At 39.5% G+C, this 253,324-nt stretch overlaps 1 protein-coding gene and 2 long non-coding RNA genes across 6 annotated transcripts; 1 reads left to right on the top strand and 2 right to left on the bottom strand.

The window, feature by feature from the left end:
* Positions 1–18,839: 18,839 nt before the first annotated feature.
* On the bottom strand, positions 18,840–215,359 carry LOC104975528 (uncharacterized). The gene is made up of 5 exons (XR_009492355.1): positions 201,985–215,359; positions 72,389–72,471; positions 32,383–32,446; positions 24,499–24,613; positions 18,840–22,624 (listed from the first exon to the last, which is right to left on the bottom strand). It is a non-coding gene; the product is annotated as an uncharacterized lncRNA (long non-coding RNA).
* On the top strand, positions 99,704–143,100 carry LRRN1 (leucine rich repeat neuronal 1). 4 transcript variants are annotated; one of them, XR_814472.4, is made up of 3 exons: positions 99,704–100,176; positions 138,040–142,148; positions 142,237–143,100. XR_814472.4 is itself a non-coding variant. In XM_005222668.5 (2 exons), the coding sequence occupies exon 2, from the start codon at positions 138,319–138,321 to the stop codon at positions 140,467–140,469; it is 2,151 nt and encodes a 716-aa protein (XP_005222725.1). In that variant the 5' UTR covers positions 99,704–100,176; positions 138,040–138,318; the 3' UTR covers positions 140,470–143,100.
* LOC132343491 (uncharacterized) lies at positions 142,519–185,562 on the bottom strand. Its single transcript, XR_009492354.1, has 2 exons — positions 152,893–185,562; positions 142,519–148,734 (listed from the first exon to the last, which is right to left on the bottom strand). It is a non-coding gene; the product is annotated as an uncharacterized lncRNA (long non-coding RNA).
* Positions 215,360–253,324: the final 37,965 nt, after the last annotated feature.

Genomic DNA, 253,324 nt, shown 5'->3' with positions numbered 1-253,324 from the left:
AGGTCTTTAAGAACACAGGCTCTTCAGGCAAGAAGAGAGGAGATATTTTCTCCCAATCTGTAGGTATCTTTTAATTTTGTTTTGTTTATTGCTTACTTTGCTGTGCAAAAGTTTTTGAGTTTAAGTAGATTCAATTTTTAAATTATTTTTGTTTTTATTTTCATTATTCTGGGAGACAGACCAAAAAAATATATTGTTGTGATTTATGTCAGAGCATATTCTGTCAGTGTTTTCCTTTAGGAGTTTTATGGTATCTGGTCTCATATTTAGGTCTTTAATCCATATTAAGCTTACTTTTGTATATGTTTTAATATTGTTTTATTAACATAGCTGTCCAGGTTTCCCAGCACCATTTGGTGAAGAGACTGTATTTCCAACATTGTTTAGTCTTGCCTCCTGTGTCATAGATTAATTGACCATAGGTGCATAAGTATATTTCTGGGCTTTCTATCATGTTCCATTGATATATATTTCTATTTTTGTGCTAGTACCATACCATTTTGATGATCGTAGCTTTGTAATATAGTCTGAAGTTTGGGAGCTTGATTCCTCTAGCTCCATTTTTCTTTCTCAAGATTGTTTTGGCTATTCAGGGTCTTTTATATCTCCATATAAATTTTAAGGTTTTTTTTTTGGTTCTAGTTCCATGAAAAATGCCATTATTTGATAGGGATTGCACTGAATCTGTAGATTGCTTTGGGTAGTATAGTCATTTTGACTATATTGATTCTTCCAACCCACAAACATGGCATATCTTTCCATCTGCATCTTCCTCAGTTTCTTTCATCAGTGTCCTATAGTGTTCAGAGTACAGATATTTTGTCTTCTTAGGCAGGCTTATTCCTAGGATATTGTATTCTTTTTGATGTGATGGTAAATGTAATTGTTTTTTTTTTTTAATTTCTCTTTCTGATCTTTCATTGTTAGTGTATAGAAATGCAACCGATTTTTGTGTATTAATTTTGTAACCTGCCACTATCAGATTCATTGATGAGTTCTAGTAGTTTTCTGGTAGGATCTTTAGGATCTTCTTTGTACAGTATCACGTCATCTGCAAAGAGTAACAGTTTAACTTGTTCTTTTCCAATTTGGATTCCCTTTACTTCTTTTTTGTCCTCAATTTCTGTAGCTAGGACTTTCAAATGATGTGACCAACAAGAGATTAGTTTCCAAAATTTACAAACAGCTCATGGAGAAGGCGGTGGCACCCCACTCCAGTACTCTTGCCTGGAAAATCCCATGGACGGAGGAGCCTGGAAGGCTGCAGTCCATGGGGTCACTGAGGGTCAGACACGACTGAGCGACGTCACTTTCACTTTTCACTTTCACGCATTGGAGAAGGAAATGGCAACCCACTCCAGTGTTCTTGCCTGGAGAGTCCCAGGGATGGGGGAGCCTGGTGGGCTGCCGTCTATGTGGTCGCACAGAGTCAGACACGACTGAAGTGACTTAGCAGCAGCAGCAGCATGATGCCTAATAGCATCAAAGCAAACAATCCAATGAAAAAAAATAGGCAGAAGACTTAAATAGACATTTCTCCAAAGAAAACATACAGATGGTCAATAAACACATAAAAAGATGTTCAACGTTGATAATCATTAGAGAAATGCAAATCAAAACTGCAATGAGATATCACCTCACATGAGCCGGAATGGCTATCATCAAAAAATCCACAAACAATAAATGCTGGAGAAGGAGAGGAGAGAAAGGAATCCTCCTACACTGTTGGTGGGAATTTAAACTGGTATAGACACTGTGGAGAACAGTATGGAGATTCCTTAAAAAACTAAAAATAGAGCTACCATATGACCATGCAATCCCCCTCCTAGGCATATATCCAGAAAAAAAAAAAAGAAAAGAAAACTAATTTGAAAGGATACATGCACCCCACTGTTTATAGCAGCACTGTTTACAACAGCCACAACACGGAAGGAATCTAAAGATCCATTGACAGAGGAATGGATAAAGATGTGGAACATATATGCAATGGAATATTACTCAAACATTAAAAAGAATGAAATAATGTCATTTGTAACAACATGGATGGACTTAGAGATTGTCATACTGAGTGAAGTAAGTCAGACAGAGAAGGAGAAATATCATATAACATCCCTTATATGTGGAATATAAAAAGATAATACAAATGAGCTTTCCAAAACAGAAATAGGTTCACAGACTTAGATAATACACTTATGGTTGCCAGGGGGAAGGATGAGGGAAGGGATAGTTAGGGAGTTTGGGATAGACATGTACACACAGCTATATTTAAGATGGATAACCAACAAAGAGTTACTGTATAGCACAGGAAACTCTGCTCAATGTTATATGGCAGCCTGGATGGGAGGGGAGATTGAGAGGGAATAGATACATGTATATGTATGGCTGAGTCCCTTCACTGTTCACCTGAAACTAACAACAATGTTAATCAGCTATACCTCAAAAATTTTATATTTATACAAAATTTAAAAAGTGGTTTTTAAAAAAGAGATAGGGAAAAGGATACACTATATGCCTTGAGGGTTTCAGAAAAAAAAAATTCTCTTGGTTTTCCTGTAAGTTAAAAGAAAGTATCTAGGAGAACAAAGTGCTGAAAGCAGATAAGAAGGGCCTTGGATGGCAGGCTGAGTCTGAACCACCTTTCTACTGGCAGGAGGGAACCAGTGAAAGAGTTGAGGCAGTAATGAGATCAGGAACTTTAAAGAAAAATATAATGACAATGTATTGAGTGATAATGCATTGAGAACTTTCTGTACCAAGCACTGCTCTTAACACCGTTTCCCAGTTGTGTAATTAAGGGTCAGGGTGGAAGGAGCAGTCCACTCTTGGACTGATATCATTTGGAAGTGCAACCATGTGAGTACAGGAAAAACTTCCAGGCTTCCAGATGGTTTCATTATTCTTTCTAACTCTCCATAGACAATGCATCCCTCCCCTTCTTGCCTACACCTAGGGCAAACCAATATATACATATTAACTCATTTAATCTTCAAAACATCCCTGTGAGATAGATACCTTTATTATTGCCAGAGAGGCACAGAGAGATAAGACATTTTTTTCAAGGTGACAAAGTTAGTAACTGGCAGAGCCAGGACCTAAATGCTGGCTGTATGGTTCCTAATAACTACTCCAACCACAAAGAAGATAACTTCTTTGAAATCAGAAGTTATACCTACTAAAAATAGCTTCATGTAATTCCATCATAAATAGGAACTTAAAGTTTTTTGTGTATGTGGTTGATGATTCCAGGCCTAAAAAACTTGATCCATTTTTCCATATACAGATAGGATCCTAAATAACTCTATCCTGATTTTGAGTTGGTTCTATTTTGAGTCCCAATAGACATAAAGCAAGGTATTTACTAAGATTCCAGGTGTATTTGACAGGAACCACATAACTACAATTGTCTAATCAGGCAGGTGGAGATTAGTGCTATGTCAGCAACTATGTGGGCAAGTCAAGGAGTTAACATTCTCAATGGTTAAGTGAAATCACTTCTTGTTTTCTGACTGGACAGGCTATGACCATTTCTTTTCAAGTCGTCCAAGCAGAATTATTCAAAATGGTTGCTCTTGATATTAAACCCTTCAACAATTATAAATGCCAAGGGCAGAAGCTCCATGTCAGAGTACATGTCAAGCATGATTAGGCATTACAAGAATTTCCTATTATTAGTTTTTACTCAACACACTGCACTTTGGATAAGAAATCCTTCTCATTTGTGGATTCAGTACTCGCAGTTTTGACTGTGTGGTGCTTCCTGAATCCAGGTGTTCACTGAGCCTCCTCCTCTGCACCATGCCTGCTCCCCCCAACCTCTCTTCTCTCCCTCTCAGTCACCACCACCGCCTCCACCATCACCATGCACTGTTGCCCCAGTACCCAGTGGGACTATTGGCAAATTCTGAGGGCCTGAGCTTGGATCAAAGCCCTACAGATTAAAAGAATAGCAACGGCAACAATAATGACCACTGCTAATACCCATTTAGTGATTACCACTTCACCTGCACAATTTAATTTAATCCGCAAGTAACTCTAAGTAGGAACTATTCCTATCCCCGTTTTCTACATAAAAGAAAACAAAACAAACAAACAAAATAAAATGAGACTCAAAGAGGTTCAGTGAAATAGTCAATATTATATTGTTCATAAGTTGTTGTGCCTAGATTTGCTAGGAGGCCTGTGTAACTTAAGAGCCCTTGCTCTCAGCTCCTTTACTGTACAAAGGATTTCCCCTGCAGTGGTACAATCCCAATAAATAAAACAGCAAAGGAAAGATGGAGAGTCTGGGGAAAAAATGGAATGGTTTGAAGCAATTTCTGAAAGAAGCAAGAGTCTTAAGATAGTTGATTCTTTGGGCAGGTAGGGCAAGTAGAAAGGGTTTCTTTTTTTTTTTCCTCTTGGGCTGAGTTGAGCATTTACAAAATTCTGTGATCCCCATGGCTGTAAATGGCTGACACTATTACTGTTTTTCTCTATTAAAAAATGATTTAGGAAAATTAAATCAGTTTCTCCCAAATATGAGAATCCCAGATCTCTCACCCTCCCCAGTGAGACCTTGGTTTATTTATTTAGGGCATAGAACTCTTTTGCCTTACATTAGCAAAATAAAGTTTAAAAAAAAAACAAAATGAGATTGTATCCATAATATGTTAAATGAAACTCTCCAAATGAAGCTCATTTTTAAGGTAACTGAATGCTACTTTTTTTTTGGTTTTACTTATTTATGATCAATTCCACCCACTTTGCCAATTAGCATATGAGACATCAACCAGCACACTGTAAATGGTAGGGTGCTTCACCTAGTCCATTCTTCCTGTAGTCAGCACATGTTTTTAATCAGAGGAGAAGATGGAAAAAAACACACACACCACATTTCCTTGCACAGCAATACCAGACCTGAAGGCACATTGTAATGGCAAACATGTCCTCAACCCAAATGAACATGCTTCCTTTCCCCCTTGGCTTATCTCATTTTAATCTCATAATATATGTGTAGATCCATCTGGATCCAAATAAGGCAGAGTGTCCGCAGAGCTCTTTTTTAACTTCTTCCAGCTCTGCATCCCAGATGCTCAGATGGCCTGGTATAGGAGAGAAAGATAAAGGAAGAGAGGACTTTGTGCAGTACATTTTCTCAAAACAGGCAAGATAGCAGGTAGACTTTTTTCATGTGGAATAAACCTGAGCAGTTCTTAGAGGCTGTGTGGAATAATCCTGAGCAGTTCTTAGAGGCTGCTTAGAAAGTTGATTTAGGAATGTTGATTTGAAAATGGTTCTTTGACCATGCCAGGGCTCAGAAGGAGAGTGCTGTGATCAATTAGTGGTATCTTCCATAGGTGCGGAAAGGAGACTCAAAGCGAGGTAGTTTATCCGGCATAACATGCAGGATAAGATGATGATGGAATCAAGCTTGGTCAACTTCTGCTGATACTAAGGCTGGGTTTACCATAATCCATTTTCATTATTTGCTGCTGGGCTGTCTTATGTATACATGTCCCATCTAGGACTTGGAGTTACGGATGCAGTTTTAAGTATTTAAAAGAATGCTGTGTTAACTCCTGCATACATATCCAACCAGTCCCTTCATCACCGTCTCCACTGACAGTATTATACTGCAAGGCACCATCAATTCTCACTTGGCTTTTGGAAACAACTTTCTAAAGAGCCTCCGTGAAACAACTCTTCTTGGCCCTATGTACCTCTCCTCACTACTGACAAAAGAACTCATTTCAAAATATTGACTTGATCACGTCATACTTTCTGAAAACAATTTTGGGGCTTCCTGTGATTTTCAAGATATCGACAAGCCCAACATACTCAGCTCCCAAATCTGCTTTCCAGCTTTATCTTTTATTGTGTTCCACCTAATTCCTTCTGAGCTCCAGCCACATGGGCCTTGCAGTTCCTCAAATGCGCCCTACTGCCCTCACTGTGGGCCTCAGCACACACTGTTCCACCTGCCTGCTATTCTCTTTTTTCCCAGACAACCCCCTCCACGTTTGTCAAGTCTCATACCCCAATCATCCTTTCTCTGGGAAGGTCTTCGTGAAGCGACTATGTAACCTGGTATCCAAACCAGAGTACTTTTGAGAGCTAGAGTGCTATCAAAAATTAAGGTGGACCACTAAATGGGCCACTTGTATAACATGTGCTCACACTAGCTCATACCGCTATACAGTTGTCTATCACGAGGGATGGAAAAGGCTGGAGAAGAGTGTTAAAAAACTCTCCTGCTTATTGAAGCTCAAACCACCTCCCCATGCCTATTCCTCTAATGATCAAATACAACTCAAACTGTGGCCACCATATGTTTAAAAAATCAAAGATGTGGCCTTTTCTTCAAATTCTACCATGGGAGAGATTCAGTATGGAAAAGAGAATACATTCACCATGTGGGCACTGGGTAGAGAGAAACAAACATGGTTATTTGGACAGATGTCCCAGTTTCTATTTTCCACTTAGCATTATTTTAATTGCTTGTTTTGCTTGTAAAAATTATATGTGCTCATTATTTTTTTAAATTTTCAAACAAAACAGACAAGAAGAAAGTGGAAAGTTAAAAAAAAAATCCCCCAATCTAACCTTGTTTCATGGATCATTGTTGATAATGAGAAATCTATTCTTCCAACCTTATCTCTGTGCCCAAATAAAAGAGGTGTTGCTATTTCTGCAGTGAGATTACATCATAAGTAATGTTCTGTAACTTGCATTTATTTTTTACTGACTATAACATGGGCATCTTCAGAGAAGGAGAAAAGCAACCTCTGACATCTGAGAGCTGGCCTGGTACTACATTTAGAACTTAATGTTCTTTTGTTAAACATAAATAATTTCACAGAACATCAACAACTGACAAGGCCACTCTGTGACTGTGATGGATCAAGATGAAAACAAGACAACCTGTACCAGGACTGAACATGGATGAAACATGGACATTGTCCAAGCCACCAGAAAATAACCAGACATTCCTGTTTCCTGGCTAATATCAGTGATTGCTGCTTCTTTATCTTTTATAACTTTAACTTTGCTCTACTCTGTCTTCCTTCCAGAAAAGATTAAGATATACATTCACAGAATTGCTCCACTGCTTGACAGTATCCAATCCACAGCAAAGCCCTGCTTCCTTAAACCCACCTCCAGACCACCCGACACAGGAACAGATGCCCTGTAAGTCCCTTCTAACTTCCTCTAACTCAGATGTCCCACCATTCTCTACGCTATGCTTTCCCTCATTGCAACAAGGAAGCCTAACTTGTTAAACTACAGGTATATCCTGGTGAACATCAGTTGGAGAGAATTTGGTGTCGATAGGCATACAACTATTTATTTTTAAAGATAATTCACTGGCACTCTATTATATGAATTCATGTGTGTGTACATGGTCAGCCATGTCCGACTCTTTGCAACCCCATAGATTGTAGCCCACCAGGCTCCTCTGTCCATGGAATTCTCCAGGCAAGAAACTGGAGTGGGTTGCCATTTCCTTCTCCAATATGAACTGATAGATATTTAGGTGCTCCTAATGGCACTGCAATGAATATTTTTCTTTACATATTTGTGTACACTTGTTTAATTATTTCCTTGGATACATTACTAAAAATAATGCAGAGTCAAAGACCAGACTCATTTTCATTTTATTTCAAACTAGTTTTTTTGTAATATAAAGGTAATATATGCTCTTGGCAAAAAATAATAAATCAAAAGTTGAGCATAAAGTTATAAATAAAAGCTCTCTTTTTCTCCACAGTCGTCTGGTATCATTTCATAGAGATAACCATGTATATAATTCCATAACTTTTACCCAAAGAAAAAATAGATAAAAATATAATTGTGTATGTATGTGTGTATACAGATGGTATCATTTTTTTAAAAAAGATTATGTTATACTTGTACTTAATTTTGATTTCAGTTGCAAAATTACTACAACATTTACATTCCTACCAACAATGCAGGAACATGTCTATTTTTCAGCATTTAAATTTAAGATGTGTACTATTAGGAAGAAAAACCTATGGCCAAATTTTCTCAGCTTTGCTTTCTTTATTTTTAAAAGTCAATTAAAATATCTGTTCTGCAAGGCTGTTTTGGACATTACATAAGAGGATATATAAAGAGAAATTCCATGATTGTCTGGCCAACAAAATATACATAAATAAAATAATAACTTTTATTTGTTATTATAAATTATTATTTATTTGTGTTTATTATTATTGTTATCTGTTTATCTGCCACATTAAACTAGCTGTATGTAGCAGTCCCAGTTCTATTATTTAATGTTAAGAAAATAAATCTAACATTTCTAACGTAAATACCTTGACTTACTGTCTTTAATAACAGGGGGCTAAGAAATTTAAATGTGAGTCGGGCTGGCTACAGTCTCTAGGAAAGAAGAATATCTTCCATGCTATCTTGCTAATCAGTCCTCTGGCTACAATTTTCTATTGATCTCTCCCTTGGAGAATTTGAGAATATTCTAATACTGAGAACTCTGGCACACGGGCACTTGATAAATGTCTCCAGATTCTATCTTAAAGAGCAATAATGCAATTTGCGTGAAAATAAAGAGGCAGCCGGGCAGAGGCTCTGCAGGATGAACGGATAGATTTCACGGCCCCATTACAGAAAGAGATATTTATTGCCTGCCGCACAGCTGAGGGACTGCATTTGGAAATGCCATAGACAGTGGTCTGTGGCTGAGGTCCTGGGGCTCAGCCCAGGATCAGGCATTTGGCAGGTTCAGGCCCAGAGTGGCAGGAAGCTTGCTTTCCAAACAGCAGCTGCAAAGAGAGGCAGAGTTTGTTAAAACTTATTTGGCCTCATTTTCATCTCCCTCGGCACCCTTCGGCACTCTCCCAGGCACAGTGCCGTCTTTGTAATCCAAGACAGGGAAGCAGGAGGGGAAGAGAGGGGGTGAGAGGAGAAGGACAGGGTAGGGAGAAGGATGAGGGAAAAAGAAAGGAAGAAACAGAGAGAGACTGAGAGGGAGAAAGGGGAGAAACCTGGAGAAAAGATTTAGAATTCACTTACTGATCATAAGAACCGCACTCAAGACAATACTAACAAAGGGATCTTTTCCGCAAAGGAAACCTGAGGTCTTCCTGCATTCAGGTCTCTAATCTGAATCTACACGTGCATTATTATTTATATTATTATTATCATGATTATTTCCTTTGTTAAAATCCTTGATCGATACCTATTATTTTAACTTCTATAATAAATAGAAGTTTTAAATTTTACAGAAGAAACAGCACAGAAATATTAAGTCACAGTCCTAATGTACCTTCAGAAGTTGATGACCAAGGGGATATAAAGAAAAAGATTTCAAGGATTCCAACCAAATGCACCCTATCTATACCAGCTTTTTGATTTCTCTGTTTCCCCATTCATTAACAGACTGATCACACCATTACCTAATGTCACCTAATTGACAGAAATAGTTTGATAAACTAAATCAGCTTCTATAAACAAATCGTCTCAGTATGTGTTTGGATTTCAAGCATTAATTAGCTTTGTCACTACCCCTCAAGGTCCTTATCTATCTGGGCTATAGTTTCCTTACCCATAAGGCAATACCTGTAATGGGACAATAATGCCTATCTAAAAGGGTTACTGTGAAAATGAAGTAAGACAATGCTCATAAAGTGCTTAGTGCATGCCTGACACATAGTTAGGACTCAGTAAATGTTAGGGGAGGTACTGGGAGTTCAGTACTCATGAATTACTATCAGATTATATCAGCTGCATTTCCCACTTACAAGCAGATCCTGAAAGAGAATTCTCATCATTGCCACTAAATTTATCATGAAAAATGACCTAGGGGAGAGAGTTGTTCTAAGAGAATAGAAGCAGAGGGCAAACTTTAGTCTTTATATAGCCAAAGTGCCCAAGTTTCACAAGATTGGAGGGTGAGAAGTACTATGAATTCTATACTTCACTGTGGCAACCCTAGGAATCAGTGCCATGCAGAAAAATCAGCCCAGCAAACTGGTGGTTCTTTACCTTTATAAAGAGCAAAATTTATCTTTTCAAAGCTCTGATGAAAGCTATAGAGAAAAATTTACAACATGCAAAATGTTGCATCCAATTTTAAGAATTAAGCCCCTGCAAAATGCCAAGCATGCCTTGACAGATGAAAAGAGATAAAAGATATATTAGTCAAAAATAGCTTTGCCTTTCTGCATTTATGATTTGCAACACAGTAGAGTTTTGATCCTAGATTATTCTCCCTGCTGGCTTGATGCTTCAAAGCATCAGCATCTTCTCTAACCTATTTAAATGCTAAGTGTATAAATGAATATTAGGTCAGGAGCAGAGAAATAGAACAGAAGTAGGGGAGGAGATATAGCAAGTATATAGGTAAGAATCTAGAACTTTTTATCATGCCTCTCCAACTTTTTCAGATGATAAGGGGAAAAAAAGAAAACCAAACAACAAAAAACCTGGATGATTTTACTCCTGTAACAAAGAAAGGTTTCTTCTAGTTCTATGATTCTCTACTGAGAAAATTCAACCTTCTTCACACTTTTCATAAGGCATCAGACTCTTCATAGTTATTAGACAGCAGTTTATGATTAGTTCTATGGAAAATATTGAATCACAGTTGTTCTTGAGAATATCTTGCTGTTTAAGCATAAGTATCACAAGATATTTGATCACAGGTACCAACAGGGAAGGCAAAAACCTACATACATCCCAAAAAGAGAAGAGCACAAAGAAATGACAGAGGTGGGCACAAAAATGTGTCTGGGATGTCAGAGGCAGATAATACATTCTTTCTGGGAGTGGTTTAGAATGTGACTTGCAAACCTCTAGTTGTCTTCCTTTTGTTCAGTCAAGGTAGCCTTTCCTTGATCCTGAGATTATAGTGCTTCGTTATCACGCATCACGTATTTGAGAAAGCAGAGAACAAGAAATTTCCAGCACTGGGTTGGTAGTAGATGTCACCCTCTTTCTTTCACCTGGTATCCCTATAAAAATAAATTCAACATACCTAACAAAGATTTTCTAAGGATCTATTCAAGATAAAATAAAAAAGTGTGACTCATTCTATGGATATTTTATATATCCTTAAAATGTAGTTGATTCAAAGAATCAAAACATATTGGTGTTGAAAGGACTTTCTAAAGTCACCTGCTGCTGCTGCTGCTAAGTCGCTTCAGTCGTGTCCGACTCTTCGCGGCCCCATGGACTACAGCCTACCAGGCTCCTCCGCCCATGGGATTTCCCAGGCAAGAGTACTGGAGTGGGGTGCCATTGCCCTCTTCAAGATTGAGCCATTTCAGATGGAGCAGAAGAATAGGCAATGAGGAAAAGGACAGAATCAGATTTCCTTCCTTCATCCATCCCTCACGTCCTTCCTACATTTTAAGTAATGAAGTTTCATTAGCTCAGGCACCCTATGAATACTTGATAAAATAAAAATAAGTTGACACAGTGTCACTGAACAGAGAAACCACTGTAACATAGGTAAGGGTTGATAACCGTGTGTCAGTTTCTTCTGTACACATAGACTTAGGATTTCCTAACGGACTTGAAGATACTGTGTTTTTCAGCCTCCCCATAAACCTGTTCACCCTGAGTCTGCTAACCACTTTTCTTCTTTCCACGTATAAGACAAAACCTCCTTTAATCCAGACTCTACTCCTAAAATTCTGAATTAATGGAGTCTGTGCAGGTTTTACTGTGCATGCATTTTTGCTCATATGCCCTCAATTTTATCTTCAGCCCGGCTTCTCTTCTGAACTCTGTAGCAGTCTTCAAACTGTAATACTTGCACTAGCCCTGTGCACAGACTTGAAGCAAGAACAGTGTAAAGGGAATATATTTTCAGACCTTCAGTTTCCATGTATCCTTGTCTCTAAAACTCATCTGCCTGAGAAAGTGCTTCTACTCAGCATCCTGCCACTTTTCATCTCTCCACTACCCACATTTTCTCCTCGTTTACAAAGAAAAGAATAGCTCTCACCTATCCTGGTTTTTACTATCTTAAGATACATGAAATGGTTTCCAAATCTTTGTTTTCAGTAAATTTAAGGAAAATTAAATTAACATATCCATTAATACATTATTAAAAATAACTTGATAGATTATTATCTGACTTTTTTGCAAATATCTTTAAAAGTATTCATAGCACTGAGCAACACACTTATTTAAACACATAAACACAGAAATCAGACAATTTATGTTGTATAGTATCTCATCCTAACAATAAGTAATTTTTATCCTTGACACAGGAGATAAGTAAAAAAGAAACCTGACCTCAATTATTTCATCAAAAGATGTGTTTCCAGTACAATTCTACTCAGTGTTTACTGAAATTTGTATTATGTGTTATTTTGATCAAAGTGTTAGTCACTCAGTCGTGTCTGACTCTTTGTGACCCCATAGATTGTAGCCCACCAGACTCTTCTTCTGGGATTCTTCAAGCAAGAATTCTAGAGTGGGTTACCATTTCCTTCTCCAGGGGATCTTCCCAATCCAGGGACTGAACCTGGGTCTCCCACATTTCAGGCAAATTCTTTACCATATGACCCATCAGGAAGTTGTCAACTAAATGTAACAAATAATTTAAACCAGATGAAAAATTTAACATTCAAACTTTCTGGACATAAGAAAATTTCATTTTTAAAATATTTCAATTTATATGCATTTTTGTGGTAGCTAAGCAGATATTGATTAGTAAAAGATTCCAACAGAAAATTGTATCACTTAAAGATTAGATTCTTTGGGAAAGAAGAATGAAAACGTAAGTTCAATGAGAAAAAGGAATAGTGCATAATTTTTGACTACATAAGAAAAGCTTGTTCAAATATACTGTTAAATGGATAATGATGATCAAATCACTATGGTTTATAGGCCCGAGGATACATTTAAAAGAGAGATGTAATGGCTTACTTTAAAATGTGAATAGTGACAGCACACTGAAAATCATATTCTTTGTAACTATTTAAACTCAATAAAAAATATTAGGTATCAACTTACAAAGGTGCTAAAAGGTAGATTTTCAAAATGCTTTAGATGGTTCAGAAACAAAAGCGTTAGAAGTCCTTTGCAGTAATGTCCAAATCTTTATGATCCCATGGACTATACCCACCAGGTTCCTCTGTCCCTGGGGATTCTCCAGGCAAGAATAGTGGAGTGGGTTGCCAAGCCCTCCTCAAGAGGATCTTCCCGACCCAGGGATCAAACCCACATCTCATTATGTCTCCTGCATTGCAGGTGGGTTCTTTACCACCAGTGCTACCTGGCAAGCCCCTGTTCTTAAAGCTTGCTATTGAAGCATTACCCAAGGACTGGGTCAGCATTGCCTGGGACCTTATTAGAAATAGAGATCTCAGGGTGCAACTTGAGACATGAAGAATCAGAACCATTGTATTAAGATATCCAAGTGACCCACATCCCATTAAAGTTTAAGAACTGCTGTATAGGATTTCTTCACCTGGGAAGTAGCTCCAAGTTAACCTACTATCCCCTTAACCGTCAACATTTCCTTCACGGTTTTCCTGTCCCAGTTGATAGCAGCAACATTCAGATAACCCTTGCTAAAAAGCTCGGAGTTATCCTCAAATCTTCCTCCATAGTTACCACTCCTCACATCCAACCAGTGAAAGAGCCCAGTCAAGTTTACTTTCGTCATTAGTCACTGTGAACCAGGGCATAAGGATAGAAAGTTAAATAATATATATTCTGGGCCTAGCCTGAATATCTGTCTTCCAATGCTGTCTTTAGAGGACAGACTCTAAGGTGACACACCCAACTGAACCCCCACCTTCTGGCCTTCACACCTTTCTGGAATCTCCTCCCTTTGCTTTGTAGGGGGGTGGGGCAGGGCAGGGCTCAATGTGTGACTTGCTTCTAACCAACACACTACAACAAACAGGTCACCCTGTGATTACTTTGCATTCTATGACCCTTTGCAGGCTCATTCTCGAGTCTCCCTCAGCACTGCTGGTCTTAGCAAATGAACCGAGAGGATATAAACTGCATATGGAGAAAGCCACGTGGCCTGGAATTGAGAGAAGCCTCTCCGAGCTAAGGGCAGCCTCTTGCTGATATCTGACAAAAAAAATACCGAGGCTCTCAGAACTACATCTGCAAAAAGAAAGAAATGCATAAATACTGCCAATAACCTGAAAGCACTTAGAAACAGATTTTTCTCCAGTCAAGCCTCCAAAAGAGAATACAACCTGACCAACATAATGATCACAGCTCTGTCAGTGATCCAACTGGGAGAGAGCCCAGCTAAGCCATTCCTGAACTCAGGAACATAAAATAATACACAGAAACTGTGGGATCTTGGTATGTGCTAGTGTAAGTGGCTAAGTCTACAATAATTTGTTATGCACTGTAGAAAGTTATGTCTGCTCTGACAATTCCTTAGCTGGACAGGTACAAGATGAGTCTCCTCACTGCCATCAGTCCATAGTCTCTCTCCCTTCTTTATCTAGCCTGACACTGCCAGCAGGGTAACCAAAAAATAAACCTCACGTTTCACCATGTCAAACCCATGCTTAGAACACTTTAAAGGCCTAAAAACAAAGATTTTCAATAAATATGTTAAATGAATAAAAAGATTAAAGTCCTTAGAAGTTACCTGTAATACAATCTTGTTAGAAGCAATGAACCATTCTACTTAAAAATGCACAGTGCAGGCCCTCCAGATACATAAAGGGAGATGATGAGGTCAGGGTAGTGGTTATTCTGCTTTATTTTAGCTTTACAGCTATCCTTTGCACCCTTTGCAAAATAATCTCTGATACGATTGTTCTTTTCTTTGGTAGCAAAAAGTAGGCAATCTTCCATAAGTGCCGAATTTATGTATTTTAAAGTCACGTCCAATTTCCAACTGCAGCCAGAAGAGAACTTTACCAAACAGACTGTCTTGGTGTACATTTCACTGGCTCCCCCTGATTTTGGGATCCAGCACATGTCCAGCCTGTACATACCCAGCAGACATGCTTCCTCAGCATTTCCCTCCATTTTGCTTTATTCATTCACAGAGAGCTTTGAGTTGCCAAGTTCAAAATGTGTTGCTAAGAGACAAACCTACTCTGTGGATTAGAAGCAGGAATCAAAGGCAACTTGCTAATGGATTCATTACTAACCCGTTTATCAACCTTGGAAGACACAAAGCTGCTCTGCCTCTTGGTTTTCCCAAATAGTAATTAGAAAAAAAAACTATAAAGATGGATGTTCCATGCAGGGATAAATTGCTATTTAGTCTCATTTTGACAACACAGCACTGGGCTGCAGTTACCACACCAACCGCCGGTCTTACCTCTGTCCAGTCCATGCTACACACCAGTGGCAGGTTAACATTCAGCCAGCACGCCTCTCATCTCTAAAGCCCTTCAGTGACTCCCTACTGCTTTAAGGACCCATTCAAGCTGTTCAGTGAGAGCCCTTTAGGATCTGGCTTTATCTTTCTGCTATAATTCTCTGTTTGCCTTGCATGTTCTTTGCACCTTGTCCACCTGACTCCTTAGTTAACCCATGCCTTCCTATCCCAATATTTTTATGCTGCCATTCTGCCTGGCTTAGAATTAATCCTTTAATACTTCTGCCAGTTGGAATTTTCCCCACCTTGGGATGCCTCTCTTGACAACATGCCCCAACAAAAGTAGTCCCTCCTTCCCCTACTTCTTGTCACTTTTCTTTTTGCTGTCTTCACTGTAGTGGTTACAGTGTGTGTGACCATGTCTTTCCCCTACAACTAGTCTATTGAGCTACTTGGTTCTAGGTACTGGGTCATCCACACTTCTTTCCCACATGACAGCTCATAAATGCAGACACTCAATTTGCTTATTGAAAAATAATATTTGTTGAGTGTCTTATAGTAGGTTCAATGCTAAATATTTTACATGCATTCTCTTCACTGAGATTCATAGTTCCATAATGAAGTTTCATTATCAGGAAGTTTGGAAAATGTTAAGTTAAAGCAATTTAACTTAGATTTCCTTTCTACAGGATGTTTTAGAACTGTTAATAGTGAAAGACTGTTGTAAATCTACAAGAAAGGAGTAACGCAGCAATATGTAGCTTTTAGAAAGCACTTTGCCAAAAATACATCATTCTTTTTTAAAAAAGAGATTTTTCAGGTAAAATAATGTTCAACCTTTAGCAAATTCTGTTCCAGAGAAAAACTTAGGGAAAGCATCCCAAACACACAAGATCTTAATGATCTGATGCTGTCAAGCTTTCTATCTCCAGCACAAGCTCAGCATTCCTTTTGCTCCATCCTAACAAACTCCTGGAGGTTTTTCAGATTTATTCATCTTTTGTTCCACACTTCTCATACTTTTTGCTAGACAAATTTCTACTCTTCCTTCAAACATCTACTCAGAAGACAACTCCTCCAAGAAGCCTTCCTTGCCCATCTTCTTACCTCTCCTACCTGCCACATGCCCCATATTTTCTTTACTTTGACCACAGTAGTGTCATCCTGTTTATTTGACTTATACACAGAGCACCTCACACAAAATGCCAGGCTGGATGAGTTACAAACTGGAATCTATTGCCGGGAGAAATATCAACAACTTCAGATATGTGGATGATACCACTCTAATGGCAGAAAGCAAAGAGGAAATAAATAGCCTCTTGATGAAAGTGGGGAAGAGAGTGAAAAAGCTGGCTGAAAACTCAATATTAAAAAAATAATAATAATAAGATCATGGCATCTGGTCCCATCATTTCATGGCAAATAGAAGGGGAAAAGGTGAAAGAAGTGACAGATTGTCTTTTCTTGGACTCTAAAATCACTGAGCATGGTGACTGTAGCCATTAAATTAGAAGACAATTGCTTCTTGGCAGGAAAGCTATGACAAACTTAGACAGTGTGTTAAAAAGTAAAGACATCACTTTGCTGACAAAGGTCCATATAGTCAAGGCTATGGTCTTTCCAATAGTCATGTATGGATGTGAGAGCTGGACCATAAAGAAGGCAGAGTGCTGAAGAATTGATGCTTTCAAATTGTAGTGCTGGGGAAAACTCTTGAGAGTCCTTTGGACAGCAAGGAGATCAAACCAATAATATTAAAGGAAATCAAGCTTTGGAAGGATTGATGCTGAAGGTGAAGCTCCAATACTTTGGCCACCTGATGCCAACAGATGACTCATTGGAAAAGACCCTGATGCTGGGAAGGATTGAGGGCAGAAGGAGAAGAGGGTGACAGAGGATGAGATGGTTGGATGACATCACCAATTCAATGGACATGAACTTGGGCAAACCTTGGGAGATGGTGAGGGACAGGGAAGCCTGGCATGCTGCAGTTCATGGAGTCACGAAGAGTCAGACATGACTTGGCGACTGAACAACAACAGTGTAATATCTAATTCACTTATCAGAGTCTATCAACAGAATGCAAAGCCCTCAATAATGAAGGCTTAAGCAAACACAGAAACAGAGTGTAGAGTGCTAGTTACCAAAGTGGCTGTGGAGTGGAAGAAATAATGAGATGTTGGTCAAAGGTTGCAAACTCTCAGTTGTAAGATGAATAAGTTCTGAGAATTGGATGTACAGCATGTTGACTATAGCTAATAATAATGTTTTATACACTTGAAATTACTAATAGGGTAGATCTTCAACATTCTCAACACAAAAAGAAATGGAAGTTATATGACATGATGAAGGTGTCAGCTAAAGCCTATGGTGGTGATCATTTTGCAATACATAAGTGTACCAAATCAATACTTTGTATACATTCAACTTAAAAAAACTAATAAAGCTAGGAAAAAATATGAACATAAAATATGACATTAATAAATGCATACTGGCAATGGAAAAAAATAAAATTTCTAACAAGAAAAAATAATATTTTAATGTTATAAAATCTTAAGTATCATTTGCTTTTGTATGTTCAAGGACTAAAATACCTGGAATATAGGAGATAGTATTAAACATACTTTTGGATGAAAAAGTGGATGAAACTAACAATAAAAGAAGGTCTTTCTTTACAATGGTTACAAAATAAGAGAAAATCACTACTATATTGCTAGCAGAAAAATTATTATTTAAAAGAAAATTAAAGTCAAGAGTTCTCTACAGGAAGGAGATTTGATGACTATAAGTATGGTTACATTAAGTATGGTTAATGTATGATTACATTAAGTATGATTTTGGAATTTCAAATGGTTATCATGAAATAAAAAATTTGAGTTGAATGCTTATTTCTCATAATCATAAATCCTACTACACATTTTCACATTAGGATGTAAAATGTGCCTTGTTTCCACTAAGAAAAGGTCCTGTCAGCAAACATGTAGGAAGTTGTTGTGGATTGAATTATTTATCCTAAAAAGATACATTTAGTCCAAACCCCCAGTAATTGTGAGGGTGACCTTATTTGGAAATAGGGTCTTTATAGATGTAACCAAATTAAGATGGGGTCACACCTGATGGAGGGAAGGGGGCTCTGATGCAAGGTGACTGGCATTCTTACAAACAGAGGAGATACAGAAAGAACACCATGCAAGATGGAAACAGATTAGAGTGATTCATCTACGTGTCCAAGAACTTCAAGGGTTACCTACAACACCAGAAACTAAGATAAAGGCATGAAACAGTCTCCCCTGGAGCCTGCAGAGAGAGCATAGCCCTGCTGACACAATCTCCTGGCCCCCAGAATACTGCAAAAATAAATTTTTATTGCTAACACCACCTAGTTTGAGGTACTCTGTTATAGCAGCTTAAGAAATTTACACAGATGCTCACTGCCTCATGTAATTCATTTAAATCAGTGGCTCTCAGAATTATGATTTCAGGTTAAATTTCTATAGCATCAGATTGAGTAGATCTGGGGCAAAGTTCAGAAACATGTAATGAATAAATTCCTCTGGTAATTCCAATAATGATGGATTACAGAGAAAATTTTACAAAACACTGATTTAAACCGCCAAGGTATTTTGTTTTTTCCCTGACTTTTATCAAAAGCCAGGCTCTCTCTCCTGTGCTTTTTCATAAATAATCTGGAGAACAAAAAGCATACATGTGCCTTTGGGTCCACACTAACTCAAAATGGTCAACAAAGATTTTAATGATAAAGCAGTGCTAGCTGAGCTGACATACCATGTCCCAAATTATAGACCAGAGGGAAAAGAGTTAGCCAAATGACTCTCCCACTGAATAGGGGAAATAATGGAAATTCTGATAGACTCTTATTTTGCACTAAAGGGAGCAGGTGTTGCAACAATACAGATGACTTGTGTTGCCAAAAGCTGTCCCTTCTCGTCCTGATGGCTCACTTGGAATGTTTTAGAGTGTCCTCTCACTCACAGACCGCCTGTAGCACAGCCTGCATGAGAGTAGAAGGCTATCAGGGGCTCATCAGAGATTTGTTGCTTCCACAAAGCCCTGACTTAGAAGCTCAGAGCATGGTTGGCCCAAAGTTCCTTGCCTAAAACTAGTCCAACTGACCAGATGCTGAAGAATGTGAGAACCATATTTTAGGTTGAGCTGGTTAAAGCTCAAAACTAACAGCATCAGGACCCAGATTTCAGTACTTAGCAGATCAGTTAATGTGCGTGCATGTGCTCAGTCATGTCCAACTCTTTTTGACGCCATGGACTGCCAGACTCCTCTGGCATTTTCCAGGCAAGAATACTGGAGTGGGTTACCATTTCCTACTCCAGGGGATCTTCCTGACCCAAGAATCAAACCCGTGTCTCTTGCATCTCTTGCATTGTCAGGAGGGTGCTTTACCACCACAGAACCTGGGAAGCCCTGCCATTCAAATCAACAGGCAAACCAGTCTTGACGGATCAATTACAGGCTGTAGAGCCTGGGACTGGTCTTAGGCATGTCTGTACTTGGTGTATGTCTTTAGCCCATCATCTAACTCTTCTGAACCTCAGCAGCCCCATCTATAAAACAACGATAATTCCTGCCTCCCAAGGGTTACTTGGAGATTGAATAAAGCAGTGTATGAAAAATTATCTATCAAACATTGGTTAGTATGGGTAGGCAGTCGCACATATTTTATTTGGCCATGGAATACACCATCAGCTGTAGGTGCCTACTTCAGACAGTGAGCTCAAAAACACCTGCTCAACCCACCGCCACCACTGGCTGTTCCCAAAGAGTCTGTGCTGTGGATAGCAGGTGCATCATGGATCATGGTAGGCAGCTTAGACAGCAGAATCCCTCTACTGTCATCCATTGTGAACAGACAGGTGGTGAGTCAATTAATAAAAAAATACAGGTTAAACTGTGAAATCCTTAAAAATGATGCACATATACCTTACATTTATATTGCAATTTAAAGGAACAAACTAGATTCACTTCTAAGCTCTGGATGTAGGGCAAGTTTTGTTGCTGTGGTTGACTTTTAAAACAGTACAGGGATCAGAGTTCATGCCACCTCTCTTGCATAAACAACTCAAACAGTGCGTCATCTATTAGGATTTCCAGGCTTACTTTCTATAAAGCAGAGTGAGAAAGTAAAGACCTTTGTGAAACAATCTCAGCGCAGGCTCTTCTAGATTTCATGATTCCCTCCACCCCCAAGGTTTTTCGAGTTGTCTCACCCACATCTAATTCCACAGCACTTTTAGCAACTCAACCTTACTGTTTCCAAAATATTCACTGAGTCAACAACTCTCTTTCTGAACTTATATTAAATCAGTTGTGAAACATTTAATTGAAATATGTAATTACATAACAAACAGAACTGGCATAAATAGATATGGGCAGCAACACAGCTGACTCTTGGCAAGTAGACAACTGCACTGCTGGGAACAGAAGAACCAGGATGAAGCAGAGAGCAGCCCACTAGAAGGGAGCAATCTGCATTCTTCAGGCCTTAGGCAACGTTTTACAGTAGGAATAGAAAGCTCTGGTAGATCAAATGGGTAGAAGGAGATTGGTTAAGAATTTCTGATACAGCAATCTGTCTAGTAGAGAAGCACTAGACTGCCAGCAAAGAGAGTCTCTGAGGCCAACAGAATTGCATGAACCTGACAGAGGCCATGGAGAGCTGCCTTCCTGGGATCTTTTATCAGAGGTTAGGCAGAGAGCTCTGGAGCTCTTTGTAAATTCTGTTTAACAAATGACTTATTTCATTAGATCCCTGGATACTGAGAGATTTGGTCCTTGATGAGGGTTCTGCCATCCTGACCCAGGAAGAAAGAAAGCCCTGAAGCATCCTGAGTATTAGACTGTGAGCACTGGCAGACAGCTGAGCCTCCCTCCCTCTTACTTGCAGCCCCAGAAGGAGTCCCCAGGAGGAAACCCACTTGCATTAGACCGGAGGGCTCGCTCTCAACCCAGGGCCAGACTAGCTCTCTCAGGACAGTTTCTTTAACAAACAAACATCACCAGAATCAATAACAAGAGCTCTTTCTTATGTTCAGTCACAACACTAAGTGCTGTAGATACATTTTCTTACCTAAGCTTTACGATAACCCTATGAGTATACTATTTACCCTGTCTCACAAATAAGAACACTGAGAATCAGGAGAGCAAAAACTTATGAACATACAGCTGGTATATTTAAACCTTAGTCTGTCTTACAATGGGACAAACGTCTTTAATCACATAACAGAACAAGGAAGAAACAAAGGTGTGGTGATTTATTGGAACACATTACTCTTTTAAAAACAACAGTTGTACATTTGTAATTATTTAAGCAGCATCCCTGAAGGCAGAGAGAAGCTTAAATTTCTAAATCTTCAAACTACAGGTGATGCAAAACTACAGAGTGTCCTGGGCAAGACAGGGCTGAACACCATTCTCCTGATGAGGAAATCTGGACTCATCAGTTTGGAATAATGATGATGACATAGTGGGGGATAAAGGTACATGAAGAGAAGGAAATGTGTGTGTAGGGGGGGTGTTCAATATCAGGCAGGAAAGTAGCCATTCCAATGTATTATATTTGCTTTTCTGCCTGAGAAAGTCTCATTATAAAGTGTTGCCCTAAAACAGCACCTATGAAGCAGGCCAAACCTTTGTCACTAAGTACCTTCATAGCATCTCTCTCACTATGATCAACAGAGTGGACCCTTATCCCTGGAATCACATCAACCACAAGTTAAATGCTTTGGAAAAAACTTGGTCCTATGCCATTGCCTTCTCCGATTTAAAGAAAACTCCTACATATACTGTATCACTTTCTTTCCCCACTATCCCAGGGAGAATGGGAGAGAAGGTATTAAGTGAGAAGCTCCATTTTCGCAAAGACAAGATTTGCTCAATTTCACAAAGCTACTTACAGATATTAGAACCAGTTGTTTTCCCTAAGTATTCATTTAGTTAGAAATAAGAGAGCACAGGAGGAAAAAAAAAAAAAAAAAAGACTGACCCCAAATGAATATTTCCTACTGATATTTTCCTAGTTAAAACTAAACTTAAATAATAAAGAGATGACCACATTAACATTTTGAGATGCTTGGTTGAAAGGTACATCACAGAAATTCAAAGTCTAATTTGGCACACTCATTAAATATGTATTCATTAAACATCTACTACATGCCTGCCAAAGTGCTGCCCATCAGGCACACAGTGGGAAACATGAATGCAAGAGCTCTGCCCACAACCCCCTCACTGTCTGCTCTGCATCATCCAGCTTGTTCCAACAGACCAAATTCTCTAAGGCAGGTCCACGACTTGCGGTCCATGGCATTGATTAACCTGAAAATAAAGAGAGATCTTTGGTTATCTGTGTATTTACTTCTCTAAGGAAAGGGCTCATAGCTTTTATTCATTTCCCTGATTCTTCACTTTAAAAGTTAACAACCAATAGTAAAAGAACCATGATTGAAATCAAGGAATGAACAAGCAGTTAATATAAGTGGAGGACCACTCTGCTCCTCTCCCTGTCTCTTCATCCCATCGCAATCTCTGGTCACATCTTATTGAGAAATCTCAAGAGCCACTAGAGTGTAACTGTATGATACTTGCCTTGAAATCGCTAAAGTACTACACATAAATACTAGTTAATGCTACGGTCATTATTGCTAAACTTGTAGGTTTCTTCTTCCAACATTTTCCAAAAAAGTCAAATATTTCATGACCACCTACTATCTTTCAAAGACATTACCTTGCAACGCTGGTCATTTATGAAGTAAGAGAAGAAAAAACTGGCATTCAAGCTAGTGCACTGGCCAGTTAAGTTTGATCTGCTTTTCATTTTCTCTTCTTACTTTCTATCCTGCCTTCCTGACTATGTTTCCTTTTGAAGGATACAAAGACAATGCAAAACTTAGGTTTTACAGGATTTTTAAATGGTTATTAATTCTGAATATTTTTAAATGATATTAGTGTATCCTGATGTTAAATGGGACCAAGTGGCTTTATGAATACAATAAATAAAGAAAAATGCATTCCCAAAGAGCTGGGAATAAATACCTATGTTCCAAAATCCTTCTAGGAACTAAGGGAAATTAATGTTTTTCATCATAAGAAACCTGGGCAGGGTTCAGACTGCACAATGGTTGGCTAGATTTATCCTCCTCCTCCATCATTTGTCATACACCATAGTAAAAATCCTCAGAAGAATTTAAGCAAGCATTGTCAGATAATTGCAGCCTTTAATGGCAGACACCTAAACAACAGCCGCATACACACACAGGCACACACATACACACTGCTTTCTACAGCTTGCATTTCCAGACTGCATTGCCTATAAAGATGGCTTATTTTTTAGAGAAATCATACATAATTTGACTAGTTTTGCCTTTTTAAGACAGTGTAGCTGTATTCATTGCAAAAGCATTTGGAAATGGTTCTATTTGTTTCTTCTAGCTCAGCTCAGACAGTATCAGTTCATCTTGTGATTATGATAGAAATAAACACTCCACAGGAATCCTCTATTTTCAAAGTCAGGTAGGTGGGTAATGTCTCCAGGTTTTTCAGGATTCAAAGCAAAGTATAGGGTCTCAAAGATGTGGACATGATTGAGCGACTAAGCACACAGGACATATCTAGAGAAAGTGCTCCTGCCTTGTGCTGCTGTTAAATGGAAAGGAAACACGGTTATTTGGCTTTGCAGAACACAAGCAGCTCCCTTCCTCTGACAGCTCTTGTAACAGTGGCTGGGATATAGGTAAGATCCTCAGGACGTGAAAATCAAATTCTATATAATCCGCTTACAGGGGAAGCAAATTAAAAGCTATTTTTGTGAGTTTTTGAGCCCAATACATGGTCTCCTCTGCAAATGGAATGTGACACTCAATCCATCCCTACCATCGACCCGAGGAATGTAAATCTGTCAAGAAGCTTAAAATTAGCTAACAAGTCCACATGAGCAATAGGCTCCCCTGCCCAAATTTAAAATATTTGCTTAAGTAGGGAACAAAATCCGTTTCCTACTTTTTGTTGATAGCTTTCCTGCAAATCACTTACGCATTCTGGGTTACTGTATTATCTCAAAAACAGCATCATTTTCTGCCTCTCTCTCTCTCAGTCATGAAATATTACAAAGTCAAGTCTAAGCCAAAATCATAAGCCTGTCTGAAAGCAGCTCTGCTGAGATGCTATTATTTTGTTGTTGCTGTTATACCCACCATGGAGGAGACAGCAGATGAGTGCTGGGGCCTTCCTCGTGAGCTCTGGCCTTCTTCATGATGACTGTCTGCCGGTTCTCTCTGCTGGCCGTATTGCTACAAACCACACTAACCACTTAGAAACACAAAAGGCAAGTTGGATTATTCAAACCAAGCGGAAATTTAACTGGAGATATTAAAGATTTATTTTATCTTATTTCATTGGGTACATACTGAAAAGCAAATGTTTCTAAGGGTATAGCCTAATGGTTAAAAGTACAAGTTTTGTCATCAAATAGAATTGCTTCAACTCCACCTCTGTCACTAGTTAGCTGTGTGGCCTTCAGGAGGTTAACTACACTTTGCTGTGCACAGTCTTCTATTTTTATATGAGGATAAAAGGTATCTCTCTCATACAGTCACTGTGAGGAATAAAGTACATGATTCTATAACCCCTCCTTCTTGGGTTGTCTTTGGAAATTAGACATTCTCCAGCCTTATCAAAACAGCTTTAACGTCAACAGAGGAATTAATAAAGAATATGTGGTACATATATATACTGGCCTATTACTCAGTCATTAGAAAGAATGAAATAATGCCATGTGCAGCAACATGGATAGATTTAGAGATTGTCATACTGAGTGAAGTACGTCAGACAGAGAGGCAGAAACATCATAAGAGCCTTTATGTGCAGAATTTAAAAAGAAATGATATAAAGGAATTTATTTACAAAACAGACTCATGGACTTGGAAAATGAACTTATGGTTGCCAAGGGGTAAGAGTTATAGAATCAGAGAGAAGAAGGAGCAGAGGATAGGAGTAGGAATCAAGGAATCCACTCTGCTGATGGACAGTGTGATGTCAGAGAGGTGCTAGATCCCTCCAGTATTCACACCATATCAAAATCTCTGAGAGGGTCAAGTTCATGGCCAATGTTCTTGTCTCCCCTATTCATCCATGAATCAATATGATGAATCCTTTGATCCTTAAGGTAGCTTGAGTGTCTCTTCCCTACAATCACATGCTTCCCAACACACTGGGCATTTTGTCCTCATTATACAACTGACTTTCAGGGAGCATCATTGGACAGTATCTGCACTTCTTCCTTACAAGGTAGCTGTGAACCATGCAGTCATCTTCAACTGTGAACACATACATGGCTTCAATCGGAGCCCTAGCAAAGGATGTCAGCTGGCATACCTCCCTCCTTGAAACTCACTATTTCCCTAACATTTCTCCACTCCACTCAAAAACAAAAACTAAGTGGGAAAGAGTCGTGTAATCCTTGTTGGAACCCTAGCTTCCTCTAGTCCTAAGGAACAGTCCTCAAGGAGAATCACTTGAGCTGTCCCGGTCTACAGAGATGCCTACATCTTGATGACACAACTCTCCTGCCCTATTCTCAATCAATTCTTGAGCAGTTGGAATGGTGAGTTTGACTTCAACTCACCAGTTCTTGACTTCTTCAGCTGTTAACCACAGCTTTCCGACCCTGGAACCAACTGCTCTGTGTTAGTCTTAGCACATGTCTGCAAACTCCACACCCCAAAGCTTGCTGTAATTCAGCCTTCTCTACTGTCTGAGCCTAGAATACCTATTCAGATTTCTTCACCTCCCTCATCCCAACTGGAAAAGAGGATGAGATTCTACTCAGCTTCTGCTCTAGACTCCTCAGCTGCAGATAATGGCTTATATGCTCTTACCCAGCCCTGGCACCAATAATCAGTCGAATCTGAAATTTTCACGTCACTGCACTAGGAATCAGAAAATCCAGGGTTTAGTCCTGAATCCATTCTTCTAGGATCTCCACAGTGGCTTCTTGATATGAAGACACTTCCTAAACCTCATTGATGTATTAATTTGCTACGGCTTTTAACAAAGTGCCAGAACTTGGGTGCCTTACAGTGTTCCTTAGTTTATAGATGACTATCTTCTTCCTATGTCTCTTCCCTCTATATGTGTTTGTGTTAAAAATTTCCCCTTGTATAGGACACCAGTCACATTGCAGTAGTGACCCATCCTACTCCAATGTGACCTCATCTTAACTAATGACATCTGCAGTGAATCTATTTTTGAATAAGATCACTTGCTGAGATCCTGTGGTTTAGGGCTTCGATTTGTGAATTGGTGAGGCTGGGGAGGGAACAGGAGAGACATAATTCAACCTATACCAACTGGTGAAACCTGTTTTATCTTCTTGCAAGATTGACATGAGAGAGACTGAATATAAAAGCATTTTGTGAACTGTAAAGTACTACACAAACACAAGGAATTATTAAGACTTAACAATAGTTAATGGAGTTGGTTTTTTGAGAGTTACAGCACATGGCCATCCTACTGATTATTCTGTATACAACAACAGTCAAGAAGTGGCTGCACTACTTCCATGAAAGAAAATTTATTTTTTCTGCAAGTGATGTTTCTTTCTCATTTATTGATTTGCATAAAATGCTGCTTAATGGCTTAAATATTTATATTATATGGACTTAGTAAAAGCTTAATTTCCACAAAATAAAAAGGTACATTATCTCTCATTGCAGACAGTCCTTTTTTCCAAGACATTTACATTTCCTTCCCCACCCTCCTGCCCCCGCCCCCACCAGAACTTATGTAAATGGATGAGTAGCACAGAAACAAAATATAGTCTTTGCAGAGGAAAATTTGACTGGAAAAAGGGCTTGTACTTTGAAACCGAATCTTCACTCATAAGAGTTTCCCCAAAGCATAAGTAGGTAGGGGAAAACTTGAAAATCAAACTACCTGAAATGACAGAGATTTATTATTTCCCCTAAGGAGGAAAGAGAGGGAAAGCTTTCTGATTCTATCTGAGTGCTTATCCTAGATGTTAGTTTTGGCTTCATCTTCTGCCTAGAGAAGGAATGATAATAATCAACCACCATTTTCATAGAGAAGCTACAGAATTTTTTTTACACCTTTGAAAATGTTTTTTTAATTGTACAGTAGATTAGTTCCCTGCAGCTGCTGCAACAAGTTACCACTAAGTTAAAATAACAGAAATTAATTTTCTCACAGTTCTGAAGGCTACAAGACCAAAATCTTAGCAGGGCTATGGTCTCTCTAGGGGCTTTAGAGAAGAATCAGTTCCTTTTCCATTCCAGCTCTTGGTGTGGGCCCCAGCTTTCCTGTGGTGATATCACTCCAATCTCTGTCTTTGTCTTCACTTTGCCTTATCCTCTGCATGACTGTTTCTTCTCCTCTTCTGTCTAGAATCTCCCTCTTCTCCCTCTTGTAAGGACGCTTGTGATGGCACTCAGGGCCAATAGGAATAATCCAGAATGATGTCCTCCTCTCAAAATCCTTAATATAATCACACTCACAAAAGCCCTTTTTTTCCCAAATAAAGTAACATTCACAGGATCCAAGAACTTGAGGTGGGTATTTTCTAGTGGCAGTGGGGCCACTTTTCATGTATCACACGTAAGTAGAAAAAGAAAAACTGCATCCTATTTTTCAGTTCATTAATTTGCAAGCTTTTCCCAAGAAGCCTCGTGGCTGTGAGATGGAAGAGCAGGAGTTGCAGAGGAAGGTGAGCTGTGAGCAATCCTGACCCCATCTCCCCTCCATCAGACCGAACATTTCTGCACTTCTGTTGAAAAATGGCCCCTGTGAGAAATACTATCTCAAAAAAGGATTCAGGGCCTTAAAAATCAAGGCTGAAAACCATTGTGATACTGAAAGAGCTTTTCTGGCTACATAAAATTCACATGCAAAAGAATTTTTGTAAACAGAACATATACTCCATTGTGGGAGAGTCTTCTTCCCTGGTCAGACGGGGAGCCGTGCAATCTATATTCTAAGAGGCACCACAGTGACTTGATTTCCTCACCAGGATTAGGGGTCATACAGATCCAGGTAAGTCAAAGTCTTCATGGGCCTCTTCTTGATCCATTATTTGAAATTTTTGGCAGTAGCGAGAGGGATCTCCAGCACTTGGGAAGAATAAGAGAGGGCTGGGGAGGCCATTTCTGTGATGTGAACATTTCAGGGCACTGCTTCTTAGAGGAGTATTGCCATTTGTTTAAAAACATTACAGTTCCCCACAAGGAAAAGTACTGTATGGTCCCATTTGTAAATCGGTACTTAAAACAGTCCACATTCCTAGAGAGAGAAAGAAGAAAGGTGATTGCCAGGACCAGGGGAAAGGGAAGACTGAAAAGCTCTAGTTTCATAGGCAGAGAATTTCAGTTTTGTAAGATGAAAAGAGTTCTGTGCATCGATGGTGGTGATGCACAACAATATGCCTGTACTTTATGCCACTGAACTGTACACCGATTAATGGTTAAGATGTTCAATTTTATGTTATGTGTATTTTAACACAATATAAAAATTTTTCTTCTGAAGCAAGGTCAGGGACAATGCTGGTGTTCCACTTAGATCCCACTTGATTCCCGTTTAACCTATGTGCATCCTTTTCCTGTAAGATTTGGATTCTAACAAGCAGCGCCCATAGGTTATCTTCGGAGAGCTTCCCTTAGGCTACTGTGAGCCACTCTGCACTCATGAATGCCCAGAAAGTGAGTGGGTGGCTCTTATCCAAATCAAGGGTACTCACTGATGAGGACAACTCTAAGACACAGTTTCTAAGCCAGAGTTCACTTCAGGGTCAGGATGAATGAAGCCTCTGCAAGATGCTGCTTGAGATCTCACTTTTGCCTGACTTCCTCCCATAACAAGTCCTTGTCATACTTGAGAGCCTTTCCTTATGCACTTATGCACGTGGACACACACACACACACACACACATATACACACATGAAACAACATTACTGTTTGCATTCTACCTGAGTCTGAGAGAACAAATTCATGCATCAGGACCAAGCATGTGATTCACTCACTGAAAAGTATAAAGAATTATTCTGTCTTTTAGAATTTGTTGAGATTTTGTTAACATTCATAAATGTCATCAGGAAGTACGTTAAGAACGCCTTAGGAGTGATACAAAGTGTTAAGGCACTTCAGTGCAGGAGGTAAGTAATTCAGGCTAGAATAACCAAGAATGGCTGCATGGAGGAAGAGACTGGCCCTAGGAAGATAAGAAGGATTTGGTTAAGTGAGGATTGGGGGATGACAGCTCAGAGAGTAGACAATCATGCCAGAAGTGAAGATGGGAAAATAAAAAACGTGTTAGCAGAAGGTCCATTAGAGAAATCATGTTACATGCCATGCTTCCCTAAGCTACTCAGCCCATAGGCATTATGGAAGAAGTCTGAGATCAGAAAGTAGTAGGTTATTGCAATATTGAGACTTAAAGGTGCTAAGCTGGAAGAGAGGGAAAAGCCCGGGGCTAGAATCGGCAGGCCACAGGGGCTAGATGCACAAGTATTTGAAGAGACCAAATTCATAACAGACTTGAAACAAAACGAGATTCTGAGTATGAAAAGGGTAATTTTTAAAAAAGAAAAAATCATGCTTCTCCTACAAATATAAAATTAAAATGTTTCAAAGATTTTATTTCATTAAATAATGAGAGAACAAGTAAGATGTAAAAAATGAGTTCAAAAGAGAATTCAAAGAACATATATAGGCTATCAGGAATGTAGAAATAAAACTGTTAGCAGATGCATCTATGCCACTCCACCAGAAAAAAAAATTTGTACTTCAAAAACAAGAATCATTTGCATTACTATTAGTTGTCAACAATTTACAGATATATAAAATAGTTTGGTCAAAGTCGGTAAAAGACCTAGACCCCTATAAAATCAAATAATCCAAAGGCTAAGAGGGTTAATGCATCATATTCAATTGAAAGGACATCCAGAAATCTTGTGGCCATTTCAAAGCCTTTCAACTTTTCCTGACAGTGATCAAATAAGTTTGAGAAGCACTGAGTTAAACAAAGCTATCAAGTGTCTTGTCTCAGTCTTTAATGGGTAATATACATCTAGAAGCAACAAAAAGAGAATGTAGTAAAGACTATTTCCCAAATGTATTTGTTCATGAGACCCTTTATCATGGTGCTCTTTTTAAGATATTTTAAAATATCAATATAGAGCTGCTTAGGAAATCTGCACATATGTGCTTTAAGCTCTTGAAGCTAACAGAAGAAAACGGTGGAGGACATCACTTCCTTAGCCTGAGGATCTTCATGGTTTTCAGAGTTTTTTACCCATTCCTGAGTGAGCTAATAGCTCCAATAGGTTTCCTGTAACTTGCCCTTATCTTTTCTTGCACTCCCACCTTCCCATCCCGCCACATGGTACACAACACAGCTTCAAAGTAGCACATGAAGGACGGAAAGGATTAGATCGGAGATGCTGGAGAGAAAGTATGCTTGTCCTTTCCTGCTCCCCATCCCACTTTTATATCGACATCTGTTATTTGTGTCTGGTGTGACTTGGGCTTGATTATAGATGGAGACATTTCTCAAAAGAAAGGAATGGTGGCTGGGTACACCTGCCACATTTCTGTCAGCTTAGCTGTCTATTTTGAGTCTGTAAGAGCACTCACTGAAGAGTGAACAACTGTTCTCATCAGCAGTAAGCTGTTGGGAGTCAAGGATATCTTCTTCTAACCTGGCTGAGAAAATAAAGCTAAAGCACCAAGCCTTCTTTCTGGGCCAAACAGAACTCCAGGGGACAAAGCTTGGCATTTGAAACCAGAAGACTTAAATTCAAGTCCTAAACTTCTCATTCATTAATTGTATAACTTGAGCCCCTCTTGGAGCTTCTATTTTTAGAAGTTTGCTTTATACATCAAAAAGCAACTATGAAAACAAAACTGAGTTCAGAGCATTACTGTGAACATCAAACTTGACATTGAGATAACATATATGAAGCACCTACTGTATATCTGGCATATAATAATAACTCAATAAACAGCCCTCCAACTTACTACCTTTACTTAAATACAATAAAACATTGTTATTTAGAGAACAGGCAGATGGTGTGCCACTGTTGATGGTACACAGATGGTTTTACTTGATATATATATTTATTTTTATACATAATGTGAAAAACAATACTTACCCTTTAAACCCACAGTTTCATAGATAATTTTGTTTAGGAAAAAACTAAAGTATATAAGTTAAAAATAACCAAATCAACTATTAATAAAAAGAAAATATTCAGTTGATAGTATTACAGGTAGAGCATAGGTAGAGTACAGTTGCAAAAGCAGTGAATCAGTAACAGAATTTTGGGAAACACTGATATTATACGTGCTGAGTGGCTCAAAGAAGTCCTAGAAGCCAAAGGTGGAAGCTTCTGGAAGAACACTTCACTACAGAAGAGGTTTCTAAGATACCTGGACAAAAATAGACTGGACCAGATAAGTATTCTGCTCTTAGACACATTCCAGCGGAGATGAGCAGACTTGTTGGCAGAAATGGCATAGCAGGGATTCACAAGTCGGATGGATGATTAGAACACACACCCATTAAGGCCCTTTTGAACCATATGTGTCAATGATTAGAAGGACTTCTGCTGTGGAAGCCTACAGATCACAAACAAAAAGACTTAATAAAGGACTCCTTGGAAAAGGTAGTCTTCGGTAGTTGAGGGCTTGGAGATTCTCTGTTGTGTCCTGAGGGTCCTGCTGATGCAGTCACTATGGCCTGCCTCCATCTCTCTCTGCATGCCAATTTCCTGTGAAGGTTCTGCACTTTCTATTCACTGAACGCTTCCTTTGAGAATCAAGTCCAGATCCTCTGCTGCAGCGATTTCCTTTGGGTAAGAACTATGAGAAGGCACAGGGTAATTAAAGCCCACACTTGCAAGCCTGTCTGACTGACTGATGTGTACTCCCCTTTGACTGGGGTCTGATTTGAATAAGAATGCCAGCTGGCAGAGCCAAGAGAAAGCAAAGGCATAAGGAAGTCTCTTTAAATTTTAAAAAGGAAATGTCAGACCAGGACCAGGTTGGCATCTTCAGCCACATTCCTCTACCTTCTTCCCGTAAGACTCCTCACACTCAAGACTGAAGACTTGTGTAGCATTCCTGGGAGAGCCTCTACAGGGAAAAAAAAAAAAAAAAAAAATATATATATATATATATATATATATATATACACACACATATATGACCTCCTGACCTAACTATCCATACAAAACACGTTTTATAGATTGTCAGAGTAGACAACTGCCCAAGTGGAATGCTTTCCAGGGAGCTAGAAAACCCCTCAGATATCCCCTCCTGGCTGAAATCCCTTTAACAGCTAACCACGTCTTTATAAAGCAACTGCCTCCAGAGAAAAGAAATGCCATGATTGAAATTCAGGCTAAGGTGGAAATGACCAACGTGATCCTAGACCAGAGAATTTTACATCAGGAGTATTACTGCCACTGATGCTACTACTAAGAGGACATGCCAGGGACTATCCTAAGAAATGCTTCCTTTGCACTGACCCTTTTTGCACCCCTGTCCAAGAGGTACAGGCTTTCATTATTCCCACTTTACAAATGAGGGACTTCAGAACTGGGGAAGATGAGGGCTTGTCCAAGTTCACACACCTAGAGATTCTTAACCCGACCATCTGCCTGTAAATCTATCATTTTAAACTAAGAAAAGTTAACAGATTATTCAGACCAGCCCCTTTCTTTTAAAAATGAGAAACTGAGACGTGAAACTCTAGAATTAATGTGTCCACCAGGGTGCAGCCAGTAAGTGGAAGAGCCGAAACCCAAATCTAAGTATTTCAGGAAAATCCAAATTCCAGGTTCTTTCTAATAAGCAGGTGAAATGTGGTGACAGGCAGAGACATCAAGAATTCTGGGTGCCTGAAATTTAGCAGACAGAAAAGAGTGACACTGAGAACAATCAGCCTGTAACACATCGCCTTCACAGTTCTGCCTTGATGGCAGCGCACTGGAGCTGAACCTTTTGAGCCTTTACTGTTACATGGCAGCACCTTTCTAAGAGGAAGCCTTGCATTTTGATATCAACGGAGGCACAGGATAGAACTCCAGGCGTGCCACGTTACCCACAGGGCCTCAGATAAAGTACTTCCCCCGCTTGCCTGCAGGGGGAGCAGAGGCTGGCAGAGCGGAGGCCACTGGCCCACAGTCACAGGACCAGGGACCCGTAGAACACAAGTTCATATCTAGGTTTTCTATTTACAGCAATTGGGAAAATAGAATGGAGTAAGTCATCAGAGTTTCAGTTGTTGCTGTTTTGGTTTTTTGTTATTTTTGCTCATTTTTATCTGAGAGGCAGGAGAGGAAGAACAGTGTGCTGGCCTTCTAGATGCTATGTCCTGGCTGTGCTCTCCCAGAATGGCAGAGCCCTGGGGCCCATCAGCAGTGAGCCTGCCTCCCTGGCCATCCCCAGGCACCTGGTGCCACTCTCCCCACCAGGCCAGCTCTTGTAAGGAGCAGCCTTTCTGACTTCCCGTGGGAAAGGCTGCCCCTGCGACCTGGAACAGACCAAAGGGTCACTTGGAGAATGGAACAATTAGCTGCTGGGGTTGAACTGCTGTCATCAGTGACCTGGGCCAAAAAACCCTTCCCCATCTCAATACTTCAGCCTTTAGGAGGGAGGCTGGGCTCGGAGGAGGTCTTAGGCACTTGGAAGCTGATAATCCTACCCATGATGCCAGGTCCACCCAGGTCTTGCTGGCATTTATGGGGGGTGGATTTGCTCTGAGTAAGCAGCTGGGTTGGAGGGATAAATGCCTCTCGGGGCCTAGGGCAGGTTTAGATCCCAGTGCCTCACTTCTCCACGCCAGGGTCCCCTGTGAGGGACTGTAGCCATTAATTAGACATCCGGATGATGTTTAGGGCCCATGACTTCAATCCCTGTTAGGTTTTTTTGGTTTCTTACTTTTTTTGATTGTTTTTAAACAAATCAAACCCTTCTGAAACTGTCTGCAATTGGAGAAGAAATGACTAAAGGAGAGGCAGGTAACTAAATGGCAGAGTTCTGGCTCTGAAATCTTACAAACCTGGGTTTAAATCCCTAGTACCTCTCAACTTGTGTTGCTGCTGGGCCACTTCTCAATCTCTCTCTAAGCCTTGGTTTCCTTATATATAAAATGAGAATAATAGCACTTCTTATTTGTATTAGAATTGTTTTGATCCTACACAATAAATGTTAGCTATTATCATACTGTAATGCAATTCGCTATTATTTTGTCTGTATTCCCATGAGTAGTGAATCAGGTATATAAGAATAGAAACCACAGCCTCTCTGCTCACCACTTGATGTAGGCTGAGTTCCCCTAAAAGTCAGCCCCTAGACAAGTATTTGAGAGCAAGTAGTTCATTTGAAGCTAATCCCAGGAAGCATGGGTAGGAAAGTAGGAAAATAGGAAAATAAGGCAAGAATGGGGGAAGGAGCTGATAATGAGAACATGTATCATCTAACCAGGAACTGGCAAGGGCAGCTGAGGTTCCATCTTATTATGAAACTCTAGGAAGTCACACCTCCATGTCACACATCTCAAGGGGTGGGATTGGGGTGCTTATCCACCAACAACCTTTGGATGAAGGGAAGGGCTAAGCAGATGAGGAAACTGGGCTGTTTATGCACTAACACTTGTCCATCACTGAATGAGGGCTTCTCCCAAGAGGCATTAAGTCCCTGGTACTCCCACCTGCTCTGGGCACCGGGTAGAAAACCCTGGGGCAGAGAGTTATGGAGCTTCATATGACAGCATCAGCATGGACTGCAGCAGTGGATGGCAGAAAGACACGAGCAGGGCACCAGCAGTCCACAACTCCTCTGTCACCTGGCCTTTGGTACAATGCCAGACACATGAGTGGTGTGTGGTAAATACTGAATACACGAATGGCAGAAATAGACACAGATATTGACAACTATAACACAAGACAGTAACTGATCAGAATCATAAAAGAGGCAATTAAATTAGCAAGGGAGGTCAAAGGAAGATAAAGTTTATTTTTATCTAGGAGTTATTTGAAGGTAAAAGGAGAACAGGGCGGCAGAGGATGAGATGATCACACAGCATCACTGACTCAATAGACGTGAATTTGAGCAAACTTCGGGAGGTAGTAGAGGGTAGAGGAGCCTGGCATGCTGCAGTCCAAGGTGTCGCAAAGAGTTGGACACAACTGAGCAACTGAACAACAACAACAATAGGAGTTATTAATTTCGAAGAAGAGATAGCAACTGAGTGGGGGTCCTTAAGACTATGTTGGGCAGAATTGTATCCCCCAAGAAATTCATATGTGAAGTCCTAGTGCCCAGTACCTCAGCATGTGATTGGATTTGGTGATAGAGTATTTGAAGAGGTGATTAAGTTAAAATCTAATCTGTCATCAGTCTAATCTATTATGACAGATGTCCTTAGAAGACAAGGAAATTTAACCCCAGGCAGTTACAGATGATAAGGCCATGTGAAGACACAGGGAAAAGACAGCCTTCTATAAGCAAAGGAAAGAGGCCTGGAACATATTCTTCCCTCATGAACTTCAGAAGGAGCCAATCTTATTGACACTTTGATCTCAGACTTCTGGCTTTCAACACTGTGAAGATAAAAACATTTCTGTCGTCACACCGCTCAGTTCCTGGTACTTTGTTATAATAGCCCTAGAAAACTATGCAGGATTTGTAGCTGGGATTCTGCAAGGTTGGGTCTCAGCATGGCAGATTGCTTACATATTGTAGAAGCTAAAAAACTTTATTCTGTGATGAATTTAGCTGAGTGGCAAGTGGAGGAGAGGGATTCTAACAGAGACAAGTGCAAGCATAACGGCATGGAGAACAGAAAGTGTGACAGCTGCTAGAAACAGCAAGTTCAGTTTGGCTAGAGCCTGCATGTGGCATGGTGTTGGGATGCTAGATCGTGTTCAGAATGAATCAGTACCATGTTAAGGAGTGTTGTTTGGCCCCTAGGTCAAGTTTGACTCTTTGTGATCCTGTGAACTGTAGCCCACCAGGCTCCTTTGTCCATGGAATCCCCCAGGCAAGAATACTGGAGTGGGTTGCCATTTCCTTCTCCAGGGGATCTTCCCAACCCAGGGATCAAACCTGAGTCTCCTGCATTGGCAGGTGGGTTCTTTACCATTGAGACACCAAGGAAGCCCCATTAAGGAGTGTGGACCTCATTAAAGGGTGTTGTAGCAATGATCCCCTGCAACAATTACAGCTTCCTGGATCCCTCTTTTGATTCTGGGCTTGACTAGATAGACATTAGCAAGTGTGGTGCAAGCCAAGTCTTAAGAAACCCTGAGACAGGTGCACTTCAGACAAGCTGTGTCAGGTAAGACTCCTAGACCCACCCACCTACTCACATCCAGATACATGAATGAAGCCATCTTTAGACATTCCAGCCCAATGGAGCCAACCCAGACCAGAAAAACAACCCACCAAACTGCTAAAAGTAATAAATATTGATTGCTTTAGTCCACTAAGTTTTGAATGGTTTACAGTGAAAGCCACTTAATATAATAGGGAAGTCACTAAAGGTTTCTGGAGGTGGCAAGGGGGTATAACTGAAGTTTTATGACTAATCTGGAAATAGTGTGCATGATTTAGAAGGCAACTGTTATAGCTATTCTCTAATAGGATTAGGTAAATCAATCTTTTGCTCCGCCTTCTGTGGATTTCTCTGGCACCAAGACCAAGATGGGGCCAAGCACTGGAAACCTTGATTGTATAATGGATCTGTCATCTAGAGCTACAGTTCACAATGACTGTGAGATCTGCTTTTTTGGACCTAAATTTCTCGAGCAAGAAGCAAATGTCAGAGGTGGAATTCCAAGGTAACAGAGCAATAGAAGTATTATCAAATGCCAAAACAAGAGGGAGCAAAACAAAATAATGTAAAATTCATAGTGTCTGAACTGCAGGGGAAAAACGGTCTCAGCTGGAGTTTGGGTCAGACTAAAAGAATGGCTTTCACAACTCAGAGATGGAGCACATGTCTGAGCTGACTGTGGCAGGTTCTGACTCTTGTGCTTGGTCCTGACTCTTTCAACCTTGGGAGACAGCCAGCACCACTTGGCATAACTGGAATGTGATGAAGATTTGGGGGATTATTTTTACTTCAGAGCTATGACCAAAGGCTAAGTGAGAAAGGAGATGGGAACTTCCTAAGGACTCTGCCTGCCAATGCTGGAGATGCAAGTTCAATCCCTGGGTTGAAAAGATGCCCTGGTGAAGGAAATTGCAACCCACGCCAGTATTCTTGCCTAGGAAATTCCTTGGACAGAAGAGCCTGGTGGACTAGAGTGTATACAGTTGCAGAGTCTGACATGACTGAGTGACTGAGCACGAGAGAGAAGGTAGAGATCGTTTCCTGATATCAACCGTCATATTCTTCTCCCTAACTTTTCTGAGAACTTGATGTGCTGTGTCATGCAAACAAACTCTACATGGAGACAGGATTCCATAACAGTGCTCTTCATTTTTGAGGACCACCATATTTCCAATCTGGAGAAGGCAATGGCACCCCACTCCAGTACTCTTGCCTGGAAAACCCCATGGACAGAGGAGCCTGGTGGGCTGCAGTCCATGGGGTCGCTAAGAGTCGGACACGACTGAGCGACTTCACTTTCACTTTTCACTTTCATGCATTGAAGAAGGAAATGGCACCCCACTCCAGTGTTCTTGCCTGGAGAATCCCAGGGATGGGGGAGCCTGGTGGGCTGCCATCTATGGGGTCACACAGAGTCGGACACGACTGAAGACTTAGCAGTAGCAGCATATTTCCAATCAGAGTACCCCTCCCAGCAACTTTGTCCTGCAGCACTGGGCTATGCGTTTCTGGTATTCACAAGCAGCCCAACCAAAGCCATGGGAACAATGTGACTTCCCAGAGGGTCAAAGCAAGCCAGAAGCAGAAGCTAAATCAGAAACCATTCCTTCATAAACCATACCTCCTGTGTGACTTTATCCACAAAGCCAGTTCTACCCCAATTTAGCTATTCATAATTCCCCCAAAGATGAGAATGAGGATAATTCATGAAACTAGAGAAACTGCATGCTTTGTTTTCCACTAAATTCCAGTGTACTCTTTAGCATGTCAAACCACAAGAGACTTCAGCTGAGATACAGAGGAGAGAGACAGTGAAAAATTTGGGTCTAGCTCTGCTAAATTTGTTTCACCATAAAAAAAAATCATAATCCACTTTAATTATGATAAAGAACCCAGAAATGATTCTCTTTCTACCCCAATTCCCTCTACACACACATTTTTTAACTTCAAAGGAAGTTGATCCTCTGATTACTGGTAAGCAACATCACTGACGCATGTGTTGAGAGCATGAGTCTTTGTGTCTCTATGGAACCAATTATCTGCAGGGCTGGAAAATTAAGAAGTTGAATTATGTTTCCGTGGATGCATGTTCAGATGCTAGACATTAGTGCAGAGTTGAGAGCTATAATAATCCTCTCCAGATAAATCCTCATCAAAACACAGGACTTCAACAACCTGCTGTCTTCACTTGCTGAGTATGTAGGGCTTCAGGTTCAGGCCAGTATTATGCACAAGACCTAAATTTAGTGACATTTTCATGAATTTTCTCTAACAGAGTTTCACACATGTCTCACACAGATTGTTAAGGGCTGCTGCTGCTGCTGCTAAGTCACTTCAGTCGTGTCTGACTCTGTGCGACCCCATAGACGGCAGCCCACCAGGCTCCCCTGTTCCTGGGATTCTCCAGGCAAGAACACTGGAGTGGGTTGCCATTTCCTTCTCCAATGCATGAAAGTGAAAAGTGAAAGTGAAGTCACTCAGTCATGTCCCACTCTTAGCAACTCCATGAGCTACACCCTACCAGGCTCCTCCGTCCATGGGATTTTCCAGGCAAGAGTACTGGAGTAGGGTGCCATTGCCTTCTCTGATTTTTAAGGGCATATTTCCTTTAAGTGGGACTAACTGGTTTCTGAACTTGGCCAGCTGCTCACGTATAGATATTTGATATCATACTCAGCTTTGAGTGAGATTGATGGGTTTTTGAATCTGTGACAAGCAAGCCCCAATTGAAGCGTGTGCTGTGCTGAGCTTAGTCGCTCAGTTGTGTCCGACTCTTTCTGACCCCACGGACTGTAGCCCATCAGGCTCCTCTGTCCATGGGGATTCTCCAGGCAAGAATACTGGAGTGGATAGCCTTTCCTTTCTCCAGGGCATCTTCCCAACCCAGGGATTGAACCCAGGTCTCCTGCATTGCAGGCAGATTCTTTACCAGCTGAGCTATCAGGGAAGCCCCAGATGAAGCATAGTAAAGGGATAACAATAGAGTCTTAGGAGAAAGGAAGCAACAATAGCCCCAAGTTTTATTATTAATATTATAACATTAAATAGTATGGCTAATGTTATAAATAGTAATAGCAGATAATATCTTTTGAGCTCTTAGTAGGTGCCTATGTCCAAATACCAGCTTCATCACTTACTGTTGGTTTGACCTAGAAAACTTACTGTATTAGTTTCCAGAGCTGCTGAACAAAGTATCAAACTGGGTGGATTAAATACAAATTTATCTGATAGTCCTAGAGGCTAGAAGTCTGATATCAAGGCGCCTTCAGGGCCGCGATCCATCTGCTGGCTCCAGGGGAGAATCCTTTTTGGCCTCTCCTAGCTGTTGGTGTTTGTTGATGATTCTCGGGATTCTGTGGTCTGTAGATGCATCACTCCAGTCACATGGCTGTCTCCCCTCTGTGTTTGTTGATCTCTGTGTCTAAATTTTCCCTTTTTATAAGGACACTTGTCATACTGAATTAGGGCTCACACTAATGACCTCATTGTAACTTGATTAGCTCTTCAAAGACCCTATTTCCAAATAAGGTCTCATTCTGAGACACTAATAGTTAGGACCTTAACATACGTTTGGCCGCAATGGAAGGGGACACATTTCAACCCATAATAGTTACCTAACCTCCCTGCTACACTCATTTCCCCTTCACAGAATGAGGATGCGATGAGTACTGACCTCCCAGGGCTGCTGAGAGGATGAAATGAGATAATGTATGTAAAGTGTATCTACTATATGCATAATGCCTGGCATATAGCTGGAAGGCAGGAAATGTTAGCTATTATTATCATCAAAGTGGGGATATAGATCCTTAAAGCTCAGTTTGTTTCACTTTGCTTTACAGAGGAGAAGCCCACGCTGATAATATTTTCCTCCAGCTCTAAAGGCCATAATGATTTTTCATAACAGTATGAGTTGATTTTGACATCTCGTATTTTACCAATGTGTTTGCAAAAAAATTTACTTTTTATTTGAATAATGCTATCTATTCAAACTATGATAAAATCACTTTGAATAAATACCTTACTCCTGGCAAGTAAATAAACCTTAAAGGTTAAACCTCTAATCAATTTTGAAAAGGTTAGTAAATCTTCTAGATTATCTCTAAAATATGAGAAATAAAGGTTCTAAAATGTAATATTAAGGACTTCCATTCTCCTAACAATGCTGATATAGGTTAAATATGTTGCAGATACTGGGAGACTGCCTCACAACACTGAAAAGAGCATGACTTTTAGATTCAAGTATATCTGTGCTCACCTCATAATGCCACTGCTAATGGCTCTTATGGGACCAGGGGGAAGTTACTGAACATTTTTCATTTCTGATTTCATCATCCATGAAATGAGGATAATAACGTTCTCTCAAAAGTAAGACAGCCTAACCACTGATGGATAATGGATAAACAAAATGTGGTATATACTTATGACGGAATATTATTCAGCGTTTAAAAAGAAGGACATTCTGACACATGCTACAACATGGATGAAAGTTGAGGACATCATATGAAGTGAAATAAGCCAATCACAAAAAGACAAATACTACATGATTCCACTTACATTATTCTATATGGATAATCAAATTCATAAAGACAGGAAGTAGAATGGTGGCTGCCAGAGGTGGGGGGGAGGGGGTTGGGGAGTTATTATTTACTGGGAATAGAGTTTCACTTTTTCAAGATGAAAAGATTTCTGGAGATGGATGGTGGTGAAGACTATACAACAGTGTGAATATACTTGACGCCACTGAATTGCACTCTGAAAAAATACTTAAGATGGCACTTTTTATGCCATATGTTTTCAAAAATTAAAAAGAAAATGTTAGAAGGCCTAAGAAAAGCCACTAATTAGTATCTGGCATATATCTATAAGAGGTAGCAACAGACACATCCCATGATTAATACTCTCCTTCCTTCCTCCCCGCAACAATCCTTGCAAAAAGAAATGGTGTGTATGTGCCCATAGCAGTTCAGTGTAAAAGACTGCAGATAATCCACTAACATTTTATTTTATTTTATTTTTTTATTTTTTTGGTATACAATAATGTTTTATTGTATTTATTTATTTTTTAATTTTATTTTATTTTTAAACTTTACATAATTGTATTAGTTTTGCCAAATATCAAAATGAATCTGCCACAGGTATACTAACATTTGATTTTAAAATGAACCTAATTAAGTAGGTAGAAGACACTGGATAAAGTGATAAGAAAACTAGTCCATGTGCTACTATCACCTTATTCTGTGACTTTGAGCAAGTCACTTAGCTTCTTTGAATCTATTTTCTCATCTGTCAAATAAGAGGGTTGAACTAGGTGACCCATATTACATCCCAGTCCTTAGAAGTTTTCATTACATAAATAAAGCCAAGACATGGTATTTACAAATGAAGAGTCATAGCTTAGTATGCTAATATGTCCTCTTCGTGAGGAAAATAGGAGAGGGGAAATAGACACCTTTTGCCATGCTAGCATGGTAAATTGACCAAAGGGAGAGAAATTGATTTAAAAACAGGATGAAATGAGCAACCAACAGCAAAATGTTACTCTATTTCAATGTTATTGTATTTAAAAGAATACAGCTTTGCAAGATGAAAAAGTTCTAGAAATCTTTACCCAAAAAAACACATATAATAAAGACTTTACTGTGCACTTAAAAATGGTAAAGATGGTATATTTTTTTATTAAGTGTTTTTTTTTTTTAACCACAGTAATAAAAAAATAAAAAGAATGTGGGCACACGATTTTCAATTTTCTTTCTTTGACCTCCCTTCTCACAAACAATACCAATGGCTTGCAAATTTTCTTAGGCAGCAAATTCATTCTTCAAAGGACATTTTATGGGAAAATGACTGTTAAAAAAGAAAACAAACTGAAAATGGAGTACTAGATGGAGGGGGACTAAACCTCCCAGTCGGGGTCTCTCCTCCTTGTTCTCCGGCCTACCCCTGAGCCCGCGGAGGACTCCTAGGTCTGCAGCAGGTGAGTCTGGAAATCAATGCTGTGTCCTCGATAAAGAAATGTAGATGCCTTCTCAGTGCACTCAGTTCGGAATTAATCAATAATGGTAGAGCTTTACCAGTCTAAGCCCTACAATCCATCTAACCATTTACTGTAAGTAATGATAAAGTGGACCTGAGAGGAGGTGTTTCATCTGTTTCCATGAAGAGAGTTCATGGATCTAATAGAGGGGGAAAGAAAGCATCAGTGTCTGCTGCGTTCACTAATTCCAGAGTTTAGCACATGCTCAGTAAAGATACGCATAAATGATTACATTCCAGAAAAGACCCAAGCTCTAGGAAAGATATATCTAGAAAAGAAGTGTATTATTCATTAATTCATTCAAAATAAATGATTTCTTTACCATCAGCTATATTCCAGTCCACTGTACAAGCTAGGGATAAAAACATAAATCATTTCTACATAGAAGGAGCTCAGTGTCTGGTATGAGAGACGTGTTTCAGCAGATAATTCTTAAAAAACTGTGGGAAATGAAGGAGAATTATGCACAGAAAGTTATGGCAATGCCAGACCAGCTGAGAAGGAGCCAGAGAAGGTTTGCTGAAGTAAGGAAAGGAGAGCTCGTAAGCCAACAGCGGGAAGAAGATTGGGCGGCAAGCCCTAAACGTGAGTGCATGTGAGGGAACCTTGGAATACTGGGACCACAGAACATACACAGAAAGAGAGAAATGGGAAAGATGAAACTGAAGAGCTGGGTCGTGGTGAGTCTGTGCATGAGTAGGGCTCTGCCTTTGCCTGGCCTCTTTCCTCCAAGTGATACTTCCATGAAAACTCAGAATTCTGTAATCCATAGTTTACTTGTACTCCATGGAGGAGGCAGGGAGAAAGAGCAAAGAAGATGGCTAAAAAGAAAAAGCAAGGAACATTTCACTTCCTCAATGGAAGCAACCATAAAAAAAAAAAAAAAAAAACACATGACATTTTCCCAAAGAAGTTTGATTTACTTGGCATCCAGAAGGCCTGATCAGGTCTCAGATCGGTCCCTTCAGGTACTCTCAATACTTTCCATTCTTGCGACATGTCACTTCCCAGCTCTCTTTAATGAAGACATTCACTTATGACCCTAACGTTTCTTACTAAACGTTAGAAAACTCAGGCATCATTTCTCTACAGGGCAGTGCGAACACCTGAGTAATCTTCCTCTGGTCTGAAGGGCTGTGCAGTGACAGGGGGTGGTGCTCTCCAGAGTTTGAGTCAAAATTCTGGCTCTAAGCGAGGGACTTCTTGGTACCACTTTTCCTTTCCTATATGAACGGCCGCCACTAAACATCAAACGAGCACAGAAAATGAAAATGACCTAGGGAAGACTGGAATTAAAATCTGATAGGAAAGACCTCAGAATTCTCACTACTGTTTCTAAGAAAAAAGTATGTATATCTTAAGTTTTTAAATCCTTTAGTTGATAGAAATCAAAGCGCTGCTTTGTTCCATGCTAGAGTACATGCACTGTTCTCGTGTCAAGGCACACCTCAGGAACCCAACAGTCCCATTTGCTGTACGCAGACCACGGCTTACTGGGAGAATAGGGATTTCAGAATCAATGCAACTCAAAAGCAAATATCCTTTTGGGGTTCCCAAATCAATGTTCTAGAATCTGAATTATATTGGTAACCAGGGAGAAGCAAGCTTTCTACTTCATTGCTCAAAGTCCTAACACTTCCCTTGTGGATTCAATTCTCAATTTCAATTAATTAAAGAAGGAAGAAAAACATATTGAAGTCTTAGACTCTTCTAGTGTCCCCCTTTTTTATTGTCTGAATAGCAAAGTGAAAGTGAAAGTCACCCTGTCCGACTCTTTGCCACTCCTTGGATTGTATAGTCCATGGAATTCTCCAGAGCAGAATACTGGAGTGGGTAGCCTTTCCCTTCTCCAGGGGATCTTTCCAACCCAAACTACTTTATTATTCAGGACAATAGATTTTGCATATATTATCAGATAAACCTAAATCATTTTTGTGACTAAATTTAGATTATTGATTAAGTGATACTTGGGGGAAAAAAGTTTGATTTTGGTACCAATACTGGAAAAGATGGAGGGCAGAAGGAGAAGAGGGCTTGAGAGAATGAGTTGGCTGGATGGCATCACTGATGCAATGGACATGAACTTGGGCAAACTTCAGGAGATGGTGAGGTACCGGGAGGCTTGGCGTGCTGCAGTCCATGGGGTCACAAAGAGTCGGACACAACTGGGAGACTGAACAACAACAACCAATACTCAAGAAGAAAAATGCTTCTACATTTTCAGTAAAACTACAACAAACTTTTTTGATAAAAATGGAGACCTGGTTAAAGTTTGAAAATAAAAGTTTGAAGCCTTACATTGAAAACCAAAAGATGACAGATCCACAATTCTATGAATTGGTGTAACAACTTATTTTTGTAAGGCTTTGTTTTTTAGAACAGTTCTAGGTTCACACAGTTTTAGGTTCATATCAAAACTGAGTAGGAAATTCAGAGTTCCAAGGTACTCCAAACCCTGCCACATGCGTGACCTTCCTCACCCGTCCCCCACCAGAGTGCTATATTCATTGCAATCAGTGAACCTATACTGACACGTGATTATCACCCAAAGTTTATATTAGAACTTGCTCTGGGTGTTATACATTCTATGGGTTTTGACAAATGGATCCAGCACTACAGTGTCATACAAAATACCTTCACTGTACTAAAAATCTTCTGTGCTCTACCTATTCATCCCTCCCATTCTTCATCCCTCAGACAACCACTGATCTTTTTACTGTCTTATAGTTTTGTCTTGTCCAGAATGTCATGTAGTTGGACTCATACAATAGTAACCTTTTCACATTGACTTCTTCCACTTAGCAATATGCATCTATGTATGTTTGCTTCACATTCTTTCATGACTTGATAGCTCTTTTAGTTTTAGTGTTGAATAATATTCCATTATCTGGATGTATTATACCACAGTTTATTTATTCATTCACCTATTGAAAGACATCTTGGTCATCTCCAAAGTCAACAATTCATTTTTAATCTCCAGTTTTTAAAAAAGTAGCTATCTTAGATCAATTGTTATCTTTATTTCCTCATTGAATTTCTCAGGCAGCTCAGCCATACTCTTAACAGATGTGTGAATTCCCAATAACAAACAAGCCTGCATGATTGGCTTTGCTTGCTTCCTCTGAAAAGTAACTCACTATTTTCATAAGGCAGCCCATTTCATTACAGGATGTCCCTAATTATTTTAAACAGTTCTTCCTAATGGCTGACTCATCTGCATCTCTCAAAATAGTCCTTGTTTCCATGTATATTTCCAAATGTATTTTTTAATCAAAATCTCAGTATTTTTTCTATTGTTTAAAGGGGAAAAATAGAATTGTTGTTTTATTTTTTTATCCACTTTTGCAATTTATGTTCTCGAAATATTCACAACAATCATAGATTTTCAGACAACTAATGTGACCTCTGACACACTTTTTTCCTCCTAGATAAGCACTGCTAACCCTTGAAGCTTCCTCTCACAACATCATTTTGAGTCTCCAAAAATCATTCTGGCCATCCTCTAAACATGCTTCTTTTTTATAAATATATTTTTTTCTTCAGATTTGGGCACAATCTTCCGTGAGTAATTGGGGGGATGTCGAGGAGAGGGAAATAATTATCTCTCGTGTGAAGAATATACATTCCAATTACTGCAGTTGGAGGCTGAATCAGCTTTTCTGCCACACTATTCTGAGACCACATTAAACCTACAGTTAATTAAAACTCACTCCTTTTCCATCTGCTCCACAGTACCTCCTCACTTCTTTGTCATATTCTCCATCTTAAATTTTGTCCTGTTACTTTTAGACCTGTTATATTAATCTGAAAAGATAACTTTGAAAACTTTCTCTAGTATCCAAAGTATCGGCCCTCTCACTCTGTTTTATGGTACTTGTGGTTTTGATCAACTGCTTTTCATTCATTCATTCATTCATTGAGCCAGTACTAAGTGTCAATTATGGTGTCAGGCTCTGGGCCAGGTTCTGGGGCTACATGACACACGTTAAGTCTCTATTCTTAGGAAACATATGGTGTAGTGTAATAGCAGATTATAACTGATCATACTAATACATGTGTAGTTACAAACTGATGTAACTGTTCTGAGATTTTTTTTTAATGAAATTGTATTAATGATTAAAACAAAGTAACCTAGAATGCAGGGAAGTGGTAATGAAAGGCTTTCCTAGAGAAATGGCGGTCAAGCTGAGACCAAAAGGACAAGTAGAAGTTAATAAGACAAAGGTGTAGGGGTGGAAAGTATTTCAAACAGAGAAGTCCTAGAAGAGAAGGAAGCATATCATTATTCAGGGATCAAACCGAGGCTGGAGTAATCTGGAATACAGAGTGATGGTCACGGGAGAATCATGCCACAGACATACGCAGGACCAGACCCCATAAAGTCTTTGTAGGATGGATTGATGACTTGGCTGTACTCTGTGCTGTGCTGTGCTTAGTTGCTCAGTTGTGTCAACTCTCTGTGACCCCATGAACTGTAGCCCACCAGGCTCCTCTGTCCATGATACTCTCCAGGCAAGAATACTGAAGTGGGTTGCCGTGTCCTTCTCCAGAAGATCTTCCCAACTCAGGGATCCAATCCAGGTCTCCTCCATTGCAGGCAGATTCTTTACCATCTGAACAACCAGAAAAGCCCAAGAATACTGGAGTGGGTAGCCTATCCCTTCTCCAGGAGAGCTTCCTGACCCAGGAATTAAAACAGGGTTTCTTGCATTGCAGGTGGATTCTTTACTAGTTGCTGTTTGTTTGCTCTTGTTACTCTTCTTGAATGCTACTTACTTCCGTACAATTTCTACACACAGTAAATAGCCAATCCATGTTTATAGGTTGTATAAGCAGCCACCTCTAAGAGTTCCCTACCGAATAAGATTACTGTTTTTGCTAGCACTGAGCTCTATGCAGTAGGCACAACAGGAACACCCAGTGATTATGAGACTCAGTTTCCTTAGAAAGGATGCTGTGGACTCTTCTGTGTTAGGAGTTCTTATACAATGCAGAAACCAAACTAGGGCATGTTCCCTAATGTTTTAGGACAGCATTTTCCAAAATGTGTTTCACACTACTTCTGTTGTTGTTGTTCCTTCACTAAGTTTTGTCTGACTCTTTGTGACCCCATGGACTGCAGCACGCCAGGCTTCCCTGTCCTTCACGGTCCCCTGGAGTTTGCTCAAACTCATGTCTGTTGAGTCAGTGATGTTATCTAACCATATCCCGAGAAAAAGAAATGCAGGGAGGCAAAGTGGTTTTTGAGGAGGCCTTACAAATAGCTGAGAAAAGAAGAGAGGTGAAAGGCAAAAGAGAAAAGGAAAGATATGCTACTTCTGAGTTATATTCAAAAAAGTTAGTTGAAAAGGTGTCCCTTGGCCATATTTGCTTCAAAATATCAGGTTATGTATGAATTCAATTTGCAGAACTTCTCAAAGCGGTATTTTGATTGTCCAGAAGACAATACGTCATTTGTTTAACAATGCTAAGAATGTAGCATATGCCATACAATACACTAACAGAGGTATGCTGGCAAATGTTTAAAAGCCAGCTCTCTAAGGAAAAAGAAATCAGACTTTTTTCAATCCAACTTAAAGTGTTTACCAGTCTCTATAATGTATAGATTCCCGGAGTCAGCCGCGGTCCCAGCGTTCCCTGCGCAGGCGACGAGTGCGGATCTGGTGACTCACCTCCGCCGCGCTAACTCTCCCCTGTCTTCCCTCACACATGCTCATGCCCGGCTCGATATGGCGGCGGCGGCGGCTGGGTTTAAAAAAAAAAAAGATTCCCACGTGGTTGATTTCAAGCTATCAAAGTGACATCACTGAACTTGGAGTAAGGTTGAAATGCATGCACATCATCAGCCCTTTGCAGGCAATTCAAATTGGCTTTAGCACAGTGGGTGTTAACCAATGATAAATAAAACAGCCATGGTATCTACACTTGTATAGCTTACAGTTTAATGCAGGCAACAGAAAATAAACAGATTAATAAGCCAAAATATAAATCTGAATTGTAAAGGGGATGGCCAAGGGGAAACACAGAGCCCTATGAGACAGGGAAGCTCTGGAGACTCAGGAGGTGTCACATGAATCCCCTCCAAAGAAGACATGTTAAGAACCAAGTTACTAGAAGAAGCTTGTCAGATGGAAAGGAAGGAGAAAAGCATTTCAGGTGAGAGGAACAGCATGTGCAAAAACATTACCCTGCAAAGAATATGGCCATTTAGCAGACTAGGAAAGCCACTGTGTCTGGATCAAGAGAGAAGGGGAGAATGACAGCAGACAAAGCTGCGATGGTAAGTGGGCTCCACATGCATGACCTTGGACCTCCCAGTAAGGAGTCTGGATATTAAAAGGCAAAAAGAAACATCTGAAGATTATTTCTGTTTTAAGAAGAAGGGAAATATCCTTAGAATTTTACAAGCTCACTTTGACCGTTGTGTGGAAAAGGGCCTGAAGCATTTCCCATTGGTAACTGACAGGGACCCATGCTTTGTCTCGGGTTCTTTCTTGGAGGACTCTTAAAGTGCATTTTGGAAAATGTTATACTGGGAGTTTTAAAGATGTGTATAATTTTTTGTTGTTCAGTTGCTCAGTTGTGTCCGCAGATTGCTCTGCGATCCCATGGACTGCAGCATACCAGGCTTCCCTGTCCTTCACCACCTCCTGGAGCTTGCTCAAGCTCATATCCACTGAGCTGGTGATGCCATCCAACCATCTTGCCCTCTGTTGTCCCCTTCTCGTCAACATCAGGGTCTTTTCCAATGAGTCAGGTCTTTGCCTCTGGTGGCTAAAGTATTGGAGCTGCAGCTTCAGCATCAGTCCTTCTAGTGAATATCCAGGATTGATTTCCTTTAAGATTGACTGGTTTGATCTCCTTGCAGTCCAAGGGACTCTCCAGAGTCTTCTCTAACACCACAGCTCAAAAGAATCAATTCTTCAGCATTCAGCCTTCTTTATGGTCCAACTCTCACATCCATACATGACTACTGGAAAAACCATAGATTTGACTAGATGGACCTTTATTGGCAAAGTAATGTCTTTGCTTTTTAATACACTATCTAGGTTTGTCATAGATTTTCTTCCAAGGAGAAAGTGTCTTTTAATTTCATGGCTGCAGTTACCATCTGCAGTGATTTTGGAGCCCAAGACAATAAAGTCTGTCCCTGTTTCCCCATCTATTTTCCATGAAGTGATGGGACTAGATGCCATGATCTTTGGTTTTTGAATGCTGAATTTGAAGCCAGCTTTTTCACTCCCTTCTTAATTAGTTAACCTTATTTTTCAACCTCTCATGTGGCAAGGAACAAATTCTTAAGCATGATTAATAGAAGCTTGTTCTTTGCTGCTCTGTACCAAACCATCCCAAGCTTTCCCAAAAGGCTCACTACAATCCTTACTACTTCTACATATGATTAAAATGAAAACAGCTTTTAAAAAATGTGAATACAAAAACCTAGAGACACTGTAAGTTCCAAGTCAGATGACACTGGCTGTTGATGGTTATATCTAAAGCTTTGTTGTCAAAAAAACAGATGAAGCTGGTTCCAAAGCGGCACCACGCAGCAGGACGTTCTGAGACGATGGAAAGTTCTGCATTTTCTCTGTGCAGCATTGTTGCCGGTAGCCGCATGGATCTCCTGAACTCTTGAAATGTGGTCATGTGATTGAGGCACTGAATAAATCTAAAATTCTATATAAACTTTGAAACTTTATGGGGCTTTAATTCATTTTTATTAAATTTAAATAGCCACACATTACTTGAGCTACGGCAAGAGATGCTGCAGTTCTAGAAGATATTAATGGTAAAGCAAAAAGTGGTGACATCTCACTTTTTATGGCTAAATGAAACCCCTGCCCCCAAATAAAGTCAGTCCCATAGGAGAGTGGTAACACACTGAAGGCATTGTAAAGGTCACTGCAATTTAATCTTTGAACGCTATTTTCTGCACACACCCCCCATCTTTTCCTGTTTAAAACCATATATACACAGGAGAACTTATTAATATCTCTAAATAATAGATTAGTGTTATTTATTACTTGTACTTGTGTGCTCATTTTCTCCTAAAAATATCACCACATTTCAGACATAAAGCCTTCCTCTTTGATGGAAGACAAAAGTTGGAAGGCAACAGAGAACAGAATTGTCTTGTGACTTTGTTTTGTCAATATGTAGCTGCAACTGACGGACACAGCAACTGTTACCTGCCCTCCTATTTTTCATGTCAGTACTCAAAGTTCCTTTAAATCTGCTTTAAGCTCCCCAAGCCCTTTTAAATTACATCATACCAAGTCAATACCCAGGATAAATGGCTGGGAATATATAGTCCATTAGAAATTCCCTACTGACCTTTTATTACAAGGTGTTTCTCAAAACATTCTGTTATTTGGTGAGATAAATCTTTCTTATTGATTTCACTCTTTAGCACCCCAATCATGAAGAACTGAACTTATAAATGGTCTAAGGCAAGGGGTTACAATTTGCTGTGTTCAAATGATGCTACCTGTCATTGTCTATTGCTTTCCTTCATTTCTTCATTTTTGTCCTTGCCTCCTTCCTCATCTGTTCAACAAATTTCTCCTGAGAGCATCTTATGTGCCTGAAACAGCAGCAGGGGCTGGGGATACAACCAGTTAAGACAGAGAGGTCTCTATCTACATTCACGGAGCAATGGATCACTACCAGACATAAGACAGCGTGCTGGGCAGCATGGGGACATCAACAAACAGGTTTGGGAAAGAGATGAAACATATGTGTCTGAAAAAAGAATAGAGGAATAAAGAGATGGGCTTACAGAACCAACACACGGGGCTCAAATTTCATCCAGAAATTTTGCCTTTGTAACAAGGAAAAGAAAACTATTCCCCAGAATTATCTTTAAAGTTCACAGAAAGAACTATTTGAAAATTATTGAAAATAGCATCAAGACAAATCTTACTTCATCATCACATAAAGCGGTTATCATACAAGAGGATGGTAGAACAGACAAAATCTCTTTTAAGAGGTTTATGGTTTAAGGTTGATGTGTGGACCATTAAACCATCCCTAATCTAATGCTGACCAGATAGTCTAAAATCCTTAACCAGGCATTCAGGACTCTCCAAAATTTAGCTCTTACTTTTCCAAAGTTGCACCTCTCCACCCTTCTCAGGAACCTTTAGCTACAGCCAGATGGGTCTATTCACTGTGTCCTGAAATGTTTGAGGATATCTTGGTTTTCTTCCCAGATTCTTAGCAATTCTTCAAAGCCTAATTTATATCATCTCCTCTATATAGCTATATCTGATCACCCTAGCTTCTAAAGGATGATTTCTTTCTCCTCAGAACTGGTAAGGTACCTTGTGAACATGATACATTTTTGACAGTGATAATTTATTACTTTGCAGATAGCAAATTTAACAGGTATGTATGTCAAAGGCATAGGAGCAATGTGCCTGAGAGCCTACTTTTCATTAGTAACACATTTGCCTATACATTTATGGTATATAAAGCATTTTGACAAACCTTACCTCATTAAACGTAAGCCTCACTATAATCCAGTTATGTTAGTATTTTCTTCAACAGTGTATAGAGGTGGATCCAGAGGCCCAAAAAAGAAAGCCAATTCATCTGAGGTTGCGCAGTGAGTAAGATAATGTGTTAGTCACTCAGTTGTGTCCAACTCTTTGAGACCTCATGGACTGTGACCTGCCAGGTTCCTCTCTGCATAGCTGAGGACTTTTGCCTCTAAGTCAAATGCTGTTTCTAATAACAGTGAACAGTTTTTAAACCTAGGACCCTTGTAAATATGCCTCTGTGTGCTCCAGATAGTTTTGGTGACAAAGTAGGTATTTTATGGGTACATATGGAAAAACTGACTTATTTCTGATTAATGAATAAAATGAGAGAGGTCTCTTTCAAAATCAGCTTCTTCAGTATCACAAAAGATGTGGGCATGGCGGTTCATCTTTGCTAGTGACATCCAGGATAGTTTTTGAATTTAAAAAACAACTACAGAAAGAATTGCCTGTGATTTTGACTGTGGCTGCTCCAAATACTTCTGAGTCACCTAATCTTTAGATCTGCTTTTTCCTAATGGTTTCAGGACAAACTATCCAATCCTTTATGATTTAACAGCTCCTTCATAAATGGAAACAGGTCAGAACCAACTATAAATACCCAGGCAGATTCAGAAACCACCCAGATGGGTAATTTCAATGTTAATACAAAATATTTAAAAGAGCTACAGAATGTCACATAGCGGATTAACAATACAAAAGAGATAGAAGGCATTTTTGAAAAAAATTTTTTTTCTGTGTTTCACCTGCACATTTTAAATAGGGCTTCTACAGCTTACACATGAATTCTACTTTCTCTGGGTTAGGCATGCTTAATCATAATAGCTTCCACCTGCCAAATGTGTGAGCTCTGTGTTATGCCCTGTGCGGGAACTGTTTTACTCCTCACAATAACTCTGTGCACGCCATGTTATAAGACTACTCCTGAGGAGGTGTGTGGGCTTTCCATGCCAAGCAATTCTGACACTAACTGCCTGGAATTAGGGCAGATCCCACAGGTTACAGGCTCATTCCCACAAGACTGCCCCCCACTACAGATGCAGATCTCCCTCTTCAGATAGAATCTAAGTAGTGGGTCCCCAGATGACTCATATTTCTGCCCCATTTGGCTACAGATGAGTGATTCCTACAATCTCTACCCTCGAGTTCTGTCATTCACCAGAGTGGTTCACAGAACTCAGGAAAAGTTTATTTACTATTACTGACTTAGTACAAAGGATATTTTAAAGGATACAAATGAATAGCTAGATGAAGAAATACATAAAGCAAAGTCTGGAAGGATCCCTAGTGAAGAGCTTGTGTGTGGATTTGGGGCATACCATCACCACCACCCCTGTATACAAACGTGTTCGCCAACATCGAAGTTCTCCAAACTCCATACTTCGGGGGTTTTTACAGAGACTTCATTACATAGGTATAATCAGTTACTAACTCCATTTCTAACCCCTTTCACCTCTCTGTAGAATGGGAAGCTTCTAATCATGGCTTACTCTTTCTGGTGACCAGCTCTCATTAGGGGACCACCAAGAGTCACCTCATTCAAATAAAAGATGCTCTTCTCACCCAGGAAATTCCAAGGGATCTAGAGGCTCTGTGTCAGGTAGTCAGGTACAGGGGGAAGAGATCAAAATATACAAATATTATTATTTCATGGGAGGAAGAATTCCCAAAGTGACTATAGACTAGTTGAATGTAGGAGTATAGAAGGATTGTAACAGAGATTATACAATTACAGTATGGTTGAGGAGATTTTTGAGGTTTGATTTTTATGGTAGAAGTTGCTTTATTTATTTATTTTTTGATGTGGAGAAAATTACTTAGAAAATTATATTTAAGGGAAGAATGTGTGACACAATAGCTACATTGGAAAAAATGATAAGAACTCAGTTTTGTTTTGTTTGTTGTTTTCTCTTTTAACAGTGTCAGAAGCCCTTTGATTCCATCATTTCTTTATGTGGATCTCGAGGGCCCAACTGTTAGCTTCTAGTAAGTTTCTCTTAAAAAGAAACCTGGTTATTCGCAGAGTAACTGATCCCCTGCCTTGGAACTCAATAATAATATCAAGAAGCCTGGAACACTGAAAGTGTGCTAAAAAATGATGGTGCTCTTGAGACCATCAGGACAAATGGCCAGTTTAAAGAGACTCTTACCCACCAAGTTAAGGCAAATTGAGCACCAAAAAGAGAAAAATAATTTTGGCTAAATGGAACAAGTTTGAGTCTATGGGAGACCGTGATTCTACCCCAATAACAAATGAGGAAAGTTAACAGAAAGTGAGCTATAAGGTAGTTCTAATGCAAAAATAAGAATGGCTATAAATATATATATTTCCTTTTAAACTGGTTATAATAATTAAAAGCAAAACTATATGTAGGAATGTTGTTTCTTTCATTTATTCTCCTGTACAGCTGCTCATAAGGTATAGCTATGTACTTGTTGTCCAAATAGAGAAAGGTAGATACAGAAATACTGGATCAGTCAAAGAATTTTTTAAATAAACCCCTAAATAAGAAATACTTATTATGGCCAAAGGTAACCAAGTAAAATGAGGTTAAGTCAACAGTCATACTCAATGACCAAAATAGAAAGAGGGTTCAACAGACAATATTGAGATGATTAGTTAGCCAAATGTCCTCAGAGAGTTAGATGACCCTACTGATAATAATAAGATATTAATAAGACATAGATAAGTTGCTAATAATACTTATAGGATAGGAAGATGTATAATTATTGGCAGGATAATTGATGATTATCAATTTTCTGGCCATGCAAAACTTAAAGACTGTGTCATTCTAGGGAAAAGACACAAGTTGCAGTTATCTAAACCTGTGGGGGAAACACAGAATTACAATCATGCCATTAATATAACAAAGTATAGTTTAATAAAGGACTGTGCCAAACAGTCAGTGGCTCAAGTTCAAATTATTTGGGACAAGCAATCACCCCATTCATAGATCAGATATCAGCTTGCATTAGGTTTGTTTTGTTTTGGGGTTTTGGAGGGGGAACCACTAAAGAGCTTGCAATCTTGGGAACAAGTCAATATAAACTCTACTATAATCTATAAATTAACTTAAATATTATTGTAACCCTACAAAGGTGTTTAAGAAGATATATATATATATAAAATAAACAAATCAGAAGAATTGATAATTTTGAACAAAGTTCAATTACAGAAATAAGTTTAGTAACCATTTTAATTGTTTTGTCTTTAAGGTATTCATAGTGTTCTAAAGTTTGTCACATTAAAATTTTAATTGTGATTTGTATTTTCTATGAGAGTTTAATTAACTGCATGTATAATAAATTTTAAATGATCAATCTTATGTTTCAAGTTTTGTACGTTGCTGCTACTGCTAAGTCGCTTCAGTCGTGTTCGACTCTGTGCGACCCCGTAGACGGCCGCCTACCAGGCTCCTCCATCCTTGGGATTCTCCAGGCAAGAACGCTGGAGTGGGTTGCCATTTCCTTCTCCAATGCATGCAAATTAAAAGTGAAAGTGAAGTCGCTCAGTTGCGTCTGACTCTTCGAGACCCCATGAACTGCAGCCTACCAGGCTCCTCCGTCCATGGGAGTTTCCAGGCAAGAGTACTGGAGTGGGTTGCCACTGATAGAAGTTTATGTTCCTCTCGGAGAAGGCAATGGCACCCTACTCCAGTACTCCTGCTTGGAAAATCCCATAGACGGAGGAGCCTATTAGGCTGCAATCCATGGGGTCGCTAAGAGTCGGACATGACTGAGCGACTTCACTTTCACTTTTCACTTTCATGCATTGGAGAAGGAAATGGCAACCCACTCCATGTTTTTGCCTGGAGAATCCCAGGGACCGGGGAGCCTGGTGGGCTGCCATCTATGGGGTCGCACAGAGTCGGACACGACTGAAGTGACTTAGCATAGCATATGTTCCTCTCTGTTAAATCAACCCCCGGGGGTGGGGGTGGGAATTAGCGGTAGAAACAATCTCAGAGAGGTTAATTTGTCCAAGGTCACACTGGAAACCTACATCTGTAGGAATATAAAGCCTGTGTTTATATCTGCTGAACCACCAACTCTTTGTAGACATCTTTTGGAGTCTCTTTTCTCACAATATTTAGGGAACTTTTAATTTTTTTTTCATTTAACAGTAAGTGATTTTGATTTGTACAGACACAATTGTCGAAACAGATTCCTCATGAGCTGAATTAAGCCATTAGAACTATTTTTTAATAAAAATGAAAGAATTCATTGATAATATTTTAAGTAAAAAATTTTCAAACAGAAATGTAGATTTCTAACTTCTTTTGAAAAAAATAGCAGATCTAGCAACAATGGGCTATAATGTGTCAAAACTCAACAGACACTTAGTGAGGGTTACCCTTGGAAGATGGAGAAGGAAATGGCAACCCACTCCAGTATTCCTGCCTAGAGAATCCCGTGGACAGAGGAGCCTGGCAGGCTACTGTCCTTGGGATTGCAGGAATCAGACACGACTTAGCCACTAAACCACCACCACCCCTGGAAGGGGCACTTACATCCAATTTTCCTCTAGGTGCATATAAGGTGCTATTTTTATAGCAGACTTGATATACTGAAACCAACTGCAGAGAGACCCTCAAGTATCTGCAGGCTTGTAGAATTGGTCATCAAAGGGGACTTTTGATAGTACCAGGCACAATATAGAGATGCAACCTATTTTAAGACCTCACAGACAATGTTTCCAGTTCTAAGATGCAGATTCTAGAATCATATATAACCAATCAATATGTTCTCCTAACATGGAATTGGATATGCGGATTACATAAACACACACACAATTAGACACTGAGAGAATAAGGAAAAGCCAGCAAAGGGACACGGACAAACAGCAGCCAAAGAAATCAAATGAAACTAGAAGACTTCATCCATCCATTCATCTCTCCATTCATTCATTCATTCATTTACAAAGGAGCTCTGCCAGGTACATGAGAACCTTATAACTCTTTCCTGAATCCATCATTCATTCACCCAGTGGTTTTCAGTGCCCACTTTGTTCTAGGTTATGGAATATGCACAGGGCACACAGCAGTAAACAAAATGCATAGGATCTCTTCCATCACCTAATAGACCCTAAATGGTTAATCATACAAATAAAACTGGTAAATCTTGTAAAAGATGCTTAAAAGTTTGTATCAGTGGTTGCCTACCGTAATTTAGGGAGTCAGAGAAAAATTTTCCAAGGACAATATATTAAATCATTAAGGCCCATAAGCCATTGACCATCCCTTTCTAAACCCTGGTTGGCTTCAATGTATGTTCACTTGCCAACTGAATAAATGATAGAAGTAGTTAACATAAACTAAGGACGTATCAGCTGAGCTTTGTGGTGAGTGCTTTACACAGATCAACTCTTTAACCCTTAATTCTATTTTAAGATAGATACTCTGACTGTCTCCACTGTGTAGATGAGGAATCAAGCACAGTACTTGCCCAAAGCTGGAAAACTCAAATCCAGATCTGCCCTTTTAGAGTTGCCATACCCTTAACCCTGGACTTTCTTTCTTTATTTTTTTAAGGAGCGTTATCTGAAAAAGTTAATCTAACTGGTAAATAGTTGCATGCGATTCATGGGGTCGCAAAGAGTCAGACACGACTGAGCGACTGAACTGAACTGAAACACACACATACACACACACCAGAGTAGCATTTCCTGAAAGAATAAATATCAATATATCTTAATCCATTTTTATAGTAAAGAGTTACTCCAGCAAGAACAAGCAAATTCTTCCTATAATACCTCTTTATTAAGGACAAATATGAGCTAGGAGACATGGTGCAGCATCCAATCTCAGAAAGCAATTTTCAAGGATGGAGTATCTGCACTTTCTGTTGCAAAATAATGAACACATGGACACCACAGAATGCTTATCCAACATAGTTTGCCATGTTAGCATTTAAAATAGGAGAACATGTGCTGAGAGATATAAAGAAACGTAACTCTACATATGATTTCTTCCCTATTTGGCTCAACATTGATCATTTGCTGTTAAGTAAACACTTTAAAGTAAAAAGAGTCAGTGGGAATTTGGATCTTTCGGAAGAAATTTCATGACAAAAGCTCACCATGGGGAGATTAGAAAAGAGAAAGCAAAAGCCTTTATTGCTGAAGAAAAAGTAAGAGAAGCTGATAACTTTGGCTGAGAAAACTCTTTGAGATTGAGTCATATCCATATGCAAGGAAGATCACTTTTTATGCAGTTGCATTGTGAAATAAGGAGAAAGCTTTCCCCCTTTATCCAAGTGCAAAGAAAGATTCCCTAGATTAACATTAGAAGTGTAAAAATATTTTCTCCCCAACTTTTCCTTCAGCTCCCAGCTCCAATGTCCCTTCTTAACACTTTGACACTCAAATTTTTGTAAATATTAATTCTTCAGAAAGTTTTTAATGTAGTCTAAATTCTAATTCTTGAACACTCTACAAAGCACAGGGAATACCTCCCCAAAAGATAACATGCAAGCTTAAATTTTCTCTACATCTTTCAAAGTTAGAAAATCTGGACCTATTAATATGGTTAACATGACATAACATGTATACATTCTGTTTAAAATTAATGACTATATGAAAGAGTTTACAAAAAGCTGAAAAAGTATGACAGAACAGTTTTCATTTGGGGTTTTGGAATTTGTTTTTTTATATTGAGAGGGTGAGGAGAAAGAAACATTTTTTGAGTGCTATGATATAGCATGATAAATTAGAGCAATATTTCTGAAGTGCATTTAATTACAAATTGGCTTAAGCTTTCAAAAGGATAGACCTTGTGGATAGACATGTCCTGAAGATGAAATATTACTATATTAATGATGTATTAAATCATTTTTATAAAACAAAAAAACACTGCTTCTAGAGTACATTAAAGAATGTCCACAGCTCTTTGTACATAGTATTCGAAGGAGAGAGAGGAGGTTTTGATAAATTTAAAACACCAATGAGTTGAAGGGAATGGGATCATCTGACCAAGGCTGCGTCCTCATTCATTGGTCCCACAGATACTTACTGAGGGCTTCTTAGGGCCCAATACTCTTCTAGGTCTTGAGGACCCCTGAGAATGAAGCAAAGTCTCTCTTATCCTAGGGTGGGTGTTCTATTATGGGGAAACATAATAAACAGAGAGCAAACAAACATTCAACTAAATGTCAAGGAGGGACACGGTCTTTGAATATATGTACAGCAATGAAAGATAAGGGGCTGTGGAGTGGAAGGAGAGTGGGGGTAAATGAGGGAAGGGCTTATGAAGATAGTCTGCCATTGTCTCTAGCCTCAAGAAAGAGAGTGGTAAAACTGTGAAAGAGCTCTGCATTAGGAGCCAGGAGACATGGACTCCAGTTATGACCTTCTCAACAAGGATTCATTTTTGTTAGAAACTCTTATATTCAAGATTTTATGCAAGTATGGAAAAATGAGGAGGACTGAGAAATTCAGAAACTGGAAAGAGATCCTATGGCACTGCTAGTTTGAAGACCAAGTCTGTTGCTTTATTGGAAAGCAGGAAAGAAAATAGGAGTTGGAAGCAGAAAGACCGAATTCAATCTCTTCTTAGTCATGTGATCTCAGGCAAGTTGCTTCATCATTCTAAGTCAGTATCCTTATCCATCAAAGAGAGATGTACACCTACTTCAGGAAGTTTCCATAGGATTAAATGAGAGCAAGCAAGCAAAATTAGCTCAATGCATGGTTCATGGTAAGCACATAATAATTGGGATATGTTATTAATTATTTGTTGTTGGTTGTGTTGTTTAGTTGCTAAGTTGTGTCCAACTCTTTGCGACTGCATGGACTGTAGCCCGCCAGGCTCCTCTGTCCATGACATTTCCCAGGCAAGAATATTGGAATGGGCTGCCATTTCCTTCTCCAGAGGATCTTCCTGAGCCGGGGATCAAACCCATGTCTCCAACATTGGCAGGTGACTTCTTTACCACTGAGCCACCATGGAAGTCCAATATTAATTATACTAGATAACAACACAACAATGCCTTTGAAACAGAGCCAAAAAGTCCTTTCATTTTCTCAAGATGCCCCTTCTTATTCCCAGGTGAAACAACCTGATTGTGGTAAATTGCTTTCTTTAGGCTGAATGATATCTGTCATGTTATGAACTGGTCCACTAAATACTGAGTTGGCCCAAAAAAGTTTATTTGGGTTTTTCCATTATATCTTACAGGAAAACCCAAATAAACTTATTGGCCAAACCCAATATTTTCATTTTTAAAATAACAGAACCTACTTGCAGCTATTCAGATAAGCATAAGGGGGAAAAAATCCACTGGAAACATGTGCTAGTCATTCAGTCACTGAGTCTGAATCATTTACAATTGCAGGGCCTGGATTTCTCCAGATATGGACTCCTATGCAGACACTGGCCATGGGGAGAGAGGTGCTCTGGCTAAGTATTGAGAAGGTACATTTATATGTGTCTGACTGGTTGCATTCTAAAAACAAATATAAAAATTAACTTTGATTCCTTCATGGATTATTATTACCCAGAGTCCTCTACTAAAGCTGACATAGATATTTAAGTGTTTACTTGAACTATATTTTTGTTATTTATATTCCCTTCTCAGAAACAAAAGAGAAAGAATGAAGTACAGAAAAAAAAAAAAAATTAAAGCTTTGCAAGAAAACAGCTAAGAGAAGATTAACCATTTGGCAAATGAGGGCAGCTGGGGAAAGCTTATGCCAGGAATGTGGACAGAGTATGACAGAGAGACATGGTGTGTTGGGATAGAAGCTGTTCCCAAGAGGTATCTCTTACACATGATCCATGAAGCGACAGGTGTTTTTGGAAATAGGATCCTGTCTTTGTCTCAGGCCACGTCCTCAGTCACAGAGGGGACAGAGACTTGGAAAAATCACCACAACACTGACAATCCTCATTAACCTCTGGCATGGAATAACATGTTCTTATCTACCAGCAATGGCTGCCCCGTCTGCAGCCCGCTTCTTATCTCCATTTGCAGGCTGTGAAATTATCCCAGCCTCTGAAAGTGCACCAACAGCAAACATTGCTACAACCTGAACCTCTTTGGTGACTAAGACCCTCCTGAGGCCCAGCAAGGAGGGATGAGGATAAAGGTTTACCTTGTCGTGTACACATCACACTGCCTGGGCTTTTGAAGGAAGGCTAGAAATTATTCCTCTTTGTTAGGAAAACGCAACAAGGATTGAACATCAGTCAAACTAAATGAGGAAAGGAAAAGGGAGGACAGGTAGGTAGAAGGCTATTGTCATATGCCCATGGCCACCCTACTGCCTCAGCCAGAATGTGAGTATACTTGGGAGAGAAGTCACATCCTTCTGTTACCTGTAAGAAGACTCTAAAGGAGGAATGGCCAGTCCAGGACACTGCCCAGTCTCTCACCTACAAAAGGCAACCCTGATCAGTGAGGACTGCTTCACTTGGGCAACCATAAATAGCCAATTTCAACCCAGTAGTTCATGCACTCACAACTGATCAGAACAGACACAGAAGAAATGTGCTTCATATGTTTTAGATAAGAGTGTGGTATAATCACCATGCACCCTTCTCCCTATAGGGGATGAAATCCTAAAAACCCTAAGCTTAGGAATTAAAAAAAAAAAAATCCTGGCTAGATTTCGACTCACATGACACCATTTTAGAAACCACATGATCTATAAAGGAAAATGTTATCACAAAGTAGCAGATGCGAAGTCTTAAAATGTCAAGTGGATTTAGAAGAAAACTATACTTCTAAATGGCAACAGGTGGTCTTTACTTCTCATACTCATTTTAAGAGAGAAGATAACAAAAAAGAACACATTTTGCCTGTCAACATGAGAATGGATAATTAGGCAGGAAGTAAAAACTTAATGTTACAAGTCAAAACATTTGAAAGAGTTTTTAAAAATGTGTTTTCCATGGCATTCGGAAGTTTTCAATTTTGGGCGTGGGGCAGTACATAAGCATATATTGAGTCATTTCTAACATGATTCCTTTTCTCAAGCAGAAAAAATCTTTGCAGAGAATGGTCAACTTGTATTTTACAAGCAAAGGAAATGGAGTTGGTAGAGAATGAATGACAAAAAAATGCTCAGGTGACAAATATTACATGTGTCTTCTCTACAGCAGTAATCAAACGCTTTGATGCAAGAGTTGAGTGTATTCACATTTCAATATATTCATAGCTAATATCCTACCTGGAAGAAAACTAAGCCTTGCATTTAGCAAGGGGTCACTGTGCAGCTAAGGTCATGAGGTTTTGTGCACAAGCAATTGTCTCAGAGTTCCTTATTGGCTGCATTTTTCAATTGCTCAAATCTAGCCATTGCACATAAGCAAAAATTGTCTCAGTACATGATACGATGAACTAATAATGTCTTGTATTACAAAATACATGAATTTCAAGATGGAGAAACTCTACAGAAGAATCTAACCCATCTTCCTGCCAAAAATGGCAGTCTTGCAAGCGCTTTGCTTGGTCTTGTTTTAAATATTTCAAGCAAGGAGAATTTTTACTCCCTAAAACCTCTCATTGTTTAAGAGGTTTCTTTTCTTACCTTTAAATGTGCATGGGACTATATTCATCCCATTATGCCTTTTGGCTACCTCTCATTAAGTGTCATGGCCCAGGTGTGGGTTGCAAAAGAATTTCCAGACATGAGACAGAATGAGAGGGAAATAAAGTTTATTAGAGTGGGAGACACCGTTAGAACAGTGGGCCAGCTCAAGGAAGAACCGACGTTGAAGAGCAGTCCTTAGTACACCCTTAAACCCACGGCACAAGAAGTGGGACAGGGGTCTTGCGGGTCATTTGCTGATTGGATGAGGCACATATACTGGGTGGTGGGGGGGGAGTAAGGCAAATATCTTCTCCCTATGGAGTAGGAGGGGAGACAGGTTATACTGCTCAGGAGGACCTGAAATCCATTAATAGTTACAACATGGGGGAGGCAAGGACAGTAAGGGTCTGGTTTTTCCATTCGGGCATTCCTTGATTCCAAGACCCTCCTTGATTTTATCTGCTCTTTTGTCCTTGGGTCACCACAATTAGCCCCTACTTTGTCCCCAACAAAAGTATGTATGGAGAGAGGGGGAAAAATAGGGAAACAAACCATTGATTGCCAGACACTTGGAAGAGAAAACACAAACAGGAAAAGGCAGTTCAAGATGCTGGTAGGGGAAAATCCTGAACTCACCCCTTCTCCCCAAACACAAGTCTACAGCTATATATGGAACAATTCCCTCTGAAAAGAAGCCAAGAAATAGCTGAACCGGTCCTCCACAACAGCAAATAAAAGTGACACACTGAGATAGGAAGGAAAGGCAGAGACCCTGATTCACCCAAAGCCTCACCCACTGCACTACAATAAGCAAGCAAGAGGGATCTCATCAGTACTGAGCACTGCTCTGAGGAGCGAGACACTGGTGCTATGTTCTGATAGCTTTATTAGTTCACCCCTCAATTCACTGAATCCATACCACCATACTAGGGTTAGAAGAGCATTTTCCTAGGTGAAGAGGCAGACATAGTGGTTGAACTCAGATTTTTCCATTTGTAAAGACTTCTCCTTTGACCCCAGCTACTCACAGACAGCATGATGGGAAGTTAAGCTACTGGGTCAGGGGAAGGGCTTAGATACAGTTCATATTTGCTTTAGCAAAACATTTCACACAGAATCTTCCATAATCACCAGTTGTTAGGGGGAGTGGCAATTTTTTGAACCAATGAGTGCTGTTTAAGAGATCAATATTGAATTGGAAAGACATCTCTAGGATAGTGCCATAAAGTTATGTTTAGGGTCTAATACTCCAATATTTTAATCAATACATATGGTTAAAATGTAGAATGTGCACCTGGGTTGGCGGGGACGGGGGGGATCTTTAGAACAAAACAAATCTGGGAAACAGCATTAAAATGGCTGACAAAATCATGTTTGAAAATCACCCCCACAGACAGCAATGCTGGGCTGAAATAATCACAAGAAATTTAACAAATATGAAAGTAGATTCCTAATATTGAAGTTAAAAAAAAAAAAACCTATATGTAAGAAGAATAAGACCCAGATAGAGAGTCTTTTTAAAAAATTCATGATTTTCATCATTCCACTGTCTGAGCTCCACTTTTGAACAAGAGCACACAAGGAATGATGTTATGGACTGAATAATTGTGTTTACCCAAAATTCACCTGTTGAAATCTGAAATCCTGAGGTAATGGCTTTAGGAGATGAGAGCCTCTGGGAATGATTAGATCATGAGGGTGAAGTCTTATGAATGGGATGAATATCCTTATATAAGAGAGCCCAGAGAGCTCTCTGACCCCTTTCCACCAAGCACAGAGGGAGAAGGTGGTCATCTGTGAGCCAAAAACTGGGTCTTCAAGTAATACCACATTTGCTAGCACCTTGAGGTCGGACTTCCCAGTCTCTTGATTTGTGAGAAGTAAATATTTGTATTTAAGGCCCCCTGTCCATGGTATTTGGTTATAGCAACCAGAGCTGACTAAAACAGATACTATACTGGCAGTTGAACTGGAAACAGGAGTGTGTGAGGCTAGATCATGGGTTGTAGAGATGTCTTAGAAGGAACACACTTGGGATCTGGCCATGCAGAGCCTTGTTGAAGTGTCCCACAAACAGGAGGAGGAAGAGCCAGAGAAAAACAGATGCAAGGCCATGGGACATGACAGGGACGTGGGTCTAAAGGTAGTGCTGGGCAATTTGGCTGTGAAAAGGAGGAACAACCTTGAGTCACCAGAATGACTGACCATGGGTCTTTCCTAGGCCATTAAACGAGTAAAGTTGTATCCCAATAAAAGTTTATGTGGACACTGAAATTTGAGTTTCATGTAATTTTCTTGTGTATCATTATTCTTCTGCTGTGTTTTTCCAACCATTAAAAAAACACACACACACATACACTCTGAGCTTTTGAGTAGCACAAACACAGGCAGCAAGCCTTAGTTTGTCAACTTGAGTGGTGGGCTGTAGTTCAGTGAACAAATAAATGAAAATTATTTCTTAGGTGTTCCAGGGAACAGAGATACCTAAGAGTAGGATTAATGGAAGATGAACTTCAAGAGGAGAAAATAAATCTCTGATAATCTAGATACTTTAGGAAAATTCTGGGGGGAAATGCTAATTTTAAAATACTAAAAATTCACAACTGTACGGTGGTTATCTGGACCAAAAATTCACCCCAGGAAACATGAAACTGCTTCTTTCAAAAGAGAGGAATGTCATCATTCCATTCAGTTCAGTTGCTCAGTCATGTCTGACACCATGGACTGCAGCACGCCAGGCCTCGCTGTCCATCACCAACTCCTGGAGTTTACTCAAACTCATGTCCACTGAATTGGTGATGCCATCCAACCATCTCAACCTCTGTTGTCCCCTTCTCATCCTGCCTTCAATCTTTCCCAGCATCAGGGTCTTTTCAAATGAGTCAGTTCTTCACGTCAGGTGGCCACAGTATTGGAGTTTCAGCTTCAGCATCAGTCCTTCCAATGAATATTCAGGACTGATTTCCGTTAGGATGAAGTGGTTGGATCTCCTTGCTGACCAAGGGACTCTTAAGAGTCTCCTCCAACACCATAGTTCAAAAGCATCAACTCTTCAGCACTCTTTCTAGTCCAACTCTCACATCCATACATGACTACTGGAAAAACCATAGCTTTGACTAGATGGACCTTTGTTGGCAAAGTAATATCTCTGCTTTTTAATAAGCTGTCTAGGTTGGTCATAACTTTTCTTCCAAGGAGCAAGCGTCTTTTAATTTCATGACTGCTGTCACCATCTGCAATGATTTTGGAGCCCTGCTTTATTGACTATTCCAAAGCCTTTGACTATGTGGATCACAATAAACTGTGGGAAATTCTGAAAGAGATGGGAATACCAGATCATCTGACCTGCCTCTTGAGAAACCTATATGCAGGTCAGGAAGCAACAGTTAGAAGTGGACATGGAACAACAGACTGGTTCCAAATAGGAAAAGGAGTATATCAAGGCTGGATATCGTCACTCTGCTTATTTAACTTATATCCAGAGTACATCATGAGAAACGCTGGGCTGGAAAAGGCACAAGCTGGAATCAAGATTGCCAGGAGAAATATCAGTAATCTCAGATATGCAAACGACACCCCCCTTATGGCAGAAAGTGAAGAGGAACTAAAAAGCCTCTTGATGAAAGTGAAAGAGGCGAGAGAAAAAGTTGGCTTAAAGCTCATCATTCAGAAAACGAAGATCATGGCACCTGATCCCATCACTTCATGGGAAATAGATGGGGAAACAGTGGAAACAGTGTCAGACTTTATTTTTTTGGGCTCCAAAATCACTGCAGATGGTGACTGCAGCCATGAAATTAAAAGACACTTACTGAGGAAAGTTATGACCAACCTAGATAGCATATTCAAAAGCACAGATACTACTCTGCCAACAAAGGTCCATCTAGTCAAGGCTATGGTTTTTCCAGTGGTCATGTATGGATGTGAGAGTTGGACTGTGAAGAAAGCTGAGTGCCGAAGAATTGATGCTTTTGAACTGTGGTGTTGGAGAAGACTCTTGACAGTCCCTTGGACTGTAAGGTGATCCAACCAGTCAATCCTAAAGGAGATCAGTCCTGGGTGTTCATTGGAAGGACTGATACTGAAGCTGAAACTCCAATACTTTGGCCACGTCATGCGAAGAACTGACTCATTTGAGAAGACCCTGATGCTGGGGGGGATTGTGGGCAGGAGGAGAAGGGGACGACAGAGGATGAGATGGCTGGATGGCATCACCGACTCTATGGACATGATTTTGAGTGAACTCTAGGAGTTGGTGATGGACAGGGAGGCCTGGCGTGCTGATTCATGGGGTCACAAAGAGTCGGACACAACTGAACTACTGAACTGAACTGAACTGAACTGAACTGAAAATAAAGCCTGTCACTGTTTCCACTGTTTCCCCATCTATTTCCCATGAAGTGATGGGACCAGATGCCACGATCTTAATTTTCTGAATGTTGAGTTTTAAGCCAACTTTTTCACTCTCCCCTTTCACTTTCATCAAGAGGCTTTTGAGTTCCTCTTCACTTTCTGCCATAAGGGTGGTGTCATCTGCATATCTAAGGTTATTGATATCTCTCCCGGAAATCTTGATTTCAGCTTGTGCTTCATCCAGTCCAGCATTTCTCATGATGTACTCTGGATATAAGTTAAATAAGCAGGGTGACAATATACAGCCTTGACGTATTCAAGTGATGGGAATACCAGACCAGCTGACCTGCCTCCTGAGAAATCTGTATGCAGGTCAAGAAGCAAAAGTTAGAACTGGACATGGAGCAACATCCTTCAATAGCTTATGATATTAATTGAAGCTGAGGTGAGGACAGATACATTGGAGTTAAATATATACAAAGGACAGAGAATAGCTTCTCCAAGACAGGACTGGATTCTCAGTTACATTTTCTGACTGGCAACACAAACCTTTTCTCCCCAGAAGAAAGGCTTTTTAAAAATAAATATAAACTAAATTATTTTCTGAAACACTTGGATGACCATAACATTAGTTTTTGTTTTTGTTTTTTTACACCAACTGATCCATTTTGATTTCATTTTCCTTGCACTTAGCAGCTGACATGGCGGCTGCCTCTTTGTTGAAAGAGAAATATGAGAACAAAGCCAACAAAGCCATTTCTATCAGATGTGTACTTTACATGGAAAAATATGCTCCTGAGTACCATAGAATTGCTCAGAATTGAAGATTTTCCAATGAATCATGTACTGCAACTAAACATTTGAATGCTATTTCCAACCAGTATTGCTTTTATGTCAAATATGATGTTTGTAAATATGGCGTGTAGTTTACTAGTTTCTAAATGAACAATGTTAATACACATTCTAGGGCAAGACTGACAGTATGGTTGTATATTACACTGCACAGTTTGCCATCATACTCTTTACATTAAAAAATAATGAGTCTGGTCTCATTTGCAGGTTTCTTAAAAGCAAGCATCACGTGGCCACATGAAAATATGATGCCACAGCTCATAAATAGTAAATGCAGACAGGATTTTCTTACCTTTCTGAACAAGTACAGCTGAAAGCTTTCTGGTCCTCAAGGGGCCCAAACTTATTAACAAAAGTTTGGAAGTTCAAGGGGAATTTTTTTTTTCAGGTCTTTAAGGAAAGTGGTAAAGTAAGGATTTGTTTCTCCTTCATTCTCTGGAAACCTACCATTCTATAGTTTAATCATTTTTAGGATGGAAAACCTCAATTTGCTTATGTTTACGATTAAGTATCACAACAGCTCCCTTTTTCCTAGAGTAGCTTTATGAAGTTATGGTCATTATATTTATCATAGTACTTGTCTCAGTTTCCTATGACTGCCATAGCAAAGTACTACAAACTGGACGGCTTAAAAGAAATTAAGTATGTTCTCTCACAGTTCTTCCAGCTGTAAATCTGAAGTCAAGGTGTCAGCAGGGCTGTGCTCTCTCTGAGACTCTGGGTGAATCGTTTCTTTGCTCCTCCTAACTGCTGGTGGTGACTGTCAATTCTTGCTGCTCCTCAGCTTTCGGGTGCCTCACTCCCAGCTCCACCTTCATCGTTGCCTGGCATTCTTTCCCCTGTGCCTCTTTCTTCTCCTCTTACAAGGCATTAGTCATTCTGGATTAAGTACTCATCATACTCTAGTTTGACCTCACCTCAACTAATTACATCTAAAGTGACCTTATTTCCAAAAAGATTACATTCTGACAATCTGGGGGTCAGGATGTCTTTTGGAGAGGGGCATAATTTAACCATCACAGTACTTAAAGAAATTTGATCCTAAAAGATTTCAGATTCTATGAATGAAGAATAATGAACATAAATCAAGACGATATCAACAAACATTCGTGTTGAACTTCTTCTGTGCAACAATAGTCTACCTACTTCTTCCTGGGCATCTTTTCTATCACAGGCACTATATAATACGTCCCTCACACAACACTGTAGTAGTTAGTTAACCATACTACTACACAGCAGGGGAGATTTTTCTCTTCTAGTTTACAGATGAGTGAAATGAAGGTCTAAGTGGTACAGTAACTTGCCCAATGCCAAGTCAAGATAATAAGAAGCAAGCAATGAACATTCAAACTCAAGTTTGTCTGACAGGCAAAGCAGTGAGTAAACTTAAAGGGCCACGTGGTTAAATAACAATACAAAATTATTGTTAATCGGCAGTGGGGTAGTATGATTTAGAAGGATTGTAAGTGTTGAGAAAAATCAGTGTATAGTCTGGAAGTCTTCATAATGTTTTATTCCAAAGTCTATTACAGATTAGAATTACATTAAGAATTACCAATCTTTGAACATTTATTATCTACTAAGCCTTGCTGCAGTAGACACTTGAGATATGAGATCAAACAAGATATAGTCTCTTCCTTCAAGATGCTCATTAAGGACAAGTAAATGGACAATTAAAGTTTGGTATAATCAAATAATAATAGGTAACATTTATCAGGTATTTATTGCATTCTTGGGTCTCTTATGACGGCTTCAGTTCAGTTCAGTTCAATTCAGTCGCTCAGTCATGTCCGACTCTTTGCGACATCATGAATCGCAGCATGCCAGGCCTCCCTGTCCATCACCAACTCCCAGAGTTCACCCAGACTCACGTCCATCGAGTCAGTGATGCCATCCAGCCATCTCATCCTCTGTCGTCCCCTTCTCCTCCTGCCCCCAATCCCTCCCAGCATCAGAGTCTTTTCCAATGAGTCAACTCTTCGCACAAGGTGGCCAAAGTACTGGAGTTTCAGCTTTAGCATCATTCCTTCCAAAGAAATCCCAGGGCTGATCTTCAGAATGGACTGGTTGGATCTCCTTGCAGTCCAAGGGACTCTCAAGAGGCTTCTCCAACACCACAGTTCAAAAGCATCAAGTCTTCGGCGCTCAGCCTTCTTCACAGTCCAACTCTCACATCCATACATGACCACTGGAAAAACCATAGCTTTGACTAGATGGACGTTTGTTGGCAGAGTAATGTCTCTACTTTTGAATATGCTATCTAGGTTGGTCATAACTTCTCTTCCAGGGAGTAAGCGTCTTTTAATTTCATGGCTGCAGTCACCATCTGCAGTGATTTTGGAGCCCAAAAAAATAAAGTCTGACACTGTTTCCACTATTTCCCCATCTATTTCCCATGAAGTGATGGGACCAGATGCCATGATCTTCGTTTTCTGAATTGTTGAGCTTTAAGCCAACTTTTTCACTCCTCTTTCACCTTCATCAAGAAGCTTTTGAGTTCCTCTTCACTTTCTGCCATAAGGGTGGTATCATCTGCATATCTGAGGTTATTGATATTTCTCCTGGCAATCTGGATTCCAGCTTGTGCTTTTTCTAGCCCAGTGTTTCTCATGATGTATTCTGCATAAAAGTTAAATAAGCAGGGTGACAATATCCAGCCTTGACATACACCTTTTCCTATTTGGAACCAGTCTGTTGTTCCATGTCCAGTTCTAACTGTTGCTTCCTGATCTGCATACAAATTTCTCAAGAGGCATGTCAGGTGGTCTGGTATTCCCATCTCTTTAAGAATTTTCCACAGTTTATTGTGATCCACACAGTCAGAGGCTTTGGCATAGTCAACAAAGCAGAAATATTAATATATTAACCCTCACATGTGCTCTGTGAAGAGGTGTTATTTTGAATCTCTGTTTTACAGATGAAGAAAGGAAGGTTAGCTTAATGTAGAGCAACACTATCAGAGCATGGCCAAGCTAGGTTTAAGCCCACAGAGACTGGCTCCAGAATCCATACCCTTAACTTGTTAAACTCTACTTGTTTCCCAATAAAATATGAAAGAATAGAAGTAAGTAAAGATACTGCTGCTGCTGCTGCTGCTAAGTCGCTTCAGTCGTGTCCGACTCTGTGCAACCCCATAGACGGCAGCCCACCAGGCTCCCCCGTCCCTGGGATTCTCCAGGCAAGAACACTGGAGTGGGTTGCCATTTCCTTCTCCAATGCATGAAAGTGAAAAGTGGAAGTGAAGTCGCTCAGTCGTGTCCAACTCTTAGGGACCCCATGGACTGCAGCCTACCAGGCTCCCCCGTCCATGGCATTTTCCAGGCAAGAGTACTGGAGTGGGGTGCCATTGCCTTCTCCGAGTAAAGATACTAAAGAAGTTCAAAGGAGAGAAGTATAATGAAGACTATAAATTAGGCAAGGAGTGCCTTGCAGGGTAACAGTACATGAGCAAAAACCTAGAAGCAAGTGAGATCACAACAAATCAAAGACTTATGGTAAAATATGTGTACAATAATCTTATGTAGTTTCTGAGATTGTTACACATATTATATGGGACAAATTAGATTATGTCTTGGTTCAGTGCCTAACAATTAGAAAGCACCTGGTACATATGGTTTCCTTCACCGTCACCAACATTATCCCCGGGCTGACCACCAAGAGGTGTGCTGCCAGAGGGAATCCAGGCACCAGGTGGGACAGAAGGAGGTGAGTTTGACCAGGATTTCCCAAGCCAGAATGGTTAACAAAAGCATTTCAGGAGACTTTTTAAAATACCGATTTTAGAGACCCACAAGAAACTAATAATCCAGAACCTCTCAGCAGTGGAATACAGGAAGTACAATTTGACAAAAGAGTCAGGTATGAGATTTGGGAACCACCGAATTCCATAAACTTTTATCTTTCCAAGCCTGACACTCTATGATTTCAACCTAATGTTTGATCTGGTATCTAGAAATTTGGGGAAAGTGATTCAAGTGGGAAAGAGTGAGGTAAGAATATTAGAATGTATCAAAGAGTAAACAACATGCTTCCACAGTTACTCTGGTACGGGATTATTTGATGCTGCTCAAAACAGAAGTCTTCAAATGTAATTTTAAGAAAATCGCTCCTCAAAAACATGCTGGCATATTTATTATGCTAAATTTCAACCAAGGGCTGATACTCAGTCCACCCTGAACCTGACCTCACCTCCTACCACATACTTGACTCTCTCACCATTCTTGACTCTCAAGCTATCTTTAACCTCATGCTGTTCTTTAATCTTGTCCACAGTAAGGGTGGGATCATGTCCACAAAAGGACTCGGGGATAAAGTATGCCCAAGCATATCTGTTATGAATAATCCTTAGTAATTACATATAATATTTTTTATGTGTGACATAGCAGAGCAAAAATTATTAAAGTGTGAATATTCCAAGCCTTACCTTCCTCAGTAGTCCTCTTGTGAGAACTCTGTCTTCGATAACTTGCATAGACAGGATTTTGTGATGGAGAATTTGGGCAGTATCTAGGCAGAGGCCAGATAGAAACAGATGACTAGATTAAAAAAAATTTTTTTTTCATGGTAGAACATAAAGGGAAAACAAGGATTTTCTTAAACTAAAAGAAAAAGTTTGGAGTGTTGACGGTGAGGAGATAAAGAAAATGTTAAGGTTAGCTCCTGGACTAAGACATATTTAAGAAAACCAGGGAAAGATGATTTAAACAAAATAACAAATAAACAAAAAAATTTGGAGTTTCAGATTGTGTCTGCCTTGACATTATTCAAGAGATACCAGTAAAGATGCAAAGGGTTTAAAGTATTTTTTTATTTATGCAGTGTATTTTTCTTCTAAGGCTACACTGACAAGGACTGAATTATGTAGAATACTAGCTTTTATTGGAGTTACACATATTTCAAGACAGTCTTTTTGAAGAGACCAGATCTAAATAACTTGCCTAAAAATTCCAGAAGCCCAGGAAACTGGATGGACTCTTTACTCAAGCCTCAGTTTAGATCTTTATAAAGTAAGAGCACAGATGCAACTGCCATATCTTCATAATGAGGAGAATTTCTACTTAGTTATGTCAGTTAATTTGCCTGAAGACACAGACGTCGACTGCACTCCTGTTCAATTTTTAAATTTAATGAAAACCTCGGTTTCTATTAGTTCTTTGCTTCTCAAGTGTTAACTTCCAAGTTTAAATGTACTTGCTAAAAAATATCTGAACTCAAATTAATTATGTTTGGGGTAGAAGTAAATATATTAATCACAGTACTTTTTCTGAGACCTAAACAGGCCACGTAGGTATTTCATAGCTGGCAATGGAGCTTCTATGAAAATAAGACACAGGTGGGTTCAAATCTTGGCTCTATCTTTAGCATGATACAGACAGCAAGTAAAGAGATGGAACCTGGTTATAGTCCATGAGGGAAAGAGATTCCATCCAGGCAACTCCAGACGTGACTCAAGAGCCAGTGAACCATTAGCTGAGCACATGCATTTCTTTCACCAGGACACAGAGAAGGCCAGCTCCTGTGAAATGTATCTGATGCTCTGGACAGAAGTTCAAAGCATCAACAGAGAATTCAACCTGAGGTCACCATAAATCCACTCTGAGAAATCTCAGAGAAATAGCTTTCATCATCTTCAAATTAGCAAATGGAGTACAGGACCTTTTATTCTGCTCACCTGTCCCAGGGGAAATGTGAAATGCTTTCAGGTCACAGGCTGTTGAATACACTAAAACTTTCCACTGTGATTGGAAACCTACTCCTCCCACCAGAATTATGTAAAACCCTCATGTGTCATTCATTTGTCTTCACCTATTGATTACAGTAAGTAAGTTGAGTCTTTCTTATTATAATATATAAGTGACTATTTACTAAAAGTGTCAAGTTAAAGAATCCCTCTATCTACTGGCAAATATACCTTGACTAGGGGGATCCTACTGATGGGAGCAGAACTCTCCAGGGGCACGGAGGGTTCTACAGAGCTCTTATTCATGTGAGCTAGCTACTGTCTTGACAATATTTTTAAATGAAATATTTCATGTAAAATTCTTGATCTCCAGTTTCTCTTGGCAAAACCCAACCCACGTTCTCACCAGATGACAGTCTAATATTACGGACTAGCAGCTGCCCAATTTAAACAGGGCTGTGCTCGCTAATGTGCACAGTCCCTACCAGGCCATTTTACTCACTTATTATCCAGTCTCCTGTAGACAGCTTGGTTCGAGATTTCTGTAGTAAAGATCATGACAACCTTTTGAGTCAAACCAGAAAGGCAGCAGCCCACTCACAGAATTCTCATTTAGTGTTATTTTTACCTATCTCCATACACTACTTGTATTTGTATCTTTTACAGCCCAGTGCCTTCCACAGAATAGTTGTCATACATTTTAGTCTAATAAATGAATAATTTAAACTGAAGACAGTTGCTAGAACTTCTCCTCCTTTCTTTCAAACATAATACTTTTTTTTAATACAGGTTGAAGTCATAGAAGCTCTTTTAGAAATTAGAAACATTCTGTTGAACTCCCCCCTTCTCAGATCATAAATATGAAACACTGGGAATAACTTCTTATAATCTATGGGCACAAACTCAGGAACATCCTTCAAGCATCAGATGGTTCTAGTTACGCAATTTTAGTTCTCTCCAGGTTGGTTTAGGGAATATTCCCAAAAACCTGCTGATGAGCCATCTTTCAGAATCGATGGTGCCTTTAGTCATAGGTGTATCTGAAACATCTGATCCAGTCATCAGAAGACACCTAATGTGAAGACCAACACAGCCATTGCACAATACCATATGTCAAGATGCTGAGTGAACATTTGGCATAAAACCAGTGGCAGAAACTGCCTAATGTGAAAGTGATGGAGGAAGGCTGGATGAAAAGAGAAATGGGGGATTAATACCGGAAGAGTCAAGCTAACTGCTAATGGATGACAGTTTCTTTGCTAGCTGCTGCTGCTGCTGCTAAGTTGCTTCAGTCGTGTCCGACTCTGTGCGACCCCATAGACGGCAGCCCACCAGGCTCCCCTGTCCCTGGGATTCTCCAGGCAAGAACACTGGAGTGGGTTGCCATTTCCTTCTCCAATGCATGAAAGTGAAAAGTGAAAGTGAAGTCCCTCAGTCATGTCTGACTCTTAGCGACCCCATGGATTGCAGCCTACCAGGCTCCTCCGTCCATGGGATTTTCCAGGCAAGAGTACTGGAGTGGGGTGCCATTGCTAGTATTCATAAAGAAAACTCCTTAGAGTTTCCTAAATGGACAGAATGACTAACCTATTATGTTAACAAGGAATTAGAAATTACAGAGACGTTATATCCCCATTTGGCTAATATGGGGTTGTATATGCTGGTTTGTCACTGCTTATAAACTCCAGAACCCACACTGTTAGGTTTGTCAAAAAACAAAATTCAAACTGTGTTTGAGCATCTCCTGTGGAGGTACAGGTCAGCAGTGGACTGCCGCAGGGGCAGGGGCTCTGGGTACTGTAGACCTGGGTATGGCATAAGCCCTCTTGGAGGAGGTCACCATTAACCCCACCACAGAGCTGCCAGAACTTACACAGGACTGGGAAACAGACTCTTGGTGAGCACAAACAGAATTTGTGTGCACCAGGACCCAGAAGAAAGGAGCACTGACCCCACAAAACACTGACCCAGACTTTCCCAGGAGTGTCCAGGAGTCTCCAGCAGAGGCATGGGTCAGTGGTGGCCTCCTGCAGGGTTGGGGGCACTGAGTGTAGCATAGGATCTTTTGAAGAAGGTTGCCATTATCTTCATTACCTCCACCATAGTTTGGCCCCACATAAATAGCAGGGAGGAAACACAGTTCTACCCATCAACAGAAAATTGGATTAAAGATTTACTGAGCATGGTCCTGTCCATGACATCAAGACCCAGTTTCCCCCTCAGTCAGTATCTCGCATTGGGAAGCTCCAATAAACTTCGTATCCTTCTCCATCAGGGGGCAGATTGAAGGAAAACCACAATCACAGAAAACTAACCAATCTGATCACATGGACCACAGCCTTGTCTAACTCAATGAAACTATGAGCCATGCTGTGTAGGGCCCCCCAAGAACCCAAGACAGATGGGTCATGGTGGAGAGTTCTGACAAAATGTGGTCCACTGGAGAAGGAAATGCCAAACCATTTCAGTATTCTTTGCCTTGAGAACCCCATGAACAGTATGAAAAGGCAAAAAATAGGACACTGAAAGATGAACTCCCCAGGTCGGTAGGTGTCCAATATGCTACTGGAGATCAGTGGAGAAATAACTCCAGAAAGAATGAAGAGACAGAGCCAAAGAAAAAACAACACCCAGTTGTGGATGTGACTGGTGATGAAAGCAAGGTCTGATGCTGTAAAAAGCAATATTGCATAGGAATCTGGAATGCTAGGTCCATGAATCAAGGTAAATTGGAAGTGGTCAAACAGGAGATGGCAAGAGTGAACATCAACATTTTAGGAGTCAACGAACTAAGATGGACTGGGATGGGTGAACTTAACTCAGATGACCATTATATCTACTACTGTGGGCAAGAATCCCTTGGAAGAAATGGAGTAGCGGTCATAGTCAACAAAAGAGTGTGAAATGTAGTACTTGTATGCAATCTCAAAAATGACAGAATGATCTCTGTTCCAAGGCAAACCATTCAATATGACAGTAGTCCAAGTCTATGCCCCAACCAGTAATGCTGAAAAAGCTGAAATTGAATGGTTCTATGAAGACCTACAAGACCTTCCAGACCGAAAGGGGCTCCAAGTACCTGTACAAAATGAAAAACTTCCACAGGTAGAAGGAAACAGGGCATGGAATCTATTCTAGCAAAAAACAGATCGCCTCAGGTAAGATCACCTTCCTTTGGGAAAAGGCAGGTATCTATCAGGCAAGTCATGTCACTATTACCGACCAGGTAATTCCAGATTGACTTGTTAGAGGTCATATTTCTGGGAGAGGCCAAAACTGCAATCAGGTTAGGTATGAAGTCTTGGTTTTCTGACAGGGGACTTAGCACAAGGGAGTCCATTTTGGATCTGTTTCATTTTTTTAAAACAATTTCCCCCTTATGATCAGATTCTCAGTTGAACTGACAATGTATCAAAGCTTAAGGCATTAGCACCACTCTCAGCTACCACTCTGTGTTCTTGCAGTTTTTGCCACATGGTACTCATAGGTCATGACATTTTTGCTAAATCTCTGTGGTATTCACAACTCATGATTTTAGGTGTATTCTCTCTCTCTCTTTTGAAGTTGGTCACTCTCTCTGTTCCTTTTTTTTGATGTTCCAGTCTTAAGATCATTTTTTGGTGATTAGCACCTGCAAACATTCATTTAAAGATTCTGAGAGAATATAATATACCAGAGGAAACATTAAGACTATTATAAGCAGGATAATTCCCAGTATCTGGAATGTATTTCAGAGCCATGATTCCCAAGGCCCAAGCCAATCAAAATCAAGTAAGTCAAAGAAAGACTCTGTTGAAGGAGTACATTTTTAAGCCAAGTGGATTGCTCAATGATCTAATGCAAGTGAGTTTCAACCCCCCCCCCAAAGTGTTAATCCAGGTAGAGCAGGTTGTGTTGGCCACAGAACAGATACTCCCTAACTCCCCTAAAAGATAGTCAAGGGCAGTCCCGTTATCAAGAACAACTTTGACCAGAGAGTCCTAGGATTTTTGTTTGGCAGCTATTCTTTTAGCAGTGGATTCCACAGTACTTTCAAGAGTTAGGGAGAGACTCCTGATCATAGCCTCATGTGTATTTACTCCTAATCAGGGAAATAGAGGCCTGTGAAAGGAAGCAAATACTGATCTATGAAAGCATCCTGGTAAGACTGTTCTAACTCAATGATGTAAAATCAAGGGAGTGGACTAGTGTGGTGTCTCAGTCTGTCTGTGAAGAGTTAGAGGCACAGTTAGGTAACCTAAAATCATTGCTGTATTATACACCATTCGCCCAAAGAATGGATGCTTTTGAATTGTGGTGCTGGAGAAGACTCTTCGGAGTCCCTTGGACAGCAAGGAGATCAAATCAATCTTGAAAGGAATGAACCCTGAATATTCATTGGAAGGACTGATGCTGAAGCTCCAATACTTTCACCACCTGATGCGAAGAGCCAACTCATTGGAAAAGACTACCGTGCTGGGAAAGATTGAAGGCAAAAGGAGAAGAGGGTGGCAGAGGATGAGATGGTTAGATAGCATCATCAACTCAATGAACATGAATCTGAGCAAATTCCAGGAGACAGTAAAGGAGAAGGAAACCTGGTGTGCTGCAGTCCATGGAGTCACAAAAAGTTGGACATGATTTAGTGATTGAACAATATCACATAGCCATTCATTAAAAAAAAATGCAATTAGAGCTTTTTCAATTGTATCCAGCTTGTTCACACATCAACATTTCTTTCCACAGATTCTTTTTCCACAAACCTTCTACAACTTTTTTTTTTACATTCAGATTCTATTCTGTTTTTTTCCCTCTTCCCCACTCTGAAATAATCAGTCTTACATTAGAACAAAATTACCTTCTTTTCTCTCAATAAAATGCACCTCTGTTCCTCATTTCTTCTCTTGCCAAAAACACAATCCTACTTTCCATTTTGCCCTTTTCCTTTCTAAAAGCATTAAACAGTTGTGAATAGTCTGTTACTGACAAATTTATAAATACATTCCATTAATTTCCCAAAGTATGTTTTCCTCATAGTACATTTTCAATGTGGCACAAAATATGTTTACCATTAGATCCAAATATCTTTAATTCCTCTGTTAAAGGAAGCCAAAAAAATGTGTAATCTTGTTTTTAGTAATGTTTCAGTGTTTTATTTGGAAATAACCTAAATATTCAATAAATTTGACTTAACATCATTTAAATTAACTTAGCAAAACCTCAAGGCTACAAGTAACCAAAGGTTTTGGAAACTCTGTTGAAAAGTTAACCTAGAAACTCTGATCCTATTTAGACCTATTATATTCATTACATCTTTAAACTACTTGTTCTTAATCATGTTTTGAATATCTATGAAAACTTCATTGGACATTAGACAAAGGTAATCATCTTCTTAAGCTATTTTTATCACCAACAAATGATGCCGGAGGTAACATTAATTTATTTAATTAGAAAACCCAGGTAGAATGAAAGTATTATATTTCATGCTAATAACTCCAAAGACGTATCTGTTTTAATTAAACCAACAACCTTATACTAACCTTTATTTTCTAAAGAACTTATTATCAGGTTGTCAACTAAAAAATAGTCACAACCTAAAAGTTAAGAATTATGTTTTTTATTCGATGGGAATTTTTAGGACTTCAAGCCCCAGGCGACAGCATCTCAAGTGATTCTGAGAGAACGGCTCTGAAGGGAGGAGGGTACAAGGGAATGTGTGTGATCAGGTTAGACAGGATTTTGTAACAAAGGGCAAGTACTCTAAACATGAAAAGTATTTTTGTGAATTAAAGAAAACCTGATCTCTCAAGTTAAAGAATTTAGCGCTTTTCTATGTAGGGGGCTTCCCTGGTAGCTCAGCTGGTAAAGAATCCGCCTGCAATGCAGCGGAGACCCCAGTTTGATTCCTGGGTCAGGAAAATCCACTGGAGAAGGGATAGGCTACCCTGGAGAAGGGAATGGCTACCCACTCCATTATTCTGTTCTGGGTCACAAAGAGTTGGACACATCCGAGCAACTTTCACTTTCACTTTCATGTATGGGAAGATGTAACAGTCTGGGCTCTCTGAAATCATTCCTTTCATACGTATCTCAGCTATCTGGCGCCAGCATCCAGTGATCTTTCCCATCCTAAATTCCTCAGTTCTCACTGTAAGGGAAAGACTGCAGCCTAATGGTTGCCTGATCGCAGGTATTGTTCTCCTTCCTGCTTGTCCTTAGGGCTAGAAATTTACATTTGGAGGGTCAGAATTGCTGATGACTGTAACATCCTTGTTTACTGATATGGCCGGAAGTACTCTGTTTCTCAAGGTGAACTTGAAAAACATCTGAGTTATTTTTTTGCATTTCCAAGAGTTTTAAGAAACTTTCACCCGTATAAGAACTTGATTTTCTTCAAGCCAGTGAAATGGAGCTCTTTTACAAGTCAATTTACAGTAATATCATCATATCATCCAGAGGTAGAAATTAATATACATCTACAACACATACACATAGATACAGACACAGATAGACACCTTATAGTTTCTATTTAAACATTTTAGCCATGAATTAGATACAATAATATAAAACTTACTAGTTATAAAAATGACTGGAGTCAAACTACATTTCTGACAGATGGAATAATTTAAAGTTACCTCCTCAGATGGCTAAAGGCCTTTATTAATATTGGTGGAGAAGACATTTAAGATTTTTCATTTGCCTAAGTGTCAAAATAACCTTTCCCTTTTTAGTTTTTCTTCTGATAAGAATTACCTCCCTGACGTTTTCATTTCAAGAAGATGGCCTAGATAAGAGTTCTAGGACAGGACCAGGTAGAATATTTACAGCTCAAAGGCACAGTGAGAGAATGTAATTCCTCCAAGAAGGACTTTTGTTCCCTAAGGCCAAAATTTTTATAATACCTACAATTTGTTTGTAATATTTTACTAAATCTTTTCACAAAAGCTTCAGGTTTTTCTTTCCCTCTGGGCACATGGTTTCATTTTAGCTTAGGGGTTCAGTTCAGCTCAGTCGCTCAGTCATGTCCAACTCTTTGCGACCCCATGAACCACAGCACGCCAGGCCTCCCTGTCCATCACCAACTCCTGGAGTCCACCCAAACCCATGTCCATTGAGTCGGTGATGCCATCCAACCATCTCATCCTCTGTCATCCCCTTCTCTGAAGGCCTTAAAAAAAAAAATTCCTATCAGGCTATGAATATCAGCTTCAAATTTAGCCAAATTCTGATGTGAGAGATACTTTAAAAAAGAAAAGAAAAAGAAAGACATCCTTTCAAACATCTTGTAACTTTTTAGCCAGAACAAACAGTAAATAATTTTGGTAACATAGAGTGATCCTTTTTGGATTAAAGAGGTATCCCCAAAAAGGATGCAAGAGAGGTTTTCTTTTCCTTTCTCTACCTGGTATTACAGAGATTCAAGAGAGCAGATTCTGGTAGGAATTCTCAACCTTTACTGACTTCTGCAGGATCCTACCTGCAGGCTATGACTGGGGTTTAGAGTGTAGCTATGATATCACCAGAATTTGGCAAGATTTTTTAATTTTAATTTTAGTTTTCCTTTGGCGGTTTAAAAATATTACTGGTAGCAGTTTACTAGTCCCAGAGAACCCCATGAACTTCTGAAGAGGCCCACATAGGGCCTGTCCTTTGAGGGTAGAAGCAGCAGATTTGGAGATGACTTTGAAGATTTTTCATAGAGCCGATGAGGACAATCTTTTTTCCCCAGTGTCCTAGTTGATTGCAAGTGAGACATCAATCCCTGGGCCAGCATTTTGATGATGCTTGTGAGGGTGTGATGTAGAGGACCCAGGCGTTGTTTTAGATGCCAGGACTTGAAGCTGTTGTAGTTGTAAGGTCAATAGCTTAGTCGACTTTTGCTTGTGGTCTTGTTCCAAAATACTTTCAAAGTACACAGCACTGGTCATGAATTCAGTCAAACCAATAGTCTCCCACCCTATTTCCTGCCCTTTTATCAGTCCATTTATCTTAGGAGATAATTTATTTACAAACAGGGCAGCTAGAGCAGGTTATGCTCAGGCAGTCAGGTCCAACTCTTTGTGGACCTATGGACTGTAGTCCACCAGGCTCCTCTGTCTATGGGATTTTCCAAGCAAGAATACTGAAGTGGGTAGGCATTCCCTCCTCCAGGGGATCTTCCTGACCCAGGGATCGAACTAGCGTCTCCTGCATCTCTTGCACTGGCAGGCAGATTCTTTATCACTAGTGCCACCTGGAAAGCCCAGAGCAGATGGAGTGACTTCATTTATTGAATGAAAGTTGGAATGCCTTAGGTAAAGCACTTCCAGACAGGCTTTAAAACTTGCAACAGAATCATTTTTGTTTTGTTTGCATCTTTGAATAATACACCAACCTACATGGGCAGAGAAGACTAGGAATGGCTTTTAAAAGATTGGTTGCTATTTCATGAGCTTTATTTTTTGGTTCATGAGGGAACCATGTTGATGGCTGAGGATCTCATTCTCAGGATTATGTCTTTCTGCTTCCCATATCCACTTTTTAGCATCATGAGGTCCTACCAATATGTGCACCAGCAGAGTACTTTGGTAAAGGATAGAGGGGAACAATAGGAGTTATGGCAGATTTATTTTCTCTATTTTAGGTACCTCTTGGGTCTTTAATTTTCTACTAGTGTTTCACAGCACATTTTTTGGTGAGGCTATTTTGGAATCTAGAAGACTTTTGGATGCTTGTGCACACCAACTTAAATAGGTATCCCATTCTGTTAGGATCCCATTCAGGAACGCTTGCTTTCAACTACACTTTTTAAATGACCGATCTTGTCTAATTGGAACATTCACCACAATGGCCATTGTAATTCTAGACTGTTTTTAGTAAGATTTTGCCAATTTTGTAGATATTTTTAACTTCTGGGACCATAGTTCTTAGACATAAAATAAGCAGGTATACCAGAGATGGCATGCTCAACTTTTTTGGAATTTAAGTATCCCATTTTATTACTGTTATTCTATTTGTTTATTTTAGCTAAACTTCTGAGTCTTTTGGAGCCAAACTATACCTAACAGGAATGTGCCTCTGGGTTGGGAATTGTGTAATGTTTTTCAGTGTACCTTATTGCGCAGAAATTTTCTTGAGATTGACAGGTTAGTGTCAATCTAACCCATTGTGTGACCAACTGAATGTAACACAGGTGTGTTAGGTGACAAGCACTCTAAAGGCTTTTAAATGCTTGACTTATGTACATTTCTGTGACTTTCTGAGATCCTGACTAGCAGTAGTTTCTACTTCATGTGCACATTAACTTACCAGCATTATCAATGTTACTGTGGAATGGCCAACAGAAAGTCCTGTGTCCATCAACAGCAATTCCCATGAAACTGGGGGCTAGATAAAGAAGTGAACCAGTGAATCCCGAAGAATGGGGGCTGCAGGACTGGTTTGTACAACAAACCATTTGCACAACCAATGCTGGTGGTGGTGGGGGCTGGGGTGGTGGTGGGGGCTGCAGACTAAACTGCCAGCAGTTCCCAATGTGGATCTAGAGACAGAAACAAAGGTTGTAGTGTTCCGGTGAAAAGGGGAATTGTGAACTGAACCAAAGGCTTGGGTTCTAGATGGAGCCATCTGCTTGCTCATGCTGACCTACCCTGGACTGGAAAGCCAATTAGATCAGGAGCTCAACACAAAGAGAACAGAGCTCAGAACCACAAGGAACTTACCCACAGCCCTCAGAAATGGAGAAAAAGAGAACTCAGAAGATTTTCCAGGTACCAGGCCTCTATTTCTCATTTTCCCTGAAACCACTGGAAGTGTTAGCTGCTCAGTCATGTCTGACTCTTTGCGACCCCATGGACTGTGGCCCACCAGGCTCCTCTGTCCATGGGATTCTCCAGGCAAGAATACTGGAGTGGGTTGCCATTCCCTTCTCCAGGGAATCTTTCTGACCCAGGGATTGAACCTGGGTCTCCCGCATTGCAGGCAGATTCTTTACCATCTAAGCCACCAGAGAGGCCCCATTGGGAGTCTCCTTCAATTCCAACATGGCCACTAAATTTGTTTAAAAAAACAAATTCAACTGAGTAAATCTGAAGATCTAATTTGCTTTATTTCATGATTCATGAATTGGGTAGCATCCCATCTCAGCCAATAGAAAGGGCTCCAAAGATCTGTACAAAATGGAAAAATTATAGGCAGAAGAAGGCAGGACAAGAAAGCTATTCTAGCAAAGCATGGATTGTTTCAGGTGAAGTCACTTCCTTTAGGGAAAGGCAGGGGGCTTTCAGGCAGATTACCTCAGTTATACTGACCAGGTAATTCCAGATTGACTGATTAAAGGTCCCATTCCTGGGAGAGGTCAAAGTTGCAATTAGGTTAAGTATGATGTCTTGGTTTGCTGACATGGGGCTTAGCACAAGCAACTCCATTTTGGATCTGCTGTTTTTCTTTCTTTCTTTTTTTTTTTTTTTCGCATTTTAACTGTGTTTCTCAGGCTCATGGCACAGAAAGATTTCTGCCTAGTTTGCATGGCAAAATGTATATATCTATCCTGTCTTCATCACCTTTCCTTTCCACTAAATTTACACATGGCAAGGAAATGGGATTAATGTGCATTCAGATAATGGGATTAAGATGCAATAATTTAGGTAAGGGAGGAGGCTTCAGAAGCATATGATCTGAGCTACCTCCTATGATCTATATAAAAATAACATTCATCATGATAGACCTAACATTTAAAAAAGTAGATTATAAAAAATAAACAGAGTATTTGCTGCATATTTTATCCCTAGGGCATTAAAAACTAACCTCAGTATTTTGTGTTCCCAAAATTTTATCATGTTAAGTTCTAGAAGCTTTCAGGAGATACCCAAAACATAAAAAGATCACAGTTGCACTTGGGAAGGTTATAGTTTTATTAGTAACTTGAAATTCAACTAGTGAAAACATTTAAAGAGAATTTCCAGAGCAATACAGAAGCACAAATGCTGGAAGACAAGCACATGTATATGAAACTTCTTATTTTTAAGCCAGTATAGTATGTTTCCTTAACTGAAGATAGAAAATTCCTAAAATATTTTATTTCCTTTCTGTGCTATACATGTGCACTATCTCATTTAACCTATTCAAACACATATAGGGTAGATATCTAAATGACAATTGCTTCTATAGGTGAGGGAGCTAAAGTTTGGAGAGAGAATTAATTTGTCAAGGGTCATCACAATACCAAGAGCTAGGACCAGAATTTCAGCTACCCTTTTGAATCCGTTCCAAACCACTTTGGGCCACAACACAGCTACATCCCAATGCAGTTTCTTATTTTAAACTCAGGGAATTAAATTCCTCAAATGTAGAAAGGCTGCCTAATAGTGGATATAAAACCTGCTAGAGTGATCAGCTTACTCTGGTCTAGCCTGACTTCACTGATTTTAGGCATCAAAATATTACATCCTGGGAAATTCTCCCTTTAAAAAAGAAAAGTTTTCTGCACCAGTAAACTTTTGCATGCAAACTCGACAGGTGGCCACCTTACTCATGGTTTTGCCACATATATAGGGGTAGAGTCAGTCCTAACATCATTCTCTCAAGTCACCACCACAGCCTACATCCGATCCCCTAGGGCCTACCTAAAGCTCAGAGCCAAAAACAAGCCCTAAACATAGGAGAAACTCAACAAATATTTGCTGAGTTAGTGTCCATGTTTGTCTAGTTCTCCAGCTCACGGGCCACAATGTTTTGCCTCCAGTCACTGTTCATCAGTGTTTGCTGAATCATATATAGATGAAATCAGTCTGAAACAAACTTTAAGGGCAGTCTGAAGGAGGTAAAGAAGGCTCCAAGGAAGGAAGAGATCTGTCTCTTCATCTTGATGATGGTGTAGGACTTGGGGCTTGATTGCACATTTATGAATATCACATCTCTCTCCTCTAGAAGGTCAATTGGTGGAGCCACATTTCCTCTCCTGACCAGCAACCTCCCCAAATTGCTGCTTGATTGCCAACAGCAGCTGGGTTTCCAAAGGAGCCAAGGTCAAAGTAAGTGCCCCAGTGACTGTCTAGACAACATTCCTCAAGTCTCAGGCAATGTGCTCATAATTAGCCCATCTAATGCTTGCAACAACATGACACCGTTACTATTATTATTCCCATCTTATGGATAACTTGACCAAAGCTTCTAAGGGGGCTGAATCAGAAACCAAGCCCTTAGACACAAAGACAAAGAACATTCCATGTAATCATACAGTTGATGGACATGTCATGCCTAATCATGTGGTACCTCACCGACATCTATTGTATTTGAGTGTCGAAAATAATCAGAATAGTTATTTTCTGGTAATTGAAAGATATTAGGGAATAAAAGATTATGTAAACAGAACTTTGTATAATTTATGGTGGCTTAACTTTGCTTGTTCTCTCTTCTCATTTTTGGAACTTTGTACTTGGAATCTGTAGGTCTGAACCTGTGCCTAACACTATAAGCAGTTTTCCTATGACTGCATCTGCAAGTACTAGCAAAGGTAAAATTCTTCCCTTGAAAAGCCCAAAATATGTCCCTCTGAAAAACAAACAAACTATACATCTTCGTCAAATATTCACCTTTCTTTCCCTTGCACTTCTTTTTCTTTCTTTTTGTGTAAACTGGATGTTCTTGTACAGATATATCTAACTGAGGGAATCAACCAAATGTATATGTAAATGAAGCCATACGCCATGGCTTTAATATCCTTAACTACTGATAATTATAGAGAATATATTGGAACTAGCTGAGTCCAATAGGAAAACACTTCTTTAAACTTCTCCACTTTCACCTTGGAAATGCATGGAATCAAGAAATTTTACAACTGGAGAGATCTTAAAAATAATCTAACTTGGTGGTTTTCTAGCTTTGGTTTACAGAGCCATGGGAGCCTGTTTGATGAGTGACTGTTCAACAGGGTCCCATCAACATCAAGGAACAGTGACAGGAAAAGGTTAAATAGGGGTCCTGCTCAACTTCAGTGTGTACTGATGGCATGTATTATGAGTTGGCCCACCCAGCACTTACTTCAACCCCTTTCTAGCTCTCCTCCTGCCCTGTACAGGGCCTGGCTTCAATCAACAACACACACACACAAAAGCGAGCTACATGAAAGGGCAGCCCAGAGGCTGGGGGCTCAGATCTTCTGGCAAGGACAATGGCAACATCCTTAGGCAGAGCTGTGTACAGTTTCTGGTTTCCAGTCTATAGTGCAGTAGGTATCAAGTGATGGGCAAATGACAATGTTGCTTCCACCAGAAGAGGGGCATTTTGGAATATTCTCTTGCTGCTTTGTTCCTTTGCTGACAAAGGTCCTTCTAGTCAAATCTATGATTTTTCCAGTAGTCATGTATGGATCATAAAAGAGTTGATCATAAGAGTTGGATCATAAAAAAGGCTGATGCCGAAGAATTGATGCTTTCAAAATGTGGTGCTGGAGAAGACTCTTGAGAGTCCCTTGGACAGCAAGGAGATCAAAGCAGTCAATCCTAAAGGAAATCAACCCTGAATATTCACTGGAAGGACTGATGCTGAAGCTCCAATACTTTGGCCACCTGATGCAAACAGACAACTCACTGAAAAAGACTCTGATGCTGGGAAAGATTGAGAACAGAGGATGAGATAGTTGGATGGAATCACTTACTCAATGGAAATGAGTTTGAGCAAACTCCATGAGAGATTGAAGTATAGGGAAGCCTGGCATGCTGCAGTTCATGGGGCCGCAAAGAGTTGGACACAACTTAGTGACTGAACAGTGAACAACCTCATGCCTGTGCCTGAGGTCATGGTCTATGGGAACCTCATGCTAGAAGCCCCATGTCTCAGAGACTCTTCCAATCTCCTGGCACAAGAAAAAAAAAAAAAGAATGACATATTCCACAGATTGCAAAGTGCTTCATTGAATAGTTTGACTTGATTCAAAAAAAAGCACTCAGGATGGACTTTCCAGGGGGCACATTTAAACTGGTGGTTGGCACACTGAGAGGAACATGACTGATCAATGGCACACTCATATCTTCTGACTGTAGTCCAGGACTCTTTAGACATTTCTATACAAGTAACATTTGACTAATATATTTGAATCAGTTCAGTTGCTCAGTCATGTCTGACTCTTTGCGACCCCATGAACCGCAGCATGTGAGGCCTCTCTGTCTATCACCAACTCCCAGAGTTTACCCAAACTCATGTCATGTCATGCATGCCATTTACCTTAGGTAAATCCCCTTCTCCTCCTGCCCGCAATCTTTCCCAGCATCAGGGTCTTTTCAAATGAGTCAGCTCTTCACATCAGGTGGCCAAAGTATTGGAGTTTCAGCTTCAACATCAGTCCTTCCAATGAATACCCAGGACTGATCTCTTTTAGAATGGACTGGTTGGATCTCCTTATAGTCCAAGGGACTCTCAAGAGTGTTCTCCAACACCACAGTTCAAAAGCATCAATTCTTCAGTGCTCAGCTTTCTTTATAGTCCAACTCTCACATCCATACATGACTACTGGAAAAACCATAGCCTTGACTAGACAGACCTTTGTTGACAAAGTAATGTCTCTGTTCATATATTTGAATAGCCAGTTCTAAACCAATTTATAAATCATAGGCTGTACATTACAAAACCAAACAGATCTAAGTATGTGACTCAAGACTGGTGTAAGGTAATAGACTGGGTGGCTTCTGAGATCATCTAAAGTCCCTACCCCTTGAAAACAATCACCTTCAATATTTGTTAATGTGTAGGCTTACTGCCACACTTACACACTGTTCTTGGAATAAAAAATGGTACCACCACTTTGGAAAACAGTCTGGCACTTTCTTAAAAAGTAAAAAAAAAAAAAAAAAAAGCCCACGTACCATATGATATATTCATTTCATGCTTGGGTATTTACTCAGAGAAATAAAAGCATATATCCAGATAAAGACTTGAACATAAATACTCAGAATAGTGTTATATGTAAGAGGCAAAAACTGGAAACAATTTAAATGTCCATTAACAGGTGCGTGAATAAACACATTGTGATATAAACACAACGGAGTTCTCCTCAGCAATAAATAACAGACTATTAAAACACCAAACAACATGGATGAATTTCAAAATAATTATGCTGAGTGAAAGAAATTCTGGAAAGTATAAATGAACTTAGAGAAAGAAGATAAGTTTACTGAATCTAGATTTGGGCGGCAAGGAGGGGCACAGAGGGTCGGAAGGAATAAAATACAGGAAGACACAAAGAACCCCTTGAGGGTGATGAATCTCTTCATTATCTCCATTGTGATGATGGTTTCATAGGTGTATACAGAGGTCAAAATTCAACAATATAAATAAGTGAATTTATCATATGGCAATTGTTTCAGTTTGTTAGGGCTGTTATAACTAAATACCATAAACTGATTTAAACAACAGAAATTTATTTTTTGATAGTTCTGAAAGCTAAAAGTTCATGATCATGGTGTCAGTAGGGCTAGTTTCTTCTGAGGTCTGAGAAGGAGAATCTGTTTTGTGACTCTCCACTACCTTCTGTGGCTTGCTGGCAAACACTGGTGTCTCTTGGCTTGTAGAGCCTCACCCTAATCTCTGCCTTTGTTTTCATTGAGTGCTCTCCTCATGGGCATGGATGTCCAAATTTCTCCATTTTATAGGACTCAGTCGTTTTGGATTAGAGGTCCACCCTACTCCAGCATAACTAATCTTAACTAATAACATCTGCAATTATCTTATTTCCAAAGAAAGTCACTTTCTGAGGTCCTGGATTAGAACTTCAGCATACGAGAAGAGACACAATGCAATTCATACAAGAAATTATAACTGAATAAAGCTGTTTAGAAAAAAAAAAAAAAAAAACTTACCAAACCAGTTAAACTCAAATTCAACCATCAATTTTATGTAAGAGTTGAACTTTTCCCATTTTTTTTCTAAAATTAAGTCACCTCTAAAGTGGCACCCCACTCCAGTACTCTTGCCTAGAGAATCCAATGGGCAGAGGAGCCTGGTAGGCTGCAGTCCATGGGGTCTCGAAGAGTCAGACACGACTGAGCAACTTCACTTTCACTTTTCACTTTTTCAATGGCAACCCACTCCAGTACGCTTGCCTGAAGAATCCCAGGGACGGGGGAGCCTGGTGGGCCGTCATCTATGGGGTCGCACAGAGTCGGACACGACTGAAGCGACTTAGCAGCAAAGTGTGGACATGGTGCTCATCCTGTCTCTCTCTCTAGTTTAGACTACTCCATGTTGTGGGCTGATTCAGTTCTTTTTTTTTTCTCTCCCTTCACTTTTAACTCATGAAATCTCTCAGGAACCTTCTTTCTTGGAATGTACTGAGACATCATGTGGCCTTTACCTAGTAAGAAGACATCATTTATATATCAAAACCACCCATTTTCTCTTATCAGTTCCGATACAAAGTGGTACTGTAATCAACATGGTCATATACACAAAAAAAGATACTGGCACTCGACAGCATTTTTCTTCATTCAGTTATAAGGATGCCATTCAATGATTCAGAATATGCTTATATTGACAGGAATTTTTCAGATCATTACTAGAATGCGAACAAGTAAAATTTTCTTACAGCAACCTAGTGGACTCCTGAGAGTATAACCACAAAATTCTGGGAAGCCTGAGGATCCCAGTCAAAGTTATATTACTATTAATACTAGAGAAAGATTCCTGATCTAAAAATCAGAGACAGATTTTAGGCTTAAGTGTGCCTATTAACCAGCAGTGTGACCTTGGACAAGGATTTAAATCTACCCAAACTTCCCAGATGCACTGAAGTACGTGGAAATGTTAACATTCTTAAGACATGAGCTTCCTCATCTGTGAAATGAAAAGGTTGAGCTAAGTTATCTCTAAGGTTCTTTTCAGCCTTCAATCCTATGGTACTCGCTGAACAGAACTTCAATATAGGTTCAATTCAAGTGACCAGCCTAAGTCACCACTTATATATCACATGTCTCTCTGCGGCTTTTTCATCTTCCAAAGTCACAAAACTCAAAAGCTAAGGCCCTTTTCCAAAAGACAGTGTATGGTACAAGGTTTGGGCTAGATACAGACTCAAGGGTACAATGTGAATCAAATTTCAGAGAATAATGATTTCAACAGATGATTAGCCTGGTAGGCAAGTACTCAGTTATCCATGAAAATGAAATACAGGCAATCCTTTACTCGGAAGAAACTGTTAACATGCTCAGAGATGTAAAATGTGAGCATCTTTATTATAAAATGAAGTGCAGTCAAAAATGCAGACAAACTTGACAGAGGAAGGTATTGAATGAAGTGGAGGGAAATTCCAAGAGCTTCTGTATTTCTGCAGGATATGTATATGACTTCTGTGTCTCCTTTGCCTGATGATCTTTCTTTTATAGCCTGGTAGACCCCTAGGACTAAAAGTAAATGTAGATACTAAATTTATGGTAATGGGGCACTGAATTCCCGTGCAGTTTTCCTATGAGGAAATATTCTGAACTTTTTTAAAGTCTTATGGTTACTGAAAAAAAAAAAGGATATTAATGAAAGCAGGAGTAAAAGCTGCTGTGGGGGCAGCTGACGGTCACCTCTCCCTACTTTAAGTCTCTGGGATCTTTCGGAAGGCAACAGAGTGATGGTAATGAGGTTAGCCATCCCCCAAGAACAGTTTTAAGAGGAAGTGAGAGCAGAATACAGCCAATATTTTATAATATCAGTCATGTCTGACTCTTTGCAACCTTATGGACTGTAGCCTGCAAGGTTCCTCTGTCCATGGGATTTTCCAGGCAAGAGTAGTGGAGTGGGTTACCATTTCATCCTCCAGGGGATCTTCCCAACTCAGGGATTAAACCTGCACCTTTTGCGTCTCCTGCATTCTTTACCACTGAGTCACCTAGCAGGAAGCATAAGAAGAGAGGAGAATATGGCCAATATTTTATAATGACCATAAATGGAATATAACCCTTAAAAAATGTGAATCACTATATTGTGTATCTGTAGCATAGACTATTACACATCAACTATGCTTCAATTAAAATAATTTATAATAGAAAAAGAGGAAGTGAGAATTGGAAAGCCCTAACAGATGTATTATAGTGTATTTTGTTTGCTATAACGATGGCCTTGTCCTTGCTGTATGACCCTGAGTCAGTCATGTCCAGACTGACTGTCCATAGGAAGAAAATCTATGAAAAACCTAGACAGTGTATTAAAAAGCAGAGACAGCACTTTGTCGACAAAGGTCCGTATTGCCAAAGCTATGGTTTTACCAGTAGTCATGTATGAATGTGAGAGTTGGAGCATGAAGAAGGCTGAGCGATGAGAATTGATGCTTTTGAACTGTGGTGTTGGACAAGACTCTTGAGAGTCCCTAGGACAGCAAAGAGACTAAAGCAGTCAATCCTAAAGGAAATCAATCCTGAATGTTCATTGGAAGGGCTGATGCTGAAGCTCCAATACTCTGGCCACCTGATGCAAAGAACCAACTTATTGGAAAAGACCCTGATGCTGGGAAAGATTGAAGGCAAGAGAAGGAGCAACAAAGGATGAGATGGTTAGATGGCATCACTGACTCAATGGACATGAGTTTGAGTGAACTCAGGGAGACAGTGAGAGAGAGGGAAGCCTGGCATGCTGCAGTTCATGGTGTCGCAAAGAGTCAGATATGACACAGAGACTGAACAAGAGTAACAACATACTTTAGGAACATAAACATTTTTTAATCCTCACAAGCCCCACCATATAGATGCAAAGACTAAGAGAATTTAAATAACTTGTTCAAATCCACACAGCTATGCTGTGCTGGAATATAAACCTTGGTAACATCCCCCATCCCTGGGATTCTCCAGGCAAGAACACTGGAGTGGGTTGCCATTTCCCTCTCCAATGCATGAAAGTGAAAAGTGAAAGTGAAGTCACTCAGTTGTGTCTGACTCTTAGCAACCCCATGGACTGCAGCCCACCAGGCTCCGCTGTCCATGGGATTTTCCAGGCAAGAGTACTGGAGTGGGGTGCCGTTGCCTTCTCCCAACATAAATAAAAGGCCCTAACTTGTAACTTGGAGAAGGCAATGGCAACCCACTCCAATCCTCTTGCCTGGAAAATCCCATGGACGGAGGAGCCTGGTAGGCTGTAGTAGTCCATGGGGTTGCTAAGAGTCGGACACGACTGAGCGACTTCACTTTCACTTTTCACTTTCATGCATTGGAGAGGGAAATGGCAACCTACTCCAGTATTCTTGCCTGGAGAATCCCAGGGACAGGGGAGTCTGGTGGGCTGCCATCTATGGGGTCTCACAGAGTCGGACACGACTGAAGCGACTTAGCAGCAACAGCAGCAGCAGCAACTTGTAACTATTACAGTATATTGCCTCTTTAGTAGGTGTATTACCTGGTACAGAGTAAGTACTTAATTTATTACTTTATATTATCTATTATCGTACAGGCAAAAGAGAAATCAGAATGGAGAGCAAATAATTGAAAACAAGTATATAAACTAAAATCTTTACAAGAGCCAAAAACCAAAATAAACCTTTATTTATTAGTAAGGTCTGCCTAAACATAAATAGCAATGGAAATAGAGAAAAACTGAATATATTAAACTGATGCTTCAAACTATAGTTTATGCATCCATAGTTCAATAACCAAAATGGGCATTTCTAATGAGTAAGTTTACTACAACATCTGCTGTAGCAAATAACTGATAAGGCCTTATTTCTCACCAACAGAAGATTGGTAGAATTACACAGCCATAAAGCATTACAGTTTCAAAGACATTTTAATAATATGAAGAAAAAGCTCATGATCTAATTTGCCCTAATTATATAAAGACATTAATTTATTAATTGAGTCAATTCATCCATTCAAAAAATGTTTACTTAGTACCTATTACACGCTGAGTGCTGGGCTAGGAGATGGCCATCTGGTTTCTGCCTTCAACCAGTATATAGTCTAGCTTTATAGAGTAAGCTTTGTCAATGTCCTGGCACAATCCCTATGTAAGACTTAGTTTTCTTATGTGTAAAATAAGGAGATTGGGCTAGATGACTGACAAGGGCTACCCAGCAATTAAATTAAGTGGAAATGGGATTCTTGACTCAGTTAGGCAAAAAGACATTATGTGATGTATGTGCAAGGTTATAGCAGGACTAAAATTGCAAAAGTGCCCTAAACTTAGGAATGCGAGCTGTTTAGAGCAATGAACCATCTTGATTTGTTCCAGACTGAGGGATTTCTCAGATGTGAAACTTCAGGACTAAAACCTCCAATGTCCTAGGAAAACCAAGATAGTCGAATGCCTTAGTTTCATGTCAAATTATTAACATAATTGCTGAAGTTACATTAATAATTAGTAAAATGATTTTGCTAAAACAATATAAATTATTACAGAAACCTTAATGAATACCTTTTCTGTGTTGAAATGATTTCATATGCAGTACAAAACTGAAGGAACAGAAACTATGGACACGCAGTAAACTCATTCAGTTGTCAAAATTTTTTAGAGAAATAATACGTTTGGTGTGCAAGTGAACAATGATCACAACAATCACATGAGTTTTACAGTCACTACCCTCTAAAAGCTTGGTGATGATTCCTTTAAAACTATAATCTTAATTCAGAGGCTGTATAAAACACTGGCCATCAGAGAGAGACCACACTATCTCTCTCTTATTGAAATACATATTTACTATTAAGATACATTAATATAATATTTAGTACATATTATATTAATATTTCATATATTACATAAATAATAATATTTTACTCAGAGAGACATTTCTTTGTTATTATTATTTTTTACTGAAGTTTTTGTTCAGTCGCTATGTCATGTATGATTCTTTATAACCTCATGGACTGTAGTACTCCAGGCTTCTCTATCTTCCACTATCTCCCAGAGTTTGCTCAAATTCAAGTCCACTTAGTTGGTGATGCTATCTAACCATATAGTTGACTTACAATGCGGTGTTAATTTCTGCTGTACAGCAAATTGATCCAACTTCATGAAAATGAAAGTGAAAGTCCGTCAGTCGTGTCCGACTCCTTGCAACCCCATGGACTATACAGTCCATGAGATTCTCTGGGCCAGAATACTGGAGTGGGTAGCCTTTCCCTTCTCCAGGGGATCTTCCCAACCCAGGAATCAAACTGGAATCTCCTGCATTGCAGGCGAATTCTTTACCAACTGAGCTATCAAAGAAGCCCTCAATTTTATCTATATATGTAATATACTTTTTAATATTCTTTTCCATTATGGCTTATCACAGGGTTTTGCACATAACTCCCTGTGTTATACAGTAGGACATTGTTTATACCACATCTTCTTTATCTTTTCGTCTGTTGATGAGCACCTGGGTTGTTTCCATGTTTTGGCTATTGTAAATAGTGCTGCTATGAATATAGGAATGCATGTAACTTTTTGAGTTATTGTTTTGTCTAAATACACATCCAGGCATAGGACTATTGGATCATATGGCAAGTCTATTTTTAGTTTTTTGAGGAACCTCCATACTGTTTTCCATAGTGGCTTTCTCAGCTTATATTCCCACCAACAGTGTAGGAAGCTTTTCTTTTCTTCACAACCTCTCCAGTATTTGTTATTTGTAGACATTTTAATGAAAACCAGAATGTGTCACTGGTGTGAGGTGGTGTCTCATAGTTTTGACTTGCATTTCTCTAGTAACTAGAGATGCTGAGCAACTTTTCATGTGCCTATTGGCCATCTGTATGTCTTCTTTGGGAATATGTCTGTTCAGGTCTTCTTCCTATTTTTCAATTGGGTTATTTGTCTTGTTGTTGAGTTGTATCAGATGTTTGTAAATTTTGGAAATTAACCCCTTGGAGAGAGATATATTTTCAGCTTGTAAAGGTTATGGCTTAAAATGGCATATTATAATTTCATTCTTAAAGTACAGATGTCCTTTAAAAGATTATTCTAATATGATTACCTTCTAAAGATTCCATCTTTCTTTTTTCTGTTCTTTTACCACATATACCAGTACAATTAAGCTAATACCAATTATAATGTTTCTTCAAACTGAAGCTAAAGAATCTCAAGGGGATGGTGAGGGATCCCAGAGGAATTTGCAGTGTTTCAACAGGGCCAACTCCAGGGGCACGAACGCCTCCCTACATCAACAGTAAGACCTGGCTCTCTTGGGAACTCTGGGGCCCTTCTATCAATTTCCATTCTCCTCCAAAGCCTCCGAGGTCTTCCAGAATGTAAGAAATAAATAAATGTTTACTAATAAATTTAGGATACCAGTAATGGGTGAGCTCAGTAGGAGTAATTTAGATAGATTGAGAATTCTACAAAAGAAACAAATGAGTTTGGTTTAGTTATCCTTGTCTGTTGACTATTTCCTCTTTATTCATTCCAGTGACAAGAGGTTTTTAAATGTCAGTTGATAAAATAATCCTGACACCCCTTTGCAGAGCTACAAAATGGCAGTTCCTAAAATTTGGACCCATTAACTATTTAGGCAATTCATCACATTTCCAATGACTGCGTCAAACTTCTGATTCCTTTATAAATGCTCTTTCTATATCTGTTTTCCTCTGTCCCACAGCCATCTTTCCAACAAACAGCAATCCTGGTCTTCTGCACCAACCAGGCTCCCTTCCCACCTCTGGCACATATCTTTCTTCCTAATGATAATGCTTCTTCTGTCAGGAGCCAAATATACGCAGTGGTCAAGGGGAAATAGGCAGAGCTTCTTTTCTCATTCTTGCTTTGGGGAAGAAGGAAAGTAGTTTAAATAAATGATATGGGGGTTTAAAAAGAAACGAATAGTGGAGGGACAGTCTGTTTCTCTCATTGGAGCTAATAGTGCTTTTAAAATACTCTGTCACCTGTGTCAGCTCTGTAAAATAATCATGCCACTTGTCTGACCTAATGACCTAATGAGGACCTAAATAGTCCTCACTACTGGGCTAGTAATGCCTAATGCTTCTTTGTGCTGAAAGCTTACTTCAGTTCAGTTTAGTTGCAGTTGTGTCCAACTCTTTGTGACCCCATGGACTGCAGTACACCAGGCCTCCCTGTCCATCACCAATTCACGGAGTTTACTCAAACTCATGTCCACTGAGTCAGTGATGCCATCCAACCATCTCATCCTCTGTGTCCCCTTCTCCTCCCACCTTCAATCTTTCTCAGCATCAAGGTCTTTTCAAATGAGTCCATTCTTCACATCAGGTGGCCAAGTATTGGAGTTTCAGCTTCAGCATCAGTCCTTCCAATGAATATTCAGGGCTGATTTCCTTTAGGATGGACTGGTTGGATCTCCTTGCAGTCCAAGGGACTCTCAAGAGTCTTCTCCAACACCACAGTTCAAAAGCATCCATTCTTTTGTGCTCAGCTTTCATTATGATCAAAGTCTCACATCCATACAAGACCACTGGAAAAACCATAGCTTTGACTAGATGGACCTTTGTTGGCAAAGTAGTGTCTCTGTTTTTTAATAAGCTATCTAGGTTGGTCATAACTTTTCTTCCAAGGAGCAAGTGTCTTTTAATTTCATGGCTGCAGCCACCATCTGCAGTGATTTTGGAGCCCCCCAAAATAAAGTCTGACACTGTTTCCACTGTTTCCCCATCTATTTCCCATGAAGTGATGGGACCAGATGCTATGATCTTAATTTTCTGAATGTTGAGTTTTAAGCCAACTTTTTCACTCTCCTCTTTCACTTTCATCAAGAAGCTCTTTAGTTCTTCTTCACTTTCTGCCATAAGGGGGGGTGTCATCTGCATATCTGAGGTTATTGATATTTCTCCTGGCAATCTTGATTCCAGCTTGTGCTTCCTGACTAGACACCAAGAACTGCACCAAGCATTTTACAAGCTTATTCTTACTTAACCAGCACAACACCTTGGGATAGGTACTGCTATTATCCCCACTTTATAGGCAAGGAAACTAAGGTTTAAAGAGGTAAAGTGACTTATCCCAGAGGGAAACAGTTCATAACTTGCAGTGCTGGGGTTTAAAGCAGTGTCAGCCTAGTTTCAAAGCTCATACGCTGGTATCTAACTTGATTTCTTAGCTGGGCTTCACACCAGTCTCATGAAGCCTCTTCCAAAACCTGGAGGCTGTTAGTGATCTTGCCTCCTAGTAACAGTAATTCCTGCTGCTGCTGCTGCTGCTAAGTCGCTTCAGTTGTGTCCGACTCTGTGCGACCCCATTGACGGAAGCCCACCAGGCTCCCCCGCCCCTGGGATTCTCCAGGCAAGAACACTGGATCGGGTTGCCATTTCCTTCTCCAATGCATGAAAGTGAAAAGTGAAAAGGAAGTCGCTCAGTCGTGTTCGACTCTTAGCGACCCCATGGACTACAGCCTACCAGGCTCCTCCATCCATGGGATTTTCCAGGCAAGAGTACTGGAGTGGGGTGCCATTGCCTTCTCCACAGTAATTCCTAACCACCATTAATTGCTTCAACTGCTCCCCAGGACTTACCTCTGTCAAACTCCACTGTGCAAAGTACAACATTGTTTCCCTTCCTCTCCCAGAAAGACAGTTTGAAAAACCTAAAGGAGACTTCCCAGACTCGATGGACGTGAGTCTGAGTGAACTCCGGGAGTCGGTGATGGACAAGGAGGCCTGGCGTGCTTGATTCATGGGGTCGGAAAGAGTTGGACACGACTGAGCAACTGAACTGAACTGAACTGAAGAAACCTGTGTTGAGTCTTTCCCTTATCATTCAAGTTCTGTGTTTCTGCTAAATGCCCACCTCCTTTCAGACAAGCTACTTCCAAGCTACATGTAATCAGCATGAGAAAATTTGAGTCTTGGGAAAAGTTCTAGATTCACCTTACTTTGAAAGTTTTAAAATCTTTTCTAGCCAGCACTCTCCCATTCTATTTGCAATGGGCTTTTTTGTATAGCTGTCCTTCTACACTTCATTTTACCTGTTTCCCTAAATCAAAATATCTTCTTTCCCTCGAGCTTTTAAGGCACAGTACGACCTACTGATATCTTTATGACAGTTTCAGGACAAAAGAAGTAAATGGACATTTAAGACCATCAAATATTTATCAGGCATCTATGAAAGACATCAAGGAATGCTATAGGAATCAAGATAAAACATTACTATTATTAAATGCATACCATATTTTCAAGGAATTTGAAAGATGATACTATAATAATGAATTTATTCTTCCAAATTCCACGGAAGTTCTAAACTTGGACATCACAAAGAAATGTCATATTCTCTTGCCAGAAGCCACTTGGCACTGAGGGGTTAATAGTGCTCTAGCTTAAATCAGTAACAAGTACTAAGGGCTTCTCTGAAGTCTGGTTGCAAGGTGCCCACTTAGAGGATGAAATTCAGGTTCATGTTCAGTTTCCAAAAACCCGTTTCCACCTTGCTCTCTGACACCCTCCACTTCAAAGAGACTGCATTCTCAATCCTTCGCTTATTTGAACACAACTTTCACACCTAAACAGAGAGCTGTAATTACGAAGTTTCAGAAACGTTTTCTGAAAGCGTCCCTAAATATAAGAAGCTGTTTCACCATCCATCTAAGTGTCATAATAGTCTCTTTCTGCGGCAAGGACACAGACCAGTTCCATGTGCATGTAAGTCCAGGTGTGTACACACAGCCCAAGAAATCTCCATTAATTTTAAGAGGAAGGGTCAGGTTTCACACCGAGACCTAGCTGTCTCCTGGGTTGAATTTGTCTGCTTCTCAGTCCCAGAAGCCCAAGTTCTATGTTGCGCAGAAATCTGGCTCCATTGTGCCTAGGTGGCCTGGTAGAAAGGGTTTTTTTTTTTCCCCTTTTTTTTGGGTACCTTTTCTGCTAAGAAACGGCAATGTGCTTTGCCTGCCTAACCCAGCCGCAGCCTGTCGTTCCCTAGACAAAAAGCGGTGGCCCGTTGCTCCCCGCAGCGGCCGCGGCCGCGACTCAGGGAGGCCGAGCCAGCCGAGACCCACGGCTTTACGCTTTTGTTGGGCCGGCTACAGATGGTGCCCCAGCACCGGGCTGAGTCGGGGTGGTGTGGGGGGGCAGGAGGACCAGAGGAGGAGGCCAGGAAGGGGGTCGGGCGGGAGGGGAGGAGACCGTGGAGCAGCCAATGGGAGTGCAGCCCATCAGCTGACCGCTTTTGCTTACACCAGGTGCACGCCGGCTGCGGGGAGCACAAAGCGGGGCGCACCGAGGGCGCCGGCAGCTAGCCGGCGAGCTAAGCGAGGCCCGTGCGCCCGCGCCTGCAGCGCCCTCCGGGCGGGGAGAGGGGCCGCCGGCGTCAGCGCGGGCAGCAGCATCCGCGCGGTGGCATCCCTAGGCGCCCCGGACGCCCTCCTTTGGACCTGGACACTCGCTGCCCCGCTGTCAGCATCCCGCTTCTATCCTTTATCCCAATCCTGCCTGCCTCTGCCCGGCCCCCGAGAGCCGGATTGAGCCCAGGCCCGCACAGCAGCTGTTGCTCGTGCTACTGCCTCGCTTCGCGTCTTGGTGCTCTGCCGCGAGCCCCCTAAGGAGCCAGTGCCTGTGGGTTTGGAGGGAGGTGCCGCTCAGCCGGTCCTCCTCCTTCTCGTCTTCCTCCTGCTGCCGCCTCCGGTGCCTGGTCAGTGCGCACCCCGACACCCCTGCCAGCCGGGCCTCGGGGTAAGTGCGCTCGCTCAGCCGGGCAGTGGCGGGAGACGTAGGCGGCAGCGAGGGGAAGTCAAGGCAAACTTCGTGGCTTGGAGGGCCCGAGAAAGGTCTGGGGAACCGTGGGACAAGATCGCGGGCCTAAGAGGTACGAGGGGGCGCGGCTCATGAAGCTGGGGAAAATGACGGATCCGGGGGAGCGGGAATCTAGTAACCTCCTTACGGGGGGGAAAAAATCACTGGGGTCGGGGAGAACGGTAATTCGGAAGGAAGGCCGAACAGAAATGAGCAAAAGGCAGTAACAGGAGGCGAACCCGTTAGATTCCCGGGACCGAAGGCGGGGAGGGTGATGCCCATGGATCCGGAAGAAGGAGGGCTGCTGGAATCTGAACTGAGGAATGCAGCCCGGAGTCGGAGGGAGCCCGGGGAGTTGGAAAAAGGGCTAAGAAAACGGGAAAGAAGGTGGCAAGCTGTGGAAAGAGAAGAGAGAGAGGATGTCTTGGCGGTGGCCTTTTCGGCCAAAGGGTAAGGGGCGTAATTCACAAAGCACTTGAGTGTACTGAAGTGAAAGCATTCGAAAGAATCAACTCAGCTGTCGCGCGGTCTAAGTGGGGAAAGACCTCACCCTGCGTCGCGTTTTGAGTGCAGAAAGGGTGGCAGCCTCCGGAGGTTTGCCAGGGATGCAGAAATGTCTGGGAAACTCTGTCCGCTCCAGGCACGGAGCCGGTGCTGGTTCCCGGCTAGGCTGGGGTGGATAACGAGCAAAGTTTGCCAGCGGGTGTCTTTTGTGCTGCGTTGGAGAGGGGTGTGGGTAGCCGCCGACTCGGCACTTCCCAGGGACCGGCAGTGACTGCCTTCACCGAGGGGAGCCCCAGCCTGGTAGGCCCAGCTAGGGTGGAAAGATCGAGTAGCTGGAGGGGCTCGGCACACCCGGGACTGGTGGGAAAACCCGTCCCAGGATGGTTGTAAGGAAGCCGGCCTGGATACTGGCACTGGGAGATTGGGCGGTAGTACCGCCTTCGGGAGAGAGATGGGGACCTTGCCTGCTGAGTTCACCTCTGTAACCATAGCGCCTGGAACTGAATTAATGAATTACCGGGGTGTGAAGGTTTTGAGGGATTCATTCAACTCTCGAATCCCACAGGCCAAGAGTTGAAGAAAATAGACCCTTCTCTAAATCGCACACCACTATTAGCATCTTCATTCCCAGACCCAGATAATAAAGAAAATAGAATTCATTGAGGGGACAGGTATTGCTGACTTGAGAGCTTTTTGCCTGTAGGATATTTGGGAAACACAGTATATTGTTTTGTTTTGCAATTTGCTCTGCCACCATGGCCTCAAAAGCATTAACACTACTCGGATATGCCGATTATTTTTGAAAGCCAGCACTAGAGGACTGGAAAGTTCAGGAAGGTACTTTGATCAGTGTAAGTCTACAGTTAAAAAGTGGTGTTGTTGGCTCTGGGGCCATGTGTGTCCCTAAGTCTCTGATTTGCATGCAAATGTGAGCAAATCCTGGCAGATGTCTGGCCTCATCCATTCACATGAAGGAATTTGAAAAGACAAGGAGTCTTTAGTTAACAATAGACCTTAAGAAAATGGAATAAAGGCTCAGTGAGTTTTTCTCTTTGGGAATTCCAAGGCTTGCTGACACTTTTATTCAAGAGCCAAAATCTCTGAGTGTGATTGTACTGAAAGCTCCAAGTACTGCTTGATCTTTACCTGGCTGTGTGTTTTTTGCAATATTTAAGCTGGATGTTCTGAGCTAGTGAGGAAAAGTGTTAAATGAAGCAGAAGGTAACTTAATTCCACTTCTGGTGGTTTGAAGTAATTTCTGAATTGACCCCTCAACTTTTATTTAGAGTTTCTTCTCTTTTCCTTTTAGTAATCCCACTTCCTGCTCGCATAGGCTCTCCATCCTCAGGGATATACAATATAGTTGAAGAGAATTGTAGATGGCTGACAGGAAGATCTCACTAGAAGATCTTCATAGTCCTGTCAAAATCAATTCAGTAACAGGCACCAAACTTGTAGAAGTGCAGGAGATGAAACCATCACACTCCTGGTCACCTGAGGGCCTTCAGGGCCACAGGACAGAACAGTGAATAGGGAGGCACTCATGCAATGGACCCCCAAACAGAGAAATGTCTGCCTTGTCTAAGAGTAGCTAGCAGACCACTGCACTGCTGACTTCCTGGCACTGATCAACTGCTGAACAAAAGGCAGGCAGTGTGGTCTGCACATGAGTCCCAGGGATCATACCTACTTACAAGCCAACCAGTGGCCTCATCTTTTCTCAGCCTCAGTCACTGTTGAAGGGAAGAAGAACCTATTCACTGAAAAGCATTTGCCCCTGTATTCTATATATTCACTGAAAAGGACATTAAAATACAAGTTAAAAAAAAGAGAGAGAGAGAGAGACAATATTGTTTTGAAGTTCAGTGGGGTGGGAGGGGTTTAGGGGATGGGTAACAGATGTTAGTTTGCTATTTTACCTGTTTTCTTAAGTTATTTTTGCTGGTTCAGTGACTTTTTTTAAACACATAACGCTGTACTTTCCCAGAAGGGTAAAACTGAACTGAGTCAAATTTAAGTAAGAAAAGGTTATAGCCAAGATTACATTTTTCTGTCTCTGAGCTATCTAGAAGTCAGAAAGTTACAAATCATTATAATAAACTCTTATGTGACTTAAACTTGGGATTCTGTCTTTACTATGGACTTGAAGGGTACCTATAAAATGTAGTTGGCATTTCTAAACTAGGCAATAAGCCATTTTATTGTAAAGTTATCATCTAGATATTTTCGAAACAAATGTGGTAACTTTAAAATGACCAAAGTCTCACCTTTTGTGAGAATTTCTTTGGCTGTTATCCTGGCTGTGTGAGATCTTTGTTCCACAAGTCTAATGAAAGGGAAAATTAGGGCCTATTCCTTGGTAAATAAAAGTAATAAAGTACCTATTATTAGAAAGTATCACTCTGCTAAATAAAATCTTAGACCAGATCCAACTGCATACTCTGGTTCTAAACAGTAACATAGGTACTTTTGCACAGTGTCTGTAATTCCCAAAAAGCCAGGAGAAACACAACCACTGATTTTCTCTGGTTCGAACCTGTTAAAGCTAGCTTTTTGACCTGAACTGTTAGAACAATTAGCACATATTCTAAAGCAGTTATACTCATGGGAATGAACCCAGTAGGTACTAAAGAAAATCTGCCTTTACAGAATTATACTGCTACTTCCCAAGCCAGTTGGGTGTGATTTTAAATAATCAGAATGGTAGACCTTTTTATGCCACCATAAACAAACCATAAACCATAAGTAAAATGTGGTAAATTATAGGACCTGGATGTCATTTTTTACTAGACTTTCATAATACTTTCTTATAATTTATTTTTAAGCTACTAAATAATAGTTTTTTGAATGATTCACTTGAGCACTAATGTAAGGTTGCTCAAATATTGTATTTAACTTTTCAAAATTATTATGCAGAACATCTATTTTGGGTTAAGGCAATCTGGAGATAAAGCAAATTCTATTTCAGAATCATAATCATATTTTGGTTTCTGGGAACAATGGAAGTATCTTTAACTCATGAATAGAGTTTTGATTAATATTTTATTCAGGATGAAATTATAATTATATAGATAAAGTCCGAAAAACATGTATTCTCTCTTGTTTTGGCTCAAAGTGCAGAATAGAGACCAAAGTTAAACCCTATATGTAAAATTCAGTACTTTAGTGACCAAGGGAATCATTCGTTCTATAAGTCTTAAATAAAATTTGCTTTTTAAATTTTCTTGTTTTATCATAGTACTATTTGCCTACTTGCTTCTCTTGTAGCTCAGCTGGTAAAGAATCTACCTGCAATGCAGGAGATCCTGGTTCGATTCCTGGGTCAGGAAGATCTGCTGGAGAAGGGATAAGCTACCCACTCTAGTATTCTTAGGCTTCCCTGATGGCTCAGCTGGTAAAGAATCTGCCCACAATGCGGGAGACCTGGGTTCGATCCCTGGCTTGGGAAGATGCCCTGGAAAAGGAAACAGCTACCCACTCCAGTAACCTCGCCTAGAGAATTCCACAGACTGTATAGTCCATGGGGTCACAAAAATTTGGACACGACTGACTTTCTTTCACTCACATTTGCCTACTTTATGGATCCATCACTGGATGTAGTATCCAAGTCTCAAAACAGACAAATGCATAATAAATTGTTTACTGGCATTACAATTATAATATATGATACAATCATATAGTATATATTTTCAGACTTTATGGACACCCTTGGGCTCCCTGGTGGCTCAGTGGTAAAGAACTCACCTGCTAATGCAGGAGATGTGGGTTTAATTCCTGAGTCTAGAAGATCCCCTGGAGTAGGAAATGCCAAGCCCTGCCTGGGAAATCCCATGGACAGAGGAACCTGGCGGGCTATAGTCCAGCCTACAGTCCATGGGGTTGCAAAAGAGTCAGACATGACTTAGAGACTAAACAATGCCATGCCAACAGAAGTGCTAAGCATTTTATTCAATAAATAAAATTTATTCCATTTTATGTTCAGAATTTTTTTTTAAAGAAACAATATGCAGGCTTATATATTATTATTATTTTTTACTTTTTGAATATTTTCAAAAGGTCTAACAAAAGTAGAATGTTATTAGCAGTTTTATCAGTTATCTGGTTGGTAACTCAGCTTTCTAATCATAACCAGGTGATCTTAGATCAGTTTCTTTACCCCACAAACCCTCAGTTTCCTCATTTGTATCTGAGCAGGTAAGGTGGATAGGGCTGGAAGGACTGACTGCCCTAATAAGTAAGATGGCTAAAAGGTCTGTGGGAGTTGTGCCCTCAGTACCACAGCTAGCATAAACATTTAACTTGGATGGGACCCTTACACTTAATACACTGAAAATCATCCTGAGATGCAAAGGAACTTGCCTTAAACTTGCACTGATACATTACGGGAGGTCTGTCAACTTTGACTTGGGGGTACCCTCCAAAAATACTGCTGGCTTTATTTATGACATTTAGTTTCAAAAACTGAGGTGTGAAAACTGCTTTTACAGTGGCTTATTGCCTTCCATTTACACTCTTCATCGCTCAGGGGTTGAAATGTTATTTGAAAGCTCTGATTAATATAAATGACTGGTAATTTTCTGACCCAGGCCATCCTCACTCACATCTATTATACGACTGGCAGACATGTGGACTCCACAGCTGCCCCCTCATTTGTGTGTGAAACAGACACACTGGTGGCAGGGGTTTTGTGGCAAATACTATGTAGACCTGGGGGTAAAGGACGATTGTGTAAAGTTTGAGGAATACATAGATTAATCTGTTGTCCGTTTCTGGAGCCATCATTTCATTCATGGGAGGACAGTCATTCTACAGTGAGATCCAGAAAGAGGCAACTGCAAGCCTTTGATTAACAAAGATTTTTAAGGGAGGCATTTCCAACAATGCTTAACCTCTACTGAAGGATGTATGTTAAGTATTCATTTCAAAATATTTGCTACTCCTATTTATGACTGCCCTTTGAGATAATGTATTAGCATAGTCATTTTTGATTCATATAGGGAAAAATGGACAGCACGAGTATTAGCATCCATCTCAGGAAGGCCCAGGAGACAAAAAAAAAAAAAAGTCAGCGTTCAGTATTAAGTAGGAAGCACAAAGAGAATCTTCATTTAGGAAAACTAAGAAAGCTTTACAAAGAAAGAAAGCTTGCTTAATTGGTTTCATGCCTATAATTTTCCCCTCTAGAAAAAAATGTTAGCATGGCAATAAAGAATATCATTAACCTGCATTGTTATTTCACAATAGTAATAAGTCTTAATTTGCATCCATAATAATCACTGTAATCAAGTACTGGACAGGGAGTCAGGAAGGCGCAGGCTCATTTCCCAGCTCTGACACTAATGACTGAACGTGTGACCTTCTGGATGTCCTGCATCCCTCCTGGTGCTTAGCATCCCTAGCCAAGTTGTATTTTAAAGGATCCAAGCACACTAGTACATGTTTCTAGTATTTCCACTGCAAAGAATGGGATTTCTGTTGTGTATGTCATGATGAAACAGAGAGCTTAAGGTCTGGGGGACACAGGAAGGTGATCTTGGTTCCTAATCCCACAGTTTAAGAGATTGTTTTGTTCTTTAAAAATCCCCCCACCCGTCCTACCACAGGACAATTTCCCAGCACCTCACTCGGATTCTTTTGAGGGAAGGAATTTTACTTGGGATACGGGGAGCTGCTTAGGATTATAGAACACTTGTTCACCCAGTAAATATATACTGAGCACCAGACGTGTGCCAGGCACTAAAACCAATAGAAATTAGCTTGATTTTTCTGCAGCTTGTACACTAAATCATCATACGCATTTTGTTGCCATCAGTCACGTAATCTTAGGGGATTTATTGAATGCCCAGTATGAAAGACACTTGGCTAGATCTAGCATGGAAGTTTTCAACCGGGGGTGACTTTGCCCCTTCACCCCCAAGGGACATTTGAAGACACTTTTATCAGGTATTGTCACAACTGAGGATGGGGCTGCTACTGGCTAGAAGTCAGGGATGGTGTTAAATATCCTAAAATGAACAGACGGGCCCTCCAAAGCAGAACAGTACCTGTTCCACATGTCAGTCAGCCTGAGGTGGCGGAATCCTGCTCTGGTGAGTTTAAGTCTAGAACAGGTGACAGAAAGGAGACTGGCAAGTGCAATAAAGCACTCTGTGATGGTAAAAGTGTGAGCTACAGAATCTGTACAGAAGTAGAAGCCTTCATCCAAATTTTGACTGCCAGCAAACGCTTTAAGAAACATTCTGATTCATTCCCTGAACAGGCTATCCCCTGGAATACCAATACTCAGCAGGAGACAATTTTAGACCTAACGGTACTGAACATGAATGAGTTGGACAGTTGGTTGAAAGAGGGTACAAGCCTTAAATTTTCAAGAAGTCTACACTGGGGACAGAGCTGTTAATTCCTTGTAGAACTCAGAATTCAGAGTGTCTTGAGTCATCAGGAGAGGAGGCTGGAAACAGAATGAGTGTCAGTGACAAGAAACATAGGGCTGTACAAGCTGCTTAAAGAGCTTAAAGAGGAGACGTGGCTGACAAAGCGAATAATTCAGCAGAGTCCTTAAATATCTATCTCATTTGACCTGCAGCATTCTGAGACACCAGATATTATCATTCCTTCTCTCTCTCTCTCTTTTTTTTAATAACTAATGAACCAGAGCCATGGAAAGACTCAGTGTGACCTTGGACAAGTCACTTAATATTTCTCTAAGGTTTACCTATAAAAGAAGTAGGGTTGCAAGGCTCTTCTTCGTAATGCATTCAGTTTGTCTAAGGTCACACATCTAAGGAAACAACAGAGCTGGGTGAGACCCGCCTCCCCGCCTCTTTCAGACCCAGTGCTTTTCCCATTCACACTGAAGTGGCTTCCTGGACCATGAAGTCAGAACAGGTAATAATATGACAGTGACTCAGCATTCTAGCTCTTGGGTTACCAAAGAGAGCAAGGGGTGCTTTAATTATAATGTATCATGCAGAGAAACTTAAGCTGGGTTTCCCAGACACCTAAGGATTAATATTTCTTTTCTTAATATTTTATTTCAAGCTGACCTTAAAAGCTTAAAAATATACCGTGACAAGCTCGGAATAAAGGTTCATAAAAGAGTGATACCAGGGTAAGAAAATGACATAACCCAGAATATGTGGACAGAATTGAGGCTGTTCTCCCTAGGAAAAGAGATGCAGTAGTAGTGTGGCTTTCTGCCTTTGCTTTTGCTTTTTTTCTTTGGCAGGATTATTTTAACTTTTCTGAGAATAATGACCAGTGTATACATACATACACTTGCACACCCACATGCAACAGGTATGACATTAGATTTCACACCGAGAAGTTTCTGTATTTGCTTTTAATAAAAGCAAAAAGAACACGAAAGTGTTAGTCGCTCAGTTGGGTCTACTCTTTGTGACCCCATGGACCGGAGCCTGGAATTCTCCAAGCAAGAATACTGGAGTGGGTAGCCATTCCCTTCTTCAGGGGATCTTCCCAACCCAGGGATTGAACCCGGGTGCCCTGCATTGCAGGCAGATTCTTTACAGTCTGAGCCACCAAAAGACTGGCACATTAAAAATGAGTTTTGGGGAGAGCCTTCTTTCAAGGTTTTAAATATATAACTACTTCTCACTTCTCTGGAATGGTGTAATATTTTCTTGTGATAAGAAAGACTGAGGAACTGCCTGACTGTTCAGGGTTTTCCCATCTTTGTAATTCTGTGATTTCCAAGATCATGAGTGAGAGTTATGTAGGCCTTCAGCCATGACCTGAGAGTTTCCAAGACACTAATGGAATTTATATTAACTTATCCAACCATGATAGAACCGCTGGAGATGCTGGAGTGGCAATTAACTGGATTTCTCCGCTTGTTCTTCCAGCTAATTACGGTTCTTCACAGAGAGAACTTCATGTCAGGTTTAAATTCCCAAAGGACCAGTTAGCTTTGCTGTGTCCTACAGGGATAGTCTGTCTCTGGAATCCCAGCCAACTTCTGCACATACTCACAAACCCATCATTTCTCACCTGGGAGACCAGGTGGAAACCTTGGGTCTCTTCAAAGCCATCTAAAGGAAAAACAGAAAGTACGTGGGCAAATGCTGGTGGAACAGTGTTCTCTTCATGCATTGAAGGATAGCACTGTCCAAATAAACCTACTGAAGAAGTTTCCAAATGATTTCACCCTCAAGATAGAGCAATGGAATCAGAGATTCACTCCATGTAAGTGAGATACTTTAGTTTTTAGGAAGAAAATATTATGTAGGACTCCCAAGTTATATCCCCAGGGCCTGCCATGTTACCTAATATAAAATGTAGAAGCAGTAGAAGAAACATGTCCAACATTCTTGTGCCTTCCCAGTGTGCCCAGAACCATCCCACATGCCTTACCTGCATTCATTCATTTAATCCTTGCAACTACTCTATAATGTAGATGCCTGCTTTACAACGCAGGAAACTAAGGGACAAAGCAATTAAGTAACTTGCCCAAGGCCACAAACTAGTGTGTACTCAATAGATATGTCAAATGAATGAATATAATATATATGTTTTAGAGGAGAGAGTCCTTTATTTGAACTCTCAGTTTTATAGCAGTCCTGCTTTCTAAGCAGGGCACTTTCAAGAACTGGCTCTGGATGACAAATGAAGTCTTAGAGCTGGTAAATGGCAGGGCAGGGATGTGAACTTGGGTCTGACTTTGAAACTGCACTTTAAAAGTCCTTGGCAGTGTTTCTTTCTCTTTAATTGCAGCTGAAAAACAAAAGGATTGGACTAGACTAGCTTTCATAGCCCATCTGGCTCTAAAAATTCTCTAATTCCATTATTAAGGGTTTATGTAAAATAAAATGATGTACTTATTTATTACTTTAAATTTTAAAATATGAGGTTTTAATTTAACCAATCATCATTGAATTATCCTTTAAAATTATATTGCAATTATTAACAGCATGTTTCTAAATTGTATTTAAGATAAGTAATTTTAAGTGGATGAAAATGCGTACTTAAAGACTGCATTCTCCTAACCATTACCATCACATGGCATATTGAGTTATTTCATCTGTTTAAATTTAGAAGGTTTCTAAAAGTTGAAAAACATCTTTATGGTACACATAAAAAAGAAGCAAAATGATTAGTTGTGACAAAAAGTTATTTGATATTTGCAGAGATAAGTAGATTGCTGAATATTATGAAAAGTATTGAGTTTGCTGTCCATATTAGAAACTACATGAGATTTGCTTCTTTTTTTTTTTTCATGGAAGGCTAGGTGTTTATTTTTGCTGCTTCTCAGACAAGCTCCTCAAGGTAAAAACAAAATACACAGTTTCAATAGCATAGATTTTGCTTCTAAAAACTGCTTTGCTTTAAGAGTTCCTTCTGGTGTGCAAGTGATGCATCAAAAACCATGTGAGTCCCTGTCATAGTGTTATAGGATGTACAACCCAAGGCAGGGCTAAGAGAGTGGATAACCAGGCAGGTCTTAGGGTTGGGAAGAATTGGTTCCCAAACTGCATCCTGGCTCTGTAACCTGGCATGAAGTCAGTGAGCCTCAGTCTCCTCTTCAGTAAAATGGGGATAGTAATAGGCCTGCCTTACAGGATCACTGGACTCATTCAGTGAGATCATCATCTAAAGCCTTCTGCACAGTTCTTGGACCAACGTAAGTACATAGTAAATAGCAGCAGTGGGTCATAGTGGTCTTATATAGAAGCCCGGCATTCTGACTGCTGTAGTGTCTGGATGCTCTTTTGTAGTCAAGTGGAGGTATTTTAAGAGACAAGAAGATTCAGACTGGATGTTTGAGAAGTTGATTGTACACACAATTGTCCCCTTTTGTGGTGGACCCCAAGAGAGCTTATATTTGTCCAGACATGCAAGAAATCTTGAATCAGTGGATGTACAATAATTTGAAAGAACTGGCAAACAGATGAATACATTAGAGCCTTTTTTTGTTTCTAGATTGTGCTTTGTATCCATTCTGCCTTTTCTTTCTTTGAAAATATTATAATACCCCCAAGCTGTGATTCCTAGAAACAGATTTTCTAACCAGAGAGAAAAGGTACAGTTCAGAGCTATCATTCCCCCAAAGAGGAGCTGAATTCAAAACCTTCTTACAATTAACAGATCCAAAAGCTTCAGCTCTAACTCTGTAGGATCCACTGTTAAGATAATAAATCATGCTGCTACCATTATCATTGTCGACTCTTTGAATCACCGTCTTTGTAATATTTACCATCTTGCTTCTTGACTAAACTGCAAAACTCCTGGTTGGGACCAGATTAAAATCCAATGCAATGTAACCAAAAGTCCTCCTGGGAGCAGGTCAATCACAAAGCAAGAGGAAGTACCAGTCTAGCCAAATCAGGTGACTCTTAAGGAGACCCTTGGTAGAGTGACATAGGAAAAAGCTACTATGATTTAAACTGTTCTGCCTTGTTTCCGCTAGCAGATTCTACTTTACACATGAAGGAGAGGGTTGGAATACTATTAAGTGCCTCATTTTCTTTGAATTCTATGAGGGCTGGAAATAATAATTACACGCAGACAACTTTTATTGTCTGTCTCATCCTTCTAATCAGAGCTTCCCAACTGGTAGGTGGGTGTATTGACAGGTAAATGGAGATGCTGCTACTCTTAGCCATTGGGGACAGACAGCCAGTGCCACCCAGTCAGTCACCTCTGGTTACTCTTGCCAACAAATAGCTTTTTCTAAGTGTGCTGAGAGGAGGGCACAGCAACTCTGGGACATAGGTGTTATCCCCAGTTTAAAGATAAGGAAAAAACCTGACCCACAGAATGTGTCCAGTATCTCACAGCCAGTTAGGACCGGGTGCTTTTAACTCTGGTTTCCCTCCAGGCTGAGCTAGTCACATTGTCTTTGCTTTCCCCACATTTCCTTGTCCTCTCTTCAAGCATAGATTATCTTAAGATTATTTATTTACATCACTGTGATACCACCTCCTCCATTCAACAGCTGCTTGAGGGAAAGACTATGACTTCCTCAGCCTCACGTCCCTAGCACCCAGAAGAGTCCACTTGGAAACACACAGATATTCAGCGAATGAAAGAGGAAAGGGATTTCCTTATCATTTGTCCATTTCATTTTGCCGTGCTGTTTCTTTCAAATAATTTTTAAAAAATTATTTCCTAAAGTTTGGTAAAAATTAGTAGCTCTTAAACCTGTATTATACTCACACATGTTAGTACATTACTATTTTAGACAGGGTGTTATAGAGAGCTGAACTCATTTGGGGATGCTTTTATGTTATTAATGCCAAGAAAGTACTATTAATCAAAAAGTATTCATTAAATGCATGTAGAATATCAAGTGCTATTAGCAGGGTGATGGGGGGGATCAAAAATAATGTGCAAGGTGCTATTTCCATCCCAAATAAGCTTTGAGACTCATTGAGGAGATAGAATGAATAGAAACAAGACAAAATAATAAAGTGATCATCTGTGGAAATTCCATAACAACGGAAAAAAGGGCTTAGATGAGATGGGTCCAGATGTCAATTTCAACTGTATCCCATACTAGCTGAGTGATCTTGGTTAAAAGACTGAATTTATTTGCTCCCTGCCCCCGCCCCAAGTTCTCTCATCTGTGGAATAGAGGAATGATGTGATCTCACAGGGTTGCTATGAGGATATGTGGGCAAGCTCTTGCTGTAATGCTTAGAACATGACAGTCATTTACTTCAGTCACTTGACAGACACTACCAGCATCACCTCTGTCTCGGTGCCGATCTTTGTGTGTGGACTGAGGAGCCTTGCAGGCTATAATCCATAGGGTCACAAAAGAGTTGGATGCAACTGAGCAACTAAATGACAACACTATGGCCCACTCTCACATGCATCGTATCTGGGGATATAGTGGTGAGCAGAACAAATGAAATACGGTCCCTTCCCATGTGGGGCTCGCCTGCTGATGGGGAAAAAGCATTAATCCAGTTATCACACAAGGAAATGTAAAACTATGGCTCTGTCAAGTCCAGTGAAAGAGAAGTTCAAGAGGCCAAAATAGAATATGCCATGGAGGCTTCTAAGAGAAGACTTCCCTGAAGAAGTGATATTTCAACCAAAATTTCAAGGGTCAGTGAAAATCATCCAGGCAAAAGGGTGTAGGGGAGATCTTTGTAAGCTAGGACCTGGAGGTGGAAGAAGCTTGATGGGTTTGAGAAACAAGAGAGAAGACCAGTGAGGCTTAATATAGAACAAAATTTTGAGGGAAATTAGTTTTACCTTCCTTTACCCCTTCCTCTAAAGAACACTGGAGTTGACAAGGCAGGCTATTATGGAGTTCTGCAAAGGAAGAGTTAGCATTATGTACAGAAGGAATGGGATGTGTTGAGTTTAGTCATGGAAAGAAGAAGACAGCAGAAGGCTTGAATTCCTGGAGACATGAACTGCAGGAACGGACAGTTGAGTGGCATGCCGGTGCCTGGCATATTTGGACTGACATGCCCAGACTAAGAGCCAAAAAGGCACAGGGCAAGAAAGGCTCTCTTCCTTTCTGAGTAGTCCTGGGCATGTTACTTAACTTCTCCACCTCTTGGTTAAAGATATAATGCATGTGAGAGTGGGCCATAGTGTTGTCTTTTAGTTGCTCGGTCACATCCAGCTCTTTCACAACGCTATGGACTGTAGCCTGCCAGGCTCCTCTGTCCACGGGATTTCCCAGGCAAGAACACTGGAGTGGGTTGCCATTTCATTCTCTAGGGGATCTTCCCAATCCAGAGATTGAACCTGCATATCCTACTTGGCAGGTGGATTCTTTACCACTGAGCCACCTGGGAAGCCCTGTAAACTACTATACCCTCTTTTATTTTCTGCTTTCCATTGCCTGTTTTCCCCCTTTACTGTAGATGTAATACATGTCCCTTTACTGTAGATGAACCTCTGATTAAAACACTGGCTAACTAACAACATATCAACTGTGTTGCCCACAGTTATAAAATTTTAAGTACTGGTTTAGGAGTATCACTTAAATAACTCCTCTTGCTTGGTATGCCAATGTTTTAGGTGTAGAATATCATTCTTGTTCATGGTCTCCATTATGAAAGTTGCACTTGGCCACATCTGGCCGGTGTTAACATGAAAGAGGTGACTGATGTTGAATGTGCAAGATCCTCTAAGATATTTAGATGGTGAGTAATTTCATTAGGGTGTTAATGACCATAAAACCTAGTAGTTATTGATTTGTCCTCCATGGAGAGATATACTTTTCTGCCTGATCTCAATTGTTATGGTTCATAATACAGAGATCACTTCAATACTGAGTTAGAGTGCTGCCTGCTAATAATTTGTTTTAGCTCCATCTTTGTATTGACATATAACTTAATTCAGACACTATGACCAAACAGTTATCAAAGGAGATGATAGAGATAAGAGTCCCGTGTTTTTCAGCGAGATGCCATTATCCTTTGTATTTGTACTGTGCTTTATGGCAGAACATCTCTGGCTTCCCTGAACCCTTTTGTTATTATTCTACTTTTCTCTCCATGCCTCTTGGGATTTCAAGTCTTCTATACTAGACCTTTATGAAAAAAACATTCAAGTTTCTCTCTGACCATAACCTCACTTGCAAACTCCTGTCCTATATTTTCAAAATATCTGCTGGATATTTTCACCCCTAAAGAATTACAACATCATGGAAGGGTCAAGAGGAGGCAGTGATTTGGATCCAAAATGAGCTGTGCCTGTATGAGAGGATACCATAGTGTTCTGCAGAGGAACATAGTCACTACACACTGGCCCAGCAGTGACGAGACCAGAGGGAGAAGTACTCCAACCTTTTTCTCTTCCCACCTTCTAATCACACAAATGGAAACTCAGCCCACTTTCAAAATAAGCTCTTGCATGCCCTGTCTTGTTTCACAGCCAGGATCTCAAAGTCATCCAGGCTCAATACTTTGGTATTACTTGTAACTATTTTCTCCCCTTTCTCCACATCTAGTCAATGTAATATCTGATAGATACCTCTCTACTTATAGCCCTCTGATGCCTCCTACATATGGTCTTTCTACTCTGTTCCTATCACTGTGACCCCAATTCCAGTTCTCATTACCTCTCATTTAGCTTATTCAAAGTGCTTCTTGGTGGGTTTCCCCATATCCATCATGTTCCCTCTCCTGTCATACACAGCCAGAGAATCAGTCTTTCTGAATTTATAGAAATAATCCCATAGTTCCCTGCAAAGACATTTAGTTGTCCTCACTGATACTGAGATTGTGCTGGATATTCTCTATACCCCTCTGGATCCACCCTACCCTTTCCGCTTCACTTTGTAACCTGGGAATGGGATTGTATGGACTGTCCCTGTGGGTCCCTTGCTGTCTGGTTTCTTGTTGGCTTCTGCTTCTTGCAGTAGCTAGCTCAGGGCTGTTTGGTCATCTTTTGTGAGTTTAACTGAACCTTGTCCATGCCTTGTAAATGGTCCCCTTTTAGGATTTTTTTTTTTTTAATTCACTCCCTTTTGAATGTACCTTCTGTTTTCTGCTAGGTCTCTGACAAGGATAGTAAATTGAGAGAATACTTCTTAATGAAGCATTAAAAGCCCTCCATAGATAGGTACCATCCTTCCTTCTCTGTCCTGATTTTTCCACCCTTATCTTGTTGTTGTTCAGTCGCAAAGTCATGTCTGACTCTTAGTGACCCCATGGACTGCAGCTCTCCAGGCTTCCCTGTCTTTCACTGTCTCCCAGAGTTTGCTCAAACTCATGTTCATTGAGTCAGTGATGCCATCCAATCATCTCATCCTCTCTCACCCGCTTCTCCTCCTGCCTTCAATCTTTCCTAGCATCAGGGTCTTTTCCAATGAGTTGACTTTTTGTATCAGGTGGCTAAAGTATTGAAGCTTCAGCTTCAGCATCAGTCCTTCCAGTGAATATTGAAGGTCAATTTCTCTTAGGATTGACTGGTTTGATTTCCTTGCTGTCCAAGGGACTCTCAAGAGTCTTCTCCAGCACCACAGTTTGAAAGCATCAATTCTTCAGCACTCAGCCTTCTTTATGGTCCAATTCTCACATCCGTACATGACTATTGGAAAAACCATAGCTTTGTATGGACCTTTTTTGGCAAAGTGATGTCTCTGCTTTTTAATATGCCATCTAGGTTTGTCATAGCTTTTCTTCCAAGGAGCAAGCATCTTTTAATTTCATGGCTGTAGTCACCATGCTATCTTAGCAGACGTTGAATCTCATTCATACTGAAGTAGTTCTGATTCCGTGTACCTATTCCAACTCTGCTACTTTGGTGCCTTAACACCAGTAGTGTGTTGGTAAATGTTTAACATCTCTCCAATAAGATAATCCTGATTCCTAGGGTTTGCCAATTTCTGTGGTGTACTCTAAGCCAGGCTTTAGCAATATGTGAACTTCCAGATGTCCAAGCTGGTTTTAGAAAAGGCAGAGGAACCAGAGATCAAATTGCCAACATCTGCTGGATCATTGAAAAAGCAAGAGAATTCCAGAAAAACATCTATTTCTGCTTTATTGACTATGCCAAAGCCTTTGACTGTGTGGATCACAATAAACTGTGGGAAATTCTGAAAGAGATGGGAATACCAGACCACCTGACCTGCCTCTTGAGAAATCTGTATGCAGGTCAGGAAGCAACAGTTAGAACTGGACATGGAACAACAGACTGGTTCCAAATAGGAAAAGGAGCTCATCAAGGCTGTATATTGTCACCCTGTTTATTTAACTTACATGCAGAGTACATCATGAGAAATGCTGGGCTGGAGGAAGCACCAGCTGGAATCAAGATTGCTGGGAGAAATATCAATAACTTCAGATATGCAGATGACACCACCCTTATGGCAGAAAGTGAAGAGGAACTAAAGAGCCTCTTGATGAAAGTGAAAGAGGAGAGTGAAAAAGTTGGCTTAAAGCTCAACATTCAGAAAACGAAGACCATGGCATCTGGTCCCATCACTTCATGGCAAATATATGGGGAAACAGTGGAAACAGTTTCAGACTATTTTTCTGGGCTCCAAAATCACTGCAGATGGTGACTGCAGCCATGAAATTAAAAGACGCTTACTCCTTGGAAGGAAAGCTATGACCAACCTAGATAGCATATTCAAAAGCAGAGACATTACTTTGCCAACAAAGGTCTGTCTAGTCAAGGCTGTGGTTTTTCCAGTGGTCATGTATGGCTGTGAGAGTTGGACTGTGAAGAAAGCTGAGTGCCAAAGAATTGGTGCTTTTGAACTGTGGCGTTGGAGAAGACTCTTGAGAGTCCCTTGGACTGCAAGGAGATCCAACCAGTCCGTTCTAAAGGAGATCAGTCCTGGGTGTTCTTTGGAAGGAATGATGCTAAAGTTGAAACTCCAGTACTTTGGCCACTTCATGCGAAGAGTTGACTCATTGGAAAACTCTGATGCTGGGAGGGGTTGGGGGCAGGAGGAAAAGGGGATGACAGAGGATGAGATGGCTGAATGGCATCACCGACTCGATGGATGTGAGTTTGAGTGAAGTCCGGGAGTTGGTGATGGACAGGGAGGTCTGGAGTGCTGCAATTCATGGGGTCGAAAAGAGTCAGACACAACTGAGCGACTGAACTGAACTGAACATGGGTGCTTGTTAGATTTTTGAGACTTAAAAGTCCTGAAGCAAAATTAAGCTACCTGTCCATGTTTTATCCCAAGTTGCCGAAGCTTACTATTTAAAATTGCCTAATTATCCAGGAAAGTAATGCTCATTTTCTGGTCTTGTGTTCAAATTATGTCTTCATTATCCTCATTTAAATGTAATGTGAAGTAATAATAAACCAACATTAATCTATTTCATCACTGTTATAACCAGTTGAACAAATAGTGTACTCTTAAACTTAAAACCCTAAGAAAGCTTGTAAGGTGTACATTAGTCCTAGATAGATAAGCTTGTACTGCATTTTATTCTAAAATGTATTTTATTAAAAAAGAACCTTCTTATTTAGTTAACCTTTCTAAGAGATAACTTTCATTTTGATTCAGTAAAAATATCATCCCTATATCTAAAGTTCAAAAAGTAACTCCTAAAGTAATAAAGATTATCTTATAATAGCATTGAATTATTTTATATTTTAATGGTTATGATGGCAATATATTATAGCTATTTAACTAAAACTATTCTTTTTACTTTTAATTTAATAAGACACATGAATTGAGGAGATTATGGAATGCATTATGATTTACAATGCCTGCTGGCATTTTTATGTTCTCAGCTGTTCCTTTGCACCATTGATTACGTAAAGCCTAAACTGTGTAATTAAGGGACCGTCCCACTAATGTGTTCTGGTGGATTTATGGCCCCCAGGTCATCGACGATCTGAGCACTTTGTGTATTGGACCATTAATTTCAAATGCATACTAACATAGGCAAACACATTGGCATTAAGGAGAATCTATAAGAAGAAGCTATTTCAAATTCAGGAGGTAGCTTTCACCTGATTTTAATTTACCAAAACAATTTAAAAACCTGATTACCAGAAATCCTAATTAACTAGAAATTTTTTCCTCCAGAGTCCTTTTTTAGGAGAAAATGGGAAATTTGAAGAAAAGAAATTAATAACAAGGGGTCTAGATATTTTAAAAACAGCTCTTTAATATGAGTTCATTATCAGGGCCTTGAAGGAAAAAAAGTCTTTAAAACAAAAAACCAACTACCCTTATCTAAGGCAAGAAAGTGGGTATTAAAGATGGAAACTAAAAGCTCTCTAATAACGCTTTAAACTTGCAGATTCCCTGAGCTTAATCTTCTGGTTAACCAAGGTTTTACTTTATACATTGGTTTTCTTCTGCGTACCTGCAATTCGCCGCAGTGCATTCACACTTCTTATTGGAGGTCCAGTAAGATCACCGAGGCAAGTGGCTTCACAGAATGGGTTCTGACTTCAGAATGTAACAAACCTGGGGGACTTGCCCAGTGGTCCAGTGGGTAAGACTCTTTGCTCCCAATGCAGGGGGCCTGGGTTCGATCCCTGGTTGGGGAACTAGAGCCCGCACGCAAGCTACAACTTACGTCTGCAGCTACAAATTGAGAGTCCGCATGCTACCACTACTAAGCCCGCACGCCACAATGAAGATCTCGCGAGCCACAGCTAGGAACCAGTTCAGCCAAAATAAGTAAATACATATTTAAAAATAAATCACAATAAATGTACTTTTAAAAATGATGTCTTTTTTTTTCTTTTAAAGAATGTTAATAAACTTGGGTATAATACCAGCTCTTTCACCAGTTAGCTGTGGGAATTCTAGCAAGTCACTTAGTCGCTGGGCCCTAAAAGTTCATTTATAAAATGAGAATAATCACATCTGCCTCCATCCCATGCTGTGAGAACGTAGGTAAAGCATTCTCCACAGTGCTGCCCTCTTGCTGTGTATCCTGCTCCCATCCCTGGTCTTCGGCCATCTTGACACTCTAACGTAGACAACCACTGCCACCCCCACCCTTCAGAGGGAACATTGGAATGGACAGGCACCCTTTTTAGAGAAAGAACTTGATACCACATTTATTTTAAGAGTTAGGGGACAGATGGCTTTATTTTGCTTCTTTAAAAAATATTGCAGTCTGTAGAAATACAGTGTGCTTAAGGTCTATCAAACTGAAGGGCAAATACTGTCACTCACCCAAACACTGCAATCTTTAACCTTGAGTAGCAGGAACTTTTACACTGAAGATATGTATACCTCTGTATATCGGTCTCCAAATTTTACAGGAACATTTCAATGTGAAAAGGATATGTTTTTGACATTTTCTCAGTATAAAGTTTAATAGCACTTACTCCTCTAGTTGGCAAATTCTAAGCAGTCAGATTCCTTAGAGAAATACCTCAAGATGAGATCTAAAAGTACAAGCTCCCCTTAGAACAACACTGGGTGTTTTCATTTTTTAAATAAAATTTTTGTGAAAATGTTTGTTAGCTAATAAAGATTACTACTGGATATAAAAATATAACAAAAGGTGGTACAGAATTCTCTTTGAGCAAAGAAAAATGCGAAAAATATTCTGATGTGGATGTGAAAATGTTTGCCATTTTTTAGATGAGAAGTTATTATAGACTAAACTCTCATTCAGGCTGGAAGCAAAAGAAAACCTGATACAGTCTAATGGAGTTGCTTGACTTGGTTGGCATCCAGCAGTCTACAGTGTTGGTATTAGCAGCCGACATATTGCCACTTTCAAAACCAACCATGATGAGTCTATTTTTTTCATTGGTCTATCTGTAGTTTTGAAAGTATAATCAAGAGCCATTATAGCAGGTGGCTCCTTATGCAACATTTATTAACATGGCATGGTGAAATCTATGTGTGCAGTGAAAATATTAAGCAATATACTGTGAAGTTCTTAAAAAGAAATAATGAAACAGCCTTCTGGACATATAAAGGCTGCCAAACTAAGAATTTTGCATTTATTTAACATTTAATCATGTCGGTAATTACAAAGCAATTATTTTATATAGACATATTATGGGAGGAGAATTAAAATAACTTGTAAAAAGACTAAAATTAATTGATTTCATGGTAGTTTTTATGTCACTGCACTTGCTGATACTAAAAAGGAGCAATAAAAATAGCCCAGTTGTTGGTTCATGTTTTGTTCTGTTTAGCCTTCTGTCTGTTTCTCAATTCAATAATGTTAAATTGCTACTTTATGATTCCAGTTATGCAAATAGCTCATTTCTTACAAAGAAAGGAAAAAAATAAAAAAACTTTCTTGATCCTGCAAGTGATGTAAACAGGAAAAAAAAAAAAAATCCTGGTCCAGCTTCCTTTTCTGTCTTAGAATCTCAGGTTTAAAAGGGATTTGAAAGATGATAGGTTCAAGAATTCTTCAAACTGTATCTGCTTTATGACTTTCAAAACACTGGGGGGAAAATTATTTTGGCATAGAGCTGAGAGTTCATGAATAACCATTAGTCGTGCTTGCTAAGTCCTAGAGAAAAAGCTGTAAAGATCATCAAGTTTACCAGAGCGTTGAAGAATGAGTACTTCCCTATCCATAAGATGTACAGGCAATGGCAGAAAACCACCTTTTTTCATAATTAGTTTCTGTGTCATAGGTATGCAGTGGGGAGAAGGAGGGTAAAGAGAGTCAGCACCTTAAAATAATGATTCATGGAAAAATAATTAGGAAAGTAGCTAATACACATATTTATTGTTTAGTCACTAAGTCGGGTCCAACAGGCTCCTCTGTTCATGGCATTTCCCAGGCAAGAATACTGTATTATTTTCAAAACTGTCATAATAAAATATCAAGGCTTGGGTGGCTTAAACACCAGAAGTCTACTGTTTCAGTTTGGGAGGTCGGTAGTCTGAAATTGAGGTATCCAGGATGTTAGCAGTGTCATGCTCCCTCTGAAACCTGCAAAGGAACCCTTCCTTTGCCCCTTCCTAGCATCTGGGGGTTTGCTGGCAAACGGGTGTTCCTTGCCTTTCAGCTGTGTGACTCAAATCCCTGCCTTCATTGACAAAAGGCATTCTCCCGGTATTGTCACCTTGCTTATTTAACTTATATGCAGAGTACGTCCTAAGAAATGCTGGGCTGGATGAAGCACAAGTTGGAATCAATATTGCTAAGAGAAATATCAACAACCTCAGATATGCAGATGATACCACTCTAATGGCAGATAGTAAAGAGGAATTAAAGAGCCTCTTGATGAAGGTGAAAGGAGAGTGAAAAATCTGGCTTAAAACTCAACATTAAAAAGACTAAGATCATGGTCATGACAAATAGAAGGGGGAAAAGTGGAAGCAGTGATAGATTTTATTTTCTTGGGCTACAAAATCACTGCAGATGGTGACTGCATCCACAAAATTAAAAGACACTTGCTCTTTGGAAGTTAAGCTATGACAAAAAGCAGAGACATTACTTTGCTGACAAAGATCTCTATAGCTATGGTTTTTCTAGTAGTCGTGTATGGATTTGAGTTGAACCATAAAGAAAGCTGAGTGCCAAGGAATTGATGCTTTCAAATTGTGGTACTGGAGAAGCCTCTGGAGAGTCCCTTGGACTGTAAAGAGATTAAACCGGTCAATCCTAAAGGAAATCAACCCTGAATATTCACTGGAAGAACTGATGCTTACACTAATACTTTGGCTACCTGATGCAAAGAGCTGACTCATTGGAAAAAACCTTGATGCTAGGAAAGATTGAAGGCAAAGGAAGAAGGGGGCAGCAGAGGATGAGATGGTTAGAAAGCATCATCAACTCAATAGTCATGAATTTAAGCAAACTCTGGGAGATGGTGAAGGACGGGGAGCCTGATGTACTGCAGTCCATGGGGTCGCAAAGAGTCAGACACAACTGAGTGACTAAACAACAATAATATTCTTGCGTGTCCCTGTGTTCACATCATCTTCTCTCTTATAAGGACATCAGTTACATTGGATTAGGGGCCCACCCTGCACAAGTATGACCCCATCTTAACTAATTAACATCTGCAACAACCCTATTTCCAAAAAAGGTCACTTTCTGAGGTCCTGGGATTAGGATTTACAAATACCTTTTTGAGGGAGGACAGTTCATTTGAGCCTTTTAACAACCTGATGAAGAAAGGATGCTCACACTGCTCCTGTATGTAGAACCAGGTTTTCATTCAATCTATTGGCTCCAAAGCCTGAGTTTACTCTTCTAAAGAGTTGCCTTATCAGTTGACATGTCTTCCCTCCCCTTTCTTTTAGGTGGGAAATATAATTTCCTGAGTTCTCAAAAACAATTCCCACCTTTTCTACCATAATATGAATTTGCTGTATCTTCTATTATCTGACCCAAGGGTGTGATCCAGAAATGACAAATGTTTTTGATGAGGTCCAGCTAAAGTGCCTAAAAAACAAAATAGTTAAGGCACAATAGCACCTAAAAGCTTATTCATTCAACAACCAATGTTGAGTGCCCCCTCAATGCTGAGCACTCTACTAGGCACTGTGTAGCAAACGCCATCAGCAATTCTTAATTTCTGAAAGTTTCTTACACTCAGCCTTATAAAGAAATAGACAAAGAATGATGGCATTTGTTACAGGGTTAGACATTTTTTGTTTAGGTTATTTTCTATTATTTTCTATACAGAAAGGTCTCAGATAACTGCTATTTTCAAAGATGGTAAGGAGAACAATGGTGCACTCTGATACCTAATTTGAAGGCAGGAGTCTTACTTGCCTTATCCTGAGATTCTGGACGAAAGAATTCTTTTTTCATAACTTTCCTTCTGTAGTCAAATTATGAATCTTTTAAAGAGTGCATTGGCTTTCTTGTGTTTGCTTTTTGCAGTCTGCCATCCATCCATACATCTGTTTCAAGTGGACTTTGGCCTCTGGAGTGGCAGTCTCCTCAAGTGGAAGATTGTTGAAAATGTATTTTGTGATATATCTTGGTTGTTTCAGTCAACATTTATAGAAGACTCATAGGCAGGCACTGTGTTAGGCACAGCAGCTACCAAGAGGAATAAAACACAACTTTGGACTTCAGTGAAATATTAGCTAGGAGCTTGGGTCACCTCCAAAACACTTGGATGAGTTGGTAAAGGAAAGAAACAGAGTGACTTAGAGCAAAGCCAAGCCAAGCGACATCTTTACGGTTACCATGTAAAGATGTCATCTGGCTGACATGCCTGCCAGACACTCTGAGCTTGTGCTTGCTGACAGGGCAGAGCCCAGGATAGCCTGAGGCTGGAATTTTTAAACTTGGTGTGCTTTAGAGCACCCTGTGGAGCTTTATATACCCAAACCCTATCCCAGACCAACTTCATCAAAATTTCTTAAGGCATGAGAATCTGCATTCTTAAAGAGAACTCTGGGTAATAAACAACTAAGTCTATAAATCTAGGGCTCTGCTGCCCAATATAGTAGCTGCTGGCCACATCCGGCTATTTAAGTGCAACTGAAATAAGTTTAAATAAAAGTTTTAAATTCCATTCCTCAGTCATACCAGCTACATTTCAAGTACTCAGTCACTACCCTGTTGGGAAGAGCCAACACAGAACACTTCTGTCATCAGAGGTTTGGACTGGATGTTGCTCATGGAGCTGTCACAGGCTGACAACTCTCATCTCTCCTTCTCAAGGATCTATATATCTCTTCATTCCTTCCTTCCTTCTGACATGTATCTTATTTTACACAGTCATTTGTATATTTTGTCTTCTTCTCCTCAACAGGATTATAAATTATTTAAGCCCAGGGTCTGGTCTTTCTGGCCCTGTGACATAGTCAACACCCAATGAGCCTTTGTGTAATGAAATTAATCTAATTAAATTAGGTATCAGTTTATTAGACCTCTTTTGCATTTAGACTAAATCCGGATTTCATCGGAGTCTGGAAAAAAGATCAATCAGAGAGCAGGATTTTCCTAAATCACAGGCATTAGGATGGATGGGGAGAAGTTTATATGCTAAATGGAAAGCTTTTTATTCTTCTTTTTTAATTTAAATAAAAGTATGACTTTTAAAAGCACAAGGTTGGGCTGCCCTGGTGGTCTAGTGGTTAAGAATCCTCCTGACAATGCAGGAAACATGGGTTCTATCCCTGGTCCAGGAAGATCCCACATGCCCATCCATCACAACTACTGAGCCCAGGCACCGAGAGCCCGTGCTCCTTCCCCAGCAAGAGAAGCCACCACAATGAGAAGCTCGAGCACTGCAATGGAGAGGAGCCCCACTCGCCACAGCTAGAGAAAGGCTGCACACAGCAGCGAAGACCCAGCACCGCCAAAAAAATAAATCAAAAGAAAATAAAAGCATAGGATTTGTATCAGCCCAAATTAGAAGAGACCCAGTAGGACTGTGAAAATTGCTGGCTTAATATCATTGTCATATTTGGGCACTTGGAAAGCACGTTTTAATTGATTCAGATATTTTCATTATTTAGTAAGTGCCCTCTATGCAGATGCCAGGCCAGTGTCATCGTGAACAAGACGGAAACAGGGTCTCTACTGTGAAGCTCACTTTAGCCTTGGCAGATAAAACATTGCCAAGGACTTCCTCTGCCCAGACAGGCTGGGACAGTAGAAGAGCATGGTTTGGGCTCTGGCCTCAGGTGCCTGGATTCACACAGATCCTCCATCACTCTGCTGGCTCCTTGATCTTTGCCAGCTTGTTTCATTTTTCTGAGTCTCCATTTCATAATCCATAAAAATAGATAAATTAATGTTTCCTACCTCATAGGGTTGTGAACACTAAATGAAATAGCTTATGTAAAGTGCTTAGTGCAGTGCCTGTGGCATTATAACAGCTAATTGCTATTAGTTAGTATGGACTGATATAATGACTACTACTCAGTCAACACAAACCCACAACAAACATTAGGTGTAAAAATGAGAAGTGTCTACAAGGTTAGAAAATAATTTATTTTTTTAGAAAAGATGCTTCCTATCTTTCTTGGGCTAACAAGTTATTTCCCTTTGCTTCTTATTTACATCTCTGCACCCAGAGTAACCAAGATCAATAGGTAAGTATATTGGTAAATGCCCATCCTTTGCTTCATTTTTTGTTTCTTTGTTTGGCAAAGGATTTAATTCATTTGGAACATTTCTAAGACAATTAGAAATGGAAATATTCTGGTTGTCATTCAACCTCTCAGTATAGAGAGGTATATGTACTTCTAAACATAGTGCTTCCAAAGGAGAATTCTTTCAAGAGGTTTACCATTAAACTGCAAAATTGAGATCCTACTTAATTAGCATGCAAAGATTTAATTAGCATTGTCTTATTAAAATAAATATAATATTTTCTTAATTCTAAAAATGATATTGCCTTTGAAAGTATGTTCTGGAAATGAGCATTGAACTTTGAAGGCAGTAATGCGATAATTGGAGAGTTTGCAGATTGAGCCTTTTCTGAGTCCTGCCCATTGTTTTGTCTGAGGGAGAAGGACAGCTGCTTATACACTTGTATTTCATATTAAAGTAAAATAGAATAAAATGTGGTACCTACCAAAGTCTCCTGTAAAGATTCAATCCAAACCAAACTGCAGAACTATTCTTGTGCCTTTGTTCTAAAATCTTTCTAGAATTCTAGAAAACTGTTTTATCCTAACTGAGGAATAGAGGATGTCTCAGTGGTACACGAGCATTTTGGCAAAGAGATGACCATGCCTAGATCATTTGGGAAGAATCTGTACTGCCTTTAAGAGCAATAAATGCTCCCAGCCAGCCACTCTATACTTTTGATACTTCATTGACCGTCATACTCCTCTGATTCAAAGTCTCGGCTTCTTTGGGATGATCATGTGGGAGGTCATGTGTTACATGTGGGTGTGTAGGCCATGGGCTATGGAGCCAGGGAGCCTCAGTTCAAATCCTGTTCCATCACTTTCTAGCTGTATGTCTTGAGCACACTACTGAATATCTCTGCGTTGGTTTCTACTGTGTGAAAAGCGACAGAGTTCCTATCTCCCAAAGGTGTTGTGAGGCAAAAGTAAAGCACTACATAAAGACTGGGCTTGATAGAGAGAGGAGAAAGGAAAGGAAAGGAAAGGAAAGGAAAGAAGAGAAAGGTGTTCCGGATAATTTTCAGGAAATGTGTTCATTTCCTTGTTGGAAGAGTAGATATTAACTCAGTTTTCAGCACCTGACTGTATTTTCTAAGTTGAGAACTCCAGAGTAAATGTGTGATTATTGAGATTCCCAGGCACTGCTCAAGACATGCTCTTTCATTAAATCTTCGTAGTACCCATGTGAGGCAGATAGATGAAGATCCCCTTCCAACAGATGAGGAAACCATGGCTCAGAGAGTTGGACTAATTTGTCCAAGGTGATATCGATAGTGGCAGGATATGGACCTAGCTCTGTCTGCCTCTTTAGACCATTTCTTAAAAAAAAAAAAAAAATTGCTAAGCATAATTTCTCTTAAAAAGCCAGGATTAAGTAGTGTTTTGCTGTCAGTCATAGGAAGGGCTGCTTACATGGGTGCTACTATGAGTAGAAACTCAGAAAATAAGTGTCAAGTACCTAAAATCCTAGAGCTACCAGAGTCCTAAGACATCATCTATACTTGGCCCCAACTCATCCCTTACAGGTGGGAAAGATGGCCAGCATGATCTGAGTTGGAGGCAAAACCAGAGCTAAGGACTCAGATCATCTAACTGTTGGTGTAATCCACCAATCCTGGCACCACTCTGATTTTCGAACTGCTTCCAAACCAGAAAAGATTCACAACTAGATCGCATTATGGCCTGAGCTTTATGTCCTTGACTCAGTCTTACTTGAGATCTTAGACAAGTTACTTGACCTCTCTATAACACATGGCTATGGCTAAGTATGGCTAAGTCACTTCAGTCATGTCCGACTCTGTGCAACCCCATAGACGGCAGCCCACCAGGCTCCCCCATCCCTGGGATTCTCCAGGCAAGAACACTGGAGTGGGTTGCCATTTCCTTCTCCAATGCATGAAAGTGAAAAGTGAAAGCGAAGTTGCTCAGTCGTGTCCGACTCTTAGCGACCCCATGTACTGCAGCCTGCCAGGCTCCTCCGCCCATGGGATTTTCCAGGCAAGAGTACTAGAGTGGGGTGCCATTGCCTTCTCCACTATAACACATAGGGATGATCATACATTATAGCATATACATGTAAGGCACTCACTATAGTGGTTAGTCCATAGTAATTCTTCTATTAAAGTAAGTCTATTAATAAAGTGAGCAATATTCATATTATTATTATAGTATTTATGAGGCCTCTCCTACCTTGAATGCTCAGTTCCAACTCCTACTAATCTTTCAAATCCACTTATTATATTTGAATATCTGTGCCCTTTCTTAACAAAGTTTGCAACATACACAGTCCATCATCAAATTTTAAAAAGTTTATGCATTTTAAAAATTAAACTTGTGATTTGGTTGTGCTTATGTAGAACAGATCAACCATTATAATGAATTCACTAGCATGTTTTAAAAACATCAGTAGACATTGTCTAGCTGACCTGACTAAATTTTTTGGAATAAACTGGCCATCAGCATGATTGATTGAGCTATCCTGTCTGTGATCCACCTAAGCGAAGGTTAAGATGGAGGTTACTAAACAAGCCACTGAACTCTTCCTAAATGGAATGACATTTTCCTCTGCTTCTAATAAATGGTAACTGATTAACGGAGTGCTGGAGGCCAACATTCTTCAGAGAGTTTTGGACCCTGCCCATTTAGACCCTGCCAGAATATGAATTTCAACTAACCCAAGACTAAGTGAAGCAGTGTGGGGTTCCATAAACAGCCCTGCGTTTGGAGGGTAGGAATGCAGTCAAGCTTGGCCTCCAAATATGTGATCTCACCTCTCTGAGGTGTCCTCTATGAAATGAGAGATGTTTTAGATGTGCCAGGTGATCTCCAAGGTCTTATCCAACTTTCATAGTTTGTATTTCTCGTATTTCAAAGGGAGATGAGCCTGTTTGCCTTTGATCAGTTGAAACCAAACCAGATTCTGAAGTAGATGTTATTCCCCAGGGCTCTTCCACAAGCCCCTTCCCGACCACACCAAGCCACCTATTTAGATTTGGGTTCACCCCAACTGGCTCTGGGCTTCTGGCTTTTGTTTTCTTTCGGTCTTTTAAATTTTTTCTTTTGTAACTCTTCAGTCCATGCGTCCTAGCCTGTTCTGTTTACCATGCCTGGCCAACCCTCCCACAAGGGCTAATGTGCTGTCCATGCCCAGTTCCTCTCAGGAACCTAATAAATTGTGGCTCCAGCTTATACCCTCAACTTGGAGACCAGCTGCACCTCTGAGCTTTTCCCAGAGGTGCTGGCTGATGATTTACCTGCAGTGTGATGGATTTGCCCCAGCCCAAAACAGGAAGGAAAATTCGGGGTAATCAAAAGATCATGTGTGGCCGTCTTCTGCTTTACACACTACTGAATTTGTACTGCCTACGCATGCCAGAGGATTTTTTAGTCCTTATTAGTTAAGAATAACATATACAAGAAGAAAATAAAATTAGGAAAGGGATGATCACAATTTCCTCTAGGAACCAGAAAAACCAACACTGAATTTTAAAATGGTCAGATCAGGAACTGCTGAATTGAGGATCAAGGCACCTGTGTTTTATTTTGTTCCTCTGCCAATTAACTGGGTCATGCTGGATCACCTAGGGTATCTCTAAGGTCCTGCCTTTTAAAGTAGGTGTTCCAAAAGAAAGGGGTGTAGAATGAATTTCTGTAAATGTAATGCTCTTTTAAAAAGCATAAAGTGTTGAAGGAGGAGAAGGGGACGACAGAGGATGAGATGGCTGGATGGCATCACCAACTCAATGGACATGAGTTTGGGTAAACTCTGGGAGTTGGTGATGGACAGGGAGGCCTGGTATGCTGCGGTTCTGCTGCTGCTGTGCTAAGTCGCTTCAGTGTGTCCGACTCTGTGAGACCCCATAGACGGCAGCCCACCAGGCTCCCCCGTCCCTGGGATTCTCCAGGCAAGAACACTGGAGTGGGTTGCCATTTCCTTCTCCAATGCATGAAAGTGAAAAGTGAAAGTGAAGTTGCTCAGTCGTGTCCGACTCTTCGCGACCCCATGGACTGGAGCCTACCAGGCTCCTCCGCCCATGGGATTTTCCAGGCAAGAGTACTGGAGTGGGGTGCCATTGCCTTCTCTGGTGCTGCGGTTCATGGGGTCGCAAAGAGTCAGACACGACTGAATGACTGAACTGAACTGAACTGAATGCTCTTTTAAAAAGCACTAAAGTGTTGAAGAAGAGTCTTGAGAGTCCTTTGGACTGCAAGGAGATCAAACCAGTCAATCCTAAAGGAACTCAACCCTTAATATTCACTGGAAGGACTGATGCTGATGTTGAAACTCCAATACTTTGGCCAGCTGATGTGAAGAGCTGACTCATTAGAAAAGACCCTGATGCTGGGAAAGACTGAAGGCAGAGAAGAGGGTGGCAGAGGATGAGATGGTTAGATAGCATCACTGGTCAATGGACATGAATTTGAGCAAACTCCGGAAGATGGTGAAGGATAGGGAAGCTTGGCATGCTGCAGTCCATGGGGTTGCAAAGAGTGGACATAACTGAGCAACTGAGCAACAACAAAAGAAGTTTTCTTCAGAGCAGAGTCACACCCACACCTTAATACGCTGAGCTTCTAATTATAGGTTTTCACGTGGCAAGTATTTGCCGATAATATTTGAAAACTGACATCTAATTATCAGGTACTCCCATTAGCTCAGCATTATTGGTGATATTGTTACCTATGGTGATATTTAAATAGCTCAGAGATTTAAAACTGGCCACATGCCATTAAAGGCCTCATAAAGCACATAGTTTTGTTTTGTTCTAGTTTGTTCAGATATAAATATCTGTGGATGCCTTTTGGAGTGCATGCACTCTCCAGCTTTTTACATGGCCATTATTTCCTTCTGTGTTCTACTCAACTGACTTTACCCACCTGATCCCTGCAGGCACTGCAGTTTGAGATCCTTGGCATAATCATCAAACACCATGCCTGTTTAACAATTTAATAACCAAAAAAGAGAAACAAAGGAAAGAAGGAAGGGCAGGAAGAAGGGTTACCTCCCTGAAATGGCAGGAAGTGTAGTTTTCATGACACTGGAGAATGGGCTGATGAGATGACTTCCTGAGGATTGTGTTGGTCTCAGAAGCTGTGACTGTCTTTCCTCTTGATCCACTTACTGTGAGATAAATAAAATAGGACTCAGAGTACTGGACTTGGTCAAGGTCACCTGAAAAGTTTGTGGTGAAGCCAAAATGAAGAATCGTTTCCCTGGTGTCCTCATTCTGTTGCTCAGCCCATTCACACGCACACTGCTGCACTCTTTGCTGATGAATAATGTGGGTTCTCAGGAACAGTTCCTTATGCAAAAGAGCCTCTGCGAGCTCCATTACATCCTTGCAAGGGGATACACTTTATTGTTGCCGTAATGCGTTATGGAGACGATTATAGCTCTCTCTCCTGTACGCACCCTCCATCTGTGGTCACTAACACAGGGTGCTTCACTTTGGATAATGTGCGAACAAGGAGCATAATTTTGGGAAATGGTTGGAGAAGGAAATCTAAAAGTCAGAAAGGGTCAAGGGCCAGAAGAAAGTGCAAGAAACGAATGCCTTTAAAAACAGTTCTTGCAGATTCAGAGTTCAGAATGCATTAGCAAGACCTTCTTTCTTTCTGAAGGGAAATAAAATATACCCTTCATAAAGAAAGCCTTGCAATCTCTCTCGTCTCTCTCTCTCTGGTTCTACCTGCTGTAGCCATCTGCCTTGTTAGAAGGCCTCTGGCCAAGTCCTTTTCAGAACTTGCAGTTGCTGCTACCAAAATGGCACTCGACTGATTTCCACCACCCTTTCATCCTCAATGCCCATTAAGAGACTCTAATTCAATATGAGACACCAAACCTGTAAGTAGTGATGGCTAACACCTGTTGAGCCCTTGCCATGTGCCAGGTCCTCTACCAAAACTCCCTATTTAACATCTCATCCTAATTCTCTTACCAAAGAAGGTTTTATGGTAGCCAGTTTCTGAAAAAAGGAACCAGACTTAGAAAACTTCAATAACTTGCTCAAGGTTACAGAGCTGAATTTGACACCAGGTCTGCTTCTCCAGAAACTTCACTGTTAACTCTATGCTAAATTCCTGTTTCAAAAGCTTAAAGACTTTGTGAATCTAAATCATCAGGCACTTGTACCTGGAGCAGAAGTCAAGGTGGCCTTCAGACATAGGGGAGTTCCCTATGGGAGGTCAATCCATAGAGTGAGGTTTGCTCTACCTTACCACCCCCACTTCGGCCCCCATAACAGGAGAGTGGATACAGAGAGAATGTGTATGGACACAATTTTTCTTTCTAACCAGAAGGAAAGCTTACTTGAATAAAAATCCCTTCTCTCCATTATTCAAGCCATTCCCAAAAGAAGACAATCAAACCTGAATTCTGTGTTAGCCCTGGATCTATGCCCTATTTTTCTGAACATTATGTACATGGTGTGAATTTGGCCACCAAAGAAACTTTGCATAAAAGCATACGTCTGCTGAAGGCATTTTCTTCAGCTTTTAGGAGGTCAAAGTTTTAGTTCTTCATTGATGTAACTAATAGTGTCTATGAGATGATGTTATTTTCCAGGTGAGAGGTTTGTGTTTCACAATTTGCTTGCCTGCAACAAGTTTTAATTTAGCCCCAGTGCAATATTTGCTCTCTGGGTTTCTAACATTAATTTCAATAATACTGGGTAAAAATATAATGGAAATGGTAAGCAATAATAATTTTTGAAATAATTAGAAAAAAATAACTCTTTTTCTAAATACCTGTCATACCCAAGAGTCTTAAAGAGATTTGCTTATTCATTACCTCCCAATCTCACTGCAGAGTGAGAATGAAATTTAACGGGCAAATTTGATGAGGTTCCAGAGATCCAAATAAGGATTTGCGGTCTCAGTCTGTGCTGGACTCTTTCCCAGATTCTGGGCTGAATACTTTCACATAGATTATTTTATTTAGTTTCCACATATGAAGTATGTATAATTAGTCTTACTTTAAGCCATGGAAACTGAGACACAAAGAATGTATGTAGTTTGTATAAGGTAACACTTCTAGTAAGTAAGTGAAGAAGTCTGATTCTGAATCCAGATCACCTGATTCCCCCAGGACAGAATCCTTTCTGTAATTTGAGAGCTATCTGGGTTTAGTGTAACTACAATTTGCACAACCATCATGTGACTGTGACTTGCTTATTTCTTTTGCCCAACTCCCTAAGAACTTAATGCATAAAGATTCTAGCCCAAATTCCTATCAAACTAACATCCATCTGCATGATTCAATGGGGGAATGGGAATCAGTGCCAGTTTCACTGATGGTGATGACCATGCAGCCCATTTCCTTTGAAATTTTATATGCAGAGCAGAGTGTTCCAAACATACATAAAAGAAGCATCAAATTTAATTATATAATTGCTCATGGACTCTTTGAAAGGCATCACTGGCCAATTCTGGGCCTTTAAAGCTATGGTTTGCTATTATTTAAGGGACCGTTCCTTTAAACAGCCACACTTGTTTATGGAAGACACAGTCTTCTCACATTTGACCAACTTTGGTCCAATCAGCCCTAGAACAAATCAATTTTACTTTTTAAAATAATCTGTGCTAGCCATTTGTTATTTGTTGCAGAATTTAAGATCTTAATTTGTGTGTGGGTGATAAAAGTTGGCCTGTATTGTGATTCACTTACTTTATTATAGTAAAAAAGCCCTAACGTTAAATGTTGTTGGTGTTCAGTGGCTAAGTCATGTCCAACTCTTTGCAACCCCACTGACTGCAGTATGCAGGCTTCCCTGTCCTTCACTTAAACTTACCATCTTCCATTTTTTAAGTGTATAGTCACACTGTTGTACAGAGCTCTCAAAACTTCTTCATCTTAGAAAACTGATACCCTTATCAGTTTTCCAAGATGAAGTTTAAAATTTTTTCAAAATCTATCTCTTTCCCCTCCCTACAGTCCTTAGCAACCACCTCTCTACTTTCTGATTCTGTGATTGTGATTATTTAAATAATTCATATGAGTGGAATCTTACAGTGTTTGTCTTTTGTGACTGACATTTCATCTAGTGTAAATGTCCCCGGGGGCCATCCATATTGTAGATGTGACAGGATTTCCTTCTTTTTTAAAGCTTTTCTAAAGCTGTATAAGATCCCACTGTATGTATATGCCATATTTTCTTTTTCCATTCATCCATCAGTGGACATCTGGGTTGCTTCCACTTCTTGCCATTATAAATGACACTGCAGTTTACATTGGTGTGCACATACCTGTTTGAGATCATGCTTTGAATTCTTTGGGATAAATACCCAGAATTTGGGTTGCTGGATCATATTGTTATTCTATTTCTAATTTTTTGAGGAGCCTTCCATACTGTTTTCCATAATGGCTACACCATTTTACATTCCAACCCGTAGTGCACAAGAGTTTTAATTTCTTCACATCCTCATCAAAAGTTTGTTCTTTTCTGTTCTTTTGACAGTGGCTATCCTCTTGGGGCCCAACGTCATTCTTTTGCATCTGGATACCCACACCATTTGTTGAACAGACTATCCTTTCCTCATTGTATAGTCTTGGCACTCTTGTCAAAGATCTGATAATATATGGAAGAGCTTATTTCTTGGCTTTTTGTTCCATTGGTTTGTATGTCTATCTTTGGTCATTATTACTTTGTAGTATGTTTTAAAATCAGGAAGTGTGATGCCTCCATCTTTGTTCTTTGTTTTCAGGATTGTTTTGGCTAGTCAGGGTTCCTTGAGATTCCATGTAAATTTTAAGATTTTTTTCTTTAATTATCTTTAAATATTGTCATTGGGATTTTGATAGGGATTGCATTGAATCTATAGATCATTTGGAGTAGATAGTATCTTAACAGTAGTAAGTCTTCCAGTCTATGAACATGGAATTTATTTTCATCTTCTTTTATTTCTCTTATTTTTGGATCAATATTCATCAGATATTGGTCTGTAGTTTTCTTCTCTTGTTGCAATAATGGCTTTACTTTTAAACACTGTTAATGAATGGCTCCTGAGACATAACCTATGTTTTAAAATGGTATAGGGACTCTGTGAAGCTTTGTTCTATGTATAATGTTCAAAAATAAGTCTGGGAGAATAAAATAAAGAGAATTTACAATGGTATACAAATAGAAACATCTTAAACACTTCCTTTTGTATTAAGGAAGTTTTATTCTCAGTTCCCAAAGGAGCTGAATGCTAGTTTGAGAGAATATATCTTCCCTCTATGTTTGATATGATAGCTGACATTCTGAGCTTGTGTGGTGTATTTGTTTAAAGAGGTTTGTGTATGTGTCAAGGAGAATTTTGAATATTTCAATATAATAACCTCATCATATAAACTAAAATGGAGGGATTCCACATGACAATATTCAAAGGATAGCCCCATAAAAGATACTCTTCAATGGTAACAGACTGTTTTGGGAGTTTCACACAACTTAAATATATGTTTTACTTTCTGCCATGTTTTCTTCAGTTCAGTCAGAATTTTTAAATTAGTTGAAATTCCATTTCAGAGGTATTAAAGGTATATTTATACTCCTGGTTTTTCTATTATGAATTAAAATTAAGGAAAAACCTGTGGCAAAAGTGTTCTTAACAGAACATATATTGTGACCACTGTCCCTATTTTAAGATTACTATAAATGGAAACAAGAGTAGAATAAACTCATGGAGTTAATGATGTTTGGAAAATGCTATTCTCTGAGGTATGCTTTTATTTTATGGAATTTCTTGATAAAAGTCACAATCAGGTAGTGTTAAACATTGAAAAGTTTTGCAGATCCATGATATGTGGTCAAGTATCCACATCCAGAGGAGGAGGATATCAGTATATTTCACCCCACTGAGGATAGTAAGCATCTAGCATTACACATGGCAACCCACTCCAGTACTCTTGCCTGGAAAATCCCATGGATGGAGGAGCCTGGTAGGCTTCAATCCATGGAGTCGCTAGGAGTTGGACACAACTGAGCGGCTTCCCTTTCACTTTTCACTTCCATGCATTGGAGAAGGAAATGGCAACCTACTCCAGTGTTCTTGCCTGGAGAATCCCAGGGACGGGGGAGCCTGGTGGGCTGCCGTCTATGGGGTCGCACAGAGTCAGACACGACTGAAGTGACTTAGCAGCAGCATTACACAGCACGTGGCCTCCCTTCTCCGGCTTCTGATTTGCCAGATCTGTACTGGATGGTTTTTTAAAATTCAATCTTGTTAGACCAGGAACTTGGTTTGTGTATTTTATAAAACAACCTGAAAAATGTACAATTTTTCATTCTTTCTACATAAATATATATATATATATATAACAAATAGAGAAGTGCAGGACTATTTGTAGCATTATGCTTCTTGGTCCCTCACAAGGATAACTGTGTTTTGTAAAGAATGAGGGTAGTAATAGTAGCTAATATGAATTGAGAGCTTGCTGTGTATTGAACACTAGGCTTCAAACATGTTATATGCTCTTCTTTATTGAATCCTTACAGTAATCTTCTGAAGATAAAGAAAACACTAGTCACTGAAGTACCTTCAGTACTCAAAGCTGAATTGCATTATAGCAAGTGTAAGAAAATATATATCTCTACTTTTAATATCTTAGCAAATGACTGGACTGGTCTTGGGAGAGCAGGACAGACACTGAATCCATAATGACTTTTACGCGTGATGTAATCTAAAAAACCAGCGGATTAGCTACTGTATGATCTTTACAAGCAGGTGAGCAATACATATTTGACTCCAGAAGACCTTATCAAAATCAATAGATGATACATGGCTAAATAAAATCAAATATCTCCAGCTTTCCTTCTTTTATTTATCCTCCAATAACCACTGTATGCTGCTACTGCTGCTGCTGCTAAGTCGCTTCAGTCATGTCCGACTCTGTGCGACCCCATAGACGGCAGCCCATCAGGCTCCCCCGTCCCTGGGATTCTCCAGGCAAGAACATTGGAGTAGGCTGCCATTTCCTTCTCCAATGCATCGAAGTGAAAAGTGAAAGTCAAGTCGTTCAGTTGTGTCCGACTCTAGCGACTCCATGGACTGCAGCCTACCAGGCTCCTCTGTCCATGGGATTTTCCAGGCAAAAGTACTGGAGTGGGGTGCCATTGCCTTCTCTGAACCACTGCATAGCTAAAATTAAATAGATGAGAGCTATAATAAGATAACAAATATAATTAACTTTTATAAGCATTTAATATCTGCCAGGCACTACACTAAGAGCTTTACATAGATTCTTTTTTTTTTTTTTTTTTTTATTCTTCCAATTTTATTTTATTTTTAAACTTTACATAATTGTATTAGTTTTGCCAAATATCAAAATGAATCCGCCACAGGTATACATGTGTTCCCCATCCCGAACCCTCCTCCCTCCTCCCTCCCCATACCATCCCTCTGGGCCGTCCCAGTGCACCAGCCCCAAGCATCCAGCATCATGCATCGAACCTGGACTGGCAACTCGTTTCCTACATGATATTTTACATGTTTCACTGCCATTCTCCCACATCTTCCCACCCTCTCCCTCTCCCACAGAGTCCATAAGACTGTTCTATACATCAGTGTCTCTTTTGCTGTCTCGTACACCGGGTTATTGTTACCATCTTTCTAAATTCCATATATATGCGTTAGTATACTGTATTTATGTTTTTCCTTCTGGCTTACTTCACTCTGTATAATAGGCTCCAGTTTCATCCACCTCATTAGAACTGATTCAAATGTATTCTTTTTAATGGCTGAGTAATACTCCATTGTGTATATGTACCACAGCTTTCTTATCCATTCATCTGCTGATGGACATCTAGGTTGCTTCCACGTCTTGGCTATTACAAACAGTGCTGCAATGAACATTGGGGTACACGTGTCTCTTTCCCTTCTGGTTTCCTCAGTGTGTATGCCCAGCAGTGGGATTGCTGGATCATAAGGCAGTTCTATTTCCAGTTTTTTAAGGAATCTCCACACTGTTCTCCATAGTGGCTGTACTAGTTTGCATTCCCACCAACAGTGTAACATAGATTCTTTTAGTTCTCTCAATAATCCTATGAGAGAGATACTTTTATGACCAATCCTGCTTTATGGTTGAAGAAGCTGAGGCTTTAAGAGGTTAAATAACATGCCCTTGTTATTTAACATGTTAAATAAGGTTGAATAACATACCCGTGTATAGCTATTAAGTGACCATGTCATTTCCTATGAGACAGATGAAATCATGCATGTGAAATTATATATATATATATATATACATGTACAAGTGTATTTGTATTTTTAATGAAGACCAGTAGTGTGGTGGACTGGAGTCCTTTTACAATTTCATTCAGTCAAAATCAGATGTGTCTATGAGAATACAAGAAAAACTGATATTTTTCTTTTGTAGTTCTGTTAAATTAAATTTTTGCATAAAAATAATTGAGCTAGATCAGCTGTGGCTGAATATGTCTACCATTTGGAAAAGAAAGAATTCGTGAAAACAAATGAAGAATACAATTAAAATACAAAGAGAATGACCTTTTAATTTTTTTTTTTGAACCATAAATATATGTAGTTTCTACAGTCACCTTCCTCTTGAAAGAAATGACATCTGTGGGCTTTTCCAAGTGTTTTTATTAAGTGTGTGTGTATGTGTGTACCTGTGTGTTTAATGATTTCACTCAATAATACAAGAAGTCCTAACTTAATTGTAAAAGTGAAGGAACACTAAAACTAGTTTAGTAAGTGTAATAATATATTAAAAGTATTCTACAAACTAAAAGCTTGTTTAATTATTTTGAACGTTATTAGATTTATAAATGATTGTCTTTTTAGTAGACAAAGAAAAGCTATAATGTAGAACGTACATGGAGTAAACATAACATTTGTCCTAATCTGATTTTCAGGCACATCTCCAGACTTTGATTTGGCTGAAATAACTTATGCCATAGAGCTGTGCACATGCCTGGAATTGAGAGATACAGGTAAAGAGACTCCAGATTGCTTCCTGCCTTTTGAAACTCCAGGAAATCATCCCTTCAGACTCTGGAATTCTACAGTTTTCAACAGAGACTTTGCTTAAATGTTTACATTTTTTGCTTGCTGTCTTTCATACCACTATATAGTGCTCGTGTTTTGTTAAAACTTAACAATTGTCAGGAGTTCAACTTGCTTGGCAAGCCAGCATGGCTAGAATGAGCTTTGTCTTAGCAGCTTACCAGATGGTGCTGAGCCTGCTCATGACTTCATTAACTGGGTCTTCCCTACAAAGTAGTGAGTGTCCACAACTTTGTGTATGTGAAATTAGGCCCTGGTTTACCCCTCAGTCAACGTACAGAGAAGCCACCACTGTTGACTGCAATGATCTCCGCTTAACAAGGATTCCCAGCAACCTTTCCAGTGACACTCAAGTGCTTCTCTTACAGAGCAATAACATCGCCAAGACTGTGGATGAGCTACAGCAGCTTTTCAACCTGACGGAGCTAGATTTCTCCCAAAACAACTTTACAAATATTAAGGAGGTAGGGCTAGCAAACCTGACCCAGCTCACCACTCTACATCTGGAGGAAAATCAGATTACGGAAATGAATGATTATTGTCTACAAGACCTCAGCAACCTTCAAGAACTCTACATCAACCATAACCAGATTAGCACTATTTCTGCCAATGCTTTTTCAGGCTTAAAAAATCTTTTAAGGCTCCACCTGAATTCCAACAAATTGAAAGTGATCGATAGCCGCTGGTTTGATTCCACACCCAACTTGGAAATTCTCATGATTGGGGAAAACCCCGTGATTGGAATTCTGGATATGAACTTCAAACCTCTCTCAAATTTGAGAAGCTTAGTTTTGGCTGGAATGTATCTCACTGATATTCCTGGAAATGCCTTGGTGGGCTTGGATAGCCTCGAGAGTCTGTCATTTTATGATAACAAACTAGTCAAAGTCCCTCAACTTGCCCTGCAAAAAGTTCCTAACTTGAAATTCTTAGACCTCAACAAAAACCCCATCCACAAAATCCAGGAAGGGGACTTCAAAAATATGCTTCGGTTAAAAGAACTGGGGATCAACAATATGGGGGAGCTCGTTTCTGTGGATCGCTATGCCCTGGATAACTTGCCTGAACTCACAAAGTTAGAAGCCACCAATAACCCCAAATTATCTTACATCCACCGCTTGGCTTTTCGAAGTGTTCCTGCCCTAGAAAGCTTGATGTTGAACAACAATGCTCTGAATGCCGTTTATCAAAAGACAGTAGAATCCCTTCCTAATCTGCGTGAGATCAGTATCCACAGCAATCCCCTGAGGTGTGACTGTGTCATCCACTGGATTAACTCCAATAAGACAAACATACGCTTCATGGAGCCCTTGTCTATGTTCTGTGCCATGCCACCTGAATACAGAGGGCAACAGGTAAAGGAAGTTTTAATCCAGGATTCCAGTGAGCAGTGCCTCCCAATGATATCTCATGACACATTTCCAAATCATTTAAACATGGATATCGGCACAACGGTTTTCCTAGACTGTCGGGCCATGGCTGAGCCGGAACCTGAAATATACTGGGTCACGCCCCTCGGGAATAAGATAACTGTGGAAACCCTTTCAGAGAAATACAAGCTAAGTAGTGAAGGTACATTGGAAATATCTAAAATACAGATTGAAGACTCAGGAAGATACACTTGTGTTGCCCAGAATGTGGAAGGGGCAGACACTCGAGTGGTGATGATTAAGGTTAATGGAACCCTTCTGGATGGTGCCCAGGTGCTGAAAATATATGTCAAGCAGACAGAATCTCATTCCATTTTAGTGTCCTGGAAAGTCAATTCCAATGTCATGACATCAAACTTAAAATGGTCATCTGCCACCATGAAGATTGACAACCCCCACATAACATACACTGCCAGGGTCCCGGTAGATGTTCACGAATACAACCTAACACATCTGCAGCCTTCCACAGATTATGAAGTGTGTCTCACAGTGTCCAATATTCATCAGCAGACTCAAAAGTCATGTGTTAATGTCACAACCAAAAATGCTGCCTTTGCGCTGGACATTTCGGATCAAGAAACCAGTACAGCCCTTGCTGCAGTAATGGGGTCCATGTTTGCCGTCATTAGCCTTGCGTCCATTGCTGTGTATATTGCCAAAAGATTTAAGAGGAAAAACTACCATCATTCACTGAAAAAGTATATGCAAAAAACCTCTTCCATCCCACTAAATGAGCTGTACCCACCGCTCATTAACCTCTGGGAAGGTGACAGCGAGAAAGACAAAGATGGTACTGCAGACACCAAGCCAACCCAAGTTGACACATCCAGAAGCTATTACATGTGGTAACTCAGTGGATATTTTGCTTCTGGTAGTAAGGAGCACAAAGACGTTTTTGCTTTATTCTGCAAAAGTAACAAGTTGAAGACTTTTGTATTTTTGACTTTGCTAGTTTGTGGCAGAGTGGAGAGGACGGGTGGATATTTCAAATTTTTTTAGTATAGCGTATCGCAAGGGTTTGACACAGCTGGCAGCGTCTCTAGGCTTCCAGTTTGTGTCTGGTTTTTATTCTTATCATTATTATGATTATTATTATTATATTATTATTATTATTATTTTGTTTTAGTTGTTGTGCTAAACTCAGTAATGCTGTTCTAACTACAATGCTCAATAAAATGATTAATAACAGGTTGGGGTTCCCCTGTGCTTTTACCAGTAGCATGACCCCTTCTTCTGAAGCCATCAGCAGACAGTACTGTGTCCTCCAAAAAGCTAACACAAGGTTGTGAAGCAGCATTGAAACTTTTGTAGCAATCTAGTCTATAGACTTTTAACTCAAGAAGCTAAGGCTAGACTTGTTACCTTTGTTGAATGATGTTAGTTGACTGTACTGTAATGTTGTATCAACTAAATTGAATGTTTGCTTTTGAACAACAACTTTTCTTTTTGTAATAGTTAAAAGGCTTAGAACAAGCTAACAGGCAATAGAAATATGTATATCAGATTTTTTATGTAACAAACTACATGTTAATTGTTACCTTATTCTTTTTATCTTTAGTAGACACTTTTAAAAAAAAGACAATAATTTTGTTGTGTTTAACTCACCAACATGTGGTGTATAATGAAGACAGAACTATAATAAATTAGTTTTGTTCTGATTTTTTAGAACACTTGCAATAATGTATCATTTATAGTTCTTGCTAGTTGCAGTGGTGATATTTTTCACATCCCTAATAACAACCACCAAAATAAATTACCGACAGCATGTTGCTTTTTAAAACTAGGCCTAAAAAATTTTGATTTCTTTTTCTAAGGGAAGAAATAAATATTTTAATGAAAAGGATTTCTATATTTTAAATATTACTGATGAGACCTAATGGAAGGAAAAGTTCATATGAAGAAAGAAGGTATATTACTGTATCCCATGTAGAGGTAAATGTAGCAAAAGACATAGATACATTGGCTATGTCACATTCCTTCTCTGTAAGGGTCTTGTTAAAATCTGATTTTTTTTAGTAGTAGTCATATTCCCCATCAGTCTAAAACATAAGCTCCAAAATGTATTGCATGTTATTCCTTTCACAGCTGTCATTATGCCTAGATACATAATAATCCACATATCAGTGGGGAGATAGCTACTGAGAAAAGTAAGTGATTAATAGAAGAGAGAACAACTTCTCTACAATTGGCATTTTTACATCCAAATAATATATATAAACAGTTTTGCAGAATAATGTGTTTCCCGAATAACGTGTGCGAAATTTAGAACAGAAGGAGCCAGATTTAGGTAGGAGGCCAGATCCACAAAGTAGGGGAGGGGGACGATTTAAAGGTATAGTTAGAGGAAAGAGGACCCACTTGAAGATGCAGATTGATACAGCAGAGAAATGTTTTCAAAAGACTGTTCCAGCTGGCACCTGCTCCCAGAGACATGCTGTCACACCAGGAACGATGAGATTGTAAAAAGAAATCGAGAGCAAGTGGGTGCCAGCTGAGCAAAAGCAAGGAAAAAGGAGAAAGAAGTGCAGGTGAGGAAGGATGAAGGATTTCTTTGTAAAATTCCTGTTCTGTGTGTGTGAGTCTCTTAGAAAAAAATTGTCACCTTCCTTCCCACAGTGTCTACTGAGTAGAAGAGAGGTTCAAATGCTGAAGCAAGTGAGCTGCATAGAAAAAGAGCATCCGAATAAGAGCATCTCTTTCCACAGCCTTCATTTGTTGGCAGAAAAACTGGGGCCCGGGGAAGGATTGTAACTTGCCCTGGTCAGACTTTTATCCATGGAGAAGGCTGCCTCCATCTGTTGCTCTGGGACCAGCAGCCTTCTAGACTGCGGTGCAGAGCTTCTCTTACAGTTCTCACAACCTCTGGTGCCCTTGCTTCACAATGGCCTTCACAATGGCTTCACAATGGCATCTTCAAGTTCCCATTTATTCAGGACATATTTTAGCGCAAGGGCAAACGAAAGGGTCAGGAAAGCTTCTGCCTCACGGGTATTTGCCAGTTACATGTGGGATACACCGGGGGCTAGAGATGCTTCGGATGCAGCCTTGGTGGGGGAGGGTTTCCTGCTGGGGACTCTTGTCTTCAAATATCTACAAAAAGTAATGGACTATCCAACAAAGTCTTCTGCTAATTCTGCAAACTGTGAAAGGAAAATGATACCAAAGCATTAGGCTCAGACCAGGGAGGAGGCATTGTTTATCCCATACAGCAATGACTTGAACCTGGCACATAATCAGCACTCAAATATTAGTGGCATAAATGGAAAAAACAACAACAACAATAACAATGAGAAAACTACTTCCCTATTCTGGATATGTAACAAGGGATCGCAAGAGTCGGACACGACTTAGCGACCAAACCACCACCACCACCACCAAGCAGCAGGAAATCCAAGTGTTTTTTGCCAACTATCTTCTGCCAGGTCAGTTTGGGGGTAAAACCCTTTAACTCCTTCTCCAATAAAATATTTGAGCTTCTTTTTCCTTGTCCGTGCTACTTGGTTTGGTTTTCAGTCGAGAGAAAGCAAAATGGTATAGTACTTTTTTTAACCCTAACCAAGTATTTTCTCATTTGTACTTAATTTAATTTGATACATTAGACAGCCAGTGAAATTAGACATCAAACTAGGTCTTGACTGGTAATGGAAGTTACATCACCTTTACCAATGAAGTGACTATTACAGGTCACTTTGTAATTTCATATTTTTCCCTTTCACTTCCTGTACCCTCAGTGCATAAAATGTATCTCTAACTTGATTTTACAAGGTTATTTTTGGATTAGTTTCTCAAAACAGGCATTCCCAAATTTGCCTAATTGAACTGATGCCATGAATATAAAAACAAATGCAATGCTTGATTATCAAATTTTCTAATTTGCCTGTGTGATTGGCCAAAAGGTATTACATTCATTCTTTCACAAACAAACAATACTAAAATCAATTATCTTCTCTCATGTGGTTTTCTATTTATTCATTCATTTATTTGCTAAGGACACCATGATCAGCCCTTTACTTGGTGTTTGCTTTCTATCTCTGTAGTCACATTCCAGGGCATTTTCTTTTCTTCATTACTGGGGAAAAATTTTCCACATCCCTAACATTTTGCCAGGAAAACCATACTTTCTGACTTTCTATTCACTGAAAAGGGGAGTTTAACTACTTCTGATGCATTCTAAATACAACTGAAAAATGCCTTCTTCACCTAAGTTCTGTCACTCTCACTCTGCTGGCAAATAGACTTTTTTTTTTTTTTTAATTGTTATTCATAAGGGATTACCTGCAGGGAAAATGTTTCTTAAAAGACTTTGACAATCACCATTCATCCAGAGCTCTGGAATGATTTTGACCTAGAATCCCTGCAGGACTTGATCTGATCTTGTGTTGGCAAGATCTCTGCTCTGCCCCCCTTGCAGTGATACCAGCTCCTTCACTCTGTTCTCCAAGTCAGGAACTTAGGGTACATGGTAAGAATAAGGAGATAGCAAGGGAGTGCTTTATTTTTGTACCTGCTTATTCAGCATTGCCCAGCACAGGTTGAGAGAACTAAATGGATGTTTAGTATTGTAGAGCTCCTCGGACACTTGATGGTACTAATATGAAGTACATAGCATTTCCCAGTCATTTCACCATTAGGCTACTTCAGGCTACTATTCTGTATTACAGATCCTGAGAATTTGAGGATTTAATTTAATCTCCAAAATAGTCCTGATAAACTGGGTATTTATTCTTCACAATTTTATAGAAAAGACAACCAAGGCCCATTTGCTGTTGTTCAGTCAGTAACTCGTGCCAGCTCCTCTGTCCTCCACTATCTCCTGGAGTTTGCTCAGATTCATATCCATTGCTCTGGTGATGCTATCTAACCATCTCCTCCTCTGCTGCTCCCTTCTCCTTTTGCCTGATGCCATTCAGTTCTGTAAGTGGGTGACCAGGATGGGGCCCTTCACTTCCAGGCTCCTCCACATCCACCTGGCACCCTTCTAAGGTGGATGGGGGAGCATCTACCAAAGGTGAGAGGCTGGAGGTCACAAGCATGTGGAAGAAAGCAGAGAAAGCACATACCGGAGAATTCATGGGAGATGACTCTGCAAACTTTATATCTTCAAGTTCTCTCTTCCCCTCTAAAGCTTTGTGCTAGGAATTTCTGAGATACCCATCAAAACTATGTTCACATGAGGCTTAACTTTAATTCTAACCTTCAATTCTCCTATAATCTCTCTGTTACATGCTCAGAAAATTTTAAAGATTCTGGGGAAGAAATTCCAAGCTCCTCCGTTCCTTAGCAGAAAATCAGGGAAGGTGTATGTAAAGTTAGTAACAAACTCAGTCTTTAGCTCTGAAGCTTAAAGAGGGAAATGTGGAATTCCTATAACTGGAAAGGTGTGTCTGACATACTTGGAAAAAAAATGGGTTTCGTATAACCACCAAGTTTATGGAGTTGGTGAGATCTTTTTATTCAGGGATTTCTCTGTTTCCAGGGGAAAAAAGTATCCAGAGGCTGAAAGACATTAAAAGGATGTCTTGATTTCTTGTTTTTAATAAATGTGATAGCCCTCTTGACATACTCGAGTTTTGTCAGTTGTATACTACTTCATAGGAAGCAAAGCCAGTTTCACTCCCTTCATGAAAGTAGCTCTCGGTACAGAGTGGGTCAGACCATGCAGTCCTCCTCTTTGCACCTTGGCCTTCCTCTCTCTCCCCCATAAGATTAAACTGACAAGGTAAATTTCAGCCTGGGCCCTGATAAAATGATCATGAATTCCTTATTAGCGGACTGCCCTGAATTAAGCAGCATTTTAATGCGTCAGTCTGTGTCTTAGCATGTCTCACTAATACAAACAAGACAGGATGGTCCTGGAGGGAAGAAAATCAAACGTACAGTGGTGACTTATGAAGGAAGAAGGAGGGAAAAACGTTTTTTTCTGTATGTAGCCCTCTGTTAGGAGCTTCATGTGGATTATTTACGTTTAATCCTTTTAATTCACCCTCCTCCCCCAAGGAGTGGGTACAGGGCAGGTAGCATTGTCCCTCCACTAGAGAGGAGAAAAATGAATACTCAACCTCAAAGATGCAAGCAATTTACCTGAAATCATACAGCTTCTAAGAAGGAGAACTTAAACTCAAGATTTATATAAATAAAATTTGCAGTGTTTCCATTATAAAATGGTGTGCAAGCTAAATCTGGACCAGGAGTGTAGAACACTGAGCCCAAAAGCCAATTTGGCACTTGAGACAGAAGGGAAAATGGAGCAAAAGGAGGCACGCCCAGCAGTGAGGCCTCAGAGTACAGGGATCTAATTTAAGACCCAAACTTGAGATCGGTATACAGAAATAACAGTAAGCCAGAGAGAGGAAAAAGTAAAGGACTATTCGTGATAGTAAATCCATACAATCAGATGGAAGACACTGAAGCTGAAGAAGAAAAAAACAAACAAACAAAAGGCAGGGGGCGATGGGTAGGCGTAGAACTTGGAGTAGATGCCGTATTTTGCCATATACTGAGCACTTATGCTCCAGATATTGTACTTATCACTTGACCCATATTATCTCATGTAATCTTTAACCGTTTTATGAAGTGGTTATTTTTATGAAATGCAGATATCCTTATTTTTCACATGGAGAAACTGAGCCTCAGTTCATCAGCCTTAATTTGAAGTCAGATATGAAGCCAAGATCTCAGCCCTGGCTGTGAGACTCTAAAGCCCATGACTGACCACTGAACTGTTTTTGTAGCTAAAAGGCACCCAGAGGACTGGGCTGGCCAGCCCCTTTGCTTGATTGATTTGGTTCTTCCTGAGAGTGAGGAGCAAGAAAAGGGATAGGTTTCATGACCTTGTGAGGATCTTGAAAGGACCTTCCCACAAAAGGTGTATAAACATGGGATTAACGCCACAGACTTCTGGTAAGAAGAAAAACGCTGCCTCATTCTTTTTCTTTTGTAGCCGTTAAGGTTAGTCTCACAGTTTAATCACTTCTCTGCTCTGCCTTTTAAAGCTACACCACATCATTCAGAGCACAGAGAACACAGATGCTTGAGTAATCTAATCTTAACTTTCTTGCAAATCATTCAGGGGGTGGGGGAAGGGAGGCCATAGTGGGAGGAAAGGGAAGATAAACTCCCAGGGGACCCATTAAGTGAAGCGTTCTAGACTAAATCCCGTATCTTTGTGATCTCAATAGACTTTAAAAATACATTACTTTCTATCTTATAAGAAGCAAATTGGTTTAAATACCTCCTGTTCTACCGATGAAACTATAAAAAAAGTCCACTATGAACAGTAACTAAAAATGTATGCTCCTGTATTATTTTTCCTCTCATTAGAATATGACACATAACAATGTTCTGTTTCACCAATTTTTATTCTAACTGGCTTAGATGTGTCCATGACATCTTAAGATAGTCCTACTTGCCATTCATTTTTAAACAGTAATTTTTTTCCCTTCGATTATAACAGTAACATACATTCATTATAGAGTATCTGGAGAAAAATAGTAAGAACAAATAGTGTTTATCAAAATAACCAAGTGAGATTTTGGTATACTTTCTTCTAATCCTTTTTTCCCTTCTGTGTGTATATTTATATATGTATATATACAACAATTATAAAATATACATCTTTATGAATATAGAATTGAGAATCCTGGTATAAATGGTCTTGTATATTTTTTTTTCCCTTCATGCAAAAAAAAATGAGCATCTTCTCATATTATTTATTAAATTCTCATGGAAAGCCTGTTGTTAAAGTCTGTGTAATCCAGTGATTATGGATATCTGGTGATTGAAAAATTCCTTCTCTTGGGAGCATTTTACCTCTCTCAAGGACTAGAGGCATAAAAATAAGCATCCTGTGCCTATGCTCTCCAGGGCACAGTCACAAAGGAAGATGAACATCCACATACACCATCACCCAGTATGAGCTCGGCCACCAAGAGGATCAAATGGTTGCATGAAAGCACAGGGGAAAAGAACTCTAGTCAGCTGAGGAACTCGGACATCAAATCTCACCATCTAAGCTCAGATTTAGAAGATGAGGCGAGCATTCAACAAGCCAACAGAGAGAGGCGGCCTGGGTGAAGGGAACAAAGCCCCGTGATCACAGAGTGTCCTGTGGCCTGGAAGAAGGCTTCTCAGAGAAGCTGGGGGTTCTGGAGGCACTCTGGTGATGAGGAAAGGGCTACTGAAAATACAGAGTCACTCAACAGGAAACTGAGGTAGAATAGTTTTTGTGCAAGGATGAGAAGGTGAGGCTGAGTAATACCAGGAGGGTACCGGCTCCAGAAGGAGCTTTGTCCCCAGTTTAATTCCTTTTAGCCTTTCCACACAATCCCTGGAGGAGGGCCTTCCTGGGGAGATAAGAGAAGCTTGCAGGAGCAACCTGATAAACCTCCCAATCCCTGGGGCCTAAACATGGAGTCTCAGCTGGAGATAGGTAAAACTCAAGCATTACACAGATGAGAGATTGCCCTAATTGCTACCATCAGAGAGGCCTGCAATTAGTTCAAGTTTCCTTCAGTGATCCTGGTGTCAAGGAAATAGGAAGCATGTTTGGAAAACAGAAACTGATCATGTGCGATTATAAAGCACAAAAATTCTCTGTTCAACTTGCTCTTTACCCACTGAATACAAACATTTCTGGTTTCAAAAAAATCTGATTTTTTAATGTATTAAACTAGGCCTTGGGCTGGCAATAGCAATAAAGAAGAAGCTGTACCTTGACATCTACCTCCAAACTCACACACTGGACCACTCTTTGTTCCCCAAAGTAAAACAGATCAGAGACACTGCAGTGTAACCTAATATAAAATACTTCTGAATCTAGAATCTATTCATATGAGATTTCCTTGGGATTCTTAATTTGATTAATTCCTGAGAATAGAAATTCATGACAGCAAGAAGAGACTGATAGGAAGTTTCTTTTTCCTAATTCTGCTCTTAAAAAGTATATTAGTGGACATAATATTTAGTAGTATTTTTTCCCCCACTGGGAAATCTGTCCAAGCCTGTTTATACCTTCCATCACCTCAGTCTCTGAAGTATTGGTCTCTCTCTGGAGAAAGCTTCAAATACCATTCTACAGATATCTTCATTCCAATCATTGGGAATCATCTTCATTCCCTAGACAGACAGTGTAAGTTATAGTTAGCCTCCCATTAGGTATATAAATTGAGACAAGCAGTTTTGTAGACAATGAAAAACACTGGGCAATCCAGAAGTCAATAGTGGTTTGTTGAATGAATGAATTCATTCACAATTTTGATTTTGGAGTGAATAACAAGTTTTTGCTAGAAACAGATTCATCTTCCCAGTTAGATTTTCTTTTGTCTGGTAATAGATTTTTGGACTGCGTCAGGGAGCAAGCTGTGCATTTGGTTGATTTGGGGAACAGACTGCTCTTTCTATTTTTTTTTTTTTTTTCCTGTATTGAGGACTGGGAAATTTTGCCTTAACTTCAACCCAAGTCTGTGGGCATCATGCAACCTAAAACATCTGCTTGGACTGAGCCACTTGTGGTGACCCGGGATTGTTGGGATTTCCTGAACACACCACACAGCAGCATACACTGTCTGGGCATATAGCAACTATCAGTGAATTTGAGAGCCTCAGACACTCCCCATGCAGATGAATACATATTCTGTTTGGTTCGCTGGAGTACACCTTCCTAATTCTGCAGTTTTGGAAGCTTGGTTCAAAATAGCACGGCCACCCTTTTTGTTTGTTTGTTTGTTTTTCTCATAAAACCTTGTGCTTTGAAGACAAACAGAAATTCATATTCAATGTATCTCATGTTTCACAACTACCAATAGCAAGGCTGGAAAAGAGTTTTGGGGAGAGTAATGCCACTAGAGGAGAAACGAGAAAAAAGCCTTGCAATGCAGCCACCTTAGAAATGCCAAAAAATGGGGACAGTGTAGACAGGCAACTATCTAAGGACAGAGAGCAGAGAGATATCCACCTCCCTAAAAACTCTGTACCATGCAACCACGGTAGGAGCAGACAAAGGACAAAGTTTGCTGAAAAAGAGCCTTTTAAATGGATCTTTTGTGAGTCAGTCTCCTTTCCCCTCCCATTTTCCTCATTTTCTCTAGACAAAGTGGTCTGACATTTCTACGATCACACCTAACCCCCTCTCTCACTTGGGTTTTCCCTTGGGGAGTGAAGAGAACTTCTAGTTGGACCTAGAAAAGTAGGTCCAGCTTTGACTAGACAGGCCTTTGTTAGTAATGTCTCTGCTTTTTAATATGCTGTCTAGGTTGGTCACAACTTTTCTTCCAAGGAGCAAGTGTCTTTTAATTTCTTGCCTGCAGTCACCATCTGCAGTAATTTTGGATCCCCCAAAAATAAAGTCTCTCATTGTTTTCCCATCTATTTGCCATGAAGTATTGGGACCATATGCCATGATCTTAGTTTTCTGAATGTTGAGCTTTAAGCCAACTTTTTCACCTTCCTCTTTCACTTTCAAGAGGCTCTTTAGTTCTTTCTCACTTTCTGCCGTAAGGGTGGTGTCATCTGCATATCTGAGGTTATTGATATTTCTCAGGGCAATCTTGATTCCAGCTTGTGATTCCTCCAGCCCAGAGTTTCTCATGATGTACTCTGCATATAAGTTAAATAAGCAGGGTGACAATATACAGCCTGACATACTCCTTTTCCTATTTGGAACCAGTCTGTTGTTCCATATCCAGTTCTAATTGTTGCTTCTTGACCCGCATACAGATTTCTCAGGAGACAGGTCAGGTGGTCTGGTATTCCCATCTCTTTTAGAATTTTCCACAGTTTGTCATAATACACACAGTCAAAGGCTTTGGCATAGTCAATAAAGCAGAAATAGATGTTTTTCCAGAACTCTCTTGCTTTCTCGATTATCCAACGGATGTTGGCAATTTGATCTCTGTTTCCTTTGCTTTTTCTAAATCCTGCTTGAACATCTGGAAGTTCATGGTTAATGTACTGCTGAAGCCTGGCTTGGAAAATTTGGAGCATTACTTTGCTCGCGTGTAAGATGAGTGCAATTGTGCAGTAGTTTGAACATTCTTTGGCATTGCCTTTCTTTGGGATTGGAATGAAAACTGACTTTTTCCAGTCCTGTGGCCACTGCTGAGTTTTCCAAATTTGCTGGCATGTTGAGTGCAGCACTTTCACAGCATCATCTTTTAGGATCTGAAATAGCTTAACTGGAATTCCATCACCTCCACCAGCTTTGTTTGTAGTGATGCTTCCTAAGGCTCACTTGACTTTGCATTCCAGGATGTCCGGCTCTAGGTGAGTGATCATACCATAGTGATTATCTGGGTCATGAAGTTCTTTTTTGTATAGTTCTTCTGTGTATTCTTGTCACCTCTTCTTAATATCTTCTGCTTCTGTTAGGTCCATACCATTTCTGTCCTTTATTTGCCCATCTTTGCATGAAAAGTTCCCTTGGTATCTCTAATTTTCTTGAAGAGATCTCTAGTCTTTCCCATTATATTGTTTTCTTCTATTTCTTTCATTGATCACTGAGGAAGGCTTTCTTATCTCTCCTTGCTATTCTTTGGAACTCTGCATTCAAATGGGTATTTCTTTCCTTTTCTTCTTTGCCTTTCACTTCCCTTCTTTTCACAGCTATTTGTAAGGCCTCCTCAGACAACCATTTTGCCTTTTTGCATTTGTTTTTCTTGGGGATGGTATTGATCACTGTCTCCTGTACAATGTCACGAACCTCTGTCCATAGTTCTTCAGGCACTCTATCAGATCTAATCCCTTGAATCTATTTGTCACTTCCACTGTATATTTGTAAGGGATTTGATTTAGGTCATACATGAATGGTCTCATGGTTTTCCCTCCTTTCTTCAACTTAAGTCTGAATTTGACAATAAGGAGTTCATGCTCTGAGCTACAGTCAGCTTCCAGTCTTGTTTTTGCTGACTGTATAGAGCTTCTCCATCTTCTTCTGCAAAGAATATAGTCAATGTGATTTTGGTATTGACCATTTGGTGATATCCATGTGTAGAGTCTTCTCTTGTGTTGTTGGAAGAGGGTATTTGCTATGACCAGTGCATTCTCATGGCAAAACTCTATTAGCCTTTGCCCTGTTTCATTCTGTACACCATGGTCATACTTGCCTGTTATTCCAGGTGTTTCTTGACTTCCTACTTTTGCATTCCAGTCCCCTATAATGAAAAGGAGCTCTTTTTTGGGTGTTAGTTCTAGAAGGTCTTGTAGGTCTTCATAAAACCATTCAACTTCAGCATCTTCAGCATTACTAGTCAGGGCTTAGAGTTGGATTACTGTGATATTGAATGGTTTGCCTTGGAAATGAACAGAGATCATTCTGTCATTCTTGAGATTGCAACAAAGTCTTGCTTTTAGTTCCTATAATATATGTGGGAAATTCCTTTCTGTTTTTGCTTCAAAACCTTCTCCATACCAATAGTGCTGAGTAAAACTACAGTCAGCACCCCTACCCCAAGGCCAATTCTATTCCTGAAAAGAAACATTATTTTCAAAATTTAGGGGACTTCTTTTTTCTACCATCTTGTGAAGGAAGAAGATAACAAGACAGAAATAATCCATCATAATCTGTTCAAATAACAAAGCATTCTGTTCTCCATGCAATCATTTTTAACCCGAACCATAAGTGAAAATGACAGCTGTCATAGCGAGCTTCACATATAGAATCCCCAAGCCCAACTTATATTCCTGAGCCAAAAAATACATCTGATATGTCACCAAATCCTCCCCAGGCTCAAAGCTCAAAGGCTCTTCAAATCTCACTATACATGCTTTCTAGGGAGTTTCAATGTAGGATGAAATGAGGTCTTCAGATGGAATGATACACATGGCATCCTCAGAGAGTTCCTTTCATTCCACACAGATCATTTCCATATTGAGCATCTGCTGGGTGCTGGACATGATCACAGAGTAGTCGTGTCTATGAGTTAAGGCTGAGCAGCATGTTGGGGAGATCTGCCATTAAGATATGGGTGAAGGAAAACACATGCTCCAGATCTCAACCAGTGGGAGTCTTGGAGCACATCCTGATTCAAGTGGCTGCCACTTTTACCTTAGGAAAAAAAAAATGTCAAGGGGATATAAAGAAAAGAGGTCATTTAGAAATGTGGGGAGCAGGACAGGAGGAATTACTTCTGTGGAAGCAGTGTTGCCTATCTAGGAAGCAACACTGTGAGAGGATACCAGAGAATGAATTACATTTGAACTCAGGAAAGAGGAGAAGGAGTGAGCAAAAGCATGAGGCAGAAGAAGTCTCAAAGAAAATATAAATTATGGGGTACTCACAATAGTGCTTGTAGCAGTAATTAGTCCAGTTTGCTCGATCAGAGGAGAGAGAAGTGGTAAAAATAACAACCTTCTGTTGAGCCTTTGTATTGTTGGCATAAGAGTGAGCCCTTTTATGCATAATTTCAATGAATCTTCAAAGCAACCCCCATGAGACAGTTTCCACTGTTTGCTCCATGAGAAAACAGGAGGTTTAGAAAGATTAAGCAATTTTCCCAAGGTCATCCAAGAGGCAGAATCAGATATTTAATCCCAGAATCTATGCTCACAGTCACAACATATTCTAGAATTTGACTGTAAGAACACTTAAGCACAGAGTGAATTCTTAAGACTTTATTCTTCAAGTGTTAGGGAGCTGGTGAAGGGTTTGAACAATAATGACATCATCAATGTCATTCTTTAGGAAGGTAAAGAGATTAATAATCACAGATGAAGGGTCCAAAATGCACACACACACAAAAACACCCCCAGAACTTATATAGAGTGGAACAAAAAAAAAAGTACAGTATTCAAGAACAAAGGCTCTTTCCCAAGCTTGACTACCATTAAGGAATTGAAGCAGCCTGTGAGAGTCACCATCCCTCCCCACCCTCATTTCATGTGTGTCTCCAGGTCATCAAACTTTGGGCACCAGACCAAAGGAGGCTAGAGAGACGGGTGACTCAAATCCTCACAGGTGGCTGATGGAAGGTTTAACACACATATTACCTCAACTTTTAAAGCTGTATAGAAACAAAAATAAATCACTGGAAAAGTAGTACACAGATCGGAGATTATCTAGGGCAAATGATTCATCTCAGTGCATATTCCTACTATCTCCTGACCTCCTTTCTGCCTCAGTATTGTGAGCTGTTTATATTTTTAAAACTGACCAAAAAAGATGCACTTTTAAAATAACTTAAACAAAACAAAATGTGAGAGGTCTTCACCAGAAAAGTAAAGAGATAAGCAAATTACTTTTCAAATTTAAAAAGAATCTATTTGGTGAATTGACTATTTCAGTGCTGCCTGACATGTATGATAAAGCTCCTTAGGAAGCTCCCATTGATAAAAGACAGGCCCACATGTTCACTATCACATGTCAGCTTATTTATTTCTTGTCCATAACTGGTATCTTTCAAATCACATTCGTGGGAAATTGCCTGTTTGGTTATTGGAATTTGAAAGCTCATGAGCAGTTATTAAGCATCTTGGCAAATGTGGTCAAATGCTGTCATAAAGGAACAGGAAGATTAGATCACAGTTTATATAGTTCATTCATTTCATCACTAATAGGTCTTTATTTAGCCCCTACTTTTTGTCAGGCACTGTGCTGGGTGCTGGGGACACAAGAAGAGCAAAGCAGACTTGGTTTCTGCGTGCCTTGGACTTTTATGTTTCTGATGGGCAACCAGAGAGAAGTTAAATAATTAGGGAATTAATTGCAGCTTATGACAAGTCTTATGAAGAAAATGAAAGTACTGAATAAAAATAACTGGTGTGGGACAAAGAAGCTGGTCTGTTCCTTCCCCCCAGCGTGGCTATGTACCATACACAGTAGATCATGCTAATATGAGAAGAGGCAATACCCTGGTGCTGGCACTGCAGCAAGAGCTGACTGTACCCTGATGAGGATGCTTTGTTAGTTAAACATCTCCCTAGAAAAGGATGCACAGCAGTTTGCAAATGGCATTTCCATTCATCACTGCAGCACTTCTGAGAGGCAAGAGAGAGAGGTTCAAGCCTCATTACCTTTCCTTTAAAAAAAGAGGAAGGGCAATAACTAGAGAACTGCTGCCAGCCAAATACCAAGGAGCAAAGCAACTGTAGGGCTGATGCAGTAGCTGAGCTCAACTCCCCTGTTCCTAGCTGTTTCCACCAGACTGTTCATCCTACCCTTCAGTGTAACTTAGGAACTCACACATGGCTGGAGGTTCTGGAAATAAACCAGCTCAAACTAACTCAGCAAAAAAGGTTAATTTGTTACACCAAGAAAATTGCTCCCAGCAGTCATTCACATGAAGTTTGATTACTTAAACTTATAAAATTTCCTATGTGAGAAATCTAAAAAGTGGAATCACAGACTGAATAATTTTCTTGAATATTTTGCCTGGTTTTTTCCCCTCTTTTACAACAACAACAACAAATAATAATAATAACCTTCCATTGGGAATTTCTTTGATGTGAATCACAGTTACCATATCCAACGGAATTTATTATAAGGCAAAGTCATCATGAATCCCACATCCAGAAGAAAAAATCCAGTTATTCAAATAACCAAAGAACACTAGAGAATCATAGATGAGTGTCTAAAAGGGATGAAGTAGAATCAAAGAACAGTTAAAAACCTGTAAGATTCCAGACATGGTTTGAAGCCAAGAAAAGTAAAGTAACCTATCAAAGGTTGTATAGCTATTGAGTCAGAACTCAAATTCCAGTTTCTTGGTTCTCAATCCAGTGCTCTGTTGCAGGTATTAGAAACTCTACTCAATAGTCAACACATCCCTGGGACACAGTGAAGAGATAATGTGGCTTAAGAAAGTCAAGGACATACTATTTATCACATATCAAGACAACAACCTGTAGGTAAGCAGGGCAATGACTCCATTAATGAAATGCTTAATATTTTTTACATTAAAAAACTTTTGCCACAATTAAGACATACACAAAAGCTACAAAACTAGTACAAAAAAATTCCCAGATACTTTTCACCCAGATACACCAAATGATAACATTTTACTACATTTGTTTTATTCTTTCTATTTCTCTCTTCTGAACTATTTGTTTCTTATATGATGTTCCTTCATCCTTAAATAATTCAGTGTGCAGTTCTTAAAAATAAGAAAATTCTTCAAGTATTCTAACCACAAAAAACAATAATATTCTTGTACATAACCACAGTACAATTTATAAAATCAGGACCATTAATACTGAGAAAATACTATTTATCTAAACCCTTGTTCAGATTTTTCAGTTGCCTTAATAATGTTCTTTATAGAAAAATAAAAACTCAAGATCATGTATTTCATTTAGTTTTCATGTATTTTTAGTCTCCTTTATTCTGGAATAGTTCTTGAAATCTTACTTTGTAATCCATGACATTGACTTTTATTTTAAGAGGACAGGCCAGTTATTTTATAGACTGTCCTTTAATTTGGTTCTGTCACTTTTTTTCATGATTAGATTTAAGTTATGCTGCTTTGGCAGGAATACACTGAGATCCTCTCAATTAATCCTGTCGAAAGGCACATAAATATGTCCCATTGACCAATTAAATAATTTGATTAAGGTGATGTCTATCAGATTTCTCCACTGTCAAGCTATTCTTTTACCCTTTGTAATGACCTTGTAGAGAAATACTTTGAGACTATGTAAACTCCTGTTTTTCCTTGGTTTTAGCATCCACTGAACTTTCTTGCTTGAATCAGTTATTAGTATAATGTTTGCCAAATAATAATTTTGAGATTCTATCCTCCCTTCTTCATTCGGTAGTTGGATTTGGCTGTAAGGAAGGACTTTCTCTTCTTATTTATTTGTTTGTTGATTGTTTATCAGTGGACTGGTGGATTCTTACTTTATTCAATAGGTTGTGATCGTTTATAATCATTATTTACTCTCTAGATTTGGCTAGTGGGAGTTCCTTCAAGTTGGCTCCCATGTTCTTTTGACCTACTCTCATCATTTTAGAGTACTCAAAGATTCAGTCTTCTAAGCATTTACAGATATTAAGCAGCTGAGCTAAGAAGACGACCCTGAGATTTGAATGCAAGTATAGATCTTCCTTGACTTGCTTTGGGGTTATGTCCCAATAAACCCATCATAAGTTGAAAACATTGCAAGTTTAAAGTACGCTTCATACATCTAACCTACTGAACATCATAGATTAGCCTAGCTTACCTTACATGCATTTACAACACTTGGCTTATAGTTGGGCAAAATCATCCAACACAAAACCTATTTTATAATAAAGTATTGAGTATCTTCTGTAATGTAGTGAATACTATACTGGAAGTGAAAAACAGAGTGCTTGTCTGAGTATGCAATGGTTGTTTATTCTTGTGAGTGGTTGACCAGGAGATGCAGTTCACTAAAGCTGCTCAAAATCAAGAGAAAATACCACATATCGCTAACCTGGGAAAAGATCAAAATTCAAAATACAATTTCTACTGAATGTATATCACTTTCACACCAGCGTAATGTAGAATAATCATAAGCTGGGGACCACATGTATTTGAATTTGGGAGAATATTCCAGGAAATAGGGTGTCGTAAAATAGGAAAAGGTAAGGAAACCAGGAAAGGGTATATTAATGAGCAAGTAATTAATGTGGATAGCTAGAGCAAAGCCCTGCTTGGGAAAATCTGGAAACTGTACAGAATGTATGCTCAGAGCCATCTCACTCAAGGAGTGGTAGAATTGGGGTATGATACACTGAGATAGGCAGAATTATGGCCCCCAAATATATCCACGTTCTATTGACCAGAACCTGTGGATATGTTGTTACTTTACAAATGGGATGTGCTGGTGTTATAAAATTAAGGAAGGACATTGAGATGAGGAGATTATCCTGGATTATCCAAATGGATCCAGTATAACCCTAATAAGGTGGTGAGAGAGTTGAAGTCAGATAAGAAAATATGACCATGGAAGCTGAGGTCAAAGTAATTTGAGGCCACAAATCAAAGAAGTTTAAAAGCTAGAAAAAGTGAGGGACAATTCTCCCCTAGGTCTTTGAAGAGGAGCACAGCCCTGCTAATACCTTGATTTAGTTCCATTGGACTTGTGTTACAGAGTCCTGACCTTCAAAACCATAAGATAATACATTTGTGTTTATTTGAGTTTGTGGTAATTTGATGAAGAGGAAACCAATACATGTACCAACTCTTGTAATCAGTTGTTGGTTAGGGACTGCTCCTGGGCTGATAATGCCCTGGTACTTCGGTTTAAAGGCAGATGAGTTCACTAAAGTCATCAAAACAAGCCTTCAGGCAGAGAGAAACATGTAGGCTTCTACACCTCAGGTTGGTGTACCTCCAACAACGTAATAAGGGCGGGGCACCCACTCCCTCTATTGTTATCACCAAACCCCAGCCTATCTCCTAACCCCTTCCCAGGGCAGCAAACACTGTGTCTCCCACCACAACAATTCAATCAGTAAATAAACAGTGGGGAATATTATGAAAAGGGGCAGAAGAAGAACTCTTGGCCATGCCTCTCCGGTGATCTCATCTTGCGATGTTATTTTCTTGCTAAGGATTCTTCAAATTTTGAGATAAATGGCCTTGTCTGTTACCAACTGGAAAAGGCCCCAGATAAGGACAGTTCAGTTCAATTGCTCAATTGTGTCTGACTCTTTGCAACCCCATGGACTGCAGCACACCAGGCCTCCCAGTCCATTACCGACTCACGGAATTTACTCAAAACTCATGTCTATTGAGTCAGTGATGCCATCCAACCATCTCATCCTCTGTCATCCCATTCTCCTCCTCTACACCTTCAATCTTTTCCAGCATCAGGGTCTTTTCCAATGAGTCAGTTCTTCGCATCAGGTGGCCAAAGTATTGGAGTTTCAGCTTCAGCATCAGTCCTTCCAATGAACATTCAGAACTGATTTCCTTTAGGATGGACTGGTTGGATCTCCTGCAGTCCAAGGGACTCTCAAGAGTCTTCTCCAACACCACAGTTGAAAAGCATCAATTCTTCAGCGCTCAGCTTTCTTTATAGTCCAACTCTCACATCCATACATAACTACTGGAAACCATATTTTGACTAGACAGACCTTTGTTGGCAAAGTATGCTTTTTAATATGCTATCTAGGTTGGTCATAACTTTTCTTTGAAGGAGCAAGCGTCTTTTAATTTCATGGCTGCAGTCACCATCTGCAGTGATTTTGGAGCCTAAAAAAAATAAAGTCTGTCACTGTTTCCACTGTTTCCCCATCTATTTGCCATGAAGTGATGGGACCAGATGCCATGATCTTAGTTTTCTGAATGTTGGGTTTTAAGCCAACTTTTTCACTCTCCTCTTTCATTCATCAAGAGGCTCTTTAGTTCTTTGCTTTCTGCCATAAGGGTGGTGTCATCTGCATATCTGAGGTTACTGATATTTCTCCCAGCAATCTTGATTCCAGTTTGTGATTCATCCAGCCAAGCATTTCTCATGATGTTCTCTGCATATAAATTAAATAAGCAGGGTGACAATATACAGCCTAGAGGACAGGGAATTGTAATTTACTGGTGTCACTGATAAAATTTCACTTTACAACATTTTCTGCAAGGTTTAATACTAAGTATCACAGATGAAACAAAATGTTAGTTTACAAACATCTACAGAACAATGGACAGAGAGCCTGTCGGGCTACAGTCATGGGGTCGCCAAGAGTCAGACATGACTGAGTAAGTAACGTGTTCACTGTTTTTCACTTTTTTCCACAGAGCAAGCTCATGAAAAGTGAAGGCTCTCAGTTTATGCAGAGTCACAAATGGAGACTGTAAAAATATTCTAAAAAATATTGGAGAATGTTACTATTTGGCACTGTTCATAGAAGGAAATATAGAATCTAAGCAGTATATATGGATATGGAGGATATGTAGAAATTGAAGTTCTTGTCCATTGCTGGTGGGAACATAAAATGGTGCTGTGGAAAATAGCCTGGAAGTTCCTCAAAAGATTAAATATAGAATTATCATACGACCCAGAAATTCTGTCCTTAGATATACATACTCTCAAGAAAAAAACACAGGCCCACACAAAAACTTATAATGAATATTCAAAGCAACATTATCGTAGCCAAAAAATGGAAACCACTCAAATGTCCATTAATTTATGAATGGATAACAAAATGTGTATGTGCTAGTCACTCAGTTGTGTCTGATTCTTTGCACCCCTATGGACTCTAACCCTCCAAGCTCCTCTGTCCTTGGGATTCTTCAGGCAAGAATACTGGCATAGGTTGCCAGTTCCTTCTCCAAATAAAATGTGGTGTATATTATAATAAAATATTATTCTTCCATAAAAAGGAATGAAGTACTGGTCCATGATGGTACATGGCTAAACCTTAATAACATTAAGTGAGAGAAGCTATTCACAAAGGGACATCAATTATACAATTCTATTTATATGAAAAGTCAAGAATAGGCCAATCCTTTGGGGAAAAAAAATCTATAGCAAGTAGATTAGTGGTAGTCAGAGGCTGGGGGATGGAGGGGAGAATAGGGGTGACTGCTAATGGGTATAACATTTCTTTAGGGGTGATGAAAACACTCCACAATTAGTGGAGATGGCTGCACAGCTTTGTGAATATACTAAAATTAAAAACGCCAAAGTGTATACTTTTAAAAGGTAAATTTTATGGTACATGAATTATATCTCAATCAAAATATATAAAAAACAAGAGAGAGAGAATAAATGATATACTGCTGCTGCTAAGTCGCTTCAGTCGTGTCCGACTCTGTGCGACCCATAGACGGCAGCCCACCAGGCTTCCCGTCCCTGGGATTCTCCAGGCAAGAACACTGGAGTGGGTTGCCATTTCCTTCTCCAATGCATGAAAATGAAAAGTGAAAGTGAAGTCGCTCAGTCGTGTCCGACTCTAGCGACCCCATGGACTGCAGCCTACCAGGCTCCTCTGTCCATGGGATTTTCCAGGCAAGAGTACTGGAGTGGGATGCCATTGCCTACTACTTTATTTCAAAGATTGAAATACATAATTACATAGTAATTATGATATGTATAACACATTATGGCTCTTCGAAAAATGCTGCTAAATTTTAATTAATAAAGCATGCTATTTTCCAGAAATCCCTGAAGGAGAAGATGTACTTGTGATTGGAAATTTTCTACTGAATCTTGTTTCTAAGTCAATTAAGTTCATGTTATTATCTACCCAGCACCAGCCTGACTCTAGGTGAGGATTTAAGAAGAGTAGAGGGAATATTATCAGAGCATATTATACTTTTGCTTAAAAACCACCAGTAACTTACCATTCCCTATAGCATAGTCTCCTGGAGGAGGGCATGACAACCTACTCCAGTATTTTTGCTGGGAGAATTCCAAGGACAGAGGAGACAGGCAGGTTGCAGTCCATAGGATTGCATAGAGTTGGACACGACTGAAGTGACTTAACACACACACATAACTTAGGCTATCTTTCTAGTATGCCGTATCACACCCTTCACAATCTGGTCTATTTCCATAGCCTCTTTGCCCACCACTCCCCAAGAGGCTCCCTCCCTCCAGGTATCCCACTTCATCCTCACACCTCCTTAACTTGCATGCCATACCATCTTTTTTGCATGGCTAAAACCCATCCCTCTGTATGAATGCTCCTCACCTTCCACCCTGTCTGGGAAGGAGAACTGGGTAACACCTGTTAATACACATCCTCATCCACCTATGAGGATGTGTATTCAAAGGAGTGCTTGGTCTCCACTCCTGATCTGCTAGAGTTGGGACCGTTAGTTTATTCTGTGTATCTTGGTTCCTGGCGCATGTGTGACACATAGAACACATTCTGCAAACATCTGTTAGCTGAATGCAAGAATGAACATTTGGATGAGATTTCTACAAATCTAATTTAGAAGGCAAGAGAAGTGTGATCTATTATCCAAACTCCTCATCTGACAGCAACCAGACTTGCCTTACCATTCTGGCCCCATCCTTCACTCGCTGTGTGAACTTAGGCAAGTCATTTGCATTACCCAGGCCTTGATTTCCACATTTGAAACTGAGGAACTTGGACAAATGGTGTGCAATGTGTTTTTCAATTCTAACTTTCTAAAATCTTAGAATTTTAGGCAATCTTGCAGCTGAGAAATACCTAGACAGCACAAAGTCAAATATTAAATTTTTTAATCGAGATTCCTACATCTGAGGTTCAGAGGAGGAAAGAATAGATGGGGAAATTTTGCAGAAAGGCAAAGAAAACATCAAACAAACCTTTTCTATCACCTGCTAGGATCTGCTTCACATTAAACCATGTATATAGAAATAAGTCCAGCTGCACATTACTGTCTCTAATAATTCTATTCTTCCAATTCTTCTTTCATGCTTTGCTCCTTTCCCCCTCTTTCTCTAGAAACACAGTACTCCTGAGAGTTGAAAATTAAGTTTTCAAGAAGAAATAAAAAGAAGTAACTTTATTTTGCCTAAAGAAACCAAGTTGAGAGGCAGCAATAACTGTACACTGTTAAGAACAGATAGCAGGTTTCTTCACTGCAGTTTCATCAAATCCCATTTTTCAGCAAAATGATCTACAAAGTTGGGCTCTAGAAACATGAATTAAAGATGCTCAAGACAAGAGTGCTGCATTTAAAGCCCTCATTTTAATTGCAAAGTTTTTAGGAGTACAGGCTCTGGAGGCAAACAGCCTAGGGTCAAACATAGGCTCTGCTGCTTACCTTGGACAAGAATTTAACCTCTTTGAGTCTTAACTTCTCTCAAAAATGAAGATAATTATAGTAATTACCTCCATAGGATACTACTATAAAAATCTAAGAGATAATATTAATATATGTAAAACAATCAGCAACCTATAAGCATAGCTGATATTTCTCAAACATGTAATAATTTTAAAGGAAATAACATATTCTCAGACATATAGTCTTTTCCTATTAAACTGTTAGGCTACAAGATTGCCATTCTAGAGACTTTTTTTTTTTTTCTATTTGAGATCCATATAAAAGTTTCATATGTGGACAATGGCAAAATTTTATGGACACAAATTATAAAAATATCAGTTTAGACAGACTTTTGAGGAAAATTTTATTAAAAGATGAATAAAATGCTAGTATTAGGGCTTCTCAGGTGATACAGTGGTAAAGAATCTGCCTGTCAGTGCAGAAGACACAAGAGACACAGGTTCAATACCTGGGTCGAGAAGATCCCCTGGAGGGGAAAATGGAAATCCACTCTAGTATTCTTGCCTGGGAAATTCCATGGACAGAGGAGCCTGGTGGGCTACAGTCCATGGGGTTGCAAAGAGTCGGACACGACTGAGCACACACACACATTAATAATACTAGTAATAAAAAATTCTTGTATTTATAGAAATAGTTTACAGCATAATTAATACTTGTCATTTGATTCTTCATTTAATCCTGAATTAGGTAAGAAAGATGTAATAATCTCAGTTTATAGATTCAGAAACTTAGATGCAGAAGATTATATGGTTTGCTCAAGGTCACAAGTAAAGTCTCATCTTAAATCTTGAATAGAGGACACATAATCTGCTAGGCCAACTGGGGGAGGAAGCCTATCTGGGAATCTAACAGGCCCTTACTCCCCCTGGTGGCATCCGCCTGCATTACAAGTACACTTCTTGAGTGGATCAATCCCCAATCTAGGGAACGAATGTACTTTGCAAAGTAAACCTTGCCAGGTAATGATAAACATGACAGTGTTAATATTAACAATAGTAAAACTTACCAAATAACATAGTACATTCAAGGCCCTTGACTTAGATTATCCTTTAATAGTTGCTATAATCTAACGAAGTAGATACTGTTAATTCAGATAACAAGTACACAAAAGAGGACATGGGGGATAAAAACAGGTAGAATGATTTGCCCACACAGTAACTGGGGGAAAGGGAATGTGAATATAGGGTTCCCTGATTCTGGAGCTGAAACCATTCAACAGTGCACTGTGTTTCCTCCAGCATTCATACAAACATATGTCTGTTCAGCTCTAAATACCCCAAAGTGTTACAACACATGTAGTTGTTCTCAGCTGACAAAAATCATGGGTTATAAATCTGGTGGGGAGCAGAATCCAGCCATTTTCCCTTTTCTTTCTAGGGCAAGACCACAATTTATGGGAGTTAAGTGAAGATAAAGGCATTTAGGGAAAGAATAGTGTTCTGAATGTTCTGTAATTCTATTTACAGACCATGCTCCTTCCCTCTTCCATAAAACTACTCTCTGTCTGGCTAAACCGACCACTGCTCCTCCTTGTAATATGCTTCTACAGACCCTCAGGTGACTCCCAATTGTTCTTGGAGATTTTAGGTCCCAACTCACGGTCACTTTCTCCAATACTACTCTTGTCATAATTCCAGGTTTCTTTAATATTGCTGTAGAGAATACTTCCAGTTGCCTGGCACCTTAGTCCCTTAATGTCCTTTCTCTTTTTCAGTGTACTTGTCCCCCATGTGACCTCAGTCACTCATTCTCACAGCCATATTCTGGACTTTGTCATTCCCTACAACCCTTTACAGTCTCAATTACAAATTTCCACTCTCCACCATCACCTCCTGTCATTCCAGCTTACTTCAAAAATTAGTCTTTGTCCCCAGATAGGACAAGCAACCCTTAATGCCATTTTCCTGTCTGTTTCATGCCCCATGTGTACTCACTTGCTGCTTACCCAGCTAGCATTCCTGGCATATCATTACATTCCTGATGTACATGCAATCCTCACTCCCTTATCCCTTCTTGTTTTCGTACTCTCGAATCAAATCCTGCACTAGCTAATTCCCACCCTATACAACCCTGAATTTACCCCTGCATTGTTGAACATGGCTCAGGGAAAAGAAAAAAAGACAATGACTGGAAATGTTCTTCCTTAAGTTTATGACCACTGAACTCAAAAGGGTCTTAGGGGTAACTAGCAATCCTGCAGCACTGCCCAGTCATTCCCTCTCCCTCTCCTTAGATAATCATTTCATGCCTTCTCCCTCCAACTCTTAAACTCCTCCTACTGCACTTATTCAGTCACTCAGTCATGTCCACCTCTTTGCAACCCCACGGACTGCAGCATGCCAGGCTTCCCCATCCTTCACTATCCCCCAGAGTCTGCTCAATTTCATGTCCATCAAATTGGTAATGCCATCCAACCAATCTCATCCTCTGTCACCCTTCTCTTCCTGCCCTCAATCTTTCAAGCATCAGGGTCTTTTACAATGAGTCAGCTCTTCCCATCAGGTGGCCAAAGTCTGGAGCTTCAGCTTCACTATCAGTCCTTTCAGTGAACAGTCAAGGTAAATTTCCTTTAGAACTGGATGGTTTGATCTTGCTATCCAAGGGACTCTCAAGAGTCTTCTCCAACATCATCAATTCTTTGATGCTCAGCCTTCTTATGGTCCAACTCGTACATCTGTATGTGACTACTAGACAAACCATAGCTTTGACTATATGGACCTTTGTCGGCAATGTGATGTCTCTGCTTTTTAATATGCTGTCTAGGTTTGTTACAGCTTTTCTTCCAAGGAGCAAGCATCTTTTAACTTCACTGCAGTCACTGTCTGCAGTGATTTTGGAGCCTAAGGAAATGAAATCTGTCACTGTTTCCACTTTTCCACCATCTATTTGCCATGAAGTGATCGGACTGGATACCATGATCTTAGTTTTTTGAATGTTGAGTTTTAAGCCAGCTTTTTCACTCTCTTCTTTCACCTTCATCAATAGGCTCTTTAGTTCCTCTTTGCTTTCTGCCATTTAGGGTTGTATCATCTGCATGTCTGAGGTTGTTGATATTTCCCCTGAAATCTTGATTCCAACTTGGGATTCACACAGCCTGGTATTTTGCATGATGTACTCTGCATATACATTAAATAATCAGAGTAACAAGACACAACCTTGACATACTCCTTTCTCAATTTTAAACCAGTCCATTGTTCCATTTCTGATTCTATCTGTTGCTTCTTGACCCACATACAGATTTCTCAGGAGACCAGTAAGGTGGTCTGGCATTCCCATCTCTTTAAGAATTTTTCAGAGTTTATTGTCATACACACAGGCAAAGGTTTTAGCATAGTCAATGAAGCAGAAGTGGATGTTTTTCTGGAATTACCTTGCTTTTTCTATGATTCAGCAGATGTTGGCAATTTGATCTCTGGTTCCTCTGCCTTTTCTAAATCCAGCTATACATCTGGAAGCTCTTAGTTCATGTACTGTTGAAGCCTAGTGGAAGGATTTTGAGCATTATCCTGCTAGCATGTAAAATGAGTCCAGTTGTTTGGTAGTTTGGACATTCTTCGATATTGACTTTCTTTGGGCTTGGAATGAAAACTGACTTTTTCCAGTCCTGTGGTCATTGCTGAGTTTTCCAAATTTGCTGACATATTGAGTGCAGCACTTTAACAACATCATCTTTTTGGATTTTAAATAGCCTACTCCTCCTTACCCTCAGCTAATGATTTTCTTCCTATTTTGCCAGGAAAATGGACATAATAAGAAGAGACATTCCAGATGTCCTTACCACCACATCTACCGACCCATCTGCATCTCCAGCTATACATTCTGCCTTGCCTCCTGTTACTCCTGTTTGCTTTCTGAAATAACTATCCTTGCTCCTACCTAAACTCATGCCCCTCCTCATTGTTCACTAGATCCCAGACCCTCTTGCCTACTTTAGGATATTGCTCTAGCAGTTGTTTCTTCTCTTTCATGCATAATTAAAATTTCCCTCCCTACTGAATTATCCTTGTCAGCATTCAAATATACTGTAATTTCTTCCATCTCCACAAACCAAAATAATCTTGACCCACTTCTCCCTGCAGCTATGACCTCATTTCTTAGCTATCTTTTAAGGCAAAACTCCTCTCTACTTCTTTCCCTCTCATTCTTTCTTTGACTCCTTCTCTGAAACTGGTCTTGACAAAGACATCAGTGATCTCCATGCTGCCAAATCCAATGCTCAGTTTAAGGCTTCACCTTACCTGTGCACAATGAGCAGCATTTGACACAGTCAATCACTTCCTCCTGGAAACAGTTTCTTTCCTTGGCTTCCAAGGCAAAATACCCTCTTGGTTTTCCTTGCATTTTACTGACCAGTCCTTCTAAGTCTCCTTTGCCGGTTTCTCCTTATCTCCCTGACATCTTCACAATAGAGTGACCTGCAGTTCAATTCTCACACTTCTTATCCACACTCACTCTTGTCTCATGGCTTTAATTGTCATCTGCATATTCACGGTTTGACATTTCTATTTCCAGTTCATACTTCCCTCCTGAATATCAGTTTTCTGCTGGAAGACTGTAGCAGCTTATTTGACATCTCTGCTCTGATGCCTAAAGTCACCTTAAAGTTGTGTGTATGTGCTCATTTGCTCAGTCGTATCTGACTCTTTGTGACCCCATGAACTGTAGCCCACCAGGCTCCTCTGTCCATGGAATTTTCCAGGCAAGAAGACTGGACCGGGTTGCCATTTCCTCCTCCAGGGTATCTTCCTGACCCAAGGATCAAACCCACATCTCTTGCATCTCCTATAGTAGCATGTGGAGTCTTCACCACTAGGGCCAAGTTAACATGTTCAAAACTAGACCCCCGATCTTTTTCAAAACGTGCTTTGTCTCTAGTCCTCCCCATAGCAGGTAAGAGTAACTCCATCCTTTCATTTGGTCAAACCTTGAAATCATCCTGGACTCTTCTTCCTCTCATACCACCTCGATTTTATTTACTCATTTATTTATTGCCTATTTCTCTGAACTAAATTTTAGGTCCATAAAGTCAAGAACTTTATTTTGTTTTCATTAGTTTATCACTGTGCCTAGAATAGCATTGGTAAATAGTAAGAGCTTAATAATTACTTAACAACTCACCAAAGTGGCCTGGAACAATTTATCATCCATGTTTTGGCCTCAGCTTTCTCCTTTCTCCTGCTGTCCTCTTATACTGAACTGGTTAGTTTCTCATTAGTACTTATAACAGTTGATACAGTCTCTTATATGTTCATGCCATTATTGCCTATCTCCACAGTGGATGGAAAATTCCCAAAGGGCAGGGACTATGTTCATCCTATTGATTTAACATCATGCCTGGCACATAGTTGTTGCTCAGTAAATAAGTAGTCTTTCTGGGTTATGAGGCAATAAATTCTGTCACCCAATAGAGGCTCAATAAGTATTTTTTTTGAAGATTACGTAATTATTTAATCTTCCAAATGAAGGACTTTCACTAGGTGCAATGTGTAAGTCTCTTAGTGATTCTTAGGGAAGTGTTCGATATGGGTCCAACAATTGCAGAGCTATCAGAGAATGGGCGACTCTGGTGTTACACAGTCTTGTAGGATCGTGGGCCCTGAAAGGCCCTGGGAGTGTTAGGTGCCCAGGGAGACCTTGCATCATTCCTGCAGGTCAGACGTGACTGCGGCCTGCGCTCTTTCACTGTCTTGGGAGGTTTTCTGTTGTAGTGGATGCCGTTTTATTCTTCTGGTCTTGTGAGTAGGCTCTGGAGGGCCTTTTCTTGTTGTTAATGCTGTCATCTTCATAACACCTGCCAACTGCGTTAAATGGGCATCCTCTGCTCAGTCTATGGCTCTCCTTCGACCCTCATTTGTGGCTCCAAAGGGGCAATTCCTATTAACAGGCCCTACCTTCTTCATTATATGCAGCTTTAGAAAGCAGAAGATAGCAAGACACTAAGTGGGCAGTAAACTTGTCCATTCACTTTCACATTTAGAGTCCATAAAGTATGCTTTACTACTTGCAGAAAGTGGGGACTTTTCCTTCCTGTTGACAGATTTTTTTTTTTTAACAGAGATTCAACATTTTCTAAAAGGCATTCATTAATCTCCCAAGAACTTTTCCATAGAGTAGAACTGGATCCTAAGATTATTATCTTAATTTAAGAATCCAATTTAGGATAAATAATATCACTTGCTTAGTCATTTAAGAAAAATATATAATCTCCTCCAAGTCATCTTACTATAGGAAAAATTATACTAGGCCTTATTTTGATATCTCCCAAAGTTACTTTTCTTCTTCTTTTTGTGACCTTAATACTGCTAACAATAATCAATAATAGAATACATACTTGTGATACAATTTCATTAGTGTCAAAATCTAGTTGACTTCATAAATTTGTAATTCATGTTTTTTAATTCTGAACTAAGGCTCTCACTTTCTGTTGATAGACCCATCTATCAAAAGCTTGAAATTTCAGCAGGCCTAAACTGTGTCTTCAATGCCCTATTGATGTAATGCAATGTGAGTCACAGTTTTCACAGACAACAGAAAAAGACTGTCACTTATAGATGTCTGTTTTCAAAGGGTAATTTCTACAGCTGTTCCTCCTCACTCAGTCAGATCATGTGACAGCCTGTGGAATACCAGTTAACCAACCTCAGGAATTTCCAGTTATTTACTGTCTCTAAAATGAAAATCACCTTTAAAAACCACCTATAAGTCCAAAGAAATATTTGAGCTTCTAAGTCTCATATTGGCCTCCCTTTTGATTCCCCTCTGATTTCTTATTTCTGAAAAATCACTGACAGCAGTACACAAATTAAGTTTCCAGAAAGACAGAGAAACCCTTACTGATATAACTAAGGATAACATTTTGCTTCTGCCGTCTTGCTCACTGCTAAGTGGCTTTAGTCCACAATGAACTCGGTGATCTGAAAATAAATTTAATATTCTCTCTTGTTGGTAGTAAACCTTATGTGGTGATGGTGGTTTAGTCGCTAAGTCGTGTCTGACTCTTGCAATCCCATGGACTGTAGCCTGCCAGGCTCCTCTGTCCATGGGAATTCTCCAGGCAAGAATACTGGAGTGGGTTGCCATTTATTTCTCTAGTAAACCTTATATAGCTATTAATAAAATCTTAGAACACAAAGTGAATTTGAAGTGGAGTAACAGGTAAACCTACAGAATATAACAAGTAAGTGGGATCTTCTTCTTATCAAGGGTATTAATGACACAGATCGACAGTCTAACAATATCACTAAGCAGAATTATAGATCAAATCTACTGTAATGAAAGCTCAAAAATCATAAAATCATTTGTATCATTGTAAGTGGTTTTCTGAAAAAACAAAACAAAACAAAACTTTTACTTTCTAGGTACCAAAACAAATTCCTTAATTTCTGGGGGAAAATGCCCAAGGTTGTACTTTACACTAACTTCCAGGTGGTTTCCTGACCATATTAGCTATCCAGGCAGCATATATGTTCTTTTTAGTCTCCTGTACAGAAAGAACTGAGATGGTAAAAATGAGAAGGGGGTGACCGTGAATGCAGGGAATTCTCATCTGGAAGACTTGCATTTATTTGTCATGTGTCTGAGGCTTTTGTAGTTTTTATTCATGTAATAAACCAAGACAGGGTCAGGAGAGGAGGTGTGATATGGTGAAAATCACCCTGGCTTGTGGTCAGGAGACCCTGATTATAGCCCTTAACAACCTATAACTACTGTGTGACTCTGAGCTGATGTCTGCCTGCTATTTTCTTCTTCTACTAAATTAAAGGGGTTGGAAAAGCTGTTCTCTAAAGGTCTCTTCCAACCCTCAAATTCTATGATTAATGACATATAATGACTTATGTAAAAGTACAGATAGAATTCATTCAATCAAGTCATACAGCCTTAACCTAAATGATTTTTGGATTCAAAGTTCAAATGTAATTACAAAGAAATGGAGGGGACAGAAACAAGTTACCAGTTAGAGCTAACAGGCATGCCAGGCAGCAGCTCACTTTCTTGAAATGCACGTTGACAATTAGCAATTAACATCTTCTGGAGACAGGCAAATGATCAGGAAGCCTTCTGGCAGAAGAGGGGAATAAAGTTTCATTGTACCACTTAACAGATTTTTTTATCACATGACAAATCAGGCACCTTTTCATCCATAGTGAGAATATATTTTCTACCATAATTAGAAATGATTCAAGGCCTGATGCACTCTGGCTGGGCCTGAATCTGAACAAGACAATTTGCTTGTTCAGTAAGATTTTGGTAGGTTTGTGCCAAAAAAAGAAAAGACCCATGAACTCCTCTTATCTTGTGATACCTGTAACAGCAAACTGAACCCCCAAACTGGCTCACTTGTAAGGAGAATCCAACCCTTGGCTTTACTTCAGGTAAGGATAGATTTTGGAGCTGACACATGTCACCAAGACCCAGTCCTTCCTTCTCTGGGCTCTGCTCTGCCCTGTGCTGGCTAATTTCTGTGTTCTACAAATAGAAACATGACTGACTGTCAACAACACAGGGAAGTGCCTGCATTCTCCCAGGATCTAGTTCAATGCAAGTGAGTACTAATACTTTTCCCCTGAAAGTCAGAATAAAAATTCTGAGTTTGGTTATTACTAGCCTCAATTAAGTCACATGACCAAGCCCAAGGCCCAAGAAAGAAATGTGTGATGAGCTTGGTCCTAGGTCACATCCATGAGGGAGGTCATCCCCAGCCCCAAACTCTGCCAACTAACAGCGGGGAAGAGAGTTTCCACAGGAATATTGGAATTGTGGTAGCTGGGAGATTTGTGGTAAATTACAGATTTCAATTTCATGCCTGAAATAACATGTGCTCTTAGAGAAGAGTCACAAATTTGGACAGCTTCCTAGAGATTGCAGTCTCTCTCTTTGTTTAAGGCTGAAGATGCTTAGACTTAAAGGAACTGAAATAGTGCATAAGGATTAAGTTCATAAGCTTTGCAAGCAGCCAGTCCTGGCTTTGAGTTCTGATTTTGTAACTTATTAGCTCTGTGACTCTGGGAAACTTACTTTCTGATCTGAGTCTCATTTGGAACTAGGAGCAGTCATGAGGTCTACCTCACAAAATTGGTAGGAGGATTAAATAAAACAGTGGATTTACAGCACCTAGTAATGCTGCACTTATTTCACATCCAATAAAAGACAGCTATTATTAATAGAGAGGGGGTAAAGACTTGCCCAAAGTCGCACAGCTAATTAATGGCAAAGCTGAAAACTAAAAATGAGTTTCTTCACTTCTAGCTCAAAGCAAGAAGTGAATCAAACTGAAATTTAATGCACACAAGTCAGTTATATCTAAAACATCACAGAATAAACCAGTTTCTTTTCCCAAATTGCTGCCTGGAGGCTAACAGTCCCCAGTTCATAAAAAAGCCACATGTTAACATCACCAGAACCCCTTGAAAAAGGGCCAGGAGAAGCCCATCGTATTTTACGCTACCAACCTTGAGAAGGCAAATTAGAGACGGTACCACTGACCTGATACACACAAGGAGACTCTTGGGAAGATGTGGCTAACCTGTCCGATTAGCCAAGTATTTCCTGAGCACTCTCTGTGTATCCGGGAATGTATGAAACAGCAAAATAAAAGCATGGTCTCTACATTCAAAGACCTTATTCTTATCAGGAAATGAGTAGACTGGGTGATGGAGATGAAAGGTATTCAAGGAGTTAAGGAAGAAAGGATCGCTAAGGACAGGTATGGAAAATGCATGAGCAGCTAGGGCAGATGTGATTAAGAAGAAAGAAAGAGGGAGAGGGAATCCTCCAGGTGAGGGGTTCAGCATAAGCAAAGGTACAAAAAGAGATGAATATGATGTGGGAGAGCTGGAAGAGAAGCATGAGGGTAAAGTGAAGAGCAGGAAATGAAAGCTGAGAAGGCAGCTCTGAATTCAGGACTGAAGAGGCTGCATGTGAGTGGATTAAGGCTTAGAAGCACAAACCAGCAAGAAATGATTTCTCTGTTCACAACATCCACTAGGTCTCCAGCTCTTTACCTCAGCCCTCAAGGTCTTCCATGCTCTGATTCATGCCCCACTTGGCTTTTCTTCCTCTTCTAGATATGCCTCATACTCTTACCCAACCACACTGATCATTGTTGGCAAAACCTTCCTTGACAGAATCCTGTCTGTACTCATTTCCACATTTCACAGTGTGTTTCTTATACTTAAAATGCCTTTCCTGTCTCACCTCTGCTTGGCATATCTTAACCACTGTAATGTTCAAGTCATGAAACCCTATTCATGAATAATCATTCTTTAAAATTGACAATAGAAAATAAGAGTTGACTAAGGGCTTTCATGTCCACTATTTCATTTAATAACACTTTTCCTGGAGTGTATCACATTCCAAATTAATTTTGTCATATCCCTTTTCCAAATCCCATTGCAAGAGTAATAGCAAAAATCATAATAACGGTGGTAATGAAAATAACACAACTATTTAATAAATACTAAGCACTTTGCATGTATTACCTAATTTAGTATTTAATAACTCCATGAGCAATTCTGTCATACCCATTTTATAGATGAGAAAACTAAGACTGAGACAGTGAGTAAATTGCCCAAGCCCACAAAGCTAATACATGGTACAGCCAAGGTTTGAACTCCAAAGTCTCTGTTCTTAACCCACCATGCTATCAGAGAAGATTGTTGTCCTCTAACAGAAGTGATCATGTACTGCCTTTGATATTTATCTATGTATATGTCTTAACTTCTTCATAAGATTTAACACTTTTTGGAGGAATAGAGCATGTTTACCTGTATTAATAATAAATAATATTTGAATAGTAATTGGGTAATTTACAAAGCACTTTAGTATACCAGCACATGGAATTCATACCACAATATTGTGACATCAGATTCATGTCCACCTTGCATATGAGAAAATTATGTGAGATGACTTAAGTGATATCATCAAGGATTTACTGCTAGGAAGTTACATACTTTCCACAAATAGCTCTCAACCAAAATCTGGTGGCAGTTGCTGGAGTTGTAGAAACACTGTAATCCTCTCACACCTCCCCTGAGACAGCTTGAAGGTGTGTGCTCTGTGCCAGTCCTCAGAGGTCCCCAATGGGAAGAAACTCTAGTTAACTACAGTGGTGACCTGCTTGACCACAAACTCCTTATCGCCTCCTTCCTTATTTCACTTTCTCTAGCCCCAATAAACTGCTTCACTCAAGTTCTTCTCTTAGTGTCTGCTTCTAGGGAAAGCAAAATTAAGACATTCTTTCCGAAGCAGTGTTCCCAATGGATCAGAAGGATGAAGTTAGGGAGATAAAATAATCAGGAATTTCAGACCATGCAATTTCCATTTTCAATTCTTTAAACAAAGAAGAGAGAGAGCTGTTATAGTCAGGCATTTGATAGCCTACAGCCTGTTAAATTCACGGCAAGTCAAAATTTCTGCTTAAAGGGGCCCTGGTATTAAATTGACAGTTGCCTTGGAATTCAAAATAGAACTTGTTAGAACAGACTAGAGAGATTTCTTTTCTGCATTTCTCTAGTTATTTCCATTACAGAGAAAAACACACTTCTGTCAATTGCTCCTTTGCTCTGCTTACAGCCTGCAGTAATTTCTGAGATTCTTAGGTTAAACTGGAACTCCCATTTATGCCAGATAGCATAGCTCATTCTGAAAGTCTCAAAATCTTAGCCTGAATCAAAAATCTTGATATGGTCAAAGGGTGTTAAAAATAAACATGAAAACAATTTAATTTGATGAAGAAATATTTGGGAAAACAGAGCTAAAAATGCTCACACATAAATACATGCATATTGGTCCAGGGAATTATTTGAATCCAATGGTGGCTTTATTATTATTATAAAATTTCTGGCCCTCTCCCCAGAGGGGAACACTGGAGACAGAAATGTTAAGTCAAGTGGCAGAGCAAGGCTGATGCTTCAATAGCCACATCATGAAGAATACTTCAGATTGGGGAAAGCATATTCCTCAAAATCATAGCTTCATTTTCCATTTATGAACAGATACATTTATATCTTAAGAAGCACTACACAGGTATAAATATTTTATTTCATGTGATTTTAAAAACCATCTTTCCAGGGAGAGTCCTATTCAAAACATGAGGTGGGAAGCTACTTGCAAGCTCTGGTTAGGATGTCAAAGATGATATCTGCTTTAGAGATAGAAAACCTGGAACAGAGCTGAGAAGTGGTGGTGTTCACTTGGCCCTACAGCTAAACCTGTGAGAAAACTAAGAGTAAAATCTTTGCATCTTCAAATTTCTCAGGGTTAGCCTGGAACATGGGGAGCGAGGGAGTCTGAGCTCTGTGACTATGTATTAAAACTAGGAACATTATTGAGATTCTCAGAGCATCTTTGTTTAGAGGTTTATCTCAACACATAATGATTTCATTTATTCTCAGACTATCTCTAATGGGCAAACTACAGTTAAAAGACACTGCTTTTCTCTTCTAAGGAGGAAACAAAGAGAAAGGATTGTAGGAAAACTGTCACAGTCCCAAGAGGGACTGTAAATTGGATAAAGGAGAGTTATGGAGATTTTTGTACCACCAATACTCCATGTCTCACAAAGCAAAATTCTTAAATCTGGAAAAAATGAGAAAATTAGGGACTTGGGTATATAGAAAAGTGAATGCCTGAGAAAAAGTTTTAAAAATTCTTACTGCATTCTTAGGAAAGATAAAGGAAGCTAAAGCAAAATTCACCTGCTCAGATAAAGGATTGAGTGGGTCCGGTCAGTGTTCTGCTGTGCTAAGATGGGCTCTGTTTATGACACCATCATGAGCAAAGCAACAGCTGCATTTTGGGAAGTGTTGAAGGCATTCTCTTCAGTACATTCTCTCACTCAGTTATCCTAAACTGGCTAGGTTAAATAAAGGTGACCACAAGCTTGTTCTCGTATTAGGCAGCATACTTGGTATTTCTTCATATTCTATAGAAAGCTGCAGCCAACACTTAAAATAATCTAAAGAAATGCAAATTAAAACTACTTTCATTAAGAGAAAGCCCCAACAGAGCTCAAAAATTTTACTTAAAACCACATTGGTTTCTCAGTCTGGTCATTTATTAAATTTATGTTTATCATATGGGGTAGGCTGGTTAGGTTATATTAATTCCATTTTAGAGATGATAGGGCTATGATTCATAGTAAAGAAAAGATATCAAGTAATTGTTCAGATTTAATAACACGAAGCCATGTAGGAAGTGCCATTTACTATAGTGGAAAAAAGGCACTTTCTTTTGTTTGTTTTGATTATACTTCAACCAGGAAAGTCAAGGGAATGGCCTAGATGTTTGATACCGAGATTTCTATTCTTCTCATGGGCTGTGAGGCTTACTCTTTACATTACTGATTCTTCCATCTATTTTCAAAGGTGGACTTGTAATGGTAATGGTAATTGCCAAAGTAATTCCTCTATTATTGCTCTGCTCTTTGGGTGCCCTTTTCTTCAGCTAAAGGTTATTGCACCCACTAATCAGAAATATGGAAAATGCCCTCAAAGGTCATTTTTGAAGCCTTGTCTTAAAGAGAAATCTCTTTTGCAACCAAGTCAGGATCCTTTGCTATTTCTCCAAGAAGATAACTCCATTGACATTGTTCTCATTTGCAAGAACTTACCAATATTAATTGAAAATTTTCAGGGGGTAGAATTAAGTTGGAGTCAGGGGACCACTAACTGGCTACATACTCTTGGGTAAAGCATTTAATTGCCCCAGTAACAAAATTTCTTATTTGCAAATAAGGGTGTTGGAATGATCTCTGGGGTACATATCAGTTCTAGATCCATTATAATTCCATGTCAAATATGTTGTTATTAAAAATAAAGAAAAATACTTTATAATTGACTCTAATGGTACCAAGAACTTAACAGATGTTCAAGCTGGGTTTAGAAAAGGCAGAGGAATTGGATATCAAATAGCCAACATTTGCTGGATCATAGAGAAAGCAAGGGAATTCCAGAAAAACATCTACTTCTGCTTAATTGACTATGCTAAAGCCTTTGACTGTGTGGATCACAAAAAACTGGAAAATTCTCAAAGAGATGGGAATACTAAATAGACCATTTTACCTGTCTCCTGAGAAACCTGTATACACATCAAGAAGCAATAGTTACAACTGGAAATGGAACATCTGGTTGGTTCAAAATTGGGAAAGGAGTACGACAAGGCTTTATATTGTCCCCATCCTTATTTAACTTCTATGCAGAGTACATCATTTGAAATGCCAGCCTGTATGACTCACAAGCTGGAATCAAGATTGCTGGGAGAAATATCAATAGCGTCAGATATGAAGATGATACCATTCTAACCGCAGAAAGTGAAGAGGAACTAAAGATCCTTTGAAGATGGTGAAAGAGTACAGAGAAAAGGCTGGCTTGAAACTCAACATTCAAAAAACTAAGATCATGGCATCCAGTCCCATCACTTCATGGCAAAAAGAAGAGGAAAAAGTGGAAACTGACAGGTTTTATTTTCTTGGGCTCCCAAATCGCTGTGAACAGTGCATGACTGCAGCCACGAAATTGAAAGATGCTTGCTCCTTGGAAGAAAAGCTATGACAAACCTAGACAGCATCTTAAAAAGTAGAGACATCATCTTACTAACAAATGTCCTTATGGTCAAAGCTATGGTTTTTCCAGTAGTCATGTATGGATGTGAGAGTTGGACCATAAAGAAGGCTGAGAGCTGAAGAAATGATACTTTTCAATTGTGGTATCAGAGAAGACTCTTGAGAGTCCCATGGACTGCAAGGAGATCAAACCAGTCAATCCTAAAGGAAATCAACCCTGAATATTCATTGGAAGGACTAATGCTGAAGATCCAATACTTTGGCCACTTGATGTGAAGAGCTGAATCATTGGAAAAGACCTGATGCTGGGAAGGATTGAAGGCAAAAGGAAAAGGGGGTGGCGGAGGATGAGATGGTTAGATAGCATCATCAACTCAATGAACATGAATTTGAGCAAACTATGGTGGCTCAGCTGGTTAAGAATCCACCTGCAATGCAGGAGACCTGGGTTTGATCCCTGGGTTGGGAAGATCCCCTGGAGAAGGGAAAGGCTAACCACTCCAGTATGCTGGCCTGGAGAACTCTATGGTCTGTTTAGTCCATGGAGTCGCAAAGAGTCAGACACAACTGAGTGACTTTCACTTTCACTTTTTGGGAACTAAGAAGATAGGACCGAGGAGCCTGGTGTGCTGCAGTACGTGGGGTGGCAACGAGTTGGACATGACTTAGTGACTGAACAACAAGAGCAATGAAATGTTAGAATTCTATAAACTAGAGATAAGGAATTACTGCCTGTCACTTGAGCTATAAAGGTTCTTTTGTGGGGATCTGTCTTCATCTCAGAGACTGAGGAGAGGAAAAAGGAAAAGTTTGGTGTTGGATAAAAGGAAAACTTAATTTACCCATCTTAGTTACTAACCCTTTAACAATTGGTAACACTTCATTCAAGATCTCTGACTAGAAGGCAATCAATCATTCAGGGATAAATACAATTCATCTCTTGCATAAAACATGGAGGTACTTAGGGAAGGATGCCCTGTTTTCAAAATGGCAAGATTTCTAACCATTTGTTAAAGCTAGACAGCCCATTTTTACCCACAGTGGTCAGAAGATTAGAAGCGGTAGTCACAGGAAACAAGATTTTCAAAAACAAATAAACCCAGATCAAAAAACTTTGAAGACTTAAAAGACAGAAGAAATTGATATTAAAGAAGCCACCCAACAAAGTCAAAATGAAATAAAATAGAGTGCCTTAGAAAGCTCATATTTCTCCTTGTGTAAGTAGAAAACATGCTACCTCCTGGGGCCCTTCTAACTCTAGAATCTTAAGATTCTGTGGCTTTATGATTGCCTAGATCGTTTAATATATTAAAGGAATATAATTATTTAAAAATAATGTCAAATTAACTATGATTCTCCTGCTCTTTCAGACATAGTCCTTTTTGCTGGGATTTCTTTGTTGACCATAAATCACTAGAATAACAAAACAATAAACTTAACCCAAATACATTAATATCCCAGATTTTCAGGTCATTCCCTCTAAAACTGAAACTAGATGGAAGTGTCATTGGCCTGACTTCATTTATCATATTTACCAATTCCACTGATCCATTCTACAAATTGTTATCCATTGTTTTTAAAGTTCACTTGATTTAGATGGTATTTTCCATAATAGTTAGAAATGCAGAGTTACATCTCAGAGTAAAGGCTTACACACTGTAATATTAATAGTTTGTTTTCCCATTATCCAGTGACTATTGTCCTTCTGACATTAATTAGCATGAACTCTGGCCCAGCTTTTATTTGCTTGGCCCTAATGAAGTGAAACAGTTCCAGTGCTTTAGCTTCCCTTGGGGTGTCTTTGGATGGCTTATACCTTTTTATGAAGGCTATTAAGAATATATTTTAACAGTGATTTTTATCTTTTAATGCAAAATACATAAAACAATTTGCATTTTCCAGGTTATTAGGCTACAATTAGGCATCTGTGAAAGTCTATTGTAAATGATAAAATACTTCACCACTATTAATGATAATAATAACAAGTGCTTGATGTGATGTAGGGAAGTGACATTGCATGGGCTTTGAAGGCAGAGTAAACTGGGTTTGAAGCTTGCCTTTGAACTTTATGACTTTGGCAAGTTTGTTAACCTCTGAGTGAGTGCCACTTTTGCTGGCCTATAAAGTGCAAATAATATCAATACCTACCTCTCGGCATCTTCCTCAGTGCTAAGTGTAGAGGATATTTTTTAAAGGACTTATATAATGTCTGCTCAATACATGTCAACTATTATTATTAATTATATTAGCTCAACAAATATTTGTTGATAGAAAAAAGTACTGATTAATTAATCAATGAATTATTGTGAGGACTAAATGAGAAAATGAATGCAACAGACTTAGCACAAAGCCTAGATGATGCTCTATTCTACTGCCTCACAGAAATCACCCATCATAAGGTGCAACATTATTGTGTGTTCCTCCAAGAAAGAAAAATTTCTGCTGATTAATTTTAAGACATCAATAACTATGAGACCCATCCCTATTGCAGAGAGATAAAATTCTGGGAAAAAATGCACCTTAGAATCGATGAAATATAATAGTTCATATAAATAGTACTATGATAAGAGATAGAGAAGAGGAAAAGGAAAAACAGAAAATTCTCAATAAACGTTATTTCTCAGTAACCAGATCTGTGAATTTTACATTTATTTATATCTCAAACTATAATTCTTGCTAGAGAAGAAGAAAAAGTAAGGAACTTGCCAGAGAGAACCAACAAAGAATCATGGTGACAGTGACAAATCTCCCACAGTATGCAGGGAGTCCTTGAAGGGAATGAGTCCTTGGGCACCAGTTCCCACCTCCTAATGCAAGTATCTCTTCTACAGCATCTCTGATATACACGGATGGTAGTTAGGTTGCATTTCATTCCTGAGCCCCTTTCAACAGGTCTTAGAGTTGCCTTTGTGGAAATGTAAATCCCCTTCCAGGGGCTGACACTGGAGTAGGTGGGGAAAGAATGGCAGTGTGTGGGGATGTGCTAATCATCAGTGCCAACCTTGATGGGAAGGTGGGTGACACTTGCTAATTCTAAATGGCAAAGGGGGGAAGCAGCATTTCAAGTACAATTCAGGTAGAGCTGGAAAATAAATAACATAGAAAAGGCAGCAGAGCTCTCATTTATTTCAAAAAACTCTTCCAGCAACTGAAATAGGTAGGAGAGAAGAGGTGGAAGAAGGCATCTGTGATAATGCAGGAATATCTTTGAGCAAAGGAACTAAGAGAAAACAATACAGTTGTTGCTCTTGTGTGTGTGTGTGTGTGTGTGTGTGTGTGTGTGTGTGTGTTTGTGGAAGCGGAGGGGGGCAGTCAGCAACATTTTAGGACACAAACATTTTACCCTACCAATCAGTCAGCATGTCAGTCATAAGCAAGTCTTCATGGCCAACAAACCAGTCCTATTAGAACCTAAACGAGTTTGAGAATAGAAGAAACACTGGAAACCATTTAACACAGTGGCTCCCGATCCTGACTATACACTAGAATGATCCAGAAAGCTTTACAAAAACACAAGTTCTTGAGACATTACCCCTAGGGATTCTGATTTAACTGGTCTTGGATGGGACCCAGCAAATGGTGTTTTTTAGAAGCTTCCCCAGGCGACTCTAATATATACTCAGTGGCAACCCACTCCAGTATTCTTGCCTGGAGAATCCCAGGGACGGAGGAGCCTGGTGGGCTGCAGTCCATGGGGTCACACAGAGTCAGACACGACTGAAGCGACTTAGTAGTAGTAGTAATTCAACCTCTTCGTTTTACAAATAAAGAAACTAAGGCCTAGAGCAGTACAGTGGCTGCCCATGAATACATAGCTAAATGATCAAACAGAGCTAAGATTCTGTGGTGGTTCAGTCATTGATTTCAGTTCTTCATTTCTCTGAAGTCATGGTGTATCTCCACAACCAAGCTATGGCCTCAGAGTGGCTGGAGTGTAGGCCTTTGCCCTTTGAATTTGGACTTTGCCATGTGACTTGTTTTGGCCAATGGAAAGTTCACAGACATGACATGAGCAATGCCTTGAAATATGCTAGCATGGACGGGTCTGTCCTATTGTGTTCCTATCTTTTGCCATAAGAATAATATATTCTGGGTAATCAGTTGCTGATTGAAAGAAAATGAGAAACTCACTTAGTAGAATGAATACAGCCAAGCCCAGAGAACCCAGACATGTATGAGCCAAAAATAAATGTTTATTATTGTGAGCCAATGAATTTGGGGTTGTTTTTAATGCAGCATTAGTATGACAAAAGCTGACTGGAGCAGACTCAAGCCCAAGATTTGTAGTGTGCAGCTTACTTCATTGCTGGATCTCTAACGGCTTACTATATGTAGGCCAGGGGTACAAACTGATGGTGATCTGCCAGTGCTCATAAAAGAAAAACTAATCAGATTCCTCATGTATATAGTACATCAAACCTGGACATGTATAAGTCAAGCGTTTTTGGGTTTTGTTTTTTTTTTTGATTAGCTGTTCAAAGACAGACTTTTCCTCCATTGGGAACACTTCTTAGCTGCTTCCATATTTCAGATATGGAAGATAATTCCTCCTAGATAATTATAACTGAGTGTTTTTGAGTGCTTATAATATATAAAATTTATTTGATCCCCCAAAAAGGAAACCCTCCTGAGATGGGTACCATTTATTAATCCAATCTTACAGATAGGGAAATCAAAGCCCTAAAAGATAAATAATTTGCCCAAAGTCACATGCCAGACAAAAACTATAAATGCTATCTGCTTAACTACTATACTATCCTGACTCCACCTTAACTTCACTTTTGTGATCAATGCAAACTACTAATACTGATTAATTTGGAAGAAATGCATATTACCCCAGTATAACGTTCATAGAAAACTGCTTTTTCTTCAGGTATTAGGCCTACATGTTGACTGTTCTTACTACCTCTTTACAAATTGTTTGACATTTAACTACAGGTGTCTGTAAAGTCCAAAAAATATAAATTAATTTTATATTAACAATTCAATTCAATTTTGATACTGTCTACCTGGAGATAGTAGCAGATCCCATAGTTTAAGGGTTCAGACCTATAAAACTGACCAACTCCCATTTCAGACACCAAATTATAAGTTTGGGTGTCGTCTCTGATTCTGACCAACTGACTATAAGCTGGAAGTTCCATCAACCCTTTTCCTGGCTTCAGTTAATTTTCCACAATGGCTCACAGAAATCAGAGAAACATTTTATTAACTAGATCCTCAGTTTATTATAAAAAGATATAACTCAGGAAAAATTATCTGGGAGAAATGCATAGGACAAGGTGGAGAGAAAGGACACAAAGCTTCCTTGTCCTTGTTGAGTGCATTGCTCTCCCAGAATCCTCAGCTGTTCACCAACCCAGGAGCTGTCTGAGCTCTGTCCTTCTGGGTTTTTATGGAGGCTTCCCTACATTCACATGATTATCATTGGTCACTACTGATAAAACTCAGTCTCCAGCCCCTTTCCCCTCCCTGGAGGTAGTGAGTGGTACTGAAAATTCCAACTCTCTAATCACAGGTTGGTTCCCATGGCAGCCAGCTTGCATCGAATCCTTAGGTTACCTAAGGACTGTCCAAAAGTGCCTCATTAACATAACAAAAGAAACCTTTCTCTCCCATCATTTCTCATCCAAGGTTTTTACTCTCTGTGCTATAAATGGGAATGAAGACCAAACCATATATATCTTATTTTTGTTGGTGTTGTTCAGTCACTAAGTCATGTCCAACTTGTTGCAACTCCATGAACTGCTACACATCAGGCTCCTCTATCCTTCACTATCTCCCCAAATTTGCCCAAATTCATGTCCATTGAGTTGGCGATGCCATCGAGCCATCTTATCCTCTGTTGTCCCCTTCTCTTCCTGCCTTCAATCTTTCCCAGCATAAGGGTCTTTTCCAGTGAGTCAACTCTTCTCATAGGGTGGCCAAAGTATTAGAGCTTCAGCTTCAGCATCAGTCCTTCCAATGAATATCCAGGGTTGATTTCCTTTAGGATTGACTGGGTTTGATCTCCTTGCAGTCCAAGGGAGTCTCAAGAGTCCTCCATCACCACAACTTAAAAACATCAATTCTTTGGCACTCAGTCTTCTTTATGGTCTAACTCTCACATCATGACTACTGGAAAACCCAAAGCTTTGACTATATGGACCTTTGTCAGCAAAGTGATGACTCTGCTTTCTTTTTCTTTTGAACTTTTTTATTTTATATTGGGGTATAGCCAATTAATGGAAATCCCAGGTTGCCCTACTGCTAAAGAACCACCCGCTATTGCAAGGAGATTTAAGAGATGCAGGTCTGATCCCTGGGTTGGGAAGATCTCCTGGAGAAGGGCATGGCAACCCACTCTAGTATTCTTGACTGGAGAATTCCATGGACAGAGGAGCCTAGTGGGCAACAGTCCATAGGGTTGCAAAGAGTGAGACATGATTGAAGTGACTCAGCACATAGCCAATTAACAATGTTCTGACAGTTTCAGGTAAACAGTGAAGGGACTCAGCCATACGTATACATGTATGTCCATTCTCTCCCAAACCTCACTTTTATCCAGGCTGCCACATAACATTGAGCAGAATTCTCTGTGCTATAGAGTAGATCCTTGTTGGTTGTCCATTTTAAACATAGCAGTGTTATCAAGTCCATCCCAAACTCCATGCTGCTGCTGCTGCTAAGTCGCTTCAGTCATGTCTGACTCTGTGCGACCCCATAGATGGCAGCCCACTAGGCTCCTCTGTCCCTGGGATTCTCCAGGCAAGAACACTGGAGTGGGTTGCCATTTCCTTCTCCAATGTATGAAAGTGAAAAGTGAAAGTGAAGTCGCTCAGTCGTGTCCAACTCTTAGCAACCCCATGGACTACAGCCCACTAGGCCCTCCGTCCATGGGATTTTCCAGGCAAGAGTACTGCATAACTATCCCTTAAAACCATAATTTCTTTTACTAAGTCTGTGAGTCTCTTTCTGCTTTGTAAGATCAGTTGTATCATTTCTTTTTGGATTCCACATATAAGTGATGTCATACAATATTTCTCCACTGTCTGTGATGCCTGTGCTTTTTAATACACTGTCTAGGTTTATCATAGCTTTCCTTTCAAGGAGCAAGTGTGTTTTAATTTCATGTATGCAGTCACCATTCACAGTGATTTTGGAGCCCAAGAAAATAAAATCTGTTATGCTTCCATTTTTTCATCCTTCTATTTGTCACGAGGTGATGGGACTGGATGCCATGATCTTAGTTTTTTGATTGTTGAGTTTCAAGCCCTCTCCTCTTTCACCCTCATCAAAGGATCTTTAGTTCCTCTTCACTTTCTGCCATTAGAGTGGTATCATCTTCATATCTGATGTTGTTGATATTTCTCTCAGCAATCTTGATTCCAGCTTGTGAATCATCCATCTTGGCATTCACATGATGTACTCCACATATAAGTTAAACAAGCAGGGTGATATTATACAGGCTTGTCATATTCCTTTCCCAATTTTGAACCAGTCAGTTGTTCCATTTTCAGTTCTAATTGTTGCTTCTTGATCCCCAGACAGGTTTCTCAGGAGACAGGTAAAATGGTCTGGTATTCCCACCTCTTTAAGAATTTTTCATAGTTTGTTGTCATCCACACAGTCAAAGGCTTTAGATAGTCTATAAAGCAGAAGCAGATGATTTTCTGGAAGTTCTTTGCTTTCTTGATGATCCAGCGAATGTTGGCAATTTGATTTTTGGTTCCTCTGCCTCTTAGAAATCCAGCTTATAACATCTGAAATTTCTTGGTTCCTGTACTGCTGAAGCCTAGCTTGAAGGATTTAGAGCATAAACTTGCTAGCTTGTGAAATGATCACCACTGTACAGTATTTTGAACATTCTTTGGTATTGCCATTCTTTGGGATTAGAATGAAAACACTTTTTTCAGTCCTGTGGCCACTGCTGAGTTTTCAAAATTTACCGACATATTGAGTGTAGCACTTCAACAGCATTATCTTCTAGGTTTGAAATAGCTCAACTAGAATTCCATCTCATCTACTTGCTTTGTTCATAGTAAGTCTTCCTAAGGTCCACTTGACTTCACATTCCAGGATGTCTGGCTGTAGGTGAATGATCACACCGTCGTGGTTGTCTGGGTCATTAAGATCTTTTTTTGTACAGTTACTCTGTGTATTCTTGTCACCTCTTCTTAATCTCTTCAGCTTCTTTTAGGTCCTTACTGTTTCTGTCCTTTATCACGCCCATCTGTGCATGAAACATTCTCTTGATATCTCCAATTTTCTTGAAGAGATCTCTAGTCTTCCCCATTCTATTATTTTTCTATTTCTATTTTCTAAATTTCTATTATTTCTTTGTATTGTTCATTTAAGAAGGCCTTCCTATATCTCCTTGCTGTTCTCTGGAGCTCGACATTCAGTTGGGGATATCTTTCCCTTTCTCCCTTGCCTTTGACTTTTCTTCTTTCCTCAGCTCTTTGTAAAGCCTCCTCAGACAACCACTTTGCCTTCTTTCCTTTTCTTTAGGATAGTTTGGTCACTATCCTCAGATAGGATGGTCACTGCTTCCTGTACAGCAGTACAAACCTCCATCCATAGTTCTTCAGCCGCTCTATCTACAGGATCTAAAATTCTTGAATCTATTAATCAACTACACTGTATAATCATAAGGGGTTTAATTTAGGTCAGATCTGAAAGGCCTAAAGCCTGAATTTTGCAATAAGGAGATCATGATATGAGATATACATATGTCTCTCTCTCTCTCTCTCTCTCTCTCTCTCTATATATATATATATATATATATATAGTGACTTATAGGGAATATATCTTACTATAAACACTATATATGTTGTTGTTGTTCAGTTGCTAAATTGTGTCTGACCCTTTGAGATCTCATGGACTATAGCAGGCCAGGTTCACTTGTCCTTCACCATTTCCTGGAATTTGCTCAAATTCATGTCCGCTGAGTCGATGATGCCCATTCTCCTCTTGTGCTCAATCTTCCCCAGCATCAGGAATTTTTTCAGGGATTTGGCTCTTCCCATCAGGCGGCCAAAGTATTGGAGCCTCAGCTTCAGCATCAGTCCTTCCAATGAATATTCAGTGTTGATTCCCTTTAGGATTGCCTGGTTTGATCTCCTTGCAGTCCAAAGGATTCTCACGAGTCTTCTCCAGCAACACAATTCAAAAGCATCAATTCTTTGGTGCTCAGGCTTCTTTATGGTCCAACTGTCACATAATATAAACTATTCCATTTAAAATTTTTCACTTTTTGATGCCTATAATCTGTCATTTCTGCTGACCTTTTTCCACAGAACTTTTTGAAATCTTTTGGTATATTCTATCAAGAAGAATACCATCCTAAAACATTAGAAAAACCCTTCAAGAGACTTGCACTTTATCAGAATTGGAGAAATTATCAAACGTAGAAAGAAGTCAATGACTTTCAAAATCATCTCTTATTTTTCAAGAAGAAAGCAATGTAGAAACAAACTCTCTTCATTCAGTGAGTCCCCAGTTTGGGTTCTGAGAAGCTTAGAGACATTGTGAAGTCAAATCTTGTGTTATGCATTTTTTTTCCTCCGGGTTCACTCTTTTTGAGGTTTATGAGCAATATGGCTAGTGAGACACAGTGGCCTCCTAAGAAAAACTTTTTCAGGAAACAAAAATCCAAAATAAGACCCAGAGAAAAACCTGTTTTTCTTGATAATAAGTGAGAAGTATTGAGAACATTTGTAGTTGGTGCCCTTCTAAACTCCCTTCCTCCAGTCATGCAGGTATATAATGAATAGTAAATGCAGTGGTTTGAATTCAGGCATAGCCCAGCCTGCTTATAGCAGAGAAAGAAACTAGTTGGGGGTAGCAGCAGAAGGAACTCAAACTGAAGCCTACTCACTTAAAATCTGCATGGGAAAAGAGACAGAGCATGACATACAAAGTGAAGCAAAAGAGACACAAAATAGAAACAGAACTAAGATTCCTAGATTTTGATTCCAGATGATCCTTTTAAAGCAGGCAGTAATCCTCTTTCCTTATTACCTCATTGACAAATAAGCAAATAAGCCACCAGGACTTCCCTGGTAGCTCAGACGGTAAAGCGTCTGTCTACAATGTGGGAGACCCAGGTTTGAGCCCTGGGTTGGGAAGATCCCCTGGAGAAGGAAATGGCAATCTACTCTAGTACTATTGCCTGGAAAATCCCATGGACAGAGGAGCCTGGTGCGCTACAGTCTATGGGGTCACAAAGAGTCGGACATGACTGAGCAACTTCACTTTCACTTTCATTGACAAAAGGGATAAAGACAGATTTGACTATGTTTTTTTTCAAGTGGATGACAGATATACACAGCATGAGGAAGCAGTAGCTCTAAATTGTTTGATTCAATATGTTTTATAAAATAAAGGTACTGTGAACTATGAATAAACATAGGATGCTCAGTTAAATTAGAATTTGAGAAAAATAATGAATATTTTTAGTATAAGTATATCCCAGATATTTCATAAATATAGTAGTGTTAGTTACTCAGTTGTGTCTGACTCTTTGCAACCCTATGGACTGTAGACTGCCAGGCTCCTCTGTCCATGGAATTTCCCAGGCAAGAATACTGGAGTGGGTAGCCACTCCTTTCTCCAGGGGATTTTCCTGACTCAGGGATTGAACCCAGGTCACCTGCATTGCAGGCAAATTCTTCACCATCTGAGCCACCAGGAAGATCTCAAATATTTCATGGGATATACTAAACATTTTATTTGCTGTTTTTCTGGAATTCTATTAATAACATAACAGAGTATTTGGTATTGTAGCTGGAAACTCTAGTGGAAGTAGCAGTGTGTCATTTCAAAGACTGGATCATAAAATGCATTATTACTTCCTCCTTCCTCTCTCATTGGGATCACTCTCTCTGGGGGAGGCCAGCTGCCATTTTGTCAAGACACTCAAGCAACCCTATGACTGGACCCACATGGTGAAAAACTGAGGCCTCTAAAGAACAGTCAGCAAGGAACACAGTCTTCCTGACAACAGCCTCTAAATGATTGTAACCCCAACTGACATCTTCACTTACAACCTCATGAGACACTAAGCCAGAGCCACCCAGCTAAGCAGAATTCCTAACCAAGAGAAACTGTGAAATGATAAACCTTTGTTGTTTGAAGTGGCTAAGTTTGGCCTAATAGTAAGAGACAACTAGTAGAGCCATGTCGCTTAAATAGATGTATGTTTGTTCAGAATTCTGGTCAATCTTTCTGGCATATAATGAATCTTTTTGTTTAAAAGAAAATTTTCATGCAAAATATCACTTAATAGCATTCTCCTGTCAAAGACAGATCCAATATAATACTGACTGAAATCTTTAAGGAAAAATTAATTAAGAATAATGTTTTTAGAGAAAATTTTAAATGAAAACAGAAACAAATGCTAAGTACACTGTCAAATACAACAGATTTTCAATCTGCATTAGAGATTACAAGCTTTCACACTGATTATGATATTTGATTACTGAAATAAAGCAAAACTATGAACCCCCACAAACCCACAAAGCTTTAGAAATTTCAATAATATGCTAGAGTCATACTGCTAGGATTCCAATGCAGATCTCAACCTTTTTTTTTTTTTTTCAAATGCTTCTCACACCTGCAGAGTGTCTCTTTCTGACACTGGCCATTGGTCTTAAATAATCATCTGTTTCAGGCAGTTTTCAATATCAAAAATGTTAAAATGAAGTATGGAAAACTGGTCCTCAATCATGTGAAATCAAACAATAGTGAATTCCTGATCTCTGAAAACTGAGTTTTAATTTTCCTCTAATTCAGCATCCATGGTTGACAATGCCATCGGTGGTCAAGAGTTGACCCAGTCCTTCACCAAGTCCTGTCATGCTATTTGGGTTGACATTTTCTATCATGAGAAGCTGTCCTGAACAACCACAACAACAAGTGACAAATATTGAGATGAACCTGTCATAAGCAGGAAATGCAAGACAAAGAAAAACACGGTGAAAGTGCAATTCTTGTACTTCCACTCTTGAAGTTTTCATGCATGACTCCCCAGTGCCCTTCCCAGGAGTACTGGGTGTTGACTGGAGCCAAACTATGTAAGTTGTGCTATATAATTCATCATCAATTGTTTGTCAATTACATTATTCAACTTCAATGTAAAAATATGTATTGGAATCTTATTTTAAAATTTGAATTAAGGAAAAGCTTTATTTATTCTGTGAAACTGTTACATATTCAATGGGCAATATTATAAATGGAAGGGGAAATAATTACAAAAGGAAAGAGAAAGATATTAAAAGTTGGTTAGTAAAAACTTTTTTAAGTGAATAAACTCAGGTAAATAAATTCAGGTCACAGTCAGAAATCATGGTGCAGAAGGGAAATAAAACAGTAAGAGAGTCAAGAGGAACCTCAAAAGGATTTGCCTTGAAGAGTAAGGAGCAACCAAGAACATGGGAGAGAGCTGAACAAATGGAAACCTGTTCCTCTTAAATGCTTCACTGTGGACTCCTGCTTGTCCTGGCATTAAAATGAAAATATTTGCACATAAATCAAGTGTCTTAGTCCAGGCTGCTATAACAAAGTACCATAAACAGCATGACTTGTAAACAACAGAAATTTATTTCTCACAGGTCTGGAGGCTAGAAGTCTAAGACCAATGCACCAGCATGGTTGGATTCCAGTAAGGGCCCTTTTCCAGACTGCAGTCTGCCAGCTTCTCTTTGTATTATTACATGACAGAAAGCAGATAGAAGAAGCAAGCTCTCACATGACTTTTATAAGGGCACTAACTTCATTCATGAGGGCACCACCTTCAAGACCTCATCTAAACCTAATTATCTCCCTAAAGCCCCATCTCCTAATACTAAAACATTAGGGTATCAACATAAGAATTTTGGGAGGACACAAACATTTAGTCCAAGACATGAAGCAAATAGCAATTAGAAGGGGAGCTACAGGTTATCTTCACCTTGAGAAGAGGTCTATGGAGGACTTTGAAGATAACCAAAAATAAAAACAAATCAGGAAGGAGAAAAATTTAGGCATTAACAAAAAAATTACTTGAGCTTATAGTATTAAATAGATTTCTAGATTCTGCAGACCTATTGTTTCTCTCAATGCTGGTCAAGTCATTGTAGGCAAAAAATGATGTGATTGCTTATTTCAGTTCTCTTACTTGTTCTACTCATAAGCACTGCTGGTTGAAAAGAAGTCCCAGGAACCCAGAACTCACTCTCCTGGAATCCTTAATGGATTCAATGAAATGGAGCAATAGAACATCCTACACTGTTATTGGGCTTTCTTCGTGGCTCAGACGGTAAAGAATTTGCGTGAAATCCAGAAGACCGGAGTTCAATCCCTGGGTTGGGAAGATCCCCTGGAGAAGAGATTGGCTACCCACTCCAGTATTCTTGTCCATGGGAATCCCATGGACAGAGGAGTCTGGTAGGCTACGGTCCACGAGGTCATAAGAGTTGGACACGATCAAGCGCTTAACACTTTCTTTTTCACTTTCACCCTCTTACAATGTCACAGAAATGAATGGTGTCTCTGCCCCAGATATGGAGCAGAGTCAATACTGACCTTTTCCTCTGTAAAAAGAGGAGTGCATCAAATAAATGCTCACAAAGCCCCAAATTTTCTGCCGGGTACACTGCTTTCTTCTGAGAAAACTATTATAGGAAGAGGATTATCCAGAGAGTAGCATGCTTTTTTCCATCTTCCCAGTCCAAATTATCCATGAATGATTGAAATGGAGTTCTATATGCTGGGAAGTGACTTTTAGGGTGAATTAGCTTGAGAACTCTGTCCAATAGGAATGCTTTAGATTACTAATGACCAACTATTCCGATTGATTTTCCTCTCCTGGAGAATTAGAATGTAAGATAAATAAAGAGGATTGGAAATCAACTCAGTAAGGGAGTGGAAACAAACAGGAAGAAAAAAGTCTGAGTCACGAAGGTAGCTGACTTAAGGTTTGTTCCTGGGTCACTAAAACCCCTGCCCTACTGTGAACATTAGAGCTCTGAGTGAGGTATGTCTATATATTTACTGACAGCGTTTCTAGTCTTTACCTTATAGAATATTCTAACAGTAAAATCTCTCTTGTCTGAGGTAAAGTAAACATGTATCTCTTTCATCCCATCAGAAAAAATAAAATAAAAACAAAAACTTGTTTAAGAAAAGAGCCTTATAATTTTCAGTGTTTCCAGATTTGTCTTGGCAACCTGGAACCTCTTTGCCAAATCTTGTTTAACAATTATATTAACTCTAATTGTTAAGAGTTTTGCTTCTTCTCCATGCCTTAGCCCTTTATATTTCCTATAGATAAGCTTTGTGTGTGTACATATGTGTTTCAGACACCAGAATTTTTCTAATACTACTTGCTCAGTCTTTGGAGTGTCAGGCAGCCAAGAAAACAAGCCATACAGCTTAATGGAGCCTCTGAAATCTGCCTTCCCAAATATTTTTATGAATGCCTTCAAATATCAAGATCTTTGGGCTTTAGCAATTTCTAATTTGTCTCAAAAAGAAAGAAATTGAAGACTGAAGTACCAAACAGCTGTCCAAAGTTCAGACACAATCCTTACATGAACAATTTTGACCCCAGATACAGATGGAGGGCTGCAAAATACATCAGATTCTGTGTCTGCTTTTCAAAGGCTGCTGTAGGGCTGGTATTCTTTTCTAAGTGGAGAAATAATTGTGTATAGTGAAATCTTAGTATGACTCCTAAAAATACCCTCCTGCTTCTCTATTTTGTGAATTTTAACTCCAGAATCCCGAAAAGCAGATGAAATGAAATTGATAGGAGAATAATTATAGGCTCAGAATCCACCCCCCCCCCCACCCTATCCTAGTTATGTAGATAACATCCCTTTCATTAATGCTACCTGTCTTTTTTTTTTTCTACAAAATCAGCAGCAAACTTCTTGGCAGATGGCATTGTAAAGCATCCTGAGGTCCTCTTATCCAACACTTCAAATGGCTTTATTATTTTTCCCCCTCTCCACACCAGTCCCAACCAAGCAGGAGCTAGTTGTACTCACTCAATAAAATGTATTTTCTTGAGCACAGCTTGTGTCTTGGCAGCATGCTAGATACAAGGAATATAATACTGAACAAGAATGCATGATGCCTGCCTTCTTGGAATGTATATTCCTCCATTGGTTCTCAACTAGGAAAAATATTCACTCATATACAGAATTTGGAAACAAATGGTGGTATCTTTGAGTGTCAAATGACTTGGACAATCTACTGGCATTTAGTGAGCACCATATGGGATAATTTAACACAGTGAAGAATTGTCTTGAACAAAATGCCAAAAACTCTCTGACTGAGAAATAAACAATTACAATAGAATGTGTTAGTGCTATTATGAGAAGTATAGGAAGCCTTTGAAAGCACATGTCAGGGACACCAACACAATTTGGAGGTAGGAGCCAGTTTGCAACATTTAAGCTGAAAGAAAACCAATGGGAAGAGTTAGCTAGATGGTAGTGGGGTAGGAGAACTGAGTTTTATAAAAGCAGACAGTTTTATAAAATTACTGAATGAATAACTAAGTTTACGAATAACAGATGGATGATTCTTGTTTATCTCCCATTTTTATCCATGAATTGTTGGTTTGGGTCAATGACTCTCTGTTAGTAATGTTTTTTTAGTTACAAATATTGTCAATTATTGGGTAAGTTTGTGTTTATAATACTCATCATTGTTTGAAGGAAGAGAGTAAAATCTCCAAAAGGTAAACTTTACACTAAACATTTCCATGGACTGGACTTGAAATTTTTCTAGTTTACCTTCCTTTTATCTACTGTGTCTTTACACTTCAGGTCAGTTCAGTTCAGTCACTCAGTCGGGTCCGACTCTTTGCAACCCCATGAATCACAGCATGCCAGGCCTCCCTGTCCATCATCAACTCCCAGAGTTCACCTAAACTCATCTGCATCGAGTTGGTGATACCATCCAGCCATCTCATCCTCTGTCCTCCCCGTTTCCTCCTGTCCCCAGTCCCTCCCAGCATCAAGGTCTTTTCCAGTGAGTCAACTCTTCACATGAGGTGGCCAAAGTATTGGAGTTTCAGCTTCAGCATCAGTCCTTCCAATGAACACCCAGGACTGGTCTCCTTTAGGATGGACTGGTTGGATCTCCTTGCAGTCCAAGGGACTCTCAAGAGTTTTCTCCAGCACCACAGTTCAAAAGCATCAATTCTTCGGCATTCAGCTTTCTTCACACTCCAACTCTCACATCCATACATGACCACTGAAAAAACCATAGCCTTGACTAGACGAACCTTTGTTGGCAAAGTAATATCTCTGCTTTTTAATGTGCTATCTAGGTTGGTCATAACTTCCCTTCCAAGGAGTAAGTGTCTTTTAATTTCATGGCTGCAATCACCATCTGCAGTGATTTTGGAGCCCAGAAAAATAAAGTCTGACACTATTTCCACTGTTTCCCCATTTATTTCCCATGAAGTGATGGGACCAGATGCAATGATTATAGTTTTCTGAATGTTGAGTTTTAAGCCAACTTTTTCACTCTCCTCTTTTACTTTCATCAAGAGGCTTTTTAGTTCGTCTTCACTTTCTGCCATTAGGGTGGTGTCATCTGCATATCTGAGGTGATTGATATTTCTCCCGGCAATCTTGATTCCAGCTTGTGCATCTTCCAGCCCAGCGTTTCTCATGATGTACTCTGCATATAAGTTAAATAAGCAGGATGACAATATACAGCCTTGACGTACTCCTTTTCCTATTTGGAACCAGTCTGTTGTTCCATGTCCAGTTCTAACTGTTGCTTCCTGACCTGAATACAGGTTTCTCAAGAGGCAGGTCAGGTGGTCTGGTATTCCCATCTCTTTCAGAATTTTCCACAGTTTATTGTGATCCACACAATAAAGGCTTTTGCATAGTCAATAATGCAGAAATAGATGTTTTTTGGAACTCTTGCTTTTTCGATGATCCAGCGGATATTGGCAATTTGGTCTCTGGTTCCTCTGCCTTTTCTAAAACCAGCTTGAACATCTGGAAGTTCATGGTTCACATATTGCTGAAACGTGGCTTGGAGAATTTTGAGCATTACTTTACTAGCATGTGAGATGAGTGAAATTGTGTGATATTTGAGCATTCTTTGGCATTGCCTTTCTTTGGGATTGGAATGAAAACTGACCTTTTCCAGTCCTGTGGCCACTGCTGAGTTTTCCAAATTTGCTGGCAGCACTTTGAGTGCAGCACTTTCACAGAATCATCTTTCAGGATTTGAAATATCTCAACTGGAATTCCATCACCTCTACTAGCTTTGTTCAAGTCCATATATCCTTCATCAGCAAGCAGGCAGTGCTTTATCATTCTCCAATGTTCATAGCTTCCTAGTTAATAGTCAAACCTGAATGGGTGTTAGGTTAAGCCTGAATTAAATAAAGTCATATATTTGCTATCACACATCCCAAAGTACTCCTAAGTTCTTAAATGCTTCTGTTTCATAAAGGCTCAGTTATTACCTGTTTTTCTCAAGTCTCAGCTCTTGTTTGGCTGAAAAATTCTACTGGACACAATCATTATCTTGCTTCAGCCAAGACTCATCAAATGTCCCCAGAGAGCTGCTCTCAGACATCTCTGTAGGCAAAGATATGTGTCCCTCAGGGCCAGAATCAGACACAAAAACTGTCAATGTTTAAAATGTGTAGGTGGCCAATTTAGGTCAGCTTAATTGTTTTTAAGAAAGAAAATAAACTGCATATACACACTATTTCTCTTCAATCCATCCTCAAGTAATTTGAGGGAAAGACAAAGGAGAGAAGGAGTTAGAAAAGTGAGTTCCATGCATGGAGATTCCATCAGTATTGGGTTTGATATAAAACATTCAACACATCTAATATCACAGAATGTTTAAACTGGAAGGGTCTTAGAGATCGAGCCCAGTGCCCTTGGTTTAGGAGAAGGCAATGGCACCCCACTCCAGTACTCTTGCCTGGAAAATCCCATGGATGGAAGAGCCTGGTAGGCTGCAATCCATGGGGTCTCGAAGAGTTGAACACAACTGAGCGACTTCACTTTCACTTTTCACTTTCATGCATTGGAGAAGGAAATGGCAACCCACTCCAATGTTCTTGCCTGGAGAATCCCAGGGACAGGGGATCCTGGTGGGCTACCGTCTATGGGGTCACACAGAGTCGGACACGACTGAAGTGACTTAGCAGCAGCAGCAGCAGCCCTTGGTTTACAGATGAAAAGAGTGAGAATAAGAGCCGGTAAAGAATTAGTCCATGTCATCATGCTGGTACTAAGTAATAAGCACCAGCATGGTTGAGAGTGTAAGCTGTGCAGTCAGGTAATCTGAGCTGAGGTTCCAATGTTTCCACTTATTTCATCCCACTTAGTTTCAATTGACACCCAAGTAATTGAATTATAAGGATTCTAATATATTTAGACTATAGGTTTAGTGTAAGAATTAAATAAAACATACACATAGAGGATTTAGTACAGTGTGCAGCAGGTAGTAAATGACCACTAAACATTAGTTATTAGAATAATTATCTATGGTAGAGAGCCACCTTAAAACATTGGGGAGTCAACCATACTATCTGGAGAAATCCTTCTCTCCTTCAGTTTTGCACCAAGACACTGGGCCAGGATAGGTCCTGAAGGCCTGAGATGGAGATGGGGGAATGGATTCTGGCTACATGTTCAAACTCCTCTTTAAACAGTTCTCCAATCCAAAGACTTCACTATTCATCCCACACTTCCCTGGAGGTGTAAGATGACAATCATTTTTGAATGTGAAGAGACCCCAATCACAGGTTCTTATGCAAAAAATACCTTAGATATAGTTTAGTGTAATCACATTCTGATTATGGAATTCTCAAAAGCAAGGCCTTACTTCCCTATTATTAATATGTAGTTTTTGGAAGGTCAAAGATTCCATTACAGTGCTATGCACATAGCAAACCCAAAGATAGCTTATGGAAGGTAGGAAGAGAATCATTTATTGGTCCTTCTGCCTTGTCTTTGTTTCATGGGGTTACCTTCATCCAAGAATTCTGTGAAGCAGTCATTCAATAGTACCTTCAAACTTTGAACAGATGATAACAACAGCCAACATTAAGTGTGTATGTTCTGAGAAGGCAATGACCAACCACTTCACATAATCTCCTCATAACAAATCTCAGAGAAAAAGATGATTATCATTCCCATTTTACACTCCTCATTTTACATATAATATCATCCCCAAATTATAGCTTGGAAAATGAGGCTCAGAGAGAATAAGTAATTTACCCAAGGTCACACAAGTGGTAAGATGGTGCCAGGAATCAGATACAGGTAAACTTGAGCTCTTAACATGTGATCTTAGACTCTTAATACTTAGACTCTCAATACTTGGCTGTAAACAACAACAAATGCACTTCTAATTTTTCCCATACTACACAACTCCAGCAAATTCATGCAGTTCTTTTACTTTAGCCATAATTTCTACCTTTAACCAAGGAAGTAACAATAGGGTATTGTAAATTTCATTTTTTCTACATCCTTAGGTTTTTCAGTGCCACTGTCAGAATGGTCACTTATTCACCCACATATCCAACATAAGTCACAGCACACGGGAACGATGATAACAAAGAGAGAATGCACTAACACTACTGCCACACTTGCGAACTGCCCTTCACCAAAGGAAATCAAGTAAGTTTAGGATATATATTGCAAATGCAGGGCAAAGCTATGTGTTTACCAGCACTTGGGGAAACTGACGTTCAAACCCAAGACCAGACAGTAAATATCATTATGTAAGGCACCAATGCTGTCAAGTCCTTGCAAAGCTTAACAGCCAAATTAGCAATAAATTCTGACAGCCCCATCTATCAGCTCTATTTAGCCAATCCGATGGCAACTTTGTGTTTCTTTGCAGGCCCAGGAAACACACACTTGTGGAAGGAAAAAAAAATACACTTGATTAAATTTAGTTTTGAATAATTGGGTCATTGAAATTCTTCGGCTAAAGAAAAATGACATTTGTAATTTATAGAGATGACTATTTAAAATACAGTTATGATTGCTTAGAGAACTCCTGAAACTAAGTAAATTCAAGTCAGCACATTTAAGGAAGCTGTTAAGAGGTACCTAATGACAGCCCCTCCAATTACCACTCCAACAGAGCTGGTGTGGAAACCTGCCCTAAGCCAGCTCCCCTCCCCTGCAGTCACTGCCGCTTGATGCTTGGGAGCCCAGGTGGGGTGGATCAAGGGCTCTCACATCCATCAGGCAAGCCCAGGTACTTGATGTGGCCTGTAAAGAAGCAAGACGCATTCTGGACAGAAAAGATGGGAGAGATTTTTAAAAATCTATTGGCAGTCCCCAAACCTCTTTGAGAGGATTCTTTGACAGAGCTTGCTTGCAAATGTACTAACCTGTGCTGGGCTTGCCCTCCCAATTAAAGCTACTGTAGCATCTTAGAAAGCCAGATTCCAGACCTGCCTGCCCATTGAAAAATAATGTGGAGGGCTTCCCTGGTGGTTTAGCGGTAAAGAATCTGCCTGCCAGTGCAGCAGACACAGGTTCAAAACCTGATCTGGGAAGACCCCATGTGCCACAGCGCAACTAAGCCCATGCACTGCAACTATTGAGCCCGTGCTCTAGAGGCTGGGGGCTGCCTCTACAAGCTCATGTGCCACAACTACTGAAGCCCGCGCGCCCTAGAGTCTGTGCTCAGCAGCAAGAGAAGCCACTGCAATGAGAAGCCTGCGGGCCACAACTGGAGAGTATTCCCACTCACCGCAACTAGAGAAAAGCCAGTGCAGCAATGAAGACCCAGCACAGCCAAACATAAATAAATAAATACAATTACTTTTTTAAAAAAGAAAAATAACATGGAAGTATTACTGCATATGATATCGGAATGAGAAGGAAGAGTCTACACTTCTCCAGCCCTCTTCTATGGGCACATTAGTATGGTGCAGACTTTATCATATCTCCTAATAGTAACACAAAAATGCTGGCAGGTGATACAGGAGAGAAAACATCTCCAAGTCACGTTGGCAACCAATGCTTCTGCAGATGAGTTAGGGGGTCAGCCAGGGTCCCTGAACAAGAGGAGTAAATTTCTTTCCTCCTTGCATGGACCAGTAATTCACAGATAACTGGTACAGCTGGGATGTGTGATAGGCAAGAAACATTCCCCTCAGTTTTGAAATAGCATATAATTTGACTGGGATAAACATAAGCTCCTACTTTTTGGTTAATTCAATTGTGATTGATGGATGGGAGGCAAGGAGAAACCTGACTTATCTGCAGTTGGTGAGAAAAAGACCTGCAGGTATTGATCACAACTGAGCCAACAACGTGTGTGGTTGTTATTTGCTCTGCCACAAACAGTGCTGTGTTCACAGATACATACGGTCTAGGACAAGGAAAGGTGAGTCCCACGCGATGCCACCTGGATCATACCAGGTCCAGCATATTATATTCTCCTCTGAATTACACATTTTAAGAGGCAATACAAGTAGAGACTAATCAAGAGGGTTAGTGGAAATAAAAATAATAACTGCAACAGCAGCAATAACTAATCCTTCCTACAAATGAGGATGCAGACTTGGAGAGGTTAAGAAACTTTCCCAATATCGTACAATTAAGTGTTAATGCAGAATTCAAACATGGGCTTATCTGATCCATGCTTTATTACATCATGTATATTTGTTTTCTTAGCTACACCAAGAGTAGCTTTATCACCGGGCCCATATTAGTCTTTTTTTAAAAAATAAAAATCATATACTTATGGTATATAATATAATGATTTGATATACATAGTGAAATGATTACTACATCAATCTAGTTAACATATTCTCTGAGAGGAGTAAACTTTGAACTCTAAAATCCTGCAAGCATCCCATTTACCTAAGTTGAGCCCATTCCCAGAAATCCACCAACTTCAGAAAAACAATGAAATCTGGTGACCTGGTTTGGCCTGATCTCATTGCTGTGATGATAAAACATGGTTCTTGTCTTTTGATTCAATGTGGTCCATTTCCAAAATTGCATCTTTGAGGAGTAAATGAGACCTTAGTTTTAAGGAAATGAGGCCATACTGAAAGATGTCCTTCTACAAGCATTTTAGCAATTGTGGAAATCACATCTGCAGTCTTATTATGCCCAGGCTCCTATGCATTTTAGTCAAATAGGCCCCTGGTCACCACTTTTAGTAGCACTCACTGGACACAAACCAGAATATGGGCAGAATCGGGATAGAGGCAGAATTTGCCTTTGGTATCTCTATGATAGACACAAAAACGCACTGCCCAGATCCCCTTGAAGAAAGGCCTCACTTCCTAACTGCAAGGAGTGTGGTCAGCAGATCGCCTCCAGCTGTCACTTCTCTGGGGCTGCCTCAGCTCCAGGGAGCAGGCTCACTGACGTCACACCTTTTTTAGAACAGCCTGTATCCAGTGACTAGCAAAGTGGGGTACAAAGGCCTTACTGTTTAGGTGGGAGAAAGACACTCTGCATGTGTAAAGACTTCAAAGATAGATTTTGCCTTCTACCTGGCACTACAAGACCAAATGCATAACAGTTAATAGCGTTAACAGAGGACACTGCAGTTGGGACCCCAATGTCCATCCTACCCTAGGTGACCAGTCCAATCCAATCATCCCACTCAAGTCCTCCAGCAATCAGCTGGTCCAAAGATAAGACACAGGTCTTCACATGGTCCAAACAGCCTGAAGAGAAGGAATTATACTGTGTGGTTGGCTAGGAGATTTTCTTCTCTCACTGCATGTGAAAAAAAAAAGCATGATGCTCCAGTTTACTTGCAGCTGCCATGAGAACCAGCTATGTGAGAGAATGCAGATCAGAGACTGAAAGCTCCTGGGTTCCTGATGACATTGCTGAGTTGCTGAATTGCTGAAATATGAACCATGCACTACCTCTCTTTTTCCTGTTATATAAGATAATAAATGTCTTTATTGTGGAAGCTATTTCAGTCTGGGATTTTGTTACTTTGAATGTGCAGCTGAAAGTATCCTAACTGAAAGTGAGGAAAACATTTAATACACAATCACTCCTATCCAGGGTGTTTTTTTCTTTTTTTTAATCATTAGAGCTATATTAGAATTATTGCAGTTTTTAGCAGAAAGGAGCCATTTGCTCTGAGTTCCTCATTTATAGATTAGGAAACTGAGGTTCAGAAAGGCTGAGTGAGTTGTCTGAGGAGACAAAACTCATAAGTAGCATGCTGCTGCTGCTGCTAAGTCGCGTCAGTCATGTCCGACTCTGTACGACTCCATAGACGGCAGCCCACCAGGCTCTGCCATGCCTGGGATTCTCCAAGCAAGAATACTGGAGTGGGTTGCCATTTCCTTCTCCAATGCATGAAAGTGAAAAGTGAAAAGTGAAAGTGAAGTCGCTCAGTCATGTCCGACTCTCAGCGACCCCACGGACTGCAGCCTACCAGGCTCCTCCGTCCATGGGATTCTCCAGGCGAGAGTACTGGAGTGGGGTGCCATCACCTTCTCCCATAAGTAGCATAGCCAGGTTTAAAATTTTAAAACTCCTTGACACCCAGCATCCAGACATTAATCCATTCATTCAACAGCATTTATAGGTATCTACAATGTTTCAAGCACCATATTCTCAACTTGGCAACATACTGCTTCCCAAAACACATCATGGAAATGAACTTGCAGGACAATATTTGCAATCTGAGCAAGAGGACAATGATATGTTTCACAAAGCCCTGTTAAGGCAGAGGCACTTGCAGAATACTGCAAACACTCCTCACCAACCAGAAAATCAGAGTGATCTGAGGAAGAGATGGGGCTTCCCTGGTGGCTCAGTGGTAAAGAATCTGCCTGCCAATGCAGGAGATGCAAGACATGTGGGTTCAATCCTTGGGTCAGGAAGATCCCCTGGAGGAGGGCATGGCAACCCAGTCCAGTATTCTTGCCTGGGAAATCCCATGGACAGAAGAGCCTGGCGAGCTATAGTTGATGGGGCCACAAAGAGTCAGACATAACTCAGCATGCATAAGCATGCATGCAAGGAAGAGACAGGAGGGACGACAAGCTGATAGGAAAGATTTATCGCATTTAAAAAGAAATTCTAGAGCACTAGGAGGAAAGAGATATTTAACAGGATTATCCATGCTCATTCACTTTTTATGGCTATTGAACTGTAAAATGCATTCCTATAAAAATCATATAAAAATGAAACAGAAGGAAAATAAATGTCATTTTACTCCAGGCATGTATACTGGAACTCAGGTCCAGAGGGCCACAGTCCATCAACTCAGCTAAAGAATATTCATCACTGAAAGGAATTTTGGCAGGTATGAGTAGAGGTGAAAACAGGTACTAGTATTTCAACAATAACAGCAGTGAAGGTTCATGTAGGGCCTGCCACCTTTTCTCACATAAAGCACAGCATATCAAAAGCTGAAATGCCTCATTGGAACAGACAGCAGCTGAACCCATTGTGGCTTCCACTCTATCAGGAATATCTCAGTGACCCTGAGCAGGACAGTCTTCAAAAAGAGATGCGCATGTGGGAGCCAAGTTGGAGAGCACTGACCTGGGTGGGTCAGTCAAGATATTTCCCTCTCACAGCCCTTTCTGAGGGAAGCAGTTTCTCGAGCAGGGGAGGCCATCTCTTGTACAGAGGACTCTGGCTTCATTCCAGTCACAACTTTCTGAACAGCCATTGATTCACAGAAGTGACTGAGCTTCAAAATCTCTACTTAATAGAGATACTAAAGATCAGAATTGCAGGGTGTAGACAGGGAATAATGGGGAGTTATAAGAAGCACCATAAATGATGAATTTCTGAGAACATCAGGATTTTTAGATGTCAGTACTCTGGGACAAGTAGAAGGAGAAATTCTAAGGTACATAAGAAACTTAAAGATCATCCATGGACACTACTCTCAGAATCATCCATGGGGCTTATACAAAATGCAAAATCCTAAAGTCCAGCCAGAGCTACCAGACCAGACTCCTAAGGATGGGTTCCCACACCCTACACTCAAAAAGGTGATTATCATGCACAAAGTTAATGTTTTAAAAGCACTGAACTAATTATGGCCCTTTATTTTATCCACGAAGAGTCTAAGGCACTGAGAGGTCAAAAGACAAAGCAGGACACACTGCGTGCATTTACTCACTATTTCTGCTGAAGACGGTGCTCTCACCTTTTCCTCTTATGGCTTCATTCACAGTGCCTGAGCACCTTCATCTTGCTCACAGTGGACTTCCTTTCCATGTGTTTGCATTTTGTATTCATTCATTTAGCAAACACTTAAGGAGTGTCCCTTATGGACCAAGTCTCTTCTTAGGCTTCAGACAAACAGAAACAGAATCTCAGAATCAGTGATCAAAAAGATATGCACTGCCTCCACAAATAAAACTGTAAACAGGATGTCTTTCCAAACATTTGAATCTCCCTTCTTTCTAAATACCCAAGTGCTTATTATATGATTAATGATATTATATAATTAGCTTATTATGCAATTAGTAAGAATTGTTGACAATATAGGCCTACACTCCCGTAAGACCCCCAACCCCAGTAAAAGGTCTACTTAAGTGAAAACTAAACCTTGCTTGGGCTCTTATCTAGAAACAGGTAGAAAGAATATGACTTCCTATAATGAGGCTTCAGCTAATGTAGCCATATTTCAAACTGCTAACCCAGATCTAAGACCACCTTAAAATTCTAACAGTAATGGTCATTAAAAGTCTAATAATCACTCACACACAAAGAAGATAATTTGCTGTTCCAAATGCCTTGCACCCATCTGAGCACATGGTGCCTGTTGCTTTCATTTAAAATACATTTCTCTCTTTTACTGCCTGAAGACTATCATGAAATGACACCAGCCAGCAAAAGGGCCACCATTTTTATTAAAATGAAGCACATAAAGAGATCCCCTCTCCTCAAAAGTGAACTAGAAAAAAATACCTTCCTACAGTGGCAAGAAATAGGTCAGGAAAGTGAGATATGAGGGAGAGGACTTGGGAGAGTCAGATTTACTAGGCCAGGATGCTGAAGCAGAACAAATGGTGACTCAAATGGAAGGTTCTGAACACAAGAATGCTATGAAATGGTCAGACGAAAAATACAAATATGCTGCCGTTATTCCATTCATGGTTTTAAGGAGAGAGGCAGGCAAGGAAGAGAAGACAGGGAGTAGCGTGGTCAGAACTTCTGACCTCCACTTACTTGCTCCTCATTGTTAGGAGCAGGACAGAAGAAATAACAAGAAGAGTGCACAGGAGGAAAGAAAGATAAGGAAAAAAGTGTTAGAAGGAAAAACCCAACCTGACCCTCGCATAACTTCAGAGAAAGCCGGAGGAATGAATGTAAGATGTCAAAGCAACAAACAGTCATAACATCTGCAATCTTTAAACATGAACTTCTCATTTTACAGAGTGATAAAGAGTTGTTTTTCTGTTTTGACCACCTCACTCCATTTCTCCTTAAACCCCTGCCTATAATCTCTGAGTGCTGATGTCCCTCCATGTCAGTGAAATGACATGTTGGTGCTGACCTGTCATCTCTACACTTTTGTTTCCCACCAGCAGAGGCCCCAGAGGAGCTGCAATGTAAAAGCAGAGCAAAGTGGGCTAGGCCTGGTTATATATAGTTCTGCAGAATAAACTAGGGCGTGTGATTCTTTCGCCAATATGTGTACAGTAGATACTGACACCAAGTATCATAGAGACAATCCTGTAAACGTTCCCAGGAAATCTGTCACATGGTCTGGATTGCTGGATAAAGCACTCAGCATCACTAATAAAAACAGCACATGGGAAGTAAACCTACATAGGGGGAAAAGTCCCTCTCAATGTGATGTAATAAATGCAAAAATCACCATTAATAAAGACCCAAAGAAACCTGAACTGAAATGAGAGTCAGGGTGTTCAAGATCAGTGAACTATGAATCCAAGTGTATTTAAATATATAATGAAATCTCCATTCCAATCTACATAGTCTTTGCCAAGAACATCACAGGATTCCTTAATAATGGCTGATGGGTTTCTTTGCAAACAGAGTTCCGTAGTCTGTAGTCTCACAGACTACAGACTGGCAGATATTGCTGCCACAAGTCACATTTTCTTCACATATAGGAACTTGCATTAGTCTCCTGTCACCATTAAAATAATAAATAGCAATTTTTCATAATTTTTATCTATTAAAATTATCATCAAATTTCATGCCTGCAACTGAGGATTCTTTCTTCCTAGTTTCCCACTTAGTTCTATTTTAAGGGACCCTATTAATGATATTTCTCTACTTGGAATAATTGGATAATCTAAAACTGAGAAATAAGCACTTTCCTTTCCTCATTGTTTCCTCATCTTCTTTATTTTAAAAGCCCCATGAGATCACAAACATTTGTCCTTAGGGCAATATCAGCAGTTAATGATTCATGTTCAAAGGCTTGAAGTTGTCTAATTAACAAAAATCAATGTTTTACAGAAGCCATTTTTGCTTTCAAGTTAATAGCATACAATACATACAAACACTGGATTGCAAGCAAGTCTCCAAGCCTGTGATGACCTATTAATTCAAAACTTTCCAATTTCATTTTATCTAACCCAAACTTCAAGTCATTACAAATGCACCATTTTCATTCTGATTTATTGGCACCTTTACGGTACAGTTCACACATCACATCTTCCTATAATGTGCTCATAAAAATCACTTTTCATATTTTTATTAAAATATGCACTTGATTAATGAAAATTATATCAGCATATTTTCTGTGAAGTGTATTCTTAGTAGTATCAATCATTATCAGTATCAGGATTTTTTAAATAGTCCTTCTTTAATGTAAATGGTGGCATGGATTAAGTATTTCCTCAAAAGCAGACATTTGGTAAAATTTTTGGTACTTATCACTGTGACATCATTAATTTTTATGGAATGTCTGACTTTAAAATGATAAATACGAGCATTTTTAAAGCTCTAGTATGTATGTGTGTTTCTGATATCGGTGACTCTGAAATTAGCAACAATCCAGTCTACAGATAAAACTTTCATAGATTTATCACAGTCTTCGATTTCAGACCAAAGTTGATTCCAGGGAATTAAGTGCTTGTTTCTCCAAAATGTCTGGATACTTTGCACATCCATTTAATATAACTGTTTATCTTCTTTTCTGTGTCAACACTAGCATCAGGAGTTCTACCTTTGTATCTATAGAGTACAGTACAGTAGATAAGAGCATGCACTTTCAACTGAAAGCTGTCTTGATCTGAATTTTAGTTTCCCTGATTTCTACTTTATGTAACTTGGACAAGTTACTTACACTCTAACTCTAACTCATCTAATAAATGAGCATTAGAACATCTATTTTATTCATAAAACTGATGGGAAAAATAAAGGAGATATATTTAGAATGGGCTTGAACTTGGTTAATACTCACCCCCAAATTAGCTACTATTATTTGCATCCCTAGTGCACACAACTCAGGGATGAGAATATAGGAAGCTGTCATTGTTTAGTCACTAAGTCATGTCCTATGCTTTTGTGACCCCTCTGGACTGTAGCCTGCTAGGCTCCTCCGTCCATGCAATTTCCAAAGCAAGAATACTGAGGTGGGTTGCCATTTCCTTCTCCAGGGGCTCTTCCTGACCCAGGGATTGAACTTGCATCTCCTGCACTGGCAGGCAGATTCTTTACCACTGAGCCACAGGGAAGCCTGAAAATAATAAGTACTTTGTATTTATTAAAAGAGTAAACAAATTAATTAGCAAGGCAGTACTAGCATTCTTGTTTCTAGATGAGCTAAACCTACTTTAACAAAATAAAGAAACTTGTCCAAAGTCAGTGAGTGAGTGAGTGGCAGGGCCAGATTTGAAACTTGGGTCCATCTATGTCCAAACTTCAGCTGAAGACTTGTCTCCCAGAGAGGTCTCTGAGTTTGCTATTGACTGTGACAACACCTAAGTTTCAAAATCTAACCAAGTGGATTTTTTTTTAAAAAGAATGATTAAAAATTATCAGGCAGAAATGTCATGAGACTCTCTCCCAAATCACTGCCAAGTTATCTGTGAAGGAGTAATAGCTATGAAATTGGGACTTTGTTCCCAAATACTCTCCTAAATTCAGAAAAATGAGGGACAGATGATATTCTGACAGCTAACTTTCCCACTTAAGTCTCTGCCACTCTCAATCTTTGTCAAAATGTGTTTCTCATAATTAAGAATCATGGTTTTCAGAGAAGACAAGTGGCAACTCAATAGCTCAAAATCTGCTGAAAAATTCCATTGCATATTGAAGTGCCCACACACTTGAGCATTCTCACCCGTCTCGCTAGTCCCAAAGGCTTTGCTTAGTGACAACAGCAAGATAACCATCTATACAAGAGTACTTTAAGTAGGTGTTCTCATTCTTCAGTGATAATTACTTGAGTTACTACCTTATACCGTGCTATGAAGAAAAGGATATTTTTTATGAGAAGGAAATGAATTCATTTCTTAACTCTTGGTACATGAATTCCTTCGTATGTGTTCATCTAGTGGAAGTTATTACCAAGATTGATGTTCTTAATATATACATTATAAGGAAGATCCAGTTTTCACTGCAAAAGCCCTGCTCCTCTACCACCCTAATAGGTATGTAACTTTTCCTCAAATGTTCTCAGAAAAGAGGCTAAACTTATATGTAAGAATTTTTTATTGTACCTGATATATCTACATTTAAAGAGCTTTGTTCTCAAAGTACATGCTTATAAGATTTATCTTTTCCTTTCATACCTTGTATTCATGAAAGGGAATTGGGTTTTGTTTTTCCAGAGCTAAAAGATATGAACAAATTTAAAATATTAAAGAATCATTAATTAAAAAGTTGCCTGAGAAATGTGATGGGTGGAGTTCATGCAAGTACTCGCTCAGTAACTGTGAACTGGTCTGCTCTAACATGCATGAGGCATGTCCTGGGGATTATGATATCTTCTGTAGCCTCTGCTATAGTCATAATATATGACTACAAAAATGTGGCAATGTCTTTAGACAATTGAAGATTTAAAAATAAATCTCTATTTGCTTTTGTTGAGGGCAACAAAGGAAAATTCCTAAACATTCAAGTTTCACAATATATCTCCCATGGACCGTGATCTCAGAAATTATTGGAAAGTCAGAAAAGAATCAAAATTTAGAAAGAAAGAAGTCTTATTATAAAAGATGGCAAAACTATCAATCTTTTAATATCTATACTTTCTGTATGCCTTTCCTCCTATTAATCCTTACCCCTAAAACACATCTATTTTCTCACCTCACAGACATTTTTCTGTAGTGAATGTGTCTCTTTCTTGCATTATTTTCAACAGCATACAAACACGATTTGTATCACCCACCAAAAATTTGTGTATGCTTGGGGAGCAGACTGATTATTACTCCCAAGTAATTACTTCTTCCTTAGAAGACAAGTACACATACCTTCCCATCACCATGAGAAGTGCAGCATCTTCTGCAGAAGGAAGATACTTCTCTACGTCAGTGACACTGAGCTTAGTCACGTAACTTGCTTTGGTCAATAGAATGTGAACAAATATAAAGTATGACAAGTGCAAGCTGAAGACTTCAAACATAGCACAGATCTGCTTCTCGCTCCTTCCTTCTTCCCTCAAGAGAGAATATTCTGGATTGGGAGAGTTCTGTCAGCCTGTGTCCAGAAATCAGAAGACCTCATAGTGCAGGACCCTGGCTCACGCCAGCTGTGAAGGTGAAAGTGGCTCAGTTGTGTCCAACTCTTTGCTACCCCATAGACTATACAGTCCATGGAATTCTCCAGGCCAGAATACTAGAGTGGATAGCCTTTCCCTTCTCCAGGGGATCTTTTCAACCCAGGGATCAAACCTGGATCTCCCACATTGCAGGCAGATTCTTTAACAGCTGAGCCACAGGGGAAGCCTTACAGGTAATATAGCCAACTTTTCTTGTGATTTTAGTTGGTTTTGTCACTGAAGTATAACCCATTCACCATATTTCTCTGTTCTACCTCTTAGCAAAATTCTTGAAAAAACTTATCTAAATGAATATATTTCTGCTTCTTTGCTTCTAGTCTCCTCTCAATCCTTTATAATTAGGTTTATTTCCCCCATCCCTATCCCAACCCCAATTCCACTGAAACCACTTTTATCGAGGTGTTTTCCATATTTCTAACACAAATGATTGCTTTGCTATACTCATCTAGCCTGACCTCTCAGCAGCATGTGGCACAGTTTTCCACTCCGTTTCTCTTGAAATATTCCCATCTCTTGATTTCTTCCAATTTGCCTTCCACCTCACTGGTCATCCCTTCTCAACCAGTTTTGCTAGTTTCCTCTCCTCTTTTCAATCACTGAAGTGTGAGTACAACAAGATTTATTCTTCATCTTTTCTGTCCAAATATTCTCCCAAATGACCTCGTCTGGACCTTGGTTTTAAACACAGTCTGTATGAAACAATCCTCTAGCCCCAACCTCAAGGTTTAGCTCAAAACTCATCTATCTTATTACCTTCTTGACATCTTCATCTGTGTGTCCTACAGGCATTTCAACTGGAACTTAGAAAAATAGGACTGTTATTTTTTCCTAACTTTCAAATCTTTCCCTCCCACAATCTTTCCAATCTTAGTTCACAGTCACTGTTATGGACTGAATTTTGTCCCCCATTGTAATGGTAACAGGAGGTGGGGCCTTTGGAAGACAACTAAGTTTTGAGAGTGAAGGCCTCATGAGGTTAGCAATCTTACAAGAGGAGACACAAGACAGCTTGCATCCTCTCTCTCTTTCTCTCCCATGTGAGGATGCAAGGAGAAGACAGCTGTCTGCAAATTGGGAAAAGTGTCTTCAGCAGACACTGGCTCTCACAGAGCTCTGACCTTGGACTTTCAAGCCTCCAGAACTGCGAGAAATATTTATTATTTAAGCCACCCAGGCTGTGGTCCTTTTACTATAAAAGCCCAAGCTAAGACAATTTTTACACACATAGTTTATTAAGCCAAAAACCAAGATCAGAGTGCTACGTCTACAACCCAAGGAACGCCAAAGATTGCCAGCAAACCACCAGAAGATAGATAAGAGGCATGGAACAAATTCTTCCTGACAGATCTCAGGGAAGTAGCCAATGCTTCTGACACTTCATCTCTTACTTCTGGCCCCCCATGACTATAAGACAATACATCTCTGTAATTTAAGCCCTTCCAGTTTGTAATACTTCCTTACAGCAGTCCTGTCAAAGGAATGCAAGTCTCCATCTTGCCAAGTTGTTGGTAGTTTCGATCACAACAATTAGGGCCATTCTCCCTACCCTCTGTCTCATTCTCTAGATGTCTTTCCAGGTTCCATTGTGATACCTGGGTCAAGTCAAGGAGGTAATATGGGGGAAGTGAGTCTAGGAAAAAATAATCACTGTTGACCAGCTTACCTATAGATTCCACAGTCTGGACACACCACCATCACCTTCTGAGATCCCACCACCTGGCTTGCTACTAAACTTCAGGGTACTGGTCTCTGATATACTTGGACCCATCATCCTCTGCCTTATTCCCATTCCAGGGAAGTTCTCATCTCTCTCTTTGTTCTGCCCCTTATCAATGAGAATCATAAAAACCAAGTAGAAAAACTAACTTCAAGTAGCCTCTGTACTGGGCCTAATAAATGTCCCTGAGAGGAAGAATAATAAAATAAGACTTGGGCATCTTATGCAAGGGGCTTCTCAGGTGGCACAGTAGTATAGAATCTGCCTGCCAGTGTGGGAGATGTGAGTTCAATCCCTGGGTTGGTAAGATTCCCTGGAGTAGGAAATGACAACCCATCCAGTATTTCTGCCTGGAAAATTCCATAAACAGAGGAGCCTGGTGGGTTACCATACATGGGGTTGCAAAGAGATGGACATGGCTAAACATGCACACATATACCTTCTGAAAAGAGAGACCAAAATTTTGAAATATCACACATACAGCTCCCAATCATTCTGATTCTTTTGTATCAGTCAAAACAAAATATAAACTAATATCTCAATAATTTATCCTGCCAAATCAGAGATGTCAGGCAAGACTTATTTAACCAGGTAATAGCTTCACAATGATAGTATCATACTAAGATGATCACCCTGTGATGAGCTCACAACTAGAATCCAGTTGTCCCATAATCTGAATACCAACTGAGCCATAATGTTGTATATCATTCAAAGGAATAAGCTGCAGAACAGAAATAACTCAAGTTGTTTCTAGAAACCCAAGAATTTTATCTGTCTCCTCCCATGCTGTTTCCTCTTCTCTTACCATCTCAGTTTTGAATTTTTAGCAAGTAGTATACAATTATAAGAGATCAAATGGCGTGCTCTACATTAGTAAGTTCTCTCAGCCATTTTTGTTCTCTGCTTACAGAAACTTCCTACTTACTGTAGATTTCAAACCTCTCTGTTTCCAGAAATAAATCTGGTTGCTGCCTAATGGTACATTCATTATAATGCTGTTGTTTCTGAGAAGAAAGTTGTCTAAGGTAATTAAATAAGAGCTGAGTAGGTTTCTATTGAAGGAGAAATGCATAGCCCACTGCTTTTCCTATTGTTAAAAGGAATTTTTCTCAATAAAATAATTTGGTATGGATAATGTCAACTGGACTTTGGTCATGTTCATTAGTTATCTTCTGCGTGACTGCACTATTATTTCCCATTTTCTTGTTGGAATTTGGTATTCAGTGTTACAAAAGAAGTAAAGATGTACATATTGTTCTCGTACAAGGAAAAAATCTTTTGGACAGGAACCTCATGTATGTTTCTTGGTAGTGTTACCAGCAGATGTACTATAACTACCAAGAAAGGTGTGGTCTATTGTATTTTATGGCTCTTCTTATTGTCCTATTAATACCTGCAAAGTATATGTTACATCATTTCATTTAAAATGGACATAAGAAGAAGGAAAAATTACTGGAAACTTGAATATTTTCCCACAGTAACTTTCCACAGTAGGTTTAAGTAAACTGCATCTCAATCCCCTATTCGATAAGAATAAGCTGCAGAAAATTTGACTATTACTCCTGTGGAGAATTACAAGGAGGAATTCTATAACTAGAGCTGAAAAGTTGCAGCATTTAAATGTAAGTGGTCTACATATTAGGTCCAAATTGCTCTAAATCCGTTGTCCTCAGAGTTGAGATGAATTTCCAACTGCTCTTGATTTGAGGGTGGTCACATTTCACCAGAAAGATTGGGAGTCATAGGTATAAAGAAGAATTAAAGAAGCTTTTAATAAAATATCAGGGATTATAAAAGTTTTTTTTAAAATCATCAAATCATTTCCAATGTACGAAGAGCATGCTATAGAATGATGAATTTTCAGAATCAACTAAAGATAAGTTCTGATATGAGTCCATATTCAAAGTGATACTGATGAGATCTGTGACACATTGTCACTTTTGGAAAATGTTGCAAGCTCTGAAGATAACAGCATTGGATGCCCTCTTGGCAATGACACGGCATTGAGCAGTGATAATGTAACTTAGCTGTTGGTGTAATTAACAAAGCATTAGCATCCCTGATGACTTCCTCCATCTTTCACATTAATACCTTGCAGACAGCAGAGTTCTATGACCTTCTTCCGTACCAGGGAGACAATAATCCAGATTTTGGAGCTGCAAAGGATGACAGAGATCATCTTTTCTGAACACACTCAGTTTACAGGTGTGAAGACCAAGCCTCAGAAAGGTTAAGTGACCTATTCGAGTTCACAGAGCCAACTGTCTACAGAGCAGAAGCAAAGGTTCTGTCTCCTGACTCCCAACTCTATCCACTACCTCTTCAAAAAGGTGTTTCCCACTAAAATATTTCTTTCTGTGGCAAAGGAAGTGCTCTGACTTGAAAGAAATTTCACACACCAAGGACCAAGTGGAGAAAGCATGCTGAAAGACAGGAGCCCTTCATGAACCCCTTATGAAGGGGTTCAACATCTGTAGGGAGCTGCTTTCCCTCTTCTTGGATAAGACCAGCTGTGCTGAGGGAAGTCATTGATGAGCATGAGGAAACCTCTCACCTGACAATAGTCTGTAGGAATCTCCTCTGTGCCATATCCTCCACACTCTTCCTGCTTCCTTTTAAAACACCAAGTGTCTTTTCACTTCCTTTTTTTCCTCAAGGGGAATCAACACAATCATTCTATTAAGGCCCACTGGAAGCTACCACTGTGTAAAAGCAACAACAATAAAGTTTCAAATTGATCATTTCTAGTTGCTGAAAGAAGGAAAGAATAGGTTTTCCCTTCTTGATTATGTTCATTATCATAGACTTAAATTTGTCTCAAATTACAAGGAAAAGTAGGTTGAAATCCACAGCTGGATCCCCAGGTGTAACGTTTCATTTTTTTTAAATCAATATGAAATTGAAGCCATTTTTTGTTAAGTATTTTTGGCTCCAGCCCTAAAGTACTTAGGCTATTATGCTTCATTTAGCCATCAAGATAGTTGATCATATTCAGCTTATACTTGCTTTTATGTTCAGTCTTTATTTCCTATATAGCCATAAGGCTCTGAATGTCAGTAGTTTTGAGAGCTTCTGGGCTGTCAAAAAACCTATATATAGTTTGCTTGGGTCTGAGTATTTATGATTGTTTTTCTGGGTCTATATCTTACAAAGACCAATCAAGGGTGAATCAGATCATTGAGATACTTCTGGGAGGGGAAATGGGAAAAAATAGATATACTGTTTAGAAAAGAGGTAAAACCCACAAAGATCTGTCTATTCAGATTGACCATCTTCATCATTCTAGTTTCAGGTGTAATTGTTGAGTTTCTAAAACAGTACATAGAGTTACATGAAAGTCAGAGCCAGAAGGAACCTAAAAATTCAGAGCTGCTGCTGCTAAGTTGCTTCAGTCGTGTCCCACTCTGTGCGACCCCATAGACAGCAGCCCACCAGGCTCCCCCATCCCTGGGATTCTCCAGGCAAGAACACTGGAGTGGGTTGCCATTTCCTTCTCCAATGCATGAAAGTGAAAAGTGAAAGTGAAGTCGCTCAGTCGTGTCCGACTCTTCGCGACCCCATGGACTGCAGCCTACCAGGCTCCTCTGTCCATAGGATTTTCCAGGCAAGAGTACTGGAATGGGGTGCCAATGGTTTGCATAAGTTTGCCTAAATTCTCAGGCTGCCTATATCTATGCTAAGCAAACCAAGTGACTTGACAGAATCCCTGACACAGAAAGGCAGACAGACAAGCAGGATGCTTGATTTGGGCCACAAAAAGCAAATTTGCCATTACAGCTATAGTTGAAATCAAGTTGAATTAAGGGTTGTGTCACAGGCCATGAAAAGGTCTACTACAAGTGGGCTTTAATCTATGTCGCCTTAGGGTTGTTCTCCTTAGAGTCTCTAGGAGTTGGTGAGGGAGGCCTGGGAAAAGCCATAAGGTAAGATTTGAGGGATTCTATTTCTGTTCCATTCAGAACAGACCTCTAATTATCTATTTTATACTTTAGGGGCTTTACATGGGATATCATTTGAAAAAGGAAGTGGGTGTTTACTTGTGTATTAGCCACGATTCTTTAATTGTAATACACAAACCAAATCAAATCAGCTTGAGAAAAAAAAAAGTTCACATAATTAAGTCAAGGGTTGGTCTGGAGCTTCAGATACAGTTGGAGTCAGGGTTCTGACAAAGTTGTCTTGACATTATTTTACTTATATGTCAGTCTCATGCTGTCCTACACACAGGGACTTCTACTGCAAAGGGAAAGACAGTGGCTGTCAACAGCTCCAGGGTTACATCATACCACCTTAGCAATGCCATCAGGAAAAGGGAGCTTCTTCCTTCTAGAGTTCATACAAGTCATAGGAAAGCACTCAAACGTCCTTTGTTCATCTGACACCTCTTAGACCAATCACTACTGCCTAGGACAGACATTCTAAGACTTTAGCATGCATCAGAGTCACCTTGTGGATTTTTCAAAGATACTCACTGAGCCCTCTCTCCAGAGTTTCTAACTTATTAAGTCTGGGATAAGAAAAAAAAATAAACATTTTACACAAGGTCTATGTAATGCTGACAATGCTTATTCAGATATTGTACTTTGAGTACCACTTACTACCAGGATAAGGTGTTGTTGTTTAGACACTAAGTCATATCTGAATCTGTTGTGACTCCATGGACTGTAGCCCACCAGGCTCTTCTGCCCATGGGATTTCCCAGGCAAGAATACTGGAGTGGGTTGCCATTTCCTTCTCTAGGGGATCTTCCCAACCCAGGGACTGAACCTGCGTCTCCTGTATTATCAGGCGGATTCTTTACCACTGAGTCACCAGGGAAGTTGCAAGGATAAGGTACTCTTAGTCAAATCAAATCACAAAGCAAGTACAGATTTCAAGTGGGTAGGGCTGGAATAGACAGATTCCATCCCTTTTTGGGAAGAAGAACAAAGAATTTGGCCACCTTTAATACACTACAGAAGACATGGTGAAGAGGTCTAATGTAAGTGGAATAGCATCTTAGAAAGAAATAGAAAAGAATAAAATAGGACATCAATATGTTAGGAAATGATGGCTGAGTTTTCTAAAACTAATAGACGACATCATACTAATAGATTCAAGAAGTCCTACGAACTCCTGGGAAGAAAAATACAAAGAAAATATCATGGTAAACATCATGGTAAAATTGCTAATAAAAGTAAAAAAGGAAAGAGAATATTTTAGAACTGCTAGAAAAAAATGACATATTACCTTCAGTGAAGCAATGATAATGGTGAAATGTGACTTCTCAAAATAAGTGATAAAATCCAAGGAAAAAATGGAATGACACATTTGCTAAAATATGGGAAAGAATATTCTTTCAAAGAAAGAGTAAAAAAGAAATGCTGTAATGATCAAATGATCAAAACACTGTAACAGAAATGAAGGATTTTTTTTTTTTGAAGGATGCTTTGATGGTTTCATGAATAGACTGAAATCAACAGAAAAAGTAATAGAACTAAAAAGTTATAACAAGATAGCAGGATACAACATCAGAATACAAAAGGAAATTAATTTCCTACATACTAGCAATGAACAAGTGGAATTTGAAATGAAAAACAACACATTTATACTAACACCATGAAGAATTAAACACTTAGGTATAAATCCAACAAAATATGTACCAGATAGATATGAGGAAGATTAAAAAACACTGACAAAAGAAATCAAAGAACCAAATATAAACAGTCAGAAATTCCATGTTTATGGATAAGAAGATTTGATATTATTAAGATACTAGTTCTCCTCAAATTGATCTATAGATTCACTGCAACCTTAACCAAAATCTCAGAAAGTTATTTTGCAGATATTGATAAACTGATTCTAAAGGTTATATGGGGAGGCAGAATAGTCAACTTAATATTAAAAAGAAACAATAAGGTCAGAATAATAAAATTATTCCTTATTTTCTATAAAGTTACAGTAATCAAGACAGTGTGCTATTAATGAAAGAATAGACAAATACATTACTGGAACAGAATAAAGAGCTCAGAAACAGACACATTAATATAGGCAACTGATCTTTGACACAGGAGCAAAAGCAATACAATGGAGAAAAGACAGTCATTTGGACAAACAGTAATGGAACAACTGGACATAACATGCAAAAAAAAAAAAAAATCTAGACACATACTTTTCACAAAATTAATGCAAAGTAGATTGTAGACCCAAATGTAAATTGCAAAATTAGGAGAAAATCTAGGGGAAGGAGCTAAGATGGCGGAGGAATAGGACAGGGAGACCACTTTCTCCCCCACAAATTCATCAAAAGAACATTTAAACGCTGAGTAAATTCCACAGAACAACTTCTGAATGCCAGCAGAGGACATCAGTCACCCAGAAAAGTAGCCCATTGTCTTCGAAAGGAGATAGGAAAAAATACAAAAGACAAAAAAAGAGACAAAAGAGGGAGGGACGGAGCTCCATCCTGGGAAGGGAGTCTTAAAGAGAAGTTTCCAAACCCCAGGAAACACTCTCACTGCCAAGTCTGTGCCGAGCCTTGGAAGCACAGAGGGCAACATAACAGGGAGGAAAAATAAATAAATAATTAAAACCCACAGATTACGTGCCCAATGCTTCTCCCCCAGCGGAGAAGCAGCACAGACGCCTGGACCCACCACTAGCAAGCAGGGGCTGGGCAGGGAAGTGCGGGCTGCATCGCTTAGAGTAAGGATCTGGCCTGAATGCCCCAAGGGGTATCTGAGTGAACTAACTTGGGGTAGCAAACCAGACTGTGGGATAACTACCACGCGAAAAGCCAGCCCTAACCTAAGACACCTCCAGGCCTGCGCACAGAACAAAAGACGGAACAGATATAGCCGTCTGCAGACCATCCCCTCTGGTGACAGGCAGCCAGAGCCGGAAGAGGGCAATCGCAGCCCCAGAGAGACATTATCTACAAAACTGTAAGCAGGCTTCTTTGCTAACTAAGACTTCTTGGGTTCTGGATGGTCAACATCCGCCTGAGAAGGTGCGCCGGTTGTACACCCAGAAAACCCAGCAGCGGGGAGGCGATAAGTCGCAGCGACCACGCTCGCCAAATACCTCATCACCTGAGCTGCTTGGACCTGGGAAGGGCACAAAACGCAGGCCCAACACAGTCTGCGCTTCTGAGGACTACCTGAGTGCCTGAACCTGAGCGGCTTAGACCTGGGAGGTGCTTGCAGCCCAGGGCCAGCCTCGGATGGTTCCTGGCGGAGCAACCTAGAGCCTGAGCAGTGTGGGGAGGGAGGGTACACACGCCGCGATCAGGGGCAGGCCCAGTGTGGCTGAGGCACTGCGAGCACACGCCAGTGTTATTTGTTTGCAGCGTCCCTCCCTCCCCACAGTGCGACTGAACAAGTGAGCCTTAAAAAAAATAAATAAAAGTGTCCACCACCGTCCCCTTTGTGTCAGGGCAGAAATCAGACACTGAAGAGACCAGCAAACAGAAGAAGCTAAAACAGAGGGAACCGCCTTGGAAGTGACAGGTGCAATAGATTAAAACCCTGTCGTTAGTACTTACTACATAGGAAGGGGCCTAAAGATCTTGAGAAATATAAGCTGGACCAAGGAACTAGCCAAAAATGAACTGACCCCACAATACCCACAACAACACCAGAGAAAGTCCTAGATATATTTTTACTATTTTTACAATCATTCTTTCTTTTTTTTTTAATTAAAAAAATTTTAAGTCCTCTATTACTCCTTTAATTTTCACTTGTATAACCTACTATTACTTTGCAAAAAAAAAGACCCTATTTTTTTTAAAGCAAACTTCATATATATATATTTTTTTAATAATTTTTGTGACTTTTTTTTCTCTTTCTTTTTTCTTCTTCTTTTCTTTAACATTGTATTTTTGAAGTTCCAAAATCTACTCTAGATTTTTAATTTTTGCTTTTGGTATTTGTTATCAATTTTGTACCTATATTTTTTTAATAATTTTTGTGACTTTGTTTTGGTTTTTTTTTTTTCTCTCTTTCTTTTTCTTCTTCTTTTCTTTAACATTGTATTTTTTAAATTCCAAACTCTACTCTAGATTTTTAATTTTTGCTTTTTGGTATTTGTTATCAATTTTGTACCTTTAAGAACCCAATCTTCAGTACCCATTTTTACTTGGGAGCGAGATTACTGGCTTGACTGCTCCCTCCCCTTTTGGACTCTCCTTTTTCTACACTAGGTCGCCTGTGTCTCCTCCCTAACCCCTCTCTGCTCTACCCAACTCTGAATTTCTGTGTGTTCCAGATGGTGGAGAACACTTAGGGAACTGATTACTGGCTGGATCTGTCTCTCTCCTTTTCATTCCCCCCTTTAATCCTCCTGGCCACCTCTGTCTCCTTCCTCCCTCTTCTCTTTTCTGTATAACTCCGTGAACATCTATGAGCGGTCCAGTTGTGGCGTGCACATAAGGAAGTGATTACTGGCTAGCCCACTCTCTCCTCTGTTGATTCCACCTCATCTCATTTGGGTCACCTCTAACTCCCTCCTCCCTCTTCTCTTCTCCATGTAACTCTGTGAACCTCTCTGGGTGTCCCTCACTGTGGAGAAACTTTTCATCTTTAACCTAGATGTTTTATCAATAGTGCTGAATAGAAGGAAAAGTTTTGAGACTACTGTAAAAATAAGACTGAAAACCAGAAGCAGAAGGCTTATGTCCAAACCCTGACTCCAGGGAACTCCTGACTCCAGGGAACATTAATTGACAGGAGCTCATCAAATGCCTCCATACCTACACTGAAAGAAAGCACCACACAAGGGCCAACAAGTTCCAGAGCAAGACATACCACGCAAATTCTCCAGCAACACAGGAACACAGACCTGAGCTCCAATATACAGGCTGCCCAAAGTTACTACAAAACCATAGACATCTCATAACTCATTACTGGACACTTCATTGCACTCCAGAGAGAAGAAATCCAGCTCCACCCAGCAGAAAATCAACACAAGCTTCCCTAAACAAAAAACCTTGACAAGCCACCTGTACAAAACCACACACAGTGAGAAAACTCCACAATAAAGAGAACTCCACAAACTGCCAGAATACAGAAAGGACACCCCAAACTCAGCAATTTAAACAAGATGAAGAGACAGAGGAATACCCAGCAGGTAAAGGAACAGGATAAATGCCCACCAAACCAAACAAAAGAGGAAGAGATAGGGAATCTACCTGAAAAAGAATTCCAAATAATGATAGTGAAAATGATCCAAAATCTTGAAATCAAAATGGAATCATAGATAAATAGCCTGGAGACAAGGATTGAGAACATGCAAGAAAGCTTTAACAAGGACCTAGAAGAAATAAAAAAGAGTCAATATATAATGAATAATGCAATAAATGAGATCAAAAACACTCTGGAGGCAACAAATAGTAGAATAACAGAGGCAGAAGATAGGATTAGTGAATTAGAAGATAGAATGGTAGAAATAAGTGAATCAGAGAGGAAAAAAGAAAAACGAATTAAAAGAAATGAGGACAATCTCAGAGACCTCCAGGGCAATATTAAACGCTACAACATTCGAATCATAGGGGGTCCCAGAAGAAGAAGACAAAAAGAAAGACCATGAGAAACTACTTGAGGAGATAATAGTTGAAGACTTCCCTAAAATAGGGAAGGAAATAATCACCCAAGTCCAAGAAACCCAGAGAGTCCCAAACAGGATAACCCCAAGGCGAAACACCCCAAGACACATATTAATCAAATTAACAAAGATCAAACACAAAGAACAAATATTAAAAGCAGCAAGGGAAAAACAACAAATATCACACAAGGGAATTCCCATAAGGATAACAGCTGATCTTTCAATAGAAACTCTTCAAGCCAGGAAGGAATGACAAGACATACTTAAAGTGATGAAAGAAAATAACCTACAGCCCAGATTACTGTACCCAGCAAGGATCTCATGCAAATATGAAGGAGAAGTCAAAAGCTTTACAGACAAGCAAAAGCTGAGAGAATTCAGCACCACCAAACCAGCTCTCCAACAAATACTAAAGGATATTCTCTAGACAGGAAACACAAAAAGGGTGTATAAACTCGAACCCAAACAATAAAGTAAATGGCAACTGGATCATACTTATCAATAATTACCTTAAACGTAAATGGGTTGAATGCCCCAACCAAAAGACAAAGACTGGCTGAATGGATACAAAAACAAGACCCCTATATATGTTGTCTACAAAAGACCCACCTCAAAACAGGGGACACATACAGACTGAAAGTGAAGGGCTGGAAAAGATATTCCATGCAAATAGAGACCAAAAGAAAGCAGGAGTAGCAATACTCATATCAGATAAAATAGACTTTAAAACACAGGCTGTGAAAAGAGACAAAGAAAGTCACTACATAATGATCAAAGGATCAATCCAAGAAGAAGATATAACGATTATAAATATATATGCACCCAACATAGGAGCACCACAATATGTAAGACAAATGCTAACAAGTATGAAAGGGGAAATTAACAATAACACAATAATAGTGGGAGACTTTAATATCCCACTCACACCTATGGATAGATCAACTAAACAGAAAATTAACAAGGAAACACAAACTTTAAACGATACAATAGACCAGTTAGACCTAATTGATATTTATAGGACACTTCACCCCAAAATAATGAATTTCACCTTTTTCTCAAGCGCACACAGAATCTTCTCCAGGATAGATCACATCCTGGGCCATAAATCTAGCCTTGGTAAATTTTAAAAAATTGAAATCATTCCAAGCATATTTTCTGACCACAATGCAGTAAGATTAGACCTCAATTACAGGAGAAAAACTATTAAAAATTCCAACATCTGGAGCTGAACAACACGCTGCTGAATAACCAACAAATCACAGAAGAAATCAAAAAAGAAATCAAAATTTGCATAGAAACGAATGAAAATGAAAACACAACAACCCAAAACCTGTGGGACACAGTAAAAGCAGTGCTAAGGGGAAGGTTCATAGCAAAACAGGCATACCTCAAGAAACAAGAAAAAAGTCAAATAAATAACCTAACTCTACATCTAAAGCAACTAGAAAAGGAAGAAATGAAGAGCCCCAGGGTTAGTAGAAGGAAAGAAATCTTAAAAATTAGGGCAGAAATAAATGCAAAAGGAACAAAAGAGACCATAGCAAAAATCAGCAAAGCCAAAAGCTGGTTCTTTGAAAGGATAAATAAAACTGACAAACCATTAGCCAGACTCATCAAGAAACAAAGGGAGAAAAATCAAATCAATAAAATTAGAAATGAAAATGGAGAGATCACAACAGACAACGCAGGAATACAAAGGATCATAAGAGACTACTATCAGCAAGTATATGCCAATAAAATGGACAACGTGGAAGAAATGGACAAATTCTTAGAAAAGTACAACTTTCCAAAACTGGACCAGGAAGAAATAGAAAATCTTAACAGACCCATCACAAGCACGGAAATTGAAACTGTAATCAGAAATATTCCAGCAAACAAAAGCTCAGGTCCAGACGGCTTCACAGCTGAATTCTACCAAAAATTTAGAGATGAGCTAACACCTATCCTACTCAAACTCTTCCAGAAAATTGCAGAGGAAGGTAAACTTCCAAACTCATTCTATGAGGCCACCATCACCCTAATACCAAAACCTGACAAAGATGCCACAAAAAAAGAAAACTACAGACCAATATCACAGATGAACATAGATGCAAAAATCCTTAAAATTCTAGCAATCAGAATCCAACAACACATTAAAAAGATCATACACCATGACCACGTGGGCTTTATCCCAGGGATGCAAGGATTCTTCAATATCCACAAATCAATCAATGTAATACACCATATTAACAAATTGAAAAATAAAAACCATATGATTATCTCAATAGATGCAGAGAAAGCCTTTGACAAAATTCAACATCCATTTATGATAAAAACTCTCCAGAAAGCAGGTATGGAAGGAACACACCTCAACATAATAAAAGCTATATATGACAAACCCACAGCAAACATTATCCTCAATGGTGAAAAATTGAAAGCACTTCCCCTAAAGTCAAGGACAAGACAAGGGTGCCCACTTTCACCATTACTATTCAACATAGTTTTGGAAGTTTTGGCGATGGCAATCAGAGCAGAAAAAGAAATAAAAGGAATCCAAATTGGAAAAGAAGAAGTAAAACTCTCACTGTTTGCAGATGACATGATCTTCTACATAGAAAACCCTAAAGACTCCACCAGCAAATTACTAGAACTAATCAATGAATATAGTAAAGTTGCAGGATATAAAATCAACACACAGAAATCCCTTGCATTCCTATACACTAATAATGAGAAAATAGAAAGAGAAATTAAGGAAACAATTCCATTCACCATTGCAATGAAAAGAATAAAATACTTAGGAATATATCTACCTAAAGAAACTAAAGACCTATATATAGAAAACTATACAACACTGATGAAAGAAATCAAAGAGGACACTAATAGATGGAGAAATATACTATGTTCATGGATTGGAAGAATCAATATAGTGAAAATGAGTATACTACCCAAAGCAATTTATAGATTCAATGCAATCCCTATCAAGCTACCAACGGTATTCTTCACAGAGCTAGAACAAATAATTTCACAATTTGTATGGAAATACAAAAAACCTAGAATAGCCAAAGCAATCTTGAGAAAAAAGAATGGAACCGGAGGAATCAACCTGCCTGACTTCAGGCTCTACTACAAAGCCACAGTCATCAAGACAGTATGGTACTGGCACAAAGACAGAAATACAGATCAATGGAACAAAATAGAAAGCCCAGAGATAAGTCATCACACCTATGGACACCTTATCTTTGACAAAGGAGGCAAGAATATACAATGGATTAAAGACAATCTCTTTAACAAGTGGTGCTGGGAAAACTGGTCAACCACTTGTAAAAGAATGAAACTAGAACACTTTCTAACACCATACACAAAAATAAACTCAAAATGGATTAAAGATCTAAACATAAGACCAGAAACTATAAAACTCCTAGAGGAGAACATAGGAAAAACACTCTCCAACATACGTCACAGCAGGATCCTCTATGACCCACCTCCCAGAATATTGGAAATAAAAGCAAAAATAAACAAATGGGACCTAATTAAACTTAAAAGCTTTTGCACAACAAAGGAAACTATAAGCAAGGTGAAAAGACAGCCTTCAGAATGGGAGAAAATAATAGCAAATGAAGCAACTGACAAACAACTAATCTCAAAAATATACAAGCAACTCCTGCAGTTCAATTCCAGAAAAATAAACGACCCAATCAAAAAATGGGCCAAAGAACTAAATAGACATTTCTCCAAAGAAGACATACAGATGGCTAACAAACACATGAGAAGATGCTCAACATCACTCATTATCAGAGAAATGCAAATCAAAACCACTATGAGGTACCATTTCACACCAGTCAGAATGGCTGCGATCCAAAAGTCTACAAGCAATAAATGCTGGAGAGGGTGTGGAGAAAAGGGGACCCTCTTACACTGTTGGTGGGAATGCAAACTAGTACAGCCACTATGGAGAACAGTGTGGAGATTCCTTAAAAAACTGGAAATAGAGCTGCCTTATGACCCAGCAATCCCACTGCTGGACATACACACCGAGGAAACCAGAATGGAAAGAGACACGTGTACCCCCAATGTTCATCACAGCACTGTTTATAATAGCCAGGACATGGAAGCAACCAAGATGTCCATCAGCAGATGAATGGATAAGAAAGCTGTGGTAATATACACAATGGAGTATTACTCAGCCATTAAAAAGAATACATTTGAATCAGTTCTAATGAGGTGGATGAACCTGGAGCCTATTATACAGAGTGAAGTAACCCAGGAAGAAAAACACCAATACAGTATACTAATGCATATATATGGAATTTAGAAAGATGGTAACAATAACCTTGTATGTTGCTGCTAAGTCACTTCAGTCGTGTCTGACTCTGTGCGACCCCATAGAGAGCAGCCCACCAGGCTCCTCTGTATCTGGGATTCTCCAGGCAAGAATACTGGAGTGGGTTGCCATTTCCTTCTCCAATGCATGAAAGTGAAAAGTGAAAGTGAAGTCGCTCAGGCGTGCCCGACTCTCAGCGACCCCATGGACTGGAGCCCACCAGGCTCCTCCATCCATGGGATTCTCCAGGCAAGAGTACTGGAGTGGGGTGCCATTGCTCTCTATGATAACCCTGTAGACGAGACAGCAAAAGAGACACTGATGTATAGAACAATCTTTTGGACTCTGTGGGAGAGGGAGAGGGTGGGATGATTTGGGAGAATGGCATTGAAACATGTATAATATCACATATGAAATGAGTCACCAGTCCAGGTTCGATGTACGATACTGGATGCTTGGGGCTGGTGCACTGGGACGACCCCGAGGGTTGGTACGGGGAGGGAGGAGGGAGGAGGGTTCGGGATGGGGAACGTGTATACCAGCGGCAGATTCATGTTGATATATGGCAAAACCAAAACAATATTGTAAAGTTAAAAAATAAAATAAAATAAAAAGAAAATCTAGGTGACTTTCAGAATGATGATTACTTTTTATATATAATACCAAAGGCTTGACCCATGAAAGGAATATTTGGTAACTTTAATTAAAATTAAAAACTTCTGCTCTGTGAAAGATACTGTCAAGACAATGAAAAGACAAGCCACAAATTATGAGAAAATATTTACAAAAGACACATCTGATAAAGGAATATTATCCAAAATACACAAAGAATTCTTAAACTCAACAATAAGAAGACAAACAAGTTACTTAAAAAATAGGCCAAAAGACATTCATAGGCACCTCAGCAAAGAAGGTATACAAGAGGCAAATATGCATATGAAAAGATGTTTAATATCATATGTCACTGGGGAATTGCAAATTAAAACAATAAGATACTGCTACATATTTATTTTTGTTGTTTAGTTGCTCACTCATATGAGTCCAGGTCTTTTGGGACCCCATGGACTGTAGTCCACCAGGTTCCTCTGTTCACGGGATTTCCCAGGAAAGATACTAGACGGGTTTCCATTTCCTTTTTCAGGATATCTTTCCTACCCAGGGATTGATCCCATGTCTCCTGCATTGCAGGTGGATTCTTTACCACTGGGTCACCTGGGCGGCCCACACGTATCTATTAGAATGGCCCAAATCCAAAACACTGACAACAGCAAGTGCTGATGACAGTGTGGAGCAGCCGAAACTCTCATTTATTCCTAGTGGAATGCAAAATTATATAGACAGTTTAGGAGACAGTTTGAAAGATTTTTTTCTAAAACAAAACTAAATATATTCTTAAGATTCTTAAGAGGTGGCAAGAATACACAGAAGAACTGTACAAAAAAGATCTTCATGATTCAGATAATCACGATGATGTGATCACTCACCTAGAGCCAGACATCCTGGAATGAGAAGTCAAGTGGGCCTTAGGAAGCATCACCATGAACAAAGCTAGTGGAGGTGATGGAATTCCAGTTGAGCTATTTCAAATTCTAAAAGATGATGCTGTGAAAGTGCTGCACTCAATATGCCAGCAAATTTGGAAAACTCAGCAGTGGCCACAGGACTGAAAAAGGTCAGTTTTCATTCCAATCCCAAAGAAAGGCAATGCCAAAAAATGCTCAAACTACCACACAGTTGCACTCATCTCACACACTAGTAAAGTAATGCTCAAAATTCTCTAAGCCAGGCTTCAGCAGTATGTGAACCATGAACTTCCAAATGTTCAAGCTGGTTTTAGAAAAGGCAGAGGAAGCAGAGATCAAATTGCCAACATCCGCTGAATCATCAAAAAAGCAAGAGAGTTCCAGAAAAACATCTACTTCTGCTTTAATGACTGTGCCAAAACCTTTGACTGTGTGAATCACAATAAACTGTGGAAAATTCTGAAAGAGATGGGAATACCAGACCACCTGACCTGCCTTTTGAGAAATCTATATGCAGGTCAGGAAGCAACAGTTAGAACTGGACATGGAACAACAGACTGGTTCCAAATAGGAAAAGGAGTATGTCAAGGCTGTATATTGTCACCCTGCTTATTTAACTTATATGCAGAGTACATCATGAGAAATGCTGGGCTGGATGAAGCACAAGCTGGACTCAAGATTGCTGGGAGAAATATCAATAACCTCAGATATGCAGATGACACTACCCTTATGGCAGAAAGTGAAGAACTAAAGAGCCTCTTGATGAAAGTGAAAGAGGAGGGTAAAAAGTTGGCTTAAAGCTCAACATTTAGAACTAAGACCATGGCATCCGGTCCCATCACATTATGGCAAATACATGGGGAAACAGTGGAAACAGTGGCTGACTTTATTTTGGGGGGCTCCAAAATCACCACAGATGGTGACTGCAGCCATGAATTTAAAAAATGCTTACTCCTTGGAAGGAAATTTATGACCAACCTAAACAGCATATTATAAAGCGAGACATTACTTTGCCAACAAAGGTCCATCTAGTCAAGGCTATGGTTTTACCAGTATTCATGTCTGGATGTGAGAGTTGGACTAGAAAGAAAGCTGAGTGCCGAAGAATTGATGCTTTTGAACTGTGGTGTTCAAAACCACAGTTTTGAACTGGTTGCAAGGAGATCCAACCAGTCCATCCTATAGGAGATCAGTCCTGAGTGTTCATTGGAAGGACTGATGTGGAAGCTTAAACTCCAGTATTTTGGCCACCTGATGTGAAGAACTGTCTCATTGGAAAAGACCCTGATCCTGGGAAAGATTGAAGGTGGGAGGAGAAGGGGATGACAGAAGATTAGATCATTGGATGGCATCACTGACTCAATGGATATGAGTTTGGGTAAACTCTGGGAGCTGGTGATGGACAGGGAGGCCTGGCGTGCTGCATTCCATGGTGTTGCAAAGAGTCAGATATGACTGAGAGACTGAACTGAACTGAAAAATATTCTTATCATATAATCTAGGGTCTTTGGTAATCGTGATCTTTGGTATTTCCTCAAATGAGTTGAGAATTTACATCCAAACAAATCTTACATGTGTACATTCATAGCAGCTTCATTCATAACTGCCAAAATTTGGAAGCAACCACGAAGCCCTTCAGTAGGTGAATGGATAAATTAACTATAGTACATCCAAAAATGGATTGTTATTCAGCACTAAGACAAACTGAGCTATCAAGCTGTGAAAAGATATGGAGGAAATGTAAATGCATCAGTTCAGTTCAGTTCAGTCGCTCAGTCGTGTCCGACTCTTTGCGACCCCATGAATCTCAGCACGCATATTACCAAGTAAAAGAAGCCAATCTGAAAAGATTACTTTCTCTAAGATTCTAACTATATGATATTCTAGAAAAGGCAAAATTAGGGAGACAGTAAGATCAGTGGTTGTCAAAGGCTGAAAGGGAGGTTGGAATGAAGAGGGAGAACACAGAGGAGTTTTAGGACTGTGAAACTTTTCCGCATGATATGATAATGGATACACATGTATTGTATATCTGTAAATATCAACAGAATGTAAAAGACCAAGAATGAATCCCTGCTATAAACTACAGACTTTGGGTGTCAATGTAGATTCATCAGTGTAAAAAATGTACTACTCTGGTTAGAGATGATGATAGTGGGGAACGTTTTGAGTGTATAGGTACAGAGAATATATGCGAACTCTGTACTTTCTATTCAATTTTGCTATTAATCTAAAAGAGCTCTAAAAATAAATCCTATTAAAAAGTATTGACGGGCTTTCCTGGTGGACCACTGGTTAAGAATCTGCCTGCCAATGCAGAGGACATGAGTTCTACCCTTGATTCAGGAAGATCCCACATGCCATGGGGCAAAAGTAAACCTGTGCACCACAACGAATGAAACTGCATTCTAGAGCCAGTGTTCCACAACAAGGGAAAGCACCATGATGAGAAGCTTGTGCACTGCAACTAGAGAGCTGTCCCTGCTCACTGCAATTAGGAAAAGCCCGAGAAACAATGAAAACCCAGCACAGCCACAAAAAAGTAAATAAAAAAAAAGTATTGAGATAAATTCATAAAATCTAATTAAATCGGAAACTATACAATGTTCATAGACTAAAGCCTTAATATTACAAAAAGTATTTTCTATAAATCAGTCTATAGATTCAAAGTAATCCCAATCAAAATCCAAGCAAGCATTTTGAAAGCAACAACTGATAAGCTGCTTGTAAATTTTATATAGAAATTCAAAAGGCCAAGTATATCCAGGAATATATTTTTAAATTTTGATTTAATTATTTTAATTGAAGGCTAATTACTTTACAATATTGTAGTAGTTTTTGCTATACATTGACATGAATCAGCCATGGGTGTACATGTGTCCCCCATCCTGAAGCCCCCTCCTACCTACCTATGTCCCAGTGCACCGGCTTTGAGTGCCCTGTTTCATGCATTGAACTTGGACTGGTGATCTGTTTCACATACGGTAACATACATGTTTCAATGCTATTCTTTCAAATCATCCCACCCTTGCTTTCTTCCACAGATTCCAAAGATATGTTCTTTATACCTGCATCTCTTTTGCTGTCTCACATATAGGGTCATCATTGCCATCTTTCTAAATTTCATATACATGTGTTGATATACTGTATTGGTTTTTCTCTTTCCGACTTTCTCATGTCCATAAGTCTGTTCTCTATGTCTGCTTCTCCATTACTGCCCTGTACATAAATTCTTCAGCACTATTTTTCTAGATTCCATATATTTGCATTAAATATGATATTTGTCTCTCTCTTTCTGACTCACTTCACTCTGTATAATGGGTTCTAGGTTCATCCACATCATCATAACTGACTCAAATGTGTTCTTTTTAATAGTTGAGTAATACTCCATTGTGTATATGTACCACAGCTTTCTTATCCATTCATCTGCTGATGGACATCTAGGCTGCTTCCATGTCCTAGCTATTGTAAACAGTGCTACAATGAGCATTGGAGTACATGTGTCTCTTTCAATTCTGGTTTCCTCAGTGTGTATGCCCAGCAGTGGGATTGCTAGGTCGTATGGCAGTTCTATTTCCAGGTTTTTAAGGAATCTCCACACTGTTCTCCGTAGTGGCTGTACTAGTTTGCATTCCCACCAACAGTGTAAGAAGGTTCCCTTTCCTCCACACCCTCTCCAACATTTGTTGTTTGTAGACTTTTTGATAACAGCCATTCTGACCGGTGTGAGATGGTACCTCATTGTGGTTTTGATTTGCATTTCTCTGATAATAAGTGCTGTTGAGCATCTTCTCATGTGTTTGTTAGCCATCTGTATGTCTTCTTCAGAGAAATGTCTGTTTAGTTCTTTGGCCCATTTTTTGATTGGGTTGTTTATTTTTCTGGTATTGAGATGCATGAGCTGCTTGTGTATTTTTGAGATTAATTCTTTGTCAGTTGCTTCATTTGCTATTATTTCCTCCCATTCTGAAGGCTGCCTTTTCACCTTGCTCATAGTTTCCTTCATTGTGCAAATGCTTTTAACTTTAATTAGGTTCCATTTTTTAATTTTTGTTTTTATTTACATTACTCTGGGAGGTGGGTCATAGAGGATCCTGCTGTGATTTATGTCAGAGAGTGTTTTGCCTGTTTTCCTCTAGGAGTTTTATATCTTTTTCAGGGACAGTTTTGTTGCTTTGTTATTTTCCTTAAGGTGGGTGATAATTTCCTGTTTCTTGGTATGCCTTGTGCCTTTTTTGTTGAAAACTAGACGTTTGAATTTAATGATGTGATATCTTTGGAAATTAGATTCTTCCCCTTTCCCAAGTTTTGCTGTTTTTTTGTTTGTTTGTTTGTTTGTGTATGTGTTAGTGCTATAGGCTGTCTCTGTGCCAAGTATCGGTCTGAAGTGCACCTTCCCCTGGGCATGTGGGATTACTTTCTAATCTTTCCTGTCTACATAGCTCCTTTTGAATGTCCCAATATTTATTATTTGGCTCCCAGAAAAAGAGAAAACTGAAAGATGGAGGGAGAACAAGATGGTGCAGGAGTAGGTGGATGTGGAGTACATCTCTCTGCATGGATACATCAGGAATACACCTTCAGACACAGAAGTGCATGCAGAACACCAGCTGAGAGTGGATAGGAGTCCCTGACCAGAAGTAAAGAATATATGGAACCACACAAAACTCAGTAGGATGAAGGAACTAGGGGGAAAAATGGGAGTGTTAGTAGGACTGGAAGCAGGTGTCCAATCCCCACACCGGGGCAATTGTCTGAGTCAGAGGAGGAACATTTAAGGCTGAGTGAAACAGCTGATCTGTGGCAGCCTAAATAGAACTAGAATCAGACAGTCCTTGCTGCAGCCATACAAACCCCAGACAGGAATGTGGGTCCCCTGGAAGGTGCAGTGGCTGGGAGATGGAGTTTGGGCATTGTGGAGTAATCCCAGGGCAAGGGCTGCTGTTGACTGTGGAGAGATAGATCAAGGGGATGTGAGCAAGGAGACTGTGGTGGGAAATGCCTGTGGAGGAAAGCCATGCAGCCATGGAAGCAAAGCAATACTGCTGAGTCATGCATAGGGGGAGGAGCCATCACCATAGCCTCTCTCTCCCCACACACCAGCATCAGCAGCTGAACAGTAGAGATGCTGACACACTGAAGTACAGAATAGGACCCCACCCAGGGTGCCCCGTTAAGCGCCTGACACGCCGATCTACAGAGTAGGACCCCAGCCAAGGGGGCCCATCTATGTGCCTGACATGCCGAAGAACAGAGGACTGCAGGCAAGGGAGCCCTCTAAGCGCCTGAACAGGCAGAGCTATGGAGAAAGCCTGGCCAAAGAGGCCTTCTGATCACCAGCTACAAGAGGCTCAAAAAAAAAAAAAGACTCTGATATGGCCATAACTCCTGTGGTGGAGGCAGTCCATGTTCCTGCACACTTGGTGCTACCAGTGACTCTGCAAGCCAAGCAACTATACCACATTTACACAACTCTCACTGGGGCAGAGCTGCCACAGGCAAAAAAGCCTTGAGTCTGTGGGTGCAGGGTCACTTCAGTAGTGTCTGACTCTTTGTGACCCTGTAGACTGTGGCCTGGCAGGCTTCTCTGTCAGGGAGGGGGGTTCTCCAGGGAAGAATACTGGAGGGTATTGACCAATACCGGTTGCCATACCCTTCTAGAGCACTATATTTCCTGCTGCCCTAGCCACCAACTCCCCTGAGAACCTGGTGCTGCCAGAACCCCTGTGACCCAAGCATCTGCCCCACCTCCACACCTGGCCCTCAGAGAGGCAGACCCAAGCCCTCCAGGGTAGTCTCAGGAGCAAACCCCAGTGGACAATCCACATGCAGAGGTGGAAGTAAAACCACAATTGAAACCCAGGGGCAGTGTGGCTAAGGAAGAAGACCCAAAACCTTCCCACCAGCTGTACAAGCTGCAGATTAAATCCACATGATCAACTAGCCAGACTCTGTGTCTATGGAATATATAAAAGGACACTGAGAACTCCTACAAAAGAAAACACACTAGCTCTGATAGCTGTGGACATTGGAGGCAAGAACACACAGGAGTAGGACCAGATTAGAATCTGAGCTGCCCCCACGGCAGGTCCAGAGATCAGCACAGTGTTGGAGGGCATACCAGGGAGGAAAAGGATTCTGACAGCAGTGACTCAAGAAAAACATTTATTATTCTTATGTTTTGACTTGTTCTGTAGATTCTTTTGGATTCCACCCCCCACAACCCCATTGTAGTTGTTAATTTTATTGACACTATGAAATCTAATTAAACTTTGAGCTTTTTTTTTTCTTTTCTCAGTCACATTTTTTATTGTTGTTATAAACCTCTGCCGCTACATTGGGCTTTTGCAGTTTTGTGGAATTTCCCTTTTTCTTTTTTCTCTTTTTTTAAACCTATTATTATTTTTTCTACATTTATTCCTTTGTTTGCTTTTCCTACTGTTCTTTTCCCATTGCAATTAATCTTTAATGTATATAAATCTTCTTTATCTACCTCTATTTAACTTTGCATACCTATTTTTCTTTCCTTTCCTCTCAACATATTTGTTAGTTTTATTTTCATTGCTTTGTTCCCCGATTGGCACCTTGCTGTTGTTTTGTTTTCCAGTTTGTGCTTTAGTTAGCTCTGTTTTAGTGATATAATTTTTGGTTTCCTTTGTTCACTGGGTGAATATATTGTACTTTATTTTTGTTGGACTGTTTTGATTTTGCTGTGGGTGTATCTATATATGTGTATATTTAGTCACATTTTTTATTGCTGTTAAAAACCTCTGCCTCTACATTGGGCTTTTGAAGTTCTGTGGAATTTTCCTTTTTTCTTTCTTCTTCCTTTTTTTTTTTTTCTTTTCTCAGTTTTTATAATTTTAACTTTAAATTTTTTAACCTATTATATTTTTTATACATTTATTATTTTCTTTGCCTTTCTTACTGTTCTTTCCCCCTTGCAGTTAATCCTTAATGTATATAAATCTTCTTTATCTACCTCTATTTAACTTTGCATATCTATTCTTCCTTTTCTTTCTTTCCTTTCCTCTCAACATATTTGTTAGTTTTATCTTCATTGCTTTATTCCCCAATTGGCACCTTGTATTAGTTTTGTTTCCAGTCTGTCCTTTAGTTTTGTTCGGGTAGATATAATTTTGGTTTCCTTTGTTTGTCAGGTCAATCTATTGTAGTTTATTTTTGTTGGACTGTTTTGGTTTTGCTATGGGTGTATATGTATATTCAATTACACTTTTTATTGTTGTTATAAACCTCTGCCTCTATGTTGAGCTTTTGCAGTTCTGTGAACTTTTCCTGTTTTTTTTTTTTTTTTTTTTCCGCCTCTTTTTTATAATTTTAACTTTTAATTTTTTAACCTATTATTTTTTTTACATATTTATTACTTTGTTTGCCTTTCCTACTGTTCTTTTCCACATGCAATTAAACTTTAATGTATATAAACCTTCATCTACCTCTATTTAACTGTGCATATCTATTCCTTCTTTCTTTTCTTTATTTCCTTTCCTCTCAATATATTTGTTAGTTTTGTTTTCATTGCTTTATTCCCCACTTGACATCTTGCTGTAGTTTTGCTTTACATCTTGTGTTTTAGTTAATTTGGCTCTTAACTGCTAAATATTTTTTATTTCTTTTGTTTCCCAGGTCAAACTACTGTACTCTATTTTTGCTGGACTTTTTTGACTTTGCTCATGGGTGTATATGTATATGTGTATATTCCATTATTTTAATTATTATTTGTATGATTTTGTAACTGCCATTTGTCTGGGGTTCATCTTTGGCTTCTCGTTTTTGGATATTTGCTTTAATCTCACTTAATGCCATAACAAACCATTGTGGAATCTTCGTTCCAGACCAGAGATCAAGCCCTGAGCCTTTGGAATGAGAGCAGTGAATCCAAGATCTTAGACTACCAGAGAACTGACCCTAGGGAGTATCAAATAGTGAGAACTCACACAAAGGAAACCACTTGAATACAACACCCAGCATCACCCAACCACCAGTAGCACCCTGGGCAGGACACTTCATCTAAACAACAAACAAAACAAAAATACAAACACAATCATTAGAAGAAGGATTACCACCTCACTCAGCCTTGCACATCAGAGGAAAATCAAACAAACAAATAAAAACTCAGCACAAATTTCACCCTATATGAAGCTTACACAAACCCCTGGACCAACCTTAGGAGGACAGAAACCAAAAGAAAGAAAGAATTAAACCTTGAAGGGAAAAGGGGATCTCAAACACAATAAATTAAAAAAAATAATGAAAAGGCAGAGAAATACAACACAAATGAAGGAACAAACTAGAAACACAGAAGTCCAAATAAATGAAGAGGAAATAGGCAAACTACTGGAAAAAGAATTCAGAATGATGATAGTAAAGATGAACAAAATCCTTGAAAACAAAATGGAGAAAATGCAAGAATCAATCAACAAAGACCTAGAAGAATTAAAGAATAAACATACAGAGATAAACAACACAATTACCAAAATTAAAAATACTCAGGAAGGAATCACTAGCAGAATATCTGAAGGAGAAGAATGAATCAGTGAGCTGGAAGATAAAATGATGGAAATAACTGCTGAAAAGCAGAATAAAGCAAAAAGAATGAAAAGAATTTAGGATGGTCTCAGAGATCTCTGGAAAAATATCAAATTCACCAACAGTTGAATTATAAGGGTCCCAAAAGAAGAAGAGAAAAAGAAAGGGTATGAGAAAACTTTTAAAGAGATTATGGTTGAAACTTTCCCTATATATGGAAAAGGAAATAGTCAATCAAATCTAAAAAGCACAAAGAGTCCCATACAAAGTAAATTCAAAGAGAAACATGCCAACACACATACTAATAAAACTAACAAGGACTAAACACAAAGAAAGAATATTAAAAGCAGCAAGGGAGAAGAAACAAGTAACATACAAGGGAAACCTCATATGCTTAAAAACTGATCTTTCAGCAGAAACTGCAGGCCAGAAAGGAATGACAGAATAAAGTATGAAAAGGAAAAATCTACAACCAAGATTACTGTACTTGGCAAGGATCTCATTCAAAATTGATGGATAAATAAGAAGCTTTTCAGACAAGCAAAAGTTAAGAGGATTCAGTACCAACAAACCAGGTTTACAACAAATGTTAAAGGGAAGTATATAGTCAAGAAATACAAAAGAAAAAAAAAAGAGATACACAATATCAACCCCAAACAATTAAGAAAATGGCAATAGGAACATATGTATCAATAATTACATTAAATGTAGATGGATTAAATGCTCCAACCAAAAGACACAGACTGGCTGAATGGATACACAAACAGGTCCCATATATATGCTGTCTACAAGAAACCCACTTCAGACCTCAAGACACATATAGACTGAAAGTGAGAGGATGAAAAAATATATTCCATGCAAATGGGAAGCAAAAGAAAGCTAGAGTAGCAACCTCATATCAGAGAAAATAGACCCTAAAATAAAGAAGATTGCAAGAGATAAGGAAGGACACTACATAATGATCAAGGAATCAATCCAAGAGGAAGACATTACAATTGTAAATATCTATGAACCCAACATAGGAGCACCTCAATTCACAAGACAAACACTAACAGACATAAAAGGAGAATTTGACAGTAACACAATAATAGTAGGAGACTTAACACCCCACTCACACCAATGGACAGATAATCAAAACAGAAAATTAATATGGAAACACAAGTCATAAAGGATACATTAGATGAGATGAATCTCATTGATATCGTCAGGACATTCCATCCAAATGCAGAATACACCTCTTCTCAAGTGCACAGGGAACATGTCTCCAGGATAGACATTTTGGGTCGCAAATCAAACCTCAGTAAATTTAAGAAAGTTGAAATCGTATCAAGCATATTCTCTGACCACAATGCTAAGAGACTAGATATCAATTACAAGAAAAAAAAACCTGTAAGAAACACAAACACATGGAGAGTAAACAACACATTTCTAAATAACCAACTGGTTACTAAAGAAATTAAAAAGGAAATAAAAAAATTTATAGAAATGACAATGAAAACACAACTCAAAACCTATGGGATGCAGCAAAAGCAGTTCTAAGAGGGAAGTTTATAGCAATACAATCCTACCTCAAGAAACAAGAAAAATATCAAATAGACAACCCAACTTTACACCTAAAACAACTGGAAAAGAAGAACAAAAAAAAAAAATTAGTAGAAGGAAAGAAATCATAAAGATCTGAGCAAAAATAAATGAAAAAGAAATGAAAGAAAAAAAAAGAAATGAAAGAAAGAATAGTAAATATTAATAAAACTAAAAGCTGGTTCTTTGAGAAGATAAACAAAATTGACAAGCCTTTAGCCAGGCTCACCAAGAAAAAAAGAGAGAAGAATCAAATCAAGAAAATTAGAAATGAAAAAGGAGAGGTTACAACAGACAATGCAGAAATACAAAGGATTGTCAGAGACTATTATGAACAACTATATGGCAATAAAATGGATAACCTGGAATAGACAGATTCTTAGAAAAGTTCAGCCTTCCAAGACTGAACCAGGAAGAAATAGAAATTATCAACGACCCAATCACAAGCACTGAACTGGATGCTTGGGGCTAGTGCACTGGGATGACCCAGAGGGATGGTATGGGGAGGGAGGAGGGAGGAGGGAGGAGGGTTCAGGATGGGGAACACATGTATACCTGTGGCGGATTCATTTTGATATTTGGCAAAACTAATACAATTATATAAAGTTTAAAAATAAAATTAAATTTAAAAAAAATCCCCCAAAAAACAAAAGCCCAGGACCAGATGGCTTCACAGCAGAATTCTATCAAACATTTAGAGAAGAGCTAATGTCTATCCTTCTAAAACTCTTTCAAAAAATTGCAGAGGAAGGAACACTTCCAAAACTATTTTACAAGGCCACCATCACCCTGGTACCAAAACCAGACAAAGATACAAAAAAAGAAAACTACACGCCAATATCACTGATGAATGTAGATGCAAAAATTCTCAACAATATTTTAGCAAACAGAATTCAGCAACACATCAAAAAGCTCACACACGATGATCAAGTTGGGTTTATTTCAGGAATGCAAGGATTCTTCAATATATGCAAACCAATCAATGTGATACACCATATTAACAAATTGAAAGATAAAAACCATATGATCATCTCAATAGATACAGAAAAAGGCTTTGACAAAATTCAGCACCCATTTATGATTAAAACTCTTCAAAAAATGGACCTAGAAGGAATCTACCTCAACATAATAAAGTCCATATATGTTAAGCCTACAGTAAGCATTATTCTCAATGGTGAAAAACTGAAAGCATTCCCCCTAAAATCAGGAACAAGACACTTGTCCACTTTCACCACTGTTATTCAACATAGTTTTGGAAGTCCTAGCTACAGGAATCAGAGAAGAAAAATAAATAAAAGGAATCCAGGTCGGAAAAGAAGTAAAGCTCTCACTGTTTGCAGATGACATGATACTGTACATAGAAAACCCTAAAGATAGTATCAAAAAATTGCTAGAGCTAATCAGTGAATTTAGCAAAGTTGCAGGATACAAAATCAATACACAGAAATCATTTGCATTTCTATATACTAACAATGAAAAATCAGAAAGAGAAATTAAGGAATCAATCCCATTCACCATTGCAACAAAAAGAATTAAATATCTAGGAATAAACTTACCTAAGGAGACAAAAGAACTGTATACAGAAAAGTATAAGACACTAATGAAAGAAATCAAAGATGACATAAACAGATGCCAGATTCCTGGGTAGGAAGAATCAATACTGTGAAAATGACTACACTACCAAACACAATCTACAGATTCAATGTGATCACATTACCAGAACAAAAAGTCTCAAATTTTATATGGAAACACAAAAGACTCCAAATAGCCAAAGCAGTCTTGTGAAAGGAAAATGGAGTTGGAGGAATCAACCTTCCTGATCAGATTATACTACAAAGCTTCAGTCATCAAGACAGTATGATACTGGCACAAAAACAGAAATATAGACAAATAGAAAAAGATAGCAAGTCCAGAAATAAACCCATGCACCTATGGGTACCTTATTTTTGACAAAGGAGGCAAGAATATACAATGGGGCAAAGACAGCCTCTTCAATAAATGGTGCTGGGAAAACTGGACAGCTATATGCAAAAGAATGAAATTAGAACACTTCCTAACACCATACACAAAGATAAACTCAAAATGGATTAAAGACCTAAATTTAAGACCACAAACTATAAAACTCTTAGAGGAAAACATAGGCAGAACACTCGATGACATAAATCAGAGCAAGATCCTCTATGCCCTCCTAGAGTAATGGAAACAAAAACAAAAGTAAACAAGCGGGACCTGATTAAATGTAAAAGCTCTTGCACAGTAAAGGAAACTATAAGCAAGATGAAAAGACAACCCTCAGAATGGGAGAAAATAATAGCAAATGAAATAACTGACAAAGGATTAGACTCCAAAATATACAAGCAGTTCATACAACTCAATGCCAGAAGAACAAACAACTCAATCAAAAAGTGGGAAAAAGACTTAGACATTTCTCCAAAGAAGACATACAGATGGCTAATAACACATGAAAAGATGCTCAATATTGTGCATTATTAGAGAAATGCCAATCAAAACTATAATGAGATATCACCTCACACTGATCAGAATGGCCATCATCAAAAAGTCTACAAACAATAAATACTGGAGAGGGTGTGAAGAAAAAGGAATGCTCTTGCACTGTTGGTGGGAATGTAACTTGATAGAGCCACTATGGAAGACAGTATGGAGATTCCTTAAAAAAATACTAGGAATAGAATCACTATATGACCCAGCAATCCCACTCCTAGGCATATACCCTGAGGAAACCAAAATTGAATAAGACACATGTATCCCATTGTTCACTGCAGCATTATTGACAATAGCTAGAACATGGAAGCGACCTAGATGTCATTCAACAGCTGAATGGATAAAGAAGTTGTGGTACACAAGGGAATATTACTCAGCCATTAACAGAACACATTGGAGTCAGTTCTGATGAGGTGGATGTACCTAGAACCCATTATACAGAGTGAAGTGAGTCAGGAAAAAGATAAATATAATATTCTAATGCATATATATGGAATCTAGAAAAATGGTACTGAAGAATTTATGTACAGGGCAGTAATGGAGAAACAGACATAGAGAATAGACTTATGGACATGGGGAGAGAGGAGAAGAGGGTGAGATGTATGGAAAGAGTAACATGGAAACTTACAATACCATATGTTAAAATTCCAAAGGGAATTTGCTGTATGCTTCAGGACACTCAAACAGGGGCTTTGTATCAATCTAGAGGGGTGGGATGGGGCGGGAGATGGGAGGGAGGTTCAAAAGAGAGGGGATATAAGTATACCTATGATTGATTCATACTGAGGTTTGACAGAAAACAATAAAATTTTATAAAGCAATTATACTTCAATAAAAAAAAATAAAAAAGAAAGATGGAAGGAGGAAGGGCCCTAAAATGCCCCGGGAGTCACTTCATTCAGAAGCGGAGGCGTTGCAAAAATGAGGAGAGGTACAGCAACAGTGGTCACTTACCCCTTTGTCTGCACCTCTGTGATCAGAAGCAGCAGAATACAGATTCCCAGGTGCTTTTTGCTCACTCTGGCTCCTGAAAGCTGTGGGCAGGTTGCTCCAGGAACACTTGCATAGCTGCCTGCTACAGGACTAAGGGTGGAGGATGTGTAGCTGCAACTGTGCTAAGAGCTGAAACGGACCAAAATTAGCCACAATTTATTATTCAAGTCATACCCTTAAGGATACAAGCCTTCAGTACACCCTAGTGTTCCAAAATAGTTACATCAGACAGATTCAACTAGTATTATTGTCTAGGTTGGGAGACAGATTCTTGATGTTTCCTACTCTGCCACCTTCCCAGAATTCTCCCTCCAGGAATAACTTGAAGAATACAAAGCTGGAGGACTTATACTACCAGACATGAAGATCTATGAAAAATGACAGTAATTAAGATAGCAGATTTTGGTCTAAGGACAAACAGATATACCAACAAAAGACAATAGGAACTGTGTCTCACACATATGTGACTACTTGATACAACTGTAGATCTAAATACAAAAGATGCACCATAGAGATCTAGGATATATCACTGGAAAATATTTTTGTAGCTTTAGAGTAGTCAAAGATTTTCTAAACAGGACACAGGAAGCACTAACTGTAAAGGAAAAGATTGATGAAGTAAACTACATTACAATTAAGCACCTCCGTTCATTAAAGAAGTATTTATAAGGTAAGCCACAGAGCATGAAAAGTTATTTGTAAAATATGTAAAATTTTTAGAGAGCATATATAAAAGGTCTTCTGCAAAAAAAATAATGATAGTAATAAAACAGAAAGAATGAAGGGATGGAGCCAAAGCAAAAACAACACCCAGTTGTGGATGTGACTTAAAGAGCAATATTGCATAGGAACCTGGAATGTTAGGTCCATGAATCAAGGCAAATTGGATGTGGTCAAACAGGAGATAACAAGAGTGAACATCAACATTCTAGGAATTGGCAAACTCAGATGGACTGGAATGGGTGAATTTAACTCAGATGACCATTATGTCTACTACTGTGGGCAGGAATCCCTTAGAAGAAATGGAGTTACCATAATAGTCAACAAAAGAGTCTGAAATGCCCTATTTGGGTGCAATATAAAAAACGACAGAATGATCTCTGTTCGTTTCCAAGGCAAACCATTCAATATCACAGTAATCCAAGTCTATGCCCTAACCAGTAACGCTGAAGAAGCTGAAGTTGAACAGTTCTATGAAGGCCTACAAGATCTTCTAAAACTAACACCCATAAAAGATGTTCTTTTCGTTACAGGGGACTGGAATGCAAAAGTAAGAAGTCAAGAAACACCTAGGGTAACAGGCAAATTTGGCCTTGGAGTACAGAATGAAGAAGGGCAAAGGCTAATGGAGTTCTGTCAAGAGAATGCACTGGTCATAGCAAACACCCTCTTCCAACAACACAAGAGAAGACTCTACACATGGACATCACCAGATGGTTGACACTGAAATCAGATTGATTATATTCTTTGCAGCCAAAGATGGAGAAGCTCAACACAATCAGAAAAAACAAGACCAGGAGCTGACTGTGGCTCAGATCATGAACTCCTTATTGCCAAATTCAGACTTAGATTGAAGAAAGTAGGGAAAACCACTAGACCATTCAGGTATGACCTCAATCAAATCCCTTATGACTACACAGTGGAAGTGAGAAATAAATTTAAGGGATTAGATCTGATAGAGTGCCTGATGAACAAGAGATGGAGGTTTGTGATATTGTACAGGAGACAGGATTCAAGACCATCCCCAAGAAAAAGAAATGCAAAAAAGCAAAATGGCTGTCTGAGTTGTGAAAAGAAGGGAAGTGAAAAGCAAAGGAGAAAAAGAAAGATATACCCATTTGAATGCACAGTTCCAAAGAATAGCAAGGAGAGATAAAAAGCCTTCCTCAGCTATTAATGCAAAGAAATAGAGGAAAACAATAGAATGGGAAAGACTAAAGATCCCTTCAAGAAAATTAGAGATACCAAGGGAATATTTCATGCAAAGATGGACTCCATAAAGGACAGAAATGGTACGGACCTAACAGAAGCAGAAGATATTAAGAAGAGGTGGCAAGAATACACTGAAGAACTGTACAAAAAAGATCTTCACGACCCAGATAATCATGATGGTGTGATCACTGACCTAGAGCCACACGTCCTGGAATGTGAAGTCAAGTGGGCCTTAGGAAGCATCACTATGAACAAAGCTAGTGGAGGTGATGGAATTCCAGTTGAGATATTCCAAATCCTGAAAGATGATGCTGTGAAAGTGCTGCACTCAATATGCCAGCAAATTTGGAAACCTCAGCAGTAGCCACAGGACTGGAAAAGGTCAGTTTTCATTCCAATCCCAAAGAAAGGCAATGCCAAAGAACGCTCAAACTACCGCACAGTTGCACTCATCTCACACGCTAGTAAAGTAATGCTCAAAATTATCCAAGCCAGGCTTCAGCAATACGTGAACCATGAACTTCCAGATGTTCAAGCTGGTTTTAGAAAAGGAAGAGGAGCAAGAGTTTAAATTGCTAACATCTTCTGGACAATCGAAAAAGCAAGACAGTTTCAGAAAAACATCTATTTCTGCTTTATTGACTATGCCAAAGCCTTTGACTGTGTGGATCACAATAAACTGTGGAAAATTCTGAAAGAGATGGGAATACCAGACCACCTGACCTGCCTCTTGAGAAACCTATATGCAGGTCAGGAAGCAACAGTTAGAACTGGACATGGAACAACAGACTGGTTCCAAATAGGAAAAGGAATATGTCAAGGCTGTATAATAGTCACCCTGCTAATTTAACTTATATGCAGAGTACATCATGAGAAAAGCTGGGCTGGAGGAAGTGCAAGCTGGAATCAAGATTGCTGGGAGAATTATCATTAATCCCAGATATGCAGATGACGCCACCCTTATGGCAGAAGTGAAGAGGAACTCAAAAGCCTCTTGATGAAAGTAAAAGAGGAGAGTGAAAAAGTTGGCTTAAAGCTCAACATTCAGAAAAGTAAGGTCATGGCATCTGGTCCCATCACTTCATGGGAAATAGATGAGGAAACAGTGGAAACAGTGCCAGGCTTTGTTTTTGGGACTCCAAAATCACTGCAGATGGTGATTGCAGCCATGAAATTAAAAGACGCTTACTCCTTGGAAGGAAAGTTATGACCAACGTAAACAGCATATTAAAAAGCAGAGACATTACTTTGCCAACAGAGGTCCGTCTAGTCAAGGCTATAGTTTTTCCAGTAGTCATGTCTGGTTGTGAATGTTGGACTATAAAGAAAGCTGAGAGCCAAAGAATTGAAGCTTTTGAACTGTGGTATTGGAGAAGACTCTTGAGAGTCCCTTGGATGGCAAGGACATCCAACCAGTCCATCCTATAGGAGATCAGTCCTGGGTGTTCATTGGAAGGACTGATGCTGAAGCTGAAACTCCAGTACTTTGGCCACCTGATGCGAAGAGCTGACTCATTGGAAAAGACCCTGATTCTGGAAAAGATTGAGGGCAGGAAGAGAAGGGGACGACAGAGGATGAGATTGTTGGATGGCATCAGTGACTCAATGGACATGGATTTGGGTGGACTCTGGGAGTTGGTGATGGACAGGGAGGCCTGGCGTGCTGTGGTTCATGGGGTTGCAAAGAGTCGGACATGACTGAGTGACTGAACTGAATTTAACTGAACTGAATAAAATAGAAAAAAAAAATGAGTACAAAAGTTGAATAAGAACTTTGAAAAGAATAGACCTGCATGTTCAATAAATGTTTGAAAAGTGCTGAACTTTTTAGTTATCAAATAAATGCAAATTTAAACCACAATGAAATAATATTATGTAACTACTAGAAAGGTAATACTTAAAAGGATGACAATGCCAAGGATTGAGAAATTGAGGAACAACTATCATCTTCACACTGTTATTAAATACAGCTTTGGAAAACTGTTCAGCAGTATTTATAAAAACAGAACATACAAATACACTTGAACCAATAATGTCATTTTTATGTATTTATCCAAAAAAATGCATACATATTTGTGCACCAAAAAGCCTGTAGATGGTGGGCATAGCACAATATTTATGTAGCTAAACAACCTAAATGTCCATCAACAATAAAACAGATAAATAAATTGTGGTATATTTATGAGATAGAATACACAACAGTGAAAATGAACAAGTTACAACCATGTGTGACAATATGGATGAACTTCACAAATATAATATAAATGAATGGACCATTCACAAAAGGGTACCTTGGACATGACTCCATTCATTTAAAGTTCAAAACCATTCAAAAATAATTCATGATTATAGCAGCCAGGAGAATTGTTGATTCTGGGTATCAGTTCAGTTCAGTTCAGCCACTCAACTGTGTCAGACTCTTTGAGACCCTATGGACTGCAGCATGCCAGGCCTCCCTGTCCATCACCAGCTCCTGGAATTACTCAAACTCATGTCCATTGAGTTGGTGATGCTGTCCAACCATCTCATCCTCTGTCATCCCCTTCTCCTCCTACCTTCAATCTTTCTCAGCATCAGGGTCTTTTCAAATGAGTCAGTTCTTCCCAACAGGTGGCCAAAGTATTGGAGTTTCAGCTTTAGCATCAGTCCTTCTAATGAACACCCAGGATTGATCTCATTTAGGATGGACTGGTTGGATCTCCTTGCAGTCCAAGGGACTCTGAAGAATCTTCTCCAACACCAAGGTTCAAAACCAATAATTCTTCAGCACTCAGCTTTCTTCACAGTCCAACTCTCACAACCAGACATGACTACTGGAAAAACCATAGCCTTGACTAGATGGACCTTCGCTGGCAAAGTAATGTCTCTGCTTTTTAATATGCTTTTTAGATTGGTCATAACTTTCCTTCCAAGGAGTAAGCGTCTTTTAATTTCACGGCTACAATCACTATCTGCAGTGATTTTGGAGCCCCCCAAAATAAACTACCACTGTTTCCACTGTTTCCCCATCTATTTCCCATGAAGTGATGGGACCAGATGCCATGATCTTCGTTTTCTGAATGTTAAGCTTTAAGCCAACTTTTTCACTCTCCTCTTTCACTTTCATCAAGCGACATTTAGTTCTTCTTCACTTTCTGCCATAATGGTGGTATCATCTGCATATTTGAGGTTATTGATATTTCTCCCGGCACTCTTGATTCCAGCTTGTGCTTCATCCAGCCCAGCATTTCTCATGATGTACTCTGCATATAAGTTAAATAAGCATGGTGACAATATACAGCCTTAACATATTCCTTTTCCTATTTGGAACCAGTCTGTTGTTCCATGTCCAGCTCTAACTGTTGCTTCCTGACCTGCATATAGGTTTCTCAAGAGGCAGGTCAGGTGGTCTGGTATTCCCATCTCTTTCAGAATTTTCCACAGTTTATTGTGATCCACACAGTCAAAGGCTTTGGCATAGTCAATAAAGCAGAAACAGATGTTTTTCTGAAACTCGCTTGCTTTTTCGATTGTCCAACAGATGTTGGCAATTTGATCTCTGGTTCCTCTGCCTTTTCTAAAACCAGATTGAACATCTGGAAGTTCATGGTTCACGTATTGCTGAAGCCTGGCTTGGAGAATTTTGAGCATTATTTTACTAGCGTGTGAGATGAGTGCCAACTGTGTGGTAGTTGTTTTTTGGCATTGCCTTTCTTTGGGATTGGAATGAAAACTGACCTTTTCCAGTCCTATGGCCACTGCTGAGTTTTCCAAATTTGCTGGCATATTGAGTGCAGCACTTTCACAGCATCATCTTTTAGGATTTGGAATATCTCAACTGGAATTCCCTCACCTCCACTAGCTTAGTTCATAGTGATGCTTCCTAAGACCCACTTGACTTCACATTCCAGGATGTCTGTCTCTAGGTGAATGATCATACCATCGTGATTATCATATATGAAGAGGGTTTCAAGAGTTCTGATAAAGTTTTATTCTGATCTAAGCATTGGTGCAATGGGTATGTTCACTTTGTGGAATTCACTGAGTTATATATTTTCATTTTTTAATATGTTTATGAACTTTTAGAATACATATTAGTTTCTTTACCATAGACAGATCCTATAAAAACACACAGGCACAGATATTCACATAAAGATAAAAAATGATTTTAAACATTGTACTGAATTCACCAGCTATAAAGTACTAATTAAATTAGCAATATTCACAATATAAACCAACAGCACTAGAAAAGATACATTTAAATCATATTTTTATGTCTGTATATTATAATCATTTTTTGAAAGATTCACCCCCGAGTTCCTTGTTATTTCATTTATGTAAAACCATTAAAATAGTTGTCAGTCTTTATAAACCTGAAGAAATATGAGCAACTTTCCCAAGTATACAGAATAAAAACAAAAAGAGCTAAAGACTATTTCATTTTTGAACACTGAAACTTTCAATATTAAAGAAAAAACCCCTAATACCTAGCCTAGACTGGTATCTCTGCTAACCTAGTTACAAACTGATCTTTGTGTCTTTGAATTAGAGACTATTGTTTTCAACTTGTCACTGAAACACTAAATAAGAGAGACTCCAAAAACACCTATTTAAAAATGTTCCAAGAATGGGAAGAATTGATCTTCATTTGTAGTTCAGTTTTCAATAAAAAAGTCATCATTAGGAAATCTGTGAGCTTATCTTACCTCCATCACCATATGATTTTAACCAAATCATTTACCCTTTGGTCAGTTTCATCATATATAAAATGCAGGAATTCAATAAGGTCCCACTTTGCATAAAGTAAATGTTGATGAAGCTAAGGTCTACTACAGAGGATGGATTATCCTAGTTAATATTAACACTTGCATAAAATACACAGAAGGATTCTGTTCATTAATTGTCCTTAAATATGTATCATTCATAACCTTGAAGTCATAATATTAATAATTACTAATTTATGAGTCTAATTCAGTGACACTAATTTTGAAAGTGTATCTTCTTTTTTGATATTGAAGATTATTAATTAATATTAATGTTGATAAAGCTAGAACATTTAATTGTGCAACAACTTTTTAGTATTCTAACTCTGTTTGAAAGACTGTGTGAAGGTACAGAATCTCTTTTTTCCCTTGCATTTTTGAAGAGAGTCAACACAAATATTCCATAAAAAATGCTGGGTTTCTCACATGTCTCTGATAATATTGATAAGAAATCTGCAGTATACTTGATTAAAAACAGAATGGTGGGAGGGGGAAAAAATCAATGATGTATCCAGAAGACAGTACTCTTCTAGGAAACACTATGTTATTTTCAAATATGTCACTAATCTGTATAGGTTATTGTCAGGAACTGGTCTATCTCTATAATAAGTGGCAACATTAAAGGGACCTATTACTGTTCAAATTTGGAGAACATCAAGGTGAGCGAACTCAAGGTGGGATTTGTGTGAAGAACAATGTGTATCAAAGATAAACAAAATGTCTAAAAAGGGCACTATGACACACTGGAATGTTACTTGATAAACACACAGAATGATAGATTCATTATCCAGTTTTCTCTCTCGTTAAACTGTCCATATTAATGAAGTATGCTGCGTTCCCCAAGGATATGAAGAGCAACATTAGATAATTAAGCAAGAGAAAAATGCTAAAGAAACTGAAATAATATGACTACTCATGCTTTTCAGCCACAAATACTTCTGGTGTTAATATTAGAATGACCTAAAAAAAATCCTCAGAGAATGAAAAATTTACAGAAAACATCTCTGAAGCAAATATACAGATAAATAAGGTACTTTGCCCAAGGTCATATAGCCAGTTAGCTTAAAAAAAGAAAGAAAGAAAAAGAAAAAGCAAGGAATAGAACCTGCTACCAATAACAGGCAGTGCTCAGTAGTTTTGACCTCGAAGAGGTCACTAGAACAACAACAAAAAAGGGGCACATATAGCTATCAGGAACTTCAAAGATTTTCTTTATACTATTGTACATCGGTAGACAAGGTCAGATCACAAACTCTATCCAAGGGAGTAATACACAATACACACACACAAACACACCTTTTTACTGTAGGTACACAAATGTATAGATAGATAAAAATATACATATTATATATAATATATATTAAATTCCCTTACATATAGTAACATCTTTTCCAACCCACTCCCAGTTCTTTCCCCGTCTATAACCTTCATAAACCACATTCCATTAAAAAGCAGAGGGGCCAATTATCAAGAGAGACATAGAGGGGAGATTTTGACACCTCTTTTCAAACATCTAATGATCTTATCTTGTGGAAGATTGACACTGTTATAGTTCTATCCACTTAGAATTGAGAAAATGTTCCCAGATGAATCCAGATACTCCCAATTTCTCTAGGTCAAACAAAGATATCACCGAGACTCCTTATGTGCCTTCCATAACATTAAGACATAATTATAGATAACCCCCAAATTATATAAATCCTGTATAGCAAAGATAGGGGCAATCCCAGCTCTAAGTAAATTACTAATTCTCATCACCAAGTATATTGTAAAAATTATTTAAAACAAAAAAGTCTGTAGGAAGTCATGCTGATGATTAAAAATAATTAAGATATCACTTAGATGTAAAAATATATTAAGGAGAACAGAGAGGAACTAAAAGCTTAGCAAAGTAGGCTTGGGACGTCTACTGATCCAGACTTTTGTGTATTAAAGCTAGCTCCCCATTAGAGTTCCTCTTTATTCTTTTTGAATATTTACATTTAAACCTGCCCAGCAGAATTTATTTTCCCACTCTTTACCTAGTGTTCTTTATGCTTTATCTTGCTGTTCTTCCTCTTTTGTCTGCTCAAGATTAACATTAGTCATTGTTATATTGTTTGGTTGTTTATAACTTTAAACATGCAAAGAGTTCAGTGGGAAATAGATAAGTAATTAAGGATATTTTCCTTTAAATTTTCAGGCTAATTGCCTCAATGATTCCCTCTGGACCTTAGTAAAGCTATCTTATTCTTAAATCATCTACTATAACTCACAATATATAGTGGACTATGGAAGATTCAATCTGAATCTTCTAGTCTTTTTGGTTAAAGACACCACTATCATTCAAACTGGTTTAAGAAAAATAAGGTAAAATGGTGGCTCAACTGGAAATCTGGCTATAGGCATAGCTAGATCTAGGGGATCAAAAAGATTATCAGGACATCCTTTTCCATTTTAGGGCTCTGTTGTCACAGTGCTCTCAGAAAGGCTCAATCCGTACTGTGGCAAGTATGAGCAACAGAAGCTTCCCACTTACTCTTTCATCCTAGCAATCTAGTGGAAAGAAAACAACTCTTTCCAGAAGTTCCATACTGATGGTCCCTAATCATGACCTGATTTAGATCATGCATCCATGCCTGACATAGCATGTGAGTTTTTTCTTTGGTCCAATCTGGATTTTCATGCGCTTTAGAGTCACAAGGTGGACTCAGGACTGCCCAAAGCATACACGTTGACTGGGAGGCAGCAATAGTCTCCTCCTACACAACAATCTGTTTTCTTTTTTTTTTTTTAATTTATTCATTTTTTAATTGAAGGATAATTGCTTTACAGAATTTTGTTGTTTTCTGTCAAACCTCAACATGAATCAGCCATAGGTACACATATATCTCCTCCCTTTTGAACCTCCCTCCCATCTCCCTCCCCATCCCACCCTTCTAGGTTGATACAGAACCCCTGTTCCAGTTTCCTGAGCCATACAGAAAATTCCTGTTGGCTATCTATTTTACACATGGTAATATAAGCTTCCATGTTACTCTCTCCATACATCTCACCCTCTTCTACCCTCTCCCCATGTCCATAAGTCTATTCTATATGTCCGTTTCTCATTGCTGCCCTGAAAATAAATTCTTCAGTATTATTTTTCTAGATTCTGTATATGTGTTAGTATATGATACTTATCTTTCTCTTTCTGACTCACTTCACTCTGTATAATAGGCTCTAGGTTCATCCACCTCATTAGAACTGACTCAAATGCATTCCTTTTTATGGCTGAGTAATATTCCATTGCGTATATGTACCACAGCTTCTTTATCCATTCTTCTGTTGATGGACATCTAGGTTGCTTCCATATTCTAGCTATTGTAAATAGTGCTGCAATGAACAATGGGATACACATGTCTTTTTCAAATTTGGTTCCTCAGGTATATGCCTAGGAGTGGGATTGCTGGGTCATATGGTGGTTTTATTCCTAGTTTTTTAAGGAATCTCCATACTGTTTTCCATAGTAGCTGTATGAATTTACATTCCCACCAACAGTGCAATAGTGTTCCCTTTTCCTCACACCCTCTCCTACTGTTTATAGACTTTTGATGATGGCAATTCTGACCAGTATGAGTTGATATCTCATTTGCACTTCTCTAATAATGAGTGATGTTGAGGATCTTTTCATGTGTTATTAGCCATCTGTATGTCTTCTTTGGAGAAATGTCTGTTTAGGTGTTTTTCCCACTTTTTGATTGGGTTGTTTGTTTTTCTGGTAAACAATCTGTTTTCTTACCAGAAGAGACAATGGATGCTGTTCTGAGGGGCAAGAAACAGAGATGTCCACTACCAGGACACATAGTCCAGAAAGATATAAGTGCCTCAGGAAAATACATATGATACCATGGAATAATCCCAAAGGTAGTATTTTGAGAAGTTGTCAATATACTTTGTATTATGGATATCATAACTACAATTGTTATTATCTTTATTTGGATAAAGATGTCATTTTCTGAAAGATTTATGGACTTTATATGTCAACTGGAAAATTGTAAAATGTTATTATCTTTTTCACAATTGGCCAAGGAGCTAGAGGATCAGAAAATTATCAAATACTACCTGATAAAGACTATAAAATTTTTAAATTAAATAAACCTTTATAGTTATACTAATCATTTATATATTTGGCCATTAAAAAAAAAACTATACTATATAATTTCAGTGTTGCATTTAAATGACATCTATAGGTTTTTTTATTGCTATTTACAGAGATCTTGAACTTATAAAATCTGCTACCACAGTAATCTCAGCAAATAATTAGCTCCTTAGGGAAAATCTAACTGTTTGTAACTTCTAGTTGAAATGGAAAATAGCCTTTAGCTCTTCTGCCTAAATTATGAAACATTTACTGCTTATACATTGCTGCCCTCTATATTGGTAAGGAAAATTAAATTTTTTCTTATAAATGCTTTCAGACATTATATCTAACTTTTCAACATAAAGGTGAAAAATTATTTCATTTTAAGTAGACCTAAACAGATTTAGAAAAACTAATACAACACACAGTTTTTAGCCCTGCAAATTATTTTTTAAATGAAAAACCAATTCTGTCCCCCCACATTTCATAATCTCTTGTGGCTAGAAACAGACAACAAAATAAGTACAATGAACATTCTTTTTGCTTATTCAGGAAAGGTGATTATTTTCAAGCTAAGGGTTTTAAATGTATCTCTAAATAGTTGATAGATAATAATGTGAAATGTAAATCTGAATTCTAGTGTAAATGCGTTTTATCATTTATGCATGTTTATTTCAAAAGGGTTTTAAGGTGACTTTTAAAATGCCAAAAATAGAGGAAAATAAAGATAAAGCAATAGGAAAATAGGCATATTAAAGCAGCTGAAGTCAAGGATAAAGTTTGTACTCAATACTCATTTCATGAAGTTCACCTGCAAATTGTGGACATTAACTTAGGTACTTTAATTTAAAAACTCCTGAAGTGAACAATTATGGATTATGTTGACACAAAATAAAACAGTGATCAGAGAAAGAGAAGAATCCTAAGTTGTAGATAAGTTGTACTTGTCTATATACATTAGAATCTGACAAACTGAATATGTATTATACATTCATATATCTATCTATGTATATATTATACTTTATATATACAATCAGATCAGATCAGTCACTCAGTCGTGTCCGACTTTTTGTGACCCCATGAATCACAGCACGCCAGGCCTCCCTGTCCATCACCAACTCCTGGAGTTCACTCAGACTCACGTCCATCGAGTCAGTGATGCCATCCAGCCATCTCATCCTCTGTCGTCCCCTTCTCCTCCTGCCCCCAATCCCTCCCAGCATCAGAGTCTTTTCCAATGAGTCAACTCTTCGCATGAGGTGGCCAAAGTCCTGGAGTTTCAGCTTTAGCATCATTCCTTCCAAAGAAACCCCAGGGCTGATCTCCTTCAGAATGGACTGGTTGGATCTCCTTGCAGTCCAAGGGACTCTCAAGAGTCTTCTCCAACACCACAGTTCAAAAGCATCAATTCTTCGGTGCTTAGCCTTCTTCACAGTCCAACTCTCACATCCATACATGAGCACAGGAAAAACCATAGCCTTGACTAGACGAACCTTTGTTGGCAAGGTAGTATCTCTGCTTTTGAATATGCTATCTAGGTTGGTCATAACTTTCCTTCCAAGGAGTAAGCGTCTTTTAATTTCATGGCTGCAGTCACCATCTGTAGTGATTTTGGAGCCTAGAAAAATAAAGTCTGACACTGTTTCCACTGTTTCCCCATCTATTTCCCATGAAGTGATGGGACCAGATGCCATGATCTTCGTTTTCTGAATGTTGAGCTTTAAGCCAACTTTTTCACTCTCCACTTTCACTTTCAAGTGAAAGAGGCTTTTGAGTTCCTCTTCACTTTCTGCCATAAGGGTGGTGTCATCTACATATCTGAGGTTATTGATATTTCTCCCAGCAATCTTGATTCCAGTTTGTGTTTCTTTCAGTCCAGCATTTCTCATGATGTACTCTGCATATAAGTTAAATAAGCAGGGTGACAATATACAGCCTTGATGTACTCCTTTTCCTATTTGGAACCAGTCTGTTGTTCCATGTCCAGTTCTAACTGTTGCTTCCTGACCTGCATACAAATTTCTCAAGAGGCAGATCAGGTGGTCTGGTATTCCCATCTCTTTCAGAATTTTCCACAGTTTATTGTGATCCATACAGTCACTAGGAGATATAGATGTACATATCAGAGAGAGACTAAGATAGAGAAACAGAGACAGAGGAGTAGGAGAGAATGTTTATATCTTCTTTTGGCAACACAGCAACTTAGTTCACTAACCAGGGATCTAACCGAGGCCCTGGCAGTGACAGCATCTAGTTCTAACCACTGAACTGCCAGGGAATTCTGATAAAGTTTTTATATTAGTTTAATGACTGTAGACAAATAACTGTAAGGCTCTCATCCAAATTATTTTTTATGACTCCCAGTAGTTATGGCTAGAGATGTAATGAGGTAAATTATGTTGAAAATAACCCAAAGGGTCAATGTCTCAAGATCAATGTATTATGTACTGAGATTCTAAACTTTCATCATCAAAAGCATTTTGAACCATGAGTAGTGGTCTTTTAGACATTGTACAAAATAGTTCTTTCTGTTTGGGATAGACTAGAGTTTCCTGGAAACCACGTTATCTCTTACACAATCCAAGAGGACTTTATTGCAGAATGGCTAAAAGAGAAAGATGTGGCAAGAATGGCTCAACAGTTGAAATCAAGTAATATAATCTATCATATCAATAGACTAAAAAGAAAAAATCACATGATCATATCAATAGAAGCAGAAAAAGCATTTGACAAAATCCAACTCCCATTCATGATTAAAAAAATAAAAAATCTCTTTCAGTAATCTAGGAATAGATGGGGACTTCTTCAACTTAATAAAGAATATCTACAGAACCCCAAAACTAACAGCATACTTAACGTGAGAAATTCAAGGCTTTCCCATTCAGATCAGGTGCAAGTCAAGGATGTCACCTCTCACCACTCCTTTTCAACATACTGGAAGTTATCGCTAATTCAATAAGGCAAGAAAAGGAAATAAAAGGTATACAAACTGGGAAGAAAGACGTAAAACTGTCTTTGCAGATAATATGACTGTCTATGTAGAAAATCCAAAACTAATCAATTAAAAAACTCCTGGAACTAACAACCAATTATAGCAAGATTTCAGGTAACAAGGTTAACATACAAAAGTTAATAATTTCCTATATACCAGCATAATTTGAAATTTAAAATGCAATACCACTTACCTTAACACCACCAAACATGAAATACTTAGGTGTAAATATAATAACAAAATATGAAATCTATACAAGGAAAATTATGAAGCTCTGATAAAGAAATTAAAAAGAACTTAAAAATGAACAGATATTTCATGTTCACTGGCAGGAGGACTTAATACTATTAAGATATTAGTCCTTCCCAAATTGATCTATACATTCAATGCAATTCCAATCAAAATGCCAATCATTTATTTTGTGGATACAAATTGAGTCAAAAATCTGTATGGACAGAAAAAAGATCCAGAATAGCTAACACACTATTGAAAGAGAAGAACAAAGCCAGGGGATTGACACTATCTAACTTCATGACTATAAAGTTGCACTAATCCAGACAGTGCAATATTGTCAAAAGAATAGATAGATGATTGGCGGAACAAAATAAAGAATTAGAAACAGACCCACATAAATATAGTCAACTGATCGTGACAAAGAAGCAAAAGTAAACTAAGTGAGAAAAGAGGGTCTTTTCAACAAACCATGTTATAAAATCGGGCATCACATGCAAAAAAAAAGAAAAAAAAGGACAAAAGAAATAGACACAGACTCTATATCCTTCACAAAAATTAACTCAAAATGGATTACAAAACTAAATATAAAGTGAGTGAGTGAGTGAGTGAAGTCACTCAGTTGTGTCCAACTCTTTGCAACCCCGTGAACTGTAGCCCACCAGGCTCCTCCATCCATGGGATTCTCCAGGCAAGAATACTGGAGTGGGTTGCCATTTCCTTCTCCAGGGGATCTTCCCAACCCAGGGATCGAACCCAGGTCTCCCACATTGCAGGCAGATGCTTTAACCTCTGAGCTACCAGGGTATAAAAGTATAAATGTAGAAGATAATATAAAGGAATTCTAGATGAATTCTTTGAATATCGCAATGGCCTTTTAGATACAACACCAAAGCTTCAACCCATGAAAGAAGTAATTGATAAGCTGGACTTTATTAAAGTTGAAAACTTCTCTAGAAAAGACACTGTTAGGAGAAAGAGAAGACATAGACTGGGAGAAAATATTTACAAAACACACATATTATAAAGGACTATTACCC

The sequence above is a fragment of the Bos taurus genome, chromosome 22 (genome assembly GCF_002263795.3).
Source record: "Bos taurus isolate L1 Dominette 01449 registration number 42190680 breed Hereford chromosome 22, ARS-UCD2.0, whole genome shotgun sequence".
NCBI classification, from domain to species: Eukaryota; Metazoa; Chordata; class Mammalia; order Artiodactyla; family Bovidae; genus Bos; species Bos taurus.
The sequence above is the reverse complement of the archived record's forward strand: the minus strand, read 5'-3'. Positions and strand labels throughout refer to the sequence as shown.

Excerpts from the sequence above, each read along its gene's own strand:
- LRRN1 (XM_005222668.5), top strand. The coding sequence starts at position 138,319 with ATGGCTAGAATGAGCTTTGTCTTAGCAGCTTACCAGATGGTGCTGAGC.